The 243,793-nt window shown below is 39.0% G+C and overlaps 1 protein-coding gene across 1 annotated transcript; it reads right to left on the bottom strand.

Annotated features, from left to right (window-relative positions):
- Positions 1–2,970: 2,970 nt before the first annotated feature.
- LOC127632504 (ephrin type-B receptor 2-like) lies at positions 2,971–212,302 on the bottom strand. Its single transcript, XM_052111115.1, has 16 exons — positions 212,144–212,302; positions 138,669–138,748; positions 119,498–120,182; positions 69,969–70,124; positions 67,070–67,405; positions 39,968–40,092; positions 35,522–35,684; positions 33,057–33,165; positions 32,059–32,123; positions 29,154–29,276; positions 28,787–29,034; positions 22,391–22,606; positions 22,147–22,296; positions 14,553–14,746; positions 11,647–11,802; positions 2,971–9,261 (listed from the first exon to the last, which is right to left on the bottom strand). The coding sequence occupies exons 1-16, from the start codon at positions 212,199–212,201 to the stop codon at positions 9,153–9,155; spliced, it is 2,973 nt and encodes a 990-aa protein (XP_051967075.1). The 5' UTR covers positions 212,202–212,302; the 3' UTR covers positions 2,971–9,152.
- Between the last annotated feature and the right edge of the window lie 31,491 nt (positions 212,303–243,793).

Below are 243,793 nucleotides of genomic sequence, written 5' to 3'. Positions count from 1 at the left end.
TTACTACTAGATTGAAATGTAGTTGGTTTAGCATTGAGGAGTAATGTTTATTTTCTACATCAACCACCATCTGTCTACATAGAACATTATTTACATTTTATTTTATTATTTCATTATTTTTCAGAGATTTAAGAAATAAACTAATATATACACACACACACACACTCTATGGGTAAGGATATTGTTATGGCCCTCACGGCTAGCATACTATCACACATCTGTTTATTTCACCTCACACAACCTGATAAGAAAGGGAAAAATGATTCCTGATGTGAAAAGCTGTCATCATGAACTCAAGTGGTTGTTTGGAAAAGGTCACACTGTAATGATTCTCTTGGGTTCGTTTGCACAGAATTTGGAATATACTACATTATAATATTTGTATTGACAGAGGGGGAAGTATGAGAACTGTTAGGGATGTGGAAGTAAATCTTCTCGGCATGGGATGATTGGGATGGGATAAAAAAAATACATTGCCAGAACAAACTATTCACTCCAAATGGCTTCGACAAGTGATAGATGGATATTCACAGTATGACTTGGCCACCAGATTTGCCTCACTGTTTGCGTTCGTTGCACATGCCATGACCTGGAGAGCTCAAAGCGCCACTGATTGCACTTTGATTGACCTAAAACTCTTTTAAATATCTGCAGAACACGTATGTGGAACTATAAACGCGTGCTAGCAAAGATCAATGAAGCTGAGCTAGCAGGGAGCGCTATTAGCAGCCATTCAAATAAGTGAATCACACGGAGGCACACATGGCCACTGTTTACATAGATTTGTAGTTTCCTTAGCATGACGACACAGCGTGATCTGTTATAAATGCGAATCACAAGTAATGATGTGTGAGCGCAAATTCTCATGATAACTATTTTGGTTAGCAAGCATCATGGATGTCATTGCTATATGGTGGAAATGCAAGGGCTGTTTCCATTAATCTGGATATTTTTGGGTAATCTCTTTGACTCTGATCTGTCTCATGTGTATTCTCAGTGAAAGATGATCACTGGGCTTTGGTTCTGTTCTGCTGAGGGTCTGGCGCTATTCCTGCTGAGCCCGTGGTGGCAGGGGTTAACAGGGCGTAAAGTGTCGGGGGGCAGCAGGGGTGGCCTGGATTAGAGCAGAAGAACTGTTGGATTGTCAGCGGGATCCATACTGAACTCCTGAACTCCCAGTTCTCCTCCCAGGAGCGGCTTTTTTTCACATGCCAGTCTCGGCGAGGTCACTGAGAGGTTGTGGGGCTTTCACACATTGGCCCATTAATGAGGTCTCTGAAGCAGGGTGAGCTGTGTGGAGACACTGGGATCTAGTAGGACAGAACAGCAGGAGGGGGAGTGCAGACTAGTGCACTTTGTTCAAACCCAAACACCCCACAGGAACGCAAGCACAAAGGCTGTGGCATAAAGGCTGCCACCATGAGGAGGGCATATAAATGCAAACTTTCAAAAGAGATATTTCACTTTACTCCTGTCTTCAGGGTGTCTTCAGAATTTACCTTAGTTCAACAAGTTGTGTTGCATTGGGTGAATACTGAATAGTGTAGTTGGGAGCACACAATTCTCTAGAATGTCATTGTATGGTGTGGAATTGAGATATGTCATCACAAAAACTTACTTTAACAACACTTATTCATTTTCGTTCATGCTACACTTGCCATATGCTAATATGACATATATATTATTATTATTATTATATATATTATTATTATTATTATTATTATTTATTTTTATTAAAAGACATATTGTTAAAGGGATAATTCACCCAAAAACTCTCCCATCATTTACTCACCCTCCTGGTATCCCAGATGTGTATGACTTTCTTTCTTCTGCAGAACACAAACAAAGATTTTTAGAAGAATATCTCAGCTCTGTAGGTCCTTACAATGCAAGTGAATGGGTGCCAACATTTTGAAGTTCCAAACTCCACATAAAGGGAGCATAAAAGTAATCTATATGACTCAAGCGGTGAAATCCAAGTGTTCAGATATGATAGGTGTGGAGGAGAAAAAGATTTTCTCACATTTTTTCTCATAAATTCTCCCTGCCCAGTTGCACCCGATATGTGCAAAGAATACGAATCACTAAAAACAGGAGAAAGCGAAAGAAAACTGACTTAAATATTGATCTGTTTCTTACCCACGCCTATCATATCGCTTCAGAAGACATGGATTTAACCACCAGAGTTGTCTGGAGTACTTTTATGTTTCCTTTATGTGGATTCTGGAGCGTGACAATTTTGGCACCCATTCACTTCCATTGTATGGACCTACAGAGCTTAAATACTTTTCTAAAAATCTTCATTTGTGTTCTTCAGAGGAAAGTAAGTAATCTGGGATGGCATAAGTGTCAATAAATGATGAGAGAATTTTTATTTTTGGGTTAACCAACCGTTTAACATTAGTATACAATGTAGTTATAAAGTTAACCAAGATTCATTGTTAGTTCATGATACCTAATGCATTGACTAATGATAACAAATAGAACCTTAATGTAAAGTGTTGCCCTATTATTCTAAAGGGGAGACCAGGGCTAGTTGTCACATGGGGACGTTGTCTCAAGATCTATATCTCAGTAACAATAAGATTTGTAGTCAAAAGTCTAATTGTGCAAATGTGTTTTTTGTATGTTGGTTTCAAACACCGTGTTCAAAACCCTCTTAAATTAGAAGAATTTTAGCAAATTTGACATTGCTAAGTACATTTTTCTCTAAGTAAACATTTGCAAAAAATTTGACAACTAGCCCATTACTCCATACTATTTCCCCACTATACACTATATATATATATATATATATATATATATATATATATATATATATATATATATATATATATATATATATAAGTGTGTATGTGACAAATTACTTTGTTGTTGTGCTGTATGGGCTGTATAACACCAAACAACTACATCTTTAAATCATTAAAACACACACACACACACAAATCAAAAAAGACAGTTTTATAACATATCTCTCTTTTTTTTTTTTAATGAGGACAGTCAAGTTGGGCTTTTTCCATTTTTAGAAAATAAACCAATAACAATATTACAAATAATGAAATTGTTACATCATTCACAGGGTTACAGTCAAATGTACATTTTATACAGCGATACAGTACCTCCCATCTCCATCACAGTGGTCCAGGTGGGCAGTGCTCAATTTGGGCTAGTGAGAGGTCTGCTGCCCTGTACTGAAATCTAGGGCTGAGAGACATGCGGAGCAAATCATAGCCTAGCTGCACTACTGCCGGCCTAACAGCAGAGGGTGCCGCAACCCTACAGGCACCAGCGCTTCTCGGGGGGAGCCATTTTCTGTCCAGGAACAAACTTCTGACCAAATATGGACCAATGAGAGTGAGCCAGAGCCAGCTTGTATTTACGTTCACAGTCACATATAATCATCATAATAACGTTTTTTAATTGGTATAACGGTTCAGCTGTATCTGCGAACATATGCCGTTCACAGCTTGCCTTCAACCAGCTTTCAACAAACAGCTTTAAACGGTGCGTGGTTCTGTGCTAACTGTGTTTTTGCTTGCCAAAAAAGGGAGGAAATATTTGCATGTCAACATGATGGCAACAGTTCTGATCTGGAAAAATGCTAGGTTCTGAGTTTTTAAAAGAAATGCAAGCATACCATCTTTCCCAGCATCATTATAGGCCTCATTTGTAAATGTGGTAACATTTTTAAAGGTGATATAGTCCATGTGAATAGAGCAATAAATGTGCTACCATGCGTGAGATGTTTTAACACTCTTGATGCCACGTCCCATTTGTCTGTGGTCTATGTAGTGTTCTGTTAAACAAAACAACGAGACATGTGAAGTAATTAGTCCCCTACTGAGAAATAAACTTCAGCAACTGTGATTAAAAATGCAGTGGAAAACAGAATTACACAAGATTGTTGTGAAGAAATATTTCTAGGTAAATACTGGTTTGTTGAAGAAAATTCATTGTACAAAAAGTCCAAAACTGCCAAACATGTCATAATCTTTCAACATATGCAATGATCTCCCAACAAATCTTAAGACAGAAAGGCTCATTGCTAATGTTCCTTTAGATCACTCTATACAAAAGTGCCAGGAATGGGGGTGCAACCCCCCCCGAAATAACACATGTCATTGCAAGCTAAATAAGATGAGGATCAAGAGTACAGGATATCTCTTCAGCACTGGATTTCTTTCAAAGCTCTTCTAATCGTGTACCGTTACGCAGATATAAAACTCACCTTGGACTTGCGGGCAGCACTTCTAAATATCACTAAACTACTGTTGTGAACTTCTCAACTCTTAATCACTTTGTTTTCTGATCAGACATATTCAAATACAGTTTCAGCCTGCTGAGAAGACCAGCTTAAGTTGTGGTTTGGATGCTGGTTTTAACTAGCAAGATTCTCTTGGTAAACCAGCTTCATCAGAAAGACTATGCTGGTGGACCAGCTAGATTAACGCCAACCCAAGCTGGTGGATTGGCATGACAATTCATGCTGGTCTTGGTACTGTAGAGACAGAGCAGAAATATATGTGTGGATTTGCTGCAGTTTTGAGTGACAGTGATTGTAAAAGGAGTGTGAAGAAGAAAGCGATGTAATTCTGAGGAAGATGAGGGAATCGGAGCCGTAGTATTACAGTGCAGCACTGACACAGAGAAGCCATTAAATAATGAGAGGGTATTCTGTTCTGGACAGACAGATAAAGGTGGGTGCTTCACTGCTGGCACCATCACTAGTAGTTTTATGATGTGAGAAAATTCTTCTCTCTCAACCTGACTTGCACCGTGTTCTGTCCAGGCATGATGCGGTAACCTGACCAGCAATAAAGCTCTTCCATGTTAAGAACCACATGGTATTTAAACTTGAGCCATCTATATGCTTGTGTAATCCTAAAAGTTGACAATAGTGAACCAATAGCAGATATACAAATGTAACCTTTACAGGCTGTCTTGTCCAATCGAGCATGAAGCAAATCGTAGTTCATGGGTGTGACGTAACTAAAGCCTATTGTTATTTTTTTAAAAGCAGAAAGGCTTTCAATATTTTCTATCCAAACTTCCTGATTTATAGGAATATTCCTGGTTTAATACAAGTTAAGCTCAATCGACAGCATTTGTGGCACAATGTTGATAACAAAAAAAAAAAAAAAAAATCAACCTTCTTTTTTAATTCTTTCAGTTTTAATGGAATAAAAAGTAATTTTATAAAATTATAAGATTCACATTTCTGCATTTAAACCCTCAAACAATTGGCTCCATTCACTTCTATTTTAGGTGCATCAGTGCAACCTAATCTTTGCTTTTTTTAAAGAAAAGGAGGGACAAGTAGATTTGTTTTTTTTCGGTAATCAACATTATGCCACAAATACTATCAAATGATCTTAACTTGTATTGAACCTAGAATATTTCAATTAACAGGAAATATGTCAACACAGAGAAGAAACAGCGTTCATGATGCAATTTCCTTAGGTCTTTTTTCAAAGAGGTTTTTTCCAAACCAAAGAACAAGCCACTGAATTAAGGTGCAGTCACATATACCTTTGCACGGCAAAATTATGCGGGTGAAATACTGTCAATTCAATGGGAATCTGCATAACTGAAAATGTCTCTGATTGACTTAAAGTGGCAAAGAATTTCCCTACGTGCATTTCACGTTGTGTTCAAGTTTGGTGAACTTTGGCATGTGAATTTGCAGCATTGACCAATAAGTTGTTTGGTTTGGCAGTGCTTTGTACATACTGTAGAGTAGAAGCTATACTCACAATACACAAGGAAATAGCGGTGAGCTTCTTTATAAATTGCAAGCACAAAAAGTGCAAAGGTAAATGTGACTGCGACTTCACATTCTTCCAAAACCAGAACACGTAAAAGACGGCTAGGTAGACAGCATTTTCCAATTGGCTAAAAAAGCATGGGCTGTTCTCCCGACTCTTTTTGGTGTGATATATCAGGAAACCTATTTCAGTGATATATTTTAGGTGTCATATTCACCCAAAAGATTGCTTACAACACCTTTAAGTGCCCATGATTAATGTCCTATCTCCCTGTAGTCTCCTGCTGTTATAAAAATTGACCAAGATCCTCAAAAAAGCTGAGAACCGAAGCTTAAAGGCCATATAGTGTGACAAGCTCTTAGGAAAGAAATCTTCTACCCTCATTCTGGACACACGATAACAAATGACAGAGTAATACTGAGGGTAGCGGCAGAGATCAGAAAGTGAGTTAGGTAGACTGGGTTATCTCTCAAGTCTTTAGGATTTATAGGTATCTCAGCAGTTCACACCTGGGATGGCTTATCGGCTGGACCAAAATGATGTTTCATGCCCATGCACTGTACGAATCTTCATTCTAATGGAAGCATTGTGTAATGGGAAGAACAGATAATGGTAAACACCATCAGCATTGCTGCTGTAGACCGTATGACAAGAACTTTACAACCCGGTCTTATGACAAGTCATAATAATAGCAAGAGATGGTGAAAATGTAAGAAAACATACAAGTTGGCTCGTACAAAAATGTATGACTTTTACTGTCATAGAGAAAATCAAATGGACCAACGATGTTATTTCGACTTTCCCAAATGTTTACCCTAACCATAAAGTGTAGCCTAACCTCTTACCCTAAACTAACCATGATGTCAATAGTGAAATAACTTATGTACACCACGGAAGAAAGAATACATTAGGGTTTGGAACGAGATGAAGGAAGCGTATTTCAGGTTGTCGACTTGTTGTCACTCATTTGTATTGCATAAATACGTAAATATTAAACATGTAATCAGATTTGTTCATAGACATTTCCTTTTTTTTTTTAAATAAAGTGTTGGATATGAGGCTAGCTAAAATGTAATGCCGGTATTGTATCACTTTGAAATTCTTTGCTGATTGCTTGGTCTCCTTTGGAATAAAAGGCTGGTACGACATCTTACGAATTTTCCATCTTGTACGTAGTACTGCGAGTTGTCATAAGACTGTATTGGAACTTTATCAGCACTCAATGATGAGTCAATAACGTGAATCAGCCCTTGTACCTTACTTGCATCGATCTGACCTCACAGTACCATATGCTTTTAACGTAGATTAAAAAAGCACGTCAACCCTGAGGTTATGGAATACATGCATGTACACGGTTAACCACAGTGATCTCAGTGCTGGTATGCGGATGTACCTGGACATTCAAACACACAAGTGTTCATCTCTCAGCCCATCTAGAACAAAACGAAAGGCCCAAAATGGACATTAACAACAGTGACTCTCCATTCGGCTTTAACAACACATACAAACATGAATCTGTACACTAAAATCCAACACAGGGTGTTCTGCTTGAGAATGTTATATACATTGTTTTCTTGGTTCTTATGTGTATGTACCAGAGGGAGATGATCTCAGAGTGTTGTGGAAGTAACATACCTTGGTATGTTTGGAAAACTGTAAGTCTTCTCTGTAAAAAATAAAATACAACCTATACACAACAACTTATTTACAATATTTTGCTAACATTATGTTGTGTTCTTTAAACTGGCCCAGCTTAATCCCATAAGCCACCTAGAGTTCAGAATGTCTACCTAAACTTTTCTTTTAAATGGCCCCATGCATTGTCAGATGAATGTGAATGTACCCAGTTCAAAAATGTTTTACATCAACATCCTCATACAGTATAAAACTATACTCCACGGTCATCGCTGAAGTGAAACATCACTTCCCCATTATGAAAATGTCCTCGAACTGCATACTTTATCAGATATTAAAACCCTTAACACCTCATTATAAAACATCTTTTTAAAAGAATGCTAAGTTTGGTGGCAAAAATAGAGGCATATCAACACAGTGATCTGCAAAGTGTATCAAATCCAAGCTTTTTGTGAGATCAGTTTCACACCACGCATGCTCTGCAGCTCCTTGGGCTCACCGAGCCACACACACATGCACACGCACACATGCGGAAGGGATCAAAACATAAAAGTGACAAGGGTAGGTGATGCAAAGACCACACCGTTCGTGCACTTGCGGCCTTTCTCTGTAAGCAGTTCATAAAAAAAGAGCACGCTAAAGGAATTGTCCTACATACAACTGTGGGGAAGATTTTCTGATGGTGTCTTTCAAACTAAATCATCTTAGCCCATGACAAACCTTTTAAAAAGGAGGAAGAATATGCAAGACGACCCCCTTCGCACACGTGAAAGAAAATCCATCAAATGTCAATGTCAATCCATCTACAGTAATAACTGAAACCAAAACTAAATGTTTGACTACATCAGGTTCATACTTTAGACCTCACACTGTCAAGTGCATCTGATATGTAGAGTATGAGGTACGAAGGGATGATGTTCTATCTGTTGTGATATCTGTAAAATATTTCGCCCCCGACCCAAGCAATGAGAAATCACAAATGCAACACTGTGAGCAAGGTAACTATTTAAGAGAGTAGGCGTTTTTCCTGTTTGTTTGTTCATGTATAAGTGGTCTAAACTGCAAAAATTACTAAAGTCTCGTATTTTCTTCAAGGCAGTAACGGCTGCCAAAACAAGTCCAATTTCATGGTGTTTGCATCCTTTTCCCTTGGCTGTCAATGTGGGGAGAGGGCTTAGGGTCCCACGTGTCGCCACTGAGCAGACAGTTCAAGATTATTCACCATAAAATATTATAAAGAAAATCTCAGAAGCATATTGCGGGGTGAGGTGTTCATGTCCTGTTTCATCATTGCCCTTTTAAAGGGTAGCCTTGTAATTCAGTCCGCACTTTTACACCAATCTATATATTTTATATAGATTCCTTGTGTTCTCATTGCTTTAAAAATTCTATACAAAAACTCTTTAAAAAAAGAAGACAAAACCAAAAAATAAGTAAATAAGAAAACTGGAAAGGAAGTAAGAGAAAATTTAAGGGATATGGGGGGTCGTCCTGTGATTTGTGTCGGCTAAAGCTAAACAATCACATGGTGTGACCATATTTTCCCGGAATGAGCCCATTAGGGTGGCTGAGGGGTTTGCGAAGGATTCGGCCAACACAGATGGAGAATGAGAGTGTTATTGAGAGGAAGGGGCAGGTGGATATCCAAGGTGGTTCAGAAAGAAAAGCAGTCTCAGGGCCTGGGGTGGACGCCCTATCCCTTTACGATGACCCTCCTCTTGTTCTCTTCCCAGTCTAATGGGGGCACTGGTGTCAAACTTCTACTGAATGGATCTGGTTCATCTGGGCCCTCATCATCTGAACACTGTTGAGGATCTTCTTCTGATGGCCTGCTAGTGTCACGCCAACCCTGAGAATGTCTCTACACACAAAGAGACAAGACAAAACATGAGCATTCTGAAGCAGATAACATAACACTGTAGTAAAAGACCTTACTCACGCTAGCACCATCTTTGATTTTTAATGGGAATGACAACGAGGCTGTGAGGGAAGGACTTTCCATCTCTTCAATGGCATGAATGGTATAAAGATGTATAAAGCTCCTAGATCACATCTGATGTTCCACAACTCATTTTATCTGGAGGTATTTGTATACTGAATGTTCTTGGACAGTTGTTTTATCAATTTTTTGTCTGCAGCACAATCCAAAAACATTTTAAACTGCATTACAGCCCATTGAAGAGATGGTAAGTCGATCCCTCACAGCCTCATTGTCATTTCCATTAAAAATCAAAGATGGTGCTAGCGTTAATATGGTCTATACATTTTAATTCACTGGCTTCATCACATGATGCCAAACTAAACTCAAATGCCAGAGGCGAACTGGCTCCCCATACTGAGCATGGTTTCTCCCTGTTTTTTTTTTCATCTTAAGAAGTTTTATGTTCCTTTCCACAGTCACATTTGTCTTGCACACTGGGGACCAAAAGACAAATAATTTTAAAGCATGATTTGTCATCGCGTTTTTCATTGAAACTGCTCAATGAGGTCTTTAAGATATTATAGACATTACAGCATAATTTTCTGTAAAGCTGCTTAGAAACAATGTGTTGTGAAAAGCGCTGTAGAAATAAAAATGACTTGGCATGACCTGAGTATGTCAGCTGAAGACTGAAGAACAGATAAATTCCTATATCCCTCTCATCCTCTGTTACCCAACCCAAGTGTCTCTGAATAAACAACACCTCTTTTGTTTTCACCATGATGTGTGTGTCATGCATGTCTGCTTGGCTCGTGTTTGGTAAGTAAACAAGGTGAGGAGAGGAATTTGAGCTTACATTGGCGTGGCTCCCATTTCGACTATGATTGGCATTGCCAGCTACACAAACTGCTGAATGAAAACATCGAGATTCTAATAAAATCTCTAAAATGCTCATAAAAAAATATTTGATAAGAAGAAATGCGAATAAACTATGATGGAAACACATTTACCAAATAAACTCCTATTGAATTTATTAGGAATAAAAGATGCGCACAGTGGATGCACACCCTTGTAAAAAAAAGTCACGTGACTGAATAAGTTGTTTTTAACTGGACAAACTAATCATCGCATCTAGGGCTGTCACAATTATAAAATTTGGCTGATGATTAATTGCCAAACAAATAATTGTGTTTATGTCGATTAATTGTCTGTTTTAGGGCTCTCATGATTATGGCAATTCATTGTCAAGTTCTTTACATTGTTTTGTCTTTCTGCTGTAAACAGCGAGTGTTTTATTAATTAAAGAGACACAGTGGCTACAATTTATCAGGAAGAAATGATTTTGTTCTTTTGAACATAGTGGATGGAAACGCGGCTTTATTTGCAAAAAATTTGTATGCGTTATAATGGTTTTTCACATGAAACAACATTTTCAACTTGGATGGAAACATAGCTACAGACAAGAATTGATACCAACATTCACACTGCAAAGAAACACCAATTTTTTATGGTCCAAAAAGCACACTTAGTCAGCATCAAAGTAATCCACACGACTCCAGCCGATCAAGTAAGGAGTGGTGGTGGCGTAGTGGGCAAAAGCACATAACTGGTTATCAGAAGGTTGCTGGTTCGATCCCCACAGTCACCACCATTGTGTCCTTGAGCAAGGCACTTAACTCCAGGTTGCTCCGGGGGGATTGTCCCTGTAATAAGTGCACTGTAAGTTGCTTTGGATAAAAGCGTCTGCCAAATGCATAAATGTAAATGTAAATGTAAGCAATGCCTTCTGAAGTGAATCGATACATTTGTGTGAAAAACTAATCACTAATTAAAACGTATATTAAAATCGCTTCTTATAAACACTCAATGCCTCATGTCGCTGTTGTGTGACATCATCACATTGGCACGTTCACGTGAGAATTCAGAAGTTCCGCTCTGTTTACCACAGAGGAACGTACTTCACACGAGAGTTAGGTCAATTCAAACAGCTAAAGAGAGCTGGCGGCAGCGTCGATTTAAAGTTAAACATTTTAATTAGCAATTTGTTTTTCACACAAATGTATCGATTAACTTCAGAAAACATTACTTAATCGGCTGGAGTTGTGTGAATTACTTTGATGCTGCCTAAATATGCTTTTTGGACCATCAAAAATTGGTGTCCATTCACTTGCATTGGATGAAGCTAAAATCCTGGGATACTTTGCTATTAAATCCTGTTTTGATGAAGAAAGAAGGTAATTTAAATCCTGGATGGCCTGAGGGTGAGTAAATTATCAGCAAATTTTCATTTTCGGGTGAACTATTCCTTTAAGGTATCAGACTTACTCCATGGTCATCTGGGAAACTAGGTCGAAGCTGGTGAAGTTGCCATTGGCGAAGTTGTCTTTGTACTGGCCCATCTTAATAGCGTCCAGCCAGTCATCCACAGAACTAAAGCTTGAGAAGTCGGGCACACTGCGATCAAGCAAGGGCAAATGCACTCTAAAGGGGAAGTGAGAAAGAGAGAGAGACAGATGAGTCACATTGTTGTGAATATACATTGTAAATTGAGCCTTTACACATCAAGTCGCATAAACCATTCAGTCCCCACAACTAAATCCACCCATACATGGAACACTCCTGAATGGCATGTGATTCACATTTATTTGGCAAATTAATGCAAAAAAAACCCTGAAACCTCATGTGAATATTTTTGGCAATTGTGACACACATGGGATTTACGGGCTATATTATTTTTTGGGTCAATAAGATTCAGTCTCTGGAGAGGAACAAAAAGGATGTTAGGGAACAATTTAAGAGCAAAATATCCTCTACCCTGCTTAATTCTTCAAAAACGCAATTAACATCCCCAGATGACTGTACTTTCTAGCAACATTTCTGTGGCGTATAAGCCTCCGGGTGAAAAGAGCTTGTGGGAAGCACGCGCAACCCAAGCCTTTCACCAGCAGCATTGTGACAGTAGAAATTGGGCCATTTTACATTTGTCCACAAGAAACAGACTAGCTTCTGGGTTTTTTCTACAATTGTTTGAAATACTCAATAGCCTCAAGCTTTCGAAAATTATTTGAGCCATCAAACCAAGTTGCTTTGATTTACGCAGCGATTCAAGGCCAAAAGAAACAACACAAACTCTTTGGCATCAATACATTCCACCACAGGTATCAGAAGTGAATCCAAAGCATTTCACTCCAGACTGAAAGCATTACGGGAATCGTTTTGAAAGAAACTGTTTAAATATGCCTTGAAGGACGTAAGGGAGTCTGTCTTAGACAGGGCAAAAGGTCAGGCGTTGAAAATTCCCCCTAATATATGAAACGCACACACACACACACATGCTACACCAAGTGCGGCAGACAAGCACTAAATAGCTGGAAAGGTGTCAAAAAGAAACTTCAAAGTAACACCACTTGCCTCTGAATCCACAGATGCAAGTTAAGACTGTATTAAGCAAAGCAGAAGTCTAGATCAATACTGTCCAGAAGCGCTGCCGACTTCTCTGGGCTCGGTCTCATCTTAGATGGAAAGTAGAACAGTGGAACTGTGTTTTTTGGTCCGATGAGTCCACATTTCAAACAACACATCCATCATGTTCTCTGGGCCAAAGAGGAAAAGGACCATCCAAGCTGTTATCTGTCTCAGGTCCAAAAGCCAGTCCAGCTGGACAACTTCATACCACATACTGCCCGGATTACAAGTGCATGGCTGTGTAAGCAGAGAGTGCGGGTGCTAGATTGGCCTGCCTGCAGTCCTGACCTGTGTCCAATTGAGAATGTGTGGTGCATTATTAAGCATACCATCAGGCAATGAAGACCCCGTACAATTGTGCATCTAAAGAACTACGTAATGGATGATTGGGGGAAAATTCCACTTTTTTTTGGAGATTTCGGCCTTTCCCCATTCAAGTAGATAGGATCTGCACTGGCATGCCACTTGTTTAAATAGAAAAATGGCACCCTGGGAGCCTTCCAAAGATGGTCACCATTGAACTGACTTACAAAAAAGACTTTGGTGTCCTGTGCGCTGTGCGTGAAGAGCGCTATTTGAATGATGCACGGAACTGCCACCTCTGTAGAGCATTCCAAATCGCACTCTTATGAGGGATAATTTCAGTAAGGATGCTGCCATAGAAGACAGCTCTCTATGTAAACAGGAGACAGTGAGGCAGCTCACTAACTCTGTTTTAGAACAGACCCAATATCAGTCAAATGATATCTCCAAAAATATTTATATAGTATTCACGGTGTATATTTTTTCTCATCTTGTTCACCTCTATTAATGTTCTTATGTAAACCTGAAGAGAAAAATGTCCAATTCAATTTGGTAGCACGTTATATAATAAGGCTCCATATGTTAACATGATCTAACAATGAATAATAATAATTAAGCTTTTATTAATCTTAGTTAATGTTAATTTCAACATATACTAATACACTTTTTAAATCAAAAGTTGTATTAGATAACTAAATTAGTTAATGCACTAAGAAGTAACAATAAACAACTGCATTCTTATTAACTGACGTTAACAAAGATAAATAAATACTGTAACAAATATATTGTTAATTGTTTATTCACTAATGCATTTACTAATGTTAACAAATGTAATGCTTTCACAAATATTGTTCAAAAGCAGCTTTATTGAGAATATGGCCTATCTAAAATCCTATAAAAAATATGGCTTTCAATAGAATAAAATACTCATGATTAATCTCTTGATTTCCAACCAGTCTTTAGAAAGCAGTATAAAAATGGTAATAAAGTCAAATTCATTAATGTCATTTTATAAAAAAATTTACAGACACCCTAAAATCCTCTAGTGGCCTCCTGGTTTGAAAACTCCTGACTTTTGAAATAAGAATGGTTTTAAGGTTTTTAACCACAGAGCGCTTGGTTTAAGTTGTGTTCTTTCTTGTTTTATATCTGTCAAAAAAACAACAAAATTTGGAATGGTCGGTCAATATTTGTAAAATTCGGTAAATGTCAGAAATATTTTTTGATGCAATCTCTTCACAATCATACAGATCCCTGGGAAACCCTGTCTTAGATGACAGAATTGTGTTGCTGTCTACATTCTGGAAAGCCTTTATGCCGGTAGCGCACATACAGTATTATGCCTTAAAATGCTTTCTAGGTAGACAGTTCTTCTAGTTTTGGAACCAGTCAATCTGATGAAATATTGGTTTTCACCATCCAAGCAAACACTAATCCTCCTCTCGGCATGTTTTATAACCTACCCTGAGGACAGTGGCGTCATGGCCTTCAGGCTGTTGGGGTTGCGGATCATCTTGTCCAGGTTGTTGACAATCTGGCTGAACTTGGGCCGGTTGTTACGCTCTTTCTGCCAGCAGTCCAGCATGAGCTGGTGGAGGGCGCTGGGGCAGTCCATGGGAGGGGGCAGCCTGTAGTCTTGTTCAATGGCGTTGATGACCTGCAGAGGGAGACACAGATCTGTGAGGGTCTCTGGCTGGCTCTTCGAAGCGAGGGGAACAGGCAGGCGAACAAAGTTTATTTTTTTGCAGTAGACGTGTCTGTCTGTTTCAATTTAGTAAATGTATTAAAACTTTACATTTATTGTTAAAATGTAAGGGCTTTTGGGACTTGTTTTGTTATTTTTTCATTATATCAGGGCTGGGCAGCTAATATCAAATATTCACCATATACAGTGCATTCAGACCCCTTCATTTTTTTACATTTTGTTATGTTGCAGCCTTATGCTAAAAAGCTTTAAATATTTTTTTTACCATCAATCTAAACTCCATACCCCATAATGGAAAGCAAAAAAATGATTTTTGCTAACTTTGTAAATGTATTAAAAAGAAAAAACTGTTCAGACCCTTTTTTATGTCTTTTGAAATTTATCTCAGGTGCATCCCATTTATCTGGATCATCTTTGAGATGTTTCTACACTTTGATTGGAGTTCCCCTGTGGTAAATTCAATTGATTGGACATGATTTGGAAAGGCACACACCTGTCTATATATCTCACAGCTGAAAATGCATATCAGAGCAAAAACTAGGCCATGAGGTCAGAGGAACTGCCTACAGAGCTCAGACAGCATTGTGTTGAGGCACAGATCGGGGAAATCTATGAAAACTTTTGCCTGCACTTTAGGTTCCCAAGAGCACCGTGGCCTCCATAATTCTTAAATGGACTAAGTTTGGAACAACCAGGTTTCTTCCTAAAGCTGGCCACCCATTCAAACTGAGCAATTGGGGGAGAAGGGCCTTGGTAAGAGAGTTGACCAAGAAACCAGTGGTGACTCTAGTTGAGCTCCAGAGATCACGTGTGGAGATGGGAGAAACTTGCAGAACGTCCATCACTGCAACACTCCACCGAACTGGGCTTTATGGCAGAGTGGCCAGACGGAAGTCTCTCCTCAGTGCAAGATAACATTAAAGCCCTGCTTGGAATTTGCAAAAAAGCACCTAAAGGACTCTCAGACTGTGATTCTCTGATTCTCTGGTCTGATGAAATGAAGATTGAACTGTTTGGCCTCAGTTCAAAGTGTCATATCTGGATGAAACCAGGCACCGCACATCACCTGTGCAATACCATCACAATGGTGAAGCGTGGTGGTGGTAGCATCATGCTGTGGGAGTGTTTTTCAGCGACAGGGACTGAGGGACTGGTCAGGGTTGAAGGATACAAAAATACAGAGATATCCTTAATGAACACCTGGTCCAGAGCATTGAGGTTCTAAGACTGGTCCTGAAGGTTCCCTTTCCAACCGGACAATGACCCTAAGCACACAGCAAAGACAATGCAAGACAACTCTGTGAATGTCCTTGAGTGGCCCAGCAAGAGCCCGAACCCAAACAAACATCTCTGGAGAGACCTGAAAAAGGCTGTCCACCAATGGTCAGCATCCAGCCTGACAGAGCTTGAGAGGATCTGCACAGAAGAATGGCAGAAAATCCCCAAATCCAGGTGTAAAAAGCTTTTCGCATCATACCCAAAAAGACTTGAGGCTGTAAACGCTGCCAAAGGTGCTTCAACTAAGTACTGACTACTTATGTCAATGTGATATTTCAGTTTTTTTCTTTTTAATAAATGTTCAAAGTTATCAAAAAGATGGGTTTTGCTTTGTCATTATGGGGGTGTGGAGTGAATTGATGTGGAAAAAATTAAAGCCACTTTTTTAAGCCATTAAGTGCATCATTAGAGTGCCGCGATACTTGACTTACGTTTACGAGAGTGTAAATATGATTGGGCATCACTATACAATAAGGTTCCAGTCATTAACAGTAGTTTATGCATTAGGTATCATGAACAAAAAATGTAAATATATATTATTCATATCTTTGTTTATGTTAGTTAATAAACATACTACTCTTCATTGTAAGTTTGTGTTACTTCATAGTGCATTAACTAATGTTATACAAATATTTTTCATTGTTAGTTCATTTTATAAAATGTTGTAAACCAATGTTAACAAATGGCACCTTATTGTAAAGTGTTACCGGTTATTGAAACTGATCGAAACTGCAGTAGCAAAAAAGGTTAATAGAGTTGGTTAGTTGATTCATCTGAATTAATCTGTTCAAACTGTCCATTCTAATGCATTGATTCAACGATTCATTTGCATCATCACTCAAAACTTTTCACAGAAGTCTCTGCATGGCATATTTCATATATAAAACTGCATAACGTGTTTTAACATGTGCAGTACAGCCCAGTCCACGTCTTTGACAGTATAAGCCATTTTTATATTATGCTGTGCTCTTGACATCTGTGATTTGTTTCTCAGGCCTGGTGTGTGTTAATGATTAAAAAGTCTGTTATAATGTGGGCTAAATTAGAGCTTGTTAATGTGTAATAACTAAAGATAATGTTGATGTTTAATCCTGTAAATGTATTAGATTTAATTTAATTTGAATTAATTTAATGTACTGTCATAAAGCACAAATGTTTTGATAGTAACTGTAGGCTTGGCGTGAAGCAGGTGGCGTCAGACAAGAGCTGGTGTCTTTGGGGCTTGTTACACTGCAGGAGACAGAGGATTGATCTGCAGTCTTCATAAATGCTTTGTGATCATTATCTGGGTCTTAGGGGGACCCAAGGAAGCCATTTGTCATTGGCCACAAACACACACATGATCAAATTCAACCTTCACACTTACACAACCACACACAAGCAACATTTTACACAGCATACACACACAGACTATAAATAAGCGATTACGGCCAACACAGCTGCTGTCTATATACTTCTTAATATCAGCTAATAGAACTTGCCCATGGAAGTACATGCATTTCCACTCTGTTCATATATTTTTTTCTTGCCGTTACATGACGTGCAGTCGAGACGTTTAGACTTTCAAAGTATCTTCCATTTACCGTGAGCTCGTACAGACACGTTAAACACACGTGCACTGCTACTGCTTAATGTTGGTCAATAGGGCACAACATTCTGGCTTCGAAAGTAAAAATCCCCATAATTTTTTCCATAGGGGAATTGATAATTGATAATAACTTTTAAACCTTAAAAGACCTGCCATAAGATCGGAGGTTGTTAATAGATGGTATAAGCGTCTGTTGAAGCCATTATTCCATGTTTTTTCAAGTTAATAATGCAAAAAAAATAGCTGATATTTTTAATAGCTGAATTCCTGGTGAATAACTACACTACTCATGATCCTGAGGGGTAAAATCCACCAATCAGAGAATCGTAGCAAACAAACCACCCACTGCCATGATGCATCGTCTCCCTACACCCTCAAAATATGAATATATTTGTATATATATTATTATTTTGTAATATACTTTAAATATAATGATTTTAATAGTTATAATCAACTACTTTAAATCAACAGTTTTATATTTTTCTATAGTCTTTAGATAACCTCATTTGCAATGCTTCATGGGATTGTAGTTAATTTCTTGTTCAGTCTTGTGCTTTTGTTTTGTTTTTATCACATTATCAAATACTTTTTGATACAAATCACAATTTGTAATGTTGTGAGTCACCTCAGAGCTGGTTGGTTTGGTTCAGGGCTTAGAAGGATTTTATGAAGTATTTGATGAATATGGAGAACAAAACCTGCAAAAATTATAAATAAATACATAAATAAATAAATGTAATAATAAGAAAATAAATAAAGGAATAAATGTATAAAACAAATATAATTCGTTTTTAATTAAAGTTATTCCTGAATTTATTTTTGTAGACTTTTTTTCCTTTATTTATTATTTTCTCTTTTTATTTTAATTCTTTAAATCTTTTTTTATTCTTTCATTTTTTTTTTATTTTATTATTATTTATTTATGCATTAATTTATCTTTATATTTATTTATTCCCACCTGTGTTTATTTCCATATTTAAATATTCCCACATGTATTTATTTGTATATTTATTCTTACATTTCTGTCTCTTGTATGATAATGATGTGGGCGGGTCCTGTTTACCATTGGTTTATCGTAGATTGAAGCGTGTGCTCGATTACTCTTGACTTGTTTTGATGTGACGGTAGGTCATAGTCATATCGTGTAAACTATAGCTATTTGTGGGGCTAAAAACACAAGAGCTTAAGTCAATCCAAGATTTATTGGTTACACTACAATCACAAAATAAATGGGGAGCTGTTTCTTCAACAAAACCACAAAATGAGCAAGTTTCATAAATGATATGATTTCACCTTGTGCTTTTCTTTTTTTTTTCTGTGTATATAACTTCATATTTTGATGTCCGCAAATCCATAATATTGTTTTCTGTTGTTATGATTGTTCATTGTTAAAGATACAACCATGCTTCATTTCCCTGATCGTTTATGTATGTGTGTATTTATGTATATATAAGTTCTGCAATAAAAAAAATCTATAGCTGATGCTTCACATATATCTAGAGAGTTGCACAACTTAGCGAATGAAGTCGATAACCACGCATCAAATGACTATGTTTTATTTAGAGTAGAGGTGCTTATTGATGGTTTAGGAGATTTGTAGGCCGGTATGAATGTCTAAGCACATCCTGGATTGTTAGACTCTCTGCAAAACTTTCCCTGCATATTCTAAATCTGTGCGAGGGTGCTAAGGTGGGACGTGCATCTTATTTGCTTCCGATAAGTACTATTGAGCTCTCAACCAATGATGCACTGGAGCTACGCAAGGACCGCCTCCCTCATTTCCATGTTGCACACAGAAAAGTAAAAATAAATACATGTATAAATAAATAAATATATATGTGAATATATAAATATGGAAATAAATATATGTGGGAATAAATACATTTTAAAAATAAATGAACACATAAATAAAATTACAAAAACAATGCAAAATAAATGAATAAGTTAAAAATAAATATAGAAAATAATAAAGGAATAAAGTCATACAATAATAAATTCAGGAATACATTTAATTAAAAACTAATTATATTTGTTTTATCAAGACATTTATTCCTTTAGTTATTTATTTATTATTACATTTATTTATTTATTATTTTTGCAGGTTTGGGCCTCCATAGATGAAATGCCTATGAAAAACAAATGAATGGGAAAAGTACTTCTGGAACCAAGATGGCTGCACAAGAAGGCGGGCACTGTTGTGCTTTATAGTGCAGTTGATTCCAGGCACATGTGCAGTTGACACGTACAGAGATGTACAACAAGTCTGTGTGGTTACAAAAACTGTGTTGTATATGTTCAGTCCGACGAAATTCACATCATGACCCGCGATGTAGCAGCAAATGGAAAAACGAAGCATACTTTTGGCTTTAGTGTGACTCTTGCATTCCAAGTTGTTTGGCAGCACCATGCACACACTGCAGTTTTCTGCCTGCCTCTGGCTCCAACCCTCTTACTCATCGTCAATCATGTAACATCTGTCAAATTAAATATGATTAACACATGGTCTATAATATACACACTGACTAAATTTTACATTCAGAAAAATGTTGCAAGTTGTTACAGGAAATCAAGAATATCACTCTGTGTTTAGATATGTCTTGTACTCCAGCAAATTAACTGTATAGCCTCACTAAATGTGTAAAACAAATACTCAGGTTTTATGCGAAGCATGTGATTGAAATGAGCAAATGGCGACTAAGCTGCTGTCTGCATCCAATATGGATCAGTGTTGGAGAAGCTACTTTGAAACTGTTGCTTGTCAAGCTACAAGTTATTCTCTTTTTTTCCCCTCCCCTTTTCTCCCCAAAATGCCCAATTCCCAATTCACTATAGGTCCTCATGGTAGCGTAGTGACTCGCCTCAATCCGGGTGGTGGAGGACGAATCTCAGTTGCCTCCGTGTCTGAGACAGTCAATTCGCACCTCTTATTACATGGCTTGTTGAGCGCGTTACCGCGAGAAACCTAGTGAACGAGCAAGGACGAGATCCACATTATAGCGACCGCGAGGAGGTTAACCCAATGTGACTCTACCCACCCTAGCAACCAGGCCAATTGTCTTCTTAGGAAGCCTGACTGGAGTCACTCAGCACGCCCTTCGAACTTACGACTCCAGGTGTGGAATTCAGTGTCTTGCTGAGCTACCTAGGCCCCCACTACATGTTACACTTAATTTAAAATATTTTAACTACAGACAAGCTACTCTTTGGAAAAAGTTGTCAGCTACACCACAAACTACTAACCAAAAAGGACTAACTACATTAAAGTTAATAAAAGTCACTCCCAAACACTGATGTGAACGTATTTGTGGCATTTGAATGAAAAAGGTTACTGTGAATGACACACAGGATACATCCAAAAAACAGCCTTGGTGGCTGAAGAAAGATGCACATCCATAAAGTGGAAAGAACGAACAGGACCCGAGTGAGACCCTGTGTTCCCTAGCTCATTATTGCAGCCATTACTATGCTCCATTCAAGGCCTGATTAATCTCATTCTGCTGCCTCAAACGGCCAGCCCGATGGGAGGACCGCAACTCTATCTGGAGCTGCTAATAAGATAACTGCAGAGATCTGCGCCCCCTTTTAGCACATTAGCGTTCACACTTTCAATTTGAAACTATTTTCATTATCTGGACCCACAATTTGCCTTTTCCCAGCCACCCAGAGGGATGATAGCAATGGGAGGTCTCATGAAGGGCAGAGAAAGTTTAACATGGCATCGTGCCTTGCATGTGAAATCGTCTTTTTGCTCAGCAAAAACAATCCATTACACACAGGTGAATTTTAGTGCCTGAATTTAAGAGATGTATAGGTCATTGAAAAATAATGTTTCAACTAGACCTTTATTTATCTACATCAAGATTTATATGTGTATTAAGATCAACTTAAGAACTTGATGGATAGATGGGTGGATACAGACAGACAGAGAGACAGACAGACAGACAGACAGACAGATAGACAGTCAGATAGACAGATAGATAGACAGATGATAGATAGATAGAGCCAAGAGCATACATCCTCCAAACAAACACAAATACAGCTCAAACCTGCCATTTAAACAAATAAATGCAAAGACTTGACACAAACCCTTCCTTCTATGTCTTCTTCTGCATTCTGAGACCAGTGGGATGTGATGATCAGTGTGGCTGTTTCTGCATAACTGATTGCGCTCATGGAGTGTTTGGGGTCTGAGGTTTGGCCTTGCATACAGCAGAGCAGCACATGGGCAGATTTATGATGAGCTATAGTGACTGTTTACCTTAGCCTTTGATTCAACATTGATACACTGCTTTCATCTATCACGCTCTAACATATGACAACCGATAAACAGTCTCTGGCACAAGCATGTAATGTGCATTTCTATTGGTACTTGAAAAATAAGACATAGCAGGAAAATAATGTATCTATATTCGTATATATATATATATCATCATCATCATCATGAACATATTAACAGCTTAATAAGTATAAGTGATAGAGCACGTACGTCTTGATTGGTCATGTCCCAATATGGCCTCTCTCCATACGACATCACTTCCCACATAACAATGCCGTAGCTCCATACGTCACTGGCAGAGGTGAACTTCCGGTATTGGATGGCCTCTGGGGCGGTCCATCGAATAGGGATCTTCCCCCCCTTGTATGAACCACAATCAAAAACAATTAATTTCTCAGAGGTTAAGAGTACAACAAAAGTGCATGAATGCCATAACATAAAAAAGATGTCTTACCAGGGCACTGGTGTAGGTCGGGTCAGAAGTGTCGTCCTCCAAGAAGCGCGAGAGTCCGAAATCAGACACCTTGCAGACAAGGTTACTGTTAACTAAAATGTTGCGGGCAGCCAGGTCCCTGTGAACGTAATTCATGTCCGCAAGGTATTTCATCCCAGAGGCAATACCACGTAACATGCCCACCAGCTGTATCACAGTGAACTGCCCATCGTTTTGCTGGAAATAAGTACAGAAAAGGGAAGCGTCAACAAAGGGATCTAAGTGGTCTATTCATCTGACACTCCAGGAATGTCCCAATTAGGGCGTTTATCACCATTTGTACTGACTAGTTTAACATTTACTTGGTTTCCATATATTGGTCAAAAATTACCCCTTATTTTTTACTAAGGTATTCAATACAATTAAACTCGTTTTACACTGGTAATGCATTGATTGTTTTCATTTACAATTCTTTTATATTTTTAAATACTATGTTCACATTCACATTCACAAGTTGTCATTCAGTCTATGCTTTTATCCAAAGTGCATTACATTATACCTATAACAAAGACATTATTCCCCATGGAGCCACCTGAGGTTAGATGCCTATGGTTATGCACAATGGTTATAGCTTCTGGACCACTTCTTAACCCCCATGACCAAGGAACAAGCCTAATTCTATATGGCTTCCTTAAAGGTGAAGTGAGAAATTTCTATGCCACCAGCGGCAACAAACAGAATTGCAATCTTTTTATTACACCTCTGACATTAAAAATTGCATTTGCGGAGGGGCAATCTGTTTGCCCAAACTATGAAAGGCAGGTGAGTGTTCGAAAACACCAACTAGTCATTCCGAATTATTATTTTTTTTTAAATAAGTAGTTTTGTACATCCCTAGCACAGAAATATAACTTAGTCAGCACATCTGAAGTTATGCTACAGCCATAAATCCTAAAGAACCGCACTAAGGCAAGAGTTAAGCTGCGGAAAACGTGGTTAAGGAGCCATTGATTTAGAGACTGAAAACAATGCATTGAGTAAAGCCCGGATTGGGCTGGCTGTGCAAAGATGCTAGTGAGGATTGGTTGAGTTTACGCTACGCAATGCTATATCAGGCATTCTGTGATCAATGCGGGGTTGCAGAAAATCTTGCAGCTGTTGACCATGGTGGTCAGAAAGCTCTTTGCATATGAGGAGGTCCACCAGTGTCGGACCCAGCTGTGCTTGCAGCTGCTTCCATCTTTGGACCCTCCGCAGACAGCCATGAGGCATGCAGCATTCAGCCTCTGATCAGAGGAGATGAACCCAGCAGGTGGAGTGTGGACAGGCACACACATCAAATGGGGACTGATGAACAGCAGTGGATGGGTCCTACCTGCCCCCTAGTTCCCTATGTCATGAATTGGGATTAAAATGCATTTTGGGGGATCCGATCACAAGTGGACAACGTTGAACACCGTAAACAGGGTCTAAAACGTTACAGTGTACATGCTAATCTGTCCTGATGTGTCCTGGACAGCAGCAAAGCACCACCCACTTGTCCGTCAATCAAATACTAAACGCTAAAACAAGTGTTTTTAACTTTGCCGGTTAAGGTGACTTTAAAAGGAAACATTTGTCTAATCTGATAATCAGTTCACTTCTTCTTCCTTCTCTCATACCCAGATGTGTATGACTTTCTTTCTTCTGCAGAACACAAAGAAGGTTTTTAGAAGAATATCTCAACATATAGTAAGGTTAAGGTTAGGGTTAGGTCAGGTAAGTCCACATAAAGGCACTCCAAATGACTCCAGGGGTTTAATCAATGTTTTCTGAAGTGATCCAATTGGTAACAGACAAAATGTAACTCTTTTTCACTGTTACATACACATCATTGTTTTCTTTAAAGAAAAGGAGGGACAAGTCGAAATGTATTTCTGTGGTAATCAACATTATGCCACAAATGCTGTCAACTGAGCTCAACTTGTATTGAACCTGGAATATTCATTTGAGAATGTGATGATGGCCACATCTAATGAAGACATTTCTGGTATGGGAACATAGTGAAAAGGCGAGGCTCAATTGTTTTTACTATGCAAACTTGGGATTTCTAGGGGGCAAATGTTTCAGTGCACTGGAATGATGTTGACAATGGGACAGCACTAGAAATGGCCGACTTCCTGATTGAAACACACCCTATAATTAGGCAGCTCAAACCCTTCTCCCACGTTAAGCCAACTTCATCAAACTTCTCCTCACCCGCCACAGCAATTAAGCACTATCCATTATTCATAAAGCTGAAATCCTTCACAAATATAGCCCGTCACTCTAATCGGCTCACAGTGTGTTTTTATAGTTTAATTGGAGGGATTCTTCACCCAAAGGTATTTGGATCTGCAGCCTCAGTGAAACAAATGTTCTTTCTTTTCTGAATATGGCGTAATCCATCCATTATTCCATTCATGGCGTTTCTTACAAGATGTCTCTTTGCTGTCTGTTCGGCAGTGCTCGACTTTTCAGTTTGACATTTCTCAAATCTATCTGAAGGTTTTATAGTGGCAGGCAGCAGAGCTTTTCACGTTTCTCTCTCTTTCTTTCACGCTGCTTACTCTGCCACAAAACAATATTGAAAGCTGGATCAGAGCAATAAAGGAATACAAAATGGGTTAGTGTCAGGCAACTCTCTCAACCGAATGTTGTCATCTGCTGTCAAAGTGAGGTGCCACAACAGAGGCGTGTTGTTTTCAAAGAGTTCATGCGCTCTGTCAGAAAGGTATGACAGTCTTGCACAAACAACACAATTGTGTGCCTGCACAATGATCTTACATATTTCAAAGCTCTCTCTTACGCCACCAAAACCCGACGGTATGAAAGCAAATGATTAGTTGGCCTTTATTTTACATGTTCTAACACATAATCATGAATCAATTCCAAAGTAAACCTTTCAGATCTTCAGATCCTCATTCTGATTTTTGACTTTTATTTCTACTGATATTACCAGACGCCACTCAGTTACTCATGCAACTTCGATATGGCATGGTAGGGCATGTGCATTCTGTCACAGGTTGGGATGTGCATAGGATGCAAGTATAAACACGAGTGAAACAACTGGCTCGCCAATCAGCTAAAATAACATCAGAATCACACATTTACAGATGTTAGCGAGAGCTGAATCTGATTAAGGTAAGACGATATAAATTTGGTTCAAATTATAACAAATGGCAGGATGTTTGTTTCCTGTTTACATCTCCTCGTTCAAACTCCATAATCATAAAGGTTTCTTGTTTCTGATAATTACTTCCTGAGCTTAACACCAAAACATTTTATGTGTGAAGGATAAAATAAGTGTTCCCTCCTGATAGATCAGAGGCAAAGCCATGCTAATGAGCAAAGTAAATCATTCCTCCCCCAAAGATGAGATATTTACATCAATCAAAGGCAACTTGAAACAGCAAGGCCAATTAGCAGCGATAAAGTCTTTTACCCGCATCAACTCGTAGCTGAAATCAAACTGACACGTGCCACTCGCCGACTGACAGCAATCTTCCTTCTCATTCCATATGCCTTTTCAGTAAGCAGGGATTTGGGTGATTCTCTTGCTCGGATAATCATCTGAATGCGTCCATGGGGATGGATGCAGATATAGAGCAGTTTCCTCGCACTGGAAATCCAGATCTCCGCCGTTGTAATAAACATGGATTATGCACAGGATTAAACACTATGCACAATTCTATGATCACTCTGTGTGTTCCGTGATATATTTTAGAAGCACATATGGTTCATGTTTTTATAAGACAGAGTATTCATCTGATGCTTGTAATGCAGAGAGTGTGGCCAAGAGAGCATGACCAATACGAAATGAGGGCATGACTAACCACAGAGCAATGACTGAAGAGCGGCAAAGTGCTTTTCTTTAAAGAGACTGTCATTAGTGTGGCATCCCATAGAGATGAATGGAAGAGTATTGAGTATTATAACAGTATTACAGCTGAAATCAATACTGAGAGTAGACGTTTGCAACAGGGGGGAAGATCAGTATTAGAGAGACACCCTGTAGTGAACTACCTGATGGACATGAGAAATGTTGATGTGTATACACACCTGCTGGTGAAAGATTTTCACTCCAATGCGACGGGAATTTGGGGCATGTTGAAGTGACTGAGCATGTATGTGATTAACAATATTATATTTTTTGTTATGTAAAGGATTGCATTTTATATTTAATTTTGAGCAATCGTCTGGCCATGCACACAAAACACTCAGATCACCTCAGCAAATGCATAGCAACACCCTGGCAACCACCCACAATACCATAACATCATGGCAGCGAGTTTTGCACAGGCAAGCACCACTCATATTTCTTTAGAAAATAAAAAAATACATCTAGCTAAACAAAGCAATGCGGTTTATTACGGTTTTTGATTAGGTTACATCCACACTAATACGTTTTCGTTTGGCCATCTGTCCACACCGAGACAGCTTTTTTGGCAGCGAAAACTGAGCTTTTAGAAAACGCTCTGCCAAGTGGATAAATGTGAAAATGCATTATTTGCATTGTAGTGCGGACTGCGAAAACGTATGTATCTGAAAACGATGACATATTTGTTGTCATGTGATGCAGTCATGTGATCCAGTCAACCAAAACAAAGAAGATGACGGCCAGTGTTATAGCGCCGCTGTTGAGCCTGATTTTATTCACTTTGATAGCATTGTTAAAGATAAATGTTACTTTGTACAACCTTCACATTGCATTCCTTTAAAGGAGACGGGAAGTTTACTCGACATGCAATTGGGATTTAAGCTTTTAATGCGTTTCGGTGTGGACGAGAAACTTTTGGAATACACTTAAAAACGGCAGTGCGGTAGCATTTCGAAAATGAAAGCACGGTTTTCAAATGTATCCAGATTAATGTAGACGTATCCACAGATTGCGTGAAATGTTGTTTGTTACGGTACTAAAATGTAATCAACCTCAGTTTTACTCCAAAACAAAACTCTCTCATATAGTTTATTGATTGGCAAATGCTTTATGTGTAATAGTTAATAGTAACGAAATAATCAGTTCAGTAAGGACAGTAAATTCATAAATATTTTGTGGGGTTCATGCAGGAAAAAAAGAAAAAAAAATACCAATTGGATATGAAAAATATATTTTGCAGTGTGAACCTGGCATTCTCCATTTTCTATTTTCTCTGACAACAAAGCACTTGAACGTGACATCCTTATAATTACAACTTCAAAAGTGGGAAGTAGGATAATTCCACCCATGAAGGCTGCATTATTAGTATGGACTACCTGTAAATCAGCATATATACACTGGCAGCCAAAAGTTTGAATAATGTACAGATTTTGTTCTTATGGAAAGAATTTGGTACTTTAATTCACCAAAGTGGCATTCATCTGATCACAATGTATAGTCAGGACATTAATAGCGTGAAAAATTACTATAACAATTAGAATTATTCTTTTTAACTACTTCAAAGAGTTCTCATCAAAAAATCCTCCATGTGCAGCAATGACAACTTTGCACATCTTTGATATTCCAGCTGTTTGTCCAGATACTCAGGTGACATTTCACCCCACACTTCCTGTAGCACTTGCCATAGATGTGACTGTCTTGTCGGGCACTTCTCACGCACCTTACAGTCTAACTGATCCCACAAAAGCTCAATGGGGTTAAGATCCATAACACTCTTTTCCAATTATCTGTTGTCCAATGTCTGTTTCTTTGCCCACTCAAACCTTTTCTTTTTGTTTTTCTGTTTGAAAAGTGCTTTTTCTTGAAAGTCTTCTCTTTACTGTTGTACATGAAACTGGTGTTGAGCGGGTAGAATTCAATGAAGCTGTCAGCTGAGGACATGTGAGGCGTCTATTTCTCAAACTAGAGACTCTGATGTACTTATCCTCTTGTTTAGTTGTACATCTGACCTTCCACATCACTTTCTGTCCTTGTTAGAGCCAGTTGTCCTTTGTCTTTGAAGACTGTAGTGTTCACCTTTGTATGAAATCTTCAGTTTTTTGGCATTTTTGACCTAATATTGACCTTAAGACATGCCAGTTTATTGCATACTGTGACAACTCAAAAACAAACACAAAGACAATGTTAAGCTTCATTTAACAGCTTTTAACTGTGTTTGATATAATGCCAAGTGATTTTCTAGTATCAGATCAGCAATATAGCATGATTACTCAAGGATAAGGTGTTGGAGTGATGCTGCTGTCTAGATTTGATAAAAAATGACTTTTTTCAAATAGTGATGGTGCTGTTTTATACATCAGTAATGTCCTGACTAAACTTTGTGATCAGTTGAATGCCACTTTGGTGAATTCAATACCAATTTCCTTATGAATCAGCTAAATCTGTACATTATTCCAAATGTTTGGCCACCAGTGTATATATTATACTATTTCTATGTCTATATATCTATATGTACTCACCCTCAGGAAAGAGTCCAATGAGCCGTTCTCCATAAACTCAGTGATGATCATGGCAGGGCTGCTCTTGGTCACCACTCCCTCCAGATGGATGACATTGGGGTGATCGAACTGTCCCATGATGCTCGCCTCACTCAGGAAGTCCCGCCTTTGCTTCTCTGTGTAACCTGACTTCAGCGTTTTGATGGCCACAAACATCTCCCTTTTTCCAGGGAGCTTCAGATTACCGCTACACACCTCTCCAAACTCCCCTACGGATCGAGAAAAGTGCATCAGTCTTTAGGTCTAGACTGGGCTAGGCACATTTTTCAACTAGACGAATATTACAGTAGATCACGGTTAGACGTCTTGAGATTTGATAACACATTACCTGCTCCAATGACTTGCTCGATCTTCACAAATGAAATGTCAATCTCCTTAGCAAACTCTCTCACAGCCTCATTGGGGTCCTCATAGGTAAACGGATCGATGTAGATCTTCATTCCTGGTGACACTTGAGAAAATTAAAAGCAGCTATAATATTTAAAGCTCTGAAAAGACTAAGAACTAATTTTATAATATTGTAAAAAGAGACAATATCATTCATTGAGTGTGTATATGCACAACAGTATGCTGAAACTGTTTCAAAAATCATATTATTTTAAAAACCTGACAATGCAAAAAAAGAAAAATAATTTTACATGAGATTCAAAATTCTGCAGGATTTGTCCGGTTTTAACGTCGAAACTTAAACAGACATTCACACAACACTTGCATGCATCTGATAAGCTGTCAGTTTATATGCATAGCACATACGTGCAAATATCTATGCTTGTCCATTATTGTTTGCTTAAACCGTTTATGTCCTTCCTACATTTCAAGAAAACTGTTTAAGGCATTTACATAACCTTTCACATTGTCGGTTTCTTACTCATTGTAAAAGTACAGTGAGAAAATTCTGGGAATGATTGGTTTTCTAGTAGCTTTGTATTCCACGCATTACAAACACCTCGTCACTGCACTGAATGGAGTGCAATAGCATTCGCCACAACTCAGATAAGGCATTTTAATGTATGTATCAGCTCAAAGGTGTCATACAGTAGTCTCTGATGGAGACCATATCACCTCTTTCCATTTCTGCCAATCAAATGGCTTTTGATTGCATGTAAATTAGCTTTAGGTTGACTTTAAGTCATTCCTGCCTCAAATCTGATTTTTCAGACTCTTGGCTCCAAATCTATCCGAAAGCATTTCAATAGACATTGTGTTGTCATGCAGCTGGAAAGGGTTTTTAATGGTGATCTGACCGTGCAGACAGTTCATGAGTTGATAGATGTGTTCTCGCATTGAACAAGGAGAAGATAAACAGAGCGAGAGAAGTAAATGACGTCAAACATCAAAGGATTCATGAGTGTCGAAATGTAATAATGACGAAATGTTTGCGGTGTCTGTGCTATATTGGAGAATATCCTTCTGAGCAGAGCTCCGTTTTAAAGGAACAGTTCACCCGAAAATGAAAGTTCACCCCAATAATGTTTCAAACCCATTTTACTTTCTTGCTTCCAAGGAAAAGAAAAGGGGGTGTTCAACAGTATGTTAATGCTGCTCTTTTCAATACATCTAATAAGAATGGCTCTCAAGCTCCAAAAATTGAATAATAATCAAGATAAAGGTAGTCCATATGACTCAATTTTCCAAGACTGGAGCCAAACAATAACTTTGTGTTAGAAACAGATGGAAATTTAAGCTGTTATTCACTGAAAATCTTTCCCTCTGCTAAAGCTCTCATATCTAATTCGCACTGCCACATATAGAAACTTGCTGGGCCACAATCTGTGAAAACACACATGAGAATCAATTATGTTTTTCACCAATCACGTAAAATTTTAAGTTTCATGTTTAAATAAATGAAAATCAGAGCATCGGAGGGAATTATTTTCAGAAAATATCTGCTTAAAATTGCGCACTAAGTTATCACGGCTTCAGAAGACTTGGAATATAGCATTCATCTCCTTTTATGGAAAAAAAAAAATGAATTCATACAGGTATGGAAGAACATGAGGTTGAGTAAATGATGACAGAATTAAAAAAAGAAACACTATAAGACTGAGAAACCATGTGAGACTAAGATAAAAAGAGAGAAAGTGAGCGAGACACAAGTACAAGAGAGTAAGAAACGAGTGAGAAAATTAAGGACACTTTCTGCACTTAGGAACTAACGGATGATTTCTGGCCTTGATTTTCCAGGTTTTACAAGCCATACAGCTTCAGAGAAATGTTTTCAATAAATACAGCATTTACAGCCGTCCTTTACCATTGATTAATGTTTGAGCTGTTTAAATGATAAGGAAGTGCAAAAAAGTAAGGAAAGTGCCACCTGACCATTTTATTCAGCAGAGTGAGCAAGAGAGAGATAAAATATAAGCCCTGAGAGAGAGAGAGAGAGAGAGAGAGAGAGAGAGAGAGAGAGAGAGAGAGAGAGCTTTAAATTATTGCCTCTGGAGAATCTTAAAGATGTATTTCTATAAATGGAGCAGCACTTCAAGGTTAAGATGGTATTTACTGAAGTATTGCTCATTTTATGACAAATCTTTGATGGATCTTATTAACTTTAAAATACCTGGTTCAGGGCTTTTTTTGCATTAACTTTGTTTATTGCTTTGATGAGAAAACACAGATAAAAAGAATAAAGATGAACAAAGAAATAGGGAAATTTGAGTCTTGTGAAGTGAAGGAGAGAGGAATTTTTAGACAGAGGTGTGTGTGAGATGAGTGAGGGAAGAGAGTGCACGAGTATAGTCTCACGCCCACGGACCGCCCACAGTCCGTTCATAGACCATCTGATGCATACGGCATACAAAACTGGCAAGCACTTGTGAAAATTACAAGCTTCAATCCATGGGCGAAGGGCAAACCAACTGCAGGGTATGAAGAGTATGAAGCGATGAAGTCTTGGAGGTGGTGTGCCCCCCTTATTACCTTATTTTCAAAAATATTTTTATACCCCACCTCCAAATAAATGAACTGTTTTGACGTTCACATGTTAATAATTAGGTATGCTAGCATATCGTATTTACGAGTTCCAAGCATGTAAAGGACCAAGAAAAGTCGTATTTACAAGTGAATGGAGAATGAAGGCACTGAAGTGGACAAATGTGTACGGTTTATGTGCTGAGAAAGTTTACTGTATTTGTATGCCTGTTGGAGTGCTGCTAGCTCACTGTTTGTGTACGTTTTTAGTTCAACCTAAAAACTGCATGGTGTGTGTACAGCAGTGCTAAAGCCTAAGTACTCACTGTGGCCACTGGTGTAGTGCTGCAGCTTGTCCGTGTATTCCGAATCTGGTCTCTCGAACCCACGTCTGTTGGAACAAAAGCAAACAGCTCTACTGGTGCTTTTAAAATGGAGCTCAAGCCATGGAAACAACACTTAATACTGGCACCGTCATCTTGTTAAAACAAACCCTCTTCTTGTCATTAAGCAAGTTTTTACAAGCTCTGCTTCTCTGTTAAAGTACACTAATGAAGCAAAGATTAACTTGGAGTAAGATTTTGACACGCTGGTGGTATAATTAGAGGAAGCTACGCTAATGGTTTAAGGCCAGAAACACATTACGCATGTACCCGTACACAGATGTGAGCACTTGGCCAATGCACGGTCTGGTTGAACACCCTTAACATGCGTTTTTGCAGTACTGTAGCGGTATCAAACCGCAGTTTTCAAAGAGGTGATAGAGTTTGTGAAGTCTGTGCCATTATTGTTCTGGTAGGTTAAGATTAATATTCAACTTTATTGTGAGTACAGGTACAGAGCCAATGAAATGCAGTTGTTTTCGCATATCTCAACTAAGCTGTGGTCAGAGCGCAGGGTCAGTTATGATAGGGTCAAGGGCCCAACAGTGGTATCTTGGCAGTGCTGGGGCTTGAACCCCCAACCTTTCGGTCAGTAACGCAGAGCCTTAACCGCTGAGCTACCACTGGCCCCAGGTTGCTATAAATATACTGACTTTACCTTAAATGCTAAAGAATATTCTCTTTAAACTGTTGCTCTGGCATGATAATAGTTGACTTAAAAGATAAATCACTTTAGAAGCGAACAGTTCATATTAATGTCGGCTATATTGCCCCTTGTGCCCTTGTGTGATGCGCTGATTTATGAACTGTGGTCTGAACGCAACTACACACCAAATCAAGTAGTGTAGTTAGAAATGCCCATGTTCACACACTTACGTCGAGTATACAGTATTTCGGCTTTTAGGCAAAGCGTGAGGAACCTGTGTTTGGAGAGAACTTACCGGTTGCAGACGATGATGATGACCACCACCGCAATGAGGAAGACCAGACCAGCAGCCGCCGAGCCAATGATGAGCGGCAGTTTCTCCTGAAAGCTAGTGTTGTACTCCTCTGTAGTTACACACACACATATCTAATAGTTAGCACTTCCTGACAAACCCCAGCAGACCTTCTCTAAATCTGATGTTGCCTGAAGCAAGTTCAGACTCCACTGAGGCAGAAGAGTGTAGACTCCTGCAGTGCATATCTACACAGGTGAGAGAACCCCATTTCCCCTTTTGTGGTTCGCAGTGGGGAATCGGGGACAGGAAGCCCTTTGTAAGATGCCTTCAGGGTAGAAGGGGCCTTACAGTTGGACTTCTCGGCTCCAGCAGCACATGGGTAGGCGATAGAGGAAATGTGCTGGATGGAGTTTGGGATGAAGGGACGGATTGGCCTTATTTATCTACACATCTCTTTCTTTTCGTTCTGCTTACCTTTCTCTCCTTTTTTCTTTGGCCTCTTATGAATAAATAATCTTCTTTCAAACTACAGAGGCTAGAGGAGGCCGTATGCTACCATCTAGAATTCGTTTTTACTGAATTTATACCAAAATGTACATAAAAGTATAAACTGACTTGATGAGCACATTTTTCTTTCCTGTGTTGGCATATGTCCAATCAAAATGGGAAGTTGGGTCTGGATATGTTGGATTTTCCCTGTTTTAAGTAGCCAATATCCTTTAGTTTACATCACAGACATGAACATGATTTTCTACTTGCTATTGCTAGTCAGAAGTAGGCGGTTATAGGGTGAGGGACATTCTCGTTCAAGTGAATTTTGTCAACTTTTAGGAGTGCACTAGCATATCGGTCCCAAAGCTAACAGACAAAACTCTAAGTTTGATTTCATGGGATCTTTAAATTTAAATTGCATTGCTTTGAACTCCCACAAGCTCATGTTAAAAGTAAACAAAAAATCAGAACGTTGGGTCTCAAGTGAATTCAGCTGCACTGTAACTTCCTGTTTAATCAGTTTTAAACCTCCTGGTTAAATTATTCAAAGTGAACACAGATTTCTGGCATGGCGCATCCGTGTTTGGATCACCTGGCTGGGTTGATGTCTCTTGTCATGCCAAAAGAGTGCACGGTAGGATAGATCAGACTAATTCTGACTCTAGTCTGTGATCATAATAAGCTGCTTATTGAGTAAGGTAGCAGCCTCTGGATGAGGTAAATTGGGAAGGGCGAGATGATGGGCAGCTTTCCAGAGGTATGTTTGATTAGTCCTATGCAGCGTTTCTTACAGAATTGTTTTTGTTGCGGGACAGCTTCCTTACAACAACTGGTCCAAACTACACACTAATCAAAACCATCCTATATTTATACCACTTTTTAGAGGTTTTTTAATATTATTTGTGTTATTATTATTTATTAAAATGCCATTTATGTTGGTGTTGTAGCCTTATTGGCAGTGCTCCGACATATGGTTCGGTACCGTCATGCATGACCCAAGTTTGATTCCCGGCTCAAGGTCGTTTCCCTCTACTCCCTTGTCATTTCTTGTCTCCCTCTCCACTTTCAAATCAAATAAAGGCAAAAAAATGCCAAAAAATTATATGAAGAAAAAAAATAATAGCTAAAAATTCTATCTATTACTACAAAACTATGGATTTTCATATACTGTAAATATCTTGTACTTGTACTAGCAAAAAGTACAAAAAAGTGTGTAGTTCTAGTTTAAGTATTGAAGAAAGCCATATGCTGAAACGTCCACTCTTGTTGGTCTGGTTTCGTGTTCACTTGTGCTTTTTTTGCCAAGCAAATTGAAAAATAAATAAAGTATTTTTGCTAGACTTTTTCCAAGTCTGAATCTCTATTCAGTGTGCTGACAGCAATTTTTGTGGCTTTGATGAGATTTTCGGCTCCACGCACCAGAAGCAACATAAGTTTGACTAATAAGCGTGACAACACTTCTACTTTTTTTCCCTTTTCTTTCTTTTTTTTTTATAAATACATTGTTTTAGTTTGTTTCTTAAAGCCTGCAGAAATCTTATCATAAACAATTCACACTGCAAACTCAGGTAAACTTCCTCGGACAGTCAAGTGTATGTTCAGCGAGATAAGCTCTCTTGGAGGCACGTGAGAAACACACCCTGTCTTCCTCAGTCCATTGATTTTATGAAAGACATTGCTTATTGTGGCTATGTAAATATTTTGCTGCCATGCTATGGCATTGCAGAGATTCATTCACTAGATTTGTTACTATCTAATGCCTGACATAATTAGATGATTAGTTTAGTAGATAAACTATCTGCTTTTGAAATCTTGAAGTCAATTACAACAAACAACACAGGTGTGCTTTTAAGATAAGAAGTGAGAATCGTACCCGTTTAATTTAATCCCTCAAGGAGCAAATTTGAAAAGGTGATAGAGGTCTTTGGATGAAATGAACCATCGTTTTATCATCATTTTGACTACATAATCACCTTCAGTCATGGTCTGAAAGTACATCTTGCCGCTGTAGCGTCCAAACCCGGCCACCGTACGGGCTCGGACCTGAAACACGTAGATGCCACCGGGTTTGAGGCCACGAATGACTGCGGTGTTGGTTTGACTCCTCACTACGGAAGAGTTATGCTCGGTCTGGTCCTGAGGAAGGAAAGACAGAGGCACAGAGAAATTACAAAAAGGAAAAAGTAGAACAAATTTCCACAAATGTATTTAAAGATTCCCCAAGAAAACTGTTTGTTTGAGCATCCTGACCTGCCAACACTGGCCACACTGAACCAATGGTATGAGTTTAGAGGCGCAACTATCTGTTTTTCCAACCAAGAGAAGACAGGGGGAGCGCAGTGGTAAAACGCTGGCTACCACCCCTAGAGTTCGCGAGTTTGAATTCCAGGGTGTGCTGAGTGACTCCAGCCAGGTCTTCTAAGCAACCAAATTGTCCCGGTTACTAGTGAGGGTAGAGTCACATGGGGTAACCTCCTCGTGATCGCTATAATATGGTTCACTCTCGGTGGAGTGCATGGTGAGTTGTGCGTAGCTGCCGCGGTAGATCCCGTAGGCCTCCACACACGCTATGTCTCCGTGGTAACGCGCTCAACGAGCCATGTGATGAGATGCACGGATTGACGGTCTCAGATGCGGAGGCAGCTGAGATTTGTCCTCCGCCACCCGGATTGAGGAGAGTCACTATGCCACCACAAGGACTTAGAGCAAAATTGGGAATAAGACATTCAAAATTGGGAGAAAAAGGGGAGAAAATCCCCCCCCTCCTCCAAAAAACGAATACATAAATTGCACAAAACCATTGTCGTTTTGGTCACAGTAGATCTTCTAGCCTCACAGCATGGGAGAGTTAGAAGTGTATCTCAGGTACATATGGCTCTCTAACAGGACTATTTATCTCATCAAAGCCCATAAGGAGAGCCCGACTCAGGGTGCCTGGCGGAGAAACTGTTGCTGACACTTTCAGGCCAGCCACGATTCATTAGTCTGGGCCGAAAGCTGTTGCTATTGTCGCATCCCCTCTTGAGTGTCTGTTTGTGTGAGCGAAGAAGTTAGAAAGAAATACAGAATGACAGAGAATGGGAATGTAGGACTGTGTGTGTGCTCTGCTTTTTTCCTGTCAGCTATTTCTGCACTTTGTGATGTGAGCTTTGCTGCAGTCTGGGAAGAGTGTTTTGACAGGCGGTCCTCAGCACTGTCTGAGAAAGGAATTATACTGAGGAAAGAGTTAGAACAAGAGCAGAGCCCTGGGGACAGTCAGCCTGTGTGTGTGTGTGTGTGTGTGTGTGTGTGTGTGTGTGTGTGTGTGTGTGTGTGTGTGTGTGTGTGTGTGTCAAACAAAGAAAGAGAAAGACAGAAAGTATCCGTCATACTGTGCATGTTGAAATGTGTGAACGTAAGGGTGTGGTTAATTTATGTGTGTCAAGCAGCCACACAAAGTGAGCAAAATGGGAATATGTTAAAAGAATATCGACACACTATCTGGGTGTGCGTTCTTCTCAAGCACAAGTTAGCGCGTATGTTTTCTGAGGCGTACACTGGCAGAGAGGAGTCTGTAACCGAAATATGTTTTTTTAACTGCAGTGAAATCTCTGTTATTTTAGCCATTGGTATCCGGATCGAACCACAACAGTCTTTCGCAGAGCAACTGCGATTGTAATCACACACGACAGAACAGGATTTCGGTATTTGTTTCTGACAGCTGCCAAAAACCTCAATTAGACGGCAACTGTAAACCACCTATCATTGCAGAGGGAGCTTCGGTGCAACAGTACTTGCCATATTTCTTCAGTTAAAGTCTAAATGTCTTTCTAAGACTGCAAAAATTTGCTCAAATATAAATAAAATAATATACATGACAAATAAAACTGGTTAAAAATAGAGTGGGGTCCAAAAGTCTGAGATCATTTTGAAATATGGGATTTAAAATCCCATTTAAACCAGATTATTGTCAGATTTTGAAAAATTGAAAGATACAAAATTTATGTAAAATTAAGGATAATACAAATACTTCAGATTCTGCACTATTTCTAATACAATAGTATATCAAATAAAAATTGTATAAATACAATTATAAAATTATAAATATTTTAAAACATAAAATTATTTAAAAAATAATACAATTATTAATAGTATTATTGTTTATAAAAATGTGTAAATGTTTCTAGACTCTGCACTATTTCTAATATAATAATGTATCTAATGAAATGTAAAAAAAAAAAAAATATTATAAAATATTAAACAGGGACTAAAAACAATATGTTGGTTCATTCTGAGCAAACATTTATTTATTTTTTGTTCTGGTTAAGTAGTTCCGGAACCTCCTTTCTAAATGATAACCGGTTAGAACAAAATAATAGAACGGTTAATAATGTTCTTTTTTTTTAATGTTAGTACTCTGCGCTAAGGGGTGGGTGAAATACAAATTGCAGTGTTGCCAGATCTTGCAATAGAAACAAGCGACCTGGTCTAGAAAAACAATCCCACAATAAGCCACATGCTTCACCAAAATAAGCGAAAATAAGCAATAAAATGTTTTCTTGTGTGGTGGATTTATTAGATTAGAAATTATAACAAGCATACAGTTAATTAACAGTTAATAATTTGTTTTATTACAGATCTGCTTCTCTTTCAAAGCCCAGCAGCATCAAATCTGTATTAATGCCTCATTTCTAACAATAATTCAGTGACAGCTGAAAAATATAATTTTGACCTATAATAATGTTTCATTTTATCAGGATTAGCCGTGAATGTACAGTATGTAGTAATATAGTAATAATACTTAATGTAGTAATATTTAGTTCACAGAATGCATCATCCATAATGGGCAATTAGGCAAAGAAATGTGTGATGCAGCAATTTCCTTCAAGATCAAACACGTTTCATTTTTTTGGGCAGCTCCAAAAAAGTACTGGAATGAACCCTTTGGTCTTTGGTTTACTTTAAAAATTATTGGAATGAAATTAGCCAGTTATAACCAGTTAACAGCTTTTAAAAATAAAGTTTTCACTCCAGAACAATAGAAAATCACTTTGTTCCCATTTTTGGGACCAAAGGTTAGTTAGTTTTATTTCCGTGAACCGTTTTTAGTCCCTGATTATAAATAGTGTATAACAAGAAATTATTTTTTAAATAATACAATTATTAAAAGTAATATATATATATTTGTGTGTGTGGTTGTAAACATTGTAAATATTTCTAGATTCTGCACTATTTCTAATACAATAGTTCTCATAATGAACATTTTGTAAATAAAATAGTATAAAACTGAATTAGTTTTTAAATGATTTTTAAAATACATTTATTATTTATTAAAAATATTTCTAATATTTCTAAATGCTGCTCTATTTGTAATACAATAGTATATCTAATAATTATTGTAAATGTAATTATTAAATATAAACATTTTAATTAAACAAAACCAAAATTAAAATAAAAGTATTTCTAGATTTTGAGCTATTTCTAATACAATAGTTTTTCTGATAAACATTTTGTAAATAAAATATTAAAAAACTAAATTATTTTGAAATTATTTTTAAAATAATACATTTTAAATAGTTTGTTTTTTAATAAAAATATTTCTAATATTTCTAAATGCTGCTCTATTTCTAATACAATAGTTTTTCTAATAAACATTTTGTGAATAAAATAGTAGAAAACTAAATTATTTTTAAATGATTTTAATAATAATACATTTTAAATAGCTTTAGTTTTTTAATAATCATATTTCAAGTATTTATAAATGCTGCTCTATTTTTAACACAATTGTATATCTAATAATTATTGTAAATGTAATTATTAAATATAATTTTGTTTTAATTAAACAAAACAATTTTTAAGTATTTCTAGATTCTGTGCTATTTCTAATACAATAGAATACTGTATATAATAAATGTTTTCTAAATAAAATTATAAATAGTATATAACAAAATTATTTTTAAAATAATACAATTATTAATAGTTTATATAAATATTATGAAAACATCAAATTATTTAAAAAATAAAGCAATTATTAATAGATTTTTATAATAGTAATTATTTCTAGATTCTACTGTATTTCTAAGTAATCACATTGATGTTAACTCCTAAATATTTCCTTGCAACCACTGAAGCACAAAAGATTCCATATAGCTACAAATTTTTCAATTAATGTTTTCACTCAAATTGTAATGCTGAAATATAACTTGCAATGAAAATAATAATAATAATAATAATAATAATAATAATAATGATAATGATAATGCAAAAGCAGCATTTTCACTATGGTCTCAGACTTTTTGACCCCACTGTATATTTATTCAAGTCATCCTCTCAAAACAATAATTAATAATGCATGCTCAAGGTAATATTGAATGGCATTTCATGCATTAAAAATAAGTTACATGCATAATGCATTAATCAAGCGTGAGTTTGAATGATACCTTCTCATAATGCTGCAGCTCGTAGTCAAGTATGACCCCGTTGGGCTGGTCCGGCTGCGACCAGGAGAGAGTGATGCTGTCAATGGTCCGACTGACCTGATGCATTATAGACACGGTAGAAGGAGCTGAAAAAAATGCAGATAGAGGGAAAGTGTAAATGAGGAAACATGTCATGTTCTGCTTGGCCAGTCTAGACAATATTTTCACTGGCCCAACCACAAAAACTGTTTTAATTTTATATATGATTTCATTAAATGTTAAGCTTTCTTTACACCGGCAAAATAGGATACAACAATTAACTTATTATCTTTATAATTTGCTATATTAGCTTGGAACAATCCCACTACGCAACTCCATAATTAGTCGTTAACACACATTTGCTGGAATACAAATACATGCGGAATAAAACATTACTGATTTACTGATCATTTTGACATCTCAGTCAAAAGGCCCGGGTAGTCCTTATTGTTGAGCATTGCATATAGTGAAAATAATTCTAATTTCTATTTATACTGACAGAGGCATTAAAACACTGATTCTTGTGTGTGATTAAACAGATGTGTTGATGTATATAAATTGCACTGCGCTGAACCACATAAAATAGGTGGGAATTTCCAGTCCTGACTCCGAGTCTCTCCAATTGGTCATGGTTCCTCGCCTAATTCTGAGGATATAATCTAGCCTGAAATCTCTTCCTTGTCACATCCTCCTCAGAGGGAAGGCAGACTAATTTTGTGGTGTGTAGAAAACAAATAAAACCAGGTGCTCTTTCTACTGATGAAAGCCACAAGTATGCCGAACACAACTGGAGTTTTATGTCTTTGAATTTGGGAATTACAGAGTTAATTTTTTATCAGCATGCTTGGTAATTACAGGGTGAAGTGTGTCAGTTCTGAGTGGTTGTGTTGTTTTGGACTTGTCCAACTTGACAGTACAAAAGAAAGTTTCTGCAGTTCACTACTGAAATAAAAGCTCAGGGAGTTCTTAATAGTCATTAAGCATTGAAGCATGGCATAGCGGGTCAGGAAAACTGAATGGAGGTCTTCTAGAACACAGCTGGGGTTGTGTGTGGTTTGGAGAGGCCAGGATTTATAGCTCTTACCGTCTCCAGGGCACAAGCTTATAAAGACATAGGCCTCTCCTCCAGCACACTGTTCTTTGTGGAAAAGCCAATCAGTGAGAATAAGGGGTCAAGAATAGGCAGGTTAGTATCACCCCATCAGCCTCTGCTGGAACTTGATGGCAAAAAGTGTAACCGTGTTTTCTGACTAAATATTTAACATTTCTTTCCAAGCAACATATAAATCACAAATATTTAATATCATCATTGTAGGTGATTTTCTGGTAACAAATAGTTTTTAGGGGGCTTTTGTAAGTAATTGACAAACCGGTTTGGGTCAGTTGTTGTATAGTACTGTGCAACTTTGGGTTAGGGTCAGATTCAGGTTTTTAATTAATGGAAAAATTAATTATTATTATAACTGTTTTAATATATATATATATATATATATATATATATATATATATATATATATATATATATATATATAAAATCAATCAGCCACAATATTAAAACCACCTGCCTAAAATTGTGTAGCTCCCCTACATGCTGCCAGGATCTCAGGAGATCAGCACTTCAGAAATACTCAAACGAGCCCATCTGGCACTAACAATCATGCCATGGTCCAAATCACTGAGATCACATATTTTCCCCATTCTGATGGTTGATATGAACATTAACTGAAGCTCCTGACCTGTATCTGCATGGTTTTATGCACTGCACTGCTGCCACACAATTGGCTGATTAGATAATCATATGGATGACTGTTGGTGGACCTAAACACTACTAGGCAGGTGGTTTTAATGATGTGACTGGTCGGTGTATACACTATATATATATATATACACTCACCTAAAGGATTATTAGGAACACCATACTAATACTGTGTTTGACCCCCTTTCGCCTTCAGAACTGTCTTAATTCTACATGGCATTGATTCAACAAGGTGCTGAAAGCATTCTTTAGAACTGTTGGCCCATATTGATAGGATAGCATCTTGCAGTTGATGGAGATTTGTGGGATGCACATCCAGGGCACGAAGCTCCCGTTCCACCACATCCCAAAGATGCTCTATTGGGTTGAGATTTGGTGACTGTGGGGGCCATTTTAGTACAGTGAACTCATTGTCATGTTCAAGAAACCAATTTGAAATGATTCAAGCTTTGTGACATGGTGCATTATCCTGCTGGAAGTAGCCATCAGAGGATGGGTACATGGTGGCCATAAAGGGATGGACATGGTCAGAAACAATGCTCAGGTAGGCCGTGGCGTTTAAACGATGCCCAACTGGCACTAAGGGGCCTAAAGTGTGCCAAGAAAACATCCCCCACACCATTACACCACCACCACCAGCCTGCACAGTGGTAACAAGGCATGATGGATCCATGTTCTCATTCTGTTTACGCCAAATTCTGACTCTACCATCTGAATGTCTCAACAGAAATCGAGACTCATCAGACCAGGCAACATTTTTCCAGTCTTCAACTGTCCAATTTTGGTGAGCTCTTGCAAATTGTAGCCTCTTTTTCCTATTTGTAGTGGAGATGAGTGGTACCCGGTGGGGTCTTCTGCTGTTGTAGCCCATCCGCCTCAAGGTTGTGCGTGTTGTGGCTTCACAAATGCTTTGCTGCATACCTCGGTTGTAACGAGTGGTTATTTCAGGCAAAGTTGCTCTTCTATCAGCTTGAATCAGTCGGGCCATTCTCCTCTGACCTCTAGCATCAACAAGGCATTTTCGCCCACAGGACTGCCGCATACTGGATGTTTTTCCCTTTTCACACCATTCTTTGTAAACCCTAGAAATGGTTGTGCGTGAAAATCCCAGTAACTGAGCAGATTGTGAAATACTCAGACCGGCCCGTCTGGCACCAACAACCATGCCATGCTCAAAATTGCTTAAATCACCTTTCTTTCCCATTCTGACATTCAGTTTGGAGTTCAGGAGATTGTCTTGACCAGGACCACACCCCTAAATGCATTGAAGCAACTGCCATGTGATTGGTTGATTAGATAATTGCATTAATGAGAAATTGAACAGGTGTTCCTAATAATCCTTTAGGTGAGTGTATATTAGGGCTGCTTAATTTGGACAATATTATACCAAGATATACCATGCACTATATATATATATATATATATATATATATATATATATATATATATATATATATATATATATATATACATATATATATATATATATATATATATATATATATATGTAAACAGTGTTGTCACCATACCAAAATGTGTGTAGTTGGCAAATAGTAGTTGAGAAATTTGAACACTCTTGATACCAATTATGATACTACAACAGAAAAACGAATACTTGTTTGTTAATTATGTACAGTCAGTACTGTTTCAAATTCTCAATCAAGTAAACAGTCTATAATAAGAACAAAGAAACAAAATAAAAGCAATGAATAGAAACAAATGACAGTAAAAACAATAAAACAAAAATACAAATTAAGCTTTAAAGTTTTTAAGAGCCGTATCAAGTATTTAAATAAACATTCCGAATTAAATGAAATGTGACATATAAAGTGGTGTCCACTGTATGACTATAATACATTAATTCTTTTCAAAGCTACTAAACAAGTTATTCAGTCAAGCGCAGCAAGTGGCCTTTCCTCGCTTCCTATATTGTTTGATTATTGTTATAACAACACACTAGACATAACTGTTTACATTTATACCTCACCAAGACTAGCATTTTGGCAGAATTGTAAAGTGTATTTGATCGTTAAGGTGCGTATCTGCATGATCACAAATTGTTTTTATATGTAAAAGATGTGGTGGGTGGAAATCTTTGACAATGTGTGGGCTTCTAATGAATGCCCGAGCAGACCTCTACTATATGCGCCAGCCAATTAACTGCCATAGACATGAATGGGAATGCTAGCGGATACTTCTCTCCAGGTATATTAAAAGTGCTAGGGTGGGAAAGCAGGTCACTGCAATCAGCTTGAGCTTACAGTCTCCGGGGATGAAGGAGAGCTTAAGTGCTTATTTCTTGCTCTCTTGAGCTCAGAAAGAGTTGTAAATCTGTCTTAAAAACACAGGTGATTGAGGAGGTCTTGAGTCCAGCTCAGAGCAGCACTGTTCATTTTTAGCAGTGTTTCTACCCAGTGGCTTGACACCAACGAGCGTTAATCTGTCCAAATGTACTTATCGGGAAATGCAAGCCACAGTGCTCTTTTCCCTGCCTGTTAATAAATATATGCCAGAGAATAATGAACGGCTTCCCAGGACTCCAAGCACTGCGGGAGTGAATCCTCTGTCGGTCCTCAGTTCAACCCAGAGCTTTGTGCTTAAAGGCAAGAGACCAGCGGCATCTTGTCAATCTTAATGTTTGTATAAAGTCTCAAACGAGGACTAATCAGGCTAGCAATCAGACTTCCTCAATGGGAAGCATACAGGCAATCTTACCTTAAACGATTAAATGCAAAGAATTTGCAATAAAAATGTTCAATTCATCACAGATATCCAAATGTTTAAGTGTGCACAGCCTAAAAACCTATGTACAAGATCAACAAACGTAAGATTACAGATAGTGTAGTGACAACGCACCTTCGGCCCAATGGGTCAAAAAAAGTTTAGTCAACTCGCCAGAAACTCGCCTCAGGCCATTCATATTGTTGAGCCTGGCAAAGAATAAGCATGGCACCAACAAGCTTCAGACAAAAGAAAAACCAAGACAGAGTAATGACAGCAAACACAGTCAAAGCAAGTGCAATTATCACAGCTAGTAAATGTTTGTTCTACTTTCAAGAATTTCATTGTTTCCACACAGTTGCTCTCCGTGGTACAGATGATGAGGACTATTTATCTCCAAATGTAGGCGCTTAACTTTTTACTGGTAGACGGGGCGTTCAGACACATTGGAACTATCACACTATGCCGTACATGGTCTCTGTTTGCATTAGAAATATATCATATTTACATATCTGCTCTAAAGAAAACAGACAGATAGGATGGGAAGGTCATACAGACAAGTTTTCAAATCTACATCATCTAATAGATTCATAATCTACTCATATACGTTTATTGGCCTTCAATGTGGCATGGTCATGCAAACACAAAAAAGCCATTTCTTGAGCTCCGATCTAATCAAAGCTGGTAAATATCTGCCTCACAGCTATTAGTACTCTGGTCAGCCATGTCATGCTGGATACTTTCTTAGAATCCCAACGATAAAGTGAAAAGACCATGAAACGTTTTATTAAATGTCTAAATCTGGTAATCATTTACACATGATAAAAATGCACAAATGTATGAATATTTATTGCATTAGGGTGAAAATGTTATGCAAGTGAGTACTTCAAATGTGTTAAGCCCAAAACATACTACGGTCAGGACGCGTGATGCAATTTTCATCAACAGCAGAGTGCTCGAGCACTTCTAACAGGGCGTCTTTGAACGTGCAGTATGAGCACGTACCTGGAATTATGTACACTAATTTGTGGGTCCAAAAGGTGGCAACACTCACATTTGAGCCGTTGTTGTCATGAAGATGTGCTAGAAGAAAATGTAATCACCAGTAAACAACACGAGACGAAGGTAAAAATGTCAATAGTGGATGTTTACGTCAATAGTGGATGTGCACGTCAATAGCGCATACGTCTGGGGATACCTGTAATTGTATAACTTGAGTCTGAAGGACTATAAAGATATCTATATAGGTCTAAACTCCTGAAGAGAAATAGTCCGGTGTCTCGTACAGTCATAGTGCGTATGCGCTGGAGTATATACTTTGACAGGCTAGTATTCGATGAGCGTTCGTGTCAAAATCGAAGTATATTTTGGGATTTACATGACTGTAACTAGCCTACTGTGCAACAATGCAAAAATCACGTTCTTACTGAGTATTATTTTAATATGATATAAAATACCAAACCAACTGTCAAACAAAAATACATTAGAGGTCGGCACAGAGCCAAGGCATCGGCTAAGTTGTTGGAGCAAACCATTTTGAAGATGCTATATTGATATAGATGAAATTACTCTGACGTCACACTGCAGGTAACCACACTTTTGGGTTCTTTCGAGCAGATTTCAATAGTGAATTTGGGCAGCGCTGCAGTTTTAACAATCTTTTTATCATTATGTAATGCAATAAAGTTTGTTGGTTTGAATAAAAGTTATTATAAAGGGATATCTATGGTTTAAAGTGAAGAAATTATGTAACATATTTCTGAATTATCGATAAAACAAGTTTTAACTTGATTCAGTAGGCCTGTATGACTATGACGGACATGTAACAGGTTGATGAATACACATTCTCACATGCTTAACACACTTCTAAAACCTGAGAAATGTGCCATATGACAATTAAAACTACCATCAGACATGCAATATGCATCTTTACTGCTTAAATTACTGACCCACATCACTAAATAATAATATTTCAATATGAAATATTTTATTTCATTTACAGTATATTAATTAAATAATTTCAGTATTTATAACAGCCATTTTAGATTTAACAATTATACATAACACATTCAAAATGAATCCAAAGACATAATTTTAGCAGTATGAAATTAGTTTTATTTGCATATGCTTTCACAAACAGTAATTTGTGTGAAGTGCCCATTGAATGCAGCTCTTCACTGGGCTGCCAAAAGAACCGGAGGTGGCAGAGCAGTGCGCTAGTTTGTAATAACTTCATCTATAAGCTATATTGTGAGTCATTTACATTAAGTGAACATTTACCAGACAACTAGTTGACTACTTTTCTGAATGGAAAGTCGAAAAGTATAAATGAGTTGTGCAAGCCCAAGAATGCGATATAGTGGTCTGTAGAAGATTTCATAGCCAAACTCTTTGGGATTTTTTGCCGGAAATGTGTCCTTTGAAAGTCAATAGTTCTTAATGATGGGAATGTAATGAGTGATAATTAGAGAAATGGTGAACTGTGAATGAGCAAAGAATGTGTAATCAAACGCTTAGCTTAATCATCAAATAAAAGGCATTGAATGATGTGGAATGTTCTCAAAATCTCATTGGCTCACCAATACGGGTCTATATAATAAATTTTGAAGGCATGTGGATCTCATTTGGAGCTGGAATTGTGGTATGGAAGAGCAATGCAGTGATTTGGTAATGCTGGTAAAAGTAGCCCTTGCAGGTCAATGCTTATAAATTTTATCCACCCCGTCGACTCCCTGAGTGCCTTTTACGCTAAAACTTCCCCACGGCAAGCTTTTCCCAGTACAATTTGACAACAGCATCTATTCTTCTACCATGTGGGACCATGCACTGCAAGGATTCCCAATTTACAAGACTTATGAGGCAACCAAAAAGGAGAGGAAAGCTATACAGTATTTGCATGTACTTTTAGCATGGTATAGGACCAAAAAGAGGCAGAGAGAAGCAGTGCATCTGGCAGGCGTCCCTATTTCCCATCTGTATTGGATTGAGGGTTTTATGTATCTGTAGAGTTTCCAGTGCCGTAAAGCAGCGCACCCCCATTTTAGTTCATCAAGCTTTAAACCATCTGCACTGGAAAAGATTGAAGCATTAATATACTCGTATACACACCAAAAGCTAATTCAAAAATAGGCCCTTCAGAGTCTTAAGATGATTGCAGACACTTACTGGGAGTTTGAGTCAAATCTGAAACCCTGTGCATGGTTTTTGCTGCTCGAGGGAGGCTGGTGTTTAAAGGAAAACCCAAGTCTGTGAATGGCTTTCGTTGAATGAAGTGCATCAACATTCCGTCTTTTATGTGGAGATGTTTAGTAAATGGGAATGGTGTATGCCGATTACAATCTGATAGAGCGCATGGTCTTAACCACAGACAACAAGAGGTCTACTGGCAGATCACATTAAAACAAGAGAACTAAACCTGTTCGACTTCTGTTATTTCTATTAACAGAGAGGAGGAGGACAAATTATATTAGCTCTCAAGATTTTGTTACTCTTCCCATGACTTATTTGGGTCAAGACCAGGACAGTCAGCTAATCAGAGAAGTTCTACATAAGCCCTGAATGAGCTGTAAAGACCATACGTGATCATAGCCCAGACTCCAGACTAAAAAATTGACTTCGAATTCACTGGCTCATATAATGAAACAAAATGATGACTTTTTAGTTTAGCTAAATTACAGAATCGCTTGATATTGTTTAGCTTTGTGGACAAATTTTGAGGCTCTCAGTTGAATATTCACACAAGATGCATCAGACACTTGAACCGGCTTGACGATGTAAATCATAGTTTAATGGTAAACTTAAAAGACAACATAAACACACACATGACGAACATGTCCGCTAACGATCTCTCTCTCCTGCACGATACTCTGCAGTCGACCTTTAAACCTCAACGGCTTGATTAGCCCAATACGGGACCGAGTGTGTATGATCACGACCCGGCCCCGCCCTCCGCCCTGCCACACCTGGGTAAAGCCGTTGCTGTATAAGTCTGCTCACAATCTATCACAATGCTGTTTCAGTGTGCTAACACGACAACCTCCACCACCCCACCACCACCAGTTGAGTCCTGTCCTGCACGGGGGTAGGCTCCTCGCTCCTGCCTCTTATCTCCGGCAGGATATGACGGTTCCATGTACAACTTCTGATGCAAATAGCTGATGCAAATAGCATAGTTAAAAGTTCTTTCTTTCCCCTTTTTCTTTTTTGACATGACTGAAAATGACTTTCGGTTCAGTGTTGTAAGACAGATTCAAAGCAAGCTCATGAGTTCAAAACTGATTCATTAAAAATAAACTCATTTTTTTGCACTAATTTGCAATAGCATAAAGACGTTATCGTGTTATCGTCTACCCAGATGAAATCTAATGAAGCCTCATATCAACATGAATACGATTTTTGTCATTTTTATATTATTACATTTTTTTGGTATTTTTTGTTGCATTTGAGAGTTGCACTCTTAGTTTGCAAATGATTTGCATGTAAAACTGGATTTGCCTGTGATAAAAAGCCCACACAATCTCAAGAGAATACATTTACATTTTAATTTGCATTTTATTTGCATGGTGCATTGAAATAGCATCTAGAATAAACCTACAGTTGAACTTTTAACATTTAGCCAAGTTTTCAATTAGTGGAAAATACGGAATTAAGAAACATAATTGCATGGATTTAAAACAAAATACAAAATACAAAATACAAAACTGAATCTATGCTTAAAGTTGCTTTTGGTGTGAGCTACACATGGAACACACAGAACAATCTGATGCTCTTTTGGTTCACAATGTTAAACATGCATGTTTATTATGATGTCATGCTGAGCATAGAATGGAAAAAGATAAAACAGGTTCATTATCATGTGATGCTGAATGCATGAACAGACTACCTTGCAGAGCAGACTAATGTCCATGAGGGACTGCAATACTAAACTTATTAGCTGTCCTCGCCGTTCTGCACGTAACTTTGACATACTCTCGTTCTGTAATGTACGCCATCTTTTCTAACATGCTTTGTAAATGAATGTGAATAAAAAAAAAAAAAAGAATGGCAGCAACAGATGGAAATGCAGTTCCAAAAGTAATAAAGGCAAATAACTATTCCAAATTTGTCATTAAGTTGACAGAATAGGGACATTTTTAAAACAAGATAAATTTACTGGAGAAGAGAAATTGAACAACATTTGTTGTGGGTTTATGCTTAAGCCAAGAAGAAAAAATGATTTACCAAAGGAGTAAGAAAAATAAATGTGCATGTTTCCCCTTTGAAGTATTTGATTAGATTTTTATTGAATCGTTTTTTTTCTTTTTATAAGCATAAACGTAACTACATTTTGTTCGATTACTTAGAAATCAAGACTAAATATCTTATTTCATTTTGCTTCTCAAGTAAATGTGTCATGTTTTTAGAAAGATTAGATACTGGAAAACAAGACCAAAAATATTTTTTTGCATAATGTAAAAATCTAAGAAAATCATGTACAGTAAATATCCTATATCATTGTATAAATGAATCTAAACTGGGGTTTGTTCTTTACCTTAAGCTTTTTTACTATTTAATTATGTATAAAAACAGTAACTATATATGACCTATAACTATAACACAGATTGTGATGCGATGTTCTGCCCTTGAAATGCATGAACAAGGAGCAAACATTCAGAACATGTAAACAAAATGAAGCAGATGGTCTTTGTTGAATATTTTAAAGCTTCAGTGAATTTTAGGGTCAAATGGTGCTTTCATACATTAGTGACATTTGTTTATGCATTTCAGCCCTTTTAAACATTTCAGGACAACGCAATTAATTTATCCACTTCCAGTTATAAATAAACAGGTCTAATTGACCCTTTGCACCTGTTATTGCGGTACTTTGTTAATCAGGGATAATGAAAGCAAAAAGTGCCATTCATTGTGAATATTATTGCCTTTGATTAAACGACAGTGATTTAAACACTCCTAAATTATATTAACTGTTGTTTTATGTATGAGCAAAATGTTGTCAAGCATCAAAGCGGCAACTAATTGGCAAGATTTCAAAGTTCCAAACTTAGTACAAGAATGTAATTCTATGATAGTTATTTATTTTTTTCCTGTACACATGCATAATGAAATGTATATTTTATGCATTGGACACTGCATAGTCAACAGCTCAAGCAACCTGCCCTGCATACTTATGAAGGCTTTTTCCCTGGCTAATGCAAATTAAGCAACCCATGCTTTCCTCCAATGACACCCGACGTGATTAGTATGCAACAGCATGTGATTGGATGGAGCAGTGACTCTGGACTCTGCCAGTGCTCCAGGTGTCGGGTGCAGTCTCCTGACCGGCTGCCCTCTGACCCCACCTGACACCTGCCGTATGTGCCCTTTCTGCCACCTTCTGTCACAGAGCCCCCACACCAGCCACCTCCTCAACAGCTGATAAACTTGTGATGCGAGGCATGAAATAAGCAGCCTCTTCAGAGAAAGATCCTTGTCAGAGGTGGAAAAACACAAATTTTTGGGTGAACTATCCCTTCAAGGCTAGCTCTTTGGCATTACTGGTAGTATACATCCATCTGAAAGCCTCAATGAAGTGAGTCCAACCCAAAAATCGGAAATCATTGTCTTTTTCAGCAATAAGGTCAGGACAGTAAAATACACGTCTGCACTTCTCAATTACACTGCAATAGAATCATCAAGCTCCGTATCACCACTTCCTCTGAAGCCCGCCGGTGGCACCATCGTCTCTGGTGGCCTGACAGGAGTTTGCCAAAGCAATTCTGAAGATAATTAAGTAATAAACCTTCCACCAGCGCCAGACAGCGCCCAAGCCAGATTACCAGACCCAACTCTGCATAATGCAATTTACTCATACAATGATTCCCCCAACCTGATAAGGAAGCAATTAATTTCCTCTGGTATTAAGCAAAGCCTGACACATGTGGTACCGCTCACCTTGAGCTAATGAAATGGATAAACAAACTGTAGCCAGAGTGTATAATGCTGAATGATGAAATGGAGTACAGAGCAAACTGGCAGGTGGAAACGGCATATGAAGCTAATGGCCGGGAGTTGATGCTGCCAGGAGTTTGCTGGGACGCCATGATGGACAACAACTGTAACGCTCAAACAGTGCAGTAGACTGGAAATGCAAGTTTGAACAAATTTGAAAGAAGAAAAGAAATGACTCTTGACCATCTGTAAAAATAAAAATTTTCAAAACATTCGGTAATTTATGGTATAACATTATGTAACTTCTGGCCATTTTCCTTCTGTGTATGAATGCACTATTCATACCTCAAATACTTTCAAAAATAAGTGTAATGAGAAAAAAAGCCTTATTCAGCTTTTCTAAGTTTTGAGAAATAATAATAATAATATGTTTAATTTTTGTAGCACCTTTCCAGAGCTCAAGGATGCTTCACAATAAAGAACATAACAAATAAATCATATAGATAATCATATGGACAGTGGACAGTGGCCCCGTCTGGAACAAAAACAAATGCAGTTGCATTGTGCAATCAATTAGACAAATCAATCCAGTACAGAGATATAAGTAGAGCGGGCCACTTTCAAGGCATTTTTATAATGTTCCGAGAATGCTATGAAATGTACAGATAGACCCGACTTCTTAAAAAGTTGTTCAAGTTGTCGGCCTTTTGCTTTTAGAAAGAGGAGCTCTCCATTAAGCTGCGTTTGCACTGCCAGCTACTTTGTCGCTGCATGTAGCCAGTGGCTGGCGGAGGTTTTTGAGCATGAACTACCCATTTAAGGTCCTGCCATAACATCTCTATCGGGTTCAAGTCAGTACTTTGACTAGGCCACTCCAAATCTTTAATTTAGCTTCTTTTGAGATACTCAGAGGTGGAGTATCTTACTCCTATGCTTTGGATCATTGTTTTACTGTATAATCCAGCTGCACTTGAGCTTCAACTCACAGACTGATGACCGGATGTTCTCCTTTAGGATTTTCTGGTGGAGAGCAGAATTCATGTTTCCATCAATTATTGCAATTTGTCCTAGCCCTGAAGCAGCAAAGCATCCCCACACGTCACACTACCACCACCATGCTTGACCGTTGGTATGATGTTCATTTTGTGGAATACTCTGTTTGATTTATGCCAGATGTAACGGGGCCCCTGTCTTCCATAAAGTTCCACATTCAACTCATCAGTCCACAGAACATTCTCCCAAAAGGTTTGAGGATCATCAAGGAGTGTTTTGGCAAAATTCAGATGAGCCTTTATGTTCTTCTGGCTTAGCAGTGGCTTTTCAGCCTTGCCACTCTTTCCTCATCATTTCTGGAATTTCTTTCATCCTTGGCACAGTGTGCTACTGGGTGAGACCTTTTAGCCAACCTCATGCTGCTGAAAAAGTTACATTTAGGTGTTGATTTGATTGAACAGGGCTGGCAGTAATTAGGACTGACAGTTTCATAGATTTGGAAATTTTGTAACTAGTAATACTTTTTCACACAGCCCCAGTTGGTATTGTATAACTTTTTTGCTTCAATAAATAACATTATCAGTTAAAAACAGTATTTTGTGTTTACTCAGATTGCCTTTTTTTATGTTAGATATTGTTAGAATTTTTTAAACAATTCAGTATAAGATATACACAAAAACAGAGGAAATCAGAAAATACTTTTTCACAGCACTTTATTCTTTGTTGGATAGCTTGAAATTAAGTTGCATATGCAAGTGATTAAATCACATTGTAGAGGAGGAGAGGTACGTTGAATGACCCCCTTAAGTGGCACTTCCCTAGTGCTTCCCCACTCTAGGCAAAACACACTTTGCAGGCAATCTTTCACACGCTGCTCTAATGAAACTTTAAGAGAGAGTGAAAGCCGTCAAATATATTATAACCATGTCTTGATTGATGCGGGTCTTCATTGTGTGTAAAGTGAAGGGCCTGGAGTTAGTTTGTCTTTACTTGATGTCTGATTAACCTTGCTTGTCCTGTTGATGCAGAGCTGCAGGGAACAGTCAATGTGTGCCAAGCAGAAGAGAAGGGTAAATGCCGTCTTTGTGTCTTCAGCTGCCCAGCATACAGTAGATGTGTACTGTTACTGTACAGCTCAAGGCCTTCTTTCCAGTTTGCCTCTGTATATGCTCTCTTCAATATGGCTTTGTAAAGCTTGCTGATGGGCCATAATTAGGACAAATCACTAAGCTAAAGGAAAGGCATGCTGTTTCTGTTTAGACTGCTAAAGCAAACTATTCCAGGCTTCTGTTTGTGATGTTGTTGTCAGGCTTTGACTACTACTGAGTCTGCCCTCATCACAATATGATGTATAGTAGCCCCAAGTATTTGAACACTTGAGTCACACCTAATGTATGAAAGTCAATTAGATGAATTAGATAACAAAATATCAACCCAAGAGGCATTTATTTTAAAGTCAAGAAAGTTCTGAGAAAAGCTATTATATATATATGTCTGTTTAATAATAGCAGCAGTGCAGTGAGTGTCTGACAGAAATGTTTTGGTTGCATGCATATTAAGGAGTGGAGTCAAATGGCTCCTTTAGAATAAGAATCAGCTTTATTGCCAGGTATGCTTACACGTAGCACATAGGCATATGCAACATAGGCAACAGCATCGCCCTCAACCGCAAAGCCCAAAAAAGTGTGGTGCGAACTGCCTGAGACATCATCGGAGGTGAGCTTCCCTCCCTCCAGGACATCTATATCAGATGGTGTGTGAAAAAGCTCAGAGGACCATCAGATACTCCAGCCACCTGAGCCATAGGCTGCTCTCACTGCTACCATCAGGCAGGCGGTATCGCAGCATCAGGACCTGCACCAGCCGAATTCTTCCCCAAAGCAATTAGACTTTTGAACTCTTGATCGCTCACAATACCTATATCAGCAAAGCACTTTAATAGCCTCAGACTGGACCACATTTAATACTTCAATTAATAACACACTGGCAACTGAGTATCCATTTTTTTGTAATAAAAAAATGGGAGGGGGGTATTTTAATTGTCATACTGCTATGTTACTTGGAACGGCACCCAAGACATTCACCCACTGTTGCACTTGTGTATATGGTTGAGTGACAATAAAGGGATTTGATTTATTGCTCAATGGGGCAGTTTTAACTGTTTATGAGATGGATAGCCTGAGAAAAAACCTGTTCCTGTGTCTGACGGTTCTGGTGCTCAGAGCTCTGAAGCGTCGCCCAGAAGGCAACAGTTCAAAAAGGTAGTGGGCAGGGTGGGTGGCATCCAGAGTGATTTTTCCAGCCTATTTTCCTCAATCTGGAAGTATACAGTTTGAGGGCTGGGGGCAACCAATAATCCTCTCAGCAGTCCGAACTGTCCTTTGTAGTCTTCTCACATACGATTTGAAGTGCAGAGGACAGACTCAATGACTGCTGAGTAGAACTGTATCAGCAGCGCTTATTTAAGGTTGAACTTCCTCATCTGGCGTAGGAAGTACAACCTTGTATGGGCCTTTTTCATAATGGAGTCAATGTGGGTCTCCCCCTTCAGGTTCTGTGAGATGGTAGTGCCCAGGAACATGAATGACTCCACTGCTGCCACAGCACTATTTAGAATGGTGAGGGGGTTCAATGTTGGGATGTTCCTCCTAAATTCCACAATCATCTCCACCGTTTTGAGCGTGTTCAGCTCCAGGTTGTTTTGAATGCACCAGACAGCCAGCTGTTCAACCTACCTTCTGTATGCAGACTCATTGTCATCTTGGATAAGGCTGATGACAGTGGTGTCGTCTGCAAACTTCAGGAGCTTGACAGAGGTGTCCTTGCTGATGCAGCCATTTGTGTACAGGGAGAAGAGTAGTGGGGAGTGCACACATCCCTGCGGGGCACCAGTGCTGATTGTACAGGTGCTGGAAGTGAATTTCCCCTGTCTCACAAGCTGCTGCCTGTCCGTCAGAAAGATGGTAATCCACTGACAGATAGACGTGGGAACAGCAAGTGTGATTAGAGTTAAATGTTTATTTTATTTTGTTATACCAACAACTCACTGTAAAGAATAGAAAGGATATTAAAAGAGACATTATTCAATGACAAATGGATTGCGTGGATCTCGACACATGGTCAAACTAAACTTTTCAAACCAAAAGCTTTACTCTCAATTCACGTGAAAGTATCTTGATGCTGAACTTCATTGGCATACTACTCAATCACTGGTAAGTGAAATCTGAACATTTACCAGCCAGTGTCTTTTCACAGAAATTTTTAGTCACATATTTTGTGAGTGATTTACACATTGTAGAGGTTGCTTGCTTGATATAAGAATTGATATTGAGTTTGTTCAAATGAAGATCATGATTTTGATGCATCGGACACTCAATATTTTTGTATTTTGTTTGTAGATGTCACTTGGTTTGATATTCTGTAATATAATGCAATGAAATGCATGCATTTTAAGTGTAGCTTAAGTACATTCAGGCTACATGAAACAGCATTTTCTTATTCATTACTTAAGTGAGATTTAAACTCAAAACACTTGGAGTAAGAGGTTGGCATGCAAACCACAAAAACAGGCCACTACTATTGACTGAAGTGTGATTTGATTATTTGATGAAATAGTTTGAGGGTTGGGGGTCATCAAAGAATTAGAGGACTCTTGACACTGCTTTACAATAACCAAGTTTATTTTGTCCATAATGTCTTAGCAATGCCAGCCACATAATTTCAAAGGCTCTTGACTAAGGCTTTCTTCATTATGTGTATATTCCTGTGTGGCAGCGGGGGCGTGGTCAAGCGCCCGTCCGGGAGAGAAAAGCGGTAAGGGCGCTCACACCTGAGCCAAATTATGTCTAACACCTGTCTCTAATTGCAGTAGAGCGAGGAGAGCGGTTAAAAATGCCAGCAGCCACAGGAGAGAGAGAAGAGAAACTGACAACGAACTCAGCGTTCGACTAGATGGAAATTGTGGATACTAAAGATTGTGTGAATATTGTGGGCACTAAAAAAGGGGAATTAAAAGACGCACCTTGCCTTGAAGTCTTGCTTCCTGTCGTCTTTGTTCCATCAGCGTTACACTGGTGCCGAAACCCGGGATATTATTTGGAACACCTGCCTTCCAAAGGATGGAACAGAATCGCCCCGTAGAGTCCTCCCAGCTGGCGGAAGTCCTCCAGTCCCTCGCGACACTCCATCAAAGCCACCAACAATCCCTGCTTGAGCTCCGGCAAGACCAGGATCGGCGCTTCTTCGAGATCATGCGGGCTCAAGCAGAGGACCGGCACGCCATCCGGAGCCTCCTCAGCCAGGAGGCCGCTCCAGCCGCAGCCGCGACCCCGGACACCAGCGCCACCTTGCCCCCACCAGCGTTACAGAAGATGGGGCCGGCAGATGATCCAGAGGCGTTTATCGACCTGTTTGAAAGAACGGCGGAGATTTGGGGTGGCCCCAAGACCAGTGGGCAGCCCGCCTAGTCCCTCTCCTGTCCGGGAAGCGCAACTCGCGGCACAACAACTGCCGGCATCAAGCCTCCTGGCTTACCCCGACCTGAGGAAAGCCATCCTGCAACGGGTTGGTCGGAGCCCGGAAGAAAGTCGCCAGCTCTTCCGGGCCTTGAAGCTTGATAAGTCCGACCGCCCGTTTGCATTCGCCCAGCGGCTCCGTGATGCTTGTCGGAGGTGGCTGCTCTCGAGGGACCGCGGCGTCGAGGAACTAATCGACCAGGTGGTACTGGAGCAGTTTGTTCAGCGTTTGCCCCGAAGACGGCCGAGTGGGTCCAGTGCCACCGCCCGGCGTCGCTGGAGGAAGCCGTCCGACTCGCGGAGGACCACATGGCGGCGATCCCTAGGGCGGATGAGCCCTCTCTGTCTGTCTCCCCTTCCCCTGTGTCTTCCCCTGTTTTTTCCCTCCCTCTTCCCTCTCGCTCTGCTCTCTCCCCAGGGTCCGTTCCTGCCCCCGCAGGCGCTGAGCGTTTGCGCCCAGCTCCCCGGCCTTGGGAACACCCGCCAAGCCCTTCCCCATCCTTCAGCCGCTCTCCTCCTCAGGTGGGGGCACCCGCCAGCACGGGTGCGGCCGCAGCGCCTGGGCCGGTCTGCTGGAGGTGCGGAGACCCGGACCACTTCCGGGATCAGTGCCCGCTGATGGAAATAGGGGCGGTGGTACGGGTCTCCGATGTTCCACAGGCTGCCCCCGATCGGGCTGGAGCGCATCGGATTCGGTAAGAATCTAGGGGTACATACCAAGCTTTGTTGGATACCGGCTGTAACCAGACCACCATCCACCAACGCTTGGTTCAACCCGGGCTTTGGGCTCAGCTAAACTGGTGAGAGTAAGGTGGTACACGGGATATTCATAAATATCCCGTGGTGACTCTGGCGATCAAATTCAGGGGAGAAAACATAGTGTAGAGGCAGCGGTTAGTCCCCGCCTCACCCATCCGCTAATTTTGGGTACGGATTGGCCGAATTTTAGAAAGTTATTGAAGGGAGTTTGTGCGGATGGGTCCTGCGTGAAAGTGAAGGGGTGTGTGATGTGCGATGCTTTGGCGGGGAGGCGGAGCCAGGGCCGCCCTCGACTGCTCCGAGTGACGTGGGAAGGGGCGAGGTGGACGCCTCCTCTCCGGAATTCCCGGAGGGGACTTCCCTTGGAGCAGTCGCGGGATGATACCCTTAAGCACGCCTTTGACCAAGTGAGAGTAATCGATGGTCAACAACTCCGCCGGGTGTCGCCGTCTCATATCCGTGATTTTTCGCTGATCAAGGATCGCTTATACAGGGTGACGAGGACGCTCCAAACAAAAGAGGAAGTAACACAATTATTGATTCCACGGAGCCGCCGGGAAATGGTTTTCCAGGCGGCTCACTATAATCCTATGGCCGGTCACCTAGGGGAACGAAAAACACTTCTCCGCCTAATAGCCCGCTTCTATTGGCCGGGCATTGGCGGTGACGCCCGCAGGTGGTGTGCGGCGTGTCGCGAATGTCAGCTGGTAAACCCACCGCCACCCCAAAAGCGCTTTTGCGCTCTCTACCATTAATCGAGGTCCCCTTCGAAGAATTGGGATGGACCTCGCCGGGCCATTAGAACGGTCAGCATGCGGACATCGCCGTGTTAGTCCTAGTGGATTACGCGACGCGATATCCGGAAGCAGTGCCTCTGAGCAACATCTCCAGCACGTAGTGTTGCAGGGGCACTCTTCAAGATAATCTCCCGGTGGGGATTCCGAAAGAAATCCTCACCGATCAAGGCACAACTTTTATGTCACGGACACTTCGCGAACTTTACGAGCTCTTGGGCATCAAATCGATTCAGCACTAGCGCTTACCATCCTCAGACAGATGGCCTAGTGGAACGGTTTAATAAAACGCTCAAGAACATGATTCAGTAAATTCGTGCACGATGACGCTTAGAAATTGGGATAAGTGGCTAGACCCCTGTTGTTTGCGGTACGAGAGGTCCCGCAAGCCTCCACCGGTTCTCCCCGCTTGAGCTGCTGTACGGGCGACGCCCCGCGGTGTCCTCGATGTCATCCGCGAAGTGTGGGAGGAGGGACCTTCTAACAGTAAAAATGAAATTCAATTCGTTCTTGATCTTAGAGCAAAACTCCACACACTGGGGCTGACTAACACAGGAGAATTTGCTCCAAGCTCAAGAACGCCAACGCCGGCTGTATGACAGGGGTGCTCGGCTACGGAATTTGCACCGGGAGACAAAGTACTCGTATTACTCCCAACATCGAGCTCTAAATAACTCGCCAAGTGGCAAGGACCCTTTGAGGTCACACGACGAGTGGGGGCGCGCGTCAAGTTTATCACCTCAACCTCCTGAAATTATGGAGGGAGGCGGCCTCTGTGACGTTGGCCACGGTAGTTCCGGACAGGGCAGAGCTCGGACCGGAGGTAAACAAAAACTACAATCTCAACACTCCGGTCACTTGTGGAGACCAACTCTCACCGCGGCAGCTCACAGAGGTTTCTGAGTTGCAAAAGGAGTTTGCGGACGTGTTTTCCCTCTCCCGGCCGCATAAACCTCATACAGCACCACATCGAGACCGAGCCGGGCGCTGTGGTGCGTTGCCTCTATCGCTAATCCGAACATAGAAAGAAAATCGCTCGGGAAGAATTAGATGCAATGCTTGATATGGGCGTAATAGAGGAATCCCACAGTGATTGGTCCAGCCCGGTTGTTCTTGTTCCCAAGAGTGATGGGTCTGTTCGGTTTTGTGTGGATTACAGAAAAGTCAACGCGGTGTCTAAATTTGACGCGCACTCCAATGCCCCGTGTTGATGAACTGCTCGATCGGTTAGGTACTGCTCGATTTTACTCGACCCTGGATTTAACAAAGGGCTATTGGCAGATCCCCTTGACACCAATATCCCGTGAGAAGACAGCCTTCACCACGCCGTTTGGATTACACCAATTTGTGACACTTCCTTTCGGTTTGTTTGGGGCACCAGCCACGCTTCAGCGACTCATGGATCGGATCCTCAGACCGCACACCGCGCAGCCGCTGCCTATTTAGACGACATTATCATTTATAGCAATGATTGGCAGCGGCACATGCAACATCTGAGGGCCGTCCTGAGATCGCTGCGGCGGGCAGGGCTCACGGCAAACCCCAAGAAGTGCGCGGTTGGGCGGGTGGAGGTGCGGTATCTGGGGTTCCACTTGGGTCATGGCCAGGTGCGTCCCCAAATTGATAAGACCGCGGCGATTGCGACTTGCCCTAGACCTAAGACCAAAAAGGGGGTGAGGCAGTTCCTGGGGCTGGCTGGCTATTACAGAAGATTTGTACCTAATTATTCGGACGCCACCAGCCCGCTGACTGACCTCACTAAAAAGGGGCTCCAGATCCGGTCCAATGGTCGGAGCAATGCCAACAGGCGTTCACGCAGATTAAAGCTGCACTTTGTGGGGGCCGCTTTTGCATGCACCTGACTTCTCTCCCTTTTGTATTGCAGACGGACGCTTCAGACAGAGGGCTGGGGGCCGTACTCTGCAGCTGGTGGAGGGGAGGAGCCCGGTGCTGTACATTAGCCGAAGCTCTCCTTAAGGGAGACTAAGTACAGCACCGTGGAGAAGGAGTGTCTGGCCATCAAGTGGGCGGTCCTCACCCTCCGATACTACCTGCTGGGGCGGGCCTTCACCCTCTGTTCGGATCATGCCCCACTCCAGTGGCTCCACCGCATGAAGGATACTAACGCCCGGATCACCCGTTGGTATCTGGCCCTCCAGCCTTTTAAGTTCAAGGTGGTCCACAGACCGGGGTGCAGATGGCTGCCGCCGACTTCCTCTCCAGAAATGGGGAGTGGTAGGCAGGTCGGATGACGCCCGGCCTGAGTCGGGCGGTGGGGGTATGTGGCAGCGGGGCGTGGTCAAGCGCCCGTCCGGAGAGAAAAGCGGTAAGGGCGTCACACCTGAGCCAAATTATGTCTAACACCTGTCTCTAATTGCAGTAGAGCGAGGAGAGCGGTTAAAAATGCCAGCAGCCACAGGAGAGAGAGAAGAGAAACTGACAACGAACTCAGCGTTCGACTAGATGGAAATTGTGGATACTAAAGATTGTGTGAATATTGTGGGCACTAAAAAAGGGGAATTAAAAGACGCACCTTGCCTTGAAGTCTTGCTTCCTGTCGTCTTTGTTCCATCAGCGTTACATCCTGACATGCGTTTTCACATATTCAACATCAGTTGAAAGTTCAGTGATTTAAAGGAGTTGGCCAACCTTTCTATAAAGTTTATACCTAAATAATAAAAAATACTCCCCTTTTTGCTCCCCAAATTGGAATGCCCAATTCCCAATTTGCTCTAAGTCCTCGTGGTGGCGTAGTGACTTCCGGGTGGTGGAGGACGAATCTCTGTTGCCTCCACATCCGAGACCGTCAACCTGCGGATCTTAGCACGTGGCTTGTTGAGCGCGTTACCACGGAGACATTGCACGTGTGGAGGCTTCAAGCTACTCTCCGCGGCATCCATGCACAACTCACCACGTGCCCCACAGAGAACAAACTAAATTATTGCGACCACAAGGAGGTTACCCCATGTGACTCTACCCTCCCTAGCAACCAGGCCAATTTGGTTGCTTAGGAGACCTGGCTGGAGTCACTCAGCCTTTGAACTCGTGACTCCAGGGGTGGTAGTCAGCATCTTTATAAAAATTCCACTTATAAAATTCTTTTAAAAATAAAAAACTTCCTCTCCTCTGAAAAATGGACGAATAAAATAAAACCAAAGCAACTTTTGCATTCTGGGTCAATGCAGAGTACAACACCAACCTGATACTTAGTGGGCAGTCTGGTCATAATTCATCAAGCTCTGGAAAAGAACTCTTCAAGGCCAAGATCATAACACTCTCCCCATAATAACAGTGTTTATGAATTGTTCATCCCTTAATAAGTGTGCACGAGAACACTTTAAGCCCATGATGTATCACGCATAAGTATAACTCGCTCTCTCATGACTGCCCGGCATAAAAACATAGTTTTGCTCCCTTTGTCTGTTGCTCTTTCGCCCGTTTGAGTCAAGCTTCAACTGCATTGTGTGCAGAGATTGTGATAGACAGTGTGAAATGGCCTGGGAGAGGGATGATACAGGCAGCTGCGAAGAAACTTCCTGAAAACAATGCTAGGTGATAGTCCACGCTTGGTTGAGAGTGGAAAATAAGAATCTCAATTGACATCTTCCCCGTATGCAAAATACTTTCACGGCAATCACTTCTAATTTTCTTATTTGTTTGTTTCTCTTGCGGAGCATCCCTTCCCTCCCAAGCAGCCAGGCTTAAAAACGTGTCTAATTAACGCTTGCACATGGATATGGACAAGCACACACACACACACACTACTGTGAGCACAAATTGTGAAGCTCGAAGCCGTCTTTGCTAATGAGGGGTGACAAGATGTTTATGTAACCCCAAAGCCCTCCAATCCAGATGAAATTAAAGGCATGGACATCCTGACCCAGGCCCCCCTAGTCCTAGTGCCCTGTCCCAGGGGGCCTGGGCTGCTAACAGGGAGCTGGTGTGAGAACTTTCACAGCTCCCCCTGATGGACATCCGAGGCTTCTAATCCAAAGTGACAGGCGGAGCGGGGGTAGAGCACCCCGACAGCAGGCAAGAACCCCAGAACGAGCATGGGTTAGAGCAGGGTAACGGCAAGCGGAAACATATGGAGAACAATCTTGCTATAAAGATGCACTGTATATAAAAGCAATACCAATTAAATATGTAGAAATTACTTTTCTTGCTCTTTTATACGTTTACATATAAACCTAGTTATGCACCAATGATTAAACCACCAATATTTATTTATGAATTATGTACCAAATTAAAGGAATATTCCAGGTGAAATACAAGTAAAGGTCAATCGACACAGCATCAGCAGAATACTGTTGATTACTACAAAAATTTATTTTGACTTGTCCTTCTGCAAAAATGTGTGATAAAGTGAGGCACTTACAATGGAAGGGCCAATCATCAAACTTTAAAATAATAACTGTTTCAAAAGTACAGCCCCAAGATGTAAACAATATGCAATTATCATGTTATCATATTTAGTTTTTTTGGTTTATACTTTACAATAAGTTTCCATTAATTAACATTAGTTAAGGCATTAGATATTATGAACTAATAATGAACAATACAATTTTTACAGCATTTATGAATATTAGGTAATAAAAATATACTTGTTCATTGTTAGTTTATGTTAGGTTTGCATTAACTAATGTTTACAAATACAACTTTTAATTATAAAAATGAACTAGAATATGTTGAAAATAACATTAAGATTAATAAATGCTGTAAAGGTATTGTTCATTGTTAACTAATGATTAACTAATGATGTTAATTAGTGTTAACAAATGGAACCTTACTGTAAAGTGTTACCAGATTTTATAATTATTTATATTTTATTATGGCTCTGTTCAACAGATCTAATCTATGTTCCATGAAAATAATTTATTGTTAAAACTATAATATAACTTTTATTCTCTTTACTAAGCAAAACAATAATATAATGACAAAATAAGGTGAGAAAGTGGCTTCAAATAAATTGAGTAAATACCAAAATATTGGTATTATGTTTTATTTATTTTTTAGATAAAATCGTTATCAACCTAAATTTTCCTATTGATGCATTCTAGGGCTGGGCAATATGGCAAAAAAAAATATCATCTCGATTTTTATCAAACTTATGGATGATTAATGATTCGATTTTTCAACTTTAAATGTAGTCATTATTCAAATCGTATGTTCTTTATTACAATGCAAGGCAACGTGGTTAGAGAAATCCAAGTTCTTTCCATTATCGGAAACAAAGGTGTGCAAGAAAAATGTACAAATGCACCACTGTGGGAAGATGTCAACAGAGTGCAAATGTAAAATAAATTTAAATCTAATAAACCCAGATGTTCAGAAATAACAGAATCAGAAAACTGCTAAATAATTCTTAGCTTGTCTATGTATTCATTTCCTCTAAACCAAGTCTATCTAGAAAGTAATCTAGAAATCAATATCTATAAATTATCATGTTTATCAAGAAAGTACTCATTGTACAGTATATCAAACAATTCGTGTCTATATTCATAAACTCCTGCAGACAGGCCCTCTACATGTTCACATTACAATTCAACTAGCAAGTCAACAAGTTTGTCAAAATGATCACTTGCCAAAAGTTGCAGTACACTTGAAACACGTCACAGAAAAAAGCATTAATTAACGATCTATCTGAATCATCATGGAAAAGCAGCAGCTGATGTTTGATTCTCCCATATATAGCCTCTCCTTGATTTGAAAGAAAGTGCACGTAACCATCACATAACTAACGCTTTTTTTATGGGTGGAAAGAAAAGAAAGGAGACCGTTCATCAACATGCTCACATGCCTGTATGATAGACGAAGCTAAGCTACAATCACATTGTGTACAATGTTACAGAGATTATTACCACTGTCTTTTATATCAGTCTTCGTGTTGTTAACCTTTCCTGTTGAAGCGTGCCAGATCGGGAGTGGTATTAAGACAAGTGCTATGAATTCTTTTTCTATTCCTTATTCAGCCTTTGGTGGATTTACAACTTATCTAATTATAGCATTTGCAAATTTTTTGCCATTATCTAATTTTCTCGGTTAACAAAATACATAAAACATTTTGTAAAAATTAATTGATTAATCTGAGAAATGTTGTGAAGGTTAGCCAATCATAACATTCATTAATATACATGTCTATCCATCTCATTCATACCAACAGCCTGAGCCAATATTCTGATTTCACACTAAGCATATGTACATATTATGTCTTACATGTTTAATCACCTATTATTTTCATTTATTGCAACACATTTGCACAATCCTATGCTGCACACAACTGATGCAAGGCAGCTAATCCTTGCACAACTATCCTATACTATCAGAAACAGCCTGTATAATTCTAAGCATCTGTGAGAGGGAGGAAACCGTTAATCTAAAAATGAATTATGACACTGCAAGAAACCTTGACTAACAATGTAAGTTGACTTTGGGGGGAAAAATGAATAAAACTCCTTCATAAAATAAATTATGTTGTTTTAAGAAACATTAAAAAGGCCATTCCAAATGCTGAAATATATAATGAATGCTTTCATGTTTGGTCAAAATCTCATCATGCATCCAGACTGCTTTTATAACCAGTCATGTAACATAAATGTAAGCTTTGAGTCGAACTGCACAAATTATCGGCTGTTCTCCAAAGAGAATACGCCCACCTATAAAGCTAAGGGAAAGAAGTTGGCTTTGGTTTCAAAGATGTGTTTCAGCTGATTCAGATGAGGTGAATCTAACAACCCTTCTGTTTTCAGCCGATCAGACATTTCTTGCTCGGAGAAACACTGACAGTCTCAAAATTCAGCTCCCATGGCACTTCCACATATATTCATAAGTCCCCTAAATGTCTCGAGTGCACTTAGTGTAACTGTTGAGAGACTGCATGTAAAAAGTTGAAGTCTTTACTGGAACTCCCTGTCAGTTTATGAGAGTGGGTTTGAGTCCACCCTTCTCCACTTCTGAGACCTGCGGTGCACACATGCATGTTTTCAACTGGTGTATTTGTGCGACAATATTTACATGAATGCATTGTCTCTATGCATACATTTCTGCGGTAAATAGATTATCACAGTTGACTGCGTGCATGCATGTGGGCCAGTGAAATTTGTTTGGAGGGAGTACTCAAATAGTTTGAATCTGTTAAGAGTGCATGAGCACTCGGCTCAAAGCTTTTATTTTTAGTTATATAAGGTTATAATATATAAGATTATATAAGTGTTGTGTGTTTAACTGCCTCTCTTTTCTCAGTGTGATGGTAAAATGCTGAAATCTCTGTACGCTTCCAGCTCTCCAAACATTGCTGCTATCATGTAAACACTCCCAGGATTCAAAGGAGCATCTCTTCCAGCATGCTTTCTGTCCAAAAGACTGGCTTAAACCTCCCTTTGAGAGCCGCAAATGATGGAGAAGTTTTGAATTTTGAAGTTAGCAATGTGTCTTAACCTATTAAAATACTGTTGAGCTTTAGAAAAAGCAGCTTTGTTAAGCTAAAGTAGGGATGGGTCTGATCTGTCTGTAGCCAGCAGGGATGAGGAACTTAATAATGGCTGACTTCGTTTGAGCTCCTAAGAGCTAAGAGTACAGATCTGGCACGATCAACCGCAAATTTTTTCAAGACACATCAAGAACAAATCAATGCTGTAGTCCCTTGGAAATAATTGGAACACGGTAATCAAAACCACAATCGCATGAGCGGAAAAACTCTATTGCCTTTGTGTCTGCTTTTAGTGTGTCTTCCTGCCATGGCCGTTGCTTCAAGAGGGGAACAAGTTTAAAGTATAATCAGTAGCAAGAAGCTGTTTTTCGTTAAAAGTAATCACTGGCTGGAGAAATCGTAGGCTCCGGATAATCTGTCCCGCGATGGTTTGGGTCCGATTCAACGTACATCACGTTGAATTTCTGAGAATTATGTCTAATCTCATGGTGACATGGCGGGATGGTCGTGTGGTTTTTGTGAGCCAGAGAATGTAATAAGGATGTAATCTGTACGTAACAGATCTGTTTAACTCTTGGTTACACATGATGAGCTCACACAGATGGGACTATCTGGACTTCAAACAATCTGTGAATGAATCTGTGGAGTCGAAAACCTCAAGAAGTCCATACAATACATCAAAAGGGTTTATATAAGAAGAAAAGGTTATGTGAAAGTGTAAAAGATGGATAAATGTGCATATTACGGCTCAGACGTTCAATACACCGAGCTGTTGAGTTATTCGTTACATTGTTATTTACGGTGTTGAAAAAGTTGACACTTCGAACTGTATCACAACAATATATTTGGTAAGAAAGTCACACAATTGTCACCTCAAAGCAAAATGCGCTTAAAAATCAAGATTTGTATAATCAAAAAATTATCTCAATGCTTGGGTCTATATGAGGGTTAATATAATATTACCACTGGAGTACAGGAGAGAAGTGTGTACCACAATAAATAAAAAAAAATGCTAATTAAATCAGGAACAAGGAAACAAGGCAACAGATAAAAATGCATTTGCATTGGTGTCCTCAGGTAGTTGGAACTTGTATCTACCCGACAAGGCAAGTGATTGCATCACACGTTGCCACTAATAACTCAACAACAACAAAAAAAGTAAGCAAATAATTCCTGAAGGTATGGACTTACCAGCCTGGTTAGTCGTGATGTTGACTGATGCATATTGGGGCGAATAGGGGCTCTGGTCTGATACGCCGTTGACGGCCTGCACCTCGAAAGTGTACTGCGTGTGGGCCAGCAGGTCGCTTATAAAGACTCTGGTCTCGGTGAGTCCCAGCTGACGTGGAATAAACTGCACATTGTCCCCGCAGCGTGTGCAGCCACCCCGGCCACCTCCGCAGCTCTTGCAGATGATGTTGTAGACCACGTCGTCGCGCCCGCCAGTCTCCCGTGGAGGATACCACTCCAGCATCAGCGATGTCTCGTTCACGCTGGAGATTACGTTTTGAGGGGCTGACGGCACGGCTGAAGACACACATAGAAACATATACAAATTAATAGTATAAATAATAATAGTAATAATAATAGCAATGCATTTTAGTGAATTCTATTGAGAGGACTGTAGTGTGAGAACAGGAAACCAAGGAGGAGAAGATGGGGATGGGATGTCACCCACTTGGTGCAGCTCAATAAAGTGCAATGGTACCTGTCCTCTTTTTCAGCTGTCTTGGTTCTGGTATTTTTTGTTTGTTTTTCACATTCATTATTTCCATAGGGATTTAATAAAACCTTTCATAAAAGAGTGGACTCTTAGTTTTATTCCCTTAAAAACAAAGCTATGAACCAACCAACACCGAGGTGAATCATAACATCACAAACTTTGACTTGAAGCAGAAAAGCATTTGAAAATCTGACAAAAAGTCAAAAATGAAATACTGTATACTTAATGTCTTTCATTAAGGAATTAACTATAATCCCATGAAGCATTGCAAATGATGTAATCATATTTAAAAACCATGGAAAATTTTAACTATTGAGTTAAAGTAAATTATAAGTAGAGGAACATATTACAATTGTAATGCAAAATCTTCAGAAATATGCAAATATTTAAGCAGTTTGAAAGGTGGGAGACTTGATTGCATCATTCACAGTGTGCCATGGAAACGGGCAGTCGCTGCTGAACGCTTTTGGCGTGATTTGGTTTTGCGATTCTCTGATTGGTGTCTTTTCCTCTCAGGATCCTTGGGGTAGTGTAGTTTCTTCACCAGGAAATAGACCATTATTATTATTTGTATTGTATTTCTTTAATGAAGAATAAATAATGCAGACTTTTGGCTTAAACAGAAGTATATACTGTCGATTAAGAGCTCACAGTAGATCTGTCTTTAAAGGTTTTGTAAGTTATCGTTTATGTTCAATTCTGTCTTAAGTAAATGAATGGGATTTTTACTTCCAATTTGTCAAGAACACTTTTTAGTAATCAAGGAAACATACAGATATTATAATCACCATTTAAGCAATCATCAATCATTAATATGCCTACTTTATGGCCTTTGCATCAGGATCCTATGATGCCTTAAAATGCTCCCTCCAAAGGCAGCTCACTAGGTTTTGGAACAGAGCAAATGTGCGGAACATGACAGAACATGTGCTAACCACAAAGCCATGGGCATGGCTCGTGCATGGCTTGATTATCAATGTTTGATGGGTTGATTGCAAAATACAATTAAATTACAGAGTTTAATTTGCACAACTGTGTATTTTCATCATGTTAATTAAAATTACGACAAAAATAATGATGGTGAAACTCATTATCCTCATGAGGATTCACATTGTATGGGTTGCATGAAAAGTATATCTGAATGAGAGTGAGAGCAAACCAAACAAAGCACACCTCCGAGACCTCCCTCTGACTGGCAGCCAACTAAAGCTAACAATGCCCTGTGTTTATCCTCCACAGCCATGTGCTCACAATTACTGTGGGTGATCCTCTAGGGGGCAAATGAGGTAAACAAGTAACAACTCTCCGCCCCTTGCCCTTTTAAAAGAAGTCCAAAAATGATGGAGTCTCCAATCGATAACTTATTTACAGCTGTTTAAGCCATGAGGCCATAAAGAGGCATCCTGGTCTTAAGCTACGGCTGTTAAAGCCTCTTAGTCGCATGCAAAGCTGTTTTGTAAACATCCCATTCCCAGGTTAGTGGGCGGTAATGGCTGCCGTTAACAACTGCCGTCTCCTCTCTTTACTCAAGCCAAGGCCCACAGAGCTTCAACTCTGAGACATGATGCTGCTCTCTTATTTACAACAGCTGCTCTTCTCCCAGGGCCAGGCTTTTTTTTTTGTCGAAAACCCAAATTATTGCTTCATTTCTCCTTCTTCTCTGCCCCCACCTCCCTTCTTTCAGTGAGTGACAAAACCATGTCACTCACAATAGCAAAGGAGCCATCTCTCTCTTTGTCTTCTTGGTCTCATCGGTCTCAACAATAGGGCAGTGGCTCTGTTGAACTCAGCCTGACCTGAAGTCAGAAGGTATGACATGGAAAAATATGACTTCCTTGATTAACCAGCATAACCAGAAAAACCATACTGGACAACCAGCTGGTGAACAAGGTGGTCCACCAGCACTAAGCCAACATTAACCAGCATAAACCAGCATGGGAATTGCATGGTTGTTAAGCTAGTTTTTACAGTGTTGGGGTATGGAGTATTTAAAAGTAGCAATGCTACTTAATTACAGCTTGCTACTTTTTCCATTGAGTAACTTTGTAGCATAATTATTTGCGCACAATGTGACATAAAAACGGGGTTTTTTTTATCATGCAGCACCACTACTAGGGCTGTCACAATTACGAAATTAGGCTGTCGATTAATTGTCAAACAAATAATTGAGATTATAATGATTAATTGTCTGTTTTAGGGCTATGATGAGTAATTGTCTCATTTAGGCCATTCACGAATTAATTGTCCTTTTAGGCGTTTATGTGACCAAACATAAGAATAATCAGTATAAGATTGTTCATGCTCTCAGTTTCAAAGTAACTGCAACACCAGGTTTGCATGTGGATGGATATAAAGCATAGAACATACTTGTACAGGGCATCTGTAAAGGGTCTGAATCCGTGCGGTAATATCCATTTCGGCAGACGCAGTTGGTGGCTCCTTCATTGGTGGTGCGGCTGTTGATTGGGCACTGCAGGCATTTCTCGTCACCTTGCGCCGTCTTGAAGAAACCCGAAGGGCATGCTGAAACAGAGACAGAGAAAGCAATGAGACAAGATACAGGGAAGAGAGTCGACTTTTTAATATTACATGATTGCCAAGGGCTGTAGCATGCCAGAAAAATAATGGCCCACTGGAGTCTAGGTAAAACACTCTTTAGAGCATTCCACACATGTAAAGTGCAGCGATACAGCCAGTTAAATACAGTTCCATGTGCAGTATACAAGCTAAATAACTGAAATCCTGCACTCTTGCGTGTTGTGTGAAACAACTTCCTTTGATCTGCTCATGGGTTTGCGGTCACAAGGGGACAATAGAGTAACTCTCGATTGTTTATTCAATTATTCTGGACGAAGCCTTTTCCTATTATTCAGGTAGCTAGGTAGAAATCAACACGTAAACATTTTAACTAACTAACTTGCTTAGCAACATTCTCTTCAAATGGTTCCTCCACCATTCCAGTGGTTTACCTGACAGAAAACTGCTAAAATCGTTGGGAATTCAACGTGTACTTGCGTTGAGTTATGAATTGTGTTCTAATGCATTTTGAAACGCATCAATACATGATGCACAGCTAGAATCATTTGCATTCACGTACAAGCACAGAGTATATTTTTGGGGTAACTCCCGAATAATGCACAACACAGCTTCCAACATTGTGGCCAAGATATGCTTCCTTCCTTTTGCTGAATCTTGCACACATGGGACAACCCCTATCTCTGTTGGTGCCGGAATCCCTCCCAGAATTCAATGTACCTGCAAAGGTACAGTGTCAAGTGCTGTTTTTAGGCCAGAACAGCTGGGTCAAAGAGTTCTCTACAGGTAACACATACATACACTGTAAAAAAATTCTGTAATTTTAACAATAAAAGACTGTAAAATTGCTACAGAAATAAAACATTAATTGATGAATGAATATTATCTGTAAAATATTGTAATGTATTTTAAAAGACAATACAGTAGTTTTTAACAATAAAATGTTGTAAACATTACATTTATTAGATGTAAAAAGTATGATTTTCCTGTATAATTAATGGTAAAAATTTACATTGTTTAACAAGACAGTGCAGTACATGTACTTTTTACAATTGTTAAAATGACAGTAAAAAATAATAATAGGGAGTTCCCACAATTCCCTGCATGACCCATCATATTTCATTATATTTGATGAGAATAGTTATGTTTCTTCATATTTTTTATATCAGATATGTACATTGGGGTGGTCTGTGTTATATAAATCTGCTCACAATCTATCACAATGCTGTTTCAGTGTGCTAACATGGCAACCTCCACCACCCCACCACCACCAGTTGAGTATGTCCTGCACGGGGGTAGGCTCCTCGCCCCTGCCGCCTATCTCGGATATGACGGTTCCAAGTACAACTTCTTCAGACCGCCAGACGGGGCTTACGCCAAAGAGAGACATACATTTTCTATTTTATATTCATCAAATAAATGTGATCTTACATTTCACTCAAGCCTGTGAGTCTTCCTCATAGAACTGACATAAAAAGAAGAAAACTCCCTATTCATCTCCTCATTAAACACCATCGAGACACACACTTTGTTTATTTAAATTTTTTTCTTTATGACCGTAATGCTGAAGATCAAGTTCACCCTCTATATTATCTAAACATATCCCACTGACAACACTTTTTTCAAATCTATCTAATCATATTATATTACTGTAAAATCATATCATAATCCAGCATTAATTTACTGCATAATGTGTCACCGTGATTTCAGAGAGACTAAATTACTTTCAACAGTAGCCTAAAACAATATCTAAATAAATATTTGGCTATTTGGAAAATATGGTGGACAAGATGACATTAGCTGAAAAGGTAAGTAATATCAGAGGCTGAAAAATGTATTAATAAGATTACATTTATATTTTATTTTTATTTTGTAATAACATATACTGATAAATTGTGCACAATGAGACCAGGAACATATACAGTATATATTTAAGTAGAGTAGATATAAAAAAAAATCAGAGATAAACTAAATAATGCAATTCTTGCAAAAGCATGTTTCCACAGACTTTAAAGACATTTGAGAGATTTGTACATGTATAAGTGCAATTCAATAATTGGTCCTAATATTAAATAAAACAAAAAATAAATAAATAGCATTTAATTTATTCATAAAAAAACACAGATCCACAGATTACAACAAAACCCCTTATCTAGGACTATCTTTAAATACACAACACGACAAGTATACGATCTTGTATAACTGGTCATGCTGCGTTTCGTGCTGTAGATTCAAAAGAGCCGACTGATAAGATTAATTCATTCAGGAAATAGACTACACTGGTCATGCTATATGTTTTACACTTAAGATTTAAAAGAACTAACTCATTATAATTATTTATTTGGAAATCGGACTATACCGGGTGTGATGAGAATGAGGGCTGTATGTTTCGCACTGTAGAACTGACTCATTAGAGTCATTCGTTTGTGATTCGGACTAAACTGGTCACAATGTATGTTTAGCATGTAGATTCAAATGAACCAGCTTGTAAAAGTAATTAGTTCGGGAATGGTTCTGGTTACTCTGTGTTTAATGCTGTAGGAGTTTTCATGTACAAATACTGGAATTCCCTGGAGGGCTTTCAGAACTGGCAAGTTGTCATGTTGCAGCTTCCCTTACCAAACAAACAAAGCACTTCCCAACCAGTGGGAAAACTAATGAGCAGTTGGCAAGGATGAACACCACATTGCTGTATAGTGCATCCCTCTACACTTACCCAGCCCTGAGATTGATAGAAAAAGCCCACATCAGACCAGAGCCCGTGAAAGCCTACATCCACACACACATCTGGAGTGAAAGACCGCCTCGACTGGCCAAGTTTGAAAAACCCATCACCCTATTCCTGATGGGTAACCTTGCTTACACGCCAAATGGCTTGAACACACCTTCAATATCTCAACCACTTTAAGGGAGATAAAAGCAATAAAGCACAGACACTTCAGCCTCCATGGTCTTAGCTGGCAATCACAGCAAGGATTGGAGCAGCAGGCGGGCCAAGGAAAATGTCTGTTGGCCAGTATATTTGGAGAAAGCAACTCCAGTCATGGTTCAATCGTGCTCTTTAACACGTGCAAATAAGCTGGACTGTACCTCCGCAGAGTTCTTTCAGCTCAATTACAGGGAGCAGAGGTTAACTAGTGCCTAGTGGTCATTTAAGGGGAGCTGTTATTTCAGTGAAATACTTCAGACAGAAAGGGCGCTATTCCCCATTTCCTCTCACCTACTCGCTCGGACTGGTTCACTCGATCCCATTTCAACACCTCTGTGAACCACAGGACCAGCCCAGCATTCAGAAACACTTTACACTCCCACACAAACACACACACATATATGTTTTTACATTCCATCTCTGCACTCAACACATCCGTGCTCTTTCTCTTTTTGTAAAAACACCCACACACTTTCTCCCTCTTAAGAGTTTAAGCAAACTTAGTCTTTCCCAAATCCAGCTGACAAGCTCCAATAAGCCTGAACCAGGAATCTGACAGCTCTCCCGCATTTAGCACACACACATGTATGCATGCATACACACAAAAACCACTTGCGATATTTCCCAGTGTAAAAGCATGGCTAAAAAATACATTGTTAAATCCCACAATCCCATCTGAACAAGAGTATATAATGAACGTTTAGCCATGGACTGTTGGAAAAAACATACAATTTGAAAGTGAAAGAGCACCTCTGGTTTAAAACTAGTTTTGACATGTTTTTCTTTCCAGATGATGTATGGTAAAACTAGCCATATGTAAAGTGAAATATGAGGCTTGTGCATCCGGAGAAAGTTTCATTGGAGTCACCAAGACAGGCGTGACTGCAACGTTTCATGACTTAGGTTGGAACACAATTTGCTAAAAACGGAAAGAAAGATAATCAAACGCAGCAATGGCAAACAATGGAAAACAGAATGGGCCCACATTAAATAAGGTCAAGGAGAGAGAAAAAAGGGATAGGAAGCAGAGTGAAAACTGTAGAGAGAGAGAAAGTACTTCAAATATGTAAAAACAGTTGTTTTAAGACCTGATCTCACAGGCTGACGAACCCTATGGTGTAAACTAGTCCTAAAAAGACATTTGTGTGCCTACTGAAAGTCTCTAGTGCCTCCAGTGGCACCAAACGGAATTGCAAAAATAATGATTGTTTTCAAACAGGTTTCCCGAACACCTTTTTTCCCCAAAGTCAACCAACAAGTAGCTTAATGAAGAGTTGTTTATGCATATAAAGATGGCATATGGGTCAATGACGTGACTATTTTTTTTCCCAGATCTATTACATTTTTAAATACTGTACATTAAAAAGGCAATTCATACTAAACAATTACTTGAATACAACTCTTCTATGCTGAACATGTTTCAATTACTGAGCTCAAAGTCATTTTGATATTTTCTTCTGGGGCTGTACAGACAGACAGAACAAATTTAAGTCTCATTAAAAAAAATAAAACTTGAAAAAAGATACGTTGGTATGAGTAATGAATAATAGTAAAAAAAAAAAAGAAGAAAATGGTAAAAAAAAAAAAAATAACCCTTCAGACCCTCACAATATATGTGAAGTAATATATATATATATATATTGTTAATGGTTCAACCACTTTTTAAAGTCATCAAATCAATGTTTTTTTGCAGAATGCTATAAATGATTTTTTTATTTTTTTATTTATGAAACCACCATTTAGTAATCGTGCAACATTTATGGATTTATAAAATATTTCTCATTTTGATCACTTTGGACAACCTTATTGGTCAATGACCCAAATGACAACGTATATGGTCGGGTTGTTGACGAAAATAAATAAATAAATAAACAAATAGAAAAACAACGAGAGTGCCCGGCCTCCCTCCACAAACTCTGCCGGTATCTAAAAGAGGGTTAGCATATGCCACATTGATTAAGGATGGAGGAGGAAGGCACTGAGTGACCACCACTTGCTGTCTTGTCATGACCTTCCATGTCTCCCTACTTGCTTCCAGATGGTTCCATCCAACCAATTGAAATGTCTGCCAGCACAAATCCCTGCTCAAAATGTGGGGACTGTGTTAAACATGGCTGCTGAAGCGTGCATGTCAACTTGCAGATCTAGTCCCATGTTGTAGATGTGGCAGCCCTGCTTAGAAGAATGCAATTTGAAAATGAAGAGAAAAGCAGTGTCAGCTGTAGCCCTAGGGACAAGAGAAATCCTGATTAAAGAGCACATCCTAGCTTTGATATAGCTCATATCCAAATTAGAAACTGTCACGTTGTTTGATCACAATGTTTCTCTTTTTCTCCTGCTTTGTATTTTGGTGCGAATTCAAAACCTGTTTTTACTGCAGATGACAAATAAGGATACTTTTGAGGCATATTGGACCCTTTGGTCTCTTTTTGACGTGTGTGATGAATCGTATTATTTAGAGAGGAAGAGAGGAAGTAATTTCAAAATGCCTCAGATTTAATTTTAAACTCAATTTGCTCCAGATCGCCTCAAAGGTTCAAAGCCTGGCGTCGAAGAAGAACTCGATTGTCGCATTTCAATGACTACGGAACACGAACCGCCTTCTGCTCTTTCAAACCCTCTCTTGCTTGCGTTTATTACTTTTAATAACACCTGCAGACTGAGAAAAAGGTAGCAGTAGCATAATGGGAGGCTTAGTGAGCTGAGTGAGTGAATTCCTGTTGTGAGGGTGTGCTTGGGTGCCAGAATACTAGTCATGTTTTATTACAGGTAATTTGCTGGTGATTTCAAAGATTGCCAGAGTATTTCATCCAGGCTGATTTACATGGGTGCTAAAGAAATAGTCGTAGACCCAGATGGCTGCGTGTGCTGGATCTGGTTGGTGGCATGGCAGGAATGTGTGTGTGTATATGTGCCGGCAGATATGGCTCCTCCAGCTGCGTCCACTTCAGGAGCTAATCGGTGCTGAAGCCAGTAGTGCAAATAATGGCAGCAGTGCAGCAAAACCTCTCTGCCTGGCATTTTCATCATGGCTGCCTTGGCGCTGCATAGCATTCTCTCCGGACGCTGATGGCTGTACACAGTGCCCAGTCCAACCATTCAGGATAAACGCATGACCTGGTCACTAATGCACACATGCGGGCATGCAATGAACATTTGTATAACCCAACCCATACCCTCATACTCCGAGTCCTCCATTCCCAACCAGAACAAAAAGGGCCCTTTGTCTGGGGGTGACTGTAGCTGTGACAAACTCCCCTCCCCTTTTTTTTCCGCAGACTGTCTAGTCAGCCACTCAAAACTGGCTTGAAAGTACTGCATTTATTTAAAGCTACATTAAAGAGAGACAAGGGACAGAGGTGTACTGTATATGTATTTGTGAATGTGGGTAAGGGCCGATGTGTACATGAAGAGAAATGCATGGGGGAAAAAAGAAAATTAAGAACCAATGGTTGCCTGGTTTTGTAAGCACAGCAAAAAATCTGATGAAAGGGAAATGGGGCATCTTTGGATGGTTGAAGTATTGTGATGGGTTGAATTTCTGTCACACATCCTTCAGACTCGTTATTATGAGAAAATGAGAAAATCACTATTTGCTATTGGCTGAAAACTTTAGCAGCTTTAAAAAGTATTCATGTATTCTATCTAATAATAATACAGTGAAGACTATACTGGTATATAAAGTAAAGTTTTGTCACATTACTTATTTCAATTTCTTAATGTTTGAATCCTTGATGCTGCAGTTAAAAACATAAAGCACAGTCTTTCTAATTTGCATCTTTGTTGAATTGTTTTGATTTGTTCTATTGCATGTAATTTGTTTCTTTGTTCTAATTATATTACTGACTATTACTGTTTACTTAATATAATAATTATATTACGACTATTACTGTCTTAAATAATACAAATAATATTTACTCAAAAAATTAGTTGGTAGTACTCCACATAGCCAGAGCACATTTAGAACAGCTTTAGGCTTTAATCACACATCAAATAGTTTTCAATTGACCCAGAAGTGCCATAAAACGGTATTTTACCAACATATATTCCAAAAATAGTGTGAGATACTCAGGAATGATACCTGAATTTGGAATACCCAATTGCCAATGCACTCTAAGTCCTCATGCGTAGGTGGCAGAGGACGAATCTTAGTTACATCTGTGTCTGAGACATCAATCCATGCATCTTATCAGGTGGCTTGTTCAGGGCGTTTCCACAGAGACGTAACGCGTGTGGAGGCCCACGCTATTCTCCGCAGCATCCATGCACATCTCACCACGCATCCCATCGAGAGCGAGAACCACATTTAGGCGACCACAAGGAGGTTAACCCAACATGACTCTACCCACCCTAGCAGCTGTGCCAATTGATTGCTTAGGGAGCCTGACTGGAGTCACTCAGCACACCCTGGATTCGAACTTGCGACTCTAGGTGTGGTAGTCAGCATCTTTACTTACTGAGCTACCCAGGCCCCCGAGCCTGATTTTAAATGAGCATGATTACATGTACACCAATACACTGATAACTATCAAAAATCAGCATATTAAAAAAATCTGACAACGTGAGAAAACGTATCGGTTACCTAACGTAACCTCGGTTCTCTCTAGATGAGGGAACGAGTATTGCGTAAGCTAGCTTACGCTACGGGAAAGATTCATCTTTTCTGAGATATTGAAGCCAAAAAATTATCCTTAATTTTTGTATCCATTGTCAACGCAGTGCGGCAGCTGCAGACCTTGAGCGGGCTAGCTAGCGAGCTCATAGGTTGCTCTGCGGCAACTGCTGCAGCCTATAGACGAGCTTGGGCGAACTCGCATCCAATGAGAGGCGTCCGCGCGCTCACTGCATCAAAGCCCGCCAAAAAGGGCGTGACTAGAGTGCATATAAGCGTAGTTCGTAGGCTGGAACCCTGGTTTTCATTGACTGAAGCGAAAAGTCGCTCGTGGCGCGAGCACGGCCGGCTACGCAATACTCGTTCCCTCATCTAGAGAGAACCGAGGTTACGTTAGGTAACCGATACGTTCTCTTACGAGAGGTTCTCTCGTATTGCGTAAGCTAGCTTACGCTACGGGAACCCATTGTCAACGCCGTGCGCGCCAAGCATCCACTGTATAAGCCCCAGGGAATTAAGGGGGACCCGGGGAGCCCTTATGAGTGGGGAAATAATATTTGGCCGGCAAGAATGCGGGTCATTGATTGTGTAATACATAAGCACATAGTAGGACGGGAACGACAGAGCGGCGGTGCCGGTCTGTGTGGAATGTGTCCCATCAGTGCAGCTCACCAGGGGAGCTGTAGCGTATTAAACCGCTAGTAGTTTTGCCTGCAGAGCGGGCACTTCCATATTGTAAAATCTGACAAAGGTGGAGGGGAAGTCCATCCCGCTGCCACACATATGTCGTGAATGGAAATTCCGCTGGACCATGCCCACGAGGATGCCATGCCTCTAGTGGAGTGAGCCCTAATGCCCAACGGGCATGGCAGGTCTTTTGACGCGTATGCAGCAGCAATAGCGTCCACTATCCATCTAGATAGTGTCTGTTTCGAGGCGGCGAGACCTTTGGTGCGCCCTCCGAACGAAACGAAAAGCTGCTCGGAGCGTCTGAAAGCAGCGGAGCGTGCAGTATACAATTTCAGTGCTCTGACCGGGCAAAGGAGATTGGCGTCGCGTTCAGCTATCCGGTGCTGGCAGCGCCGATAGGGAAATGACCTGTGCTCTGAAAGGAGTACCGATCACCTTGGGAACATAGCCGTGTCTAGGCTTTAAAATGACCTTGGAGTCACTTGGTCCAAACTCAAGACACGCAGCGCTGACAGACAGCGCGTGAAGGTCTCCCACACGTTTGACTGATGACAGGGCAGTCAGAAAAACGGTTTTGAGTGAAAGGTATTTCAAATCCACGGATTGAAGTGGTTCGAAAGGGGGCTTTCATAGTTTCGAGAACTATAGAAAGATCCCAGATAGGAACCGATGGGGGGCGCGGGGGTTCATCCTTCTAGCTCCCCTGAGGAAGCGGATGACCAGCTCGTTTTACCCCATGACTGGCCGTGCAGGGGTTCAGCGAACGCCGCAACGGCCGCCACATACACTTTGAGCGTGGATGGGGATCTGCCCTCATCCAGCAGCTCTTGTAGAAATACGAGCAGCGACGACACCCCACATGTCCGTGGGTCCAGGTCTCTGTCGGTGCACCATTTTGAGAACACAGACCATTTTGACGCATAGAGTCTTCTCGTGGAAGGGGCTCTAGCGTGTATGATGGTGTTTATTACTCCTTCTGGCAGAGCGACGGGTAGTCGTTGATCACCCACGCATGCAGCGCCCAGCGCTCTGGGTGGGGATGCCAGATTGTGCCGCGAGCTTGAGAGAGGAGATCTGCTCTCACTGGGATGGGCCACGGCGCTGTCAGTGACAGCTGCGTAAGCTCCGGGAACCATGTCTGATTCTCCCAACGCGGGGCTATGAGGAGCACCGAGTGACGCGTTTCCCTGATCCTCTGCATTACCTGTGGCAATAGCGAGACGGGAGGGAAGGCGTAAAGCGGGCGTCTGGGCCAGTCCTGGGCCAGCGCGTCCTCGCTTTCGAGAAAAATACTGGGCAGTGAGAGTTCTCTTTGGACGCAAAGAGGTCTATCTCTGCTCTGCCGAATAGGTGCCATAACGTCTGGACTGTTTGAGCGTGCAGGGACCATTCCCCTGGGGGAATATTGTCTCTGGACAGTCTGTCCGGGCCGTCGTTCAGGTGGCCTGGCACGTGCGTCGCCCTCAGCGAGCGCAGGTGGCACTGGGACCAACTCAGTATGCGTTTTGTCAGATGGAAGAGGTTCCTGGATCTGACACCGCCCTGACGGTTTAGGTAGGATACCACAGATCTGTTGTCCGAACGGACCAGGACGTGGTGACCCTGAATGACCGGGAGAAAGCGCACGAGCGCGTACTCGACCGCTATCATTTCCAGACAATTTATGTGAAGGAGCTTTTCCTGAACTGACCATAGGCCGAAAACCGGAGAGCCCTCGCAGACCGCGCCCCAACCCGTGTTGGACGCGTCTGTCGAGATGACTTTTCGGCGAGATACAGCTCCCATTGTCACTCCCCGCTGATACCATTCGGCCACTGTCCAGGGCTGCAGAGCTGATATGCAGGTCTGAGTCACCTTGATGGGCTGGCGGCCTGTGGCCCAAGCCCGGCGAGACGCGCGGGTGTTTAGCCAATGCTGAAGCGGGCGCATGTGCAGTAAACCCAGCTGAAGTACTGCTGCGGCTGAGGCCATGTAACCTAGCACTCTCTGGAATTTCTTCAGAGGCGTGAGGCTGTTCATCTGAAAAGATGCGGCTAGTCGCTGAACACGGCGTGCGCGCTGTGTAGATAAGCGAGCCGTCATTGCCACGGAGTCTAGTTCTATTCCCAGGAAGGAAATGGTCTGACTGGGCTGTAGTGAGCTCTTGGTCCAATTGACTGCAAGACCCAAACTGTTCAGATGGCTGAGGAGAACTGCTCTGTGAGACAGAAGCTCCATATGTGACTGAGCCATAATCAGCCAGTCGTCCAAATAGTTCAGAATTCGCAAACCCTGACTCCGCAGGGGTGCGAGCGCCGCATCCATGCACTTCGTGAAAGTACGGGGTGCTAAGGACAGGCCGAACGGAAGGACGGTGTATTGATAAACCTGGCCGTCGAAGGCGAATCTCAAGAATGGCCTGTGACGGGATTTATCTGAATCTGAAAGTATGCATCTTTCAGATCGAGAGAAATAAACCAGTCCCCTGGCGCACATGCGCGAGGAGTTTCCTGATTGTAAGCATTTTGAACGGTCTTTTTGCAAGCACCTTGTTCAAAACCCTGAGATCTAATATGGGTCTGAGGCCGCCGTCTTTCTTGGGAACAAGAAAATAACGGCTGTAAAGCCCCGACTCGCTCAGAGAGGGTGGCACTTTTTCTATGGCCCTTTTGCACAGAAGGCTTGCTATTTCTGAACGAAGCATGCACGCTGCTTCCGTGTTCACAGTGGTTTCGAGCCGCGCTCTGAAGCGAGGGGGCGGCGATCGAACTGTAGCAAATAGCCCTGTTGTATTGTGCTTAACACCCACTTGGATATCCCTGGAATAGCTTCCCACGCTTTGAAGCGTAACGCTAGAGGGTGAATGGCCAATTCGCTCTGATTGCCGCACACAGAGCGCTGAACAAAATGTGTGAGCTGCGTTTAGTGTGTTCATGCATGATTGCTCGCAGACAGCATGAACAGGCTGTTTTGTGAGTGACTTCCCGATTGGAATGAATGGGGAAAGAGTCACATCTGTTACGTGATGCGCAAGCATAGTCATGGGCACGGGACTTACACACAGAGGAATGGTTGCTGGCCGTGTAACAGAGCGGGCAGAGAATGGGCGCGCGCACGCATTTGCGGGCGCATTTATTGACTCTAGCGCTCGAGCGGTTCGTAACCGCTTTATGTGAGCGTGCTCTGGTGGGGACACGAGACATGCAGTGCTTGTGTGCAGAAGTGAACACTGGATTGTGGGCACATTTTCTACACATAGGGCTGGTCGTGTGACAGAGCGGGCAGAGAATGGGCGCGCGCACGCATTTGTGGGCGCCTTCATTGACTCTGACGCTCGAGCGGTTCGTGAACCGCTTTATGAGAGCGTGCTCTGATAGGGGCACGGGATGTGTTATGCTTGTGTGTAGGGGCGAACACTGGGTTGTGGGCACTTTTTCTACACATAAGACATGTTTGCTCTTTACAAGATTTATTTGGGTCGCCGTGAAAACGGCGTTTGAGTGCAGGCAAGCGGGCAGTGTCACCGGCTTGTTGGCTGCTAAATTCACCACTGTAGTAGCCTGAGAGAAGGGGACTGACAGGGGGTAAAGCTTTGACAGTGGTCCGCCGCGGCGGGACTGAGCCGTCGCTTGTTCAACACAGTTAGGAAGACTTCGGCTGCTCGGGTTTCAGCGTTACCTTAGATCGAGGCCCGCGGGGAGGCGGTCTGCGGCGGCTGTCTGAGCGCTGATCGAGGGCGGCCGCCCTGTCGACGCTGAGAAGTCTGAGATTGTTGAACTGGGCGCTGTGAAGAGGCTCGTGCAGGAGGCTGATCACGTGAGCGGCCTGCAGAGGAGCTTAGCGCGACGCGGCAGGAAGAGGTTCATGGCTTGGGTGGCTTTCTGGACTTCTGAGAAGCGGTCAACAATGCCACTCACCGCGGAGCCGAAGAGACCGGTTGGAGAGAGCGGTGCGTTGAGGAACGTGGAGCGCTCTGCTTCTCCCATGTCGGCTAGTGTTAGCCATAAGTGTCTCTCGGTCACAGTCAGCGAGGCCATGCACTTCCCTAGAGCTTGGGCTGCAGCTTTGGTAGCCTGAAGGGCGAGGTCTGTCGCGCTCGTAGATCAGTAACAGCCTCTGGGTGCCTGCCTTTCTCATCCCACTCCCGAAGAAGGTCTGCTTGTAGGATCTGTAAAACGGCCATTGAGTGCAGAGCAGATGCGGCTTGGCCGGCGGCGGAATAGGCGCGGCCAACATAGGCGGAAGTCGCTCTGCAGGCCTTAGACGGGAGCACAGGCTTGGAACGCCATCTCGCGGAGGGCGGACAAAGGTGTGCAGCTACCGAAGTCCTCGACCGGGGGATGGAGGAGTAGCCTCTCTCAGTGGCGCCGTCCACCGACGCGAGAGAGGTGGAGACGTGTGAACGGGTCCTGGCTGAAAACGGAGCGTTCCACGACTTTGCAAGCTCCGTATGTAATTCCGGCAGGAAGGGAGCGGCCCGGGCCGCGGGTGTAGAGCGGCGATGGCTTTGAAGAAAGCAGCCGTCGAGTCTGTTGGGTGCCTGCTCAGGGGGCGGTGACCACTCGAGCCCGAGGCGGTCGACGGCCTGTGTGAGGAGGCGTGTTAACTCCCCTTCGACTCCGGCGCGGGTCCTGCTGGATTCCTGGGCTGAGGAGGAGGCTTGGGAGCCTGTCCACTCCTCGCTGTCCGAAGCCATGATGGAACAGCAGCCCTTATCCTCCGCTTCGTCATCCGAGATGGCAGCAGTGCGGCCGCTCGGCGGCAACTGCGCGTCCCGGGGATGGATACAAAAATTAAGGATAATTTTTTGGCTTCAATATCTCAGAAAAGATGAATCTTTCCCGTAGCGTAAGCTAGCTTACGCAATACGAGAGAACCTCTCGTAAGAGAACCACGTTTACATGAGATTTGAAATGATGGGATTGTTCTCTGCTTTTGATGTCAAAACATTAGCAGGCATGCATACAAAATTTGCAAACGTTGGATAAGCAGGTAAGAACGGCGAGAATGCTGTTTACATGAAACATGAAATCAGGGATATGGGCAAAAGTATATGTGTGGCGATCGTTTTTTGCTTAAACCGTTTATGACCATACACTGATAAAAGAAAACCGCTTATGTTTTTTACATGACTTTACACTAGGGCTGCAATGGTACAAAACATTCATGGAAAATAGTGGCTAATGGGCAACAATTCTTATTATTGGTAAGGCTCATTTATATATGACTGCACTATGCATATTTCTTCAACGAAATTACAATACTAAACTTAAGAGCGTCTTACGTGCACATTATATAAAGACATAAATAATAATAAAAGTTAATTATGATAATTGTAACAAAATTAAGACATTAATAGTGCAAATTTCTGTGTCTTGTGCCTTTCAGCTCACCTCTTGTACTTATCACTCAATTTTCAAGTTATTTTCTCCTAAAAATCTAAATATCCACATTATCAGAGGAGAGGGCGGATCTGTTAATATATTACCCCTATTGCGTTCATCATTGCTTTAGCTCTGTCTGAGCTTGCAGCAAGAGGCTGCTTGAACGCCGTGTTGAGACAAATGCACAGACTGCTTATGTTTTGCTCCCGTAAGCTCAAGAGACACATGTGGATGATGTTGCTGCATCATGTTGTTAGATGTGCTTCTTGAGACATGCCTGACTTTGGTAAAAGAGAAACTACACACAGCCTTCGTCCTGTTCACTACTCGTTGACCAGCATTACTGTAATTTACTGCGAAACCATAATGCTCCCAAACAACTGATTTTAGAAACAATGGTGGGTCTTCAATCTCTGGCTTAGTTAAGTCCGACATATTTATATATTGTTTAGTTCCATCACAGTTGAGCAAATAGCAAGCTAACAAGTATAAACTTCACATGCATGACTGTGTTCTGTTAAGTTTTGGTTCCGTGCGGTCCCATTTTGCTCCGCAATCTTTTTTCATTTTAGTTCTATGTGGTTTGTGTTGTTAATTATAATAACACTTAATATTGGTTTTACACATGCTATGGTATTAAATCATTGTTGTGACTGCGTGTACCATACTGAAGGCCATATCCATTTGGTTCGGCGCAGATACATGTACTGTTGCAGCCCTACCTTACAGGTTATTGGCTTATTATTCAAAATTGGTCTAAGATTGTGCATGTAAACACACTGAAATGAGTTGGCAATTTGAGGAGTCATGAGCGATGGAGACCATTGGCAAAACGTCAAAGTTGAGCTCAACTTTGCAATATGGTTACAACAATTGGAGGGCAGACAGTGAATCTCAACAGGTCCGCCTCCTCCTGATATAATTACTACAGTTACTACAGCACTAAGACAACCAACACTAAATCAATTTGGCTACCTTCAGCAGAGTAGTTAAAAGCATTTCAATTTAGGCAAAACATTTAACAAACGAACATGCATGAGTCTGTGGAGCTTTCTAAGGAATTATGTCAGTGCAGAGGCCTAGTGATGATCTGCACACACTAAATGATGATGAAAAGTTTAACGGTCAAAATCACTTCAAGAGAGAGGGTTAGAGAAAATTAGTGAGAGCTAAGTTTGGAAAAGCATCAGTGGGCCTCAGAATTCAATTAAGGCTCAAGCCTGACCAGTTAATTCAATCAAGACTGTGTGAAAGCAATTAGACAACTGGCATTCGACTTAGCCTCCACACAGGCATAAATTACAAATTTATTTCCCTATTAAGGTCCTCTTGTCTGATGCAATTAAAATGCCAGGAACGTGTCTGCCTAGTGTGTTAGTGTGGGACCAGGCCGTGGTCAAGGGAATAAAGCAGAGTATAAGTGATCTTCTCAAGGTCTCAGACTTTCTGTGTTAAAGGGATAGTTCACCCAAAAATAAAAACATAATTTACTCACCTGAGCCCATATGATTTTCTTTCTTATGTGGAACACAAAGGATATGTTTTGATTAACAAAGCCGTCTTCTCAATACAATGGCAGTGGATAGTGACTTACTTTAAAGCTTAAAAAGAATCCAAAAGTATTATAAAAGTAGTCCATGAGACTCATGCATCAAATTGCAAGTCTTCTGAAGTCATCAATTCAAGTCATCTTTCAGTGAAAATCTGGATGTCTGTTGCGCATTCATGAGCGCTGTAGTACACGTGTACTGGAGTTGTTTTTAGCACTAAACACATGTGCAACTGTGTACAAGCTCATGCGCTCAAGAACGTACAAAAGACGTCAAGATTTTCAACGGCAGATTACTTAAATTTGATTGGACTGCCGTTGACATCAACTACAAAAGATAATAGAAGCATTGCCTCCTCCCTTTTGAAAGCCATACAAATGTATATAGTTGCATTTAGCATTGTTTTCCTTGCGACGCCATCAAAACAGACATAAAGAAAATGAACAGACTGGGTCAATAGATCCAATCTTTGACGAGTAACAATGCAACAAACTGAAGTTCTGTATACATGAAGAGTCTTTAAAAGTTTCCAATAGTACCCACAGGGTTTCCAGTCGATTTCTGTGCACTCTTTAACCTTCCATGTGGCTTTCTGGGTTGCAGTCCTGTACATTCACACACTGGGAATAATAATGTTAAGCGTCACCCTCATATGTCTGAATATTTAAACATGCCAGTGACTCATAAATACAGGCTTATGGATTCGTGAGACTTTGATGAAGTTTGAATGCACTAATTTGCATGAAATTCTGATGTACACGAGCAAAGTTCTCATCACAAACGAGGGGACTCATCTCATTGTGTGTGTGTCCATTTCAGCCCCTGTGCAGTTATTTGAGCTCTTTTCAGATATGATCTGTGGCCCAAATCCACTCAGCAGGCGCCGCCGCCACAAATTAAGAGCACCGGTGGAGTTTGTGTGGAGAGAGATTACAGGGAAATGTGTGTGGCACCTGGGAAAAGAGCTCTCTGAAGGGCTGCAACAGCTGGAATGTGCATATGACTGTGTGTATGTGTGTGTCGGCATATATATGCATTTGTGTAACTTTCATGCCTCACATTTTAGATCCATCCATGGTCCCCACATGTTGCAGTCAATAAACATGTCAGGAGAGAGAGAGAGAGAGAAAAAATTGCGAAATCTATCCCAGCTCAAATGACGTCATCTACCAAGATCTTGAGGTGGCTGCCGTATGTAAGGAACCGTCTGAAAATTCCACCCACTGCACTAAAACATCGGCGGGGTCCAAGCATTCACTCAACTGACTTATGACTAAAAGTTATATATTAAAAAAAACTGTGAAAATAAATGATAAGACTCTGAAGGTTGTAGTAAGCTGCCAGTGGATAGACTAACTTACTGCATGTCATATTTTTCCAAAATGTTAGTGCAGTGGGTGGAATTTGATGGTCCCTTAAATACGACAGTCAATGAAAGCGCATATAACATCTATCTAACATCAGATTTGCATATTCTTTCATAAACATTTCTTTGACCAATGCATTTCCATGGCTTTCATTTTTTCAAATAAAGAACCAACTCAAAAGTACAATTCACTCACAAATTAGACCTCAACTTAACTTGTAAGTCAATATCTAGTTGAAGAATGTTTATTAACTATAGATATGTCCATGACTTTTAAAATTGTATTAATTACCAAGACTGTTCCAGGCCTGAAAAACACTATATTATGACATTTCCAGGTTTTCCATGACTGCTGGAACCCTGAATCATAGAGATTTCTATGTCCAGTCTGTCATATGGATCTGTTTAGTAGGTAAAAGGACAAAGAGGGCAGTAGGACACAACAGAAACGCTGGCTCAGCTGCATTATAAGCCTTTACCGTAATGACAGAGAGAAAAAGGACATGTGATAATGGTTCACTCTCTGAGCTCCCTTTGGTTGTAGTCCATAATTTGTAAAAATGGCAATGGGCAAATTATTATTTTAAAGAGGAAGATGGATTTAGACAATCATCAGATCACAAGTATCCACAAGTTGGAAAAAGGAAAACACATCTAATGAAAGGACAATATTTCAAAAAGCTATACATGTTGCATGATATAGATAGAGAGAGAGCTATAGATAGATACTGTCACAATTACAGGGACCTGAAAAAGGCTGCTAAGAAACAGACACACAAGGATCATTTCACACAGGCTGATTGGTTGACAGAGGTCACAGGGAATGTGTGACTAAAGGTAGACAAAATCCCTGCCCCACCACACACACAAACACACACACACATACTCGTTTTGTATCTGCTCCCTCTCTGGATTGAACTGCAGATGGTGGGGTAAGGGCAAACCTCAGCAGTCACATTTATCTCCATTAAAGATGAATTGTCAATCACAGCAAGCTGTCCAGTGAGACATAGATCAGTGAAGATGTCCTGCAGGAAATCTTGGGTGATTCACACATTAGTCAGATGGGGGCCAAAGAAGGAAGCCCAAAAGACAGGCACACACACACACACAAACACACATGTTGGTGCAGCTATCATTATGAGGACTCTCTATAGACATAATGATTTTTATACTGTAGAAACTATAGATTATATCCCCGAACCCTAACCCTAAACCTAACCCTCATAAAACACTTTCTTCATTTTTACATTTTTAATAAAACATTGTTTAGTATGACACTAGACATGTCCTCATAAACCACATTTATAGCATAATACCCTTGTAATTACCAATTTGTAACCTAAAAAAGTCCTCGTAAACCACTTAAACCTGCCCACACACACACACACACACACACACACACACTTACAAATACACGCTTTCTTAGCTATCAAAATGGTGACATACCATAGACTTCTACTGTTTTTATATAAAGCTAATTATGATAACTATAGATAAACCCTAACCAAAACCCTGAACCTAACCCTTACAGTAAACGTTAGCATTTTTAGACTTGAAAAACTGATTGTTTTTCCAACCAGGTCATCCAAAAATGTTCCCAAAAGGTAGGTTTTTACCACACACATTTTACCATATTTACATCTATTCTGCAGAGCTTGCTCAAAATCAGCATGGAAAATACTGAAAAGGTCTAAAGATTCTTTCTGAACCTTGTGATTCTGTAGCCTCACACTGATGCTCCCACTTGGACACCTCAGACGATCTATGAGAAGATCAAGCGACACAAGCATTGCATAAGACAAGCATTGAACCCAGCTTTACCTGGTACAGTGATCTGGACTGAATGGCCAACAATGGATGCTACTATTGTGTTGGCAATGGTACAACAATTTGTAACTGGAGTGGGTTCTTTCTTCGCCTTGTCCTGTCCACTCTGATGGCAGTGAGGGAAAATGAAAAGATGTGATGACTAAAATGATCATATTTTCAAAATCTCCATTGGGAATCGATTACAATAGACCGCGCCCACTGATTCTCAATGGCACGGGCAACAAAAGTTGATTCACAATGCTTATAAGAATAATACTAGCCAAATGATGAAGTGACCCAACGTAGAAGGAAGTACAAAGATCAAGCTCTTTAATAAGAAGATTGCCTAGGAAAAACAGGCTGATGAAACATCTGTTAGGCTATTTTGAGGCTATATGCTCAAAATTTCAACCTGGTATCACAGAATCACCTTATTTTACTTCCATTTTTGCAAAACTATTTCTATGTGGCTCACTGTACCTATCGCAGCAGGTGAAATGAACACTAGAGGTACTACAACAGCAATGACTTGTATTCACTTTCACACAAATCTTGAGAAAAATGGCAGATTATCAGTTAAAAAACACTTACGTTTTGGCCTGTTTCTCACGCAATGCTGTCTTTTGTCATGGAAACATGGGTATAGAGCATTGCATTTGCAATGCACATGACATCATGACATTCATCTTCATAACAGAAGTTTCATTTTTGGGTGAACTATTCCTTTAACCTTTAAAACCTCATCTGTTTGGGAGGAAATTGAACTCGCTTTTAGTGCCACACAGTGGAGAGTTCACCTCTAAACTGCTACAATACGCGTTAGGAACCACGTAATATTATTTTGCAAAGATGTCGCTACAATCACTTCATTTTCATAAGATCAGGCTAATATGGTGAATCATTATAATAGGATGCTTTATGGGTTTAGACTGTCTGTCAGAACCTTGGCCCCCAAACTCCAAATGTGCCCTTTTCTCAAGGACAGTCAGTTGCCAGGGCAACCACAGCCGTTGCCATGCAGGACCCTCCCTGGTTGTGCATGCATCCCATGTTCTGGTCAAAGGCATGAGATGCCTCTTTCAGGAGAGAAGGAAGGGGAGGAGGAGCAAGAGTGTGGCTGCTAGAAACCAAGGTGTAGATGGGGGTGGAACAAAGAAAGAGAACCAGTCTAGCACATTAAAAATTGGCCCTTTTTTCAAAATTAGTTTTCTTACATGCAGCTTTGAGACAGTGTAGTATTTTCGTGGAAAGAATGGGAGGCAATTCTGAAACCATTCCATCCCTGTGCTTTTCATCTTAATGCTTTAAACTCAGCCAAATGTACGAAAATCAATACAAACACAAACAACTCTTTCACTAAATAGACGGCAGCTCGTTCCTTGTGAAAATAATAGCTGCAAAGTGGGAAGTCGGCACATGATGAGAAGCAGCAATGAAGAGTAAGGGAGCGAGAGAGAGAGAGAGAGAGAGAGAGAGAGAGTTAAGGAAATGGAGAGAGAGCGACAGGCAGTGAGACAGACAGGAAGTAAGAGGGCTCTATTGTTGCAGGCAGATGCTGTGTCTAATTGACAGGGACTGACTGTGTGCAGCGTCCAGTGACAGTGGCGGCCTCAAGGTGGGGTTTGGAATGATGGGCAAGCGGCATAAAGGAACTGTGTGTTCCCTGTCAGAGCAGACAGCAGGAGAGAGAAGGAGGGGAGACTGGAGGAGCTGAGGATCTAGAGAGAGCAGCTGGTGTCCAATCCTGCTGCGGTCCCTATACGATCCCTTCCTACAGACATAAACACGGATACGCGCAGAAGTACGCAGTCACATATTCCTGCCCACTCACACAAATACGAACGGAATGAGTATAGTGACGTTCCTTTGATTCCTGTCTTGTCTCTGCCACAGCTCCCAGAAAGGTATTTACTATTTGTAAGATTATATCAGTTCTGACCAAAAGTTTAATGAGCCTTTGGGGAGTCTGAACTCTTTTATCTGTTCAGTCTGCAAAAACAACAGCTGCATAGTACCTCCAGACACACTAGCATAAATGCACATAACCTTACACGTAACACATCCACAACTATTTTTCATATCTCCATATTATATTAATTAATGTATTTGTCTTATGTCTTTATTTGCATCTTTCAAAGTTGAAGTTCTCTTTAATTTAATAGACCGCAACAGCCCCCAGCCAATTTTTCAGCCATCTTAACTGCGGAAGTGTTTTTTACATGTATTATTTCCATAGGAATTTCATACAAATCCTCCGTAAAAGAGTTCTAAGCCAAGTACCAAACCAACCAGCTCTGAGCTGAATAAAACATTACAAACTTTGATTTGAGGCCCAAAACAATATTTGAAAATTGGACAAAAAGACAAGACTGTATACTTAATGGCTTTAATGAGGGAATGAACTAAAATCCAATGAAGCTTTGCGAAAAACTAAACAAAATTAATGGTGAAAAAATATAAAACAACACATTTTTTATAAAGAAGTACAGAAACAATATGTCTCAAGTATATTGCAAATTATTCTCATATACACCAATCAGCCACAACATTAAAACCACCTGCCTAATATTGTGTAGGTCCCGCCCGTGCCACCAAAACTGCAGCAACATTCTGAGATGCTATTTTTGTCACCACAATTGTACAGAGCGGTTATCTGAGTTACCGTAGACTTTGTCAATTCGAACGATTCTGACCATTCTCTGTTGACCTCTCTCATTAACGAGGCATTTTCGTCCACAGAACTGCCGCTCACTGGATGTTTTTTGTTTTTGGCACCATTTGTAAATTCTACAGACTGTTGAGGGTGAAAAACTCTCAAAAATACTCATACCAGCCCATTTGGCACCAACAATCACGCTCAAAATCACAGAGATCCCTTTTTGTCCCCCATTCTGATGGTTGAGGGAGGGAAACTTGAAACCTGAAGCTCCTGACCTGTATCTGCATGATTGTATGCACTGCAAACACACGATTGGCTGATTAGATAATCGGATGGATGATTGTTGGTACCAGAGATTACTGGGGTCTTTTTCTCTGAGAAGCAGGGGCCTTACGCAAGTCCATTTGCTCTCCATTTATCTCAGTGTTAAGGTGAACAATTGAGAAATAAAAGAGATCTCTTTAGTGATTCGTCTTACTTACATGCATTCATACGCTGACAGCACTGAAGACTCTTCTCCAAAGGAAGAAAACCCTGAACGACTTTTCAAAGACTCCTTCATAATATACACACTGTACTTTCAGTTTGATAGTACACGTTCCTAACAACATTTAACAAGATGTTGCGTTGCTTCAAGCAGAAAATCCTATCAAACCATATCAGAGAAAGTCGTCGATATTCAACGTTTATTGTGTGTTTCCCTGAGGCGTCTACACCTGCATTTTCCAGAGCACTTATTGTTAGGTGGCGGTTCATTTGAAGGGTTTAATGGTGGCCATTTAGGGGCGGAAAACATCATAAGTGTCATTCATCAAGGAGATAAGAGGTTGTGCTCCTTGAGCGCGTAAGCTTTATGTGCATTGCATCAATTAATTAGCCTATAAACGACGTGCTTTAGTGAGAGAGAAAAAAACACTCTCCACGTTTTACACTTCCCCAAGTGTCTTTCCCCTCATCGCTGTCTGCTTAACCCTGTTGCAGAGACACTGGGACCGGCTCTGCACTCCTGCATTTGTACCAATCAATGGAGCCTGTTAAAAGCAGACCCTGGGGGTCAGGGAAATTAAGCAGCTCTGCTTGTGTGGAGAAGGAGCCAAACCAGCACGATGTTTGCACAGGGGGTGGGGGTGGGGGGGGGGGGTGGGCAATGCTCCTCTGATGCTATGGTGATGGGGTACCAAAATACCATTCGCCATCTCCTCTGTATAGGACGAACGGCCATTGAGAAAAATGGCATCTCCATGGGTAGAAAGTATTGTTAAGAAATTGAGATTTTTGTCTTTAAAGGGACAGTTTACCCAATCATTTACTCACCCGTTTGTTCCAAACCCATAATGTTGTTCCAAACCCGTATGACATTTATTTTTCCTCCCGTGGAACACATACAATTATTTCCCATTCACTTTCATTATATGGGAGAAACAAAGATGCAATGACAGCAAAAGGTGACTGTGGCTAACATTCTGTGTAACTTTTATTTTAATTTTATATATATATATATATATATATAATTTTTTTGGATGAACTGTTCCTTTAAACAGATTCCTTTTTGTCATTTGTGTAAGGGTTGCATCCGTTTCTATTAGCCTAGTTGCTATACAATATGAGTAATCATCAGTGCAATGAGTTGTTTCAGGTAAAGCGAAAACAATATAGCCATGATTCAGTTCTTTTTTAGGTCAAATCAAGGACTCCCAAATGAACGCTTAAGTGTGTTTTTATTCTTTGTGGACCACACACATTGAGAGGATGGAGTGACTGCTTAAAATCACTTCATGCTGAAATGAAGTATAGGACCATTTGTTTCCCACAAGAGATAATGTGTGTTTGTTTTACTGTTGTCAGGGGACCATATCTCACGACAAGACTGCTGTAGCTTTTCCGCACACTCCATTGTGCTCTTAAAATCCATCATCAAAACAATAATCGTCATTTATGAGACCACAACACAAATCTTTTCCGGAGTAATGGCAGGGAGACATTCACTGTTATATTCTCTTATCCATATAAATCATACAAAGAATATGGTACTTTTGGGGGCATCTTTAACTTTTCTTATTGAGCTATGAAACCTTTTAACAATCCTTTATCAATTATGTTTGGTACTTTTCAAATGCTTTTTTATAGATTTTACAGGGTTAGCTTTGCTCCTGACACAGACTTTCAACATTAAAGGAATATTCCAGGTTCAATACAAGTAAAGCTCAATTGACAGCATTTGTGGCTATATTATTTATAGTATTTTGATTTCCACAAAAATTCAGCTTGACTTACCCCCACAGATGAGTGATTTCAGCAAGGTCTCCTAAACAGCCAAATTGGCCCGGTTGCTAAGGGGGTAGAGTCACATGGAATAACCTCCTTGTGGTCGCTATAATGTGGTTCTCGCTCTCGGTGGGGCTTGTGGTGAGTTGTGCATGGATGCGCGTTACCATGGATGCATAGTACGTGTAGAGGCTTCACGCTATTCTCCGCGGTAACACACTCAACAAGCCACGTGATAAGATTCACGGATTGACTGTCTCAGACATGGAGGCAACTGAGATTCGTCCTCCGCCACCCGGATCGAGGCGAGTCACTACACCGACACGAGGACTTAGAGAGCATTGGGAATTGGGCATTCCAAATTGGGGAGAAGGAAAAAATCTGGGTTACAGTGAGGCACTTAAAATGGAAGTGAATGGGGCCAATTTTTGAACATTAAAATACTCACTTTTTCAAAAGTATGGCCACAAGACATAAACAATATGCGTGTAAACATGATTTTAGCCTGATAACATCACTGTAAATATAGCTAATTTAACAACTTTACAACTGATGATGTAATCATCAACCCAAAATGACCCAAAAAATTACAGTAAAAATGACAATTTAAACAACTTTACAGCTCAAATAATAAATGGGTTATAACAGAAGACTTAATGTAAGTGCTTTTATAAAATTATAGGCTTCACATTTCTGACTTTAAACCCTCCAAAAATTGGTCACATTCACTTCCATTGTAAATGCCTCAATTTAACTATGATTTGTGCTTTTTTAAAGAACAGGAGGAACTACATTTTTGTGGTAATCAACATTATGCCATAAATGCTGTTAATTGAGCATAACTTGTATTGAACCCAGAATATACACATTTTGACATGTTCATCTAAATGAGAGAAATAAACCATTGATATTTGTGTAAAAGAATCACTGAATTCTATCAATTTAAAAATGACGACTGTACAACAATTTTGGCGTCATTTCCACCACACCAAACAATTTTGCTTTAAAGTTAGCGTACTGTCAAACAAGTTGACAAAGTATCAGTGAAGAGCATGTTTGACATGAAATATGAGATAAGGGATGTTTGAGGAAAATTTAAAATTAAAAAAATATAGTTTTATTGGGCATCATTTCCAATCACACTGTGATATTTCCAAATTATGCAAAAAGTGTAAAAAATATTATTTTAATATTATTAATATTCTGTATAAAAATTATATTATAATTCATACTTATTGAAATATTACTAAAATATTATTTGTGTGTATTTAAGATACATAAGAAGTTATGGAATAAGCCTGAACAAGACAAAAGACAACGTCATTTTATGTATATATATATATATATATATATATATATATATATATATATATATATATATATATATATATATATATATATATAAAACAATATAAAAGCTTCTATTAAACTCAATACAGAATTTGAGATTTTTTAACAAGACTTAACTTTCTAAATAATCCAAAGTGCCCGAAGTTCAAGAAACACCCTTATATGCATTATCACAGCATGAAACACAGGTGTACACATCATGTAATGTGAATGTAAACACAAACATAATAAACTGTCAACATGGCACATCACAACTAAATGAGCCCAACCCCAAATGCAAGGTGATCCTTCTCAGCGAGATGGGAGAGCTGCCAAAAACTTTCCAACTTCCAAAAACACCTACAGAACTCTTACATGGGGTCTGCGTTACCATGGGAATGGAGGCCAAGGAAACCTCAGAATTCAGTGGCACCTGATTAGGGTGGGCCAATTAGGGCAGGACCAGCTGTCAATAACCCTAAACTGTGAATCCATCATCAATCAAATGCAGAATAAAACAAATAACACGTACATGCGATATTCACATAGCCCGGCAAAGAACACAACACTAAACCTGTGACAGCTCATTACTGTAATATGAGCTTTTGGTGGTCACTTTTATACTCTATGTGTGAAGAGAGTGTTTATATGTCTTTTCTACATATTTATTTCTTTGCACTACATTGTTCAGCTGACGAATTTTAGCATCTAGAAGAGCAGTTGAGTCATTATTGGGTATGGGCCAAGTAAAACACATACTTTTGTGTGTATACGCACAGGCACACACACTGGCATCGATACACTCGTTTGATTTTAAAATCCCATATTGTGACCACAAAAGGTCGCTTAAACTAAACGAAGTGTAAAGGAACCCCTGGAGGCTCCGCCTGGAGACCGACCACGACTGAGAAACTAGCTGGATTAGTCTTGGGTTTCTGGAGCTAGCAGGATTAGCCCACAGGGTCTGACAGGGCTTGCTGGACAGACACACTTCGCAATAAAGATCTTTCTCCCAAGGATGAGAAAGACATGACAGTTGGATGCTGCGGGAGGGGGAAGGGACATATGGCTAGCAAGGAATTACCGCTCATGAGAAAAACAGCAAGGAGTGCAAAAAAGAACAAATGGAGGCATTCTCACAGATCATTTAAAGGAGGCTTTCAGTAGATTGCATCAGCGAACCTCTACCAGTGTGACGGAATTTTAATTCGGGGTGGACCGTTTCATTCTAGCTATGGAGTCCGGATGAGTGATCCGTGTCCAAACGCAGCTCTGGCTCTACTTCGAGTCTTATGTACGCTGGAGAAGTGTATAAACACAGAGGCCTCAATCATTCTTTACAATCTGTGACAACAGCCACATTCTCTGTTTGGCTGGACCTGCTATTTAAGGTTCAGTGACACCAAGCTGAACCACAACAATTAAGCGGGCGCCTACCGTTAGAGGCACATGGTGTTTTTAGGAGAACATGCTAATTGAGTCTATTTCCAGAGAGGCTGAAGTAACCTGGGCCTCCCAAAGGGTCAAATACCTGCTTATCAGCACAACTTACAGGTCATGCCCAGACAGGCTCAATTAGCCAGCACTTCAGCTTTGTATGGGACGGTCATTGCTTTCAGCACACACTCCATATCAACAGAACCAGGCAGAACTGACAGGCAGAACCCCACAATAGCTTGTTTGTGGCCTGTGCTGAAAGGCTAAAGTGGGATCCTAGATGAAGGATGGATTGTAGCTACATGTCTGTGACAAGGAAGAGGTCATTGTCTGGGCGTGATGCACATGCAGCTAACATTGCACCTTTGGGTTTAAAGGTTTAAGAATACTTCTCAAATGTCAAATGTTGCCTTGGATGAGATCTCAATAATAATATTTCGATATGAATTAAAACCAGGGTTTGCTGCAGTTTAAACTGAAATTTAAGACCTGTAAAGGAATATTCTGGGTTCAATACAAGTTAAGCTCACTCTACAATGTTTGTGGCATAATGTTGATTACCAAAGAAATAAATTTTGATTAATAAAAGCAAAAATCTGGGTTACAGAGACACTTAGAATGGAAATAAATGGGGTCCGATCCATATATAGCCACAAAACATAAACAATATGTGTTTACAGGTTTTTAGTATGATAAATTCACGTAACCTTTACTGTTTAAAGTTATATCCAATTTTACTACTCTGTTGCCATGGCGATGTTGCACCATAAACCCTTAACTTAAAACAACTGTTAAAAAAAAATATGATTTAAACAACTTCACAGCTCAAATAAGTATTAACTGAAGAAATAATGCAATAAAATGTTATTACATTTAAAATTATATATAAATTAATTTTTTTTATAATTTTATTAAATTATAAGCTTAAAATTTCTGCCTTCAAAAACCCTCCAAAATCGTCACTTCCATTGTAAGTGCCTCACTGTAAACCAGATTTTTGCTTCTTTTAAAGAAAAGGAGGGATTAGTTATTTATATACAGTATTATAATCAACATTATGCCACAAATGCTGTTAATTAAGCTTAACGTGTATTGAACCCGGAGTCTTATTTTAAGGCCTTTTTTTTTTTTAACAAATAAAATTAATACCATATGCCCAAAACGAAAATCCACAAGCTCAAAATAAACCATATAAAAATAAAAAAATAAATTCTGTACTAATATATCAATACATACCAATTAGAAGTTGATAAATAATGGATTTTGCTGATACTGATAATGAGGTGTTGGTAGAAAGTCGATAACCAATTAATGGACTGATGGTTTTAAAAATCGATTTAAAAAAATACAAATAATATTTGTCTTTCCCTACTGTGATTGGACGGACCCTACGTAGAGGACAATAGAGTTCAAATTGAACGGAATCCCTCATACGGTTTAGTGTGCAACCAAAATACCAATATTAAATAAACAAATATGAGATCTGGTGCATAAAGCGTTGTTTTAAACTACTGTACTGGACTGTGCAAAAGGTTTAGGCACTTGTGAAAAATGTTTCATGTTGAGGATGTCTTCAAAAATAATGACATAAATAGTTTTCATTTATCACTTAATTTCATATAAAGTCCAGTAAACATCAAAAAGCTAAATCAATATTTGGTGAGAACACTTTTGCCTTTTAGCACCAATTCTCCTAGGTACATCTGGACGCAGTTTCCTTGGGTGTTTGCAGATAGGATGTTCCGAGCTTCTTGGACAATTTATTTATTTAGGCTGTATCAATTGCTTCTGTCTCTTCATGTAATCTTAGACTGACTCGATGTTCAGTGGGGGGCTTTGTGGGGGCCATGACATCTGTTGCAGGGTTCCCTGTTCTCCTATTCTATTCTATTTGTAAAAGGAATATTTGGGAGTATAAATGTATATTTCCTTTTGACGCACTAAAGTAGCAGATATAAATATACATCTTAAGCCAAATGTTTTTGGGAAACATCTTATGTGCCTAAGACTTTAGCACAGTACTGTATATATAAGCCTGAAATACACAAGGACTCTTCTACAGATAAAGGAAACTTAATCTTACAATAACCTTCAGCATATTATAAATTAAACACTATAAAGTAAACATTTTCATATAACAAATATAAGCATTACAGCAATCACTTGCCATAAATGTCCAGCACTCACTGATTGTAAACCGCTGGAAACCCTGAATTACCATGAGCTACCCGCGTGCATGGAGAATAAGTTAATTCACTTTAAAGCATGCAGCGCATGCTGACTATTTATTTAATCCCAACATTTGGCCTTTTAATAACCACAGTAGGCCATATCTCGATTCCTATGTTTGTGTTCTCAAATTTCAATAAAAGTTAAGCTCAATCGACAGCATTTGTGGCATAGTTTTGTTTAAAAAAGAAAAACTTGAGGTCAGAGAAGTTAAAACAATGGACGTGAATGGGGCCCATTTGGGGGCCAATACGAACTTTTTCAGAAGTAAAGCCACAAGACAAACATAAACAATGTGCGTGTTAACATGATTTATGTGTGATAAAAATCACTTACCCTTTTCTGTGCAAAATTTTTGCCAATTTTACGACTTCGTTGCCATTACAATGTAATGTCAACAAACCCTAAATCCCTAAAATGACTAGGGATGTGCGAGACGTGTTGATTAAACGGTTCTGATGCTGCTAGTTGACACTGAAATTACTAGTCGGTTAATATTTCCCCCCATTAAACTGATCAAGTCCCATCTTCCATGTCTATGTGTTAATTTTGCTCATCAAAAAATTTATGCTTATGAGTAAGTAGCCTAAAAAAATTACAGTTTATTTTCAACGAGGTGCCAACTGCTTAACTGTTTAAACTATCTTTTATTCTGTGTGCACGTCGTCATGTTTAGAATACATCAGGTTTATTGTAGGCTACATCACAGGCCTATTTTTTCTATCCTATGGCTACTTTTTATAGTTAACGTTCTATACCAAACAACTGTCATATTAGATCAATGGCTAATGCATGACTGCACATGGTGAAATACACGCAACTTTTCAGCACATTGTTTTTTCTCTCGTAGATTGGTCCTGCAATTGTTTTCAATAAATATCTCTGTTAAATATTTGCTAACGTTGATTCAGTGAATGCGTGTCATGTTCTATATTTAACAATGATCATAATGCAAGGTGAGCACATCGCAGATAAATTCCCCTTTTCAGTGGAAATTAGCTTCAGATTTGGAATAGATGAAGTATTTTAAATAGGTTGCATAAAAAATATTATAATTTCTTTATGTTTTCTGAAGTTTGGTGTCTTTTTAGACTAGTTGCGTTTAAACGTCAGTGAAATTAGTCGTTCAGCACATCCATAAAAAAGACAAAAACCATTACAATTTAAACACAGCTCAAATAATACATGAGTTTTAACAGAAGAATTAATGTAAGTGCTTTTATAAAATTATAAGTTTCATATTTCTGCCTTTGAACCCTCCAAAAACCTCCAACATTCACTTCCATTGTGCCTCACTGTAACCCTTAAAGATATTTAACCTTTTCATGAGTAGGGTCTAAATTTCCCTGCAGTGCCCCCTGGAGTGAGTTAGTTTTGCATGTGACACCGCCGGTAGAGGTGTGCAGAGTGTAGATGAGTAAGATTGTGTTTGATGTATTGACTGTGCGTATAAGAGATATAAACTTTTTATTGTGGTACTTTGGTGACGAGTTGGATGTCTGTATATAAAATAAACGTATTTTGTGGTTTAAATGACTGTAAAGTATATTGTATATTATATATATATATAGACTGGAGTAACTGTTTGAGCAAATATAAATTACAGACACTTGACCAGTGCAACCTGTCAGTGCAAAAGCTGATTTGAATCTTGCAGCTTATAATGTAACTGGCAGAAACACATATGTGTGATGCTACTCTGCGGGGCACAGTTATTAACAAATCACATATATGTGACGGCACGTTTGAAAGGGTTATGACTTTTTATGGCCTTAAATTTGAGATATTTTATGACTTTTTAAGGACCTGTGGGAACCCTGTCAAACCTGTCATTGAATTCTTTAAACAAGTTAAAATATTTTAGCTCTATATTCTTACTGTATTTCAAAAATGGTCTCTGGATGCACTAACAGAGGCATTCGCTAAGCCAACAGGTCTATGAAACAAACAAACAAAATCATGTTTACAAAGCTTACGACCAATCTGAAGTGTCTTGGCTTGTGTGTATTGAGTGCTTTGATGCACTCTCGATGACTCGCCTCTCTTCCTTCATTTCTCTGGCAACAGCAACCAAAGAAAAACAAATATATTGGCATGGAAGTTGAGGCTTTCTTGAAGGATATCGTAAAATGTCAAGTGCACAATGCTATGCAAGATTTTTTGCAGTTGTTTACAAATGTGTTTTCAGACCACAATCAATGATTAAACAACTGATATGTCACTGCAACTGTTGCTGAGAATGTGATGAAATGTATTCTTTACTGCCACATGCATCTACTGCACACATTCTTGTAGTATTATTCTAGTCTTATGGAGCATAGCAAAAACAGGCCAGAGAGGGAGAGACATGGGAACGTTTTCATGGGACCATGATGTATTAATTAGCGGGATTAGTTGTGCATAAGCAACCATCATTACAACATGGAGAAGATATGTCCACCACTGTTGAGCAAATCATTCAGATGCTCGTGGCCCATTGCTCTGACTTTGTGACAGAGCGGAAGTGATCTATTGGCAAAATAGGTCACTGTGTGAAAACATGTCATGAAATAACTCTGCCCCAAATCAATATGTGACATTCTATTTATGGTAACAGGGTCATGAGCTGCCATTGCTGTATGGGGAGGGATGACATCATCAGAGCCCTGTGAGCTTCAGAGTAAGTTGGCACTTATTTTAGATGCACATGACTTCCAAATGTCTCCTCAAGTAAAGACTTCTTTCCAGTGAGAGCGAAAATTCTCCCCCGCTGCTTCTGAATGTGCCAAATTTCACTCAAAGCATCATCCATCGGCCGCGCCACTTTAAGCGCATTTTCGATTTATTACACCTGTTGTTCACTAATCACATAAAATTTTTTGCTATTGATAGTAATGATGGACTGAGGGGAACATTTCTGAAGAAATTCCATAACCATTATGCACACTTCTTCGCCTCAGCTTATTCAAGGCCGCAACACTCCAGCCAGTTTAATCTTTTCATGAGTAGGGTTTAAATTCCTCAGCAGTGCCCCCTGGAGTGAGTTAGTTTTGCACGTGACACTGCAGAGCCGGTAGAGGGGGCAGAGTGTAGATGAGAATTTTTTTTATTATTTTATTTTAATTTGTGATTTCTTGTCATAACAAAATACTATATATTATATAGTAAACATGTGAACAAATGGGTTATGCCTGCTGTCATTTTTTTGTTTTATTTATTTTGTTTTAATAGCTGTAAAAACAAATTAACAAATACTATGAGCAGTCCAGTTTGCCTATATGACATGTTTGACATCTCAGGCATTTTATGTGTTTGTGTGTGTGTGTGTGTGTGTGTGTGTGTGTGTGTGTGTGTGTGTGTGTGTGTGTGTGTGTGTGTGTGTGTGTCAGACAAGCGCTAATGTAAACAGTCTTGGCTGCGTGCATGGATAATTGCGCTCTGCCAGCATGTGTTCACTATAAGTATACAAGTTTTAAACTGTTATTGTGGTGCATTTGTTATAGTTTGGCTGTCTCTTTCATAAAACAAACATATTATATGCCTAAAAAGAATGTTTGAGTTGCTGTTTGTGTGAATGAACCGCATCTGCACCTAATCAGTAGACGTGGCTGCGTGCATGGGAAGATCACGTTTAGATATGATGGCTGTGCATATACAAGCTGTGAACTGTATCGTGGTACTTTGGTGACAATTTGGCTGTTTGTTACATAAAATAAACATATTATCTGCTTGAAAATACTCTTTGAGTAGCAGTTTGTTTGATGACTGACAACAGCTACTAATGTAAACAAACATGGCAGCACATATCTGTGGAAGATCACGTTTGATGCATTGACTGTGCGTATAAAGCTGTAAACATTTTATTGTGGTTCTTTTGTGATGAGTTGGATATATGTATATTAAATGAACTTATTCTGTGGTTCAAAAGACTGTATGAGTAACTTTTTGAGCGAATATAAATTACAGACGCTTGACCAGCACAGCCTGTGTCAGCGCAAAGCCGACAGGGCCCGTCACATATGTGTGATGGCACGTAGGAATGTGTTAAACAAGACTTGAATGGAGGGCACATAGTGATCCTTTTTGATCACCAAGAGCTGGTCAATAATGCTAATGTGTTGTCCTGTACAAAGCAATACAAAGAGAAATCTATCCTGGCCTGTGGGCTGTTCCAGTAGGAGAGAAACAGAAATTGGGAAGACCTCGAAAAGTAAGCAAAGCTAATTGAGTGGGCATGGATGCATGTGTACTGATAACAAGCACATCGAGACTTGTTATTTAATTGTTTGTTTTAACAACATTGTTAAAGCTGATGTCTGTAATTTGATTAATGTTAAATTGTCAACCTGTCCTCATTGAATCATGTTACTACACCTACAACCGCAATTACTGTAGCACATAACATTTTAATGTTTACATCACCAACTACATTTACGTGCTTATTTAAGTGCGATCATGTTGGGTGGTAGCTCAACTAACTGCATTTATTATGTAAAGGAACGGTGTACGAATCCTGAGTCGACACGTGAACTGAAAGTGTCATAGAGGCACCACAAAATGACATGCTTGCTTCAACATTTGCTTTTATGACACTATTGGTTAGGTTTAGGTTTAGGGTATGGAGGTCGTTTTGTTGATTTAAAAAACAATGAAGCATTAACCTTAAAAACATTTAACTCGCTTGTAGCGCCACACAGTGAACATTTCACCTTGGAACTGCCACAAAACGTGTAATCAACCACGTGATCTTATTTTGCAAAAAATATTAAATGTTGTTTTCAATGTTGAACCAATGCATGAGTTTGGGGCAGCATTATCTGTTTCTCTGACAAATGTCTGATTGGTGGAGTGATTGGGAAACCTGTTTAAAAATAATCAATGTTGCAATCCTGTTTAATGCCATTAGTGGCACCAAAATTACACACTACAGCTTTAAATTGTAATTCTCTCAGAATCTGTCTGAGAATGAGTGTTAGTGTGCAAACAAGGCCAACACAACTTCTTCAGAGTGTTGTGAAAAAAGCAATGTGGTCTCAAAAGCATATTTGTCATTGTTGGTTCCTCTCAACCAAGCTACAGGGGTTTGCCTTTTTTTCTGGCTTCACCAAAAAGCCTTTATGGCAGCCTTATTTTCATACTTAGCTTCCAAAATGCCAGAGAGACAAAAGAGAGTCATTAATAACAGGCTCTAATCCATTCCTGCCGGTCCTCCTGTTCAAAAGCGGGGCTGCTCGTCTGAAGCAGGCTGCCAGCTTGGTGAGAAGCAGGCTTGGTGAGCCACTGTGGTGCCACCACACAGTCTTCTGGCACTAGCTTGAGAAAAGTGAGCCACCTCGACAACTAGCATGTACAGGCGCCTCTTCACCCTTCCCAAGCCTCCCCAAATATCACTACAGCGCCAGTAGCCTTGAGATGACAACACTGGACTGAAGCAGTCAATTCATTCTTTAATACACCGTAGTACACTAACCACCCTTCTCTATATTGGTGAACAAACATCAGTTAGTTTAAGCTAATTACCACAATCGTCACTTATTTCAGTAAATATAAATGTATTTTCCTTGAAAGAAAAAAAATATGATATTGCATAAACATAATTACGGTCTTCCGCATTGGACGCATCTCGTTTTCAAGCTGGTACCACCATCATGTGGCCTCCTTATAGAAATCCTGTCCCATATACTGCAGTTCTCCAAGCACATCACAATCCACAAGGCCACGGCGATTCATAATTGGAGATCGTCCAGGCCTCACTTACCACCCCACATTCTATTCCATCATTAGAAACTGGTTATTATCGTATTAGTCTTGGAATGTTCTTTTTCATGAGAATAGAGTTAACCATCCACCGCTGTTCCACATGCAGCGAGAGATATTGTATATTCAAATGGCGATCGCACCAAATTAGTTCAGTCTGGTTTAAATATTAAAGATCTTAAAGCTGAAGAAATGCCAGCAAATCATTCAGTCGTCTGTTTTCGCCATGGTGTCCGTCAGTCTGCAAGCAGGCCAACAAACTGCAATGTTTTTCAAAGACAGTTTTGTTCGGTGTGTGCCCAAATCTTTTAGCTGAGATTGAAAATCCAAACAAAAAGAAGAAGAAAAATTTTTTATTTATACTGTGTGTTTGTTTAGCATTACTTTGGAAGGAAACAGAGAGAAGGATTACCTGGCATTTATTGCTAGTTTACAAGGAACACAAGGCTATTCATTATGTGCAGTTCTGCAGATGAATGCACTCCAGTGGCATGCTGTGTGGACCACACATATCTGTAATTCATTTAAACCATACACAAACGTATTCATTAGTTTCTATAATTATTTTAAGAAAACATTAGCCTGTTAGAATATTATGCTGTATAAGCAAATTAGCCTCAATGTATAAAAATGAAACAATGTTTTAAATGGCACCATGTATAAAGGCCTTGTCAAGCCTTCAAAAAAGAAACTATATACAGTACAGTGCAAAAGATTTAAGCACTTGTGAAAAAATTTCAAAGTGAGGATTTAAAAAAAAAAAAAAAAACATTATTACATAAATAGTTTTCATTAATCAATTAATGTCATAAAAAGTCCAGTAAACAGAAAAAGAGCTAAATCAATATTTGGCTTTAAATAAACGGCACGAATTCTCCTACTTACACCTGGACACAGTTTTTCTTGGTTGTTGGCAGATAGGATGTTCCGAGCTTCTTGGAGAATTTGCCACAGTTCTTTGATTTATTTACATTTACATTTCTGCATTTGGCAGACGCTTTTATCCAAAGCGACTTTCAGTGCACTTATTACAGAGACAATCCCCCCGGAGCAACCTGGAGTTAAGTGCCTTGCTCAAGGACACAATGGTGGTGGCTGTGGGGATCGAACCAGCAACCTTCTGATTACAAGTGATGTGCTTTAGTCCACTACGCCACCACCACTCCATATTTAGGGTGTCTAAACCTGTCTAATCTCAGACTGACCCAATGTTCAGTGGGGGGGTCTGTGAGTGCCATGCCATCTGTTGCAGGGCTCCCTGTTCTTCTATTCTATTCTATACTATTATATTATATTTGCAAAAGGAATGTTTGGGAGTTTAAAATGTATATTTCCTATTGACACACTAAAGTATCAGATATAAATAAACATCTTACGACAAATGTTTTTGAGAAACATCTTATGTGCCTAGCGACTTTTGCACAGTACTGTATATATATGTATATGAACATATAACACAGGATAGGGCAAAGCTTTGATTAAAACAAGTTCTCCTCTAGTGGACATTGTTTGCGTGTGCCAGATAAAACCACAGAAAAGTGAGAAACAAATAATTTCTCAGGACAGGATGGATTTAGTGTCTGCAGAATGTTGAACTTGGCAAGGGTTGGCGGCAAAAAAAAATTCAAACTGCGGTTTGAATTAGTTGCTCTATATTTGCTTTAGCCCGTCTAAAATGGAGTCCAAAGGAGACTCACTTTATATTTAGATTTATCTATCTCCAGGCAAACAGCAGGTGAGAATGTCACGGTATCCTCTAGAATCTAGATGAACCCCTTTTCCTAAACAAAAGTACAGCACACGGAGGTGGTGTGGAGATATCCATCTCGCAGCGTGAGGCTCTAGAGGTGTGCCGAGCCTAAGAATAGCTCATTAAATTGTGTAATTTATTTGCTTTCCAGAGCTTGGGCCAACAAAATTTTACATCCTTATGCTTGCGTAAACAAAAGAATTTACAAGCCTATTTTCTTCCTTTATAACTTCATCAAGGCATGGTGTAAAAGACCATGAAATTAGATACATTAAGTGCATCTAATGAGAAAACATATAAAAGAATAATAATAATAATAAAAAAGAAAATTCTGTCTAAAATATCTACAACTTTATTTCTAAACAAAACACTAAATAAAATATTTTGAAGACTGATCGTGCCAGTCTTCACCATCTAATGAAACCATTCAGTGGCCACTCTAAAAAGTAAAAAGCACAAAAACGTGTCCTTCCAAGTCTTTTAAAGCCATAACATAGTTTTGTCTTTGGTAGCTCTCAAATCTGTTTAGCGTTCAAACTCGCTGCATCGTGATTGGTTATGACACTAGCAAGAACCATGTGAAAGTGCAACATTGCCTGCCTAATTTTTCTGCCATTTGTTTTTTTTTCATAGGGATTGTATAAAATCCGTCATAAAAGAGTTCTAAGCCATGAAACAAACCAACCAGTTCCGAGGCGAATCACAACATTACAAACATTTATTTGAAGCAAAAAAGCATTTAAGAATCAGACAAACAGACAAAGGTACAAGAATGTGTACTTAACGCCTTTCATTAAGGAATACAATCCCATGTTGCATTGCGAATGACGTAGTCAAATTACGATTTATTTAAAATGTTTTATTATAAGTATAGAAACAATACATTGTACATTTCTTGCAAAATATTCAGATATACAGTATACAAATATATAAGTAGTTTGAATGTATACAGACACCAACTCGATTGTGTCATTCACAGCGCTTCATGGAAGTTGGTCTCTTGATTAGTGGATATTCTCTGGGTAGTGTAGTCATTTTCTACAAATTTTGCTATTCAACATGATTTTTTTTTTATTTTTATAATTAAGTTGAAATAATGCAGACTGTTGGCTTGAAAAGAAGTACAGTACATACCATTTATAATCTCATGGAGCTCACGGTAGGCCTGTCTTTAAATGTTTATTTGTTTAAAATGAATTATATGGAAAAAATCAAAGGAGAATGTTGGCGTTTAGAAAGTGAAACCCAGCATGACGTGTCTTGAAGCTCCAAGTTCAAATATACACAAGCACAAAAGAGAGTTGTGAGCTACGGTGTATGTTGAATGATTTTAAGTGAACTCCTTAAAGTGCAACTCATCCCTCATTCCTGTCCTGTCTTTGTTTATTGGGTCACTTTACAGTTGTGTAAAGGTGTGATGTGAAAAATTATAATTGTTTATATAAAACATAATTTTCTAATGTGATTGCAGTAAGAACCTCAAGTCTGTTCACGTTACTCATTCTCAACTGCAAAGCTTAAAGTCCTACAACTGTAAGAATGCACAACTTTCTACCAGTGGTGCATTTCAGAAAAGAGTGAAGTGCAATGATGGAACTTTAATGTAGGCTAGTGATCATGGAATAATCTGACAGTAATCCCTCGAGGTGTGTTTTCCAGTGATATCAACCCACTAAACTTCACTGAGGAGGGTTTTAAAGGAATCAGCTTTATTTCAAACTGAAAAGTTAGTCATAGGCAACCCTTGAGTTGTGCACAAGCAAATCCCAAATCCTACACTGTCTGTGCAAGTTTAGATTGTAAGTATAAATCACACAGTGCGCTCAAACAAAGCTCTATAGATGTGATGGCTGGGTGGTGACTGTATGTTAACAAACATAAACACAGCAACAGTTCTATCAATGAATCCAAAGGCAAACATTTCTATCTCTATTACAGTTCATGTGGCTTGGCAGCAAGTTGGGCTCTGTTCAACTCGCACTGTTTATAGCATCAGGTCTTAATTGTCCGAATTTCTACCATGTGTTGTTTTTTTTTCCTCTTTGGTCCCTTACTCCCAAAGCTTTTACAACACACTTTAAGCAACAAAATACTGTACGCTGAGGGAGCTTGCTTTTTGGAGAGCACTCTCCGAGAGGATAGACGTACAGTGTCTGAAGAGTTGACTGCTGATATTAAAGCAGTATGTCATCCCAACTGTGAGGCGTCCATTACGGATGATCCAGTCAAGGGGTGAACACATGCTCTTATCTTCTGCCCTTCACCCACTTTCTTGTTTAATCTTTAATCATCATAAAGACGGGAGGGGGGCTGGAGACATCATGGAGGAGCAACTTTTGTCAGCAATGGTTTCTTATTTTAGAACCATTAATACTCTGGGTTACCATGAAGGGAAGGAGGACATATGTCTTTATATATATATATATATATATATATATATATATATATATATATATATATATATATAGTCTATAGTCTATCTGTCTGTCTATCTGTCTGTCTGTCTATCTATCTGTCTGTCTCTCTCTGTCTGTCTGTCTCTCTGTCTATCTGTCTGTCTGCCAGTCTGTCTATCTATCTGTATGTCTCTCTGTCTGTCTGTCTATCTTTCTAACTGTCTGTCTGTCTATCTATCTATCTGTCTGTCTCTCTCTGTCTATCTATCTGTCTGTCTGTCTCTCTGTCTATCTATCTAACTAGCTGTCTGTCTATCTATCAACCTATCTATCTAACTATCTGTCTCTCTCTGTCTATTTATCTGTCTGTCTCACTGTCTATCTATCTAACTGTCTGTCTGACTATCTATCTGTCTGTCTGTATATCTATCTGTATGTCTGTTTATCTGTATATCTATCTAACTGTCTGTCTATCTATCTATATGTCTCTCTGTCTATCTATATAACTGTCTATCTGTCTATCTATCTATCTATCTATCTATCTATCTATCTATCTATCTATCTATCTATCTATCTATCTATCTATCTATCTATCTGTCTGTCTATCTGTCTGTCTCTATCTCTATCTATCTGTCTGTCTGTCTGTCTCCCAGTCTGTCTATCTATCTGTCTGTCTCTCTGTCTGTATATCTATCTGTCTGTCTGTTTCTCTGTCTATCTAACTGTCTGTCTGTCTGTCTGTCTTTCTATCTATATGTCTCTCTGTCCATCTATATAACTGTATGTCTGTCTGTCTATCTATCTATCTACCATCTGTCTGTCTCTCTGTCTATCTATCTAACTGTCTGTCTGTCTGTCTGTCTATCGATCTACCTATCTGTCTGTCTGTCTCTCTCTGTCTATCTGTCTGTCTGTCTGTCTGCCTGTCTATCTAACTATCTATCTATCTGTCTGTCTGTTTGTGAAAATAATTTCACAATGCAAAACATCTTAATGGGCCTAAAAACAGGGTTTACTTTCATCACTTAAACTCTAATTTCCAAGTATTATTTTATTTTCATTTTGGGTTGTAATATGACATTTCTTGACAGTATTTCATGAGATTAAGCCAACAATATTTTCTCTTTCTTCTTACATATTGGACAATGTAGCTACAATTGATTGACAATTGCTAAATCAGTTTATTCATCAATCAGACATCAGAAGACTACAGAAGACAGTTCGGTCTGCTGAGCGGATTATTGGTTGCCCCCTGTCCACCCTTCAAGAACTATAGACTTCCAGAGTGAGGAAAAAGGCTGGTAAAATCACTCTGGACACCACTCACCCAGCCCACTTCCTTTTTGAACTGTTGCCTTCTGGCTGACGCTTCAGAGCTCTGAACACCAGAACCGTCAGGTACAGGAACAGTTTTTTCCCTCAGGCCATCCATCTCATGAACAATTAAAACTGCCCCATTGAGCAATAATTATGTGCAATACACAGTTAAGTATTTTTGTTCTTTATATAACGGATTTGTAATAGATATGCACTACGTGTGTGTGTGTGTGTGTGTGTGTGTGTGTGTGTGTGTGTGTGTGGGTATGTATGAAGGTGTGTGTCTGAGTGTATGTACACATATGTATAATTATTTATTTTTATTATTCGTTTTTTTGTTTTAAATTATCTATGTCTTGCTGCTGTTTTATATAGTTTTTGTATTGTTGTGCACTGGAAGCTCCTGTCACCAAGACAAATTCCTTGTATGTGTAAGCATACTTGGCAATAAAGCTGATTCTGATTCTGATTTATTCTACTCTTCAATGACACTGAATCCAACCTCTACTAAATGTTCACTTGACTCACATGTGGAGTGCATTTCACTGAATTACTGAAGACCTTAACATACAGTGTAATGAGATCTCATAAGTGATCTTTGTGAGGTTATATGACAGAGCAGGAAACGAAACACTTTGTAGCCTACAGCCTTCTGTGTATGGCTGAGGGTCAACTGAGTGCGAACAACTGGAATCCTCCAGCGAAGATAATCACAGCATGACACAGATAGCAGCCCTGGCCTCAGACTGGAATGAGATCCATCTACCAAAATCTTCTGAAAAGGCTTGAAGTGTAACAAATTCCAAGCCCTTCACTAACCTCAAATGTCACTCAAGGTTAAGGAATTGCAATTTATATTGGCTTGCATGTCAGTTGAATTCATTCATCACCAGTCACAGTAGTAACGGCACAACAGCTGTACTGCTATTTGAGCCTGATTTCTTCACCAGAATCGAATGGTATTTGTGACAAAACATGCCCTCTTTTCTCTAGTCCCTTGTTACGTATTTGCCAGCGGTTAGCAGACATTTCAGAAGACAAATGCCTTGTTTCTTTTCTCTGACCCATGGAGAACTGATACTGTATCCTGTGCAGGCCTTCCAGTGGCACATCTGGCAGAGTATGAATCTGAAGAGATGAAAGAGAACTCTGGCATGCTTGAAAAACGTCACATATATGACAGGATTTATTATTGTTTTTTTCACATTTTGGCTTCAGAAGGGGATCAGAACCTCATGTCCCCTTGGCCCACCCATAGGAAATATAAACACAAATGAGATCTCATTAATGTCTTAATAGTTTCTCCTCAACAAAAGTGAGTTTAAATGGGAAGCCAAATTAGATTTTTGCACAGGTCTCCTGCTTCTTTGATGTTTCTCCCGAAAGAGACGCAGCAATTTCATGTGTCCTCGAGAGTTTAAGAAGAGATCTCAACAATGACTCAAACTTTGCTCAGATTTGCCAAAGTACCAAGATCAATGGCAATTTGTGACAATGCAGGTTACCACAAAAATGTATTTGACTCTCCTTTTCTGTACATTTACATTTACATTTATGCATTTGGCAGACGCTTTTATCCAAAGAGACTTACAGTGCACTTATTACAGGGACAATCCCTCCAGAGCAACCTGGAGTTAAGTGCCTTGCTCAAGGACACAATGGTGGTGACTGTGGCGATCAAACCAGCGACCTTCTGATTAACAGTTATGCGCTTTAGCCCACTACGCCACCACCACTCCATGCTTTACAAAAAGCAACAATCTATGTTGCAGTGAAGCACTTATAATGGCTGTGAATGGAGCTAATCCATAAACGTATACTCAGTATAGCCACAAGACACAAACAATATGATGTTAACATGATTTTAGTGTGATAAAAATCGCTTATGCTTACTAATCTTTTCTGTGTAAATTCATATCTAATTTAAAAATGTTGTTGACATGATGACATAGCCTAAAGCGTAGACTAAAATGCCAGTAAAAAGTGAAGATTTAAACATCACAGCTCAAATAATACTGTTTTAACAGAATAATTCATGCATTTTTTTATAAAAATAAAATAAAAATAAATGGATTTTCCCTCTGTGGCAGGGCGGAGGGCGGGGCCGGGTCGTGATCATACACTCCCGGTCCCTTATCAGGCTAATCAAGCCTCCGAGAGGGATAAAGGCAGACTGCGGAGGATTGTGCGGGAGAGAGAGATCGTTTACGGACATGTCCGTCATGTGGGTGTGTTTGTCTTTTAAGTTTCTCATTAAAATATTATTTATATTGACAAGCCGGTTCTTGCCTCCTCCTTTCCATTGATCCCTTTACACCCTCCAAAATGGCCCCATTTAATTCCATTGCAAGTGCTTTGCTGTAACCTCCATTTTTGCTTTTTTGGAGAGACAAGTCTAAATAATTTTTGTAGAATTCAAGATTGTTCTAAAAATGTTGTTGATTAAGCTTAACTTGTATTGTACCTGGAATATTCCTTTATGCACATTATATCCCCAATTCTCATTACTGTAACAGTAAAAGAGATGCTATTGTACGATGATCCTTTAACATTAAAATCATCAGACAAAGTTGATATTTCAGTGAACTGTGAACTCCACTGGGTTTAAGAGCAAAATCTGAGAAACCTTTTTCCGCCTCTGTGTAGCTGTGCTGGGAGAAAACCATTCCATCAGCATACACCTATTCTCCATTAGATTTTTGTCTGCCTTGAGCTCAGACAAACGTATGAGACCGGCGACCGGCAAGGTGTCCCGAAAGAAAGACAGGCGTGAGTAATCCCTCTCATAGGGCAATAATCGGCGCCCCACAGAACAGCGATTTCTGCCTCTGAAGATGGGCCGCCAACAAGTCAAATCCCAGTGGAGATGTGAGCTAATGACTGGCTGCTCGGAGATGCATGTGGAACAAGTTAACACATTATGCTCCCTGAGCTCTTGGCTGTTCCCAGTCGTTTCAGTATGGCGTTATCACTTTCAAGGGAGTGATGAATGTGCAGAGAGAATAACGACAAGCGCTCTTCAATGGAGCAAGTGTGGGTGAGCGAGTGGTGGATATCTTTAGCTTGAGAAATGTTACATCTATTCTGCTTCAGAGAGGATGATAAAAAAAAACACCTGGACAAGCTGAAATCTCCATTACAGCTAGGCAACAAGAAATAAAAGTGTATCACTACTCCCCTGAGTCTCAGTAGTGGGTAGACTGCTCCTATGATACGTGTGATCCTAATCCTTGGCTAGCGCAGAGGAATCTTTACTTTCTGGCCATGGGGCCGCAAGCAACAAGTCGTGTGGACTTGACTTGTTGGTTTTACCGTGTGTCTTTGAGCTCTTTGTTATGCTCCCAGTCGCAGAGCAAGCTCTAGAGTGAACAATTCAGCATGACAGGGTTTAATTTCACTGCTTAACTCTTTCCCCGCCAAACACTGAATTTTCCGGGTTTTATGAAAAAAACGCTTCCCCGCCAAACACGGAATTTTCCGGGTATCCGTGTTTTAGGTGGTATACGGTAAGGAAGACCCGCACGCATGTTTTGAAAGAGTACGCAACTCTTTGATCAAAGAAACAGACTGCGATCGTCTCAAACGTGAAGTGGAACACCATACTAATACTAAAGCACTTGTTTGATAAAAATGCCTTTTTATCAGCTTTTTGTCCGAAATGTTGTTTTTGACAAAACCTACCTCTGTTCAAGTGGCAATAAAAAAAGAACAAATGAAGATAAAATAAAATCGTTTTTTTTTTTTGCCTAAAAGCAGAGGCTCAGATCTTTATTTTGATATATAGCATCTTCATATCTTCATGGAAGAAAATATTCTGCGGGCCATTAACATTTAGAGAAAATCGTCAAAAACCCTGGCGGTGGCTGGCAACTTTTTTTAAAAACGCTGGCGGGGAAAGAGTTAATGTCCTTTACTTTCCCAATTAGAGGCCAGGCTACAGGGTTTGCAACAGCAGTTACACGTGTGGATGTAAGCTGTCTGAAAATGGCTGCTGGGAGGCCAAATTGTAAGTGTTCACTAAGTGAGGAACAAGGCTGAAAAGTGGAGAGGTTTGTATTTCGTTGTGGGCATGCTTATTTTAAATGTGTGTATGTATCTGTCAGCATGAGATAATGCAGAAAATTGCTGAAGGGGAAGTGCGGTAAGAGCCCACTTCAGTGAAATACTGTTAGAATCCAATGCTTGCACTTGAATTTTTTGACAAAAAGCATTTTTATTAATATCCAAAAATACTTTGTTGTCAATTTTAAATTAAATCAACATTATGGATATCGCAATTACTTTAAGGTCATTTTTTTATTGGCATAAGTTTCCCAAATACAGTAGGCATGAGAGCATTAAAAGATATTTTAATAGAGTCTCTGATTTAAATTTCAGTATAAAGCATGCCAAAAAGCTTATTTCAAACAGTTAATTTCCTTGAACCGGTTCAAAACTCGCTTGCATATTTGAGTTAGAATGCTTTAGTAAAAATATTTGAAATATCTGGGGAAAATACCTTGAACTAACTGTTTCTTCTTGCTTATATTATATGAACCTACTTGATTTAATAGTTATTTGGTCTCTTAAGTAAAAATGAAAATTTCAGGATATAAATATTAAACAATGTATAAATATTTAGCCATATTGCCCTGACCTACAGTACTTTCAATTTGTAAAAGCCATTTATTATTTTAACTTTGTGCACATAATTCAAACTTTTGATATAGGCAAGCTTCAAGGTGATATGAGCGAGAAAAGTTCATAATCAGGTTATTAAAAAAACTCAAAGAATATTCAGTCTTGTTACCAATTTAACACCGGAGATATCTCAGGCCATGTCTACACTAATTCGTGAAAAAAGTTTGAAACTGATTAAGTTTAAGTTTATATCAGGTTTTCGAAAGTCTATGTTGTCAATGGAGAAAAAACCTGTTCTAGTGTGGATAAAAAGTGTGTAAATATTGCAAAATCAATGCATTTTCAAACTAAAATGGATTTGCCTGGACATGGCTTGAGCCATATTGAATAGAAACATCAACTGGAAAACTGTCTGGAAAAAGTAATTTTGTGTTAATACTTCAATGTTTCCTTTTTTTAAAGAAATGCTTTAGTTTTTGTTCTACAACATGACAGATGTGTTGTGACATATTAAAACCAAACATTCATTTCTATGGAGATGGTTTGATCGATTGGGGAAAATGCCTCTGCAAAGCCCTTTATTTGATCATGGATGGCTGAAAGAAGATAATGGGACAAATGTTTATTTTGCTTCGTATTTTGCACTGAGCTTCTGGGATTTCAGCTTGGCCAAAATCACGGCAGTGTCCCACGCCTACTGTTAGCCAATCAGAGCTATCATTAAAAGCAGATGCACCATGGGAAATAAAAGGAGCCACAGTGGTGCCTTGGCATCGTGATGATTTCTTCTCTAAAGCCTCGTCCATATGGAAGATAGCCAGGATCATGAATTCAGAGGGATACTACTGTTCTTATTTAATGTCAGCATCTTCCGCAGTCCTTTACTCCTGCCCTCGACCTCCTATTTCATGTAGTCATGGTTGTGTTCAGGTTTTTATCTGGACTTACTGTAAGATTACTGCAAAGCCGAGTGCCTTAATCTTCTGGCAATGAATGTGCCAACACTCAGTTGTCTCCTTGTAATTCAAGCCCAAAGTTGTGGTGGGACGGCAGAGTTAGGTTGTGAATTATTCATAGCGTTGTTATTTATGTTTTGTCCTGCCACAAAGCCGTCTGCTTTAGCATTTTACCATCAATAGCTTTGAGGGATTTCCTGTATATAATATGTCTTAAATTTGGATGCCATAAATGTAATGCTTATATCGAAAGAAACATATTTCACTTTGAGGGATGCTATGCTTTATCATTGCTGGGTCATAAATAAATTGTTGTGGATCTTGACTGTGTGACCACCACATTCCTGTATGAGTAATGTTTACCACTGCTTGCTTTCTTTCATCAGTAATGTGACGGGGAAGGCCTGGCTATTCCTTACCGACTCGCATTCATGAGAACTTCTTAACAGGTGGAGGGTCTGCACTCTATCAGATTTTCCAAAGCAAGTACTTCGTCTTTCATCGACAATGCTATGCAGCTTAAAGTACCTTCGCCAACATGTCAAAGTGCATGATTGGAGAGTCCCCCGTGCTGCTGCATTTGATTGTGTTTATCTATCATTTGATAGATGTTTATACATATTGGCCGTGCATCGTAGTACATTCCAAATGTTCTCTGCTCTCTACAGTAAGCAACAAAGTCCCAAAATCTGTACCAAAACCAGTGTTCTTCAGAAGTAGGTGATCAGATTACAATTAGGAAAAATATATGAATATTGTTTGAGAAGCTAGATCCCATAGGCATGAACTTGTCTGCTATTATGAGAAGTCTGCATCCATTTCAAATGAACACATTAGGTGTGTTTCAAAACTTAACGAGCTGCCTCCGGAGGTTGTATTTGAAGGCGTCACTATCGACGCAAAGCCTGTTTCAAAAGGTATGTAAGGTAAGATGTGCTACCTCAAAAGAATTATCTAATATGGCAGACGAAGCAATGGGAATTTTGGTTATAAATAGACCTATAATCCATTCAATACTGAAAAAAATACATATAAATTGTTTAAAGTGATAGAAAACTGGCTATTTCACCCAAAAAGTGGAGCTGGCCTTTGTATTGCATGTAGAATAGGCCACATACGAGGCTCTGTTTCAGTTAGAATGCTACCTAAGCAGGGAGTGAGGCAGCACACATGGTTTTGGAAAAGACCCAATCTGTGCACAAGACCCTGTGTGTCTCAATGAAATCAGATCTGTCTTTATAAAGTGCATTTTTGCTCATGGAACCTGGCTTGCTTCATTTATTTCCAGCACCTCCCTGGAAGGAAATGTAATATTGTTAGTAAAATTATTTCAATTCACTGACAAGAAGCCAAAGCCATCACAAGCATAAATAAATTGGTATGTTGTCAATATTTTGACAGACGTCATGGCGAAGATTAATTAGCTGTTGAAGCCATTAATTGAAACATGCGTAATTACATGCTCTGTCATAGCGAGGCGTTGCAATAAAGTGTTTGCTGGGTTGCAAAAGGAGCTGTGAGACAGATCTTTCATCTGCAGATCTTATGATTGCTTTTTGACCTCCTGCAACCCACAATGTAAGGGGATACCACAGTGCCCCGGTGCAAACATCTTTCAGAAATCAATTAATTACGCCCCAACTCTCGGCAGTTAAAAAGCACCTCTTTCTTGCATCAACCCGTTCCCCGATCCCTGACCACAGTCCTGACATTGTCTCACGCAGTGGTATCAGCTTTCCTCTGCCAGAGAGATAAATGGCTGGATGAATTAAAAGCAGACCTCGATCAAAACCACTTAAGTATAATGGAGGCAGCTGCTGTCAATAATCTTTTTTCATCTTAAATGATTTTATATTGTTTTCTTTGTACTTTTTTTTTTTCCAGCTAGAGCCTTGGGCCTCATAACTTTTGAATGTCCTCATAAATAACAGCGCATTTAACTACCATGCCACCACGACATTCTCATTCAGAGCATCCTCTTCTTAGAGCATCTATGGAGTGATGACAACACGTACTCTGACATCGGGCGGCGGTAGAGCAATTGCAGAAGATGATGAGTGCCTTTCATAAAAGCAGTCCAGGACTAATAGTTGCACATCTGGAGTTGCATGTGTACTGTATCTCAATTTAAACTCAGATTTTCTCAGCTAAGCAAGCTTGATTTTGTGCGAAGTTGTGTTCAAAAATGTGTCTGCAATTCACACACAATGCAAGTACGCACTGCATTCTCAACTCTGCCGCAAGGAGCGCTATTGTTGACATTAGTGTGAACTTTTCGCTTTTATGTTGAGTTTTCTATCTCAAGTCAACTGCTGTCTTGGCGGTGCAACAGTTTGATGAGAATTGTGTTGAGCAATTAAGGTAAAGTCAACATATTTATAGCAGCTTACCTGAATAATAACAAATCCAGTGTAACAGCACAGACTTTTGAAGGTAACTCTATCGCCCCCTTGAGTACCAGGTTTGTTACCACCACAGTAATGCAAGAACAAATGTTATGAATGGTCATTCGGATTGCACTTTGGCATTGCATTGGTTGGCCAAGTGCTTGCATCTGCATACATGTATCAATATCGTGGTCACAATACGATAATATTGCAATTATGTTTAGAGTACCATATTTTCCAGAAATAAAGTCTCACATAAATATAAGTCACACCTGGTAAAAAAAAATGGCAGTGTTAAGAGGAAAAAGACACACAGAGTTTGGCAGATGTTGCATGCAGCAGGCATTAGGACCCGGGAATCGGCAATATTCATGCCCTTTATTCGCTCAGCATGTCAGAGGATCTATGCATCGTATCACAGTGTTTTGGGGCTTGTTTTAATCGAGAACTTCTGCTTTTAGTAATCATGTAACAGAATTTCAAATTCTGTTTATGTTTCATAAAAATACTCAGAATAGGCTACTTTATAATGCTACTACCGTCTCTATGACTGCATTGACATTATTTAGTTCATGGGACAATAAATGGTAATAAAGGCCCGATTTGCACTCTATCACCCATTTGCAATCAGGTTCTACAGTTGTGCAATATTATGAAATATTGCTCAATGCATTAATATCCCATAGTGCTTTATGAATATGAGCTAAATGCTCAGTGATAAGGAGGATCATTATTGTCTCAGTTAGGAGTAAAAGTCTTTGTCAGGAAAACACTGACAGTTTAACACTGACGTGTGAACGACTTGTTTGTTTTGGTTATGAGCTTCTCCATTAGTCGCTCAAAACGTAATTGTTTTTAAATCCAGCAGTTTACAAAGATACCTCAGTCCAAGCAAACCCTTGGGATATCAAAAGCCATAGTAAATTACATAAGGGTCAAAAACTACCAAATGTGTATAATTATGTAGGCTCTTCAATTTGGAGTACACTGGTCTACGTTTTTTTTTATAAGCAGGTGCTCCTGACAGAAGATTCTGACCGTTCTCGTGAACTGTCATTGAATGCATATCGGCAGAGCGCCACCCTGCTAGTGCCTGCAATGAGCGGCTATTATCACAGCTTATCCTGGCCGAGACGGGGAACTGGTGTGGTAATTACAGCCAGGCTTAGGAAGAGATTGAGCGAATGTGTGAGTGTGCGTCTGTAAGTATGAGAGGGTGCATGTGTGAAAAAGAAGAAGGGGGGTGTGTGAACGCAGGTGGGCATTTTATTGTGTCGTCTGTGTCAGTGTGGAGCCTGTCTGCATGCTGGCGTTGCTGTGGGAACAGGACTCGCCGTCGGGCGAAATGAGAGCTCCCGCTGCAAAATGAGTTGAATTACAGGTGAGGCAGGCTGAAGGAGAGGACCACTGGGACTCAGCCAAGAAACGATCGATACACTCACACACTGACAAAGAGCCATCCTACATCAACGCTGCACAGGGATATTGTAAAAACATGAAGGTGTCTGAGTTGCCTGGGAAAAACTACAATATTCTGTAAATAGCGGGACATTTCTAGAGCTCCTGCGTGCTTAAAATGAGCTTGTGGAAAAAATGCACATGGTTTTTGAGAAGCCTAAAAACATGAAGTGTGATCAATATCATCATTTTTTGGCAGTTTGTTTTCCAAATGGTAGATCCAAAAACCATAATGAAACAATAACCGCTATGTACCGAATGTTCTCCTCTGTCGTAATGGTGCAATATTGTAATGCATCATATTCTTCAGTGAGCATTTGTGCTCACACTGATATAATGAGAATACAGTAGTATGAACCGAATTCCAGAATTCAAAGACCACAGACAGAGAGTGTGTTCTGTTTCTCAATTCCTCAGGATCATAAGCAACCGTGACCTAACAATTTGAGTTTTGTGCAACATGAAAAGATCACAACAGATTAAGAGATGAGAGAGCTTACCTCTGCAAACAGTTCCATTATCCACAGCTTCATGACCAGCTTTACACATACAGCGGCCAATAGGAACCATCCACTCTCCGTCTCCATTACAGTACAGCTTAATGGGAACATCGACCTCCTCGGCATTAGGGATGCAAACTCCCCTCGATGCCACCAGGGAGGTGCTCTCAGCGCCTGAAAGCGTCTCCTGAAATATCGCTCCATTCCGAATGGTCCGAGGGCACTTCCTGTAGAACACTCGCACTGCAATCAGCGACATGCATCCGCCATAGTCCTGAAAGGCTAGGTAAAAACCGTTACGGGAGACAGGTCCAAAACTGCGCACCTCTGTATTAATCTTCATTACGCGTCCACCCAGGTCTACTTGTGAGAAACTCTCGTCGGCTGCAATGGTATCCACCTTTATCCAAGGGTTTTCCATCCAAGGGGGAAATACTTTGGTGGCCGTGTCGGACTCTGATTCATAGTAGTACAGGTTAAAAGTTTCTTTACAGGAACCCGGAACTCTTGGGATGCTGCTGCAGTCTCGCACTGAGAATTTCATCTCTACATGAATGCGTTGAGCTCCTCTCCGTCGGATGTACTTGGTGCGGACCCAGTTATTTTGGTTGGCATCGAAGACATTACACACCTGATAGGTACGAATGGTGTTCATATGCTCATCGTAGCCACTCACCTCTTCCCACTAAGAGATGAAAATAGAAAACAAAGAATAACACATTTGTTTTGTAGCACCAACCCTCACTATCAGGTACAGGTAGAACAAAATTGCTTTTATTCGGGATCCCTGCTCTGATACCTGACTCGAGCCTGACAGTACCCAACAAGTTTTTCAAGTATAATTTCAAGTCAGGTCAGTTTTGTAATTACTGAAAAAAATATTATTATTATTATTATTATTATTATTATTATTATTATTATATATATATATATATATATATATATATATATATATATATATATATATATATATATATATATATATAGTGGCTTTAGAATCCAATATTTTGTTTATTCCCATATTACTGAACATAAGACAATTATTGGGCTACAGTCCACAGCAATCCATTTTGCAAATGTAATTCTTCAATCAGTCTGAGATTTATTATAAGGGCTTGTCTAAGGATATATCAATGTACACATGTGTCAGACAGACACTCTTGGAGTGTCTCACTTTGGTTGTGTTGCATGATAAACATACGGTTTTTTTAGTCGCTGTCAAGTAGTTTGAAAAACACGCCTTGCGATCCCTGCGTTCGTATTTGTGCTCTATCAAGCTGTGTTTGAACATGAGAACGAAACTCATCTTGTACTGTCTGCTGTCAGTAAGAATGCTTTGTTCTCTGAACCAGATGTGTGTTGCCTATACAGCTGGAGTATCGCTTACTGCCCCCTGGAGAAAACAGATGGTACTTCAAGCTTGAATTGCTCCGATGGAAGAAATGTTCCTTAATAAAGTCCAGAGACTAAATAATCAGTGTATGTATATACTGTATATATATGTATAAGCAATATCACACAAGCAAAAGTGCGATATGTCCCTATATATTTTTTGAGTGCCATAGGAATTCACAGCCAGGGCTCGACATTAAGGCTTGTCCGCTTGTCCGGGACAAGTGGATTTTTTGTAGGACAAGTAGAAGAGAAAATTAGTTGTCCGACCGGACAAGTTAAATTTCAAACAAAATAAAATGCCATGTTACTTCACGTTATGTGCCACTCATTACGTCTATTTTACAGATTTAATTTAATCGATTTGAAACTAACAAATTTTTTTTGTTGATTTTTTTTAAATTGATTTTGACGCATATCCAAGGGTTTGTGCGGAGTGTGGAGCGCGCACTGCATGGAACAGAGGCGCGGGCGCGAACACTTGCGTTTTCCTATCAACAGTGGAAACAACTTAAATACTCTATCATTTCTGGTCATACTGAAAATAATAATACATAATTTGCAACTACTTTTATTTGTGTAAACTCACAATAACAAGAAAACGTGCTTTTGCAAAATAAAATAAAACAATCAGGTGTGCTTTCATGGTCTCCGTGAACTGAAACTGAACTGAAACAAAATATAGTCTATGTAACGTTAGGCTAAAGCTTGAAATGTCCACTTTTAAAGAACCAATTCGAATCGAAAGAAAATAGCCTAACGTTACCGTCTGATTATGCAATCCATATGAATTTCTCTCTAAAGGCGCATCCGCTTTACATCGGAGATGGAGGTATATTTCCAGCAAACACTGATTTAGAAAACATTAAAATGCCTCGTTATTTTTTCAGGTTATAAACAGACTGTTTATAAATCACCTATAGCCTAAATTACCTCTCTGTATATGGTTCGAGAGTATGGCTCTTCTCATTCAGCACTGCGGGAAAAATATCATTACCGGGTTTGGCCAATTCTCGCGGTTTTTGACGAGGTTTTGGGCTGGAAAACCTTGCTGGCAGCAGTGGTGGAGAGTTATGTTTCTTCAGGCTCCGCAGCCCGGCCAAGCGCCAGGAAAAGCTCCAAAAACAAGAAGTCACCTTAAACCAACAACATACGAATTAAAACGGGAACGAAATTTTTTAACCAAATGGAAAGATGAATTCGACTGGGTTATTTATGAAGACGGAGTAATGTTCTGTGGCGTCTGTCGGGCGCAACCCAACCTGGCTGACAAGTAAGTGACGTTAGCTAGCTAACTTAGCGTCGGCAGCTGTGTAGCTACTGTAAGCAAGCATTAAAGCATTAGTTCACCTCAAAATGAAAATTCCATCTAATTTTCTCCTCCAACTTCAAAATCGTCCGACATCTTTGTTTTATTTTATAATTATTAATAAAAAAATAATATATCGTGACGTTTCCAACGTCGCAGACAGCACAAGACCAACAATTGTGGTTATAAAAAGTATAAATATTTTTTGACACTCCTGAAAATTTACTTGGTCCTGCCAGTCAGCACAGCTGTGTGTGAGAGAGGGTTCTCAACCATGAAACGGATCAAGTCCGACTGGAGGACCAGCCTCAGCTCAGTCCAGCTTCATAGGCTGCTATTTCTGTCAGTAGAGGGCCCAAAGTTGCAAGACTTTGATGCTGGATTGGTGGTGGACCTGCAGCCAAAGGCAGCGGCGCCCAGGATTTAACCCCTGGGAATCAAGGCATCGGTCCGAAGATACAGAGGATGAATAGTGTTGTGGAGTAATAGTGTTTTTTACACCAAGAGTCACCACTACCTCTGGTGATACACTGCACACCAGCGTGCAAAGTATTACTTTGTATTATGGAGTCTGGAGATCCTTATTTCTTGTTGAAGGGGAACTCTATTCTTGGGACATGTTCCTTTCTACTGTTTCAACTGAATTGTATTAATATTGATAGTGTTTGGGTGCTTTCAATGGTTTGTTCGAATTCTGCATTAGCAAAACACAAAAAAAAAATGAAATTATAAATCTTTACACGGGCAAGTGACTTTTGTGCAAGGACAAGTGTAACATACATTTACTAGTCCGAAGGACAAGTGCCTCAAAAAGTTAATGTCAAGCCCTGACAGCAGTGCTGATTTAGGGACAAAATGATCTTTAGCACCACCTGTTGGCTAGCATATGTAATGTCAAAAAAAAATAAATAAATAAACAGAAGCTCTTACACTTTAGTTTAGAACGGCACTAACACAAGCGGTGTGCTACACACGTTTATGCATTTACATTTATGCATTTGGCAGATGCTTTTATCCAAAGCGACTTACAGTGCACTTATTACAGGGACAATCCCCCCGGATCAACCTGGAGTTAAGTGCCTTGCTCAAGGACACAATGATGGTGGCTGTGGCAGTGACTTTCTGATTACAAGTTATGTGCTCTAGACCACTACACCACCACCACTCCACCATTGAATCACACACACAGTGAATCGTCGGAGTGTTGATGGTGTCAGACCATCAGTGCACATGGAACGTCTCTTGTCCAATCAGATTTGAGAACCGGAACTAACTGCTGTGTATATATACACTCACCTAAAGGATTATTAGGAACACATACTAATACTGTGTTTGACCCCCTTTCGCCTTCAGAACTGCCTTAATTCTACGTGGCACTGATTCAACAAGGTGCTGAAAGCATTCTTTAGAAATGTTGGCCCATATTGATAGGATAGCATCTTGCAGTTGATGGAGATTTGTGGGATGCACATCCAGGGCACGAAGCTCCCGTTCCACCACATCCCAAAGATGCTCTATTGGGTTGAGATCTGGTGACTGTGGGGGCCATTTTAGTACAGTGAACTCATTGTCATGTTCAAGAAACCAATTTGAAATGATTCGAGCTTTGTGACATGGTGCATTATCCTGCTGGAAGTAGCCATCAGAGGATGGGTACATGGTGGGCATAAAGGGATGGACATGGTCAGAAACAATGCTCAGGTAGGCCGTGGCATTTAAACGATGCCCAACTGGCACTAAGGGGCCTAAAGTGTGCCAAGAAAACATCCCACACACCATTACACCACCAACACCAGCCTGCACAATGGTAACAAGGCATGATGGATCCATGTTCTCATTCTGTTTACGCCAAATTCTGACTCTACCATCTGAATGTCTCAACAGAAGTCGAGACTCATCAGACCAGGCAACATTTTTCCAGTCTTCAACTGTCCAATTTTGGTGAGCTCTTACAAATTGTAGCCTCTTTTTCCTATTTGTAGTGGAGATGAGTGGTACCCGGTGGGGTCTTCTGCTGTTGTAGCCCATCCGCCTCAAGGTTGTGCGTGTTGTGGCTTCACAAATGCTTTGCTGCATACCTCGGTTGTAACGAGTGGTTATTTCAGGCAAAGTTGCTCTTCTATCAGCTTGAATCAGTCGGCCCATTCTCCTCTGACCTCTAGCATCAACAAGGCATTTTCGTCCACAGGACTGCCGCATACTGGATGTTTTTCCCTTTTCACACCATTCTTTGTAAACCCTAGAAATGGTTGTGCGTGAAAATCCCAGTAACTGAGCAGATTGTGAAATACTCAGACCGGCCCGTCTGGCACCAACAACCATGCCATGCTCAAAATTGCTTAAATCACCTTTCTTTCCCATTCTGACATTCAGTTTAGAGTTCAGGAGATTGTCTTGACCAGGACCACACCCCTAAATGCATTGAAGCAACTGCCATGTGATTGGTTGATTAGATAATTGCATTAATGAGAAATTGAACAGGTGTTCCTAATAATCCTTTAGGTGAGTGTATACACATATATATATATATTAGGTATAGGCATTTTGTTAATTTTGTCTACTCAAGTACTCCGACCAAGTACTCGAGGGGCAATGACATGTACATAACTGTATATAAAAACATGTCTGATAAACGTCTTTGGCTGCTTCATCTTGTTTTTCCAGTGTATCATCTATTCATTAATATAAGGCGTCATATTTTGTCATTATGTGAAGATTCGTTGCCCAACTCAATGAAAGAATGCGCAATTTCCGTCTTTTATTAAATAATATCCATTAACGAGTCAAAGTTCTTACATTAAATGATAATAAAACGTGTTTAGCAAACATTTTGCAGAAACAGGTGTTCAAAACACAGTTAACTAAACTCTCTTTTGATTATCGTAATGATAGCATTGCAGCGTCATATATCAGTTTGGTTGGTATGAGATGTTTCTGACAATCAATGTACCCCTCAATATCACAACGTAATCAATCTCAAAATTGGCGGGCACATATTTTTATATACTATGTCAAATAAAAATTTCAAAAACTTGAAAACTAAAAATGCTGTTACAAATATTAAAAGTTTTGTAGAAGTTCAGGTTGCAAAGATTTCATGTGACTGTTACATTGTTACACATGTCCGAGTCAGCATCTGGATTAAAACTTGACGGTACCGGTCAGGTCGGATCACATGGGCTTGAGTACGGGCCGGGACCTCTAGCTAATATATGTGTATCTAGACTTGGAAATTACAAGACAGAACATAAACGCTTGAATCCCTGCAGTAAATCGTTGAGGTTGTCAAAGATATTTTAAGAAGCTCTCCTCACATGCACAGGCCAGATTACAGGAGGCATAAAGAGGGAACTAGGGTAAAATTCTCTTGCAAGCCTGCCAGCAGACCCTGGCACTAGGCATAGAGGCGGCTGGCACTGGCTTATGTTTTCTGGAGACCCCACATAGTTGTGCCAAGTGATCCTGGCCTCTGTTTTTTTTCTGTCTCACACTCTCTCTATTTCTAACTCTGTATAAGAAGATGTATTATTAATATAGCTCAAATTGAGAAACAGGTGATAGACTCTGATGTTTACAAAGTCATTCATGTTATGCTGTGCTGCCTTGTTTCTGTCCTCGGGCAGCATAAAAATGGATCCAGCATTAGCATAATTTAATTTCTTCCATCATGCTAGACAAAACGAATGAATTGAGCATAGTTTTACAATTGTGTGTGTGTGTGTGCGTGCGTGCGCGTGTGTGTGTGTGTTGTAAAATTTAAAAAGCCATTCCACAAAAAAATACAAATAATAATGTCATCATTTACTCACATCATGTCACTCCAAGCCCGCTTGACATTTGTGGAACAAAAAGGGAAACATTTTGAAGAGTGTTCACGTTGCTCTTTTCCAAATAACAAAAGCAGCAGGAACCAGGGACTGTCATGCTCAAAAAATTAAGTCATTCGACAGCCTTGTGTGAGGAACAGACTGCAATTTAAAAATAGTCCTCTCCGCTGTAGCTCTCAAATCTCATTCACATTTCTAAGTATGCTGAGCATTTGGTGTCATTGACATATTTTTTTGGAACTTGACAGCCATTGTATACCTTCGTCAAACTAAGAAAAAGGGTTTGGAACGACATGAAGGTGAAATCAAGTCTTAATTCCATTTAAAGAAAATGAACAATACAATCAAATTTCTGCATTAATCAAAGGGAAAGAAAGAAAAAGAAAGAATGAAAGAAAGAAAGAAAAAGAGAGAGTGAGAGAGAGAAAGAAAGAAAAAGAGAGTGAGAGAGAGAAAGAAAGAAAAAGAGAGTGAGAAAGAAAGAAAGAAAGAAAGAAAGAAAGACAGAAAAAGAGAGTGAGAGACAGAATAGAAGAAAAAGAGAGAGAGAGAAAGAAAGAAAGAAAAAGAGAGAGAGAAAGAAAGAAAGAAAGAAAAAGAGAGAGAGAAAGAAAGAAAAAGAGAGAGAGAAAGAAAGAAAGAAAAAGAGAGAGAGAAAGAAAGAAAAAGAGAGAGTGAAAGAAAGAAAAAGAGAGAGTGAAAGAAAGAAAGAAAAGAGAGAGAGAAAGAAAAAAGAGAGAGTGAAAGAAAGAAAAAGAGAGAGTGAAAGAAAGAAAAAGAGAGAGTGAAAGAAAGAAAGAAAAAGAGAGAGAGAAAGAAAAAAAGAAAAAGAGAGAGAGAAAGAAAGAAAAAGAGAGAGTGAGAGAAAAAAAGAAAGAAAAAAGAGAGTGAGTGAAAGAAAGAAAAAAGAAAGAAAGAGAGTGAGTGAAAGAAAAGAAAGAAAGAAAGAAAAAGAGAGAGTGAGAGAAAAAAAGAAAGAAAAAAGAGAGTGAGTGAAAGAAAGAAAAAAGAGAGTGAGTGAAAGAAAAGAAAGAAAGAAAAAGAGAGAGTGAGAGAAAAAAAGAAAGAAAAAAGAGAGTGAGTGAAAGAAAAGAAAGAAAGAAAGAAAAAGAGAGTGAGAGAAAGAAAGAAAGAAAGAAAGAAAAAGAGAGTGAGTGAAAGAAAAGAAAGAAAGAAAGAAAAATGACACCTACAGAGAAGCTACCTTTAGCTGACCTAGCGATAATTAGCGCAACTTTGTAAGCCCTGAGTGCGACACATATATAATAAACATGTATCCTGCTGAACATTACAAACCTAAGATAATCAAATTACATGGACGACCGTTTGATAGAGTGAAAGACACTTCTTGTTAAGTTTACAAGTATATATTGCACACACTAAAGCAGAATGGTACATGCACCAGGGACTTCATTGCCTGGCCTAAAGTGACTCCAGATGACTCCATTGTGGTTTCCAGCCAACTTGCCAGCGATCAAGACACAGGCGTTGAGCACTAAACAACCCAAAGAGCAGCCACAGAAATGAGTCCAAGTCTTGACCTTGTCCAATAGGGAAAACCCTTTTCTTCACCTTCAAAAGCTTATCGCAACATGAACTCAAAGTTTAGCAAGCCTATGATCACCCTAACCCTCCCTCCCCCTCGAGTGTCCTACTCTTCACTTAACAGCTGACATAATTTCCCAAATTAGTTGCCGCTTAATAAGGATTCTGACAAGAGTTTTGACGGGGCTGGGGGAGAAAGTCAAGCCTCTGTGATAACTCCTTTCCATCAAACGAATCAAACGACTAATTAAAAAAGTGTTCTTTTCTTGCAGCTTTTGTTCTTTATTCCCATGTAAGTCAGCTGATACACACTGAAATGATACCAGGTAGGATTGTGGTCATTAACACTTGCACTATGTTAGTGGGACTTGCTAATTTAGAGGAATGTGGAAGGCTCAGACATGTATCTGAGATGCCTGTCAGTGATAACAACACCTTAAAGCAGGTTATGTTTTCCGTATAGTTACAAGATAAAAGTGTTTTTATCCATCACTTAAGCTTGATCCTTTTCAATAGGCAGATATTTCTTGGGTCATGGGCAGCCATTGACCTTACCACCTTCCTGGATGGCCCATTCTTCAGAAAGTGGGGTGGAGATGAAGGGGGTTTAACAAGAGAAGACAGAGTGTAGCATCCCCTTGTTTGTAGCCTGTCACTTTGACTAATCAAATTAGGAATAATAAAAAAAAGACGGTTGATAATGACAGACTGAGTAAGCACAGGCACAGCGTGATGGAAGGAGAGGGGTGGGCTAAAGACTTTAAAAAAAAGCCCTTTAAAAAAGGCCTCCCTTTGTGCCATCTCGGCACCTCTACCACTCTTTCATCAGTGGTAAAGAGGAGAACCAAATGAGATATAATAAGAGACAAGCGATCAAGCACTGAGTGTGAAATTAGAAGAAACGTCTTAATTTCCACAGATTTTTCCATGGAATCTCGGTTGGAGTGTGGCTAAAGGGTGACCGTGTATTTTAAGATGTAAAAGAGCGATTCAGCATTAATTGGGGAGATCAGCCAAGATTTAGGATTGTGGCAAACCAAAATAAAAAAATATACAAAAATGCAATGCTCCAAGGTCTATTTTTTTATTAACTATGGAGGGTTGATCGATTTCAAAGAGGTCAACTGAAATCTATGATGTCAGAAGAAAATACAATAAACAAATGTAAATTTAATGGCTGTGTGTTTGGAATCAATGCTGTAACCACAATAAACATTAAGGGGGTGTAATAATGTAATTACATTACATTTTGTTTGAAAATGTATTTTAGAAATTATATGTAGCTCAGTTGGTAGAGCGGGTCGGCCCCTAATTGCCTGGTTGGTGGTTCAAATCCAGGCTCACACGCACACATATATATATATATATATATATATATAAAATATTCAGATAATTAAAATGCATTACATTCTTGTGGCAGAAGAGTTCATCATTGATAAGATGATACAAAAAGCTGCTTTAGAATACAATGTGTTGTTTACTACCATATTATTGAACATAAGCCAATCATTGGCACACAGTTCACAGATATCCAAGTGAATTTGTCAATCAGATTTATTATGAGGGTTTGTTTAAGGACCCGTCAATGTACACCTGTGTCAGACATGCTTGTGTAGCTTTTCGGGTGCGTTGGGTCATAAACATAAAATGTTTAGGTCACTGTATCAAGATAAATATAGTTTAATACTTGAGATCCCTTAGTTCGGATTTGCGCTCCATCAAGTGTTTTGAACGCAAGAACGTAACGCATGTTTGTGTTGTGCTGTCTGCTGGATGATTGTTTTGTTCACTGTATAAACTGAACATTGCCACACAGCTGAAATTTCACTTACTGCCCTCTGCAGTAAACAGGTGGTACTACAAGCTTGCATTTCTCAGGAATCTTCCTTATTACGGTCCGGGGGCATTGCGATTAATTGCGTTAATTTTTTTAACACGTTATTTTTTATCAAATTAATCACACTGAATTAACATCCTAATTTTATGACCATTAAGACATTTTGTCGTGTGGCAACATTTTCATGAAAATTAGGCTCCCCATTACTGCAATGCATAAGAAAACGTATGCTTTATTTTTTCTTTTTCTTTTCTTTTCTTTTTTATGTTGTAAAATCATTTTAGCAGTGTACTGAATTTCAACTGCTGTACAAATTTTTTTTTTTATCAATGATGTATTATGATTAATATGAAATAATAATAATATATATTTATAATATTATTATATTAATACATTTAAATATTTTACTCAATTAAAATAATAATATAAATATATTATTATATTCGTCTAATATTTAATTATTCTTCACCCATCTGACATCAAAGAAGATGATTCCTTAGACTCATTGGACTTCCTCCTGAATCTATGGCTAATGTACCTTTCGCGCAAGTGTTTATAGACCTTTATCGACTCAAGTGTGTTAGGACACAAACGATGAGCCTGGCTGCTCTCTTTTGAAGTCTATGTTAATAGGTCAGAACGTAACATAGAGGTGCCCTTTAGAGTTGGTGCACCACTGGTTCAAGGTCCTATTTACTGGCACCCAAATACAAAAAGCACCAACAAAATGAAGGCGCCATTAGGTCTAAGCGCTCGGGCCATGCTTTGAGGGTCACACGCAAATATAAGAAGGACCATAACAGAGACTGCTAGAGCACAACCTAGAGCTTCGGTCCACTGGATGGGAACACAACCTGGGACTTATGAACCCCACATGATTCAGATATGTTGATCCTTTCAATCATGACAACAGAATGAATGGATTCTGTGTTCCTCTTTTCTTAACCTTATATAGTCCTGAGACAAACTGATCATTGATGTCTATGTTAATAAGTAGTATTTGCTAAGCCATGCATCACTAGTCAAATTACAAATGAAATTTATGTGAAAAATCGGAATATCGCAAAAAACGATATACGCATAAAGCATTGCTCCATCACCGTGTGGTTAACAGAACAAAATAGTAACTTTTGGGGAAAATGGCACAAAGTAGAAATAAAAATGGGGGAAAAAAATATTGAACGTAATCAATTCCTTATGGTTTTGATGTGCAGACCAAGAGCTCCGATGAACTTTATGTTTGCTAGCGTTCAGCGGCAGATTCAATTTGACATGCTATGTGACTATATTGACAATATTCTCTGGGAAAATGTATTCACATGGCTTGTTGAGACAAATTCCCATTACTTTTTTGATGCGCGTCTATAATCCTATATATTAATATAAGTCATATATTTGGTAAATTTGTTTATTTATTTACCTGAAGCAAGCATGTTCATTTTTGATGCACATTTTGTAGATTTTATTAGCATCTATGTGTTTAGATTTAGATTTAGATTTATGCATTTGGCAGACGCTTTTATCCAAAGCGACTTACAGTGCACTTATTACAGGGACAATCCCCCCGGAGCAACCTGGAGTTAAGTGCCTTGCTCAAGGACACAATGGTGGTGGCTGTGGGGATCGAACCAGCAACTTTCTGATTACCAGATTACCAGTTATGTGCTTTAGACCACTACACCACTGTTTCAATCCAGCATTCCCAAAATTTGCAAGAAAATATGTGGATGGAAACCCAATTAGTATTCCTGTTCCTATTAGTTGTTGATAAAAGGTGTGTTATAAGCGATCAGATGATTTTTACATGTAAGACGATAGATCGAGCAAAAAAAAACATTGAAGGAGGGACCAGAGTATAATTTGGGGGTGGGCTCTGTTGTGACCTGTTAGCCATCCAGAACAGCCTAGCAACCACATAGTAACACACACACACACAAACAAAAAGCACTCAAACATGGCAAAGGCAAGCACTACATCAAATTTTGTTTGATATATTTAAACAGCTAAACTTTTAAAGACCTATGCGCACTGGCCTTCCGTCTTACTGTTTTTGCATGCATAAATGCGTCCTCTGAGAACGCCCCTTAATTTATCCTTAACGATGATGATTTTTTGGCAAGTGTAATATTTTAGCTAGCTATATGACTAATTGAATGTAAATAGTGTCTTCATTTAACATCATATTTAAATAAATGGTGATTAGTCAGAATTAAATTTGAAATGCCTTGTAACTTGCACTGGGAGAATGAGACCTGTGATATATTACACGTTTTTGTGGAAAGAACTTTTGGATCGATAACTCCCCTGCCACCCAAGAAGAGAGAAAGTTCAACTGAGCTGTAATCTATAAGTCTGCCTGACAGAGGCTCTCTCAACTAGACTGACACAGCCGAGTGGAACCGCGTGCTTGTGCTGAATTATGAAACAGGCTAGCTCCAGGGGACGAAGATGTTGGCCGCGTTCACGATTTCTGTTAAATTAATTGCTCCTCCGTGACACGGCTCTGAACTTTTATTTTGACTTCAGTATCTTTTACAAATAAACAGTCACAACCTTGTGACGTATACATGAAGCCGGCAATTAAAGCTCTCCCAGGGTTGTCATTTGTATTACACCATGTGTAACTAGTAGAATGGTGCTGATGAGGCCTTCTATGAAAAATGCTGACTCCACATCCCATTGCAATGCTGATGGCCTGTCTGTGAAGCATTTCTTGGACTCTGACAAATACATTGTAAATCTACATATATAATTCATACAGAGGGGAGAAGGGGAGCATGTATGACGGCTCCTCGGGGACAGTTACCCAATTTGCAGTTGTGGGAAATCTGACAGCCAGAGACGCATAGAGATATCTGTCCTGAGGGGACGTGTGGGACAAATGACATCCAGATATTTGAGTTAAAGTGCAGTGGGACTGCAACCCAAGTGAGGTACTGAGCTCCCCACTGTCAGTAAGAGTGACAGAAAGAGAGAAAGTGATTGAGAGAAAAGCAAAAAGTTTGACCTGACCTATAAACTGAGCTGTCTTTGGCAGTCAGCTTCAATTACCTCCATCCACTGGTAATGCACAACATGTGAAGTTAGAAAAACAAGCTTCCTATTGCTTCTTTAACCCTTGTCTCTCTCCTTCTGGATCATGTTTACATATCTCCCTTCATAGAAATCAGGGACATGACAAAAGTGTCACGCTGCCAAGGACTGCTTGTCTTAATCTTGACATGTGACCACACAGAGATTTGATTCTGTGATGAAGGGACCCCATTACTGTTTTATAGACTAAGTCAAATTGATACAGGGCATTCTGCAGAGGAACTGATTTCAGGACAATGCTTTTTAGGCAAGCTCTAATACGTTTTTGTTGGTAAACATATTATAACCAGGCAGTGACAACATTATGTAGCTCATGTCATGTCATTCATGGATTTAAATAAAAGCACAACAACTCTTTAAAAGATTGGTTAACCTCTCTTTTATAGTCTCTCATCCATGGACTATAAAAGGAGAGGTTAGGCAGTATGGTAGTCTCAGTCACCACTGCGTCTTTTTCCATACAATGAAAGTAAATGGTGAACAAGGCTATATTTCCCCAAACTTCCATTTTAAAACGTAAAGTTTCCTTATATAATGTGTTTTCTAAAGTATGTGGTTTTAGAGAGCCTTTCGTGCGTGGATGAGAGGCGTAAACGTAGCCAAATCAAATGAAAAATTATTGGTGTGGATGTGGCCTAAATGATGACAGAATTTCCATTTTCAAGAGAACTTTCCCTTTAACGGCAGACCCACATTCACGTTAATAGCAAATGTCGGTCAAATTTCATACCGTTGTTCATTATTACTAGAAAATCAGATGGTAGCTGTTCATTAGCATGTAAAGTCACAGATGATTCATGATAGTGTTTTGATCTGAACCTAGAGGCAGTCTCGACGGAGCCACACTATCACCACAATTAGTCACGCAAATGTACTGGCTTATTTGCATGTTCTGCATCAGTAAGCAACAAGTCGAGATGAATGACCATCACTGGGTTTTAACACAGACACATTTATTCACATTTGTAATGTCCACTGTAACAGCGTTTTCTAACTAAGCCGGTAATGGTTCAATTTGCAACATTATGAGGATGTTCACACACTATAGCAGTTACAAATTAAGAATACGTTTTACATACAACAGTCTTTAGACATATTCGGACCCTTTTCGTACTGGTTTTCCCTGAGGAGGTTGGGGAAATTTGTGTCTCATAGACGTACTTTGTGATTTTTATCTCATCCAAATCTGAAAAGTCTGTGTTTTTCTTACAGAACCTCTGTAAACATTTCAGAGCAAATCTGTGAAAACACTTTCAGTGCCGCATAACAAGTGACAACGTAGTGTGTTTTTCGATTAATCCTTTTTACGTGCCCTTGAAGAAGATGAAACTACTTCAAGCTTTTGCGGAGTTAAATTGTCAAGAGAAATGAATTGAGAGGTTCACACTTATCTCTGTAATATAATCCACAAGCCTGCTCAGACATGTTTTATTGAAAGCACTCTCTAAAAGAAGATTTTCTCAACCACTTTCTTTCAGATTGTTTTTAGACTGAACCGTTTTTGTTAATGTTTTTATGTGAAATAAAGTCTCATATGCTCATTTAAAGTAAAAAATAAATATATGTAGTCAAAGGAATATTGCGGGTTCAATACAACTTTATGCTTGCATTTGTGGCATAATGTTGATTACCACAAATATAATTTTGACTTGTACCTTTGCAAAAATTGAGGTTACAGTGAGGCACTAACATTTACATTTACATTAATGCATTTGGCAGATGCTTTTATCCAAAGCGACTTACAGTGCACTTATTACAGGGACAATCCCCCCCCCCCCGGAGCTACCTGGAGTTAAGTGTCTTGCTCAAGGACACAATGGTGGTGGCTGTGGGGATTGAACCAGCGACCTTCTGATTAACAGTTATGTGCTTTAGCCCACTACGCCACCATTACGCCACCACCACCACTTCCAAAGGAAGTGAATGGGGCCGATTTTTGAAGGTTTAAAAGTCAGAAATGTGAAGCTAAAAAATTTATGAAAGTTTGTGTTGCTTTGTCATGGCAACAAATATTTAAAATAGATATACAGTAACTTTACACAAAAAAGATTAGTAAGTGATTTCATCACACAAAAACCATCTTAACATGCATATTGTTTACACCTCGTGGCTATACTTTCACTGTGAGTATTTTAACGTTTACAGATTAACTTCCATTGTCAGTACCTCATAGTAAACCAGACTGTTTTGTTTTTTAAAGAGGGACGAGTCTACATAATTTTTTGAGGTAATCAATATTATGTTAATTCTGTGGACTGAGCATGACCTGTATTGAACCTGGAATATTCTTTTTAAAATGTCAAGGTATCATTCACTATCTAGGATGTAGTCTTAAAAAATATTTCGGCCCAAAAATGTCAATAAAAGATAATTCTATCAAAAATTTCTTTATTGATTTTCTTTAAGACATCCGAAATGTTAACATTTAAGTTTCAATAGGTATGATGATGTGCAGGTCCCAAAAAGTCTCGAACCTAAGATCATGCCAGAAGGCGATGACAGCAGGGAAGAGGAGCTTACTCCTTACAGAAGGACGGGACCTAAACTGGTGGTGTTGGGGGAAACCAACGCAACATATCGAACAATGAGAGACATCTGTTGTACCCTATAAGGCATAGGCTAGATTATGATTGGATGAGATGCCAGAATTGAATAAATGGATGACGTAATGCTTACTACGAGTCATCTGCGAGAATTATCACTTAAGGATTCCATTTCCATATGCATAAAATGTCAAGAGGTTGAAGTACATTGCACAGTTCACAAGAATGAAGGAATAAATGAATGAATGTATGAATGGATGAGTGAATGAATGAGTGAACCACATCTGGATTTTTTTTCCCTTAACAGCTCTGCAATGGGGGTTTGTTTTGCAAAGCTATTCAGTGCCATGAGAGCCAACTGTTGATGGAGTGCTCTATATTTTGACTGACACTGATACTTTAGTTAAGCCTACAGGGCTCTGCATGGGAGTAAGACAATAACTAAAAGCCTCTCTCTCTATAAGGTTTACACAATCCCACCTGTTTAGTGCTACTGCAGGGAACCACCATTCCCCGGCTGTACTTAATGTGTGCTATTTCTACTTAAAGACTATTCCCATCTCATTTCCTTCGAGAAAATGTATCCGCTCTTTGAAAGTATGTGGTATCAGTAGGGTTGGGAACCGAGAACCGGTTCTTGTTCAGAGCAAGTTACATTCTTTAAAAATACAAGAATCGTATGATCTTCGTGACTTTCGGTTCCATTAACGGTTCTCCAGCATGCAATTTTCCACCGATGTGGCTGGAACACCATCCTCAAATACTCTGACAGTGTTTCCAGCAGTGCATCTCTGCAGCAGCACTGCCCAATACTGACTCAACAGCGTCACACAGTTTTCTAGCAGTGTATTTAATTCCCAATCGAACGAGTCTCGAGCCCGCTCTTTTTACAGCACGAAACATATGCGCTTCCGGTACAGTTTGATTCCTGAAATAATTATTCAAAGGAGCCGGTTCTTTTGAATCAACAGCACAAAACATATGGTGCTTCCGGTATAGTCTGATCCAAAAAAAACATTCTAATGAGCCGGTTCTTTTCAATCTACAGCGCTTCCATTAAACAAGTAATCTTATACTGATGTGCAAGTTATCAATGTCCAACTCTAAATTAAATAAGAACTGTTGAAGTCTCACAAGCCTGAAATATAACATTAGGCTACAAAAAAGTCTAAACTGTCTAAACTGTTACCGTTTATTTAATGTTGACCTGCTGTGATTCTATTAAATCAAGCAGTGCAGTTACTGACTGGTTGTATGTTCATATGACATTGTATAATTAAAGATACACAAGTTATTGTAATAAGTGGACTTTTATAAAATAATAAATTAGATAATGAAATATGCCATCACATTTTATGCTGGTTTAGATTTGTTAATTTAAAATAGACTAAGGATCTATTATTGGATTGTCATATGGCTGTTAAACGTCTGCAAACACACCTTTTATAAGAAATTGAAGCGCAGCGTAGTTCTAGTGGGAAGACTAGCAGCTGTACATCATCGCACCATTAGCTGGGTAATTCCAAGCCAATCACATGTAAGCCGTTGCTTTATAAGTCTGCTCACAATCTATCACATTGCTGTTTCAGTGTGCTAACACAGGCAACCTCCACCACCCCACCACCACCAGTTGAGCCCTGTCCCACATGGGGGTGGCTCCTCGCCCCTGCCTCCTATCTCCGGCAGGACATGACGGTTCCGGGTACAACTCCCTCGGACCGCCGCACGGAGCCTACGCCAAAGAGAGACATTAATTTCTGTTTTACATTTATCAGATAAATGGCTTCACTCAAGCCTGCGTGTCTTCCCGATAGAACTGTATTACATTTTAATTAGTTATATCTGCTCTCTAGAAATCTGAATTGATCTCATTATTTGGTAACAGACAGGAGAGGGTAGTAAATACAATATGAATTGCATTACTCCTTTTTAAATAATTCTTAAAAAATATATAAAAAGTATAAAAAGAATTACTGGAATAGTTAATGGAACCGTTAAGGAACTGGAATCATTAAGAGGAATCGGAATCGATAAATTCCTTACGATTCCCAACCCTAGGTATCAGGCAACAGAATAAATGAAGGCTAGGGTAAGTGGGACCAATCACCAGCATTCCTTGCTGAAGAATCATTTCCTCAAGAGACATTGGGGCCATTTTGGAAGTATGCATTGTGTCAAAACCAAGTATAATTTCTGGATTTTAACACATTTCACACTTTAAATTTAAACATTCCTTCTGACGTGTGTTGCCATCAACAACGGTATTGAAATAATTGGACTTTTGCAGTTTTGAGTTGAAAGGATGAAAAAGATGTGGTGACGCAAAGCATGTGTAATTCCATTTCTTTTGTTAGAGAGAACGAGGAGAGGTGAATCTTATTTTGTACTGATTGAATCCAGATCCTCAGACACTGAGACTTTGGACCTCTTTGTTCTTTTATATTGATTGCTCCAATCAGTACAGAAAGAAAGCTGCGTGCCCTCAGGTTCGAAGAGAAGATGGTGAGCAAAATTATATCTCAGGAACTTTGAAGTTGCACAACCACAGTTCTCTATCCTCTTTTTCTCCCTCACTTTTTTCCTTTTTTTCCTCACAATCTTCCTTTTTTACGGCTTCCAGACACACACATGGAATAATTTGAACCATCCCTCAAAAACAGACACAGAAGCAAAAATAATTGAATTGAATAGGGAGTGGTTTTTCAGAAATGCACCAGCAAATTACTCTGGAATATATTTTCCTGATCCGTTCAGAAGAACCTGGTGTGGGGGAGGAGACAATGAATTACTACCTGACCAGCAGGTGCTGACCAGGCATGAATATAGATGGATGAAACCCACTCTTTGGGGTGCGATCTGGAAATTAATTGCATATATTATCGCTCTAATGATCAACAAAGATATAACAATAATGGATATTGTCACGCATGTCTTAAAGGAATAGTTCATACAAAAGTGAAAAATGCTGTCATCATCAAAAGGAAGAGTTAGGAACAATGTTAGTCTCAGTCACCATTCACTTTATGATATGCTGTTGGGACTTGGGACAAAAGTTAATTTCTTTGTGTCTTTTGTAAGTCAGCATTTTACCACAAGGAGGGTCTGTTGACGCCCCCCTCAAATGTAACTTTGTACACGTTGCCGCCAAGCTTCTGAAATGTCAGCTAATGATAACTAGATAATTTGGAAGAATAATACTGAAAGCAGAACAAGACAAGGAGTTCAACGCGGCACTTGCTGCCCCAAAACAAATCACGTGCATTCCATATTCAACGTGAAAAGACATATAAGATAAATATTGTGGAGGATGAGGATTTAAAAGATTTAAGGTGCATTGCAATAAACAGTAGTTCTATCAATCAGTCAACATCACACTTAGACTTGTATATGACTGGTAAATGTTTAATGTTACTATAATTGATGCTATTTTAGAGAATTTTCCATATTTCCATCTTGCACAGCCCTATTTGGAACAACATGAGGGTAAGAAAATATTTAGTTTTGGATAAACTATGCCTTTAAGTGCATCTTTGGGAAACAAAGTAGGAATTTAAGGCAATGTTTTTCTAATTGCATTAGAAATGGACGCTTGTTAATTTAGAGATACATTTAAAAGAAGACTTACACTGCTGTCACTTGTCCCCGACACAGGATATACGGTCCAGCCCAGCTCTGCGGTCGCCGTTGTGGAGTCCATCAACATTTCTGTGAAAACAGGAGTAAAGATACAAAGGTTGAATGGGATATTTCCAGGTCATGCTCTGAATAATGGTCAATGCCTGTGAGTTCATAGACTTAACAACAACGATTGCAGCCAAATTATCTTGCCATCTATCAGTGTTTCCCATTAATTACCTAGACTCTGGTGGCCCTAATTAGTCCCGCCACAGTTTCACAATGATACAAAAATATTTTTACACTTCTCATAATAACATAAAAGATCTCTAATGTTGTGTTTTGCGCCGTTGCTTCGGCAAAGCATCTTTTTTCACTCTCAGTCAGTCAGAACCAAGACATTTTAAGGACACATCGTTTGAGGCTAGTAACATTAACTAACGTTTCAGTATCCACTGCAGTTATCCACTAGTCCAAACACAATTTTATCATTATCAATCAGCAGGGATCAACATTAACACTTGTCTGGGACAAGTGGATTTTGAATGGGCAAGTGAAAGAGAATTTTACGACCAGACAAGTAGACTGATTAAATGTCAATAACGAGAATATAACCAGCTATACTTGTGATAGCCTATGCCTGTATCACTTATTAGAAAGTTCATATTTTATTCTGCAGTTGAAAGTAATCCAGAGCATGAATTTCTATAATTCGCAAGTGATCTAGTACATACAGCCTATGTGTGTGTGCTGAACATGTGCATGTGTTCCGATCGAGCCAATGCATGCCTGAACGGTCAACGCATTTCAAAAGTCCTCCAAAATGCTCGTCTTGAGGTATTCATGTAAACACAGAGAGCGATGTCTGAAGTGAAAGTAAACAGCGGAGAAAAAAGCGGATTTGTATTAAAATTTCGGACTTGTAAGTGTACATTTAAGCTAAGACTTGCTGCCGTCTAAAGTGTCATTATAATAATCAAACAAACATAACAAGAAAATGAGAAAACACTCACTGATCTTGACTGAGTAACTTTAGACTTTAAAATGTATTCCTGTATTATAATCATACAGTTAAGACCAGTATTAGTTTTATGTTGCATTTCATTCTGAATGTTTCCTTGAATACCTTATAGCCTAAAGCTGTTATAAAGCATTTATTATTTGAATCTATTTCTATTCTAGTCTTGAATAATTAAGAACTTGAAACCATTCTTCCATAATTATCATGTTATTTAGTGTTTGTATTTGTTGTGGTTTTGAAGATGATATTGAGAATAGTCACTATTCAATTTCACTACCGACAACTGCAATTTTGGTATTGTGGTAATATCCTATATTGTACACAATCCTGCTGCAATAACATGATGAAAAAGGCAATCTCATTCCATAAAACTATGAGCACGCCCCATTTGACAACCATACGTAACATAAAATGATTATCATATTACAATAGCCTCCCCCCCTACCCAGTGCAGTTTACATTTCTGTCGCAGAGAGTTGAGTTGATTGCAGTTTGGGCATCGTACGTAATTTTAGCTAAATATTTAACGTTAACATTATTACCAGAGGCTCTGACTATTGGTTCATCATGTAACGTTAGGCTATTCGTAATGTTATCTAATCAAATTGAAGTAATGCTACTGTTTTAAGTTTAATGTTTGTACCCTTGATTACCAGATCATGAGCATTTTAGAGAGAAGAAGAGAGAGCAAAATCCACCACCAGCTGAGGAAGAAACAGCTACAGAAGTAGCTAGCTAGGATAGCTATTATAGCTAGATGGCAAGTCAATAGCCAAACAGATTATTCATTGGATTTTGTCAAGAAATAATCTGGAGTAACAGTGGAATTTTAACGTAACTTGTTTCTTTGTGCAGGAGAGACAGCCTCAGTTGACTCTCATAGAGGGACAGATGTTCAGAGGGGGCAGCAGGGCAAGTACTTCTCATAGGGGCAGCAGGGGAGACAGCCTCCCATGAAGGAGAGACAGCAGGTGATTTTGACATCAGAGAAAGGAGCAGTATGTCAGAGTATTTTCAGTTCAGTTGTTGAACTGTGTTAAACCCCATCTCGTTTATCATGCTTTGTGGGTGTCATCGCCATTCATATCTATACAACCAATGTGTTTATGTGCAACATTTTCTTATGGGCAGAGCACCCCTGGACCCCCCTATAGGGTCTGAGGTCCACCCACCAGTCTCACAAAATCCTGTGGGAAACACTGCATCTATTATCAATGAACATTAAGTGAAGTCTTTTCATCCCCTGCTAATGTTGTCTCAACTGTTTCTGAGAGATTCCTAAACTACAAATAACCCCAGAAACCAGATCCAAATGAGATAGAAAGAGGTTCTGACATTAACACCAAATATAGAACTTTAGCTTTGTTCATCCTCAGTCTTTGCCCAAGGAAATGCTGAGGAAGTATAATAAGCTATGAATATTTCATAACTCACAGTGCATTAACATCATTCTTTATCCAGACATTTATAGACGCATGTGATTCCATTTAACCAACTGCTCCATAAAATACTATCAACATGTTTGACACGAATCAGCCTTAAAGCTGTTTCGATATTAGAGCAGTCTCTAGTAGTAAAGATGAAAAGTGCTGTAAAATCGGGAAGGGAAAGGAAATAGTGGGTTAGTGAGTTCTGCTTCCCCACTGTGTGATTCAGCCAAGATATTTTAGAGACAGCAGCCAACTATCTAGATCTGCCACGGCAGAGGTTACAGGATATAGGTTAGCAGTTGGACAAAGATGAGATAACCACTGTACGCACAATGTAACAGCATACTGATAGTGGGAAAAGCAAATCTTCAACAGACTTTACTTATTTTTCCTTTGCAGGCAAATGGGCATGAATATCCACAAATATGCATAATGCACGGTTCTAGACATATCTACCCATGGGAGACAAAAATTGTGTTCAGACTTCTCTTAACATCAGTGGCGGCTGCTGGTCTTTCAAAGAGGGGAAGCTCATTTTCGGCCTACATTATAAACTTATTTACCCTATTTTTTGCACTAAATCAATCTTAGGTGTTGATCTGCCCTGCTGTTTAATTCTAATTTTTTCCTCGTAAGGAAGACTTTCAAATGGCTTCGCCAAAATCAGGTCGACAATATTAGCACCGTCTGCCATCGTGCGCAGTTTCACCCGTACGACGCTAGCCTAGCCTACTGTATGAATGAATGAATGAACGAACGAACGAACGCTCTAAAACAAAATATATTAAACTTGGTAAAACTGAAACAAGGAATGTGGTGTATAATTGTGTGAAATGTATTATGCATTATGCAAATTGACTAGCAATTTCGTCAAACAAATATAAAGAAATAGGTTGCAGCAGTTTGTCTTTCGACTACACTTGAGAAATCCGCGATGGGACTGAGCGCGAAATAGCTTCAGTGACTTCTTATAGTACAGATTCGCTGTCAATCAAAAGGAGATGCAGTCTTTCGACAGATCCTCCAATCATCACGCGGAAGCCCGGAGTCCGGGCCAGCCCACTCCTCATTCACCCCCAGAGACGCTGAGCATCCGTGGGCGGGACATAATCGCAGCATTTATCCAATGACCGTCTATTTTCGGAGCACTGAAAAAACTGTTCAGAGCAGCCCCATTGAAGTAAATGGACGCTCGGCTTCAACAGGGAAATGCACTGAAGCTACGGGAATGTATGAGAAGTAAATCGAGTCAGCCGACCTGCTATATGTAATGTAGCTGATTCTGAACGAACTCGTCTTCGAGATGAACGTGTTCTAACGCATTTTTAGTCAATAAATTGTTTACACAATAGTACATATTTGACCATTATTTTTTTGACATTATAGGGGAAGCTGAGCTTCCCTTGCAGTCTTAAAGAAATCCCCACTGCTTAACATAGAGCAAAGCCTGTTTTGCAGTGTAGGCATGTACTGCGCATAATGCAAAATAATGCTGAAATCGTGACAATGCACATTATGGAAACAAATATACATAATACTGTTGTAAAGTTGGTTCAATGAGTGAAAGAGAGGAGTGGAAGAGAGGAGTAAAAGTAGAAACTTTAAGGACTTTCAATAATAAATGCTGAAGTGGATGAAACTATAAAGCTAAACATCATAAACATAATAACACAACATAACACTATCAAGGACTGGGCAAAACTAGAGGATATTTATACAAAAAGGAACTAATGAGGGAATGGAAGACAGGTGAGGAAGATGAGGAACAGATGGCATCAATGAGGGCAGTGCACTATGGGAGATGTAGTCTGGGGAAACATTTCAAAATAAGAGTCCTTAGGAAAACATGAGGGAGACAGATTGTGACAACTGTATAGTATAATTTGTATGTACATTCAAACCAAATAAACCAAGCGCCACAAATCTGGCATTTAATTTGATTTGTGTATACAGCATGCTCATGCAAATACGTGCAAGCTGAGGTTCTCAAGTACTGTGACTCTCTATTATATAATACCATAGCTTTCCAAAATATATTTTGAGAAATTACACTTACGCTTAATATTCATAACTTTACAAAATATGCACACTGCATGGCATGCATGTGTCAGTGAGTATACAAGTGAAAAAAAGAGCTTTAAATTGCAACACATTCGCTGCTGGCTCTTATCCAAAAATGTAGCATGGATATAATGGCCTCTAAAGAACACAGAGCTAAATAAATAGCCCCTCTATGCAGATTTGCATCAAAAATCATTAACTCTTCTACAGTTTGTAGAAATATAGAGAAACAACTTTTCTGCATGTCTGCATTGATGCTGAAGCTTTGACTGGCACTGAAAAGGAGAGAGAACTGAGAATTGTAATCAAACAAGTAATCACCATTTGAATCAGTAGTAATAAGTCCTGTTCCATAATCCAAAAACAATCACTTCAAATACTCCAGCTGTTCGACCACAGGTCAGACCTCCAAGCAACAGTATTAGTCAGCCTTTCTGTAGCTCTGTGGTGAGACACTGGGTCGGAAAACGAATTCTCCTAATTACTGGAGGCCAGTTACTCTATCCACTTCTGATTAGTTGGTGTTAAAGAATATTTGTGGTCAAAGAGAACACATTTTGCTACTCTGGGTCCTCAGAGGCACATGGATGATAGTTTTTGGTTCAGAATGGCCATTAGACATCCCCTGTGAATAATCCATGTTATAGCATTGATGGCTCAATTAATTTCCTCTAGCAATTAGAGTAAGAGAAAGTTGTTAGGATTTTTGGAAACAAAGTCGCTTAATTGGAATGGAGGAAGTTTAGGTTTTATCGCAATAAAAGACAGCTGTTTTGATTTTGCTTTTGCAAGCATTAGAGTACAAAACTCCTTTCAGAGGCTCAGCTTGAGGCCAACATAATTACTTGTGTTAGCTATTGGAAATACTTATTAATTTACACACTTTTCATTAATCTTGCATTAGGCTATTTAAACATTATGCTTTAGAATGCTGATTGCAATTAAGACGGGGCCTTGAAAATGACTGAGATTTTAGGGCTGTGCTGAGGAATGAGTATGTAACAGATAAAGTTTAATAAGAAACTCAACATAAAACAAACATAAACAAACAAAGACACACATACAACACGGCCACATGCATCTTTCTTTCTCTCGAACTGAAGCCTCCGGCTCCCCTTTATCTCGCTCTCCCGCTGATCAGCTGATTCAGCGCCGGCTGTGCATCATCACAGCCACACCCTCCACCTCCTCCTCGTCACAGAGTAATTTTTGCAGCCTAATCTCATGAAAATTATGGGACTGTAGTGATATTTTTGCAAAATGACATTAGGTGGTTAATTACATGTATTACGGCCATTGTGATATGTTCACTGTGTGGTTCTAAAAGTGAGTTAAATGTTCTCCCTAATAAATTGGGATTTTAAGGTAAACCTAAACCGATAATAAACCTAAACCTCACCGTTAGTGTCATATTAGGAAATGCGAGATGAAAAACGCAATTGTTAAATCAACCACGTCATTTTGTGTTGCTTCTTTGACACTTTCTGCTAACGTGTCAACTTGCATGCTTTTCTGGACTCTTTGCATCGCAAGTGCAACGATCTGCTATCACGCAACTTGATGATCATGCTCAAATACGTTTGCAAATTTAGTCTAGTTGGTTATGTTATGCAAATGTATCTGCCTAAGTCATGCTCTATAGTAAAAGTGTTTTGATGTCCTAAGATAGCATTGTGTGAGGAACAGAGGGAAAACATGTTTATGAAGCCTCTAGTGTGCATTTCACCTGGAAAATAAATGCAGTATATACAACTAGCTATTTTGCTAAACAGAAGGTATAGTAACGTGATTATAAGGGACTAGCTTGCTTTAGGGGCTTCGGAAGAGCAAAACAGACTCTGCTACACTTTGCATATGTCCATGGAAAGGTCTCGCTCTCTTGAGGAGATTTATGAATGCTCCAGGATTACTCGTGGGGTACTAGTTGCATTTTGGGCAAGTCTACGCACATCAGATTCTATTCTTATATTGTAGGGAAATCCTAAGCTTTCAATGAACAAAGTACACATGTGCCCAATTTATTTTAACTGACATATTCCATCTCTAAGACTCTAAGACTTAATCTACGCCAGCATATTATGCATTACATTCAATTATCACTTATTATAAAATTTATACTTAGACCAATCAAACTGAGTTTGTATAGCCATTGATACCATCATGTTAGTTGGAGCTCTGTCTTTAGTTGGTAGGTGGTGGAGTCAAAATACAATTACAGGTCATAATAAACAATGGCCAATAAAAAAGTTAATTTTAGAGATGGTCCTCTATAAAGCACAGTGAGTATATTGCCTAGTGGTGAGGTATATTCTTTCACATTCTTTTTTTTGTTGGTCTTTCATAAGCTACTGCTATTTGCAAGGATAGGTCTGGAAGAATGATGCACTGCCTCTCATGTACTCTACGATGGATAACCCCCCAACCAGAGGCCTCTCTGCTCGCATAGCCAAGCTTTAGATTTATGACTCCCCACAGTTTCGGCCATACTTCACCAGTATGTCTTACTTCCTGCTCTACATCCTTTGTGATGAAGTAAACCAGGGGGTCTACCAGCTCCAAAGGACTCTCTTGTGGACTCTTTTTGAAGACAGTGGTGGATACGGCACTGTGAGGATTAACTGTGTTTACACTCACACCATTTCTGGAGGTTAGTGACAAAACATTCCAACCTGGGCCAATGAATAAGCTTGAGTCATAGTAGAGCTAAGCGCAGTAATATCTCAGAATTCAAAAGACTCAGGGGGACACATAAGTTTAAGTATTCAGCAGGGATGATTTTTTGGAGGTGTGCATTTCCAGGCAACATGAATATGCAATGAAGGGAGGAGGTTTTCAATGGCCTGCAATAGTGAGCGCTGTTCTGATAAAACTGCCTAAACAAAAAACATGCTAAGAAATTCACAATGTGAATTTTTCAATGTGAGTTTGTGTAGCATTAGACATTCCAAGGACTTTCACTAGGTGTTTTCAATTAAGCACTCCTTGCTCATTGCAGTGCTGTTCATGCAGTTCTTCCTGGCATTTCAAATTAAGGTTAGATAGGCCAGCTGTTCATCGCAAGGCTGTAAACAAAGGGAGACTTTGAAAACAAGTCCACTTTAATTGATAGGAAACAGGATCCTCTCTGACCAGGGATTACAGCTAAGGAAACTGATTGGTTAACAGCTATAATCCAGATCCAGAAAAAGAGGCACCAGTTAAAAAAACTACTTTTGAAAAGGCCAAAGCAAGTTCTTTGGGGAACACTGGCATATAAAATGGCAACAAGCATCATTAACGGGAGGTCTGTTTATTTGGAGAGGTGATTAGGGTTTGGGCTGTAGACTGCCACAGAATGCCACACACACTTTTTAGATGCAAAGGCAACACTGGACTATGTGTACTACCTCATACAGACACATATATATATATATATATATATATATATATATATATATAGTACATGTCCAAAAGTTTCACAAAAACATTTGCCTTAAGATGCTTATTTAAATCTTCAGCTTTAGCGTGAAGTACGTTTTAGACTCCCAAACATTCCCTTTGCAAATAGAATAGAATAGAAAGGCAGGGAGCCCTGCAACCGATGTCATGGCCCCCACAGAGCTCCCCAGTGAACATCGAGTCAGTCTGGGATTACATGAAGAGACAGGGGCAATTGAGACAGCCGAAATAGATAAAGTAACTGAGGCAAATTCTTCAAGAAGCTTGGAAAATCCTACCTGCCAACAACCAAGAAAACTGTGTCTAGGTGTACTGTATATATATATATATATATATATATATATATATATATGAAAACTAAGCACTGAATATATATAGTACATATATACACTCACCTAAAGGATTATTAGGAACACATACTAATACTGTGTTTGACCCCCTTTCGAAACCTTCAGAACTGCCTTAATTCTATGTGGCATTGATTCAACAAGGTTCTGAAAGCATTCTTTAGAAATGTTGGCCCATATTGATAGGATAGCATCTTGCAGTTGATGGAGATTTGTGGGATGCACATCCAGGGCACGAAGCTCCCGTTCCACCACATCCCAAAGATGCTCTATTGGGTTGAGATCTGGTGACTGTGGGGGCCATTTTAGTACAGTGAACTCATTGTCATGTTCAAGAAACCAATTTGAAATGATTCGAGCTTTGTGACATGGTGCATTATCCTTCTGGAAATAGCCATCAGAGGATGGGTACATGGTGGCCATAAAGGGATGGACATGGTCAGAAACAATGCTCAGGTAGGCCGTGGCATTTAAACGATGCCCAATTGGCACTAAGGGGCCTAAAGTGTGCCAAGAAAATATCCCCCACACCATTACACCACCAACACCAGCCTGCACAGTGGTAACAAGGCATGATGGATCCATGTTCTCATTCTGTTTACGCCAAATTCTGACTCTACCATCTGAATGTCTCAACAGAAATCGAGACTCATCAGACCAGGCAACATTTTCCAGTCTTCAACTGTCCAATTTTGGTGAGCTCTTGCAAATTGTAGCCTCTTTTTCCTATTTGTAGTGGAGATGAGTGGTACCGGTGGGGTCTTCTGCTGTTGTAGCCCATCCGCCTCAAGGTTGTGCGTGTTGTGGCTTCACAAATGCTTTGCTGCATACCTCGGTTGTAACGAGTGGTTATTTCAGGCAAAGTTGCTCTTCTATCAGCTTGAATCAGTCGGCCCATTCTCCTCTGACCTCTAGCATCAACAAGGCATTTTCGCCCACAGGACTGCCGCATACTGGATGTTTTTCCCTTTTCACACCATTCTTTGTAAACCCTAGAAATGGTTGTGCGTGAAAATCCCAGTAACTGAGCAGATTGTGAAATACTCAGACCGGCCCGTCTGGCACCAACAACCATGCCATGCTCAAAATTGCTTAAATCACCTTTCTTTCCCATGACATTCAGTTTGGAGTTCAGGAGATTGTCTTGACCAGGACCACACCCCTAAATGCATTGAAGCAACTGCCATGTGATTGGTTGATTAGATAATTGCATTAATGAGAAATTGAACAGGTGTTCCTAATAATCCTTTAGGTGAGTGTATATATATATATATATATATATATATATATATATATATATATATATATATATATATATATATATATATATAGTAGTGGCATCATTTCCACCACACACACACAAAAAGTGTCAGTGAAGAGCATGCTTCGGGTGACACAAGTGATGAGACAAGTGATGTTTGTGAAAATAAAATACAATTAAAATCTAGATATATTTCAATTGTGAGCAGAATATTTTTTGTGCATCATTACCAATCACACTTTAATTGTTTCAAATTATGCAAAAAGAGTGTTTTTTTGTTTCTATTTAGGATACAGAAAATGTTTGCTATGAAATTAGCCTTAGCAAGAAAAAAAGACTCATTTTTTATTTTTTCAATTGTAAAATATTTATTTTCTATCGTGGTCATTTCCACCACGGTCATGTCTACCACTGAATTATATTAAACACAATACAGCTTTTGAGATGTACTGGAAATGACAATGCGATGGGAATTTTCATGATTTCAAAAAATTACAAAAAGATATAAATCTCCTGTGTTGCATGTGCATACACTGTTAGACATCGTCAATAGATAATCAAAAAAATAAAAAGTTTGAGAGTGTATAACAATTCTTCTAGAAGTTCACAGTGCTAAAAATGTGTAAAAGTGCTGAAAGATGAAGAAACACCCAGACACATTTTCAAGACTTCAATGATACATTTTGGGCAAGTTTCCAAGTTAACATCAAGAATGAATACTTGGCATGATGTTTGTCCACTGCTTGGCAGTTGCTGATATCTCTATTACCTGTGCATGTCTGTGTCTGATTTTAAAAACTGTCTAGAGAACACTACCTCAGGAATGGCTGCACTGACTCTGACTCAATTATGTGGGTTTTGGGTGGGCTGGTTATGACTATGACAATACAATTCTGCTAAAACTTGCAGAGGTGGATGTGGAGAGACTGACTTAAATGTTTTGGCAGTGAATGCTAAACAAACCTCCCCTTGCCATTAGATAGCCCATGACGATACATCCAAAAAGTGCACTAAGTCACAGACCAGCATTTAGAAGCACACATCACACTAATGACATATCTATTCCCAATGTGCATCATCTTCCTGTGAGAACACAGAATGAAGGCTAATGATTAAGATCCCCTCCCACAACTGCACTATGATTAAGAGTAGCAGCTCCCTTTGTAAGTTTGGCTTGGAACGTTCGTAAAATTAGTAGTGCAATGCGGTGTGCGATTTGCTTAGAACAAATCCTTTGATGTAGAAACATTTCCTCATTAGTAGCAGCAGTATGTCTCCCTCACAAAGGAACATGTAGGCCTGTAGCAGCAGGCACACACTCAAGCACAGATTAAAGGAGTCATCTCTACTATGCAGCCATTTGTTCCTCATGGGTATGTTCTCTCTTAGAGACACACCTGGAAAAGGAAAGCTATTGGCTTTTCTTAAAAAACAAAAACAAAAATTACAGTTTAGGCCTACTTTCACATACATGACAAAATCACACAGAAAAGGTAATTGTTGCAGGGTCAGTGTAACACAAGGATACTGTTGCAATTTACTGAAGGGGCCGGGGAAATCATTTCATCCAAGTGACGTGTGTAGTGATAATGGTGTTCATATGTCACGGTGAAGGGCAAAGGCCTGTGTGGTTGGGATGATGAGTGAGCGTCGCTGCAATGTTCTGATGTACCCCAAGCCGTCCAGAAATCTTTCAGCACAAAGTGGGTCAATTATTTGGAGCACACATAACTACCACATTACAGAATGGCTTTGTACTGCAATTGAGTCCGTATGCCAGAGCATACGGCACCCAGATCGTACTTAGAGAATGGGGCTTAAACCCAGAAGGTGGCAGATACCCAAACCTCACCAGAATTACTTTAGGGGCTTTGGAAGAGCAAAACAGACTCTGCTACACTTTACATATGTCCATGGAAAGGTCTCGCTCTCTTGAGGAGATTTATGAATTCTCCGGGATTACTCGTGGGGTACTAAATGCAGAATTCAGGGGTCAAATGATGATATAGGGAAGTGTGGAGTGATGTGCCAGGTCAGGCAGAAGGAAGGCGGACTTAGCCAGCACAGAGTATCAGTGCGTTTCAGAGGAAGAGGAAGCAGGCGGTTGATTTTGGCAGTGGGTGATTCCATGTGAAATATGCTACCGCACAGTCGGCGGAGCGTTCCTGACTGCTTGACAAAATGATGTAGCTCTGAATTCCCAGGGTTCAGCGTGAGACAGGCTACAGTAATTCTCCTTCTTTAAAAATCAGACTAGCACATCATTCAAGAGGGCTAAGCATGTGAAATTTGAAAAAGAAGATATAGAGGAAAGTCAAGCTTTTTATCTCTTTCTCACACACAGTAGTTAAGTTTCCATCCAAGGTGAATATTGTGAAAACCATTAGCGAATGAAGCAGCATTTCCATCCTATGCGTTTAAAGAACAAAATCGACACTTCTGGGGAAATAGGTGGAAAATAAATTACTTGTATAGTTTTGTGCTGTAGATTCAAAGAACCATCTCATTAGGATAATTCGTTTGGGAATAGGACTATACCGGAAGTGGCGTATGTTTTGCGCTGATGATTCAAAAGAGCCAGTTCGAGATTCGTTCGATCAAATACACTGCTAGAGTTGTGTGTTTTTCCCTGTAGAGTTAGTAGACTGCAGCACTGCTGCAGAAATGTGCTGCTGGAAACAGTGTCAGAGTATTTCAGAACGGTGTTCCAGCCGCATTAGCGGAAAATTGCACGCAGGAGATCCGTTTACGGAACTGAAATTCACGAAGATCAAACGATTCCGGAATTTTTTAAAGAATGGAACTGGTTCTTGAACAAGAACCAGTTCTCGGTTCCTAAACCTTGTATCAAATAAATCTTTCCACCTCAAGCAAGCAAAGTATTTTATGCACATTTTGGAAACTTTATTTGCCCTTTGGCCTTTCCATCCAGTGTTTAAGCAATATCCCAATATTGGCATAAAAATAGGTGGATGGAGACCCAGCTATTGACAGACAGCCCAGGATGTGCGTACACATACTCAAAACAAGTAAGACGTCCTTGGCTACTCTCTAATTTGTGTCTGTCTCAAGGCCAGTCCCTCAAATCAATAGCAACGCCTCTTTAGCAGCTAGCTTAAATGGGTTGGTGTTGCTTCGGTGAAAAGCTTAATTATTTACTTTCAATGTGTCTCACAAGGGGACCGCAAAATGGTAATTCCAAGCTGTGTTTGCTCTCTCTCTCTCTCTCTCTCTCTTCATTCTCTCTCCATTCTTCAAACCCTCTTGCTTGTTCAAAGATCTGGCATCAGATGATTGGCTGTGTCTAACAACACAACAGAGAGTGGAGAGATTCACAGTTCATGATGACAGACAGACTGCCTTTCCAACTGATTGCTATTCCAAAGCACATCACAGCAACTTGTTCCGCAAATGCTGGACCTTGCATCATGTTGGATTAAAACATTCTATTCTTGCACAACCATTTAAGAGCGCTGAGCTCTTTCCATGTTTCAAGAATATGTTTTTGCAGTTAAGGAGGCTCAATGGTGTGCCGCCAAGTTGTGAGACACTAAGGGCCTGAATGTGTTTGGTTTTGAGAGAACACCTTATTTAAGAATCACTACAGCTGTTGCAATGTAAATCAAGTGTCATAAATAAAAGCATTCCACAGTTTGATTACATGTATAAATTTACTGATGGTGTGCAGGACTATTTGTTTTTCTAAGTGAATGATGAAATTCCAGGCTGTTTAAAATCAATGTATTTTGACAGTCTTGCATCACAGCAAACATACCTGCGAGGGAACCGACATTGCACGGGATCACAGAAAAGCGTCTACATCAAGTTGACAGGTTTAGAAACATCACCGCGCATTGAGTTGATGAAAATGATAATTGCTAGCATCCTACTCCTTGCCCACAGGCCAAAGACCAAAGCAGTAAATGATTAATAATGTGTACAATGTGCATGCATGAACACAGAGGAAACCAATTTGACATGCCTGTGTGGTTTGGAGGCTTGCATTACATGTTGGTTCCTTTCTTCTGGATGAGACTGGTTTCCTAGAATCACATTACTACTGTATAGCTACAGTTTTTCAAATAACTTTTATGTCGCTCATTGTACGTATCGCAGCAGTTTTCTGGAGAAATTAACACTAGAGGCGCTCCAACAACAATGACTTTTATTCACTTTCACAAAATTCATTGGTTAGCTTTCAGGTTTCAAGTTTACGGTAGGGAGGCAGGTTTTGCTGTTTTAAAACCTCATCTGTTTGAGAGAACATTTAACTCTCTTTTAGAGCCACTCATTAGACATTTCACCTCGGAACTGCAGTGATACGTGCAATGAACCAAGTAATGTAATTACCAAAAATGTCGCCACAGTCACATCATTTTCATGAGTTCATGAGGCTGGATCTATGAAGCCAGTGAGAAGTCAAAGATTCTGAATCTCTATCTGGTTGAGAGTCCTGCAATGAAAAGCCAAGCATGACCCCACTTACTGTCGTCCAAATATCCTTCACTAAATTGTCCATGAGATTATATTATAACCGGTCAATTCTGCTTGGTTATTAACCTGCCAAAACAATGTGCTTTACTACCTCTTTTATGACCTTATAGAGCATATAAAACAATCAGTAATATTTGCTATGTGTAATTCTGTGCTGGGCTTTTCACATTGATATGGGATTCCCAGTGGAACCTCTGTAAGTCGTCCATCACATCCAGCACGAGCCGGGAAAGCTTGCATGGTGGAGGAAGCCACAGATGGGCCTGTCGCGAGCGAGCTGTCAGAAACAAACGCTGTTCTACAACACCCAGTTATGTTCCAAAACTGACTGCCGGCTGATAAATATTCATAGGAGTGAGACAGTGGATTTGGGTTTTCCCTCTTTTATCCTGTTGGATATTTAAGTTCAGTCATAAGGGAATGTGTCCTTTCCTGCACTTTCAGGGTTAAACTAAAAACAGTTTTATATCCAACTACCAGTTATGCACAAGAAATGCACTGCTAATAAATAAATAAATAAAAACCATGCATGCTTATTAATTATTTAAGGCGAGTGCATGCTGGGAACACCAGCAATGGTAATATAAGTAAAATGTACTTAAATAAGCAAATACTACTTTACGATTGATACTTTAGGATGAATTATAAATATAACAATCAATCAGAAATAATATTTACTTATAAGCAAAAGCATTATTTCATGTTTGAATTGATTACAATTCCAACAATGTACTTAATTTTTTCAAAGTCATATAAATAGGTGCACTTAGATAGCACTTTTTTAACATTAGAGGTTACCAAAGCGCTTTACACTGTGTCCCAATCACCCATTCACACACACATTCACACTCCCATTCACACACCAATGGCCGCAGAGCTGCCATGCAAGGCGCTAGCCTGCCATTGGGAGAAACTTGGGTTTCAGTGTCTTGCCCAAGGACACTTCGGAATGTGGAGTCGTGTGGGCCAGGAATCAAACCGCCAACCCTGCGATTGGCAGCCGCCCCACTCTACCACCTGAGCCACAGGCGCCCCCATGCTTAATCTTATTCAGTGTAGAAAGTATTTAATCTTTTCTGCTTTATTCACTTTAAGGCTGTCAAAATTAAGAAAAAAAGGCACATTCGAATGCTCAAACTGTACATTCCAAGCACAGACGATGACTTCAGATCGATCGCATTCTTGCGCTACAAAGGGCTAGACACAGTGCAACAAATACAGTTTAACAGAAAGCAAGTGTCTCAATATGCTTTTTAAATTTCTTTTTAGTTGGACACAGTGTCTAAAAAAACAGCGTTCCTGCACGAGACGCTGAATAAACAAAAACGAAGCGAAACAAAGACGTTTGTCTAACGCGTTTACATAAAAAACCAATGGATGTCTGCAAAAAAGTTCTATGAACAGCCCCTTACACTTTGAACAGTCCTTGCCTGTGCTCATAATCTGAGCTGCTTCACCACTGAGTTCAGCCGAATAGATCTGGGAATATTCCTACCCTACATACAACTGTACTGAATTAAAAAACAATTTGGTATTTCGCTGTCATTATGAAGCATGAGTCTGGGGTAGTGTACTGTGACATCTGTGCAAGACTAACACCATGTGGACTGCCTATTGAAGTGTTTACCTCCCTCATTTTACTTTTGACTAAATATCTGAAAATATGGACAGACTAAAACTTTTTAAGCTTATTTATTTTTAATGCACATTAGTTGAAAATGGAATGTTTTTTTTTAACAGCCAGGAATGTTCTTTGCAATAATATAACTGTGCTGTAAAGTTAATGTATGTAATGCGCCCTCTTGTGGACTCAGGAAACAACGCCAATTTAAAAATCAGCTGACTTTAAAAATATTTTATTATTCTAATTTTGAAAATATTAAAGGAAATATTTCAAATTTAGTTCCTCTGTCCAATAGGCAGCCCTAATTCACTTCATACATTTTTTTTCAGTGTCGCTTTTCAAAATTTTCTAAACAAAAATTGCTTTTATACAAATTCCTTATATGATAAATAGGGTATACCATGGGGCATAGAGCACGTTAAAACCAAGCTCGGCTTGATTTTCTGAAATCTTACTTCATATTCAAAAAATATAATGATTATTCACAAAAAATCATGGGAACATTCTAAAAGTGGGGGGACATGTCCCACTGGTTATAACTGAGCTTATTTTATAATTGACATGCATTCAGGACAGGACAATGTATTGCTAGATGGGTCACTGACAAACAAGGTTTTCAGGTGATAAAAAAATGGAAATCTATTAAAAGTTTTAAACTAATGCGTCAAGTTCATAGAAATGTAATATGTGTGTCCATGTTGGTTTCACAAAATAAAAAAAATAAAAAAACATTCAAAGCATTTTCTATCAAATGTATTTATTACAATTTATTAACATTTATTTAATAACTTTACTGTAAAATTTCATGTGGTGTGACCATCTAGTAAAAGGTATAAAAAAAATATATATTTTTAATATTATTATTATTAAACAAGATGTGTGTACACTTACTCATTAATTTCCAAAAAGTTTACTTTATGGTGATTTATTATTATTTTTATTTTTTTTACAAATATACATTTTAGAGTCAATAATATCAGGACGTTTTCTCAGGGTTACACCAAATGACCGGAATGAAATTCAGATGCCTTTTTAAAATAAAAAAAGACAAAATATTGCTCTCACCTACATAGCACTTCTACACTGGTAGCTGTATCATCTCTACAATAAATAAAAGGTGAACACTAGCATAATCTAGAATGGTTCCTGTGGCAGCCATGAGACTCCACTCTGAGGCAACAAGGAAAACAGTACCAATCAAACCTGGAGGTTTACTGTCCAACTGTGACCAGAAATCATGATGTAAACATATATCACAGCATCCTGGGGCTGGATGCAGATGGTGGTGAGGAGGGACAGTCAGTCTTATGCATGCAAAATTGCACTCCATAAACACAATGTACCAAGATGCAATGCCATTGGAACTTAAAGGTTTAGTTCACCCAAAAATGAAAATTCTGTCCTCATTTACTCACATTCATATGAGATTTGTTCATTCCTGGAAGACAAAAGGAGATGTTAGGCCGAATCTCAGTCACCGTTCAATGTCATTGTATGGGAAAAAAAAGATGCAATGAAAGTGAATGGTGACTGTGGCTAACATTGTACCTAAAATCTCCTTTTGTGTTTCAGAGAAGAAAGAGAGTCATACGAGTTTGGAATGACTTTTGGAATGAGGGTGCGTAATTAAGGTGGAGAGTTGTCATTATTTAGTGAACTATGCTTTTAAGGTTGGATTTGTTAAACCTAATATATATAATCGTTATTTATTCTCAGTGGTGTCATTATCCGTCCAAGCATGTTTCAACATTTATGTTCCTTTCATATTTACGAACATCCTAAACTATTTTAAAAATCAATTTTCTTTCAAACGCATGGAAATTTGGAATAGGATTACATTTTTAGGACAAGTGGTGTTCATTTTAAAAGCTGTAAAAACATGGTCTCGCCTCTGTAGTGACGAGGGACGAAGGCGAGAAATATGAAGCTGTAAATGTTTAATGAATAGCAAATAAATAACTAATTTCTTCATATGCAGTAGTCTCAAACATTCAAGTGCTCCCAGTGTAAGCTTTACATGCAATCAAAGGGGTTATGTACAGAGCATGCTTAACCAGTGTTATATAGTCTAATACGAAAGGTTTATATTCCTCTGTTTCTGAGATAAGTCAATGTCTAGCAGGCTTTCTTTTCAAGCAGCCATGTGCGTGAGAAACCATGTGTGCAGAGGAGACACTTCATTACCTTTCGCTCTTGTTTGCATTAAAATCAGTGAATCGAACACAATGTTTTTCAACATGCACATCTGAAAGGCCAAGCTCTAAAGAGAATTGAAATATAATAGTTCACAAAGAACACATAAAATGGAACTGATGTGAGTCAGATTTTATTTTGTATTACTAAGTTTTGGTAAAAAAAAAAAAAACCACAGCAGAAATAAATCACTGATGGTTGACTGAAACCAATAATATACTTAAACGATAGAAAATCGCACCATTAACTTCGCTTGGTTTAAAATGATGAGGTAAGCAAGAGACTTTTGAACTTAAGAGAACATTCCGAATCTATCAAACAAAGAACCCTGGATGTAAATGACAATCTAAATTATGTTTGAGTTGAGGTTATCCAAAAGCCATTCAATTGACGCCGCATATTGTTGAATCCAATGCAACTAGAGGGCAACCAGCCAAAATAATGTTGGCATTGGCAACCAGAAAAAAAAATGGTACATTGTACTAGAAAGTAGAGCTGATTAAGAAGTCACGCACTGATTATATTGAACATCCAGTGCGTTCTTGCTCAAATATCTGATTGGAATAAGTGGCATCTGTTTTCGTTTAAAAAGGGTCATCATCACAAACCATGGAGTAAAAAAGGCCAAAACCAAATATCAAACAAACAATGAGGCTTAAGTCAAGAGAAACATCTTATTCCTGCGAGTATATGTTCAGCAGAGACACCGTACCCAACATTAACACCTAGCATAATTGCTGCACGCTAATTAGCTTTGCAACTAGGCAAAGGTGTAATGAGACGCCATTTAGCGCAACAGCTTTTACATCCGTTAAAGAAAAATTAAAGAAGTGCCCTGCTGGGCTGGATCACCCCCCATAATCCATAACCATCTCCCAAGTGCGAATTATTCAATCTGCTACAGTACAGAGTGTGCAATGACACTCAGTATGTTCACAAAACCGTGCCCTCATTACAAAGCAAGCCCATCCAACTGGCTTTATTACCTTTGCGTGGTCTAAACGTAGTGCAGCTGTGATTATGAACTCATCCTTGTAAAATGGCGATTCTCAGGCTTGTTATTTTGACAGAGAGAGACAAATGGGAGAAGCCAGATCTCGTGAAAATTACATGACTCTGGTGACGTTTTTGCAAAATGGCATTATGTGGTTCACTACACATACATCAGAGGTTCATAGGTTAGTGCTCTATTGAGTTATAAATCAACCAAACTTACCTCCCTAAACAAAATCTTAAACATGCACCAACCCGATAGTGTAATAAAAGCACATGTGAGATAAAAAAACAATTACAATGGCGATGATAAACTTTTGAGTAATTTTCAATATTTAACCTATGTTCTATCTAGACGATCAGGTGTCAATAAAAATGCAACTGAATCACAGTCATGAAATCAGCTGGGTTGGAGGTATTAGCTGGCTGGCGGCTACCTAGCCTCATTACTGAGGTAGACAGGGCGAGGTAGCCGCCAGCCAGCTAATACCTCCAACCCAGCTGATTTCATGACTGTGATTCAGTTGCATTTTTATTGCATTTATTTTATGCTGCTAATATGATATTGTTGTGTACCAAACAAAACTGAATGAATGAATGAATGAATGAATGAATGAATGGTACACTTATATAGTCCTTTTCTGACACTACACTCAAAGCACTTTACATAGTGAACAGGGGTTTCTCCTCAGCCACCCCCAATTGTGAAGCATCCACCTGGATAATGCGATGGCAGCCATGGTGAGCCAGAACACCCACAACACACTAGCTATTGGTGGAGAAGAGATAGTAGAGTGAAAGGCAGCACTGACGATGCAATACAGCTATTGACTCAACTCAACAGCAACTCTGACATCAACACCATTGCAGTTTATTAATGTACTATTAAAGTAAATGTGTTTTCATGATCCATAGCATGGTCACGTAATGACTTTTAGTTTAAAGCAGTTACATCATGTTTAGATTACGTTGCTGACACTCATTGGGCCAAAATGAAGAAGAAGAACATTGCTGGAAACTTAAAAATGAATGACCTCGAGGAGTGTGAAACATCTGCTGAAGACAATAAAATAGTGGAGAATAGAGGTCACCTAACACCTTCTGGACACCGTATGTAGGATTAAATCCTAAACTAAAAAAGAGTTACCCTGTGAATATGTTTACATTAATTCTTAAGGTCTAACAGACATATGGAATGCATTTTCTTCCTCATAAATGGAATGATAACTATATTTAGATAAATATTGATATCAAACCACAACAACAAAATTACTTTTGGCTATTTTGTCCAGCACTCATTTTTTGAAACTTTTGCTCATCAAGCCTCATACGGGTCCTTCGCATCTCAAGTGCAGCACTCTATCAGTTGAGCTACCATGCAATTTTACATGTCAAATTCATTTAGCAAAAATAAAGGTATAGTAATATGATTCTTTGAAAGTGGTTTGGTAGATTTTCGGGACTGAATTCACAGTGGGATGTGCACAGAGGCATTGAAAGCAAATTGTAAGGGGTCTGACGAGACGAGATGATGCCATGCCGATCGATAGAACTTGTCTGCCAAAAAACACTTCATTGATATTTGTCAGCATGTAGGCCAGGGTTTCAGTGCATAATCAATTGCAAGCTTTTCCTCACTATCCATTGTGATCATAGATGGACATTAATTAAGGAAATGAACACATATTCAAGTGTGATGAGGTGGCTACAAGCCCAGAAGATAGGAAGTGTGAGCGCAGGAACAGTATTATAGATAAGAGCGATAGGACAGAATGACTATGTGCCTTTAAGCACTTATTCAGAACACAGACTGATGTATTTATCTCTATGGGATTTTTATGAGTAGACCATATCAGTTGCTGCTCCATCATGTTCCCTGACCCCAGGAGAGAACCAGCATTACTCTTCCCACCCATGACCACTTAAAGGGAAAAGAAAAAGCAATCTCTTGCTGCAGATTCCAGGCCAATGGGTTAGCTCGTCCTTGTGGGATGAGTTATGACTCCCTGTGGTCCTCTGGGAACTATCAACAACAGCCTCCAGGGTAGCCTCCGCTGCAGACCACATGCATTGGATCATTATGCGTCCACTAGCCCATTGCACCACCCAGACGTCAATAACCAAACCCAAACACAATTCGGGAAACGACAGACAAAAAGTGCTGCAGGCTCCAGGACATTAGAGTAACCTGTTACACCACTTTGCCCCACTGTGTTGAACAGAAACTAGCTTTAGCTTTGCTTAGATACTTGATCCCAATGACAGAGAGTTTAAACCCATTGAGGGCTCTTATATGTCTAGCACTAATTCAATGCTTGTGGAACAGAAGTGAAGAAAGAGGCCCATGAGCGTGCAGGATTTCAGGGCTGGACCTCGGTGCAGCTGCAGAGAGGGAAACACAATACGTAGGACAGCAAATTTATCAGGAACTCTCCTTGGAAGCCCCTTAACTGATGAGTCTCGGTACGTAAACTCCCTAGGACGGAATGACTAACAGCTGAGGAACACAGCACCCACGTGAAATCGAACCCCACAAATATTTTGCAATATCATAAAAGTGTCATCCAAGACAAACAAAGCTTGTGTTTCTTTAATTACTTTGGACTTGTGACGTAATGAATTGGAACCAAAAATCGCATATGAAGAGAATGCTGCTTGATCTTCAAATCCTAGACAGTTAAAAGACCATCAGACATCAGTGAATCTAATCAGTCGTAAAACTGATGAGCCTCATTGCGTATCTAATGGCACGAATCAAGAGTTAAGATCTTGCACATGGCAAACACCTCTATAATTCAGGATCAGATTTTGGACGTCTGTGTATGCTGGAGTAGGTCTGCTGCTCCTGTGATGAGGGGTCAGTCAAGTGCACTCAGATTCGGTACTTCTAAGCGATCAAGTTGTTGAAGCCTTTCAGAACTGAGCTCACCCATCACCTGGAGGAGACTTGTGCAGCTCAACAGCTTTTCTGAGAGCAGACTTGAGTTTAGGCAATCTTGAAAGTGGTATAATATTGCAAGCTGACAGAGAGCCGTGCAAACAAAACAGGGTTTCAAAATACTAGGGAAAGTGATTGCCAGGAAGGGCAGGGGTAAGAAATTTCCCCTGAGAAGAAACAGGCACAAGTCTGTCTGTCAAGACTCTCTGTCACCTGAAATTATCCTATAAAAGAGTTAGCAGAGGGCAGACTTACTCTTCGACATTAAAACACATAATCGTTTGCTTAAAACATGTGTAATGTTCAGACATTGTGTTGGCTTGTTTAAAGTCTGGAGTCTATGTTCTTTTTGTTCTGTTGCTTGGAACGGCCTACTGCCCCTCGTTTACATTCCTCAGTGTTTGCTCGCGGTCGATTACAGTCACATAAGGTGATTTAGAGGTTTAGTTTGCTTATCTACCAAGAGGCATGAAAAGATCTGTGTTTTGACTGCCAATCGCACCTTGAGAGGCATCAACACTTTATCAAATAGCATTAATGTTTAGTGCTCAAACACCGCACAGATTAAATGCGTAATGCAAACAATTAAATCCTGTGTTAACTTCAAAGCATTTCAAAGATTAAAATGTGCTAATAAACCCTTATTATGGCATACCATGCATATTTATTAGGGTGTATATTTTTTTCTTTTTACACCCTCTTCTGCTAATGAATGATGGACCGCAATAAAACTGTCAGTAATGTCTGGCAATAACAAATGGCTAACAAAGTCATCCAAGAAAGAGACAAAACCAACATTGTTTTGGCGAAGCACAGCAACGCAATCAAATAAGGTGCCTTATCAGAGACGAAGCAAGGGAGAGAAGGGTTATCTGGGTACACAGTCTGCTACAATTGCCAAGCTACAGAAACATATACCATTTCAAACCAGTTTGACCACATTTTAATCTTGCCATTGAGGAATAAAGAAAGTAAAAAAGTTTAAGGTGTATATGTTAAACAAATTCAACCATCAAGACATCTCACTTACAGTTGCGCTTCATAATATACTGTAGCTTTATGTACTCTGTTTGAAGTGAACGATTGTTTATCACCTTCAGAAACAAATGTGATGCCAGTTGCTTATTCAGAATAAATGACAGCTTTAAAACTGAGCATATAGTGGATTTATAGGTAGTTGCTACACCGCCAACAAAATTTCACCGGTAATGTTTATGACAATTATACCCTTCTGCCAATATTTTAATAGAGACTCAGAATACTGACCATTAAATTAAATATAAAACATCATATCAGAGTCTATATATATATATATATATATATATATATATATATATATATACATACACACACACACACACACACACTACCAGTCGAACGTTTTGAAACACTTGACTGAAATGTTTCTCATGATCTTAAAAATCGTTTGATCTGAAGGCGTATGTTTAAATGTTTGAAATGAGTTTTGTAGACAAAAATATAATTGTGCCAACAGATTAATTCATTTTATTATAAAACTAAAATGTAATAAAAAAAAAGTTTTTGAAATTGATGACTTGGACCAAATTAATAAAGAAAAGCATAGATGGGAACTCCTTCAATACTGTTTAAAAAGCATCCCAGGGTGATTCCTCAAGAAGTTGGTTGAGAAAATGTCAAGAGTTCATGTCTGCAAAATCTAGGCAACGGGTGACTACTTTGAATATGCTAAACTATTACACAGTTTTGATTTATTTTGGATTTTGTTTAATCAAAACATAATTCCCATAGTCCCATATACACTCACCTAAAGGATTATTAGGAACACCATACTAATACTGGGTTTGACCCCCTTTCACCTTCAGAACTGCCTTAATTCTACGTGGCATTGATTCAACAAGGTGCTGAAAGCATTCTTTAGAAATGTTGGCCCATATTGATAGGATAGCATCTTGCAGTTGATGGAGATTTGTGGGATGCACATCCAGGGCACGAAGCTCCCGTTCCACCACATCCCAAAGATGCTCTATTGGGTTGAGATCTGGTGACTGTGGGGGCCATTTTAGTACAGTGAACTCATTGTTTGATTCATTTGATTCAATACTTTATTGCCATACAACTCAGTACAAGTTGTTAGGGATTTGCTTCAGCGTGCTCATAACAACAAAATGCAACCAAAGACATAGAACAATTATATACACAACGATATCCCCTACAGGATGACACTTAACACAGACAGATAAAAGTAAAAGGAACACACCGTTCACCACGTACTTGGATGACAGTCCAGGATACTATAGTGGCTGATGTCAGATAGGAGTGACAATTACATATGAATAGAGCGCAAATCCACAACTCTACAATAGATAGATAGAATCGATAAAAAACACTGATGGTTGTCATAAAATATATAAAAAGTATAATAAAACACTATAAAAAAAGGAGTGCCAATAATGCAAAAATATGCAAATACTGCAGACTCGTTAAGAGAGCCTTTTTTCCATAAGTGACTGGTTCATGGGTTGAGGGCTGTTAAGAGATTTTATAGCTCTGCAATATGTACTATTGAGGAAGCGGGAGGTTTTTGTCTTAATAGCTCTTAACCTTCTTCCTGATGGAAGTATGGAGAAAAGGGAGTTGGCAGGGTGAGTGTCATCTTGTAGGATTCTAAGGCCTTTGCGACGAATACGGGCCTCATAGATCTCACAGATTGGGGAGAGTTTGCAGCCAATGATTTTTGAGGCTGTATTCACTATCCTGTCTAGCTGAGACCTCTGCTGGACAGTAGAGTTGCCATTCCAGACAGTAATAGAAAAAGTAAGGACACTCTCGATGGCAGCCTGGTAGAACTGCAAGGTACCCTTGCAAGCAACTCCAAATTTCCTCAGCTGTCGAAGGAAAAAAGCCTCTGATGGGCTTTTTTAGTAATGGTAGTTATGTTATCATCCCATTTTAAAGATGATGACATCGTAGTACCTAAAAACCTAAAACTGTCCACCCGCTCCACCACCTCCCCATTAATGTACAGGGGCTAGGACAACTTCCCCCTTCTACGGAAGTCAACCACTAGCTCCTTAGTTTTGGAGACATTTAACTCTAAATTGTGGTTGGAACACCATTCAATCAATGCGAGGACCTCTTTCCTATAGGCAACATCGTCATCCCCAGAAATGAGCCCCACTATTGTTGTATCATCTGCAAATTTAAACATTTTAACAGATTCAGTGTGTGATGTGCAATCATCTGTGTATATTGAATATAAAAGAGGTGACAAAACACACCCCTGAGGGGCTCCAGTGTTAATATGCTTAACATTAGAGATGTTATTGCCTATTTTTACCACTTGTGTTCTCTGCACCAGAAAATCCCAGATCCAGTAACATAAAGAATTATGGACCCCGATTTGTTGGAGTTTCAGAAAAAGTTTGCTGGGTAAAATTGTGTTAAAAGCAGAGCTATAATCTATAAAAAGGATCTTTGCATGATTGCCTTTGACCTCCAGGTGCTGTAGAATGGAATGGAGACATAGGGATACAGCGTCCTCAACAGACCTGTTTGCCCTATAGGCAAATTGAAAGGGGTCGAGCCTGACCACACTGGACAGATGATTACAAACTATTCTCTCAAAGATTTTCATTATAACAGATGTTAGTGCTACAGGTCAGTAGTCGTTCAGGCAAATTATATTGGGTTTTTTGGGCACAGGAATTATGACAGCGGACTTAAAACACTGGGGAACAGTACATTCCCTCAAGGACCAGTTAAATATGTCTGTGAGAACTGGGGCTAATTCATCTGCACAATGTTTGATAGTGGCAGGGGATACGAGGTCAGGACCTGCAGCTTTCCTGCAGTTCTGCTTTCGTAATAAAAGCCTAACCTCATCCACCTCTATTACAAAAGGAGGGCTGGGGGTTTTGATGTTCATCGATTGTGTGATGTCGTCAACATAATTTCTGTCAAAGCGACAGTAAAACTCATTAAGACTGTCAGGCAGCTTAGAATCATCACTGACCACTGGCGCTGTACTAGTATAGTTAGTAATCTGCCTCAGACACTCCCATACCCCTCTATTGTCATTAACCTGTAGTTTGCTTTCCAACTTGTGCCTATAGTCAGTCTTGGCCTTATGAGCAGCTGCCTCAAAGTCATATTTAGCCGCCTTATATAGATCCCTATCCCCACTCTTATAGGCATTATGTTTATTTTTCCATAGATGTTTTATCTCTCTATTAAACCACGGCTTATTATTACTGTACACAATCACTGACTTTGTAGGCACACATACATTTTCAACAAAGTTAATATAGGCATTAACCATCTCAGTAAATTCATTAAGATCACAACATGACTCTTTAAAAACAGACCAGTCTGTATTATCAAAACAGTCCTTGAGTGCACCGATTCCTTGAGAAGACCATTGTTTTACTACCTTAGTTTTGTTTTGTCATGTTCAAGAAACCAATTTGAAATGATTCGAGCTTTGTGACATGGTGCATTATCCTGCTGGAAGTAGCCATCAGAGGATGGGTACATGGTGGCCATAAAGGGATGGACATGGTCAGAAACAATGCTCAGGTAGGCTGTGGCATTTAAACGATGCCCAATTGGCACTAAGGGGCCTAAAGTGTGCCAAGAAAACATCCCCCACACCATTACACCACCACCACCAGCCTGCACAGTGGTAACAAGGCATGATGGATCCATGTTCTCATTCTGTTTACGCCAAATTCTGACTCTACCATCTGAATGTCTCAACAGAAATCGAGACTCATCAGACCAGGCAACATTTTTCCAGTCTTCAACTGTCCAATTTTGGTGAGCTCTTGCAAATTGTAGCCTCTTTTTCCTATTTGTAGTGGAGATGAGTGGTACCCGGTGGGGTCTTCTGCTGTTGTAGCCCATCCGCCTCAAGGTTGTTCATGTTGTGGCTTCACAAATGCTTTGCTGCATACCTCGGTTGTAACGAGTGGTTATTTCAGGCAAAGTTGCTCTTCTATCAGCTTGAATCAGTCGGGCCATTCTCCTCTGACCTCTAGCATCAACAAGGCATTTTCACCCACAGGACTGCCGCATACTGGATGTTTTTCCCTTTTCACACCATTCTTTGTAAACCCTAGAAATGGTTGTGCGTGAAAATCCCAGTAACTGAGCAGATTGTGAAATACTCAGACCGGCCCGTCTGGCACCAACAACCATGCCATGCTCAAAATTGCTTAAATCACCTTTCTTTCCCATTCTGACATTCAGTTTGGAGTTCAGGAGATTGTCTTGACCAGGACCACACCCCTAAATGCATTGAAGCAACTGCCATGTGATTGGTTGATTAGATAATTGCATTAATGAGAAATTGAACAGGTGTTCCTAATAATCCTTTAGGTGAGTGTATGTTATTCCATAGTTTTGATGACTTTACTATTATTCTAAAATGTGAAGAAAAAAAAATATAATAAAGAATGTGTAAGTGTTTCAAAACTTTGACCGGTAGTGTGTGTATATATATATATATATCTCACAACTGGTTCACCGCTTGCAGTTGAAGTCTTCATTCTCCATAAAGTAAATCCCGGGTTTATGATGCCTGGGCATGCGTCCACACAATCCGTTTCTGTGCTAGGATGTGCAATTGAGTCAAGTGTGTACCTCCTGAACATTTACATATGGCAACTTTAGCCACAAAAAGTGGGAAAAAAATATTATTGAATTTTGCCCATTGTACAAAGGTGCCTGGGTTTGTTCCTGGCAAGCAGCAGATGCCCTAACCTCACCCCCAACCTAATCGGAGCCTGGAAGGTTGAGTAGCCTGCATAGAACAACTCGGGACACCTTTCTCCTATCACGTGAAGTTTCATAAATGGAGACTACTTTAATTGCATTGATTTTTGTTCAGCATTAAAACATGATATCTAATATTTATTCTTTTTAATAGCTGTTTCAAAATAAGAAACAAAATGTACCTGTGGCTTTTTAACACTCTGTCTTCAAGCTCCACCTGAGAAGCAGATCTTGAAGTAAAGACTTTAGTTCTTCTATCTTGTGTTACATTCCCATATTCATAGAGCATCTACTGCAGGAAAAAGCCCTTAAGCAGACAATACCACACATGAGGGAGTGCAGTCTTTGTGTTCCTACAGGACACAGGGGTAGGGCTCTGTAGCCTTTTTAAAGAAGTGGTCATTTCTTAAGAATGTTTTTAATGCCAACATTCCTCAAAATAGACAGAGACAGGAAGTGAGCGAGAAAAAGAGTTTGAATTGAGTGTGTGTGTGTGTGTGTGCGTTTGTGTGTGCGTGTGAGCGTGTTTTACTTTGTGGGGACCAAATGTCCCCCATAAGGATATAAAACCCGATAATAAACCCAATAATATCAACTATTTAACTAATCTCATTGATTATAAATTAAAAGTATTTAACTGATTAATTCTATGAATTAATCAATATTAATCAATTCAAACAGTACATGTAAACATTTGTACGTTTCTGTAGTAAGAGAACGTATGTTTGCTAGAACCACACTTTACGTAAGAGCACATACGAGTTCTCATGTGATCACGTTATTTATTGTCTTTCGTGGAACTCAAAGGAAATGTTCAGCAGAATGCTAGCCTCAGTCAGCATTCACTTTCATTGAGCGGAAAAAATGCAACGAATGTGAATGGTGACTGAGGCTAACGTTCTAACTAATGTCTCCTTTTGTGTTTCCACATAAGAAAGAAAGTTGCATGAGTTCAGAACAACATGAGGGTGAGTAAATGATCCCTTTAATGGCCACTCTAATGTTTGCAATGTTATAGCTATGTTTCTATTGGTTTTTGTTATCAACAGGTGCTTTAAACACATTAAAGAGTAGGGCTGGGCATTAAAGTGTAGGGCTGGGTGATATGGCCAAAAATATTATCATAATATATGTATATTTTTTTTCCTATCGTTCCATCTAGTCATTTATAACGGTATAAATGTCATACTATGAATGGGGAGGAAATGGATTCCACATTTTTAGGCCTCAAGAATGAATGCAAACATTAAAGTATTGTTTAAATGTAAGCTCCACAGGGTAAGCTACCTTTACCAATGAAGTTCAAGAAATGTAAGCGCAGCGTAGTTCTAGCAGGAAGACTAGCAGCTGTACATCATCGCACCATTAGCTGGGTAATTTCCAGCCAATCACATGTAAGCCACTGCTTTATATGTCTGCTCACAATCTATCACATTGGTGTTTCAGTGTGCTAACATGGCAACCTCCACCACCCCACCACCACCAGTTGAGTCCCGTCCTGCATGGGGGTAGGCTCCTCACCCCTGCCTCCTAGCAGGATATGACAGTTCCGAGTACAACTTCTTCAGACCGCCAGACGGGGTTTACGCCAAAGGGAGACATTATTTTTCTGTTTTATATTCATCAAATAAATGGCATCTTAAATTTCACTCAAGTCTGCGAGTCTTCCTGATTGAAGTACTGTATACTCAGGATTTAATCCTACATAAAGTGTGTGTGACCCCTTTTGCATTAAATTTCTAAGATGGATTGAAAGTTAACAGATGTGACAGCAATATGGACATTTAATATAACTACATAAATAAACAGCAATGGTGTTGATGGCTGTATTGCATTGTCAAGGCTGTTCTGTTTGGTACACAGTATTAGCTGGATAACCAGCTTCCTAACCGGCTGATTTCATGACTGTGATTCAGTTAGCTAGTTGTGTGTATAACTTTGCCATACTGCTTAAATATCTATCCAGTATATGCCTCTGTTCTATATCTTTTGATACATTTCAATATCATTTTGTCGCCCAGTCCTAGTAGAGAGACAGCTTTTTTCTGCCTACTTACACAAACACATGCATGTATGCGCAGATGCACACATGAACAGATACACCCACGCATGTATGCCAAATGCCAGAGCACCGGCACCTTGTATGATTTTCAACAAAGCTGACGAGTGATTTATGCCCCTCAACTGAACATAATGATGGTTAAAAGGAAAAGGAAGAAAACAGGCACAGAGCAGAAAGCGACCAGTATGACTGAGCGATTCAGTGCACACATATCACGCCCAGGTGCACGCGGTCAGCTGGACAGAGAGAGACAGAGAGGAAAAGAAAGGACAAGGGAAGAGAAAGCAGGGACAGATAGGGACAGAGGGTTCAATTCACTGGCTTGTCTGGGCAGTGGCCTGGGAAATGCCGGGGAGAAAATAGTGTGGATTGGCATGCAAATCAGGTCTGCATGTGGACGCGCTGAGCTTTAAGGAGGCCATCATTTACCAGCGTTCACCTCCCATTTATATCACACGCTGTTAATGAGGAGCTGGGGGGAGAGTGGCGGAACAGGTGTCGGCGCAGCCACAGAATGGGAATAAAGGGGGCAAGAGCAGTGATCCACGAGGAATGCCTGTGTATGCTGGGACTGGTGGGGTGGAGAGAGAAAGCGAATGCTCCCAGCTAGGGGGATTCGCTTGGCCCACAGGAAGTTTAAGGCTTGTTAAAAATGCATGCTTCATGAGTATCCATTCGCAACCATGCGTACTATCCATATTTTTATACAATATGTGCACAGGTGTATGTGCTCACATGTATGCTAATTTAGCAAGGTTAGTGTAGCGTTTTGAAAGGACCTTTTTGTGTTAATCATGCTAAAGAATACAACAGCCTGGTTCCAGAAGTTAAAATCCCACTCCTTTTTTTCACCTTGGGCAAACTGAATTATAAACCTTAAAATACAAACCTAGCGTGAGCTCTGAGGTTGTTCATCGACGGTTAATGCTTCTGCTGCAGTGTTTACCACTGTGAAACATCACCATTTCTTCTAATAACACTCATTTAGGCACTGAAGATGCAAGTTTGTTAAATTTAGAAAGTGTCATTTTCCCCCAATCATCCATTATGCAGGTCTTCAGAAGCACAAGGGTATTCATTGCCGATGGTGTGCACTTCATAATGCACCACACATTCTCAAATGGAGATGGTCAGGGCCACAGGCAGGCCAATCTATCACCCGCACTCTCTGCTTATTCTGCCAGTATGTGGTTTGAAGGTGTCCTGCTGGAAATTACGGGTGTCCCTGGAAAATATAGTGCAGTATTTGCTGCTACAAAAATTTGCACATATCTGTCTGCATTCATGGTGTTCTCACAGATGTGTGAGTTACCCATTCCATGGGCACTGACACACCCCTGGCACATATAGACACTGGCTTTTGAACCTGACGCTAATAACAGCTTGGATGGTCCTTTTCCTCTTTGGCCTGGAGAACATGACAGCTTTGTTTTTCAGTAACTATTTGAAATGTGGTCTCATCGGACCAAAAAACAGTTCCACTGTTCTACTTTCAATCTAAGATGAGACCGAGCCCAGTGAAGTTGACAGCGCTTCTGGACAGTGATGATGTAGGACTTCTGCTTTGCATAGTAAAGTCTTAACTTGCATCTGTGGATGCAGTGGTGTTGACTAACAAAGGTTTAGTCAAGTTATCCCAAGCCCATGTTCATGATATCCAATACAGATGTATGATGTCAGAGGGATCAGAGATCATGCGCATTCAGAAGAGGTTTTCGTCTTGCCCTTTACGCAACGAGATTTGACCAGATTCCTTGAATATTTTATCTATAGTTTTTATATTATTTAAAAATAATAATAATTTGATTACATCATTCGCAACGCTTAATGGTACTGTAGTCCATTCCCTCACGAGAGATGTCTTGTACCTTTTATTTTTTTGCTTCAAATCAAATTTTGTAATGTCGTGATTCACCTCAGAGCTGTTTGATTTGTTGCATGACTTACAACTCTTTTTTGAAGGACTTTATGAATTCCATATGGAAAATAAATTAATGGGAAAAACACTTCTGGAACCAAGACAGCTGAAAAAGTGGGCGGGCACTCTTATGTTTGATATGTCTGGTCATGTGATCAGTTTCTCTTGGGTCATTGAGACATCTTTGTGATAAAGGTAAATGCAAAAGAAACTTTTAACAATGCTGTCTCTACCTTATGGGTTTATGTGCAAAAAATTACTATAATAAAGAATTATACAACATCCTCATGGCCAGAGAGGAATCATGGCAATCTGAGGTTCATGTCCCCTTAAAAAGCGCAATGAAAACAGAAAATGTTTATTCTAATTTTGAAAATCTCCATCAAGGTCTTCTGTGTTGTTTTACCTTGTTTACAATCAAACCCTTCACAATTTACAGTCTCCGCTGCACTGTCAGCTAAACCGTAGTCCATAAAGTATGTTGTAAATTCAAAATAACAATACAAAACTGCTACATAAAACTTGAAATGGGACTACAAGGCTTAGACACACTAATTTGATATCCCCTATAACAGCATCCTTGGTCCGTCGCCCAGTCCCTCGCATTCCTGTCGTAACAGGGTGTGCACGGCTGGAATACAAGATGAGGGTTTTGGTGCCAACTTTTAGGATGAGATATTTAAAGAGACAGGATAACAAGTTGAGAATCTGAACAATAAAGAATCTTTCAGGGGCTACGGAAGAAGCCACACATTCCATTGTCAGCTGAAAAGCACGTAATGACTGACTTCATAAATCAATAAGTGACCATAGACTCCAAAACAAACAATTAAGCGTCTTTCTCGGAGAGATCTGTTGCTAGGTCATCACTTATATGTATGGCCTGTGTTTCCTGCTTTTGTTTATTATCATTGTGTGTACTGTATATGTACTGTATGTGTAAGTGTGTCTGTGTATCAAAACAAATAAACAAAAGAAAGGATGTGAAGAAACGTGCCATGGCTCTCGTTTGACATGCAAGGCTAGACACTGTCAGCATTCAGACAGAAAAACTGATGGTTTGTTTTCACAGTCCACGTTCTTGTTATGAAGATGCAGTAGAATAAAACTGTAGTGGTAAATGTTAACCCTCATCCGTGCAAAAAATATCAGAAACTGCATTCTAGCACGTCTTCCTCCATCAAAAATTAACCTGCCTACATCATCTTGGGTTCCTCGACAATCAAGTAACACCACGCTATAAGAGCCCACTCAACTAGAAAATAAGCTCAGGGGTCAGCCAGGTCCAGCGCATGAGAGAAGGACTGGTGGTTTGGTTTTATGGAGCATTTGCCATCACACCATGTGCTGGGCCCACTCCCCAGTGACAAGCAAAGGTGTCTGTACTGAATAACCACTGACAAGGCCAGCATTATGATGAAGGCACAGAGGTTAATTGAGTCTCTGAGCTGTGCCTTCCTCTGTGTAATTTACTGTGATTAATGCAGCGAGGTTACTGTCAGACTCATTTTTTGCAAATCGAACAATGCACGAAGTAATTAATTGCGTAAAAAGAGCTTCAAACTGCAAAAGTGGTTATACCAAAACACTCAAAAATATTTTTAAACCAAAATATTTTAATATGCATGTCATTTAAAAGGAGACACTTCTTTAATAGCTTTGCTTGTCAACATTTGATTTTAAAAAGTAACTGCGACCACCCCCATCGCTTCAATAGTTCACAACCTCTGCAAACACATTATTCAAAGATATGTCAGCCTATCCAATGTCAACAAGAAGCAGAGAGAATTTCTGACTGTTAGGCTGCATTCACACTGAATGTGGCCCAAAAAAAAAAAACTATTACACACATGCCAAAGATCTGCTGTATGACCACTTTTATGTGTGGGAAAAAAATGGATCCTAGGGATGTCTGAGACTAGTCGACTTAACGGCTCTGATGCTGTTAGTCGACACTGGAATTACTAGTCAATTAATATTGTTCCCATCAAACTGTTTACACATTTACGTTTACCTATAACGATTTCCAGAGGCTGCGCTTAAGTCATATTAATGTTACACATTTTAAATAGAATTAATAATACAAATATTATTTTAAAAAGAGGATATCTGGAGCAGATACAAAGTTTCATTTCACGTCAGGCTGCGCATGCATCTTCCCTCTCTCCCTCGTGGCGCACACAGGAAAATGTCCTCTCGCTTGACAAGCAAACTCAGCAAAGTAGCTGTAGAAATCACTTCGGTGGTGGTGCGGGAATCGTATTTCCAAATCCTGAGCTTGAATATCCCTATGGATGTTTTCACATTTGAGTCTTCTTTAAATCTGTGTGTGCTTGTAAGTTATTTTTCTGCTGAGCAGGCTTTTGCAGGATTGTCGCATCAGGTGAGTCAAATCCCGTCTTTCACAAGACCATGTTGACGTGTTAATTTTGCACATCAAAAATGTATGCTTTAGTAAGTAGTCTAGACAATGACTGTTTTAGGCTAGGCATGCCATTTTGTTTATCTGCTGATTAAGTAGGCTATTTTCAACGAGGTGCCGACAGCTTAACATATTAAAATATATTTTATTGCACGTCATGTTTAGAATACATTAGGTTTATTGTAGGCTACATCACAGGGCTATTTTTTTCTATCCTATAGCTTTTTTTCATTAATACATCATAACTGTTATTGGTTAACATCCTTTACCGAACAGCAGTCATATTAGATCAATGGCTAATGGCTAATGTCCTGGCTGTTTTAATATGTTAAGTAACTTTTATTTAGTGAATTCCATTAAGAACAGGCTGAGTTGCTCTATTGGTCCTGCACAATTCATTCAATTGTTTTCAATAAATAAACCTGTATTTGCTAATGGTAAATGTGTGTCATGTTGTATAATGTACATTGATGATATTTTGTTTTGACTGATTTCTGAAAGTTGCTTTCTTTTTAGACTAGTAAACTCCAAAAATTGTGTTTAAACATCAGTGAATTTAAAATTCCGCACATCCCTATTAGATACGTATACAATTTTTTGTCACTTGCACAGTGTACACAGTTTCATTATTTCTTAAACTGAATAATAATGCAAATGCAAACAAGCAAACCTGAAATAATTATAAATGACAGTTTTCTTACCTTACAAATATGTAATGTCATTTTTCCTGTTGCCCTTTGATTTTATGTTTCGCTCAAAAGCAAAATTATATTCTTGAGTTTCGATGATAATTACATTAAACAAAGAGTGGATTTAGTGGATTTGCCCCCCTCAGGATCATAGGTATGTACAACCCCAATTCCAAAAAAGTTGGGACAGTATGACCTATTAATAAACCATCAATAAATATTTATAAATAACTTGCTGATATTCTATTTAATAAACTGTATTAAAAAACAAAAATAAAGGCTAATTATAATGTAATTGAAATTTAATTACAGTAACATTTCCTATCATAATTATGAACAAAATGCCAGGGTTTCTTAAATGCATGCTCAGGGAGTTTTATAAGCATGCGAGTCAATTTAGGAGCAGCAGCTGTTCTGACCCATATCAGATATGGGCTACATTTAAAATGTCATGTGAACAACCAGTTAGTTCTCACTGAACGAGACATATAAACTGCATATTTCATGGAATTTCTATTTTTGATCAAAATTCCCTAATTTGTATGGCAATATGTGACTAGAATTTAAAGTGTACAAAAATCACAGTTATACAAATAATCACAATCTGGCGATTATGTAATCAAAACCTAAGGATCCATTTTGTGTAAAAATGTTTACCCAATTTGGCATTAGGGCTGGGCGATTAATAGAATTTTATTTTCAATTACGATTTTGGCTTCCAACGATTATGAAAACAAGATAATTGAGACAAACCGCTTCATCCGTTTTGCAATGAAACACCAGCGTTATATCTTTAAAGCATCCCTTATTAAAGTTCAAATAATAAGGAAGCGATTTCTGAAAATAAAATGAGTTGCGTGATGTGACCGGGGAAGAGGCTGAATCTTCTCCTGGCTCATGCACACACTAGCGCACGTGTTTGCTGCAGCTAGACTATAACGTGATGGCTCAAAACATAGTGAATAATAATATACGTGTCACATTCACTGTGTATTAGTATTCATGAAGAAAATCGGCAATACTCAGCTCTATTAACAAGAGAAAAAAATTTGTGAGTTAATGATGGATCGAAGTGAACATAAAGGTGAGAGAGAGTGTAGACTTAGCCCATTATACACTGGAACAAAATAAATTTTTGATGAGTCTTTTTTGGCTTGTCTTCCAAATGATCTGAAACTCCTTTAAAACAACATACATTTACTTTAAGAGCTATACTGCAGAAGAAAGAATTGTTATCGGATAATATCGAATACAAAATTTAATTAGGGCTCAACGTTAATGCTTGTGTGGGACAAGTGGATTTTTGAAGGGGCAAGTGAAAGAGAATCTGACTTGACCAACCGAACAAGCAGACTGATTAAATGTCAATAACGAAAAAATAACCAGCTATATTTGTGATAACCTAGGCCTGTGTCACTTAATAGAAAGTTCATATTCATATTGAATGTAATCCAGAGCATGTAATTTTATAATACACTAGTGATCTAGTAACAGCTGTTTGATTGACAGGCTGAAGTATGTGTGTGTGCTGAACATGTGCATGTGTTCTGAAAATGCTCATGCTAATGTGCCTTAATGGTCAAATACATTTCAAAAGGCCTGACTTCTGTGTTATGTCTAAAGTGAACATAAACAGCAGGGAAAAAAGTGGATTTGTATTAATATGTAAGTGTAAATGTAAGCTTTTAGACCTGCTGCCGTCTAGTGTGTCATTATAATAATCAAACAATCATAACAAGAAAAAGAGAAAAAGTGAAGACCAGTAGTAGTTTTATGTTAAAATAATCGTTATTATGAATTTTTCCATAATCGAGCAGCCCTATTTGACATGCATTACTGTTTCATTCTGCTTTCTGCTTTCGATAGTCTTCAGGTGTATACGTCAAATATTACTCTAATAGTGGGTAGGAAAAAAGATACACTGTTAACTTAAAACAAAGTAATACATTTCAGATAATATTGTTTTTTTATATAATTTCTTTTGGCTTTAGTACAATGACAACATAAAACCCAATTGTTTGATTTAGCAAAAATGTTGTCTTTATACTGTGATTTATACACTTTTTACATGCTTACTGTTTTTCTAACATCTACATAAGAGTCTTTATACATGAAAGTATACAGTAGCTGCCTTTTTATATTTCAGGAAGGGGGTCCCTCACAAAGGGTTAATTTCGTTTTTCTTAAAAGGCACCTGTTTAAGTTTTCTAAATTAAGTACTTGTGCAAATTCAATCTCATGCCAGCCAAGCCCATATACTCCAATCATTATCTTTCCCTGATGAATATTAAGCGAGGAATGACAAGTGTATCTCACGGCTGAATAAGTTACGCATTTTGCAGCTGATTTTAATTTAAAAGTCAAGGTGACAAAATGGAAATATTATGTCCGGCTACCAGCAATCATTTGCGATATGGATGGCCATATTCCTTTGGAAATGAAACTCCCTAGACTTACCATTGGGGGGGTGGGGGGACATCGTTTTTCCAGTGCGTTCCCTTAGCAGCAGAGTGTGCCTACATAGATGTGTGCATTTGCCAGCCCACTCAGTATAGCCTAGTGTGCAAATCTGTGTGCATGTGCTCACCGATAAGTGTATTTGTATGTCTACCTCTTTATTTCATGTATATGTTTATTCTTGAATGGGTGTATAGTACAATTAGACTCCTGATTTCTCTTTTCATTTAGTAATGGGAGGGGATTTGGCAGCTTTTTGATGCAGGTCTGATGAAGGAAGGTCCTTGCTGGAGAAACAGAAATCTGAGAAAACAAACAAGAATCTCCTCGGATTTCCCTCATTGTGAAGCTGACCTAATTTTACTCACTTTGACAATCTAAGAGCCTGCAAACGAAGGACAAACTACTAAAAGATAGAAACTGAATTTCTCGGCACACATGCAAAGGTTTCTCATCCATGGAAAATGACAAGTAACATGAGTGGGTCGTTCTCCAATCCAGCTTAACTTTAAATCTTTGTAACATGATGTGAGCGCTTCAGCAGGCATTTATCATTAACACCTGTTTACCAGATAAGCTATTCAGTGTGGGGTGGGACGATTTAGCAGGGCTATAGTTGCATGTTATCTATTTCAAATTAATCATTCACTTAAAGAGTGACTGATTGTTTACTCTAATCATACATTTTGCTAAAACCCACAATGAAATCTGATCCTTGCCGCTTGGACATGACTTATTTACCTGAGATTTCTACAGTTGAAAAGTTTTGCCTACAGGTGTGTAACAAGGTTAAAATGCTAAAGGAGGAGGCGGGAACCAGCTGAACGGCAAAATATTGTTTAATGAAACAAAAAGACACAACACAAACGCACACACGGCCGCATCCTGTTGCACTTATCCCTCTCCTCGGCTGATAAGCCCAATTGGGGGCCGGGCGTAGTCATGGCCCGGCCTAGCCCTCCTCCTAGTCACACTCCTCGTCACTCATCACATAGACAAATATGCAGTTCTGTTTGGAGATTTAAGTCATATTTTGTGGTGGTCACTAAGGCAAGTTTAACTAGTGTTAAGGGTTAAGAATTAACACTATATGTTAAACTTTGGTGCATGCCCCGTCCAGCAACTTATGCACTAAAAATATGAATGCTACCTCAAATAACATACCTTGTGTGCTATTAGTGTTTTCTAAGGAATCAAGTTGACGGTTTTTGCTTGGCAGATGATTAGACAGGTGAAAAGTGATGTCGAAACTAGGGACCAGAAAAACATTGAGCACATTTCCACGCATACCAATATGCTGAGAACTACCAACTATTATGGGATTAAAAAAACTGACAATGCATCATCGGATTGTTCTCTGCATTTGACATCAAAACTTCAACAGTCATGCGCACAATAGGCTTTTTCTATCGGAAAGACACGCAGGCTTGAGTGAGGTTTAAGATGCCATTTATTTGATGAATGTAAAACAGAAATGTATGTCTCTCTTTGGCGTAGGCCCCGTCTGGCGGTCCGAGGGAGTTGTACTCGGAACCATCATATCCTGCCGGAGATAGGAGGCAGGGGCGAGGAGCCTACCCCCGTGTGGGATGGGGCTCAACTGGTGGTGGTGAGGTGGTGGAGGTTGCCGTGTTAGCACACTGAAACAGCAATGTGATTGTGAGCAGACTTATAAAGCAATGGCTTACATGCGATTGGCTAGGAGTTACCCAGCTAATGATGTGATGATGTACAGCTGCTAGTCTTCCCGCTAGAACTACGCTGCGCTTCCATGTATTGTAGAACTGAGACTATAATACATTATTAAGAACTATATCAGATGTTACAAATAAAAACAAAAGAATTCATTACAAGTGCATTTTTTCCTCTTTTTGGTGATATTTTTGCCCACAGCCTCAATTCCCTCAATTTCAATTTCCTTTAATTTCTAACCCTGCATAGCAACCACTCAGAACCCACTGAGAACATCTTAGCAACCTCATAGCAATGTACTAAAAACCACTCCGACCACCTTAGCAACCACAAAGCATCACTCTTGTGGAGTGCATGGGTACTCACCACCCACATTTTCTCCAATCTAGTTTTTTAAAGAATGCAAAAAGAAGAGCTGACATTTAGATGCAGGGAGCTCATTCACATGCTGAAGGAATGGTAGAGAGAGGGAATTTATGTCCGTGGTCCTGCCAAAGCTCCGTACTGTAGAGCGAATAACCAGCCACACTATGCACAGCTCTTGAGGGAGAGAAATTAGGAGAATTGTTGTCCTAATTAATTATGATGAATTTGCTGGTAGATTACGCCGGATAATGCTCAAGTCATTACAACATAACTGCCATTTGAGGTTTGAGGTACAGATGCTTTGGTGTCGGGTATGTGTGTGCATGTGAATAGCTTGTTTTGTCCCAAGGGAACGTGAGTGAATGGGAAATGGGGGTTAATTAAACAATCAGATGTAAATACATGGGCAGGTGGTCTACTGTGAAACGGAACATGAAAATCCAATCAAATACAATAACAGCTCCTTAATCCATAGCCTGACATGTGCCGTCAATGCGCAAATGCACTTCAGTTCATTTTTCTGTCTAATTTGCCCCTGATGCAGTCTACTTAATTCACGGCAGGCCAAAAAATCTGGTTTCAAAAGCACCAAGGTACCTGTGAGAGGGCCGCAAAAGTGCTAGTTAAATTTTTCCATGAAGCAGAGAGTCCTTGATGCATTTTAGAGTGACTAAAACCTCTGGTTGAAGTTTCATTATTGGGGGTTCAATTGTTTGCCCTTTAACGTTCAGCGATGCAGAACCACGCTCTGGGCTATTCGCTCCCGATGAAACATGGCACATGGCACGCATTACAGTCCTATCCCCGGCCCTCCAAAAAGTGGACAAATGTTTGCTATGTGACGAGCCCCTAAGCCTGCAGAGAATGACACCTCTTTCTTCACCATCTCGCTTGCTCTCTCTCTTCTTTCTTTCTCCATCAAACTCTCTCTCTCTCTGTCGATCTGGACAAAAGGGATGAAAATGCAAAATGCTTGACCATTCCGCTACCGTTTTCCCTTTGCTCAGACTTGCTCCTTTTGTCTGATTAATACCTTCATGTCTTTCAGAGTGTCCCCTTCCCCCTTGCCCACTTTAGACTGGGCTCCAGACACACTCCCCCCCCCCCCCCCACCCCCACCACACACACACACACACACACACACACACACCCCTAGAAAAGCCATGCTCCTCATTATACTGCCTGCTTCCATTCTAGTTCCCAAGATTAGGCAAATGAGCCGCTCAACACACTCTATAGACTCCCTTCAAATTACTAACTCTTTTTAAAAAACTCCAGCTCTAAACCACAAAAAATGGGAAGGACTGAATAATAACGACTCTTCTGTTTGTCCACCCGAGTCACAAAATGTGAGCTCTTTGCGCCTACTGAGGAAACTGTTAAAGCTTTAAAGGCATCTCTCAAGAATTATCAGTCTTATCACATCATCCGAAGTGATACAAATTAGAAATCTTTTAAAAATCTAGTTTAAATACATGTCAAGATCGTAGCAATGTAACACAAAAGGAGATGTACACAAAAGGACAAGGCAGAATGATAACCTTAGTCACCATTTACATGTATTAAATGGTAAAAAGATGGTGACTGAGGGTAAAATTTAGATTTTTCACTTTTCCACCGAAGGAAATAAGTCGGATTTCAAACAAAATAAGGGTGAGAAAATTCTGTTATTCTGTAAGAGTGTCAGAGAGAACACACAATGATATGCTTTGATTCACTCCATAAAGTGCAACATAAACAACACCCAAGTGCCTGTGCATCTGAAATGAGAAAGATGTCACAAGTATGACAACAACAAAAAAAATGAGAATGATTCGTCTTCAAACCCTGTCCAACTAACAGGCATCTCTCTCTCTCTCTCTCTCTCTGTTTCTTATTTCTAGATTGGTACTCTGCTGACAAGGTCATAGGTCGGTAAGCAGCAGCATGTGCATGAGTGTGTGTGTCATGGTGCCTCAAGCAGCAAACAGGGCTGTAGTAAGAACTAGAGAGATGATCGCAAAACAGAAGACAGGCAGGAAAATCTTGACAAGGAGCATAAAAGAGTTGAAGATTTTCACTTTGATGAAAACATTCTGCTGATGGTACTATAGCGAGCTTGCACAGACAATGTTTCTCCCCAGTTCTCATTGCCGTAACGGGCGTTTTACTTTTGATAATTCTCATTATTGTAATTGATATGTATTGGTCTGCACTTATATAGCGCTTTTTTAACCTTAGCGGTTTTCAAAGCACTTTACACTGTGACTCATTCACCCATTCACACACACTCACACACCAATGACAGCAGCGCTGCCATGTAAGGTGCTAGCCTGCCATTGGGAGCAACTTGGGGTTCAGTGTCTTGCCCAATGACACTTCGGCATGTGGAGTCATGTGGGCCAGAAATCGAACCGCCAACCCTGCGATTAGTGGACAAGCCGCTCTACCACCTGAGCCACATTGACCCCTGTAATACTGTTTTAAAGCAAAAAGATGCTGTTGTACAATGGGTTTTTCAATTAAAATCCGCCAAAATGATAGGCAGTTCCAAAGGAGTATCAGTATGATGGACAGGGTTGGGGAGTAATGAAATACATGTAACGGGATTACATATTTAAAATACAAAAAACAAGTAACTGTATTTCACTACCATTTGTAATCAGAATACAGTTACATTCAGAAAGTATTTTGATTACTGAAGAGATTACTTTGCATTTTATTGTCATTTGTTTCATTTAATGTTAAGACTATTCAGTTGGAAAACATTTATCCATATAAACGATGCAATCTGAGGAGCTTTCGAACAGCAGTGAAACACGTTCTTAAGATGTGTTACATTCATACAAATTCACACTGTGTTGAGTGAAAAGGTGGATATGAAGCTACGTCATGTTTCTACAGCTTAACAAGAAAACAGTTAGAAACACTTTGACAGATGAAACATAAATCAAATAAATACACAATTACACGCCTTGTCAATGTTTTTATAAGGTTAGGGTATTTTTACAAGAAATGTTAACCAATGTATCCTTTAACATCGTATAGAAAGCTACAACCAGGGCTGGACTGGTAATCTGGTATACCAGGCATTTTCCCGGGGGGCCGATGCACTTTGGGGCAGATCAGGGGCGGATTTGCCATTGGAAGAGGCTAGCGGGCCAGTGGCTGTGCCATGATATGCTAAAATGAGCCACCGTGTTATGCAGAACGGACCACAAAACGATGCTGCGATATTCAGAGAAGGACAGTGATGCTGTTCCAAACCCGATGGAACTTTTATCTTCAGAGGAACGCAAAAGGACAAGTTTAGCACAATGTTGATGCTGTATATAATAAAAGCATCTGATCAGGTGAACAGAGACTGTCCAAAATAGTTTACATGATTTCTTCTGCAGCCACATGATCACAATGAAGCTTTTGCTGTATGGAAATGAGCAGCATGAACCTTCTTGAAAATACCTATTTTCGTTAAATAAAAGAAATAAAATGTCCTGCTGATTTGGAATGACCTGAGGATGATTAAATGATGAATTTTAATTTCTGAGTGAACTACTTCTTTAATATAAAGAGGGTTTTAGAATATAACATTTATTTCTCAGCTAAGTGCACACATAATAAAAGTTTATGCTTGCAAATGTATTTCATAAGAGGTTTATACAGTTGGAAAGTGGGCCTCTCAGGAGCTTAAATTGTTCATCAAAAAAATCCTTCACATCTAAATCCAACAGAAGTGATGTGGAGATTGTTCAATCACGGACAGACCACTGTCCTAATCCGTCAAGAGGGCACTTACCACACACACAGACAGTTTCCTGAATAATAATCAAATTCACATTGCACTGAAGAGGTGTCTATGGCTTGAATTGAGTGTGATATTTTGATGAAACATTAGATGTCATATACATTATATTTTACCCAGTGTAAAATGTCAAGTATCTCAGTACCTCTCAGACACAAGCTCCCATCTTTGGCCGAAAGAACGCAAATCTGGAATCCTCTCTAAATGCAAGCATGGCCATTGAGAAGGTAACAATGGGCTCGCTGTGACGAGAAGTTCTGCTCTTAAATGTTCAACTATACGTAAATTAATCAGTCAAAAAAGCTCTCAGCGAACTTCAGCACAAACCCGGACATACCATTTCGAGAGGCAACACCGCTCTTTAGAGTGAATGATGTGCATTAAGAGGGATGGAGAGTGAGAGAACGAATGAGAGATGAGAGAGTGTGGTGATATGTTCCCTGCTGAGGTGATAGATGCATTTATGCGAACTGAGGGGTAAATCAACCGGGTCTTGTTTGGCCTGCTGTGCATAGGCAGACCGTATGTCAGATTACATTGTGTTGAACTGAAAAACATGCTTGTCCAGGTGAATATAGAAGTTGGAATTAATATGGGAGTGATCAGTGCCGGGAGGAAGGGAGGGCGAGGAAAACTGTGTGAGCTGAGGCAGTGTAGAAGACAGGGTGAACCCTATTTATCACACTCAGCTGAACACCATTTTCGCCTGAATCCAGTCTGGAATGGCGCCAGCGCAGCACTCACATAAAAGCAGGAGACTGAGAATGGAGACACCTTTGCGTCCTCGAGTATGAATAAATTCAGCCGTTGGCACATAAAAATCCTCTATTTTGTGTCTGCAGTTGTGGATGTGGCACATAATGCTGTGCAATGTCAAAAAAAGGGGATATTATAGACAGCGTTATTATTATGTCCAGTATATAATTGCCGCATGGATGATATCAGCTAAGTCTAAGTGACATGCAATAGAGTGGAAAAACTGTAGCACATGGCTTAAGTCATCATCCAGATTTTTTTTATTGCAGAAACATCTTACTTCCACTGTTATTCCAGCCAGACTTGAACTCAGGTCACACAAATGAGCACCACAGCTCAACGGCTAGGCCACATCTCCAAAAACAAAGTGCTTTTAAATAGTCTTTGAAGGAATTTTCCTGAATCAATACCAGTTAAGCTCAATCGACAGCATTTGTGGCATAATGTTGATTGCCACAAACATATATTTCATCCCTCCTTTTTTAAAAAAAAGCAAAAAACTTTGTTGCAGATAGGCACTTACAATGGAAGTGAATGGGGCCAATCTGTAAACGTTGAAAAAAACTCACCATTTCAAACATTTAGCCACAAGACCTCAACAATATTTGTGTTAACATGATTTAGTGTGATAAAATCACTTCCTAACCTTTACTGTGTTAAGTTAAATCCAATTTAACAACTCTGTTGCCATGACAACATAACCATAAACCCCAAAACCATCATAAAAAATATGATTTAAACAACTTTAAACAGCTTTTTTAACCATAACATTTATAAAAGTGCTTTTATAAAATTATAAGCTTTACATTTTTGACTTTAAACCATCCAAAGAATTGGCTCCAATCACTTCCTTGTAAGTGCTTCACTGTAACTTTTTAGTTTTACAGATTTAGCTGAGAAAATAAGAGGAGGCGAAACATGTGGTAATCAACATTTTGCCACAAATGCTGTTGATTCTGCAACAAATTCTTTCAATACACAAATGCTGTACAGTGCATTAAAAAAAATTAACCAAACTTATGGATGACAAAGCTTGATTCAGTATGTTACCTTTGAAGACTAGATTACAGCCTTCTCAAATTACCTACGGAGAAGCAAAGGCCAGAAAGGAGTAACGAGGTTTGGATAAATGGAGGATATTTTCTGTTCAGGCTGAGTAGAGTCACTCTGTGTTAATGATTAAGTAAGTCTTTCTGAGGCACCTGAATGACTGTGGGTCACTTTTCTTAGGTAATTCATTTAGCATCAGTACTGACCATAAATCGATCTGTGTTGGTTTGGCCTCCATTTAGAATGCAGCCCAGTGCCGTGCCAATAATCCTACAAATTACAGAGTAATCCTCCCACTGCTGCTGTTAACTTCATTTGAGTGAATCACGTATAGATTAGGTCCCCATTGTGACCAGAATGGGTTTTGTGTCATAAAGTGTACATTCAATAGCACAAGAATAAAAAAACGAGCCACGTCCATATCAATAGACCCTCTTTGTACAGTATGAAAAGGTCACAAACTACATGATCACACGTGAAGTCGGCATGCCTTTTCCAAAAGTGCTGGTACCCTAGGATCGGCAACAGTATGCCGACTCACTGACATGCCCTCCCATCGGACATTTTTAGAATGGCTCAACAACAATTACTTTCCCTTGTGGCACGACTGGTAACGTGCTGTGTCAGCTGCATGGGAGACCACAGTTCAATCCCCATTCAAACGAGGAAGTAATCAAGTTTGTATAAACAATCACGAGCGTTATGAGGTTGCATTTGTATCCCTAACATTGCATTTTGTCTCTACTAATGGTTAGGGTTAGATTTGGGGGGTAGATTAAATAAAATATGCATTTCTCTTTACTGTTTTACACCTGTTCAGCTGAAAACAATTATTTTTTACAACTGGCATCTGGCAAACTCTCCTGGATATAAATGGATGTCACACTTGTTTATATGCTCTGAAACACTTACGCTTTAGCCTCTGGAGGAAGTGTTTTCAAATTCGATCAATGTATACCAATTTCGGCTAAAGAAAAATCGGCACACACTTGCCTAATTTTATGTGAGATCAGACTTGCTAATTCATTTCTGAACACCCCCACCAGGATCTGTCCACAACTCAATTTGCATGACCTGCCCAAGACATTCAAGGTCTGTTTGAAATCAGCATGAGGCAGGGTTATGCTGTAATGAAGGAAATGTGTCTGACAAAGTCCAAACTCTTTTCAGCGATGCTAGAAAAACTTTTTCCACTTTTTTTTAATCAAAGCCAAGAGCAGTAGGCATTCCTCAGATGAACTCGGCCAATCAGTGCTAAAGTGAGTTTGACTGAGTGAGAGTATTATGTATCTGTCTCCAAATTGCTGATGATTAGGCATTTGCTTGATGTGTTAACATAAGGTTTCACTTATTACCGAGACGTCCTTGACTAACATCAAGTGTAGTTTTTGTGAAAACACAGGCCTTTCCTAGTGTGATTTGTGGAGGAGTATACAATCACCAGGAGAGAATGACGGGGACAGGGTTAATCAAGGCCGGTGCTAAGACAAACATTGTGGGTGTTATTTGGGGTGTGCTGAATTTAAAGGAGGCTTCAGGCTTCACGTCCACCTCCACGTTCTTTTCATTTGGAAAAATACCACAGTACAGAAAAACTGTGAACAAAAAAGATTTGAAATATACTTTAATAGAAACAGCAAGCGCAAAAGTAAACAGAATATTTGAAGAGATGATTACTAAATGTCCAACAATCATCTCAAATGTGTGATAAAACACCAGAGGCTACCAAGCCTCTTGTGTCACTAATCAGGTTTCTTTTATTTTACAACAGAGCAACAACAGATTTGGGCAGGTCTGAACATGAGTTTCCAACATGAGCTCCACGGCTCAACATGTCTGGTGCATATGTGCTAACCGCTACACCAAGGATCCACCGTGACACTCTGTCTTATTTCACGGCTGTACATCATAAACCAAACTGTGAACAATCTGGTGATTACATGGGAGAATTGCATCTTTCAGGCTACAGTCTTTCCTCTTCTTCTTCAAGACTGACAGCATTGAAAGCCTCTGAGGCCATTCCAGGGCAGATGGACCACACTGTCAGAGTGCAGATGAGCCATGGTAAGACATCAGTGAGGGAACTAGTCAAGCAGAGACTCCAATCTCCCAACCAGGCAGAAATCCAGCTGCAGCACTCCCCAACAATGTCCAATCCATTACTAAAATAGCTGTAATGGCTTGAAAATAGCACACTGAAAATCTAATTTTCTTCTCAGAGTGTGTCCCACTGCCTGAATCCATGTATATCTATTCTTGTAGGCAAAATGGGGTTGAAATTCTAACTACACAGCAGCTCCCCAGTCAAATCTTGGCCGCTCGCAAATGGGGCCAGCGTTTACTTCAATTGACACTATAAAGAAAAAACTCTCAATAAAAAGGTAGCCCTTTCAGGTATTAGCTGTACTGTTGGCTTGTTTTAGAGGAGACCATTTTAGGCTGGTTTAAGGAGCACAGACAAAAGAAGAATCCCTGCCTTAGTTTTGACTTTATTACTGCCACTACTTCAAACATTTACTATGAATAAAATGCTAAGCTCTCGTTCCTTACTCTCAATCAATGGGAAACAGATCATTGAAACAACAAGTCTGACATATATAATCCTTGTGGGCTAGTATGCCATAGAGCGCTAGTGCTGGATTAGATCCAGAAGAAACATAACCAGTGCTTCAGGCAAACAGTAAAGTAAGTACAACTCTGTCCCGATTGATCTCACTTCTTGGTATCCATTCCATTTTTCCTCCATGCTTTATAGTATTTTTTGTGCCAGCTGAGATGCTGAGAGCCAAATAGATTGAGTTGCCATAGGTCTAAAATGTGCAAAATGCAATAGCCACCACATACCTTTGTGCCAGTTTTAAAGATTAAAGTAATACTTTACCCAAAATTGATCATTCTTTCATAATTTTTCACCATTATGTTGTTCCAGACTCAATTATTGCTTTCGCTTTTCCACAAAATGTGTTTTTTTTTCTTTATAGTGCTAAAGTTAACGCTGGCCCCGTTTTCAGAGGCCATCAGAGATGTAAAGATGCACAACTTGAAGATGTACATAGTTTAACCGAAGTATCATTCTCTGTCTATGAGTGAGAAGTCACTAATTCTGACAAATTGGGTGGCCCTTTGTGAATTAAAGAACAACACATCTGGTTCCAGTTGTCTTGACTTACCTAATGCAGAGGTAATGTAAGGCTGGCTAAATCTACGAAGACTCCTTCGCTGTATTTACTATCCGTCATCAGGCACCGCGGGGAGAGGTTTGGAGAGTATCAAATGCGGTCCAAATCTAGTCTTAATTAGCAGGCTAGAAATGATTTTCCTGCACAGAGCTAATACTCTGAACACACTTGGTCAGTTTAATGCATTGCCCTGCTCCAGTATGCCAAGACGGTCTTGAGTAATGTGCATATTAAATTTGCTGCTGACAGAAGAGAGCAGTTTTGAGCATTTGTGTAGACCTTGTTGCTTTCCAACAAAAATATTTGATTATTGTTTGCAGAGAGTCCCTCCGATTTCCCAGACCAGAGTCCTGCACATACGATCTGTCATGAATCAAATAGCTGCATATGAGCCCACAAATGAGAAAGGCAGAGGTCGAGGTGAATTCTTCCTGGACTGGGACACTGAGAACCTGCAATGTGGATCTTACCATCTCTCTTCTGTCTCTTCCATAAATGTCCTTTACTAAATAGGCTCTAGGATGCAGTTAGTTTGCTAAGAATCTATGCATTACCACATGCATAAGATCATATCACCTCAGTATAGAAGGTGGCATTTATATCTCTGAAGTTTGTTTCTGAAAATTATATTTGGCTCCCACTCACCAATATAATCAATATATCATTATTGGCTGCAAATTGGAAAAACCCACCAGTGCAGTCATACTAGTAAAAACGTAATAGCGATTACGATTATGGTTGCCTTAACTAATCATGAATATTTATTATTACAGAACTTTTTAAAGTATTTAAGTCTACTCCTGTTGCATCAAATGTGCTTTTGCAGCTGTTGAGTATTCTAGCTAATACCAGACATGTCCGTTAAGATAAAACAACAATGGCGAATCAGAAATGCTTAAATTAGTCTATAGTCCCATCAGTAATGCCAAATGATCCTAATGCACATTTTTTAAACAGTCTGATGCCCAGATGCTTGCTTTATATTTCACCCATTTGCAGTTGGCACATGAAAATTAGTGCTGAAGAAATGTTACCTAACACCCGAAAAGAAGCATTTGAACAAAAGCGAAAAGCATAGTCTGTAATTTGGAATTATTTTCATTTTGTTATTTACATTTACATTTATGCATTTGGCAGACGCTTTTATCCAAAGCAACTTACAGTGCACTTATTACAGGGACAATCCCCCCGGAACAACCTGGAGTTAAGGGCCCTGCTCAAGGGCCCAACAGTGGCATCTTGGTGGTGCTGGGGCTTGAACCCCTGACCTTCTGGTCAGTAACCCTGAGCCTCAACCACTGAGCCACCACAGCTATTTTCTATGGATACAAGTGACAAAAAGTACAGCTTCTGTCTCTTTGAATGAAAGACCAAAATCTCCAAAACAGTTGGTCAAGATAGCGATCAAATAACGTATTTTAAATAATCAATAAAATCTGACACCAATGGTCTCATAAATTGTGTTTCTTTAGCTCAGATTAGGGATGTGCACCAGTAATTGACTAATCGAGTAATCGTTCTGCTCCAGAAAGGCAATTATTAAAAACACTACTCAAATATTGCAAATTGATTTGCCATTGGACATTTGCCTGCTGTGAGCAGTGATTAATTGTACTGTTCTTTCCCTCTGAATCTCTCGCCAAATCTCACAGTTACGTTTGATAAATCCACAGGTGGGCATTGTGGGTGTGTGTCGTTGAGGTGTTGGATGTGAGAAGAAGATATGCTGCTGTCAAGGCCAAATGTGGCAATACTGTAATATTTTGATTCTTATTGAATAATACTCTATTGGTATTTGGTTCTTGTTGGAGTCATGCAAACCAATGGACAATGATGCTTTTATGATAAAAAAAGAAATGCGAGCAGTACGAGAAACTCGGAAGCTGAACAGACCAGTATGTGAGCATGTGCCTTAAATATCAGAAAATCGACAATGCACACTTTTTAAAAAAGCAGCATTTTATCACTTGTTTATTTCTTAATAATAACATGTGAATCGATAAAAAAAATTATAGGCTTCATGTAAATCCAGAGTTCATATATGTGCATTACTCTAAAGCCATCAGAGTTTGTTTCTATGTAAGCTCTGTGTGAGCACAAATGCTTTTACTGTTATTTTCAAATATATTTAGTTTTCCTTTTCTATTAATGCATATTGTTCATTTCATTTTATTTCCCCCCCAAAAATAATAGTTTGTTGAAGTTAGCTTATTTTGAAAACATTCCTGGTGACATTTGAGAATTCAACAAAATTTACTTTTTACATACGTGTCACAATTGAATGTACATGTAATCGATTACTAATTTTTATGGGTTAGATTACTCGACTACAAAATTCTTAGATCAAATTATGTTAAAAAAACGCTTGTTATCAGGCTAGTCCAACTAATGTGCATGCAGATTCTCAGTCAGAGTTCTAATATTGTCACATTGCTCAATTTCTGCAATAAAGTTTTCTTAGCTCAACAGTTCTCAGCTTGGTTTAGATGTGTAGCATACATAAAGAATATGGAATGGTGAAAAAAAGTACTGAATTTAAGGTCTATGAAATAACATAAATAATGGCAATTAAATTGGGCGACATTGTGTGGTCGCCTCACAGCAAGAAGGTCCTAGGTTCAAGTCCCTGCTCAACTAGGGCCTTTCTGCGTGGAGTTTGCATGTACTCCCCGTGTTTGCATGGGTTTCCTCTGGGTGATCTGGTTTCCCCCACAAGTCCAAATACATGCAGGTTAAGTGAATTGGAGACTCTAAATTTCCTCGTGTGTGTGTGAGTAAGAGTCCCATCAGGAAGAGCATCCGGCACAAGTAAAACTCGTGCCAAATCAAATATATATATGCAGACTATCACGAAGCAGACCCTGCACTTATGCGGGACAAACACTAGGAACGAGAATGGCAATTATATTACCAAGAGAAATAATCTGCAATCATGATTTTTATCATATACATACAAACCGAAGTCATAAATAGTTATACGGTGTTTGCCATTAATTACCCAGACTGTGACAAGCCCGCCACAGTTTCATAATAAACCGAATATATTTTTACACTTCTCATAATAACATAAAAGATCTCTAATGTTGTGTTTTGTGCCATTGATCCTTCAAAGCATCTCTCACTCCCAGTCAGTACACTATTAGTTTGGCCATAGGTCATAATTTATACAAATATACAACATAAACTTTGACATGTTACTTGAGCATGTAACTTAAATGTCCTTTTTTACTCGGACAAGTGAATGACCAATTTACAAACATGACATTTGTGAACTGCGGTGGACTTGTTTAGGCTTTGTGGGTGTGACTTTTTTGCCGTGTCATCACCATTCATATCTATTTAACTAATGTGTTTATGATTAAATTACTAACAGAGCACAACATTGTTTGCAAGAGCACAAAGTTCTTCAAAGATCTAGCATTTTAGTTTTGCTCTCAAAGTGCACCAGATTGATTGAAAGGGTACAATCACACTGTGTTGTCCATCAGTCCAAAAATGAGTACATACTTGCAGCTTCACTGTGCCTACATGTGATTACATACTCAAATCACCTGTGTGAATACTCAAATAGCCCCACCTGAGCAAATTCACTGCAACGTTCCTTAGAACACAAAAACAATGGACCTACATCTGTGACTTTTCATGTTAAAAATAAAATGGTAAATGGTCTGCATTTATATAGTGCTTTTTTAACCTTAGAGGTTACCAAAGCACTTTAAACTGTGTCTCAAACACCCATTCACACACACACTCATACACCAATGGTGGCAGAGCTGCCATGCAAGGCACTAGCCTGTCATTGGGAGCAACTTGGGGTTCAGTGTCTTGCCTAAGGACCCTTCGGCATGTGGAGTCGTGTGGGCCGGGAATAAAACCACCAACCCTGCGATTAGCAGCAGACCCGCTCTAACACCTGAGCCACAGCTGCCCCCACCCCATATGATTAAGAAAAATCCTGTCATCAAGGTCTTGAGCAAAACATTTTTATTTTAAATATTTTTCAAGGCTTCCAAAGCTTTTTCAAATTGAAGTGGATGATGAGTGATGAGGACAAATTTGAACCCCTCAAAGGTAAAACAAATGGCCAAAGAATTACTTTTGAACTTTTATTCTGTTGCCAAAAGGCATTAGTTTTACCTTTTATAATGCTTACTCTCTCAATGAAAAAGACCAAAAAAGCTTTTAGAATAGATCTTACAAATGAAAACCCCTGCCACATATGAAGAAGACTCTGAATTAGGTGTTTTTGAACTGAGGTGTTTATTTATTTATTTATTTATTTATTTATGTGTTTGTTTTTTGGATGACCAAAAACCTGTGAGTATTGTGTTCTAAAAAATTTATCTAGATACCAATCTCCTTTCTCTGCTGAGCTGTATGAATGAGTTCTGGGTTTTGCTTCTCAGCTGATAAATCTATTGCCATCAGGAGGACATGGACAGGGTAATGTCTTAGTCTCATTTTGAATAGACAGAGGGGCAAAAGGGAGTCGAGGGCGAGAGAAAAACCAGTTTATTCTGTTTTAGCGAGCCTGAAACAGAAACCAGACACTGTCTGTGTAAACCCATCAGACTGACTGACAACAAGGTGTTCGGATTATATTATTAAACAGAAGTAGTTGGTTACTTTTTTCCATGTGTTTACCTGCAAAATATGTGGATAATTCTGATAAAATCCTTTTGGCTGTGTAAAAGGCATTGCAATCCCATTTACTATTCTCTGAACCACAACAAATGTTCTATTTCAGTTTTATACATTTTTTGGAATATCCTGTATAATTCAGGCACAACGTCATAATGCCAGAAAAATGCAACAGGAATTATTATTTAATTTTTTGTGATATTTCTGTGTTATATAGTTGTATGTTTATCATTTACAATTATAAATGGTACTATTAACAAGTATTTCCATTTATTTGAAACAGTACTGTGTCTTTAAGAGTAGTGTCAGTTCAGCGAGTGCTTGCCAAAAGGATATGAAAATAGATATTATTCAGTGGGTTGCGTGGATCTCATATTTAGATTCACATTACACATTGAACGAGTCAAACTTTTACTCTGAACATGCAGTGAAAGGGTCTGGGTGAATATGCTACTCAATGGCCAATGTGCTACTCAATCACTGAGTGATACAAATTTGCCAGCCAGTGGTTTTTGGTCGCATATGCGCTTGTTTTTACTGCACAGAGTAAAAGATTGATTTTGGGATTCTAAAGCTGAAGTATGTAATGTCTGCACCATTAGCGCCACCAAATGGAATTGCAAAAATTTATTTTGTTTGCAAAACAGCTTTCCGAATACTCACCCCGTCTGCCGTCGGTCAAACAAAGAGATAGTCATGCCCCCAACTTACGTCTTTGGTTGAGCAATGTTGTTGGGGTAGGTCTAAGCAGTTCGCTATAACTAAACATAGGAATTTTCAAAGCACCAGAGACAAAGAATGCTTACAATTTTCAAAAAAATTAACCTATGAATGGCTTACTTATTGTTATCTCTGCATTTTAAAATGGGATAGGAAAAAGTATTTTAACACAAAAAAGTTACATACGTCAGCTTTAAGAAACAATGTCAAGATTGTTCAAATGATTATTATGAATTTGCTTTGTTACAGTTTCCCATAATAATGCACTGTTTTAATAACCTTACGTGAACACATTTGTGGAACGGAAGGGGGCGGGGCCGGGCTAGAATGTCGCACGCCCAGTCCCCAATCGGCCTGATGGGGCGTGCGAGGGATAAATGCGGCCGGTGACGATGGTTCGAGAGAGAGAGAATTACGGGCACGTCCGTCATATGTGTGTTTATGTTTGTGGGTTTTGGTTTAAGTTTTCATTAAATTATTATTTATATTGACAAGCCGGTTCTCGCCTCCTCCTATCTTAACCCCCTCCCCTCCGCTCCACAACATTACATTTACATGTGAGAGTATAAAGCAAGAAAAGACTGTCCAAAACATATGACTTTGCTTTTGGGTTATTGTAAACTGTTATATTTCACATTCAGCACAATTTATGAAAATATAAAGAAAAAAAACTAAATGAAAATTTGCAACAGCCTTTCATCAACATGAGGACTGCACTTCACAGGCGGATCAATCCTCTGGCCAGTTTCCTCTGGAGACATCGGATGCCTCTGCATTATCTGACATAATGTGGGTTCTATTGTTCCCCAGACGAGTGGGGAAACACTATTATGAGTATAACGGTTGAAAACGTGTTGAATAATGCATGGCGAGTTAATTAATTCACGGGGTGCTTTGATCGAACAGTGCGTGTTCTTACCACCCTTCCCTGGAGAAGGATTTCAACCCTGAGTCTCAACCTCCCCAACAGGGAGGCCCTCCCCTATTCTCACTCACACACATACACACACACTCGGGAGAGCACACAAGCAGGCAGGTTTGCCACAGAGCCTAGATGATTGTCATTCTCCACCTGTAATCCTTCCCAACACACGTGCACACACAATTCTCCGCAGCCACAATTGGGAATGTGGCAACCCCATAGGATGGGCGAGGTGGCTTAGGCAGTCTTTCTTTCTCTGGACCCCACCCCTTTTTTACACTCTCTCTCCTTTGTTTTGTGGAGCCTCGCTAGTTCTTTTGGCTGTCTGGCAGCTTAAGAAGGTAAGAGGAAACCCGAAGCGTTAAAACTCTCACATCTGGCCCCAGTACCTCAAAGAGAACACATGTTTTGCGATGGCCCTGGGCGAAATCGTGTCTAACTGACATCTCGAGCCAAAGCTCTTAAATCTTTTGGCACTGATGAGGTCTTAATACAAAGCAGAGTGACAAGTAATGTTTCCTCCACATTGATCCTGCCACACTGGACTAGTCCTGTTAATACTTCACTCTTTGCATAAGCAGAGGGAGGAATAAAAGCATTAACGCTGTTTTACTTTCTCGTCTTTTTTTCGCTGAGAGAGAAAGGAAGACTGTATGTGAAAGAAACGGAGAGGGAGAAGGCAGGAAGAGAGCTTGATTTCCAAAGAACAGAGAGCGGATAGAGACCCAACAATGGAGATTGAGGTGGCATCTTTGAGTGAGTGGATTGTGTTGTCTAAGAGGTCACTGAGCATTGCCCTCCAGCTACACAACTCAAGTGAGGCAGCTTAAGACTCTTCTCTTCTCTCGATTTCAAGGATTTGAAGATGCCGTCTAGTGGGTGCCAGCAGCAACCAAAATAGTCCTTAAAAAATCTGACGAGCAGATGCTTTGTTTGTTCACACCTGAGGCAGTTTTCAAATCTTGAATGCATTGCTTAAGACTGGAGTGTAAACCAGACCACTGTTCGGTGTGCAAACAACCGTTTACTCCCTGAATTTAGAAAAGACTAACCCAGAGCTTGCATTCCCTCAGAACGCTATGTGGAGCAGGGGTGCTGCCAAACGAGGTCTCCATTCATTTTTCAAAAAACATGGACCAACATTATTTATGATGTGCAGTACATCTATGCCAAAGACATGTGCTTATCATCAAGCACTGAAACAGCCAGTGTTACTGGGTGAACCACATGACGCCACATGAGTTTAAAGAGAATCAATTTGTATTTCATGTACATATGAATGTGTGAGCATTTCTGACCTGGCTATACTCAAGGAACAAAATTCGCCTCCAGCAACGAGCTATATCTGGAAAAACAAAAACGTATTTTGGGGATGTCCTAAAAAGAAACATGGTTTAATAAAAGGCTAAATAGTATCTTTGTTTACATCTGAAAAAACACTTTTACTCAATATGAATCACGATTAGCTTAACTTTAGAACAATAGATGTCATCGGAGTCTCGATTAAGAAGTACTCATGCATATGCATGTTTTACATAACTTTTGGCAACACTTACATTGTTATGCCTTAAAATCTAATGGCGAGTGGATCACAAGTTCACTCTTTAGTCATCGTGATAAGTTTAAGAACTAAAGTAAAACATGTGTATGTTTGTTGTAACATTTGGCAACTTTTAAGCTACATTGTGTTATGCAGTATCCGCTATCGACCTGATCACAAGTTTAAAAATCACATGATAAAGGATTTTCAACATGTGTTTTTCCTTAAGTCGGCCTCTATGTCTATAACAATCAGATCATTCTGGAATGTGTGGCTTATTTTCTGTTAGAATCACAAACATTTTTATAAACTAAACAAAGTCAGTTTTTGAAAGCAACACTATTTGCTTTACCCCTTGACTGCAAATTTTCTAAACATATCAACACAAATAATATGAAATCAATCACTTTGAGCTCTACGGAGATAATCAAAAATACAATATTTAAAGATCTGCAAAAGATTTAAAAAATGCTTTTTATTTAATAGCCTGTTGACTTACTATAGATGGAACAACCTGCTGTAAATGCAAATTACTCTTGGCAAGTAAAAAGTGGCTGATAACAATCAAAAATCTCCAATAAGTTACTCACCTTCTGAAAGGGGTTTTTAACCTGTTGATACGCAATCGTTCGCATGCGGTGGTGACGTCACTCTGCTTACATTTAATATATAATTTACAGTCTATATATGTAATTAATGTTAACAAATGATACATCTTTTTAAAGGTCTAAGGGTTCAACATTGATATCCGATCTCTGTTTCATGATAGCAATGCTCCAGAAACAGCAATTTAGTTATTTGTGCCAGGAGTACAAATGAAAACATGCAATATCAAAACGGGACTTCGTACCTTTATTATGAAAACGTGATCGCCAGATGAATCCAGTTCGGCACACTTGGGTCAATTGTCCATGACAAGCGTTCATTGAAAAACATCCAATAGCACTTTTTGTCCATAAAAGTGATAAATCTGAGAAATATTGATATATTCTCCATTGTTTACATGAGATCTCACCTGAAAGAATTACCCTTTGTCGTTGTTCTTCAACAAACTCTGCAATCTGAGCAGCATTCATGTTGTAAAACTGTATATGATCTTATATATTAGAGTCTCATAAACAAAATGAGCCTGTCTCCAAAGCCTATTTTTAAAAACGCGGCGTAGTTTAATTCATAATAGCCAAGCGGTGCAGTCAGATTTTGTGTCGTCTTCAAAGGCGGAGCCTTAATTTTACTCTGTTCGCGATTTTACAGAGAAAAAAGCTGCAGGAACCTCATTTTTTGTTCGATCACCTTCAAATTTAAAACATAACTTCTTTAGACTTGTGGCTTTGAGAACATTGTATTTCTGGTTTGTCTTGGCACTTTTATTATTGTTAGTTTAGATTATAAAAACATGTTCGGCACAAAATATTTCTATTACTATAAACTTCAGCTTCTCTAACTTTAAAAAAATAACAACATATATGAATTCTCAAACTTGGGAAATAAAGCCCAAAGTGTCTTCTTTCAGAAGATACTACAACTGTGTCCATACTCCAAAGGGTCTAGTAAATACAACCATTTAAGTTCAGGTCATTTTCATGGTTTGTGCTCAAAAAGTGGGCGCACATCAACAGGTTAAACAGTACTGCATTTTTAAAACAGTCAAGTATAAATAAAAACAGAGTGCATTTGTGTAGTGAAGGACGTGTCACTTTTAAAATTAGTCTGAAGGGCTCACTGACTTTATAAGCTTTATGTAGCATAGCTGCAGTGCCTGATGTTGAGTGATATAATGGTGAGCGCATACAAAATAGAATCTGATTGATATATCTGACTGATATGGATCATGTGTCCAGAATAGTGTTTGATGTGTGCAAATACTTCTAGGCGGGACCAGTGTTTAATTGCTTAATTAAAAATGATGGACCACTACCATATGGTAAGTGATGCGTACATGTCAGCCTGTCAACTCTGGTAAATTTACAGATTTAGCATAGTGCTATAATTATAATGGTCCACAAAAGCATGCGTGTAGCTGAAAAGCATTATACAATTATTATTATTATTATTTGCAGACCTATACTTTGTACAGTTCATGTTCTAAAGCTTTCTCATTCCCAGTGTTCCAACTGCTCTTGTTTCGACAAATATTCAAAATCAGACGCAATTTGACAAGAAAAGGCCTATTTAACAAATGCAGAATAACAGAGTTCAGATTGAAGCACACCGTTGTAAGGCCAGTTCACACCAAACTCCAGCAAACTTCCAATGATTGTTAGGTTTTGTTGAATCAGTGTGTTATCCTGCTGACATTCGTTGGTGTTTGTTTTCACTGACTGAACATGTTCAATCAGCATTTGTCTTGACATGGAATGTTTGAGCAGTCTGGTATGATGTTCCAACAAACCCTTACTTCTCAAACCCTTCCTTTTTTAGGCCTAATTTAAAGGTGAACGACACTACCCAAAGACACCAATACAAGTAAAACCTTGAGTTATCTGCTGGCTGTTGGGGCAGCATGAAAATTATGAAAGTTATGTTTCCCAACATTCTAACTCTAGTTGTAAATTTGGTTGAAAACGGCATCCTAGTGTTGTAGAGATTATTGTGTTTTCAAGCAAAAACGTGTTAGTGTGGACGTGGCATAAATTCAACAAGCAACTTTAGGAATGTTTGAAATGTAATGTGAAATAAATGCATAGATGGTGCATTTTAGCTCAGCGGCTGGAAACTAAAAAAAAAAAAGAAAAAGAAAAGAAATATTTATCCAAACCATAAAGAACCCATTTTTCATTTCCCTTCAAACCAATCTGCATTACTGGCTTTTTACTTCATTGAACAATTCCTAAGTGGAGGCTTTCAGAGATTTCAGATTGATTTGTAATGCAATATGTTCAGACCACTGTTTCAAATGAGCAGTCTGTATGAGGCAGCAATAAATTGGCAGTCTACAGTAGAAAATGACAGATGCACAATCTGTTTGCTACCATTTGAAAAGCTTTGAAAAGCATGATGGCCATAAGTGTGCCAGCCATCTTGGCAAGACATGGAGGGTACAATTCCAAAAAGTTTAAAGGTGTCAATTGATATCAAAATGAAAATGCTGGGTCAAAAATGTGGCACATGCCTACGCCTGGCTGTGCAAGAAAAGTACAAAAACACACAGTATGGAATCTGAGGTGTGGCCCTTTTTGGCTGGTAGTTCAAAGGCTAGCAGTGCCCTTGACCCTGTGTTCACACCTCCTGCACTAATCCAAATTCAGGTCTTTCGTTTCCACACGCCAAGGCGAGACGTGGTCTCCTAGCCCGATTCTGCAGGTGCTCCGTCGGCCATATATCACGATGCAACAGCCTGAGCCATATGGTCCCCACAAAGAGCCGCCTTGCATGGTATGTTTAAGAGGAGGGGTGGGCCCATTTTTCATTCCCGACAAAGGGGGTGAACTTGTTGGAATAAGTGGCCCTTCCAGCCTTATCACTCAAAAGATCCTGGCAGCAGGCAGAGGAGTGATATTTAGGTAAAGCCTGCCATGCTCTTTGCCCAAACTGTACACAGAAAAAAGACTGGGTGTGTAATTAAGAACTTGTTTTTCCAATCACGAGATGGGCCCCTCTAATGGCGAACCCATCGAGGGACTTGTACCGTTACCACATGCATGCAACGTGTCTGCCACATATCACCACAGGATATAGAAATAGAGAGGGGGGACTTAAAAGGAGGGTGAACTTATCAAAAAACAGACCTGTAGTGGGAATACGCCGTCATATCACCAGTTCTTTGTGTGGCTCTTAATAATTCTTTCTAAGCCCACCATGCAGGGCTGCAACATCAAACTCAGATTTATGTTCTCGTTTCTTCACCGGTTGCTGTTTAATTTAGCTGATAATAACGAATACCCTCAGACTGACTGATATAATACATAACTGCCTCGCCAAAAGGGAGCACAAAAAAACTTTATGTTTCATATAAATTGTTTACTTACCAGTAAAATGGCACATGGCAAGGAATCAAAGGAAGGAGTTTTAAAGGGTAAGAATTATCTTAACAATGAGAGCCAAGGCTTAAAATATCTAAACTTAGGACAGTGAAGTCAGCATAAATCTCGCTCATCTAAAACAGAGCTGAGCATGTTTTCTCAATGTGTGGCTCTGACAGGTTTTGCAGCACGCAAGGAACAAAGGAGAAATCAGGTCGCTCAATGTTGTAATTGATATGCCGGGCCGCTCCCATGGGGACGGGGGTTTCATAAACAGGGGGAAATTGGCTGGGTGGTATTGTTTATTTCCCTAGACTGATTAAGCTCAGTTGACTTGTGATATGAACAGGTAGAGATGCCTACCATGAAAATACTGGTAAAATCCACAATGATTCAATCCAATTTAAAGATTATTCTATAAGATTGGGTATCACAACTTTGATCTTTCACTTCAAAGGTCATTTGAAAGATAACCACTAGTTGATCTCGTTAGTAGATCAAAGGGAAAAGAGAATAGAGAGAGAAACTACACAAATAATGAGAAACTTAAAGATCACTTTTTATTTCCTCACTTTGGTACACTGTTGGACTGACTAGCAGACGGCTTATTTGTATTGCTTTATGTACATGTACTGTATGCTCTGAAAGCATCTTTGTTAAATCTTTGTTCTATTGTTTTTATTTGTTCTATTACTTGTAAGTTATTTCTTTGTTCATATTTTGTTCATGACTGTTGCTTGTCTTATAATTACTTGATAACTTGAAACAATGTTTACTTAAATTAATATTTAGTTGTGGTATCGCAACTGGAATTGAGAATCATCAAATTGCTTTAATTTGTAAGCAAATGTAATACCAAAATTAATCACCAGCCCAACAACACCACAGTGACCGCTCGAATCGCTGCCTGTCTGGCAGACATCTCAGCCTGGATGAAGGAACACCACCTGCAACTCAACCTAGCCAAGACCGAACTCCTTGTCTTTCCAGCCAACCCTGCTGTTGAACACAACATCACCGTGCAGCTGGGTCCAACTACAGTGTTGCCTTCCAAAACGGTCAGAAATCTAGGGGTAACCATTGATGATGAGCTAAATTTCACAGACCACATCTCAAAGACTGCAAGATCATGTAGATTTACACTCTACAATATCAGGAAGATAAGACCTTTCCTCTCTGTACATGCCACACAACTGCTCGTTCAGTCCCTTGTCATAACTAGACTGGACTACTGTAACGTTCTCATTGCAGGCCTTCCTGCATGTGCAATTAGACCTCTCCAAATGATCCAGAATGCAGCAGCACGTCTGGTCTTTAATGAACCAAAGAGAGCACATGTTACACCACTCTTTGTCTCTCTCCACTGGCTGCTGGTTCATGCACATACTAAATTCAAGGCCCTGATGCTGGCATATAAAACAGTCACTGGGTCTGCTCCAGCATACCTAAAAACATTTATGCAGAGCTACGTTCCAACCAGAAGCCTGCGGTCAGCTAAGGAACGTTGCCTTGTCGTACCAAAACATAGAGGCACCAAAACACTTTCCCGGACTCTCAGTCTCATCATACCACATTGGTGGAATGACCTTCCCAACTCCATCCGTAAAGCTGACTCACTCTCTATCTTCAAAAAATGGCTAAAAACACATCTTTTCCAAGAGCACTTAACCAGTCACTAAAAAATAAAAAAAAATATTCTTGTTGCACTTAAATCTGTTTTGAATGCTATTCTGATGATAGTGAAACTTTGTAGTATGGCACTTTTCGTACCACTGTCTCCTTAAGATGATTCGCTTATGTTTTCCTCTTTTGTAAGTCGCTTTAGATAAAAGCGTCTGCCAAATGAATAAATGTAAATGTAATCAGAATCGAATCAAATTGAATCAAAATTAGAATCCAATCAAATCGAGAAATCTGTATACTGTAGCTAAACGGAGCCTGAGCATTAAAGTCATTTCTTTGCAGCATATTGTCACCAGCACCCCCAGCCCCCCAACATTCACATTAGCACAGCCACTGTGGTTGACTGTGATTCTGATGGATTGTGGGTAATGCTTGGAACTGACAGCTTAGCTAAACCCATACACATGGCATCTTATGTTAGCGTCAGATAAAAACGGTATTCAACATATGCAGTGTGAAAAATAACATTCTGCACATTAACTCTGTCATATGACTTATTCATTTTCATAGTACAGCCTCAGTCATATCCTCTTCATATCTACTCCCACGGGAGGCTGTATAGATTTTCCAGCTGCCTGCCTGGATGATCCATGATGATTATTATCTGAAAGGTAGAGCTGGTGGAAGGTATGGAAAATAGTCATCACTCTTTTCTAAACATTATATTTTGCTCCTGTTTCAGCAAACAGTGTTACTTCATGGCTACAATGATTCCAGACGTTGTTTAACCAACCCCAGCGGAAGAATATCTCATTATCTTGGCAGCGTTGAATTTGTGGTGGTTTGCCCTGCATCTTGCCCTGCTAAAAAATCTTTCATAAAAAGAGACTGGAGGGACATATTTAAAAAAACAAAAACAAATAGGCCGTGTTTTTTGTCTGCCCTTTCCTTTCAGTTCTGATGAGTTGATTTCACTTGTTTTCATTAAAAAGGGAACAAACTAGAATGCTCATTACTGAGGCCTCATATTTTCCATTGATTATTGCTGCTGTATCAACCCACTCTCTAGGCGAATTCCTCTGGATTCATACGACTTTTCTAAATTTGCCTAATTCGTACGATATCGTGTGACTGCACTCGTTTCAATTCCTACAGCTTTCACTACAGCCAATGAAGTTGATGGACATTGTTTCCATCTAATGCACAACAATTACTTGCTTCTGTCACACACAACAGCTTTCTATCATGTTTACACACTCTACTGACTGGTTAAGTATAGATAAGGGGTTTGGGTAAGGGCATAATATTAATAAGCATGTCCTTAATGCCTCGTGCGCAGAACTCAAGCTTACTTCCGCATTTGACATCTGGAAATTTGCACAGTGATGAAGTCATACGAGTTTATGTGAACAACATCATGCAAGACTATACGAAATAGCCAACTCGTAAATTATGTACGATTTTTCATGAAATTGGGTTGGCTGTATTCTAATTGATAGGCGCATTGGTGTGCACGGTGTGAAGGCGCGTTGAGAAAGTGCTAGAGTGGGCCGCAGTGAGAAAGTGTATATAATACCAAATAATACCAAGAACCAAAGGGTCCTTGGCCTGAAAAAGGTTGAAGACCCATTATTGAGAACATTCCAAAAGTTGTTTTAGACACATTTATTAAAAATAAAAGAAATCTTAAAGCATCACTAATTATTTGAAGCAGCACTAAACTACAGAACATCACACCCACCTCCTGCCCCATGCTACGCTGAATCCTCCCCAAGGTACTTACTTATAATTCAGAGACTGTCCACCATGATGCAGTCATAACTAATTGGACTGCAGTTGCTTAACCGCCATTATGATGTGTTGTAGTGACCCTTGGCTTTAAACGTCTTTATCAGCTAACCTTCAAATTGAGCTTTGAATTTATTCTGTTTTATTCTATTCTGAGTCTGCCTGATGCATTTGCTTACCACTGAAAATATACGATTATGCACAGTTAACTGAAACACAACATTTCATAAACATTTAATTATGCCTTAAATACGACACTGTGATCTGGACTTCAAGACAGAACAACAGATGATCACAAACTGCAGGGTTCATATTAGATATGAATTAATAGGAATATATTTTCCAAGAGCAGTCAAATCATAGCTATAGGCCAAATCACCCAATTATGTTTACTAATTCCCAGTGTCCCAAGCTAACATTAGATGCAAACACATAACTCTGTGGTAATATCCTGTGACACACTTTGCCTTTCAGGTCATTTTGATTAGCTTAGCCCATCTAAAACAGCCCAGGCATTGGCTAATGCAGAATTTTCTAAACAGCTCAAATATTTAGTTAACTTATTGTGAATTATTATTATTATTTGGTTTAAATAAGTTTTCCTTTGTTATGTGAAGCAGGTGCAAATTGGACCTCCTACATTTTAATTCTGCATAATTCTGTCACCAAAGGGACTGATGCAAACTTTGATTAGCCATGAAAAAGTCACAGGTGGCCAGGGAATGGAGTCTGGGTGTTAATCCTGTAAGGAGCAGGCTGACACATAGCTCAAAACTAAGTTTGTTTGAGCTCACACACAGCCTGCATTTTCCCTGAAAATAAAATTGAGAAGAATAATTCAGCACAAGTTTTCTCAATATATCGAAAGCAAAATACACCCAATGCAAAATAGTTTGAGAGCAATCAATTAATGTTTTTACTTAGGCATATTAACCAAAGTTTGCTACTTTACTCTAATGCCTACAGTTTGATTCACCGTAATGCAGAGAATTCACTGTTTGTGAATTCTTAATTACGAATATAGTGGGAAAGATTTTCAATTTGCCTCTCAGCCATTGAGAATCCACTGAGGACCAAAGACTACGAGGCATCTATTAAAGCATTCAGGAGTCTAAACGAAACAAAACAACAAAATGAAAACAGCGTCAGGCATCCTGCGGTTAACAGAGACCCTTGCACTCCTTTCTGGGAAGAGGAAGCTTTCTGTCAGCTCTGTGCTCCTTCTATCAGAGTGCATGTTTTGACCCAGGCCAGTGCAAAGAAAGAGTCAGAGTCATAGTGGTTCAAGCCCACTGCCGCTGCTGCCATTGACAGGGATGAAAGCAATAACATCAGGCTGAGTTATAAAGGGGCACAGGTCACATCCCCAAGGCGCTGATATAAGTCAAGCCATCAGCTTCCAGCCTGAGAGAAAGGATGCATGCAGTCAAAGCCTGGCAGATATCGTGTGATGGCGGAAATGCCAGGAGGTGTCAAGTGTGTTCAGGCTAACAGCAGCTCAGGTGAATGAGGCTGCCCTTTGTGATGCAGATGAGGACGCAATCAGCCTGCCTTTATCTCTGAAGACAGACTGTTTTCTGGGAGACATACAGCAGCGCCCCACTAGCGCAGATGCATCATGTTTGTCGAACGTCTTGATGAATAGCACATGTTTAAGGGTGTGTGTCTGTGTGAACAAGGTCTGACCTCTCACAGGAATACACAACTTCCACTGACTTCCACTTAAAGGATTTTTTTAAGATTTGAAATTTGTTTTCTCCGCCTGAATTTACTTGCTAGAGTTGGCGTAAAGGGATTAATGGAAAGAAGGAGGCGAGAACCAGCTTGACAATATAAATAATATTTTAATTATAAACTTAACCAAAAAGACAAACACACACACAGGTGTCGGACAGCTGTCTGTAAATCTCTCTCTCTCTCTCGTACTGCCGTCTTCTGTCGGCCCTTATCCCTCTCGATGGCTAATTAGCCTGATTAGGGGCAGGGGGTGCGGAATCACGACCCGGCCCTGCCCTCTGCCCTGCCACATTCATCCCTCGTTCTCTCAGGCCGGGGAGTTCCCGGCATGACGTACACCCCCCCACCCCTTTCCCTGGGGAAGGGCGAGCCTTCTGCCCCGTCTGCCGGCAGGTCATCCACGTCTACCTGGATGAGGGATGGGACAATGGGAGGGAAACCAAAAAAAAAAGGGTGGCACACGCCGTAACAACGATCGTGCCCAATTAACAAAACATTTTAAAAATAAAGAGAGAGGGAAAGGCCAACACGGAGCAGCAGTGGGAGAGAGAAGAGAGAGAGAGAGAAAAAAAAAAACACTTACTCGCCGGTTCTCTGATACGTCATAGCTTGGTCCTCGGCCACTCCTCCACCCTCTAATGGATGACAGACATGCCTCCCCAGGGCGGATCAGAGGCAGTCCTCCAGCCCCTGGCGGACGGAACTGATTTTTGGTGGATGGTAGCCCCACCTCCCTTCGCGGTCGGGGGTCGTTCCTCCGCTTCCAGGCGGCCGGGCTCCTCCATCTTCCGGGGTGGATGGTAGCACCGAGAACTCCAATATGGCGCATCCCTCCCCCTTCCCAGGTTTCAGCACCAGTGTAAAGGGATTAATGGAAAGGAGGAGGCAAGTTATAAACTTAACCAAAAAGACACACACACACACAGGTGTCGGTCCGTAAATCTCTCTCTCTATCTCTCGCACTGCCGTCTTCGGTCGGCCCGTATCCCTCTCGAGGGCTAATTAGCCTGATTAGGGGCTAGGTGTGCAAAATCCCGACCCCGCCCTCCACCCAGCAACAGTTGGGTAAAAATATCTATTTTTTATTTGAACGATCTTGAATTTGATTCTTAAATCCCAAGATCAATCTTTTATTCCATGCGGCAACCGTATACAATGCATGTAAAAACAACCACAATGATAGTAAATTATATGCTATGTGACTAAAATGTCTATGATTAGCCACTGGCTGGTACATTTTCAGATTTAACTCACCAGTGATTGAGTAGTATAATGAGGAAGAAGTTCAGGAGATACAGTGCCAACTCGCTTGCTAATCTTTTCACCACAATTGCACAGAGCAGTTATCTGAGTAGACTTTGCCAGTTCTAACCATTCTGGCCATTCTCTGTTGACCTCTCTCATCAACAAGGCATTTCTGTCCACAGTACTGCCGCTCACTGGATGTTTTTGGTACCAATCAGAGTTAATTCTAGAGACTGTTGTGTGTGGAAATCCCAGGAGATCAGCAGCTACAGAAATACACAAACCAGCCCATCTGGCACCAATAACCATGCCATGGTCCAAATCACTGAGATACTTTTTTTCTCCATTCTGATGCATGAACATTTACTGACACTCTTTATCCACATCTGCTTGAGTTTATGCACTGCACTGCTGCCACACAATTGGCTGATTAGATAATCACATGGATGATTGTTGGAGCTAGATGGGCTGGTTTGAGTATTTCTGTAACTGCTGAGCTCCTGGGATTTTCACACACAACAGTCGCTAGAATTTACTCAGCTTTGTTTTTACACAGGTGCAGGCAAGAAATATGATGTTTTGTTTCTTTCTTTCTTTGCGCTAATTTTATAATTGGACCTTTGCATTCCCATGTGACACATGTGACCCAATATTCTAGTACAACAATATCAAATCATATGTGATTCCAAATATCTCAAATATTGAAAAAGTGATTTATGGGGATGTATATGCATATTAAATTGGTCAAAACATCCTGTACACATGCTCCCAAAAATACCAACAGTCCCATAATAGTGGTAAAGTGGCCTTGCTTACATAAGTTAGTCTACTATCAGCAGGGCTAGTTTTATGCAATTAGGCTCATTTAATTAGCCCCTCAAGACAGCCAGCCAACTGAAACGTAATTAGCTAAACTGCTCCCAGTGCCACGAGCCCAATGTAAAATCACATCCAGGGGTCTATCTATATATATGATCAGAGTAAAAATCAATAGTTCCCCCGATGTGATGCTCCAGGTGATATTAGAACATGTTTTAAGTTTAGGGTTGCTTGCAGTACCTCATGTACGACTAATTTTTATCCCCTAAGCTCAATTTTTACACTGGGTATATTATTATAATCGCAGAATGAACATTGGAAGCTAACATATGCATGAGTAATCACATTGCACACAGCTCTAAGGAGTAAAGGACCGCCTGCATATTTCATTTCAGATGTGTTTTGCAGAATGCTTAGTAAATTGCAGGAGACAGTTTGCTTTGCATTTGGTTACGGTGAAGATAAACGTTCTCGCAAATAAGGCCAATGGGAATGAGACGACCATTGTGTTCCACCAGTACGAGCTTATACATGCTAAATTGATTGATTTGGCTGCATTAAGCCTATACATTACAAAATTAAATAATCGAACTATGCTGTGATGTTAACTTGTTCTATTTAAAGTCTCTGGGTACACTCGAGCTCTGGCCTGAAATGTGGCCAGGGCCTTTTCTAGTACTGCAGATTGAAACAATTATCACCTCAAGGTAGAAAAACACGGCTATCATTTAACTGTTTCAAGAAAAACCCACACAACCTCCAACCACACACTCAGCCAATCCTAAGTACAGTATTCTGTAACGTACAGCCCCTCATTTATCCTCTCTCTACTAACACGGAGTTAAAAAAGCTCAGGTAATGGTCAAACTTCCATGTTATTGTTATGATTAAAAGATATGGTTCTTTTAGCTCTGAGACATTGTGTAAATAAACACAGAGATAGCTCAAATGTATGAAATATAATATGAAAAAATTATCCAGGCTATTTTAATTGATTGTCAACAGCTGTATTCCTTTTTTGTATTTGTTTTTCAGTCTGCAAAACTGAAATACTGCCAGAAAGGTGGCAACAGAAACAATGTGTGTGTGTGTGTGTGTGTGTGTGTGTGTGTGTGTGCGTGTATTTATCACTTTGTGGGGACCAAATGTCCCCATAAGGATAGTAAAACCCGAAATTTTTGACCTTGTGGGGACATTTTGTTGGTCCCCATGAGGAAAACAGCTTATAAATCATACTAAATTATGTTTTTTGAAAATGTAAAAATGCAGAAAGTTTTCTGTGAGGGTTAGGTTTAGGGGTAGGGTTAGGTTTAGGGGATAGAATATAAAGTTTGTACAGTATAAAAACCATTATGTCTATGGAAAGTCCCCATAAAACATGGAAACACAACGTGTGTGTGTGTGTGTGTGTGTGTGTGTGTGTGTGTGTGTGTGTGTGTGTGTGTGTGTGTGTGTGTGTGCGTGTATTTATCACTTTGTGGGGACCAAATGTCCCCATAAGGATAGTAAAACCGAAATGTTTGACCTTGTGGGGACATTTTGTCGGTCCCCATGAGGAAAACAGCTTATAAATCATACTAAATTATGTTTTTTGAAAATGTAAAAATGCAGAAAGTTTTCTGTGAGGGTTAGGTTTAGGGGTAGGGTTAGGTTTAGGGGATAGAATATAAAGTTTGTACAGTATAAAAACCATTATGTCTATGGAAAGTCCCCATAAAACATGGAAACACAACTGTGTGTGTGTGTGTGTGTGTGTGTGTGTGTGTGTGTGTGTGTGTGTGTGTGTGTGTGTGTGTGTGTGTGTGTGTGTGTGTGTGTGTGTGTGTGTGTGTGTGTGTGAGCTTCTCTTTGGATGAAGTGACATCACTTTTCAGACTTAACCAGAGAGAAGGAATGTGGTAGAGAGTGCCTCTAATCCGTCCTGCTCGCAGGAAACTCCCTTTAAACTCACTCTCAAAGCGCATGCAGGAAACTGCCTGGACCTGACTAAAATAACCCCATATTATAGTCAAATAATTATAGATAGATTTACATCCAACCCAGGTGTAACATGTGGATGGCAAAATGTTGAAGAGTGGGGAAACACAGAGGTGGTAATGAGCTAAATCATTTTGGCAGTCATCACTAAAATTGTTTTGCAATTTCTGTGAAATTACTAGTCAAAATTGCATAGCACGATCAGTTTAACTCTGACTGGCACGTTTTGTAGATGAGATTGCTTTGGCTCAAGCAAAATTAAACTCCCTTGATAGGATGATTTTCAACAGTACGTCAATTCCTTAAATTGCTGAGTGCATAGCCACTCACAGAACAAGAAACTGCTGAAAATAAACAGTAAGGGCAGAACTGACACACTTGTGAAACAAAAACCTCCAGGTCCAACAGCAACAAAAATAGCATGCTGTGCCGAGGGCGGCAGGATCTCTGCAAAACAAAAAAAAAAGCAGCAGTATTTTTGTTCCATCAACCCCATTTCCCATGAGCGTCTGTGTCCAGACTTTCTGCATGGCCAAGGTAGCCCACGGCCTTTCCCTCGAAATGTGACACCCATCTCACTAGAGAAACAACTGGTACCAGCACTAATTGAAATTTTGCATGCAAAGTGACAATAGCCGGGCCCTGGGCAGCATGGATTAGGCACTGAATGGAGGCGGATTCTTTGTGAACGCCACTGCGGAGGCTGGCGTGCTGGCCTGCTTCTGCTCGTTCAGCGGACTGAGAAAACACAGGATTGCGTGCAGCCGCTAGCTTTACCTTTATCTAATCCCATTTCTGAACCCCTATCGCCAGGTCCTCCACCCCACACTCTGCCTTTTGTTACACGCCTGAAAAACTGTAACGCTACGTGTCAGTTTACGCCACCGTGGCCCACACTCGACGTAGAGTTGGAAACGGACTGGTTGCATTTACATTTGAAAGCAGATTATTCAAACTTGGCAGGCATTTCAAAGTGGAAGTGTTGATATGAGGGTTAAAACAGCTATGTTAACAAACAATAGCTTTCATTATCCCTCACTGTACTGTTTAGAGTGTTATGGAAATAGATTGTAAAAGCTTAGCCGCAACAAATTTTCATCTCATACAAAATGTTGAGCCAGACAAACACTGTAGTACTTGTATTTGTAATATTGGAAATTCTGTCCCATCGAATGGAATAGATTGAGCTAACACAACTATAAATACACGATTGAATCTATTCTACTCATAGATTAAAAAATCATCCAAATTGAAATTACAGCATTTTTGATGGAAGCAACACACCAAGCCAAAAATAAAATATTCTTATATCTATATTTAAGTGTAAAGTGGGTCATGAAAATAGTGATTTTGTACCATCAAATCCCTTATTAAAACTGGATGCTATTTTTACCCTTGAAAAATGTATGAACATGTTCAACCTCTACTAGGACATTCTAACAATTTCCATCAAAGTGTTGGAGAGCACATCATTGCATATTAACTAATCAGATATTTGCATACAGTACATGGGAACAAACACAGCTGCTTAAGGGATGTCTCAAAATGAGAAAGAAGGCACATCATGACATTATGACGGCAAAATGGAATTCACGCTGGGAACATTAAAATAACGAGGAATCTTTTGTACGACTGGTGTCCTACTTACAATAGATGCCAACTCTCTGACGTGGTAAACAAAATGCAGCTTAGTCTTGGCCTTATTGATGGAATATCCTGCTTGATAACATTTCAAAACCAAAAAAAAAATTCTATATTTGTGATGTGTAACCACATAAAAGTCAGGTGGATGTTCCCTTTTCTTACGTGTAATCATCTATTTAAAATCTGATACGTCAGATTGTGTGATTACAGTCTGGGCCAACTGAGAAACAAAGCGGAACAGCTGGGGGGAAAAAAGGTAACATCACACATCTTTGATATTGAGAAATTACATAAGAGACATTTTTTTACACTCATCACTGAAGCTAATGCTAAATTACACTGTAACTTCAAACTGCTGCAGAATGCAAGCTGACATATAGAGAAACATTGTCGCTAAAGAAAACTTCAAAGTCCTTAAGGCAGGCGGTATCGTTTGATATAAAAATACAATGAACAGCTGAACCATATTTCGTAAAGTCACCTGCTGGGAAAAAATCAGTCTAAATTCACTGTAAGTTTATAAAAGAACTTGCACTGCTTTTTTTCTTACTCTAAAGTAGTCTCAGACTCAAAAGCGTCACTATGGTCACACACCCTACACTTCAATTGTATTCTAATGATATTACAGGCAATTACAAGAAGCCTATTTACAAATTAAATATTTGTGACAGCAATCCTATCCTTAGGCTAAACACATTCCATTTGTCACGTCCTCTCAAAGTTACTTTATATAGAGCTATAACAGATGATTTCCACAATTTGTGAGGTACAAAACACTGTTTTAGAAGGCTTTATGATGACGTCAAATCTCTGCAACCCATCTCCTCTTCAGCCTGCTATCACTTTGTTTTTAAGGTCGAAACGGCGCTGACCTCTTTTTCAACTCGCTATTTTTTTTATACTATACGTAAGCGGCATGCTTTAAAGCCATTGGCTGATAAACTAGGGTGATAGTCAGAGGAGCAATAAGAATCGACCAATCACCACAGATTTTGTGATTAAGTGATCCAAAGGTGATGAAAAAAATCCCTTTTGGTTAGGAGAACACACAAGCATCCATCCCCTAATCAACTGTTCTCTCTCTCTCTCTCTCTCTCTCTCTCTCATATATATATATATATATATATATATATATATATATATATATATACATACATACATTCATTCAAACATACATTCAAACATATATATATATATATATTTTTGAATGTATGTTTGAATGTGTGTATGTATATATATATATATATATATATATATATATATATATATATATATATATATATATATATATATATATACATACACACACATATATGCATGCCCATTTAATGTTTTCACAGACACTTTGGCTGATTAAAATATATATATATATATATATATATATATATATATATATATATATGTATATATATATATATATATATATATATATATATATATATGTCAATGTATATATGTATGTATATAAAAATATTTTAATCAGCCAAAGTGTCTGTGAAAACATTAAATGGGCTCGTTAATAATTTTCTTTCCATCTTCAGTATCATGTCATGTGTACTAACAGCGATGAACACAGAGAGTTGAAGAGAGTCAAATGTGACATATGCTACTGCAATTCTGATAACCGTAAATACAAATTATATGCGTGTACTACAAAAGGCAGAATCTGCACTCTTTGTGAGTAATGTTTGACAACGTTGTTTATACTTTTATTTAATGCGAAGACAGAAATAAAAGGAACATTTACATTACGAAAAGGAAAAAAGTTCAAACAATATTTTAGGACCTTTATGGGCTCTAAAAGCAATCATAATTTTTTTTAATGCATTGACAATGATTAAACCACTCAAATCATTTTTTTTTTTTAAATGCTATTATCATTACTGCAATAATAATAATAATAATATCCGTGTGAAAATTTAATTTAAATTAAATTTAAATTTGGCCCTGGGAATATTTCAACATTTCAGGCATTCTCCTGAGATCTCAAATCAAGTGTAAAAAAAAAGAAAAAATAAAGTGGCCCTATGTTACCAAGTGACGACACACTTTCAGATATCTAAACTATCTAGAATTGATATGCCAGTACAATATAATTTAAAATTATAATTAATAATGTTAGAGTTAAGTACTTCTACTCCATGAAAAAATATTTGGACAAAAAATGTATAGCCTAAGCAATAGAAAAAAGCACTGGTGCTCTGAATCACTAACTTCCCCCTAAGACTGCAGTGTTGTGTGTCGAATGAGCACCTTTTTAATTAAAATACAGCTGTGCCTGAGTATGCAAATGTGTCAGATTTCACATGCATATTTAATACATTTTTTAATGCACCACGGTTGCTAGCCATGCTCTGTTTAAAACATATTTGATAGTTTTAAATCATGTAAGCTAAGAGAGAAAAAAAAGGACCCCTCCCTTTAAAACCTCCAGCCTAAAAAATACAGGATTGAGCATGTCTATATTATCAATTAGGTTACATGATGATAAATAACTATAGCCTAACTATACTTAAACTTAAACACTGAACCCACAATAGGTTTCTGCAATAACAGCAATACCTACTAATAATTCACTGAGCATAATTTACTGTACACATCCATGGGGACTGAAACTGTGGCCAGTAAGTGAGTATACAGAACTGTATTCGGTTGTTCTGTATTGTTTTGTATTTGTATCCTCCACTGGAAACCTGTTTCATTGTCCAACATGCTGATTTCAGCATCACCACTTCTGCACTGAATACCCCCACACATGCGGCTGTGCTTAAAACAACACGTGAATGTGTTACAGGGGCTGAGAAAATATAAACAGAGGAGAATAAAGACCATAGCGGCGGCTGTGTTTAGTATTTCACATCAACTAACGTGCCGTGTCCGTAAACTCTCGCTCGCACGGCAAGATGCTGGAGTCGCAAAAACACTGAGAGAAACATCTTACCTTCAACAGCGAGTACCGAGGGTAGTAGTGTCCATAAAATCCATAGGATATCCATCATTGGATTCTTATGGGATCAATTATAAAAAGTCCACACAGTCAAATAAAACGAGCCCTGTGAGCCATTGATATGAAACGCTGGCGCAGACCGGCAGACTTTTACCTTCCGTTGAATGAATACGATGCCATAAACAAACAACTACAATCCAAAGCGAGTATGGACGAGACCAAATGAGGCAGACGAGGGGGGGCGGTGGCACCGTGGACCGTGTGAGATCGGGTAGCGGATGACAATACGCAAGAAACTATGCTTTGCGAATTAGAAATAGACTTTTTAAAGGTTATTTTATTGATAGGAATCGACCCGATCCCATTTCCAACGGAGCAAATATAAAAACATAAACCCAACCCACCCAAAAGAGCTATTTTCCTCTTTCCTACCTGTCAATCAAGGCAAGAGCGTAACTATTCACTCTTATCAGCGGATGCCCGGTGGAAAAATTTTGACTATCGGGAATACAGAGATGTGTGAATTTAGTCAGATTTTTGGATGATTTATAAAGACTGTGGGAGAAAAAAAAAATATATATATATATATATTAATTAATATAACATAACATAATTAAACTATGGTTCTTAGATAATGCTAATGGAGTAGAAAATCGCCTTGATAGTTTTTTTTTATTTTCATCATCTTCATATAGCCTACAGTACAGGTAAGATGGCTTCTAAAATTACCATAAAACGAGAGGATAAATAAATGCTCATTATTACACTCATTTATTATTATTATTATTATTTAAATTTTGTAAATGTATTTATGTCGTTGTGTGCGAACATCCATTCTCAAAAGAAAGAAAGAAAGAAATTGCATAAAGAATTAAAATAAATGTGTTAATTTTGTCTGGCATTAGGAGCATGTATGTAACGTTGTTTTAGAGACACGGGTGTTTCTTGTGTACAGAATGAAGCTAAATCAGTGAGGACAGAATGAGGTAGCTACAATGTGTCTGCTGGCAGCTGTGACGGGGTCGCTAGCCCTCATTTGCAATTTTAACAGTGTGTGTGTCCAAGGACTAACAGTGATTTCAGTGTGTGTGTGTGTGTGTGTGTGTGTGTGTGTGTGTGTGTGTGTGTGTGTGTGTGTGTGTGTGTGTGTGTGTGTGTGTGTTTATACATTGTGGGGACCAAATGTACCCACAAGGATAGTAAAACCTTAGATCACCTACCTTGTGGGGCCCAGCCAGCGGTCCCCACGGGGGAAATGGCTTATTAAACATACTAAACAAAGTTTTTTTGAAAATGTAAAATGCAAAAAGGTTTCTGTGAGGGTTAGGTTTAGGGGTGTGGTTTGGATTAGGGGATAGAAATTATCGTTAGATCTGTATAAAATCCCAAAAATGCATGGAAGTCAATGGAGAGTCCAAACAATGATATACATTTTTTTTATGTGTGTGTGTGCGTGCAAAAAAATAGAACAATAAGTGCAATAAAAAGGGCAAAATAATATTCAGATGATGTTCTTTTTTATTTAAAAAAATATGTGCAATTGGTTTATGAGTCAATGAAAAGCAAACTAATTAGTTCCTCAAATGAGGAAGAATACAAATTACACTGTAGTAAAAAAGGACAAATATTTGAGAGACTGAAGAAAAAAAAGTTTTTCCCCAGTCACCTATTCCAGCTAAAAACATTGATTCTTGACAAAAGGTGTGTGTTGTGTTTGTTCTGTGATTATGACACAGGATCAAGATGTAGGCTATTAGTTAGGGAGCCATTTGTGCTTTTTTTCTCCTCTCTACCTCGCTTTAAACTGAAATCCTTTTGCAATTAAGATGTATAAAGAAAATATAAAGACTTCTTTTTAAAATAGAAAGAAAGCACTTTAATTCTTATATGTTTATTTGACTCATGCTAGAAAATCTCTCAAAATCCTGGTTCTAGAGTTACCTCTGTGGTTGTACTAGTTTGTTGAAAAAGTCTTATTTATTTATGAACTATACTCGGCATCGTCATTCGCTTATTTTGTTATTTTTTTTTTAGGTTATTTTGCCCTGGTATAACTAATACTGTGTGTCCTTTTTATTTTACGAAAAACAGGAGTTTAAGATGGCACATTCATTTATTGCTTACAGATGAATTGAAATAATGAAGCTCTGTGGGTTTGAAGACGCCAGTAAAATCCATTGCTCGCTGGGATTTAAGCAAATTGATCTTTTCAAAAGAGCAATTGCGCAGAAATCGTTAAGGCATTTTTGCTTTGTTGTTAATTATTTTACCTAAACGTAAGAATGTGGCTTGACAAAAAGCTTTCATTAATCGCCTCCATTCACTTTAAAGAAACTTCTTAAGCACAGTTTTGTTGTCACAATAAGAAATGAAAGCTGCTGGTGACAGTGGCACCATTTTTAAATGCAGAACCCTTTTCATTTTTCTCTCAGTCAGTGAGAAAATTTTGTACAGAAAGAACATCTTGGGGTCTGCCTCAAACAGATTGTTAATGGATAAGCTTTTTGGCTTGTCAGTTTTAGTTTGTTAAAAATGACAGCTGAATTTACGTGCCATTGTGTGCCAAGCCACACACATAATTTTGAAATGTCCTTAAAGCAATATAAGACTTAAGATTTCCCGTCTCAGCAGCTGGTAGTGAACTCCAGATAATGTATAAGAAAGCATAAAGCATAAAGCATAATAGCCAAAAAGTGAGGGCCTGGCCCACGGGCGGGGGTGGACAGACAGGAGGTAAAGTCCAGAGAAGCTGATTCCCAAATTGTCCACACAGATGGAATAAAATGATTTGGTATATGCGACAGTAGCAGGGTAACGGTTACAGACATCAGGTTAAAGTCAGTGAGGCTGCTTTTATATTGCCCAGCTACCCTGAGTAAATCATAGCAGATTCTGAAGATTACACTCTATCACAATGCAGAAATAGACCTATGAGATGTTTAAATAACCTGAGATTTACAGGCAGTGATGAGATTAAGTTATTCCACTCCGTGTTATTGAATTTAGAATCTGCGTTTTGTTAGTCTACACTCTCATGGAACAAAGCTGTTATTGTAATATAAAGAACTGGCAGTATTTTACTTGAAAATATCAGTCAGTCTGAGGAGAAATATCAAAGGATATTAAACTAGACTAATCATGGGAGACTGGACGATAATACTTTGACTTATGTCTACTGGAATATCAAGTAAGAAATGTTTTGAATTAGTTTTATCATTTTCCCGTATGGAAACGAATGTGCATTTTGAACTGATACCGTTCACTAATATCACTGTACATCAAAGGGAAAATTACGATTTTTCTGGTAGAGTCATTTGAGCCTGTTCATTTTTATATTAGAAAATTAAATTCACATTAGGGCATTAAAATCACATCAGCAATGGGGAAAATTTTCTTTCTTTCTTTCTTTCACAAATGATTGATACAGTTACAGCTTGAAGTTTTTAGATACAGGAGGTTTATAAAGAGGTTCATTTAATGGTTTAAGATTTTTGTGTTGCTATGTGTTTTGGAAGTTTTTTTTTACATACAGAATACTATGTTGGAAAATAAGGAACACACTCTCAAGGAAGCACACACACGGGACAGGCACTCTGTTTGAAAATTCAACATGTGGATTACGTTATAAAGGAAATAATAATTTTTAAACGTAAAAAAAAGATTACACACACACACACACACACACACTCAAGCACACACGCATGCATGCACACACATGTTGTGTGTCCATGTTTTATGTGGACTTACCATAGACATAATGGTTTTTATAATGTACAAACGTTATAATCTATCCCTTAACCCTAACCCTACCCCTAAACCTAACCCTCACAAAACACTTTCTGCATTTTTACATTTTCAAAAAACATAATTTAGTATGATTTATAAGCTGTTTTCCTCCTGGGGACCGACAAATTGTCCCCACAAAGTCAAAAATGTCGGGTTTCACTATCCTTACGGAGATATTTGGTCCCCACAAAGTGAAACACACACACACACACACACACACACACACACACACACAATCAGGACACGCATGGTGTTTGGAAATTCAACATATGGATTACATTTTGAAGGGTATAAAAACAATTGTATTAAAAACAGCAAAACTGAATAGAACAGTTTAGAAAACTGAATAAAATTTATAAGCTATATACACAAAAATATACATCACTCAAATATAATTTGAAGTCTTTTAAAATGTATTTCCCCTAATGGGCATTTACATACAGTTATCAAACGATTCAAATGAAACTGTAACATGCAATCAATACAACAATATTATAATCTGTATACAACAATATATAATCATTTGAAATGAATGTAAAATACACAGCTTGATGGCTGTTGATTATTTATCACAATGTAGTAATTAATGATTAGGCTTTTCAAAACCAAAACATATCAAATACGCTATCATGTATTTATAATAAATCCTAATTTTAGAGCAAAACATGTTGAATATTATGACTAACAAGTTCAACACATCACACAAATAAATAACTGTATATGATTAAAGATGTGATGACTCATTTTGACTCCCTTTAACACATGAAGGACTAAACTGCTTCAACACTGCCACCTTCAGGTGGGGAGACGTACCTCCATCTTTCATTCTCATTCTTGACGTTTTGATCTGGTCTGGCTTGTCACTCTTGAACCTCTTTAAAACACCCATGCTTAAACTTTGTGCAATGCTAAATAATATGATTCATTATTTAATTTGTATTTGTCATGAACAAGTACTTATGCATCATACCTCGTGACTCAAAAACAATTCTAAATCAATATTTTGAACTATGGTCATGATTACATTAGGGAAAATTCCCAAATTTCAACACAAAGTATTTTGAGTCGCTCTTTGCAGAAAATGTATCCGTTCAGACACAGAGCCATAAAACACTGAACAACTTTTTACACTATATTCAAGTTGTCCTTATCTATATTTTGTCTGCCAAACCTAATGAAGATGTGGGCTGATATCTGTTAAGTGTGTTTGCTTGATCTCTAACCTTTGTGTCAGATCCTCCCCGATCTCTAATCTGAGAAGACCCTTCAGATGTAGACAAACCCTCGAGGGACACTCCCTCACAGGTCAGAGTAAATAGATAAGGCCTTTATAGTGGCACTTCATATTCAAAGCTTTAAATTCAATTTAGGATTTGCTCGAGCCATATTCCACATAGGGGCTCTTTTGCAGTCACATCCGGTTTTCACTTAGCAATACACGTATAGAGCCTCCGCTGATAAGGTTCGAGTATAATGTGTGAATGTGGAAGTTAATGAATTCTATTCTTCTGCCAGTGAGCGCAATATCAAACCCATTGATACACATTGCCAGCTCTCTGTACCTCCCCTGTGGTCAGGTTTAGTTACTTCTTATCCTATTCACTTAAGTCATCCTATTAGTGTTTCAGTGGCTGCCAAAATGTGAATTGAACCTCAATTAGTCTGTCCAGATTTAATCATTAAGCCAGAAGTCCTGTCCCTCTTTAATTAACTTACTGCTGGATTATTTCTATGTGAAGTGTAACTTATGTGATCAGAATTGCTATAAAAGACAGCGGGGGAAATGTAGCGATATCACAGCTTTTTTTAAAGTGAAGGAAGGTGAAGGAGAGTCATTCTTATAAAGCAGCTTTAACCATTTACCATACCGCATTACCTCACTTTTGGGTTGTTTCGTGATGAAAACAAAAATGCAAAGTTCTCTGTCAGTGCGTCACTCAACGTTCTTGCATCTTTATGGCTTTATGAGGAAGACAGGCTTACATTAAATAGTCCCGGAGACCCAAGCCCCACAAATCAGCCACTGTAATCCATTGCACAGTTATCACCACAATATATCCAAGTCAGTTACAGCAAAACATAGCCTCTGCTAAAATCATTCAAATGACGGTCGCAGAAACGCAAACGCTATCCTTTAACGTCTGTCATTAATCATGTGTCCCTTGGTTGGGGCCACATGAACCCCAAATAGACCTCATCCTAATTGATACAGCTCTCTTCACATAAAGTGATGATTGCTCCAGCAGCCATGCCGAAGTACCTTGGGGAGTGACTGTGGAGTCAGCCCTCCTGTAATGTTTCTCAGGTGGAATGAGGAGACGTATGCAGCCCTTAAAAAGAATGGCTTTCATTAGCGTCATGAAACACAAGCTCCCTGTCTGCAGCTTTGTTCACTTTCCAAATGCAGATTAGGCAAAATTCCCTTTCAAAGCTCCTGTATGTCCTGTCAGATCTCTTGTAGGCAAAAAATATAATCCCAAGAAGGGGTTGCTCTCGTGTGCACCTGTGTGCGTATGTCAAATGCCATATGTAACTCTAGACAAAACATGTGCATTTGTTTCTGTGAAAAGTCAAGCATATGTTGATTTTGTAGAGGACGTTTAGAGCCCCTTGTTTTTTCATTTTCAGAAGATTGTTTTGTTAGAGGAAATTACACAGTTTACACCCCTTAACCCTCATTCACTAATATGTGCTAGTGTTACCAAATGGAATTGCAAAATGATTTACTGTTTCCAAACATGTTTCCCAAATACTCCCCCAATCTGTTATTGGTCCGACAAACTGACAGTCCCATCCCATATTCACACCATTGGTTGACAATGCTACTATGTCTGGCTGGTTGCTATACTAAAATCAGAATAGAGTACAACCATACCACTATTTTTTTTTCTCCCATTTACTCTCCAATTTGGAATGCCCAATTCCCAATGCACTCTAAGTCCTCGTGGTGGCGTATTGACTCGCCTCAATCCAGGTGGCGGAAGACGAATCTCAGTGGCCTCTGCTTCTGAGACAGTCAGTCTGCGCATCTTATCACGTGGCTTGTTGAGCGTGTTACCATGGAGATTTAGCGTGCGTGGGGGCTTCACGCTATTCTCCGTGACATCCACGCACAACACACCACGTTCCCTACCGAGAGCGAGAACCACAATATAGGGACCACGTGGAGGTTACTCAATGTGCCTCTACCCTACCTAGCAATATGGCCAATTTGGTTGATTAGGAAGCCTGGCTGGAGTCTCTCAGCACGCCCTTGATTCATATATTTACATTTTACATACAGTATATGCATTTGGCAGCTGCTATTATCCAAACCGACTTTCATTACAGGGACAATACCCTCGGAGCAACCTGGATTTAAGTGCCCTGCTCATGGACAAGGTTGTAGGATCGAACCTACAACCTTCAGCTTACCAGTTCAGTGCTTTAGCCCACTATGCCACAACCACTCCATATAATTTGAACTCGCTCCACGGGTGATAGTCAGCGTCTTTACTCGCTGAACTACCTAGGCCCCCCGTACAACCATACCATTCTTAATGTTTTTGCTGTATTTACTGTATATAGTGCAGATATGGTGAGAGTAGTATGTTAGTATGCTATTCTGAACATACTTTAGAAGCAGTATTTACTCTTTCAGGAGAATCAACCTACAAATGACTTCAACCTAGTCTCATGCCAACTCATAATAGTTAGTTTGAGATGGCGAAATCGTAAGATATTGAACGACATGGCTTGTACGAAAAGTTATGACTTTAACTCTCATTAAGCCCAACCAATAAACAAACAGAATTTCAAACCGATACAATACAGGCATCACACTTTAGCTAGCCTCATATCCAACACTTTATTTTTAGAAAGGAAATGTCTGTGAACAAATTTGGGGATTAATTTCTTATTTACATATTTATGCAATGCAAATGACTGATTCATGTCAATAACCTGTTATATAAATATTTGGTTACACTTTACAATAAGGTTTAAATTAGTTTACATGAACGAATAATTACTAATACTTTTACAGCATTTATAATCTTAGTTAATGTTATTTTCACCATATACTGCATATTTTTAATCAAAAGTCATATTTGTTAACATTAGTTAATGCACTATGAACTAACAATGTACAATTGCATTTATATTAACTAACATTAACAAAGATTAATAAATGCTGTAATTATATATATATATATATATATATATATATATATATATATATATATATATATATAATCTTTATTGTTTGTACATGTATTATCTATTAATAACAAATGGAACATTACTGTTAAGTGTTGCCAATTGTTTTAGCCTATTTGTAAGATTTACGCATTTTTATTTCATCACAAAATTCCATTAAATGTAATTGTGTAATATTTAACTAAATTAAATTAATACAACTTCAAATATTTCATTTTTTTATTTTGTTTTTACTAAAGATGACTACTTAATTATGAAACTAAAATGCATAAATGCATACGCTTCCATCGTCCTGTTCTAAAACCTTGATGTTTTCCTTTTAAAATCATGTTTAGGTTAAAGGTATGGGTAATGGGTTACACTTTATGCATAGGCTTAGGTTTGAGGTTAAACTATGGAAGAAAATCATAATAACATTGTCTGTTGGTTCCTTAATAGGAGTTAAAGAGGTATGTTTTACTTCAAGCCAACTCATATGATTATTTTGAATTGTCGTGAGACTGGGTTGTTTATGTTTGTCTCCATAGGAAAGTTTTCTAACAATTAAAAAAAGTTTAAGATGAGTTCAAAAGATGAAATTACTTCACCTTTAAGTTGGAGAGTAAGTGGCCATGTAATGAACACAAGCATGTGCCTCAAAACTTCAACCTGAAGCAACAGATGAGCTGAGGGATTCAGACACTAATAGGATTGGACACTGTGACTGGGGACTTTTCAGTGTTTTGAGACAGTACCCCACCCTGCCCAATAGCATTTACCATTCCAGACATATCTCCATTACTCTGTCCATTCTGCTATAATCTGCATAGTCAAAATCCTCTGTTCGGCACTCCAATGAACTAAAGAGAAGAAATTCTCCATGTGTCAGTCAAATGAATCATTTCTGGTGCTGCCCTGCAATCACATGAGAAAGATAAAAATACTATGACCCACACTAACTCTCCATGATGTGGAACCATTCAAGACTATATAAAAACTTTTGAGGAGTACTTTTCTATATTGAAGCATATCTTATTGAAACAAGTAGTTTGGGCAGGACATATCAAAGGGTCTTTTTTTTATAGACAATAGCCTTTAGGTATCTTTAGTTATCTGTAAATGTGTCATTTGTGAGGGACATTCTCGATCTAGAGAGCATTTGATTGGACATAAATCTTGGTGTGCAAGACGAGCAATGTTGGGGAGTAGTTAACTAAAAGTAGTTGCGCTACTATTGTAACTTAACTACATTTTTCAGTAGTGTGACAGTAGTTCAGCTTTTCCTTACAAGCTACATTTTCCAACGAGTACTGCTGTAGCGTCACAAAATGCTACATATGTCACGTTGAATTGCGAACACAGCAATGGAGCTCAAGAACTAATTGAAAACACTCACCTAAACCATCCTCTCTTTCTCATGTAACGCTGGGGAAACAAAGTAATACAAATGAATCGGTTCTTTCGAACAGTTCATGTAGATGAACATGTAGATGTTCCTTTAGTGTTAGGAACTCTATATTAATTGGAGTGAGTTGGTTCTTTCAGACAGTTCATGTAAATGATTAGTTCATAAATGATTAACTGATTCACTTGAGCCCTATTTTGTGTTTTGCTGCTGTTTGTCACTTTAGCCGTTTTTCCACTATCGGGCCGAATGGTTCTAAGCCCAGTACGGACTGGTTATATTAGCATTTCCACATGAGCATGGTTCAGCACGGCACGATCAAGAACTGATCTCAGACCGGAATTCTCTGCACAGTTAGCTAACCGTTCTCAACCGCGCTGTAGCCTACATGGCGACTCACGATTGTCACGAAGGTAACTTAAACGCTTTTAGTAGTTTCAAGCTTGCCAAGTTTGCTAATATTTCTGTGAAGTTAATAAAAGTTAATGAAAAACATTGTACTGTATGTTTAGTGTATCTTCATGATTTTATGATGATAGTTTACTAGAAGGCCCTATTGTAGCATAGGCCTATATTTATTGTTCTACATTGCTTTTTCGTCAGCGAAGTAGATTACTGGCTCATTAAAACTCAAATGTATCAATATGTTCTCATATACTATTTTCATATAATATTTTGTCAATAGATATCCTTTTTAGCTGTTCTGGGAAATTTCAGCTTTGTGTGTTTGTGTCCGGTGGCATATGATGTAAACCTCTCACCTTTTTCTCTTTGCTTTCCTTTTTGGGACATGGACCGTGTCTTTCCTGTGTATTAGCAGAGTAAAAAACAAGGGAAAAGCATTCCAAAAAACTGGAACATACCCGGATCAGCACGGAACGAAACTGTTTGGCCGAAGGGTGGAAAAGGACTTCATATTTCTATTCAGTTATATGAAATAGTGTGTTTTCTAGTTAGTGAATATTAAGTATCAATTCATGTTTAATTTAATGCCACTTTATTTGTTTAACCCTTAAGAAAATTAACCATGGTTAATTTTGTGGTTAGTTTTTAGTACAAATGCCATGGTTAAATGTTGCTGTTGTAAAACGATGGTCGATCCTTTAGTAAGGAATATCACCCTAATTACAATTTTAAATATTTAAAATAACAATTATTACATTTACATTTATGCATTTGGCAGGCACTTTTATCCAAAGCAACTTACAGAGCCCTTATTACAGGGACAATCCCCCCCAGAGCTACCTGGAGTTAAGTGCCTTGCTCAAGGACACAATAGTGGTGGCTGTGGGGATCGAACCAGCAACCTCCTGATTACCAGTTTACCAGTTATGTGGTTTAGACCACTACACCACCACCACTTTATTATTATTATATATCTATAATGAAACTGTAACTTCCCCAAGTCTGAAGATGAGTTATCAATATTTTTGGTCAGTTTTACCGAATAATATAAAAATAAGACTGAAATCTTTAAATGTATGTACTGTATCTGCTTAAGGAGGCTATCTAGGAGAAAACCTGCATATAGATGCCCACAATCTCCAACTGGGTCTGCCTATGTAGAGCATGTTCAAAACTTCAGAATTATATATATATATATATATATATATATAAAATGTGTTTAATCCTTATTCACTGTTACATTTGCCAGATACACACTTCACTTGGTTTGTATTCTGACTCCCTTCTTTGTGTCATTTTCTAATGCAAAGAGCCTGGAGCTAACTGCTTTACAGAAGAAATTAAAAGTATTAACAGTTTCTTGAAAGTATGCTAACTCCCTGCAAACTGTGTTTTCGGTAACCACTTATTCTCTGTTCTTCTTCTTTAAGAGATTATTACTGCACTACATCTGGAAGATATTTTCCTGATTTACCATCAGGCCTGTGGAACACTCTCATTTTTAATCACTGTTTCGTGGTCTGAAGGCAGTTGGGTGCACCCATTTCTCACTGGGCTCCTCTGTACCACATCGACTGTAAAGAAATATAGCATTGTGCCCGGGAGCCCTCGACGGATGTTTTATTAATGGATGGGGATGACAGTGTTATGGCCAAGGCAGAGATCTGCCCCTTTTAGAGCTCAGCAATCGCTTTTTCAGAATAATTTCAAGGTGTTTAGGTGGTGACTGGTTGTGAACGACTCTCCAGTTTTCCTCACCCCAGCTGTCATACTTAAATGGACGTCTAATTGTTCTGCATAATATGTATTTATTTTTACAGTTATGCATTCATTAAGAAATACAGTATAGATGACATGTATCTATCTATCTATCCATCCATCCATCCATCTGCTAAAAATAACCAAGTTTAATTTTGTTTTATTTTAATTATCAGGCTGTAATAGCATTATCAACACAGAATAAATTGCCAAATAACCACAACCATTAATTTGTCCATTGCCTCAATGTGTACTTCTCCAATATGGATTTGTGTGTGTGTGTGTGTGTGTGTGTGTGTGTGTGTGTGTGTGTGTGTGTGTGTGTGTGTGTGTGTGTGTGTGTGTGTGTGTGTGTAAGCGACTCTGTGTGTATGACTTGGTGTGGAGCAGCAGAGTTGGGAAATAGAGCAGAAAAATATAAGAGTGACATTCAAGAATCTGGATCATTCTGCCTCAAGATGAGCAGGGGCAGCGATATAACAGGCTGAAGGATCCAGGGGTCGTTCCCATGACAACCTTTGCCCAGCGAGGTTGTTGACACCTCCAGCCAGCCAATACAAGCAGAGTACAGATTGTACGTCACATATGGCACAGATGATCCAATCACGACTAATCTGGCTTGACTCAGGATCATAAATTACACTGCAAAGCTGGCTTCCACACAGGCTTATCTCAATGGACAGGTCAGGGCTACAATTATGTGAGTGTTTATGAAAACAATACACACACATACATAATATAAGGCAGTTTTGTATAAGAGTAAACACTTGTTAGCATGGTTTAATCTCAAACTCCTGGTACAGCTTTGGCATGTTTTCCTGTTTGTTAGTTTTTAATGTTTGTTGGTTTATTTAAAAAATAAAAATGTATATATATATTTTACTTGTACTTTAAAAAATAAATTTGTCACACTGCATGGCCATTTCATATACTAGTGAAGGCAAAAGTTGATTAAAAGCCATAAAAAACTGGTGACTAGGATGTACGCTTTCCCTAATAAATTCATATACATTTTAACCTAACATAATAATGTTTAAAATAAATATATGGACATTATGCATAAACCACCCATTTATTAATCAGATGGAAACACTTCATAATAAAGTTCCATTTGTAAACATTATTTAAAAACATTAGTTACCATGAACTAACAACAAACAATACTTTTACAGCGTTTACTAATATTAATTCATATTAACGTCAGCACATGCTAATACATCTTTTAATTATTAAAAAGTTGTTTTTGTTAACATAAGTTAATGCACGATGAACTATCATGAACTAACAATGAACAACTGTATTTTTATTAACTAATAAATGCTGTAAAAATATTGTTCATTGTTTATTCATGACACGTAATGCATTAACTTATGTTAACTAATTGAACTTTTTGTAAAGTGTTATCAATTACACTATCCACTAATATCAGAGACACGTCCAAAGCTTAGTGATCAACATCATAGTGAATACTGACAATCTGTCCTCCGTCATAGGAACATAAACAACTGAACATCTTAAGAGACAATCGATCAAATTTCGTCTGTATCCCAACTGTGGAGGCGTGAGGGGGAAGGTTCATCTCTTTTGTGTGTGTAAACATGCACGCAAGGCTTTGTCTGTGACTGGTAACCGAGACATATACACCTAGAAGGAAACTGTTTGTCTCTACTTACCATCTGCATCTCTACAGTTGAGAGACGTGCTTGAAGTCTGTGTGTTTATTTAATTTGTAAATATGCCGCAGCACTGAAGACAAACTGCTGAGTCAGAGGTTTATGTCTATAGCAAAATGAGATGTTGGGAGTAAGAGAGGAATTTGTACAGAGCAAGATGGCAATAATTGCTGACAGATGGACAGACATAGTCTGTACTTTAAAGCATTTGCCAGATTCTTATTTTTAATTATAGAGTTGTACAGAATGGCAAAACCTTCATGGTTGTGTTGCTTGACAACACAGCTGCACACAAAATGTTACATTTTTTTGTTTGTTTTTGGTCAAATCCAATCATCAAAAAAAAAAAAAAAATTACAAAAAAAAAAAAATCCACAAATAGAAAATTAAATAAAAGTGTTGTATTTTGTGTGTAACTCATAGTTAATACATGTGTGTATATATATATTAGAGATGGGCATTTTGAAAAATGTTGTAGTTGAGTACTCCAATGCAGAAAACAAAACTAGGAATTCAGTAATTGATTTCTTGACATTTTGAATCTTATAAAAAAATTACCACTAAGCATAAACAACATTTACATTTACACTAACATTAAAGGATCCATTTTGTGTTGTTTATTTACTTATTTATTTATTTGTTAGTTAGTGAGCAACAGAGGTGGGTAGAGTACCAACTCAGTTAAAAGTACAATTACTTAAAAAATAAAACATTACTCAAGTAGAAGTAAAAGTACTAACATAAATAATTACTTGAGTAAGAGTAAGAAAGTATCCAATTAAAAGAGTACTCAAGTAGTGAGTAATTTATTAAATTTCACAAATGACATAATGGACATTAACTCCCCTGTATTCCATTACATAATACACTTTTAACATGTTTTACAGAATTATTATTATTATTATTTTTCATAGAAATGATGTCATCATTCACCATCATGTTGTTCCAAACCCATATGATTTGCTTTCTTCCATGCAACACAATAAAGAGATATTGGACAATGTTTGTCTGAGTCACTGTTTACTTTCAGTGAATATTTTTTTGCTCCATATTTGAAAGTGAATGGTGACTCTAACATTCTGTCTAACATCTTTTGTGCTCCACAGAATACAGAAGTGTCTCGCTGGTTTGGAACAACATGAGGGTAGAGAAATGATGACAGAATATTAAATTATGGCTGCACTATAACTTTAAAGGGATAGTTCACCCAAAAATGATTTACTCAACCTCATACCATCATAGATGTGTATGACTTCCTTTCTTCTGCAGAACACAAATGAAGATTTTTAGAAACATATTTCACCTTTGTAGGTCGGTGAGAAACAGATCAATATTTGTCATTTTTGCTAGAAGATCTTTTCCCAGCCCAGTAGGGGGCGATATTTATGAAGAATGTGAATCACCAAAAACACAAGAAGAAGAAGAATGTGAAAGTGATCTGTTTCTCATCCACACCTATCTAATCACTTCTTCAGATATTGATTTAACCACTGGAGTCTTATGGATTACTTTTATGCTGATTTATGTGATTTTGTTTATAGCTTTAAAATGTTGGCACCCGTTCACTTACATTTTATGAACCAAACAAACTGAGCAATTCTTCTATAAATCTTCATTTGTGTTCTGCTGATGAAATAAAGTCATGCATGAGGGTGAGAAAATGATGAGAGAATTTTCATTTTTTGGTGAACTATCCCTTTAAGGGCTTTTGTCAGATCTGGATGAATTTGTCAATAAGAAGAGAGGTTTGGAAACGTTTCTAGTTTTTATTTCGGTGAAAACGTGACCGCGATCGGGCGAGAGAGAGACACAAGTTTACTGCTTCATTCACTCCTGCAATGTTTTATTTCATGCTGAATGTATTAAATAACTTTTTGCCAAATAACTACTTGATTAAAATAACATTATAACATATATAAAGACAAAACATACAGATACATTTTAAAATGTACTAATTTTTAATATTATATATACAGAATTTTGTCATTAAGCTAAACAATTATTTTTTTACTAAATTTACTAAAAGGTGATATTATTTTAACAGCACACAAAGGAAATTATAATTGTGTGGATGATTTAAATATTTTGTTATCACATGTAGGTTATGATAACTTGGTCAGATGAGGGCGCTATGCACCTAGAAACGCTATCCAGCTTGTTTTAGAGTTTAAAGATACTAAAATATAACAAATAAATACAATAATGTACATTTAATAAAATGTGTTTACTCTTTATATTAACATATATGTATATTAACACAGAATGAAGATTTGTTGTACTAATATATTATTTAATAAGAATAACAAGTAAGGCCCAAGTATTTCAAAAGTTAATATGTGACATTGTTTCTGTGATACCCCCAGCGCTCCGATGCTCGGTTTATAGGTCAGCATCCGAATTCTCTCACTCATTTCGTTCACTCACAGCTGAGATATAGTGCACTCACTGCCATTCATTATTTAGGAAATAGTGAATGAGTGAACAATTTCTGACACGGCCACTCTTTTCGCCATACGATCGCCTCATGCCCGCACATCTCTCACGTGCACACGCCCCATGCACCTCGCTGTGCACATACAGAAATGTTGTCTGTTCACACTCCAGCTGTCAATCACGCGAAAGGCAGAGCAAAAGGCATTTACACTTAACTTGGATGTTTACAGTTATCTGCCCGAAGTAGCTGCAATAGTTTCCAGTACCCCCCGGGGGGGGGCCTGGGTTAAATGCATAAATACTGCTTATGACATGCGGGATGCAGGATAAAGCGCACTGATATATTGCTGCAGATTTAAACATTTACATTTTAAAACTAATGTTATAAGTGTCCAGTTACAGAATCACCCTGAAAATGACCATCACCATGTCACAGAAAAGCCCGCGTTTTCATTAGAGCCAAAACTTACCTCAGCGTGCTGCCTTAAGTTGGAGCTGCAATTTTAATCTTGAAATATCCGCTTGTCTTAGTGTTGAATGAAGGAACTGCATGACGAAACTATTCTTTTTTTACTGTGCAGAGCGAAGAAAGCGTTTCACTTAATTTGAAGATTATGATGCTGAGGCAGTGATGGACCCGGCTTGAGTGACTGTGACAGCGAGCGCGGCTGTGTGAACTTCCGCTGTCGTAGAAGTCCCATTCAATAATAGCTAAATAAATGACGCATTCATTCAAATTAAACCTAGTAATGTAACGACAGGAATGCCGCCCATCATAACGAGGTAAAAGTAAAAAATGTATTCAAAATTTACTTGAGTGAGAGTAAAAAGTACACACTTTTAAACCTACTCTAAAAGTCAACTTTTTCCCAAAAGTTACTCAAGTAAATGTAACAGAGTAAATGTAGCGCATTAATTACCCACCTCTGGTGAGCAAGCACGTTTTTTGCAAATTATCTGCAAAAGCTGTGAATAGATTGGACCAACAAAATTACCAAATTTAGACATATGAATGGAAAAAACACGTTTTGCCTACCTGAACAATAATAGTGCAACATAATTATCAAATTAAAAAACAATTATATATAATTTTTTTTAAATTATTTTAACCATTTGGCTCAAAAATCTGAGCTCCACAAATATTATAAGTACCTTTTCCCCAACAAAAAATATATACATACTTTGTGTATTTTGTCAGAATGTCCTACGTATAGATTTCCTAGACCATAATTATTTTTCAGTAAAGGCTTCTGTAGTTCTACAAGTTACTGGTTGACTGCTCACAGAGTCACAGAGGACAACTAGATCAGCGAGGAAACAGATAAGTGTATGATTTATTTGTCATGTCTTAGGAACAGCACTATAGAGAAGATTCAACTGTCAGAGGGGCCCAAATTTATTTGAAGATGGTAGAAAAATACAAAGGAGAACGTTTAATGCACTCTGTTATGTACTCATTGAAACATAAGCTCTTGGTTTATGGTCTGCATCTAAGAATGTGTAATTTGTTTATGAAAGAGAATTATTTTCCAAGGGGTCAAATATACTGGGGGAAACACTTTGCGTTTACCGCACACACCCACACACACTGATCTCACTAAAACACAGACTTAAACGGTTATATAGAGGTGTCCACTAATCCAGATGTAGTCACTAGAAAAAAAGGGCAGGGATAGAAATGGAGCTCTGGGAAATGAACAGATGTTACAATTTTTAAGCAAATTAAAATGACATTCGTATCAGCCCAGACTAGAAGCGGAGGTCTGTGATTTGGACACGGGCTCATCTGAAGATGCTGCACTTTCTAATTCCAAGCAATGAAATCGAGGAAGTAACTACATATTCAGGATTGGAAGATATATTATATTTTTAAAGTGAAGTGTGTAATTTCTGTGCCACTAGCTTCACCAAAGAGACTGATCCTACTGTAAATTTGTTTTGCTGCTGAAATTGGTCTTTGCATAACGAAATTCAAATCACTGTCCCCCAGTGGCAGAAGCTTGAAGTGTTGCTGAATGTATGGACACGTGTGAGCTCCAGTTTCCAGGTCAATTGTCCACAGAGTCCACCGAGTGGTGCCAAAAGCGAGTTGTGTTTGATTGTGGAATACAGGAATGCCCTGACCCAAACCCCAACCCTAAACCTAGCCATCACTGGTGTAAAAATGTAATTTTAGAGCACCATTGTTTATGTAACATGATTACTTTCTGGTTTTCATAGGACTAGAACTCATATCTCAGAGGTGACGTCAGTACAACTACAGGGAAATATGATCACGCTTCAGCTGATGCAAAAATCTCTGATGTGGGATGGGACTTGACCAGTAATTTGGCTAAATGGGGTTGAACTCAGAATACATTAACTTTTTGGATGCAACATGTCGATTTTCCATGAGGTCATGTTGCACCAAAAGGAATTGGAAAAATAATTATTGTTTTCATACAGATTTCCTGAATGCTCCCCTTGTCTCTCATTGTCTGAACAAACAGGTAGTCCCACCCCAAAGTCAATCCAGTGTTCAACCTACAAATTACTTAAACAATATCTCTGAAAGTGTTTTAACAGTGAAAAAAAAAGGTACTGTTAAGAATTCACATTGGAAAACCCACATCGGTCAACCACCAATCTGAATACGGGGGGATCTACAGTATAAGTCAATAGTGGTAATGGTCATGAATTAGAGGAAGATTCAGGGTTCAATACAAGTTAATCACAATCAACAGCATTTGTGGCAAGTTGATTTCCTCAAAAGTTTTTTTTCGACTTGTCCCTTTAAAAAATAAAAGACTTAATCTACATTACTGTGAGGCACTTAAAATGGAAGTGAATGGGGCCAATCCTTCAACGTAAATATACTCACTGTTTTAAAAGTATAGCCACAGTACTTAATTAACATGCATGCTGTACTGATAAAATTCCTAAACTTTTCTGTGTTGTCCAATTTTACAACTTCATTGCCATGACCAAATAAAATTTAAATTTAAACAACTTTACATTTCAAATAATACACAAGTTTAACAGAAGAATTTATGTGAGTGGTTTATAAAATTATAAGCTTCACTCTTCTACCTTTAAACCCTCCAAAAATTAGGCCATTGTCAGTACTTCACTGTAACCTAATTCTTTGCTTTTTCTTTTTAAGAAAAGGAGGGACGAGTTGAAATTATTTTGGCAGATGCTATTTGCACTCTGGTGGAAATAATGGTAAATGCTATTTACACCCCAGTGCAATAGCAGCAGATTTTATATGCACCCCAACCCTGGTGCAAATAGTGTCAGATACTATTTGGACCCATGCTGAAATACTAACATACAGAATATGGGCATCACTGCAGTGTGTTTATTGTGTTAATTTGGAGCCCCACAGACACACTACATTAACCCCTACCCCTAAACCTAACCTTTGAAAAAATAACCTTGGTTTTACTACAGTAACCATATAATTACCATAGTATTTTGGGTAAAACTTTATTTGGATGGTCCCATGTATATATTTAACTGACTATAAGTGACTACTGGCTTGCTATAACTAGTAAACAATGTTTCAACAAACATTCAGTAGACTATCAACAACCTGTATAACAGCAGCAAAATAACAGTTTAACGACTGACTTGCTATAGCTAGTAAACAGTGTTTCAACAAACACTCAGTAGACTATCAATAGCCTGTATAACAGCAGCAAAATAACAGTTTATCGACTGACTTGCTATAGCTAGTAAACAGTGTTTCAACAAACATTTAGTAGACTATCAACAAACTGTATATAGATCTTTAGTAATGACATTGTAATGAACTGATGTTCTCAACAATAATGCAAGTAGGTCATTAATAAAGATCTATATACAGGCTACTGAAAGTCTACTGAATGTTTGTTGAAACATTGTTTACTAGCTATAACAAGTCAGTCGATAAGTCACTTATAGTCAGTTAAATACCTACCTGGGACCATCCAGATAAAGTATTAACATATTTTGTAGTTCATTTACAGTAACCACAAATGTAAACATGGTTACTATATTACCATATTACTGTAGTAAAACCAGGCTTACCTGCAATAAAACAATGGTTTCTGACAAAAAACACTGTTACTCAAATATTACTATAGCAATACAGTGATGCAATGTACACACAAGTGTATGCAGGAGTAAGAGGAGGGGAACGAGTGCATTCGACAGACCCTGTATCCATATCAAACCCTTCTCTGTACACCCCAACATTCACCGTGACCAAATCACTGCGATGAAATCAACATTTATATGAATGTTATTTTAAGTAGTATTTAAGGAAATATTAAGAGTGGTAACAGGAAATCTGATTGGAAAAAAAGGGACAAAAGGTGGAATTGAACCTGGGTCGCTAGGACAACAGTACACATTCCCACACGTTGCAGCAACACCTGTTGTCTATTTTGTTGTATATTCCTATGGTTTCACCAGACTATTGGGGTACATGTGTGACAGATGCTATTTAAACAATGGTGTAACCTAACCCTGGCTTTGTACTGAACCCAGAACCTTCCTTTAAATATAGATCTTGACAAAGCTAACTTACCCTGTGAATTTATATGAAGAGAGCTCCCTCAGCATAAAACACTATCTAACTCTAGTCTAGTCTAACTCTCCCTCCTTTCTCTCTGGGTGGAGATTTCATGGATGAACTGGTAATAATTATGAGTGACTGGATTGTCACCTTTTCCAGTGAACGAGGGCCAAGCGGAAATATAGAAACATGGAACGAGAGGTCTGCCACACAGCAGTTTTAATGGACAGATGTGAATATATCTTAGCGAGACTTGGTGGTTGGCAAATGCAAGCAGACAAAGTCTACAGAGAACGCCAAACACCAAGACCCCATTTAGCCTCTCCGACGGGGAATCAGAAACAATATTCCAATACCAGACTTGGGATAACTTGACCAGGTTTTTTCAGAGGGGAGGTAAAGGCCTGCAGCTGCAGAACCAAACTAATCAGATTTTTTCTTTAGCAGTAATTTGATTTTTCACACAGGATAAAAGTAGTTTTGCAAAACTTAGCGAGATGTCAGTCAGGAATATTTAACATTTGACATCCCATCTGAATGAATTAGTTTTTTTCCTCCAAGTATGTCAAAGTCAGGTCTTGAAAACTTTTAAACAGCTGCTTATACTATACTTTAGAGTCCATTTGAAAATATTGTATATCCAGCCAAAGACATTATGTTTCAGTATTTTCCTGCAATTTTGTAATTTGCGAGCAAGAGACTGGATAGTTTATTAAATAAAATATGATGTTTTACATCCTGCATGCGTTCCACAAGTACCACAACAGGGCTACTAATAAAGTTTGATCTTCACATTTGTCACTTTGTATTAAAATCAAATTATTTCAGATTTTAAAATGGATTTTTAGTAAAAACTAAATAAAAATGTAACAACATAAAATGTATAGAATTAAATGAACGTGTGCATTTTATACTGAAAAAAAACAACAACCGTAAAGTTTGTGCCTCTTCTCAGAAACATACATTTTTAGACATTTTTCTGTTTTACTTAATTTGCATTTATGTGAACAACACAAAATATAAATTATAAGGTGAACTTGGAGTGATGCATGAAATAAATTAATAATAGTGAGTTGCATGTAAAGTTTAGAAATGTACAGTTTTATGCGCACTTCTTAGAGACTCTTTTTTATTGACTGACCTACAATCAGTCATTATTTTCTTGCTATTAGCTGTGTTATTGCATGTTTATCTTTATAAAATCATTAGCTGGAAAATCATGTTCAATCCTATTCATGTGACATACCATTCAAGCAAATAAATTTGAACTGATACAGTTTACCAGTTACACTGACATAAAATAAGCACCAGTTGAATTTACTTAAAAAATGTGATGCAAAAATGCTACTTATATATTTTAAGTTAATCAAACACATCATGTGTTTTTCAGTGTAGGTGCTTTTCACTGAATTTGTTAGTACACATATTCAATAATAATTGAATTGAAAAATGCGAATTGAAAAACAGTTTTTTTGTTGTTCAAATGTCAACTAATATATTATAATCAAAATGCATTAATGCAAATGAATACAGTTATTTTTGATTACGTTCTTGCAAATTAATCTGCAAAACTCAGATGCTAAACCACTTCTCACTTCTTTCCATACACCACCCGGGAACCATCGACACAATCTGACACAAACGCAGAGCTCTAATTTTTAGGGCACTAATGAAATTAAGCCAGTAGAAACTGAATGTGTTCTCACCCGTGGCTCTCATGCACTGGGCCTTTAAAGAATTGTTCGGGTTCACTGAGCAATGATGGAACTCTGTGGCACTGTCAAGTGCAAGGGAGCATGAAGGATTTCATTTCAGAATCACACGGAGGTCACCTCCCAAGTGTCGTGTTTTAGTGAAGCATCATATCTGAAGTGTGAAGGTGATGGTGATTAGGAGTTAAGAACGAGAAAGAAGGGGGGAAAAAAGGTTAAGAGGGCGAGGTGGCAAAGCATGTAGCTTTGATGCTAATGTGAGCCGAAATGCTGCTTTAATGCATGGCTCAAAATGTGAAAAATTGACTTTTTGAAAAGAGGTGCCACACGCCAGCACTCTGAGATGCCGGAAAGGGGCTAAGTGGAGTGCTCTGAGCAGGCAGTGGCAAAGCCTGGAGCACAAGCAAATATTTCATGAGTAATTTAATATATGGAACACAAACGCTTCCCCCTATCATGGGTTGCGGGGGGACACAAACAGCTAGCGATTTGGGAGGGAATGGCTGGCAAAGGGAGGAGGGGGCAAGAACTGTGTGTGTACTTTTCTAAGGGCCAGTTAAGGGTCAAGAACACCCACTTTACTGTGCCGCACTCCTGCTCCGGGTCATTGCCTGGACTCAATCCGTCTCGGCCTAATGCACCTTGAACAGCGTGCCCGCTCACGGTGGGACCAATGGCAGACGCACGCAACCGATCAGCAGGAGTTTTATCTTGTCGTGCTGAAGGGCCCTCCCTCCATATCTTGATGTGTAATGAGAAACCATTAAAACAAAATAGTCGATCGTTGCCCTTTTTCCTTCTGCTTGAGTCTGATTGCTTGGCTGCAAAGAATGAATTGCAAGATAAACATGGCACGCTATGTCCATATGTAAACAAGCCATTTTCAGAGTTTTTTTCTTGAAGCTGGGTCAGTAAAAGACGAGTAGCTCCACAATGGACCTTAGTCAGTGTAGACTCCGTTTACTTTGACACAGAGGCTGTGAGAGATAGACGTACATGTGCGTTCAATGGGTTGCACTATTGTGTACATCTGTCATCTTTATCGGACAAAACATTGAACAAGGCTCCAATAGTCAATGGAAAACATAGAAATATCAGGGAGTTTTGAAATTGTGATTTCCAGGCTTGGAAAAGTCTGTCCACCATCCATGTAAGACTGATTGAACAACATGACATTTCATTCGTGTCAAATTAAATATGATATTGACATAAGTTGAACAACTAGGGCCCTAATTGTGCTAACGTTAAGCGCAGTGCTATGCAACAAGTCATAAGTACAAAGTCAGAGGGCATGGCCATGACATTTTGGTATTTTCGTGCATCGTCTAGACGCATGTATGCTTGGCGAAATCGCACTCGCAATGCGCAAATAGGCTGGATTTAGTGCAATTTAATTATAAGGTTTAGAAATGTACAGTTAAGGTTTACCGAGGTTTACCGAGTTTCGGGTTGGACGGGGAGTCCCCCGAACTCTTTAAAAAGTTGATATTTGTCCCCCGCATTTTTCGAAGCTAAACCCATACCGAGTCCAAATAGTGGATTTTTTATACAGTATTCATTGCATTTTGATACTTTGGCCTAATTGAGCGACCATCCAGCCAATCACAGGTGAGATTCATGAGCCGGAATAACCCTTACGTAATAGACCGTCAGTCAGAGAGTCTAATCGAAGTGGCTCCTTCGTTTCTACAAAGTTGCTTTAAACAATGCTCATTTATTCATGTATTTTATCAGCACTGATGTTGATCTAAATTCATAATCTAGAGATGAGGAACACACAAACAAGTGTTATTTATTGGCATATTGTTCATGATTGGCAGCATAACATGAAATGCACTGCAGAAAAAAACAAAGGACAATCTTCTTTTAATCACACATTGTAAGTGGAGTTTATGTCAGTGCCGGAGTCTTCATTAAGTTATGCTTTTTACATTATGTTTGTAAGGTAATAGTTTGATCAGTTGTTTTGGCCAATTTAAACAGATTACTAGATCTGTGTTATATATGTAAAGCTATTTTTAAATCAGATCCTGTTTTTTTACCTCTATGTTGATGTGCAGTCGACAAACTGTTGGAAAAAAGATAGATCTGCTGTGTTCTTAGATCTGCTGTGTTGTAGAGGTTTTTTACACATGAAAACGTATGGACATTATTGAAACTCATTATAATTATTATATTACTATTATTGTTGTCTTTTGATAAAAGTAATGCTCAGCAGCTCACAAACTGTAGGGAAATGATAGATTTGTTCTTTGTTCTTATAATGCTTAAATCCTCAACTAAAGTCTCTTTGTAGGTCTGTAGACATAAAAATTTTTAAGTATTAAAATGTTCTTTTGATTGTTGATTCAGTGACTAACTCATTTCATATTAGACACTCATTTATCACCACCTTCTGGCATCACCAGAAATGGTCACTGAATCATTAAATGGATCTGAACTAATTTTGGTGCACGTAGTCAAAACACTCGAGCCACTTGGAGACATTTAAATCCCACAATGCACAAGTACAGTGTAAAAAATACTATTTATGCACATGCACAATTTTCATTATTGTAATTGATTAAATAATTTATTAAAGACCAGCTTGTGATCAGTCTCCACAAGATGACCTTTATTTTTGCAGATAATTTAGCAATACTTGAATCTTTCAAATACTACAAATATTAAGAGTAGATAATACATTTATAATACTTAAATCATACTTGTATATCAATATATACAGCTGTAATGTATTAATACTGCACTGTAAGTGTTGGGTCTGTGCGAGCCACCTACTGACAGCACCATTCCCTAAAGCACCAGCGATATAAACCAAGACAGCACATCCATTAGAGGTTAGTAGTGTAAATGGGCTGTATGCAATAAATTAAAAGAATTGAAAATGATGTTCTTTTGTGCATTAAAATGCATTACATTTACATTTATGCATTTGGCAGACGCTTTTATCCAAAGCGACTTACAGTGCACTTATTACAGGGACATTCCCACCGGAGCAACCTGGAGTTAAGTGCCTTGCTCAAGAGCCCAACAGTGGCGTCTTGGTACTGCTGGGACTTGAACCCCCGACCTTCTGGTCAGTAACCCTGAGCCTCGACCACTGAGCCACCACTGCCCATTCTTGGTGATTGTCGGGCATATTTTTGTGACAGTGACGCGCTCCTTTTATACGCATGGAAAATGATATTCTCCTCAGAATTTGGATGTAGGCTCCATTAAATGACAGAGAATGTAAGAACTATTCATTATTTTCAACTACTGACATACAAATCATGGCTAGGATTAAGAGTGATAGTATCGGCACGCTTCAAACAAAATGAAAATATAATAACATAATGAAGTGGTCAAAAAATCATAGACTCTCAAATTCCAAACATTTTACTCACTCCAACTTTTTCCACCGGCCCATTTTGGAATGGCTTAAAAATCACTCTATGACAACAGGTGGAAAAATACCATTGGACTTACAAATTTGACCATAAATACAATGAATATTGAAACATAATAATAATACTTGAAAAATAAACCATGACCTATAGGTAGTTTAATACAAATCTCATACTTTTTTTTTATTATTATTTATTTAAATTATCCCTGACAATCAGAGTTTGGACATAAACTTTATTACCACCTGCTGGTGGAATCTCCAAACTGCAAATGCAGGAACTGAGTTTAAACTTTGCGTCAAGTTAAGACGTGGTTTGGGCTGTCAAACTCAGTTCCTGGAGGGCCGCATCCCTGCAGAGTTTAGTTTCAACCCTGCTTCAAAATGCCTTCTTGTAATCTTCAAGCACTCCTGAAGACCTTGATTAGCTGCTTCAGGTGTGTTTAATTAGGGTTTGAGCAAAACTCTGCTGGATTTTGGCCCTCCAGAAACCGAGTTTGACACCCCTTAGCGGTTATTTCTCAGGAAAATAGCAAATTGCGCTTTGTGCCACTTCATAAACATACAATACACCCACAGTTTGCACGCATGCACCCACAATAGCGCAAACACTCCCACTTGCGCTTTGCGCTGGCAAGAAAAATCGCATTTAGAAATTAGGATAAGATGTTTCACATGGTCGTCATGCATAGCGCTGTAGTTTGCGCGCTCACGAACATACAGCCCATAATCTTCATTGCCACAGTTTCCCCAAACACAATGCTACATCATGAGGAAACTGAGGAGAACATGCAAATGAGCAACACTTGCTGAAGGTCAACCTCAGGAGTGATCTAAATTCAAGGCATGGTTACAATCACTACATTATCTGTAATTATTGTCAGTGTGGCCAGGGAATATATATGACTTTGAGGCTCACATTATTTAGCAAGTTATCTGCGTTTAACACACTTAATTGGAGTCAAGAGTCCTCTGATTAAAAAAATAAAATAAATAAATAAATAAATACAATTCTTGATGAATGTTAAATGCGAAAATGGTCCATTCAGACTGACCTGAGACCAGTTCTATAATATATTACTTATATAAGATCTAATATATCTAGAATCTAACATATACATTGATATACTGTATATATAACATTCCACATGTCAGAGTTGAGAAATGTTTGAGAAAGCTTGACGAATACACTGCCACATCACTGTGAAAAAAAACCTGATCTAAAATTGTATGGCATTGCATAGTAAGAGCATTAGTTAAGATGCTAGGTTTCATTTGATGGATAATGGTCGTTTTAAGCATGCAACAGCTCTTGATGACATGTTTTAACACTTTTAGGAACCGAGTATGAAGTCCACAGTTACATTTAAATGAATATTGTACATATAGTATCACAGGTGGCCAAAAATGAAATAATATGTTTAATTATTAATATAAATTATTTTGGAATTTTTACATTTTTAATAAATGTTTCTAATATATATCTTTAAAAAACGATATATAAACCTAAATGTCATAATTCTAAATAAATAAATCATATACGTGTAATTATATAAATGGGCGTTTGATAAGACATGTAATATTTACTGTCCTCAAAGATAAAGACCATATTGTTTTATTATTATTTATATAATTTATTTTGAAATTTGTCCATAAACATAAAATTATCCATAAAAATGTAGCTAATTTTGAAAAGCTAGTAAAGCAAACTGTGGAAATTATACTGCAGTGAGACACTTCATCATGAAATGTGAAACAGAAACATATCAAAATGGATGACAGAAATATAGAAGTCTGTTTTAAAAAAAAGACTGATCGTGAAATGACATATTACAGTATAAAAAGTATTAAAAAAAAGGTATATTTTGTAATGGATTGACTCACAAAATCCATTAGCAAATAAGCCATCTTTTGGGATCCTTGAAAATAATGCTAATCAGAACCACAACAGGAAGTAAATACTAAGTTTTCAAGTAAACGTTAAAAGAGGGAGATTTTTCCCTCCAACTCCAACAATCTTGAACTAGATGTTTGAAATGTCCCACGTGCTTCATAAAAATAAGATATCTATATGTGTTTTATTTTCTTGTTAAAATAGCTCCAGCACAAGCTATTTATCTTCTTTTTTGTTCTGTTGCCTCCATTCTCCTGTAGGCAAATGCACAGGTCATCAGATAACAGCAGAAAGATTGCACCGTCATTTTTCCATAGTTCCCTCAAATCAGCAACTGGTCAGTCCCACACTCCTGGAAGCAGTCCTTTTTATTCTAACCTAACCCCTGGTTTTAATCACTCTGATAGAGCATGCTAAACTGATCACAAGTCAGTCCAACGGGACATGCCCACAGCTCTTGAAGGAGGTGAGGAGTGTTTCACACCTACTTAGCTAAAGATGTACTGAAGCTTCTGACAGATAAATCTATAACAGCACAAAAGGTGCCATTTCAGTGGACAGCAAAAGCTGTTGCTAGGGGAAAAGGGCAGAGGTTAATTCCAAATGCACATCTAGTATATAGCCATATGAACCGCAAACAAACGTGATAAAAAGTAGACATGGACTGATGATGTAGGAAAATAACTATTCGTGTTCATGTGTAGAGTTAAAGGTGAAGAGTGTAATTTCTGCACCTCTATAGAGGCATTCAACTGATCACAAAGTATAGTCAGGACATTACTGTTGTAACAGCACCATCACTATTTAAAAAAAGTCATTTTTATCAAATCTAGACAGGCGCCATTTCCAGCAGCCATCACTACACCTTATCCCTGAGTAATCATGCTAAATTGCTAATTTAATACTAGAAAATCACTTGTCATTATATAAAACACAGCTGAAAGCTATTTGGTTCGTTAAATGAAGCTAAACATTGTCTTCGTGTTTGTTTTTGAGTTGTCACAGTATGCAATGCACTGGCATGTCTTAAGGTCAATATTAGGTCAAAAAAGCCAAAAAATAAACAGCTTTCTCTAGAAACTCGTCAGTCAATCATTGTTTTGAGGAATGAAGGCTATACAATGCTTGAAACTGCCAAAAAACTGAAGATTTTATACAAAGGTGTAACTACAGTCTTCAAAGACAAAGGACAACTGGCTCTAACAAGGACAGAAAGAGATGTGGAAGACCAGATGTACAACTAAACAAGAGTATAAGTACATCAGAGTCTCTAGTTTGAGAACAGACGCCTCACATGTCCTCCGCTGACAGCTTCATTGAATTCTACCCGCTCAACACCAGTTTCATGTACAACAGTAAAGAGAAGACTCAGGGGTGCAGGACTTATGGGAAGAATTGCAAAGAAAAAAAAACACTTCTGAAACAAAAAAACTAAAAGAAAAGGTTTGAGTGGGCAAAGAAACAGACATTATAATTGGAAAAGAGTGTTACGGATCTTAACCCCATTGAGCTTTTGTGGGATCAGTTAGACTGTAAGGTGCGTGAGAAGTGCCCGACAAGTCAGACACATCTATGGCAAGTGCTACAGGAAGTGTGGGGTGAAATGTCACCTGAGTATCTGGACAAACTGAAAACTAGAATGTCAAGGATCTGCAAAGCTGCACGTGGAGGATTTTTTGATGAGAACTCTTTGAAGTAGTTTAAGAGGTCCTGATTTTTTTTATTTTTATTTTTTTTCAAATTGTAATAATAATTCTTCAATTTATTAATGTCCTGACTATACATTGTGATCAGTTGAATGCCTCTTTGGTGAATAAAAGTATAAATTTCTTTCCATAAGAGCAAAATCTGTACATTATTCCAAACTTTCGGCCGCCAGTGTACGTGCCAAAAAGCTGTAATTTTAAAGAGATTTTAAAAAAGAAACAGAAATGGGAACCAAATACTCCCACCACATTTTGATTAACTCTCACTCAGAAAAGCCCCCGTAACACTTTGTGATTCTGTATTGAGCTTTTTTTATGTCTATAATGCTTCATCCACAAATTGGACATGTTGACTTTAATTGAGAAAAATAAAGAGAATTACGTTTTTAATCAAAACAGAGTGTGTATATTGAGAAATACTCATGCTTGCATGCTTGTATGCATCGATGCAAATATGCTTGAAAACAAATAAAAATTGCACGCAAGAGTGAACGTGTGCATTTGGGAATATCCACGTTTCTGCTACTGTAGTTTGCATGCTCGCTTGCCTGTGCGAGAGGGCATGTATGCAGCTGTAATGTTGCTGTAGGCATTGTTATTTGTGGTATGGAGCCCACACTGATCAGGCCCTTCTGCTGGCCCTATGCCAGACTGGATAATGAGTGTGCGTCAGGGGTCACTGACTGGTGAGAGCCACCCTTATGAACTCAGGGATACAAGTCTGCTACTGTCAATTCTCTTACCCCCTCTAGCTGCTCTGCCCGATTAATCTGTGTCGAAAGAGCAAGTGATGAGTGTCATCACTCTGGTGGTTTGATGCTCAGATTCAAGCTTTAGCTGCCTGCTCTGCAAAATCAATGCATCAGTCTAAATAATTAACAAATTAGCATTGACTGATACAAAGTGAGGGGAATGAAAGCACAACATGAAGAGATCATTCTGATTCATTTTTTTTTATTATAGTCAGTGCTGTCATAGTTTTTCTTTGCTTTGAATATAACAGTACGGGTATTATGCTTATAGAATTGCAAGACACGACTGAGGGGCGGAGGGGGGCAGGGCCGGGCTAGAATGTAACACGCCTGGTCCCCAATCGGTTCCTCGCATCTGGGCGGTCGGGCTACTCCGTCACCCGGCAGATGGCAGCGGTGCTCCCCTGGGTAGACGGCAGTGTCGAGGACTCTGCGACGGGCATCCCTCCTAGAACCGGCTTGTCAATATAAATCATAATTTAATGAAACCTTAAACCAAAACACACAAACATAAACACACACATGACGGACATGCCCGTAATTCTCTCTCTCTCTCGAACCGTCGTAACCGGCCGCCTTTATCCCTCCCACGCCCCATCAGGCTGATTGGGGACCGGGCGTGCGACATTCTAGCCCGGCCCCACCCCCCTCCGCTCCACAACGACTAAAAATTAACTGAGCGGACAGATGGAATTTCCACCGCTTTGTATGCCGTACAAATAGTTCAATAGAAGTTGCACGGAAATGCATGCAGTGACTATGTTCTCTGCTACTCTACTTCTCTCTCGCTCACAAACACACACATACATACATTCACAATGCTGTGTCAGTGAGGTTTGATGGTAGTTTTATGACCTAGACAATATCAGACCGTGATGTTTTGTAGTTTCCAACAGGGCACGTTGAGTCAAAATGCCACTCTCCTAACGAAGGGCTGAAAATAGGCTGTAGGTCAAGGCGACCGAATACAAAAAGGAGGTGCAGGCAATCAGTGTGGGGAACAATCAATAGTAAAGGTGGTGTGTTCTGTTGGCCCCAAGATGGCAAATCGAGAGGCAGAGGCCCTCTACTTTCTGCCTCATTATTTTAGAGTCCGTGGCAGCAGACAGCAGACACTGCGGGTGACAAATCCGGCATTCACAACAACCTACTGGGGCATGAGGCGGGGGGCCAACATGGGTGAATACATTGTGTACTACTGAGAGACAAGTGGCAATGGTGTTTTGAGTGTTTTCTTCTGCTTCAGCGGTTTTAAAAAGGATTACTCCTAATGTTTAGGCATTCTCGCACAAAACTAAAATGTTCACACACAAACTAAAATTGAGGTTGAGAGAATAACTAGTGTGAAGATGCAAAAACAAATTCACTAAACGTGAACAGTGTTCATGTTAATGTGCATTTACCTAGCTGCGTGGAGTCCATTAACCAGGTTTGAACTGTCACCCTTTCTGTTATGCTATTAGATAGCTGTGTTACGTACAGTGCGATGGACCACTGAAGGACAGCCCTATAGTGAAATGATCAAAAATATCATTTGAAGGGGACTAATGTACTATAATGCACTAAAGTAGAGCTACAATACAAAAATGAGCCGTTCTGATTGGCTACCACTTGTAAACACTGTCACAAAGGGAAGACCATGTGAAAAAAACTTAAGGTTTTCTACTGAGATTTGAAGTTGTATATTACTGTATTCTATTTTATTTAGCCTATTTATTAACTGCATATTTTTTGGGTGAATTTTTTATTTATTTAGCAATAATAAAGACTAGTTTATACATTATACAAACCTACGCCATAGGCTTGACGTCCTTTAGTGTGGTACATATATACAGATTTATGTACATGTTATTTATTATACAAGTTGTCTGCCATGCATAGAGAAAATACATCAAATATACAGTATAATGGATGCTTACTCTTTGAGTTGCTTAAAAAAAAAGTAGTTTTAAAGCTTAGAAGCTGGACTTCATAAATGCATTTATTCAATGTGACCAACTCTTAACAGGGCCTTTTTAA

The sequence above is a fragment of the Xyrauchen texanus genome, chromosome 39, assembly GCF_025860055.1.
Source record: "Xyrauchen texanus isolate HMW12.3.18 chromosome 39, RBS_HiC_50CHRs, whole genome shotgun sequence".
Lineage (NCBI taxonomy): Eukaryota > Metazoa > Chordata > Actinopteri > Cypriniformes > Catostomidae > Xyrauchen > Xyrauchen texanus.
Note: the sequence above shows the minus strand (reverse complement) of the source record. Positions and strands in the feature narration are given on the sequence as shown.

Coding starts and splice junctions, on each gene's coding strand:
- LOC127632504 (XM_052111115.1), bottom strand. CDS start 212,201: ATGATGGATATCCTATGGATTTTATGGACACTACTACCCTCGGTACTC. Junction 138,749..212,143: donor CTCGGTACTCGCTGTTGAAG/GTAAGATGTTTC, acceptor CTGTTTTCACAG/AAATGTTGATGGACTCCACA. Junction 70,125..119,497: donor TAATGGAACTGTTTGCAGAG/GTAAGCTCTCTC, acceptor TCTCTGTTTCAG/CATGCCCTTCGGGTTTCTTC.